The 288,358-nt window shown below is 41.2% G+C and overlaps 11 protein-coding genes across 19 annotated transcripts; 8 read left to right on the top strand and 3 right to left on the bottom strand.

Moving 5' to 3' along the window:
* Window positions 1–29,342: 29,342 nt before the first annotated feature.
* Window positions 29,343–44,513, top strand: aldh1l1 (aldehyde dehydrogenase 1 family, member L1). Its single transcript, XM_085776567.1, has 23 exons — window positions 29,343–29,383; window positions 31,252–31,390; window positions 32,654–32,888; window positions 33,545–33,710; window positions 35,448–35,549; window positions 35,634–35,723; window positions 36,281–36,418; window positions 39,133–39,258; window positions 39,347–39,438; window positions 39,529–39,676; window positions 40,041–40,160; window positions 40,289–40,416; window positions 40,552–40,702; window positions 40,821–40,891; window positions 41,324–41,429; window positions 41,687–41,774; window positions 41,866–41,959; window positions 42,050–42,149; window positions 42,412–42,510; window positions 42,716–42,881; window positions 43,017–43,122; window positions 43,655–43,854; window positions 44,013–44,513. Exons 2-23 carry the CDS (start codon window positions 31,264–31,266, stop codon window positions 44,066–44,068), a joined length of 2,709 nt encoding a protein of 902 aa, XP_085632693.1. The 5' UTR covers window positions 29,343–29,383; window positions 31,252–31,263; the 3' UTR covers window positions 44,069–44,513.
* Window positions 44,514–45,610: 1,097 nt separating this feature from the next.
* LOC146987393 (uncharacterized) lies at window positions 45,611–49,730 on the top strand. Of its 2 annotated transcripts, none has more exons than XM_085776564.1 (4): window positions 45,611–45,789; window positions 46,130–46,211; window positions 46,680–46,747; window positions 47,421–49,730. In XM_085776564.1, the coding sequence occupies exons 1-4, from the start codon at window positions 45,671–45,673 to the stop codon at window positions 48,763–48,765; spliced, it is 1,614 nt and encodes a 537-aa protein (XP_085632690.1). In that variant the 5' UTR covers window positions 45,611–45,670; the 3' UTR covers window positions 48,766–49,730. The 2 variants fall into 2 exon arrangements, with proteins under 2 accessions (XP_085632690.1, XP_085632689.1); XM_085776563.1 differs by having other exon boundaries at window positions 45,620–45,789; window positions 46,127–46,211.
* Window positions 49,731–50,284: 554 nt separating this feature from the next.
* pdrg1 (p53 and DNA-damage regulated 1) lies at window positions 50,285–56,158 on the top strand. The gene is made up of 5 exons (XM_085776571.1): window positions 50,285–50,436; window positions 52,049–52,124; window positions 52,363–52,437; window positions 55,035–55,115; window positions 55,929–56,158. Exons 1-5 carry the CDS (start codon window positions 50,353–50,355, stop codon window positions 56,009–56,011), a joined length of 399 nt encoding a protein of 132 aa, XP_085632697.1. The 5' UTR covers window positions 50,285–50,352; the 3' UTR covers window positions 56,012–56,158.
* A 28,503-nt stretch (window positions 56,159–84,661) lies between these two features.
* Window positions 84,662–94,773, bottom strand: LOC146987391 (endothelin-3). Of its 2 annotated transcripts, none has more exons than XM_085778025.1 (4): window positions 94,662–94,773; window positions 92,906–93,134; window positions 85,857–86,009; window positions 84,662–84,728 (listed from the first exon to the last, which is right to left on the bottom strand). In XM_085778025.1, exons 1-4 carry the CDS (start codon window positions 94,729–94,731, stop codon window positions 84,707–84,709), a joined length of 474 nt encoding a protein of 157 aa, XP_085634151.1. In that variant the 5' UTR covers window positions 94,732–94,773; the 3' UTR covers window positions 84,662–84,706. The 2 variants fall into 2 exon arrangements, with proteins under 2 accessions (XP_085634151.1, XP_085634152.1); XM_085778026.1 differs by having other exon boundaries at window positions 84,694–84,725.
* Window positions 94,774–101,338: 6,565 nt separating this feature from the next.
* znf831 (zinc finger protein 831) lies at window positions 101,339–112,535 on the bottom strand. Its single transcript, XM_085776561.1, has 4 exons — window positions 112,297–112,535; window positions 106,405–110,749; window positions 105,234–105,508; window positions 101,339–103,129 (listed from the first exon to the last, which is right to left on the bottom strand). The coding sequence occupies exons 2-4, from the start codon at window positions 110,699–110,701 to the stop codon at window positions 102,293–102,295; spliced, it is 5,409 nt and encodes a 1,802-aa protein (XP_085632687.1). The 5' UTR covers window positions 110,702–110,749; window positions 112,297–112,535; the 3' UTR covers window positions 101,339–102,292.
* A 3,078-nt stretch (window positions 112,536–115,613) lies between these two features.
* cstf1 (cleavage stimulation factor, 3' pre-RNA, subunit 1) lies at window positions 115,614–128,241 on the top strand. 2 transcript variants are annotated; one of them, XM_085776559.1, is made up of 6 exons: window positions 115,614–115,668; window positions 116,101–116,325; window positions 118,004–118,281; window positions 118,996–119,193; window positions 119,951–120,341; window positions 127,319–128,241. In XM_085776559.1, exons 2-6 carry the CDS (start codon window positions 116,157–116,159, stop codon window positions 127,576–127,578), a joined length of 1,296 nt encoding a protein of 431 aa, XP_085632685.1. In that variant the 5' UTR covers window positions 115,614–115,668; window positions 116,101–116,156; the 3' UTR covers window positions 127,579–128,241. The 2 variants fall into 2 exon arrangements, with proteins under 2 accessions (XP_085632685.1, XP_085632686.1); XM_085776560.1 differs by having other exon boundaries at window positions 115,639–115,677; window positions 116,116–116,325.
* Window positions 128,242–129,121: 880 nt separating this feature from the next.
* On the top strand, window positions 129,122–142,578 carry cass4 (Cas scaffold protein family member 4). Its single transcript, XM_085776557.1, has 7 exons — window positions 129,122–129,245; window positions 137,734–138,150; window positions 138,819–138,902; window positions 139,026–139,136; window positions 139,964–141,262; window positions 141,379–141,462; window positions 141,587–142,578. The coding sequence occupies exons 1-7, from the start codon at window positions 129,243–129,245 to the stop codon at window positions 142,001–142,003; spliced, it is 2,415 nt and encodes an 804-aa protein (XP_085632683.1). The 5' UTR covers window positions 129,122–129,242; the 3' UTR covers window positions 142,004–142,578.
* Window positions 142,579–148,699: 6,121 nt separating this feature from the next.
* LOC146987387 (constitutive coactivator of PPAR-gamma-like protein 1 homolog) lies at window positions 148,700–172,480 on the top strand. Of its 2 annotated transcripts, none has more exons than XM_085776556.1 (17): window positions 148,700–149,577; window positions 151,527–151,773; window positions 151,866–151,948; window positions 157,895–158,023; window positions 158,695–158,785; window positions 160,842–160,930; window positions 161,052–161,305; window positions 162,467–162,560; window positions 162,661–162,882; window positions 163,109–163,280; window positions 163,999–164,248; window positions 164,445–164,559; window positions 165,240–165,449; window positions 167,839–168,037; window positions 168,727–168,865; window positions 168,954–169,050; window positions 170,820–172,480. In XM_085776556.1, the coding sequence occupies exons 1-17, from the start codon at window positions 149,104–149,106 to the stop codon at window positions 171,135–171,137; spliced, it is 3,183 nt and encodes a 1,060-aa protein (XP_085632682.1). In that variant the 5' UTR covers window positions 148,700–149,103; the 3' UTR covers window positions 171,138–172,480. The 2 variants fall into 2 exon arrangements, with proteins under 2 accessions (XP_085632682.1, XP_085632681.1); XM_085776555.1 differs by having other exon boundaries at window positions 167,839–168,040.
* A 1,452-nt stretch (window positions 172,481–173,932) lies between these two features.
* On the top strand, window positions 173,933–205,368 carry phf2 (PHD finger protein 2). Of its 4 annotated transcripts, none has more exons than XM_085776554.1 (22): window positions 173,933–174,468; window positions 186,868–186,953; window positions 187,155–187,269; window positions 187,682–187,842; window positions 189,808–189,949; window positions 190,062–190,248; window positions 190,467–190,629; window positions 191,359–191,446; window positions 191,739–191,845; window positions 193,116–193,207; window positions 193,344–193,433; window positions 193,948–194,304; window positions 194,425–194,541; window positions 196,545–196,660; window positions 196,872–197,050; window positions 197,363–197,430; window positions 198,598–198,764; window positions 199,666–199,955; window positions 200,777–200,872; window positions 200,950–201,059; window positions 201,144–201,459; window positions 203,204–205,368. In XM_085776554.1, the coding sequence occupies exons 1-22, from the start codon at window positions 174,371–174,373 to the stop codon at window positions 203,290–203,292; spliced, it is 3,234 nt and encodes a 1,077-aa protein (XP_085632680.1). In that variant the 5' UTR covers window positions 173,933–174,370; the 3' UTR covers window positions 203,293–205,368. The 4 variants fall into 4 exon arrangements, with proteins under 4 accessions (XP_085632680.1, XP_085632678.1, XP_085632679.1 ...); XM_085776552.1 differs by having other exon boundaries at window positions 174,015–174,468; window positions 199,645–199,955; XM_085776553.1 differs by having other exon boundaries at window positions 174,072–174,468; window positions 193,948–194,313.
* Window positions 205,369–261,627: 56,259 nt separating this feature from the next.
* barx1 (BARX homeobox 1) lies at window positions 261,628–265,701 on the bottom strand. The gene is made up of 4 exons (XM_085776550.1): window positions 264,961–265,701; window positions 263,475–263,766; window positions 262,790–262,874; window positions 261,628–262,164 (listed from the first exon to the last, which is right to left on the bottom strand). The coding sequence occupies exons 1-4, from the start codon at window positions 265,160–265,162 to the stop codon at window positions 261,997–261,999; spliced, it is 747 nt and encodes a 248-aa protein (XP_085632676.1). The 5' UTR covers window positions 265,163–265,701; the 3' UTR covers window positions 261,628–261,996.
* Window positions 265,702–268,650: 2,949 nt separating this feature from the next.
* Window positions 268,651–282,497, top strand: ptpdc1a (protein tyrosine phosphatase domain containing 1a). Of its 2 annotated transcripts, XM_085776548.1 has the most exons (10): window positions 268,651–268,873; window positions 272,670–272,767; window positions 274,966–275,137; window positions 275,464–275,544; window positions 275,779–275,897; window positions 279,029–279,166; window positions 279,255–280,348; window positions 280,678–280,863; window positions 281,116–281,226; window positions 281,316–282,497. In XM_085776548.1, the coding sequence occupies exons 2-10, from the start codon at window positions 272,680–272,682 to the stop codon at window positions 281,427–281,429; spliced, it is 2,103 nt and encodes a 700-aa protein (XP_085632674.1). In that variant the 5' UTR covers window positions 268,651–268,873; window positions 272,670–272,679; the 3' UTR covers window positions 281,430–282,497. The 2 variants fall into 2 exon arrangements, with proteins under 2 accessions (XP_085632674.1, XP_085632675.1); XM_085776549.1 differs by lacking the exons at window positions 268,651–268,873; window positions 272,670–272,767 and adding an exon at window positions 274,572–274,812 and having other exon boundaries at window positions 281,316–282,231.
* The last annotated feature ends 5,861 nt before the right edge of the window (window positions 282,498–288,358 follow it).

Below are 288,358 nucleotides of genomic sequence, written 5' to 3'. Positions count from 1 at the left end.
TGCCAACTTGGGAGAAGTGGGCGGCCGGAAGAAAATCCCACAACAACGGATAGACAGTGCATTGCATTGATAATTTGAAAGTATTACATTCTTATCATCCTAAAAATGTTAAATATGGCATTACCTGGTGGTGGCGGTGGAAAAGCAGAAATCCCCTGTCAGTGTCTGACAGAGGTGTCTTGGTATTAGAATGATGAATGAGTAGCTGTACATTATAAAAACCAATGCTAGGAATGTAAATTACATCGCCCATGTGTGTCCTTGTGCATGTGCATGATATAGTGAATAGATTAAAAAAGTAATTCTTATTCTTATATATAAAAAAAACTAGCACCCACTCAAAAAAATGGCCCCAAGGCACTACAAAGCAACTTCACCAGCCGAACTCTGGAACTTTTTCAGAAATACCGTCTTTTATGTCGCCTCATAAAACACAGTGGCTGTGGGTGGGAAGGCAGTGAGGGATCATGTCACTTCCACAAATACCTCACAATCAAGCCAAAGGGTAAGGAAAGAGGAATAATGTGCTCCCTGTATGTATGTAGTATGTAATTTCAAGCTTTAAAGCAGAACATTGTGCCGGTGTTTGTCTGCATAAACCTGTACTTGTAGATTTGGACTGGGGGGTTGAATGCTGCAATTTCAGTATAAGTAAGAACGGCAACATATGTTTCTGATAGGATGCCCCCCCCCCCCCGCCTTAAATGAACCCCCTCTCCACACAAGAACGTAGTGAACAGTTTATGTCTTCAATTACATTTAAAAGAATGCAACAAGGGCCAAAATGATGATAAAGATTTCCATATGAGGAATGTGCATAATGGCGCTGAATGTTCTTTTTGGAGAATACAGGGATGGGAACGATTCATGGAAACTCATCCATTCATCCAAAACACAATTAAGAACTGGAGCATGATCGAGTTTTCTCACATTTAGATGATAAAGTAGCTATATATGAAGATAAGAGAAAGATAACATGACAATAATCAATGAAGACAGAAACATATTATGTAAAGATTTATCTGGATTTATCAAATTATATTTAAAAATGAAATATGCAATAATTTCCTTTTAGCAGCATTGTTTATCAAATGTCTCTCCATCTTGGGCTGACATCTGTTGTGTTTTTTGTTTCTGAACTTTTTGTCTATGTTTTAGCTCTTGGTCAAAGGTAAAACATTGTCCATAAAGACCAATAGAGACATACAAAAGAAAATTATCAACATATTTAGCAACTTCCAACTACTGCTTATCAGTGCGTAAACATACTACGTTGCACAGTCTATGCCTCATGTACTTAATTCACCCTATGCCACCGACCTGCTCGGAGCAAATGACGACAGTGCTGCTTGTGTGTTCTGGTCAATATTTGTACGAGCAGGTAGTAGTGTCCCAGAGGGTCACAATGGGAACCCAGCTCTGCCTGTTTATTGAAATGCAAAGACAAAACAAATGCAGGTCATCGGCCAATGACGACAGCTGAGATGATCCCTTGCCTGTCAATCATCCTTCGAAAAGCATGGTGGCTGCTGTGCTGTCCGGGAAAAAACTTTTCATCGATGAGTTAAATTTTAAACCAACCTAGTTGCACATAAATCCTGACTCAGAACTAGGGGAGAGTGGGGTCAAATGTAACACTTTTGACTATTTTCTAAATTTCTCTGGGACTGATTCAACTAGATAAGTCATTTTTTGCTATGTTGTAGTTACACAAGTCTACTACTGTCTCATAAATTTATTCAGCCCCATATATTACACAAAGAGTACAATGTTGATTTATTTCAGAGAAGTCAAATGTTACTGTTGAGCCGCAGGGTGGGGTCAAATGTAACACCATGGAGGGTCATGTGTAACACACTACAAAACAACCACAAATAAGAAAATAACTAAAGTTTTATTACATATAGTATTAATTTAAAACATTTTCTTATCTTAAGTAATCAATTAGCTCATGTAAATTTGATAATATAACGGTGTAATGAATTCTAGCTAGTGAGTTCGAAAGCTAGCAATGAATTCTAGCTAACGTTAGCAGTGAAGCCCACGGGGTAGCCTAAACCTCTGCTAGCTACTCCACAGAGTATATAAGTATGTACTAAAACACTGAGTAGGTTTGCTTCAAGTAAAAACTGCATTGTGACGCAAATTGTCATTGCTGAAAACAGGGTTGTCAAGGTGTTACACTTGTGCTAGCTAGTAGAAGGCAATGAATCAGATGGCACTCATTTAGGCTGTTAGCTAAGACATCAGGTATCAAAATGATATAAATTGAGGTTCATTGCCTGAAGAACTCAGGACACCAGTTAAAATTTACAGCGATTTTGAAAAATTACTTTTTTTTTATTTTTTTATTTTTATTTGCACATAAAAAAAATAAAACAAAACATTTACTTATCTCACTAGTAAGAAAGATATGAAAAATAAATGTGCAGGTGAGGTCTGAAACCTGAAAGGCTTATAACATGACCTCAACACATAATTGAGGCACAGTCAAGAAATAATAATCGCATACCTTGTGCAAGGTATAGATAGAAAATAAAATTAAAAAAGAAAGGAAGGAAAGAGATGAAAAAAACAGGGAAGATGTTAGTAGTAAAAATAAAAGTAGTAGTGGTGATAACAGCACTAAATAAATAAATAAACAAAAAAGAGGTGAGAAAAGAAAGCGAGACAAAAGAAGAGAACAGATGAATTAAGTTCAAGTAACACTAAAAAGGGAAAAGAAAACAAAAAAACAAAAACAAAAAAACAAACAAACAAACAAAAAAAACATGGGGCATTAGGAAGCAGAATTAACCTTTCATACCCCAAAAACAGTGTTTTCCTGATAAAACCTGATGGGGATCAGAAAATGGGCTGATTTCTTCCAGGTAGGCAGAGGACCATAGTGAGCATGTGCAGAGTGAATATCATGACTCTAGCTTGTTTCTGACTGGGTGAAAGTGAGGTGTTACATTTGACCCTCCGTTACACTTGACCCCACTCTCCCCTACAGTATCAATTAAAACTGTTTTTTTTTTTTTAAGACACATGATACATGGCTCTGGCAGTGGTATCCTAGACGATGTGCTTTGAAATTGAAACAGAGCCCTGAAAATTGTTTTGATCTTATGGATCGTTATGAAATGGAGAACACGAGACTTCAGTAAGCAGTGGGGGTCCTTTTTGAAAGAACCACTGTGTACTGTTATATGCATATGTGTATATAGCCCTCCTTAGTCCCTCAGGCATATTCCTAGAACCAGGTTTGTTTAAAACATGCAGCGCGGAGCCAAGTTTACAAGCTGGTCTGCTTTCTCTCTTTGACTTTCTTTCTCTCTCTCTCTCTCTGAAGCTTATAAGTCAGGAAATTACCCTCCTGTCTTTTCCTTACATAACTGATGATGTGTTTTAGAGCAGGGGTTCCCAAACTTTTCCATACCACAGCCCCCTGTATAGCATTAGCGTCTGACCGGGGACCCCCCCCTTTACAAACCCACTGGCAATAGCTACTACGAAATATGTAAAGAAACATTTGAAGAAACTTTTGAATGTATTTTCTTACTTTTATCAATGCATTGATTATTACATTTGTTTAGGGTCGATTGCTGTTTCAACATTCACAGTAACAACAGTAACATGCTCAAGTGATGCTGAAGTTATAAGGTTTTAACAGATATATCTTGCACTGTCTCCAGATGACTGCAGTCCAATAGAGTCATTGTGTCACTGTTTAGAGCAAGCCAAAAATTGGATGAGCCAAAATTTCCTTCAGTTAAATCAAACTTTAGAAACTAAAGACCAAGTCCGAAACCTTGGCGTGCTGATAGACTCAGATCTGACCTTCAACAGCCATATCAAATCAGTCACCAAATCAGCCTTTTATCAACTTAAGAACATATCCAGAATTAAGGGTTTTATGTCCCAAACTGATCAGGAGAAGCTGGTTCATGCTTTTATCTCCAGTAGACTAGACTACTGTAACGGTCTTCTGACTGGTCTCCCCCAAAAAAGCATCAAACAGCTGCAGCTCATTCAGAACGCTGCAGCTCGAGTTTTAACCAGAACAAAGAGATCAGATCACATCACCCCGGTTCTTAAGACCTTACATTGGCTCCCAGTCAGCTACAGAATAGATTTTAAAGTTCTGCTACTGGTTTACAAATCACTGAATGGTTTAGGTCCAGAATACATGAATGACATGTTGGTAGAGTATAAACCCAGTAGAGCTCTGAGATCTACTGACTCAGGTCAGATAGTGGAGCTCAGAGTTCAGACCAGACATGGTGAAGCAGCATTTAGCTGTGATGCTGCACACAAGTGGAACAAAATACCAGCAGAACTGAGATCAGCCCCAACTGTGGGCACTTTTAAATCCAGGTTAAAAACATTTCTCTTTTCACGTGCTTATAGCTGAGAACTTAAAACTTTATCTATTTTCTTTATTTTACTTTTATTTGCTCTTGCTTTTAACTCTGTTTTTAGGGTTTTGTTTGTTTTTATTCTGTTGTATGCTTCTTTTTTTAATGTTTTGTCTTTATGTAAAGCACATTGAGTTGCCTATATAAATAAAGATGCCTTGCCTTGCCTTGCCTTGCCTAAACACTCATTTGAGAGGGTCGCGAGGCAGAGGACACAGGCATTTTTCTGTGTGGTGGTAAAGCCATATACTAACGCCGTCATTTAGGTTTGAGTAGGCCTATGCTGACTCCAGCGGTTGTGTTACCTGTTGAGCCAGGTCAACACTTCCAGTTTATTTACGTCATGAATGATATTTTGACCAGCAGGAATTAGAAAGATGAGCATGGCAAATAAGATTTTAATATTCAATTCAATTTATTTTATTTGGGAGGGATAGTGCAAGTTAATGGACATGCCAGATTGTAGCCACTGGCTAATTTCCATATGTTGTCCCTATGTTGACTAGATAAAAATAAAAACACAATATAAACAGATAATCACATTCTTAAAACAAGAGAACAGTATATTCAGTAGATACATCTGGTAAAGTGTGGACATGCCTCGAGTACAAACAATAACAAAGTGCAAACAGACTTAATAAAGTGCACATAGCAGTGCATTGTACAGTAAAGTGTAGTAAAAACATGTTTCAATATCAGTCAAATATTCAGTAATGTAATGCATTGTATTTATATTATTTACATGTATTGCACATAACCAAAACTACATAATATTTTTCACATATTGCACATTATCATAATATGTTATATTATCATAAATTATATATTTTTATTAGTTCTCAAAAATTGTTCTTCTGCATTCATTCTAACACTGAATCTTTTCATTTCTGATCCTCCCACAGCGCTCGCTGACACGGAACCAGGTCTTTGATCTACCGTAACTTGTGAAAAACACAACTGTGTTTTATTTCCCAAAGTGCCCAGTTTTTCTCCTAACCCAGTTAGTATGCTTCTCATCAGGGCTGGAAACCGAGACAACCCAACCACTACCCAGGGAATTGTGTTACATGGTATCCAGTTAATCACAGATCTAAATTAAGATTTCCATTCCCATGTTTGCTGATGACAGTCCAACATGTCTAGAATCACTATACATGTTTCAGACTGGAACATAACAGAGGAACAGTATATAACCACAAATGTCACTGCATCAAACCAATGTGGGACTGTTCTTTTCAAAGTGATTTAATTGGAACAGTTTCAATTATATTGTTTGCTGCAAATGAATCAAAATTTCTTAAAATATACAATTGTTCAGTCTGGTATTTTAGTATTTAGTTTTGTTTTTGTCTGCTCCGATTAACCCCTATGTCTTCCATCAAAGCAGTGGAAGGGTAAGGTTAAGTACACCTTCCAAGATAATGTGGCAACAGAGATCTCACATAAAGAACAGATAAAATCATGTGTAACCCTCTTGTGGCAGCTGCACTTATCAACAGACCAGTATGTTGTGCCGATGCTATCATCCTGTGTTCCAGTTCTCTCCGGCAAGTCTCTCGAGATCAGTTTGGCAGTGTTTATAATTATTCACTCAGAAGAAATCAGAATGTACCTTTTAAACAAAACCATATTTATAAGTACTGAAACAATTGCTGACAGGTGACCTGAGGTATGAACAGTCCAGGACTTGACCTTGGGGGGTAGCTTGTAAATGCTTTCAGGTTCATGGTATCACGCCTTACCCCCTTTAACAAACCAGCAACAAGATCTTGCACTTGCTTCCAACAACCAACCACATGTCAGTCAGACTCAGATGTGAAGTCTGTTGAGACCTAATTTATCTATTTATTTATTTATGTTGTTTGCTTGCTAGTAAATGACAGTAGCTGACCCAATGTTAGTTTAAAATATGAGATAAAAATGGTTTTGTATTAGACTAACTGATAAAAACATAATAACACATCAACACATATTTGCTTCATGAATTAGAAATGTCTTTATTTTCAGATCACATGTTCCTCTGCTCTGATGAGGAGACATTCTGTGTCTCTGTGTATTGTACATCTCTGAGAAATGGACTTTCCTGTGTGTAATCTGGCTGCCAAATTCCCAGGCCCAGTGGACCAGGAACATTTGGCATTTGGCTTGTTGTGTCGGGGCTTGGCATTTGAAAGATGAACAGTGACACAGTGAGCGGGAGCAAAGCAGGAACGGGACAAGGGGCCTTTATTCTTGGGACAGTTTTTTTTCTCTCTCTGCCTGCTTGAGGTAGTGGTGTTGTCCAGCGTACAAAGCGAGAACCCCATTCTGTCCGATTCCAATGGCAGAGAGCGCCCTAATGAGCTCTCGTGGGAGGTGTTTTGATTAATGTGATGGCACGCCATGCAGGCTGCAGAGATATAGAGCTACATCAGCACTAGAAATGTGTTTGAGCTGTCAAGAGATGTTCCACAGTTTTCAAAGATCTCTTTACATGGATGAATACAATACATTAAAGCTGACAGTGATGTGTGCACTCACATGATTTAAGGTCCCTTTGCTGATCAAATACAGGAGGAGGAGTTTTGGGAACACTGAAAATAATCTATTAAAACGTTTTTCCGGGTCAGTAGCACACTGCAGTGACTGTAAGAAGTGGTGGTGGTGGTGGGGTGGGGGGCTCTTGCTCGATCAGGGTGGCTTTTGCTGATTGCTGACTGGTTGTACAGTTCACATCGGCCAATTTGGGGTGAACCAAAGCATAACTAATCTGGCCTGCTTAGTTTTGTCAGAGAGATTAATGTAGTGTTTGGTAACAATGGCGTTCCTTTGCCCCTGTAAATTTCTTTCATCAGAGCAGTCAAGGTGAAAGACAAAGCGTGCTGCACTAAGACCCTGGGTCAGTATTTTAGAGTCATAAAAACACACTGTGGAAAAACGGAGCAGGGCATGAGGGAATCAGATGGGAATTGTTTTGAATTACACAGGAATATACACAAAACTGGGGTGATAAAGTAACATTTGTGATCTGCAGGATGAATGGATTTGCCAATATCCTGTTTCAAGTGATGAAAAATTACTTGACCTGATGTGTGTGACGGGCACTATTCCCTTATTCTAACTTTCACAATTGTGTGAGTGAAACCAGAGGTGTACTTCCTTGTCCTATACCTTTCCTGCCCTTGTTACGCCCCGTTGCCGGGAAAAGATAAAGGAAAAAGGTGGAAAAACTACACGAGCACGACACGTTAGCAGCCAGTGTGTATTCTCATCAGTCAGCCATACTGCTTCCCTCTCAACACTGGAAACAGGCATCAACAATCGATCACTGTGCAGCACATTCGCCACAGACTTGATAAAGAAATTAAAAACAATTGAAGTTCCCAAAAATAACTTATACAAGTGCATTCTGATCAAAGGTAAGTAAAATGTGATAAACAGAAAGTGATAAATAAACTATTTTTATCTATAAGTGCTGTTACTGTCTCTGTTGTTGTCTTCCATACCTGCCAGGCAAAAGCAGTTGAACACCGCATAGATGATCAATCATCATTTTAACCTTTTTAACTCAAGACACATGAAAACAATGAATTCTTCTTCTTCTTTAACTCACTCTTTGTAATGAATTGCTATATTAACATATGAAAATCATGAACTATCTTATTAATCAGGTCTTCCCATGAATTATTACTATTTTCATTCATTATATCCTGTTTTAAACAACATTTTATCATTCAATATTATAACCATGACACAGTCTTTTTAAACACATTTTGCCAAGAACTATTATTCTTCTTCTCAGCCATTAGCTCTTGTTTTAAACTTAGCTTTTTATCCTGTTCACTATTATAACCATGACACCCTCAGGTCTTTGGATCACAGTTAGGCTGCACCAGAAAGATTAAGAATGAAAGCTGAAAGTACAATGATGATACTTGTGTATCATAACTAACTGAGGAGGTTAGCAAGACAATGATTACAGCAGTGAACAGCAGTTTTCCAGTTATGCATGGTGAAGTTGCCAAGCCTCTGGGCTATTTTGAGTGAGAGGGAGTATTAAAGGTCTGTGAAGTTACTGTTTAGTCTTAACTGTCAACAGTGTGTTTTCAGGCCGAAGGCATTTCACTGAAAGAATCCACTGAGTGACAACAATCGTTAGTGTTTGCACACACACATACGTACATAAATCAGTGCATCATCGGCGTATCATCTTCATTTGGTCTCTGGTTGACTGTGAGGTTTTTTTTTATGGGGTTGCAAAGGTCCTCTCACCCCTGCTACGTTGACAGTCCTACATCCATCCACCATCCACACTCTGTCATGCTTGAGATGATCAAAACAGAGCCTCTAATTTAACCCACACACCAGCACACATGCACTCATAGAAATCCGGGACGTGTTTACAGTGTTGGCCACATGTCTGGTGGAGTCACTTTGGGAGGCAGCTGGATTTCTCACAAGGCTCCAGGCTTTTCACTTGTAGCCAAACCACAGTGGCGTTGGACCAATCAGCTCCTTATGGAGGAAGAACTACTAACACTACAACTACTATGAAGACACAACTGTTTTGTATTAATGAGTGAGCCTCTCATGCAAAAATATCTCTCACTGCTCCTCAGGCTGAAGCTTGTTTTTGTTATTTGCTGGAATAATGATTCGTCCAGTAACACACAAACAATGAAAACAATCTCACAAATGCTGATGTGCGTGCTCATGCAGGTCATTAAATATTGCTCTGTGAAACTTTAAATAAAACCATTAATACATGTTAATGTCAGTTGGTAATGAAAACTAACAGTTTGGAGATTTCAACAGTGAAAAACCATCCAGCAACACATGGTGTTGTGGTCAAGAGCACCTAACCCAAGACCAAGACAGAGTCCAAGTAAAAGGTAGTTGATGCAGAGACAAGACCAAGACCTTGATATTGTGCAGTCTTGAGTACCACAACACTAAGTAACAGCAAACCAGAATGCAAAGATTATAGCTTTTTGAAAACACGAGAAAGTTTGTAACTGGATGTGAAATTGTGCAAGATTCAACTTGTGTAGAAAAAAACTAAACCAAACTCTATTCTCACATAACCTCTACACAGCACTCTCTCAATGAAAGCTGAATGAAACTTTCAACTCAAAATGATCCCTCAACATCCCAACAATTCACAAATTCACCTTTATGCTCTCCTTATGAAAACCTGTGCCCTTACTGCTTTGTTGATAGTGAAGGCTTCAGACAGACAGACTGTTTACTGTATAAAGTGTGAGCCATGCTATACATTCATTGAAGAAACTACAAATCTGCAGATGTGATGCCAAATGTATCCCAATAATATGTAATATGCGACTTTCATACACCATTTCTCCAGGCTGGGAAATGGCCTCATATGTCCCGAACACCAAAGCAGTGTTTGACAGTCACATCGTGTCAAATAATGCACATTTGCTACGGGACATGGTGGATGAGCGGGGCCCTGTTGACAACGATCTTGTGTTGGTGACAGATAATATGACGCGATAATGCAATATGATCGCAACATAGCTTGCTAAAGTTGGCACAGTTTGAATTTGCCCAGCGTGAACTCAGTGGGTCCTCTGACTGTTTCTGATCTGCTGGGGGGAAATCCTGCAGTTTTTTCAAGGAAAAACACAACTGCCACGTCCTGCAGTAGAAGCAGTAGATATCTAATCTCCCTGAGGACAAGCTCGTGACAGATGTGGCTACAAGATGGAGCAGCACCTGTGATATGTGACGGGGTCCTTCTTCCTCAATTTGTGAAGCATTAAGCTGGGAACACACTGCTTGCGTTACGTGTGCGTGGCAGCTGCATCAGAGGTCCGATTAGGCTCGCACAGGTGTTTGTGTTCACACCAGCAGCATGTTATTCAGCCAAGACATATACAACTATACTGGGAGTCAGTTTCTATTCTGACAACATAATATCAAGTACAACTTGTCTATTCGTGTTGAAATTACACAAATAATTATCCATATTAAAGGGATAGTTCACCCAAAATTCAAATTTCACTCATTTTCTACTCACCCTCATGTCGACTAAGGGTTGGGAGGAGTTTCAGAGTCATCTGTGCCTTTTTGCAGTTACAGGGGGGCTCTGCACTGCATTAACAAGAGGTGACTGTAATGTACCGAGGTGCAGAACAAAATTTTGTCAAATGGTCAGTTCTGTAAGAGGAACACAGTCTTGGAACAAGTTACCACCACACATCAGAAACTGCAACAACTATTTAGTCTCAAACATTGATTAAAAACAAATCAGACATGTACTCATATAGTTTAAATACTGTTTAAATCTGATGTCTGTTCCCGGGCATGTATGGTATATTGTTCTTTAACTGTGGGTTAAAATTGTCTGTTCTTATTTTGTTTGTCTGCGTCTGTTTTGCCTTGATATTGTCTGTCTGTGCTCTGTCTTGTAATTGCCCACTGTATGACTTGTCATCACAAGGTTTTAAAGTCTTCTGTGCTTATGTTTTTTAGAAACCTGCCTTGGGACTGCGGCTGAAATTTAGCAGTTGTGCTAAGTCTGGCACATTTACACTGATGCTTAATGCGTCAGTGTTGATGAATGTGCACTGTCCCAATTCAATAAATAAAGAAATGAAATGAAATTGCCGTATGGCGGTAGCAAACGGGGCTCACTTCGTCCAAAAAGACACACCAAAAAACATCCAAATACCTCCACACAGCTCGTCTGTACTAATGTCCCTCTTGTATTGAAGCCCCGACATGAGAAATTGTTCAGAAAAAAATTAAATAAGTCTATATTTTAAGCTTGTTTGTAGCAGAAGCTCCCAGTGTCTCAGTTCACTGCTGGGTTCTCACCCACAACCACTACCAAACAAACATCCACCATGGGAAGTCTTGCCAGTGTCATTTTGGTAAATTAGCCACTCAGCTGCACCACACTGAAATTACTCTGCACGTATCGAGATGAGTGATTTAACATGACTGTGCAGGACCCAAATGCAGACTCTCAGGGGTGAACAAAAGGATTTATTTTACTAGACTGGACACGAGGAACACAGGAAACACACCATGGAAACCACGAGGACAAACGACAAATGAACCAACAATTGACAATAAACACAGAGGTTAAATACACGAGGAAACCAGACACAGGTGGTGCAATCAGACACAGGTGAGACACATGAGCTAATCAAACAGGAAGACAAGACAGAACTTCACAATAAAACAGGAACTCAAGACACAGATCATGACAGACACAGGACTTCAAAATAATACAGGAACTAAAGAAAACAAGAGTTCATAGTCCAAAACAAGAATCCAAAAGTGAGATTGGAGTGAGATTGTCATTGGAGTTAAACAAGTTGGTGGATTAGAAAATGCTCATATGAGGTTAAAGGACAATTCCACACGAATTCAACTCGGGGGTGTATTTTCCTATCATTTTAGGTTTAAAAGAAGGAATCTGAAGATTTTCAGTTTAATCGCTCCTGTTTTGCGGTAGTTGCGTCTGTCCCTGCATCGCCACGGCAGCAATGAATGGGAGTGGATGTAAGTTCCGCTGTTTAGGCTGTTTACAGCCCTCAAAGCCGCAATTTTTTTCCACAGACAGCGTCAGATGGCGACTCAAACATGCACCGAGAAGTTTATTTACTTCAAGCAAGCCGACATGTTTGTAAATTCAAAGTCTCCCGGAGTCTCGCGCGAGACCCAGTTGCCGTGCGCGGTGTGTTCAGGAGCAGTGGGAAAACCTCCCGTTTGTGTCATAAACACAGGAATATCAACTCTTTACTTGCTTCAAGTAAAAAAACCTTCTCGGCGCATCTTTGAGTAGCCACCTGACGCTGTATGTGGAAAAAAAATGTACAGTTGAAGCAAGTAAAGAGTTGATATTCCTGTGTTTATGACACAAACGGGAGCTCCCACTGCACCTGAATACACCAGCACTGCAACTTCGGGCTCGCGCGAGACTCCGGGAGACTTTGAATTAGATCTAGTTTTACAAACATGTCGGCTTGCTTGAAGTAAATAAACTTCTCGGTGCATGTTTGAGTCGCCATCTGACGCTGTCTGTGGAAAAAAATTGCGGCTTTGAGGGCTGTAAACAGCCTAAACAGCAGAACTTACATCCACTCCCATTCATTGCTGCCGTGGCGATGCGGGGACAGACGCAACTACCGCAAAACAGGAGCAATTAAACTGAAAATCTTCAGATTCATTCTTTTAGACCTAAAATGATATGAAGATACACCCCCGAGTTGAATTTGCCTGGAATTGTCCTTTAATGTTTGAGTGACAAAAATATCCACATTCCTGTGAAGTTTTGTTTTCACTTGTTTGATGAGTTCCTCTTGTTCTTTTGTTGCTATTGAACTTGAGATCACAGCAACAAGTTCACTTCACTCTGCAGCGTGACCATCGCACTGACATTGGGAGCTTTGTTGTTGTTAAGCTTACACATGCCAGTGACCCAACACACACACAAACACACACACACACACACACACACACACACACACACACACACACACACACACACACACACACACACACACCCTACCCTACTATATGAAGCGTGACTTTCACATTCTTTTGGCCTGAAAATATGTTTGCAGCTAATTTAAAGACCAAAAATAGAGGTTGTCACTATGAAAGTGTGTGTGTGTGTGTGTGTGAGTGAGTGAGTGTGCGACTTGTCATTGTTGTCACTCCCTCTGCTTCACAGTTACAAGGGCATCTGGAGAGCAAAACAACCCAAACATGTGACATTAGGCAATCCAGGTCACTGAAATCCAACAAGGGGAGAGAGAGAGAGAGAGAGAGAGAGAGAGAGAGAGAGAGAGAGAGAGGGGAAGGGGAAGTGAACATTTATCTGCCACTGTACAACTGTGGTGAGTGTTTGTGCTCAGTGTGTGACCTCATGAGTGAAGTGTGTAACGACAGCAGCACAACACATAATACTGTGTCTCCCTTCCAGGAAGACAAGAAGGAAACTGCTGGAAATTCACAACCACACACACACACACACACACACACACACACACACACACACCCCTCTTCTCCACGGCACATATGTGTGTGTGTGTTGCGTTCTGGAGTACATGAGTGACAGTGCTGCTGGGAAAGAGGGTCCCCTGGCTTTAAAACCAAGTGTGTGATAATGAGGTTCTGGTTATGTAACGGAAAGCAACAGTGTGTGTGTGTGTGTGTGTGTGTGTGTGTGTGTGTGTGTGTGTGTGTGTGTGTGTGGTGGGGGTTGAGGGCTGGATGGTGGCTTAAGGGGAACAAACAGGGGTTTCTTCTCCGCAAAGTGTGAAGGAATGCCCTTACAGTGGAGAGTGGGAGGGGGAGGAGGGGGGGACATGCCTAAAGCCAGATGCTTGTTATTACAAATATCTTTGAAATGCACGAGAAGGTGTATTTCTATTCACATACTGTATCTTTACTTTGTTTCAGTTGGCCGCCGTTTGTCTCACAGGCCGCGGTGGTGGAATGTAAAACCTCAAATGTGTATTGAAGTCCAATTGTTTACATAAAACAGAGCAAGAGGCAGTCAGAAAAGGCCGCCAACCACCGAGGAGACAGAGAATCAGTATCTTGTGAGGGAATCGACTCGCTGATTTGAAGGCAAGGATGCAATGAAGGAGCGTAGTGAACTGAGCAGCAGGCAGATATGTAGAGACCAGTGGGGCGTGCCGACACCTGGTGACGTAGACTGGTCAAAAACTAAAGCGCTAATTAGAGAGAAGAACATTAGGTGAAAATTTCAGAATCTCACAATCAAAATACTGGAGGGAGTTTTCATGGAAAGTGAGTATGAGATTCTTTATCACACCTGCGAATCTCAAGAAATGTTTCCCCGGATTAGATAATGGATGTTGGCGAAGATGTGGAGAACAGGAGGCGAATTATATGCATATGTTTTTTCATGCCCAGTATTAACAACATACTGGGAAGGAGTTAAGGAAAGCCTAAAGTACATTTTTGAGCTTAAAGAGCCTTTGCAGGTACATCATTGGTTACGTATTTATTTAAAAGGAAAGATAAGAGCAAAGGACATTTATTTTTTCAATATATTAAGAGTAACTGCCATGAAGCAGGTGACCAAAGCATGGAAACAATCAAATACACCAAAATTAAGAGCATGGGTAGCAACAACGGAACAATGTCTAGAGATGGAAAGATTAACCTTTATAAATAGGGAACAAATACATATTTGGAATAAGTTATACTGTAAAGAAAGGCTGATAAAAATAGTGGAAATATTCAATCAAATTAAGGAGATGAACTAAATGGTCCCCACCCCAACACTGATGCTCACATGCACACACACAGATACAGTACATGAACACGCACACATGCACCACCGCTTATTTTCTTATTAGTTGATGTTAGTTTATTCTACTATATTATTATTAACTTACTTATTTATCCTTTTTGTTTGTTTGTTTGTTTGTTTGTTTCCTATCTTTGAGATCCTCATTTGGGAAGCATCAGTTTGCATATATGTTTGTTTATCTTATTGTTTGTTTATTTTATTGTTTGTTATTTACTTTGGAATATATACTTGGAAAAAAAAGGTGCAAGGTACAGTTAAGAAAATGAAATGATTATGACTATGTTTGTGAAGGTGAGAAACCTTGCAATAAAGTATTTAAAAAAAAAAAGATGTCAGATTTGCACATCTTATAATAACGTCTTTTCATGTCAGTTTCACGTTAAATTGTCAAACATTGCCGCGTGCACCCGTTTAATTTGAATGTCGTCAGGTGTTTGGACAGGAAAGTTTCCAGACTATCGATCGGTGTAACAATCATATCTACCCATGATGGAAAAGTCCATTTGCGTAGATAATTTATAGGGAAGTTGAGTTGGGATTTTGCTTTCTCCTGAGGCTTCGTGTCTGCCATGGACAGAGACTGATTTATTGGTAGCACCCAAATGTCAACGCCTGAAGACGCTCAAAACTCATGCATACACAGCAATTTTTAACGTCTTTAGACCAAATTGATTTGTATAAACATCATTTTCTGTCATCTAAATATGAATAAATTCAATATAGACATTTTGGACCTAACAGTGTGTCCAGAGGTTAAAAAATTTGACAGCAGAACCAGAGAAGCTGTTTTTTATTCCACATGCTCTCGCTTACATTACCCACCAAGCACCTTCACCTTTGATTTTGCTTCCCCCCTTTTTGACCAGCATTCGATTTTGTGTTTTCCAGTTGCAGACATTTGACACTTGCCCTGAAGTGTCTGCCTCGTGAACTTTATATGCCTTCATTTCCTCACATCTCAATGGTATGCTAATTATAGGTATAAAGCAACTATCTCAGCTTTGCTTTGCTTCAGCACTACTTCTTTTGGTTTTTGCAGTTATTTATATAGGACTGTCCTCCATTGCAGTTATTCTTTTGATTATAACTTCCTTGCACAAATCATCTTACATATTAATTGCTCTGGTTGTAAAGTGCTTTAGTTTTACCTCAGTGACACATTTACAAATGCTCCAAATATATCTGAGCTTTCCTTAACTTTGACCCGAACCTACTCCATCAAGTCCCTAGTTTGAAACCAGTCATGAAAAATGTATTACACCTGGTAATTCATCGTGACAGATTTAAGCATTGCTAAATGGTAAAAATAACATGGAAGTGGTAATCTAACCTCTTAAAATCCACTTAAATCATCATTGCTCACTGCTCTTACTACATCTCCGCTCCTGAGCACGAGGCCCTCACAGCGATCCGAGGTGCGGGGCCTTTGTTTCCCTTGTTTCCAGGTGCTACATCTTTAAATGTCCCTGCAGATCAATCCGTCACCAAGAAGAAAGGAGCTCTTTTTCCCCCTCAAAGTTCACTCCAGGTCTGGGACCACATTGGACCAATCACGATGTTTGTGTTTTCCTCTCTAGGCCCCAGACCGACTCCATGGAGGAAGCCACAGGTCAAAAGCGAGGAGAACTGCACCAGTGAGAGCGAGAGTGAGGAGTGAGTCGCTGGATCACACTCGGCTTTCATGGGAAACAAACTGTACAGACGGATGGAGGGTGACTTCATTTGTGTGTGTTCCCTCCGCGCTGGTGTCAAGCACTATGTGTACATGTATTTGAACGGAGGTCTGGAAAAACTGAAACAGAACCAGCTCCAAAATATCGGTATAAAAGTTAACAGCGCTACGGTACACTTCATTTTGTGGTGTTATACTCTGTGTCCCAGCCGCTGCGTGAACACTAGGAGAAGAATTTGTTTTCCTCAGAGTGAGGGTTTTGCACAGCTTGATATTCGTAGCCGGGAATTACACTGGGCTCTATCTCCTCTCAGACATTAGACTGACAAATGCTGCACTATAAATCAGAGGCAGGGAGAGAAAATAAGGCAAACAGCTCAAAGGTTTCCCCCTCTATCAATGTTATGATCACAATCTCTGCTGCTTTCCTGGAAATGAAGGTACACACACACACACACACACACACATACTAGTCTATGATGAAAACACCACAGAGGGATCGTAGTAAACAGACATACAGTGATTGAGGAAGCACTCAAGCCCCTTTACACAATTCACATTTTGTTATGTTGAAACCTCTGCTGAAATGCCCCCCCCCTCGGTGCCCCAAAGACGAAGTGAAAAGAGCATATGTACAAATTTATTACACGTGACGTGGAAATGGAATTATCACATTTACATAATTTTCATACCTTTTTATTTGACGCTCGAAACGTAGGAAATCAATAGGTCCTTAATTCCTCAATGATGCTGTTCGATATAAATCAATATAAAATAATATTTGCAAATAAATATTTTCTATATCTAATATGAATAGGTGCAACTTACAGAAGATATAGAAATTTAATATGGTGGCAGAGATGATAAAGATCTAATGTACTTGCTATAATAGTATTAAAAAATAGAAGAGAAGAAAGTAGCTTCTCTTCTACATATTCATGTTGGTGCCTATATGAATGTTGAAATCCAAAGATAGAAAGAAAACTGGATAGACAGACTGACACACAGTACAAATAAAATTCAAAGGATCTGAAGAATGCTAAAAGTTTGGACACAGTGGACAGATAGAAGATTTGCATGGTTTGGGTCAAATTCCAGATAAAGTGCTGAAGTTATTCAATGACTGGACTTTCTGTCCTAGATCTCTGTTAAAGTTGCTGATGTGGCTCATTTAACTGAGGTATCAACCGTTCATCTTTAAATCCAACTCCTAAACTCAAATCCCCTGTTGGAAATCTATTTCATGTGATCCAGGCGACTCAGTCAGCAAAGCAGAAACCTGAAAATCACCCACATTGGCTTTTTATTCTTATCAAGCTGAAATGTTGTTTCCTGCATTTAAAAACAAAACAAAACCCACATTAAAGGGAAAAAAATGTGGTGCAATAGCTTTTAATCGGCTGGCAAGGCAACACTGCAATTATCAATGAGGCATAAAATTACAAACTTGAACTATCATTACGTCCAGTCCTGGTTTCTCTTTGCTGTCTTGGCTGACTTTGGTTAATAATATGTAGTAGTCTTACAAACTGGGCTCGTGTTTAAACCTCGCATCTAAAGATTTAAAAATGTTTAACTGATCATGAATTTCAACCTAAGACAAAGTGTTTTTAGGGACACAAAAATGTGATGAACCATACAATATTGACTTTGTCCGTCTGGATCCAGCTCTCCTCCCTCATCAGTTAATTCCTCCTCTAGATCATCTGTGTATCTTCCTAGTGTCTGGTCACCATGTCTGTACAATCAGCTGGTTTCTGGTGTAAACCATGTGCAACAGCATCTTAACCATGATGGCATTACATAAAAGAGATAGCTGTATGATAGCAGTAATCCCACAATCAACTCTCTCTAGGAGCTTGTTTAGAGAGGGTGCAGACGGACCAGGCTTTTTCCAGCACATAGCCTCTATACTATACAGTCACTCATTGCTTTAAATGTACAGATGCCTTTTTCAGGAAACAGATGGAGGCTTGTTACGCCACTCCAGCAGTGGGATCCTCTCCACTACCACTGATATCAAAACCTGTGGTTCGTCTTCCAGCTGACTGGGCTCTCTGTCCCGGCAGAGAACCGCTCTCCTGTTCCCCCTTTATTCATCCAGTCGGCCCCGCGACTGGGGGACCGCTCACCGAGCTCGACCTGCGACCACGATGAATCGCCGCTTTAAAAACTTCGTCTAAATTGGGTTTATGTTGGTCTGAAAGTGACGTTCCGCAGGCAGACAGACGGGCTTGTCAGTCTGTTTGGTAGAAAACAGTGTGTGTATTGTCTGCTGTGTGTATGAAATGAAGTGTCACTCTACGGGTCACTGTGCAAACCGTAGGGATGAGGTCATGTCTTGTCACCAGGCGTTTGTCAGTGAAAGGCTGATTTTACTGTGTGATTGACAGGGCTGAGTTCAAACTTGGTTGGATATTTACTGTAAACATAGATACACTTTGATCACACACACACACACACATAAACATTCATTCCATAAATACATATTTTTTTCCAAGGATGGAACAAGAAGTAGTCAGTGGTGTCCAGTAGTCTTCACTTCTTTGCTTCGCTTTGTACTCATCCATTACTTTATTTCAGGTGCACTCTCTTAAACAGTGTTCACTCATTTTTAATGTCTTGTCTTTTTTCTGTAATGACACAATGTGTAATGTGCTTAGTTGCAGTGCTCATAAAGGCCGGGAATGACACAAATTTAGCTTTATTTGCATCATGATAGCCTCTACCCACTGAGCTGAATTATGCCCCGCTTTGTAAGTTTCTCAGAAATTATTTTGCTTATTCACCTTCAAACACCTTTTGGCACCAATTTGTGAAACCAATGACCTATTCTCATATTGTTTCCTATCATTGCTACCCCCAAAATACTGTTTTGAACATTTTTGTTAACAGTTACTGTAAGCACAAACTGCGGTGACAGGGACGATGCTGCATCCTCCGACTGCTTCACAATAAAAAACTCAGTGTTGGAAAGGGTAACGCAGCACCATAATGGTTTTCTGCTGAGAGGCGCCAAATATTATCTGCCATAGACTTATATTTAATTTAATTTGATAAAATTAGCATAAAATACTATCCTGCATAATGAATTGAAATGTTTGGAGCAGGAAAAATGAACTGCAACTGGCACAGGAGCCCGGTAGAAAGAAACACCTTAAATGCAAACATGTGTGAGTGTGTGAGTGTGTGTGTGTGTTGAACGAACCTAATTGCATAAGTTGAAGGACACAGTGTCAGTGTCAGCCTCTTAGATCCTGGTGAACTCCTTAGAGACAAGAACTGTTTTAAACAAACTTCCACTGGACCAAAATGAACGATACATTTTCATAAATACAGCCAATACATTAGTAAGTCGACAGAAAAGGCAGATCAGTGGTATTAACCTTCAACACACAGGACTGTGTAATCAGATTACACAATCCAATGAGATGGATTATTGGGAGAGGTCCAGTTGAGGCAAAACTTAAAATCATAATGTCTGGTTTTCTGATGGGCAAATAACAAACTCTTTAATCTAAAATTCTTTAGTTTTAAACCTCTTGTTCTTGCCACATCCAGTGTTTCATCTTTAAAGCAGAAGTAAGCGATCCGGTCGTTTTGGCTAACTTCTTGTCAGCCGATGGAGTTAGCAGTCCCCGCCTTCGTCCCTACGTCACCACATGCTTGCGCATCCCTTGGCTGCACACACAGAGAGGACTGCCCCTTTATGCCGTTCTCTCTCCTCATTGGATAAAGGTTGTAGGATACAAGGAAAGTTTTCTCCTCGGTTTACAGCAGAGCAGAGTGACTGACAGACCCGTGTTTCGGACCAAACGCTCTATATAAGTGATTGCCGTCGGAAGATATAACTATTTAAGACTTATATTAACACAAATATTCCGCTTACTTCTGCTTTAAGTTTATACTGAGATGAAATACTCAGTTTTGGCTGAAATATTACAGTACCTGTGTGTATATCTTAGTGTGGTCTGAAATGGAAAGTTAGAAACAGTGTGGAGAGCACATTCCCCGTTGAGCCATATATTGTTTCAATTCATGATCTTATATAAAGGGTCAGTTCTCTAGACTCATCCCGCCTCATGGACTCAGTAAACAGTAGGACACACATGAAAAAACATCACACTGTGAAAAATATTGTATAATGCATTATGTATGTGGTTTGGAATATAAATGTAAATTTTTCTTTGCCTTATTTCACTTTTTCACCGGCTCAGTGGTTCTTGGTAAAACTGGAGCTGGATCTGTGTTTACATGTGAATTATATTACAATGTACAGTGTCAAATATCTCCTATGAAGCTGCATGACTTTAACAGTAAATCATGAATGTGTGCACAGAGATATCATCTGTAGTTTGACTGCAACCCGCTGTGGTGTCACATACTAACTGTGAGCGAGACAGCCTGCGAACGGGTCTCTAAAACAACTCATCAGGCTGGACGCAACAGCTCGGCCATTCCGCGCAGAGGGCAGGTAACTCAAAGCTGAACTCGATGAATATCTCATCTATGTGAAATAGGAAGCCGAGGCAGCGAGAGCCTCCTGCTCAGTATTCACATCCACATGATGCAGCATACCTCCAGCACATGGCGGCCTGTCTGTGCCGCGGTGCCATAAATCCACCGGGCCGCTTTCATGTGAGAGCAGAGCTAAACTGACAACAAATGTTGTCCCAGCCTTCCTCCTCCAGGCCCTGACAAAGTGTTTCCATGCAGAGAAGGGGTGCAAACTGCTTTAATGTCCAGAAGGCTCATATGTGCAGAGATGTTTAATGAACCCATGTCTCCTTGGGCCGACCAGACCCTGTTTCACTCTCCACAGACTCTGCAGGTGGTTGAAGGTTTGAAAACCTGTGTGCAGTAACTAATGTTCTGCTGTTGATTTACAGAAACGGCCCAGTGTGATGTTCTCAAACAAGCACACACAGGTATGGCTTTCACAACGCTCTGTCGTTCTTCTCGTGCTTCAAACTATATTCTTCTCCGACTGAGGCCGTTTTTAGATCCGCAAACAGACAGGGTTCATTATGATAGATTCCATGTCAATAATAAAACATGTGCTAAGAGTGTGGTGGGAGCGCCGGGTCAGAAAACAAGCCCCAGGTGAGTTGGAGAAACATCTCTGGTCTGGTCTGGAGCGTGGAAAAGTGAGGCTGGTTTCATGGGCTCTGCCGAACAAATAAACAGAAAGAACACATCACAGCGAGGCTGGATTCAGTGCATTTTTTTTTCCAGACCAGATTCCAGTCCAAAAACTGCTCCAAGCAAAAGCCACTGTCCACAGACATGTAGACTGAAATCATCCAGCAGCTGACCACAGTCCAACTGTGTTATTTAAGGCTTTGTAAACTCACAACTTCCAACCAGGAATGTTGTGCATGATTTATTAAGCTGTTTTCCACCAAGTGTCAACACCGACACAGGATGAGTATTTGCGATAACATGATGGATGACACTGCATTTAAGTCCCATTAAACAACACACTATATGAATAGTTACTGCAGAAACACACAGGACGTACACATGAGCTTAAATTAGGATCAAAAAGACTTTGATGAGTTTCACAATTGAGTTTGTAGTTGTAAAAATCAAACTTCATAGTTTACTAATTAGCCTGTTGACACTTTATAAATCACTTATGATAAGGTATTTATAATCAGATAAAGTCAACAAGTCTTTTTTATGGTCATCTTTATAATACAACTCTCTTTATAGAGGATTTATGAATGGTTTACAACTTTATTAGTTTGTTGACATTTTATAAATCATTCACATCACAAGATATCACAACAATGACCTGTTGTGAGTCCACATGCATCTGTGCTGTTAAGCCTCATATCTTGTTGGTTATTGAGATTTGATTTGGTCTGTCCATCATCAGCCCGTCTAAAGAAACTGGAGTCATTCTGATTCTGTATTAAAAACAGTAAAACTTTACAAAATAAGCTCAGTAACTGCAGTATCAATCTATACACTTGATACGAAATAGCAAAGTAAAGCAAACTTAATTTAACACTTTACTGGTCAGAAGCTTATTGTTTTTAATTTTAGAGCATCGTCACCTCTAAAAGGCGGTGTTGTGATCTGGACTAAAACAGCTCTGTAGCTGTCAGTTTGACTAATCGTGTTTAGATGGCTCCTACGGTGAACATACACTATGTATTTGCCCACTCCCACAGCAGGGGCTTTATACAGGTTGTAAATAGAAACAAATACTTTGGATAGTAAATTTAGCTGCATAAACTGAGTTGTTTGAGCAGCCTCGCTCTCGACTCCTGACAGGGGCCACACGGAGGGGACACACACACAATGAGAGCTCAACTTCCAGTCAAGCATGGTTTGTTGCAACACAGAGGAGAGAGAGGAGGCAGCAGTGATGGGATGTGAAGTATTTTCATCACATTGTGCAGTGCAAAAAAGGCCAAGTGTTTCATCAACAGTAATCATGCGAGCCAGGAATGCTTGGCTGCAGTTTTCTTCAGCGGGCCTCTGGAGAGCCACGCAGGCTGAGGCTGACAGCTCAATGTCCTCTGCACAGTCTCAGCAAAAAAAGAAAAGACAAAGAGACAAAACACACAGGACGAGAGGATCAGACTGAAAACAACTCAGAGAGAAAATATGATAATAGTTTTTCAACGGACTAACAGGTTCCAGTTTATCCTCTTGTATCCACACACGCTGCTAATAAAGGATTGTATCAGGGGTGAACAGTTGGGAGACTCAAACGCTGTGAGGTGGAGTCAGCATGGATTCACGGCAGCTTCAACAGAGAGTCCAACAAGTGACTCACATAAGGGGTAAAACATGCGTAGAAAAAATCTTCAGTTTATGTTCAGTGGGCTCAAAACATTCAAAGAAAACTGAGAATTCATGCTTCAGTCTGCTGCGTCGAACTCCAACTCATTGTTTCACTGTCTGCCCCATAACATTACTGTTTTGGTTCATTCACATCTCTCTGGGAAAACATAGTCCAGCTAGGGACCGGCTTCATTAAGGTGATTGTATATGTCATTCATAACACAAACTGTACAAATATCTATCCAGCATGTATTATTTGTTTTCATGAAACTACCTCTATTTGCACTACATGTGTTATTATTGTTCAGTTGTTCTTACACGTCTTTTATGTGCAAGTCAGAGAGCTATGGAAACCAGACTCAAATTCCTTGTATGTCTGCAACTTACTTGGCCAATAAATCCAATTTTGATACTGATTTAGTCTGTATTATAAGGCCTTAATATTGCTCATAGATCAGTCTTATGCTAGTTTCACAAAACAAAACCGGGGTGGCGTGGTGGAGCAGCGGGTAGTAGGCTACTGCTGCTCTGAGCCTGGGGCCTTTCTGTGTGGGGTTTGCATGTTTTCCCTGTGCTTACCTGGGCAGCAGGCAGCCTGCAGCAGGGGTGACTGGGAGGCTTTTGCTTTGGATTTGAACTCAGATGCCTGTTGAAATCATGTGTATTTGTTGTATTGAAGCCACAGTTTCTGTAAATCCAGCCCCCAGGTGATGACATCATGTGGGTTATTTTGTCAGACTTGTCAAAGCTTTACTAGAATCACAGAAAACATTAAACAACTGTTTTCACAGGCAGCGTGTACAGTACGGCCATAAACTGACCTAGATGTGGGGGAAGATTTTCAGCTGCAGTTTTCCTTCAGGGAGTTTTCACTGTCTCATCTTGTTTCAGGCCTCACCACCTCACAACCCTGCCGTGTCTCTGCTCCCCTTGGCTTCTTGACTGGACGGGCTTATGTAAGCTGCTGGTAAGAACCCCTGGCAACGTCCCGGGATTTTTATTAACTGGGCTGTATATTATTTTTATACCTCGTGGTGCTTTCAGTGGCTGCCAGCAATGCCAGTCCAGCAGCGGCTGCCAAGGTGAACATGGTCGGCTCGGACCAGGCTTTAGACAGAGAGTCATGGGATAACAACACACACACACACACACACACACACACACACACACACACACACACACACACACACACACACACACACACACACACACACACACACACACACACACACACGGCACTAAAATAACACTGTCTTTTACTCATGCATGTTAACTGGCTGTACTATGTTTTCCTGCTTTGTGAGAGCAGCTTTCAAGCGTTGCAATCATCAGCTGGCATTGATCTGTTCTACTGCTGCTGCTGGAGAGGATGAAAATTAGTCCTCAGAGACCATTTCCAAATTAAATATTTAATTACTCTTAACACTGTTTGTGTGTGTGTGTGTGTGTGTGTGTGTAGGGGGGTGCAGGTGTTTCAGGTTATTCCAGGAAAGCTGGTGGAGGACACGTTCTGCAGAGTGTGTATTTATAGCCAGTCAATCTCAGTGTGAAACAGTGGTGTCTGCTGGGTTTGGTGTGAAAACTCATTCAGGCTGCAAGATACACAGCAGCCACTCCACCAGAAGACTCTCGGCCAATCAGGACAGACACGCGTACACACAAGTTATAATTATAATCCGTATGATGGATCTGTGGAGCCCCTGGCTGCACTGCAGGATACAAAGCATCCTCTTCACTGCCAGCATGTCACACACACACACAGCCAACTCATGGAGAAATGGAAACACACAGGTCTGGTTTTTGGCGGGTGTTTGGTTACACATTTTACATGACTTCAAAGTTGTGAAGACCTGAAAAACATTTGATGATATCATCAGGGTCATTTTCTCCAGGAGATGTCACTGTACTATTACCATACAGTATATATAAACAGAATTAGGCTACTTCAACTTAAAAACTGTTAATATCATCGAGTCATCAGCAGGTCCTGTCGTTATGGGAACTGATCCGTTCTTTTGATCTGGACGTGAAAATGGCTTTGAGCTGGTTGTGATTATACTTATTATTTCCTCCTATGAGGGAAACTGCAGACATATTGTGCAGCCTCTTTGCACTGAGGATCGAGAATGACACTGAGCCCATTTGGCTCCACACGCAGTGACTAATGTGTGATTAATGCAAAATGTTATTTCACTTTATTGTAACAAGGTTGACACTTCTTTCCTGTTGAAATGATTAGCTCAGCGTTAACAGCTGTTGAACAGTTTACATCTGTTCTTACATGTTAGATTAAGCGATAATAAAATTAGTGCTTGACCAAGACTGAACAGCAGCCACAAGAAGTCAGGAAAGAGCTGGGAAAAAAAATTTGTTTCTCTGAGAATTTATGAACCAGAATTGTAGCAGGTTTTTGCCAGGAGGTGTCGTCCTCTCCATAACAAACAGACCAGGGGGTTAAAACAAGTCATCCACACCCTCCTGTGTCATATTTAGAAATTTGAATGTGGAAAATTTGTATTTTATCACCTTACATCACATCATTAAATGAATGTAGATGTTTTTCTATGCAATTGTTGTATGCAATTGCATTAGTTTTGGCTCAGTGTGCTGAAAGACTGAATAGACTGTACTGTATGAACTAGTGCTCTCTGTGATACAGTCTCTAGTGGCTTCTGTTTTATTGTGGAGTGTGACCTCTTGTGGACGAAACAGAAATGACAAACGCATTACTGTAATTATGAGATAGAGAATCCATCCAGTTGACACCTGAGACCAAATGATAATCCACAAAAAAGAAAGAAAAGCATCAACTCCATTAAATGACTATATTTATGGATTTAAGGCTCTTTTTTTAATATTTGCAGTGTGCACATTTGAGCAATTTAGACATGAATGTTACTGACAAACACACACACACACACACACACACACACACACACACACACACACACACACACACACACACACACACACACACACACACACACACTCCATCAAAACCATCCAATCACTGTGTCTGCTGTGCTGGGCTGATCGTCAGGCTGTATGGATCATTAACTTGACTGATTACTGAGGACCAGAACCAACTAGTACTGATAAAGCTGTGGTGTACACACAAACACATAAACCACACACACACACACACACACACACACACACACACACACACACACACACACACGCACACCTGCAACTTTTTTTTTTCTTGTTACATGCTTCTCTTGTCTCGTTATTTTTCTCGATTACTAAGACACAAACCCCAATTTTCAAGCTAGATTCACAAAACCTCAGACTCTTCTTGCAAAACCAAACTTTCACCTCAAAACAGTTCAATCTGTGCCCAAAACTGAACTATGTTGTCAAATCGTGCCCCGAGTCAATCAAAATTAAAAACACTACTGAGCAGCCACTAAACACTACATAGAAAAATAGAAAACACAATGCTCAGCACATGAAGCTGTAGAAATACATGTAAATGTTTATTATTCACTGTGGGCTAAATGCATGTTGCAAAACAAAAAACCTGTGCATTTAGACTGTAGCACTTCTCTCCTTCCCTTTCTTTCACCAGCCTCCTTCCCTCCCCACATCCATTTCATCCCCTTTTCATTCCTTCTTCTTTTTTCTTCCCAGTTCATCCCTCCCTCCCTCCCTCATCCTTTCTTCCTTCACCCTGTTGTCTCTCATCTTCTCCTCTTGCAAAACAAAAAACCTGTGCATTTAGCACTTGTACATAGTACTGTAAAAGAAAAAAAAGGTACAAAAAACAGAAATCCTGTGCATTTTACACATAGCACTTGTACAGTACAAAAACAAAGACAAATCTTGTGCATTTAGCACTTGTCTGCAGTAGGCATATACGTAAAAATAAAGTACAAAAATATACAAATGAGAAGTGCATTACTCAGCCGCAGCATACTGTAATTTCTCTGATCTGTACTGGGTCAGGCCACAGGACTTCATCCTGAACTGGCTTACTGTATATGTTCCCTCACATCATTGGACACAAGTGTGATCAATTTTGAGTTGTTGTGTTCAACTGGTGACACTCGTGCTTTACTTGTGTTTGACTTTTGCCACCTGTGCTCAGCAGCATTATGCAACACAGGTGCATCACAATGAAAATGTGTTGGTAAGTTGTGTCTAAACAGGTGAAAAGTGCTGATGGTTTTGCCAAAAGAGCGACTGATTCAATCAGTGGGTTCAGGCAACTGAGAATTTGGTTCAGACAACAGGGTTTAGTGTTTTAGCAATTGAGAAAAACTGTAATCCCAATGCCCTTGCCTCTTTATGAAGGAAAACATTATAATGTTATAATGTTGATGTTTCATGTCACAATGGGCTGTAATCCATATTAAAATAGCTGAAATTGCATTTGGTCACGATGCTGTAAAACCTCTCTCAACAATGTGTTCAATTATATAATGAGGAGAGGGTTTGTAACCTGGGAGATCTCGCTGATGTAAATACAGTAAAGTGAGAGAGCGGTTGAAAGCTCTGCTGTCCTTTCATGTAGCTCTGCATGGAAATGTCCCTGCAGAAAGATGAATATGCAACAATGTTATAAGATTGTTCTGTGTTTCTGTCTTCTGTTGCCTTCATGCTAAACTCAAGTGTTGCCCTTTGTCAACAGACGAGCTTTGACTTTCTTGTCCTCTGACCTCTTTCACTGTTTTCTCCTGGAACAACATCAACAACCTTATCACGCTCCGGAGTTACTGATTGACTTTTTAATAACTTTGCTTCGTCTATGAATGGGCTCTAGGAATTATAAGTCAGTGTCTTCTCACTGGTCACACTCATTGTTTCTACTCAACCTTACAATCAGTGTTTGAGTGTGTGTACACAGCCATGGCAGTGGCTTCTCGACTTGGTGTGTGGTGCCAAGACTTTCTACACTTCTATCGACAAACAACTTGTGCAACAGTTGTTCATGAATCAGGAAGTTTTGACATCCTCTAATCTTTGGACAATATTGAACGAAATTAAAGTTTATGGATGTTGTAAATGACCTGAAGTAACTGTGAGAGACTCAGACTGCTGAGTCACGAGTCCAGAGGTGTAGTGCTCAATTCCAAGGCTATGTAACATCTGTTTTCATGGATCAATGAATCACTCGGCCAATCAGGCTACAGTGTAGAGCTTCTGTTGCTATGTACTGTTTGCCCTCAACCAAGATAACTGGCTACTTCCATCTTCACTAATTAACCGGTTGATTAACCCAACACATTTAAAGGGTTAGGGTTAGGCTAACTATGAAATCTATGACCAGTTTTGTTTGTTTATTAGTTCTTGTCATTGCATAGAGAAGATATGACCCCCTTGTCAGTATGAAATTATACATATATTAACAAACACATACATAAAATACATTTTTGTGCACCTACGTACACATATTCATGTATGCACATATTCCATAAAACTATTTAAAGTCCAAATGGGATGACATTTGTTAAACCATTTTATAGTATATATAATACTTAATATATATATATATATTTTTTTTTTATGTCAAAGAATCTATTTCTTAGTTTGTGCATGTGAAATCTAAATGTTGAATGAAAATATCTATTTTTTACTGATTGATTTTTCTTACCAACTTTATTTTGTATATATTTTTTGAATTTTTTCTGAATTGAAAACCCAGCTGATCAATAAATTCATAAAATTTATTATAGGGGTACAGATGAAAATACAAAAAGCAACTTAACGTAGTTCTGGGTCTTTGTCTGAGTGGGAATAAAGAAAATGTCAAGGCTATAGCAGTTATGCAACAGTTTACGTCCAGCATGAAAAGGTAAATTTAGATCTTTATTGTGACCAAATGATTTAATTATTATTACGCTATGTTGGTAGGCTACAGAGAGGCGGTTTCTAAACAAAAGTTCTGATCACATTGGTTTTTAGGATTGACTGCAAAGATTAACACAAAGTTAAACTACAAAAAGTAATCAGAAAGAAAAGCCTCACTGTATGCATATGTGATTTATCATTTCTGACGTTTCCGTGTGATTGGGCTCTTTCTAGGGACTTGAGCAGCTGATAGGTCGCCGCCTGCAGCCTCTGTCCAATCACCCCGCTTTGTTTGCATGTTACGTAATTGGGCCGCCTGCACTTGTCTTGTGGCCCGACGGGGAGTAAATTAAAAGCAACAGCCTTCGCCTCGCTCGCTCTTTTCGGGCACGTAGAAGAGCGCAGGGTCTGCAGGCAGTGGTAAGCAGGCAGACACGGAACTTACTTTACTCTCTCCTTCTGCTTTTTATATATATATTTTTTTGCCTCATGCATATGGTTAATCAATGTGATAATTGTTCTTCTGCCACACACACACAGGTATGCACAGAGCTTGAGTGTGTTTGCTGCAAGAGACTTTTGCAGTTCGCTGATTTATTTGTGGACAGTGTGAGGCGACTTAACACACTGTAGCTCCACGTGATTATTTTTAAGGTCTGGTGGCCATGATACACACGTAGTTATGTCAGAGACGTTACTTTGGTTATGTGCGACTCAGTTCATACTAACAACTTGTGTCAACGGGCTGTCAAACGTCTCTGCACGTGTGTGATTGGGCAACACGGGAGGCATGAGCTGGAGTGGAGGACGTGACTGGTCAGGGCAGGTTGACAAGAAAACTTGGCCCCGCCCACCTCTGTTCAGGGTCAGTAAACTGTCAGACAGTCATGGTCGGTTACAGGGAACTTTTACTGTTTGATCGAGAGTGTAAATGTAAATGCATTCTGTGAATCTAAATATTGATAGTTGTGATCATATTAGTGTTTAATGTTGAGCTGTTGAACTTTCTAAGACTTGCAAGTAACCTGCACCATGTCAAGGTTAAATACAGTTCAACAACCCCAAAAAACTACATCACCCTCACAATTAGGACGTCTGCAATGATTTTAAAAGATAGTGACCATTATAAAGTTATAAGGATTTACTGCAGGGCTGTTGGACAAGACTGCAATGGTCTACACAGTGTGTGCTACAAATTTGCTCTTTGGACCTGCTCACGCTCATGTATCGTCTTGTCTTTGTCAAAAAGAGGCTTTATCTTGAAAATGTGTGCACACATGCAAACCTAACAGAAGGTCAAATGCTCTCTGTCCTGTCTGAACTCTGCACAGTCTGAGGTCAGTTTGCTGACTCAGTAAAGTTCATGATCTCTTGGAGCTTTAAGTGGACTTGAGTGAAAGAAACTGATTGATAATTTTCAGTTCTTCTTATATAGTTTCAAAGTACTTTCAAGTATAAAACATTCATTAAAGCAGAAGTAAGCGATATTTTTGTGTTAATATAAGTCTTAAATAGTTATATCTTCCGACAGCAATCACTTACATAGAGTGTTTGGACCGAAACACGGGTCTGTCAGTCACTCTGCTCTGAGCCGAGGAGAAAACTTTTCTCGTATCCTACAATTTTTATCCAATGAGGAGAGAGAACGGCATAAAGGGCTGTGTGTGCAGCCAAGGGATGCGCGTGAATGTGGTGACGTAGGGACGAGGACCAATAGATCCATGACGTTATGGTGCGTTCAAGGCAACTCGTAACTCGTGTTTTTCCGACCTGTGAAGTCGTACCAGTTCGATCTGGTACGAGTTCACGGGTCGGAAGTTACGAGTGGCCGTTAGGGCCGAGATATACTTGCTGTTAAGTACGCGTACGCGAGCTGCCGCGCGTATCCTGCGTCCGTTTGATGCGTCGCCTGCGACCGAACGCACATATCGACGCGAGGTGACGCGACGCAGGATACGCGCGGCAGCTCGCGTACGCGTAGTTTACAGCAAGTATATCTCGGCCCTTATAGTGACTTTCACAGGTAAAACAGGTCGGAAAAACACAAGTGGGTTGCCTGAAACGCTACAAAGTCGTAAGTCGTGACGTGAAGCTGTAATTTACGGTTTCAAAAGCCTGCCTGGAACGCAGCATTAGCCAAAACGACCGGATCGCTTAATTCTGCTTTAACTAAAAATCACCACTGTGTGTTTTTTTTTTTTTATAAATTGTTGTGTTTGTGTGATGAAATCCATGCACTTTATATGCCCATACAAATTGCCCTGGTTGTGTGTTAATATGCTCCACAGTGAGGTGTGAGGATGAAGATCGCAGTGATTGGTCAGAGTCTGTTCGGCCAGGAGGTGTACAAGGAGCTGAGGAAGGATGGTCACGACATCGTAGGAGTCTTCACCATCCCCGACAAGGATGGCAAGGCCGACCCACTGGGTGAGAACTGACTCACTGACCCACACATTTCAACACGGCTTCACCACAGCTGCAGTTACAGTATTATTGACTCACTAATGGTGCCAAATGAAGTTTGAACGCATCACACCACTTTCTGCTCTGATACATTTATATTGTATCTTTTATAACTGTGAATCGTTTTATGAAAATGGCGCAAGGACAGTTCCCACTTTGCATAACTTTCTTTAGCGCAATAAAACAAATTCTGCCTTATGGGTTTACAGTTGAATGTCGTAGCGTTGGCGTGCCTCAAACATGCCACTACCTGTCAGGGCTGCAACAGCGATGGCTGATGGGGATCGGTCAACCAAGACTGAGCAACATTGTTAGCACCATAAGTGTTGTGGTGCTAAACTGACAGCACGGTCTACAAATATTATTCTCCAGACATTAAGTTTTGCAAAATGACAACCAGTTACCGATTAAAACGCATAACTCACGTTTTAATACAGCAATATTGTTTATCACCATCTTTAATATAATATGTAACATAACATTTGTCATGGGGACTGTGTCACTATTCTGACAATAAACTAATTGTAGAGTGATTAAAGCAGAAGTAAGCGATCCGGTCGTTTTGGCTAATGCTGCGTTCCAGGCAGGCTTTTGAAACCGTAAATTACAGCTTCAAGTCACGACTTACGACTTTGTAGCGTTCCAGGCAACCCACTCGTGTTTTTCCGACCAGTTTTACCTGTGAAAGTCACTATAACGGCCACTCGTAACTTCCGACCCGTGAACTCGTACCAGATCGAACTGGTACGACTTCACAGGTCGGAAAAACACGAGTTATGAGTTGCCTTGAACGCACCATAACGTCTTGTCAGCCGATGGAGTTAGCAGCCCCCGCCCTCGTCATGGATCTATTGGTCCTCGTCCCTACGTCACCACATTCACGCGCATCCCTTGGCTGCACACACAGCCCTTCATGCCGTTCTCTCTCCTCATTGGATAAAACTTGTAGGATACGAGAAAAGTTTTCTCCTCGATTCAGAGCAGAGCAGAGTGACTGACAGACCCGTGTTTCAGCCCAAACACTCTATGTAAGTGATTGCTGTCGGAAGATATAACTATTTAAGACTTATATTAACACAAAAATATCGCTTACCTCTGCTTTAACATTAAAAATGATTAATTATCAAGTAAAAAAATGAATAAAAATAATTGAATTTTTTTGTACTGTGTGAGTAGAATCATTTTTTTCATGGCTCAGTTTCAGACTTTGATCGATCTTTTTTTCAGCGGCTGAGGCTGAGAAGGATGGCGTGCCCGTCTTCAAGTTCCCCCGCTGGCGTGTGAAGGGTCAGGCCATCCCAGAGGTGGTGGCTCAGTACAAGGCCACGGGCGCCCAGCTCAACGTCCTGCCCTTCTGCTCCCAGTTCATCCCCATGGAGGTCATCGACCACCCCCAACACGGCTCCATCATCTACCACCCCTCCCTGCTGCCTCGCCACAGAGGGGCCTCCGCTATCAACTGGTCAGTCACGTCGTCACGTTGTGTGTGTGTATGTACTATTTAGTCGCCTGAACATTTTGAAATTCAGGGACTTAGTTGATTACATTACAATACAAACCATGTACAAAGCAAAAAATAAACTTCTTCCTCAAGATATCCAGAATCTGTTTAAAATGAAGGATTCCAGTTATAACCTGAGAAGGCCACTATTATTTGAGAAACCAAAGACTCGAACTACTGCAAAAAAATCACTGTCTTTCTGTTAGAGGGGTTAACATCTGGAATAATTGTCCTGAAAATATTAAATTATGCTGTACTCTAGTCAGCTTTAAAAAACTTTATAAGAACAACATAATTTCTCGTTACAGTATGGAAAATTAAGTTCAATGATTTTGTACTATTTTGGGTTATGCGCTGTGTACAATTCTTTATTTTGTTTGTGATCAGAAATTTAAGTATACTGATTAATTTCAAATGTCTGTGATCTGATCCTATTGTATTAATGCAATTTTTAAAATTTTTTAAGGTAAAAGGGGTAGGGGTATATAAGCTTTGGCTTCAACCTACACCCTTTCGGTTATATAAGCTTGATATACCGAAATAAATAAATTAATTCATTCATTCATTCATTCATGTATGTAACACAAGTCTTTCATCTGTGGTCTCTGACGACACAGGACCCTGATACATGGCGACAAAAAGGGCGGGTTCACCGTGTTCTGGGCAGATGACGGACTTGACACCGGACCGATCCTGCTGCAGAGGGAGTGTGACGTTGAACCCAACGACACCGTCAACACCCTGTACAAGAGATTCCTTTTTCCAGAGGGAGTCAAAGGCACAGTAAGTATGGTGCTGAGTTGAGATGACACGATGGTATGCAGAGAAAACATGCACATTCATACACATAAATGATGCACACTGTGTGTATTTGTGGTTTCAATAGAAATGACAAGTGCAACCACATCTCATTGGAAACGTGACAGACTTTCTTGACTCACAAACGTTGGTTGTTGCTTTCACCTGATGTAGTTAAACTTTAACTCAGAGGTTAAAGTTGGTCATCTAGCAGCTGTGGTGTAGAACATTACACAGTTTGTCAATTGTTATGACACAATAGACGTTATGAACTGAAGTATACTTTTCCAGTACTTACTTTACTTGAGACTTTTTTTTTTTCTTTTTGGAAACATAAGAATTTCACTCCACTAGAGTTAACTTAGTATTTTGACTCTGCTACATTTTTTGGATGTACTTGTAATTTCAAAGCAGACCTTTTAGTTGGTGAAATGTAAGTAAAATAGTAGAAGTTGTGCACTTTCTCCACCTCTGACATTGAGAACATTACCCTGTGCCAAAGCCACTAAAACAACGAAAGCCCTCACTTCTGCATTAATATAATCTTTTTGATATATGAAATCATGGTTAACATTTGCATTCCTCGCTCTGCTATGTTATTGCATGGCGTAGTAATGCATCATTTGGCACATAAATGAACAAATGATTAATAAACATGAAGAAAGGTTAGAGGTTCTCAACTTTGATGAGTCTACTAAGAGATTTGTTACATATGAAAACCTGTCAGTCATTCACAGTCCAAATGAGCAACTCTTTCACACGAACAGATGGATCAGGAAGTAGCCCCCCACCCTTTCTCTTATAATGGATCCTCTCCCTTATAAAGTATTTACTAGTCACACTGACAGCATATAGGTAAAGCTAAAGAGCGAATCAGTCAGTGTATAAAGTTATGGATCCTCCTGTTGCTCTATCTTCAGATGTCTGTAGTCCAAACATGACAAACACTGTGATGGCAGTCCATACAGACAGGGCCGTTGTATAGGGGAGAAAGGTGATGATAATTCTAGGGGCCCAGCGCCCAGTGGGGCCCATAAAAAACCCCAGTAGTCTAATCTTTGTATGACTGATTTATTCTGCGTAAGACCCTGACTAATACTCATAGTACACTGTAAAAACTCAACATCTTTCCAAGAATATTTGTCTTATTTCTTGTCCAAATGTCTCATTTCTAGTCAAAACTAATCTCTTTCCACTTAAAATAAGACTCATCACCTAGAAATTAACTTGTTTTAAGATCATTTTCACTTAAATTCACAATAAATAGAGAAATCTGCCAGTGAAAGTAAGTTTTTTTGTGCTTGTAATAAGAAAAACGTCCTCCACTATCAGATTTTTTCTACTTATTCCAAGTGAAAATCTGCTTGAAAGAAGTAAAAAGTGTCTAAAAACAAGCTACTTTTAATATGATGTGTCTTATTTTAAGTAGAATGAGATTTGTTTTGACTAGAAATGACATTTTGACTAGAAATAAGACAAATATTCTTGCTAAGATACTTGAGTTTTTGCAGTGTAATGCTGCATTAGCCTCCAAACAAAGTAGGCTGAATAAAAAACGATAATACATACATAGTCTAAGAAAAAAAAAGGAAAAGTTAGGGGGAGGGGCCCACTTTAGTATTGTTTAAGGGGGCCCAGAATTCCTAGCAACGGCCCTGCATACAGATAGCTAAGCATTCACGTGTTGCTGCAGTGAGTTGAGCTGCATTGTCCTGTTTCCAGGTGGACGCAGTGAAGCTGATTGCACAAGGGAAGGCGCCGAGGATCATCCAGCCAAAGGAGGGAGCCACATACGAGTGCATCCAGAAGAAAGACAACTCCAAGGTACAATCACCAGACAAACAGTTTGAATTCATTTATATTTTTTAGAGAGGTAACCATAATGGTGTTGTGCCTGTTTATGGGCAGATTGACTGGAACCAGACCGCTGAGGCTCTCCACAACTGGATCAGAGGAAACGACAAAGTCCCCGGTGCTTGGGCAGAGGTTGATGGGCAGGTAACAGGACTCTTTTAACATGGACCATTTAGTAAATCTATGAAAATGAAAAATAAGTGTCATCAAATGTGATTATTAAAGTCTATGTCATTTAGGGCATAATATTTGGTTTTTGACTGAGAGTTTTAAGATCATATGCTTTTACATCTAAAAGATTCTTGCAGAACAGATTAGAGCCAGACAATAATGTGATATTCATGGATAATCTTCAACACAGGGAACAAATGTGTCCAAAACTGCACTACAGTATGTTTGTGTTTCAAACTCTTTATGTATTTTCTGAAGCTGCATTGCATTCATCAGTGTCATCATTACCAATATAATAGTTATGTCCACAGATACAGTACTGGTTTCACATCTTGTCAAGTTTGGTTTTGCTAAAATAACAGTTGAAAGATGAGAAAAAAGAGCGAGAAACAGCCATTAGTGGTGGAACAAGCTTTTCTTTACTTTTTGTCAACAGCTTCTGTGCAGATATTAACAACGTGACACCGGGTTCTGCTGTTTTACTTTATTAGTGTCATAAAACAAATATACATCTGTCTCTGTTCCTGCAGAAAGTGACTTTCTACGGCTCCAGTCTGATGGGTAATGGCACCACAGCTAAAGGTCAGCCGCTGGAGATCCCAGGAGCTAGTCAACCCGGAATAGTTACCAAGGCCGGCCTGGTGCTGTTTGGCAATGACGGCAACACAGTAAGTGTCTCAGACTGAGCTACACTGCTCTCATCGTTTCATCAAGCAGTCGACTTTGGAAATATTTTGTTATACTAAACATTTATAAATGTAAGTGTAAAAACATTGGTGTATTTGGCCTCAGTGTATATCAAGAACATAAAAAAACTTTGAACACTTTTGGTAAAAAAAAAAAAAAACACCTCTATTTTAGTGTGTGAGTGAAGTTTAGTAAAATATGGCTGCGCAAGTCAAAAATGCACCGGCTCACTGCTGCACAAGTAAGGCTGCATTTCACCTTAACTTCACTTACTTAAAACAGATTAGAACAAAACTTACTACAGATTGTACTGTATATAAATTATAGCTGCACAATTAATACAAAATTGGGAAATCTAAATAACAGGGACTGCACATTTTTTAAGAAGGTAAGATGTGCATTGTGTTGTGGTGCCACAGAGATGCCCCGCCCCACATATCCCATTTCCACACATAAAATAAAGTAGTTTTGATCAAGACCCAACAAAAATCTGACAATATTTAATTTTTTTTCTCCAAAAAAACAACTGGAACTTCAATTGCATAGTCTGTCTTTGACTTGTGTTACAGCCTGGCTCAGGTGTACACTACTACACTTTGTGAACTTTCTGCATGTGCCTCTTGAACAGCAGCCTTTCAGTAAATAACTCGTTACAATCCCCACATTTGTACGGCCTCTCCTCCTGATGTGTGACCAGAACGTGTTTCCTCAGAGTGGAGCCTCTGTTGTACGACTTGCCACAGATGTGGCAGCTGAACGGCTTCTCTCCTGTGTGAGTCCTTATGTGCTCCGTCATGTGTCCCTTCAGTTTGAAACGCTTGCCGCAGAACTGACAGCTGTACGGTCTCTCTCCCAAGGACAGAAAGAAATAAATGCATTAGAAAGACATCGGCTCCAAAATGCGACCAAAATCAGTTCTTCTATGTGATTACTACCTGTTTTTTTTTTTTATAGTGAGCAAGTTTCCCATCACAAAGTAAGTTTATGAGGCTGGTTTCACTACCTGTGATAAAGGGATGTCAGTGCAGTGAAGTGAGTTTTTACTCCTGTCCTATCCCACTCAGTCCAACCACAGCTAACACAAGTGCATGGCCAAAAGTGTGTTAAAGAGTGAAATTAAGCATGCAGCAGTGATTAGCCTGTCTGGATACACTGAGAGGAGAAAAAGTAGCAACTAGCATCATGTTCAAATGATAGAAAACAGTGTTTGTTCATACAAAATTGCACAAAAATCAGGGTTCTTACGGATCCTTAAAAAGTCTTAAAAGGCATTGAATTCATTAATCTAAAAACAAGGCCTTAATTGGCATTAAAATGTCTTAAATCAATTTTCCAAAAGTCTTAAAAATGTTAACACATAGTAAGTGGTATTTTATGGTTGTAATTAGTCTCAAATCTCAAAATAATTGGTAACATTCCGACATAGAGAAGTTAGTGGCGGCCGTCAACGCTAAATTTCTCACCGCCACCAGCTCCCGAGTCAGTGTTCTTTTTCCCCGGACTTTTTATGCATTTATTTTGAAAGGACAGCTGGAAAGAGACACAATCCAATGTTCGTGTAGCCAGTCACTTTACCTTGGATCACATAGGAAAGTGGGTAAAATTGTCCCTAACCCTATGTAATTGATGTGGTGTTTTTTTTTCTTTTTTCTGCATTTGTGTTTATTATGAAGTCGGTCTTAAATTTAATTTCAAGTGGCTTTAAAAAAGTCTTAAATTGAACTTGGCTTGTACACTGTAGCCTACTACTGGGCTTCAGCTGCAACAGCGCCCCCCACTGTGCCAGGCCCTGAATGACACACACACACTTTTCAAATTCCTGATAACGTAAAATATTTTGAGTGTAATAGTAGAGCCAATCATATTTTTTCTTTACTCCCTGGAATGGAATAATACCTCCATACAAAATAGTGTCCTGTTTTGTGGTTTATTTGCATTGGGGAATGTGCCCATTTTCTACATAAAAGAAAGATTAGAAATACTATTTTTAGTAACTTTTCTCAATTATGTATTGTCTCTCTTTTCATAATGACAAATTGAACCTGTCTGCATCTGAAATAAATATTCTATATCCAGCCAAAAGCACATATTTTGTTATCTACTGGACAGTTTTTCTTTTTTTTTTGACTTGATTTCATTGTCTAGAGATGCCTTTGATTTTGTTAACAGTTCCCACTTTAAAGTAGCACTATCGGCCAGTGGTGCAGCGTATCTGATATAAACACCCTCGTCCTCTTTACATAGCGTGCCGTTCAGGAGGTGGGGCTAAGCGCCGGGCCGGCGTGTCTCATAAAGAATTCTGCATTTGCAATTTGTATTTGTATTTGCAATAGTGCTACTTTAACTTTCTCCACAAATTGTATTATACCCTGTAGAAAACGTATAAGCCTGCACAGGGAACCTGCCAACAATGCCCTATGAACACACACTGAAAGGTGTTACATGACTTGAGATGTTTTCGTGCAGCTCTCCTCCTGCAGACAATACACACTGAGTCACACCATGACACTGTTGTGCTGAGTTCATGTTTTTTAAGCTTATTGTTTGAATGAAACATACGTACAGTATCTATGGGAGCTGAGAAAGGCAATACTTGCAATTATATATTGTATTGTAATATTATATTTGTACTGTTATATCTGTTATCTTGGTTATCTCAGTTGTCAACTCTCCCTCTCCCTGTGTTTCTCTGCAGCTGTTGGTGAAGAATCTGCAGTTTGAGGATGGGAAGATGATCGCTGCAGCACAGTACTTCAGCTCAGGGAGCAGTGCTGCCGTGGAGCTCACCGAGGAGGAGAAAAGCTTTGCTGAAAACATGAGAGTAGGTTTTCTCACTGTTTTCCAGGAAGTGGGTAAAAGAATGAACGGACAAGTCGTTTAAATTGTGACTTTTAACCATGTTTCCTCAGGCTGTGTGGCAGAGCATCCTGACCAACGTGACTCAGGTCGAAGACTCCACTGACTTTTTCAAGTCTGGCGCTGCTTCCATGGATGTGGTCAGGTAAGAAATAATAAAACTCCTCCTGTACGTCTGCACTTCTCCTCACCTCCCCTCGCTGCGTCTTCACTCTCGTCCAACGTCCCTCTTCAGGCTCGTGGAGGAGGTGAAGCTTCGGGCCAGTAACTGCCAGCTGCAGAATGAGGACATCTACATGAACACCACTTTCCAGGATTTCATCCAGATGTGCGTCAGGAAGCTCAGAGGGGAGGATGATGAAGAGGAACTGGTTGTCGACTACGTTAGTGGATTTAAAATTCGTAGAGACCTGTTATTACTCAGCTGACACTGGTTTCTAATACCAAATGCAACATGATTGTGGAAAAGAATCTCCAAGACACTCTCGTTTACAGTTAAAAGGCCTTCATTTCTATGGCTTGGTCATGTTAAACCTTTCAAAACTCCCACACGTTTCGCTGTACAAACCTTCGTCAGGGAGTAAACTGGTTTAAAGTGTTCTACTCCTTGAGGAAGGCTTGTACGCCAAAACGCGTAGGAGTTTTTAAAGGTTAAACAGGACCAAGCCATAGAAATAAATGGTTTTTAACAGTAAAAGAGAGTGCCAACATGTTGATTATTGTCACATACACTGTTTAATTCCACAGGTGGAGAAGGACATCAACAACATGACCATCAAAATGCCCCATCAGATGTTCGTCAATGGAGAGTTTGTTGATGCAGAGGGAGGAAAAACCTACAAGACCATCAACCCCACTGACGGCACAGTAAGAGATAAAAAATAATGGCAATATTTTATATTTATTTTAGTTATCTTCCCAAACTGGCCTCAGTTTGGAGGGAGATTGTCATTGCTCTCTCCTGTATCTCCTACATGTGTCTTTCTGTCCTCCAGGCCATCTGTGAGGTGTCTCTGGCCCAGGTAAGCGATGTGGACAAGGCAGTGGCTGCTGCTAAAGAGGCATTTGAAGAGGGGGAGTGGGGCAAAATGAACCCCAGGGACAGAGGCAGACTCATTTACAAGTAAGTAACTGCAGCTATTACGACTCTTACTTGACTTCTGACTTTGACCTGTGGGATTTCTATATGAAGTCTTACACTCTGACATTGTCAAGCATGTTTCATAATGTCGGTGACTTTCTGCCTCCCTGTCCACAGGCTGGCTGACCTCATGGAGCAGCACCAGGAGGAACTGGCCACCATCGAATCCATTGACTCGGGAGCTGTTTACACACTGGCCCTCAAGACCCATGTGGGCATGTCCATCCAGACCTTCCGCTACTTCGCTGGCTGGTGTGACAAAATCCAAGTAAGGACGTAAGCTTTTAAAGACATTTAAATGACTGCTGTGACCAAATGTCAACACTATATGGCTACAAAGCAATAAAAAAAAATACATCAAGATAAATGACAAAATCTCTCCACAGGGCTGCACCATCCCCATCAACCAGGCCAGACCCAATCGTAACCTTACCTTCACTAAGAAGGAGCCAATAGGGTGAGAATGACACACTTTCATGTCTACACTGTATGTGAAACATTAGATTAGAAAACAGTTACATAGCAATTTTTATTTTAGATCAGAGCTTAAAATTTCCTGAATAGATACAACTGGACATACTCTTTAGTTTACTGTCATGGTAAATTACTAGATTGCAACCCTGTGCTGGAAATGGGTTCTGCTCTGTGGCTGCCAGGTGTTCCCAATCAGTTGCATAGGTTAAATGTGCAGAATGGATTTCTTAAAATGGAAAAAAAATACTGTATAACTCGGCTTATTGTCATATCCTTCTATAAATACTCCAGATGTATGAGCACCTAAAGATTCTGCCTTGAATCACACCCTTTTCCCATATAACATAAATACAAAAGTGAAGAGAGAAACACCATTTGGTCATCATCTTTCTTTCTTTCTTTCTTTCTCTCTCAGAGTGTGTGCCATCGTCATTCCCTGGAACTACCCTCTGATGATGTTGGCCTGGAAGACAGCAGCCTGCCTTGCAGCTGGAAACACAGTGGTCCTCAAACCTGCTCAGGTCAGCCTTCACTCTGGGAGTCAATGTTTTGGTCAAAGTTCAAGGTCACTGTGATCTGATGCTCTTGTGAATTCAGTGCATCAGGCACATAATGTCATGACTGACACTCACTGGCTTAAAAAAAAACATTTTTGGCCATAACTCACATATGAATTTGCAAATTACCGGTATATAAGTTAATCATATGTGTATAAGAATAAAATAAGGAGACAAAACTCTTCTAGTCATTGTTAACTATTTTACGTCTTTGTTTAAAGGTGACACCACTGACGGCTCTGAAGTTTGCTGAGTTGGCAGCAAGGGCCGGGCTGCCCAAAGGTGTCATTAATATTCTGCCTGGGTCCGGTAAGTACACACTAGTTTCTTGTTTTGCAGTAGTTCTGTTTCTAAGTCCACCGTGAGTCCGAGGTTGAGTCATGCCATCCTTTTCCTTCAGGTGCTCTGGTGGGTCAGCGTATGTCCGACCATCCCGATGTCCGTAAACTGGGCTTCACGGGTTCTACTGAGATCGGTAAACACATCATGAAGAGGTGAGCAAACAACATTTACAATGTTGTGATCCAAACTGAATCTAACATTGCTGCTCATCACAGTGCATGATTGTTATTATTCATCTAAAGCTGTGCAGTTAGTAACGTGAAGAAAGTCTCTCTGGAGCTCGGAGGAAAATCCCCACTCATCATCTTCAGTGACTGTGACATGGACAAGGCTGTTCGCATGGTAGGATTTTTTTGTCATATTGCAAACATTTGAAAACTAAAGTATTTTATTTGTGATGTAATATTTTTTAGACACATACTTATTGACCTAGGGCCGGGGCAAATCACAATGCAAGTGTTTTTGTTAGTTTCAGTCCAGTGCAAATATAATTTTCCCATGCAGTGCCCACATTGTCTCAATAACAAATTCAGTTGCATTATACTGCAGCTTTAAATAGTGCAGAGGTAAAACTACTGTTTTCATGTGTGTGTGTGTGTTTCAGGGTATGAGCTCCGTCTTCTTCAATAAGGGAGAGAACTGCATCGCAGCAGGCAGACTGTTTGTGGAGGAAAGCATTCATGACCAGTTTGTGAAGAGAGTGGTATGTGTTGGATACCTCATAAACCTGAAAAGGAAGAAGCCTCCCAAAGGCATTGTATTAATTTCTAATGTGAACCTCATTGCATATGAATTTGTCACTGATGCCAACACTATACAATGAATACAGAACGCGTCAATAATTTAATTTTGCCTGTGATCTTATTAATTTGTGTTTTACTGTAAAATTTTGGTGTCTTTTCTTTTAGATTGACGAGGTCAAGAAGATGAAGATTGGCGACCCACTGGACCGCTCCACTGACCACGGCCCACAGAACCACAAAGCCCACCTGGACAAGCTGGTGGAGTATTGTCAGACTGGTGTTAAGGAAGGGGCCACCCTGGTGTGTGGGGGCAAACAGATACAGCGACCAGGTAAAGGCAGCAGAGGACAGACTTGAATTCTTGATTCCAACCATGAAAATAGATTGTTGCACTTTTACTGATTCCTTATTCATTTGTATCATAAACTCTAGGTCTAATGTGCTGTTTTGTTATATTTCCCCCCAGGCTTCTTCTTTGAACCCACTATATTTACTGATGTGCAAGACCACATGTACATTGCTATAGAGGAGTCATTCGGCCCTGTCATGATCATTTCCAAGTTCAAGGGCGGGTAAGGCTTTAAGATTTTATCGCTGTTTGAAATGACTCATCCTCATTCCTGCTCTCCGCTGGCGCCTGTTGCAAAGGCTCTCTGTGTTCGGTTTGACAGCAACAACAAAACAGCATTATAAAATATCCTAAAATTCAGTCTGTTTTCTCGAGTATTATATATTAAAGACACCAAGACCATTGTACATGCTTTTATCTCCTCATGCCTTGACTATTGCAATACCCTCTCTGCCTGCCTCAACTGAAAATCCATTACCTCCTCCACTACATTTTTGGTTTTAGCCTCCGTGCACTGGCTCCCACTACATCACCTCCTACTTTTAAACCTCTTTACAACCTCTCTCTATTCTATCTATCTGACCTCGCATGAACCAGCTCATATAATAGCCCAAGATGGATATTTGTGTAAAACACTAGCACAATCAGTGCTCTATAAATAAAGATTATTATTTTATCTTTATTATTATGTGCAAAAACACGCATAAGACCAAGCTCAAGTCTTTTCTTCTCTGTTCTGCTTCCCCCTGTCTCAGTGAAGTGGACGATGTCCTGAGAAGAGCCAACGCCACAGAGTACGGCCTGGCGTCAGGCGTTTTCACACGGGACATCAGCAAAGCTCTGTACGTCAGCGAGAGGCTCAACGCTGGCACCGTTTTTGTCAACACCTACAACAAAACAGACGTGGCCTCGCCTTTCGGAGGCTTTAAACAGTCTGGTTTTGGCAAAGACCTGGGTAAGAAAAACTCCTTTAGTTTCATATAATTTCATTTATATATTTTATGTGTTCAAATTGCAGTTTTACTGTTCAAGGTACCCCAAAAGCTATCAGCACTAGAACTGCATACACTATAATATCCGTACTCACGGTCAGTCTTTCTGTTACTCCAACAGGACAAGAGGCTCTCAATGAATACCTGAAGACAAAGGCAGTGACTATTGAGTATTGAGCTGCTTTACAAAGGACAGAAGGTGAAGAGGACATGAGCTTCCTGCATAGAGCGATTTGTGCATGGTCACCGACAGAAGAGACATGAAGGACCATTTGGAGTGATGCCATCTCAGTGAAATCAGCTCAGACCCGTTAGTCATGTCTAAGAGTAGTGACAACTCACTTTAATACTTAAAACCTTAACATGCATTAATGCCTTAAAAAGTCCCCTCAAAAGCACAAACCTGAGCAATATGTTGTGATAAATATTGAAATAACTTACTGAAATGTGCAAATAATCGCTCAGGTATCTTCTGACACTGTTGTGTTATCATTGTGTCTGAGGCACAGGATAGAAAATGGATATAATTCATCACTAATATGGCTTACATTAGGTCAGAAAACTCACAAGAAATATAATATGTTTAATCATTTTTGGTTATCAATTAAATCTATTGAGCACCTCCCCTGTTGTGGACCTCTTTATTGCTGTTTTCTTTACATCTTTTTCATTTTGCACCTAAAGGAATAGAAAACACTTATGGAAATATGCTGTCTGGCAACTCTCACATCCTTATGCTAAATGCAAAGCTAGGGCCATATATTATTTGCATGTTCACCCAAGGCACCATACAAGGTGGACCTATTTATGCTTTGTCCTAAAGATAAACACTCGAAAAACAACCTCATCATTCATTACATTACACACTACACACGTAAACAAGATACACAGGTGGTCATGTTCAGGCCATAGACTGTATGAAGGTGCAGACAATAAGTTCTGACTAGTTTATATCCCCACAACCGGGAACACTGATGTGTGTGAAACTTTGGTGGGCCTGAGGGCTCGACAACACCTGCAAATACACAAAGACTCTGCAAAAATTCACAACACCTACATGAAATGAACACAATGCAACAGAAAATCTAAAGAGTTAACACAGGGACACAAAAATATGAAGGACATGCTGCATGTTCTGTAGCCTAACTCGTGAAGTGTGGTTTGAAAAGATGTGGTTTTGGTTTATCAAAACGTCAGATGGCTATTAATATGATTAACACTCGCCTTTAGATGTGTGTCCATCACTTTTTTGTGTTCCAGGAAACACTTCTTCTCTGTTTTTTGTGTGAGTTTGTGTATTTGCAGGTGTTGTACATTTTGAGGAAGTAGGGGTTTTTTTTGTCTGTACACCAGATATTTTTGAGTAGCTTTTCCTTATGTGACCTATTTTACTGCACCAAAACTAGAAAGTGCGCCCCCTTGTGTCACTCCCGTCTAAATCCCATCATTGGAAATAATCTATTTTTAATTCTAAACCTTTGTGTGTAGCTTATATAAATGGACGTAGTTTGTTTCAGTGTGGATGTGGTGGACTGCGCTCTGCCGGGACATCAGGTGAATCGACCATCACTACACCATCCTATCCTTTTCCAGTGCGGGTTGTTGATTTCAACCCCCTCCACCTCCACACACACACACACACACACACACACACACACACACACACACACACACACACACACACACACACACACACACACACACACACACAGTGCCATCGCTCCTCCACCAGCCCACCAGCTCGTGCCATTGGTGCCCGGGCTGCTGTCTTTGGCTGGGATGGGCGCAGTCCTGCAGGAGCGCGTGCCGCCACAGAGTCTGGAGAGGGTTTTCATCCGGGAGAGGGAATGGAGGAAGAAGGCGTCGTGGAGCAACAACAACAGGCCTAATGTGGCCAGGTACCGACCGACCGACCGACCGACTCACACTAGGCAACAGGGATGCTCCTCCGGTGCCTGCACCGGGAGCTCCTCCGGTGACTCGACGGCGGAGAGACGCTCGTTGTTCGTTGTTGTTTAATTATCACAGCACTTTGATCATCTCTATAATGTAATGTAACGCTGTACAATAATTTTGCGCGGCGTTATGTGTAATTGCAGAAGATGCATTAATCTCTGAAACCACTGAGCGGTTCTGTATTTGTTTGTCCGTGTTTCATTAGTGTTTCCTCATTATCGTTATGTGGGTCAGTACTGTAGTTGCGATTAATTCAGAATTTATTTCTTTTTCCTAAAGCAGCAAAATGGGAAGGAGGCAGTCACAAAGGAAACCCCAGCAGCCACAGCACACACCCCCCAGCCAAGAAAATAATAATGAAAGAGTAAGTGCAGTTTTTTTTAGTCTTTAGTCTTATTTGTGCATATCACTCAATTTTATTTGATTATTTTCATAAGCCAATATCCCATATTTAAAATGAACAGAAACCAAAAGTGAAAGTATTTTTTATTTTTAAAAGAGAAAGAATTACGTGAGAAGCAGAACTGTTCAGGAACTAGGAATCAATTGTCTCTCAAAAGGAGATAATTGATGACAGTTAAGATACATACAAACATGTGCATGCATAAATGTCCAAGTAAAGTATTCATTTTTGGCCCATAGTTCTGAATTATTGGCTGAACAAAACAAAACCTTTTTAAAATTTTGGGTAACTGTGGCATTTTCTACATTTTTAAAGAGTTCAGAGATTAAAATATTAATCATTAGCTCCAGCCGATTCTTTAATGTTTAAATCATGCACATGTATTAGTAATAAGTTGAACACACAGTATCTGTCTCTCTGTGATCACAGAGGCTTCAGCCAAGAAGAAAGCACAAGCCTCACACCCCTGTGACCAAACCTAACACATGTCAACACAGGTGAGACAGATGTTTTCGTAGATGTTTGTGGTATATTGATGTGTTGATGAAAAGAAGGGATCACCGCCGACACGTCTTCACTTGCATTCAAAAAGTAGTTTATTAATAAGAAGAAGAATCAGTGTACAAAAATGTCGAATCTTGGAGCATCTCATGGTGCCAATGTGAGATCTCTCTCTATGGCTCAAAACCACAATCTTTATATACTTTCTAACTCCAGAACTCCACCTTCTCTCAACATAAGGATGTAACTTTCCATATTAGGCATTAACTGTTCAACATTAATGGAAGCATTCTGTAAATCCAAACAATAGCTGTATCTGTCTAACATACACAGTTCATGTATTGTGTTCATAAACACAAGACAGGATCTAACCTATATATAATTTTACGACCTTGAGTTCATGCTTCGGACAAGGCTGAACATCAGCTTAAGGCTCTGTGAACAACAAAAACACATTCTCCTCGGGTACCTCTCACATGGGTCACTCATGCCTCATCTATTACTGTTACTTACACTTACACTTTCCTTCAGTTCCAAGAAAGACAGAAGAACATAATGCATGATATTAAAGCAAAAAGTTCAGGTTGATAATACACTACATGTTCTGTCTTCAATTTTCTTTGTTTTCGTCACAGTTTTGAAAAATACAATCTTTGTTTTTCTTTCCAGTGCTCAGGGAACCTTGGAGTCAAAGTCCCATCCACGTTCCCCTGCAGAGGACAGGATGGAGCCGAAGGTGCTGCCGGCTCCCCAGCGTTCAGGCCACAGAGAACCGAAGCACACGCGGTTCAGGGGGAGCAGACACGCGCCGGCCTTCCCCTGCCACCGCCTGTCTGAATCGAGCCCCGATCTGATGGAGAAACACTCGCCCAAACCGGAGGAAGGAGACAGTGACACCGACTTATCTGAGTCGGAGAGACTTCCTGTGTCATCTTCCGGTCGGGTTCCTCCGCAGCTCGAGCTGAGACCGGACGTCGTTGAAGCTGAAGACCGCTCCGCTCACAGCCACAGACCCAGAGGACGGAGCCGCGGAGGAGGCTTCGACTTCCCAGATTTCCTTCCTCCGCCTTTTAACTCTTGGAGCCTCAGTCAGCTGTCCGTCTTCTACAACACGGAGAGCTTCGGGGGGGCACCTCGGCCCAGGCCGGTGGGTGCTTTGGAAAGATACCTGGAGAGACTCTTGCAGCTGGAGTGGCGCCAGATCCAGACCGTCCAGGAGGAGACCGGGAAGTCGGCCGCCTCGGATACTACTACGATATCCAGCTGCCAAAGGTCGTCGGCAGCCGCAACGTCACGCCTCAGCTCCCCGAAGTGTATCCTCCAGTGTCAGCGTGCCTTCCCCCTCACCTTCCTCTCCTCGCTGGCCAGTCACTACACCCTGCTCTCCAGCTGCGCCTGCTGCCTGTACCGCATCCGCCACTCGACCTGCAGCGCGTCGTGCTGCCGCTCCGCCCGTCAGTCCAGACTGAGTCCCATGCTGGAACGCAGGGGGCCCGCGTCGCTCCCCAAAAGAAGCTACAGCGAGAGTCGGGTGCACTCCTCGGACAGGGGCACGGTGTCCCAGGCTCAGAGGTTCAGCAGCCCCGTGAGGGCCAACAGCCACCTGCGGAGGATGCAGGCCTCAGGCAACATCCGCAACCCATGTCAAGGTGCTAACGCCAAACCTCACACCACCGCCGCTGCCAGCAGGGACGTGAGCGTCGGGGCCGAGAGGGACTGTCTCAGAGCACGGGGGGATGTGATGGATTACAGGACAGCGGGGTTTCGGAGGAGAAGTGGTTCAGAGCAGAGGAGAAGAACGGGAGTAGAAAGACAACAAAATGGATCAGATAAAAGACGGAGTGGTTCTGAGTGCAGGAGAGGAGGAAGCGAGCGAAGGAAAATGGCAGAGTTGAAGGAAGGAGAAGTGAAACCAGATGCTGTCACTGCTATAATGGACAATCTACATGGATCCAATTGTTCTCTTGATATTAGACCAAACAAACCAAAACAGGTTGAATTTGTTTCAGCATGAGTAGTAATATAAATGTAATCTGTTTACCACGGCAACAATCTGCGTTTTTGAGATTTGATTATGATTTTTCTTGTTTGATTTGATTGACAAAAAGTGTAGCAAGTGTAATTTGTAATCCAGTGCTTTTAAGTCAAATATATAAATCCTGCAGTGGATTTTTACACGCAATTTTATGTGTATGTGGATATTTATACAGGCTAAATAATCTTTTTGGCTGGAGAGCAACAGAGCTGGCTCTATAAACATGAATGTCACTGACGGACTGAGTGATAAAGTTTGCACCATTAGCCGTTACTCTTTCCAAATGTTTTAGTGCGAACAAGCAGTGCTGCCAGGTTTAGGCCCTTTGTCGCTAGATTATCAACTTGTTTTTTTAAATAGCACCGCACATCTAGTGACGTTTTGGACAAACCTCACCCTTCGACTGGGAGGTCAGGTGTTCCTTCTGCAGACACACCTCTTTATACAAGGCAGCTGATATGAATAAGCTTTATATCACTCAGAGTGATCATTTTACAGGTAAATACAGTCAAAATACTGCCAAATGTTTGATAATATGAGGTCTGCAGTTTAACATGTATCTTAATGGGCCATGTTTCAGTCACTGTTTTAAACTTGTTCTGTTGTCTGACAACAGAAACAGAAAAAAGTAAATGAGAACAGCTTTATTGTAAATTCAGCTGTATTAAAATATTGTATTGTTAGCACAGAGAGGTGGAGAGAAGCAAACAGATAAAGAGCTAAAAGCAGCAGACGCATGAATGCAGAATGCAAATATCTAGGTTTTAGCCTAGTTAGTAACTCAACCCAGTAAGCCTTTGTAAGCACAATACATTATAGCCTATTGTATGAAAAAAAAAATCCTCACCACCAGTTTCACAAATATGTGAATCCTGGAGCAGTTATTCTTGGTTTAGTCTGTCAACAAGAAGAAAAAAAAAGTCATTAAAGTTACTGGAAAGTTATGTTTGAGTAATGTCTTTTTCTTTCTTTCTTTTTTTTTTAGGTCACCAAGTGTAGTAGAATTGTGGTTTTGACCTTGTTCTTTTCTCTTTTATGGCTTAATATTGATCAATTGATCATCATTAATTGTACCTGTAACAGGGTTAAAACAAAAAAGTAAACAGAGTATTTACTTTTGCTCTTCTTTTTTTTTTTTAGAAAAATAATAAACACATAGGGGGGAATGAAACATGATTATTACCTGTAAAAATTAGAAGGGGAAAAAAATCACAATATTTAGATATATTTATAAAACAATGAGCTTTATAAATAAATGAAAACATTAATTGAGTGGGAAAAAAATAAAAAATTTAACGTATTAGGCTATCTCTTGTAATACTGTAGCTTTTTCTTGTAATATTTCTCCAACTAGGCCTTTATGACCCTAACCCATGAAAACAAACAAACAAAAACATAGCTGGTCTTTTATTTTATTTTATTTTATTTTACAAACTATGCGATTCAGGGGGTCGCAGAGACATTACATGTGTTTTACAGACACTGGGTGGGGAACTATTGTTACGCGGCTTCCCCCGGTCGTTGTTTCAGACCGGACGTATTTTTGTAGCGACACACACAGCCACCATGGACGCGGAGTCGCAGCGTGTGTTGGAGTATTTGGTAGAAGTTGAGGAGGCAGCCGAAGATGTCCTCACCACTAAACAGCAGGTAACACTGTCGTTTGGTGACAAAAGGCTGTTTGTTACACGCAGAACACACACGGTCACTGGACAAGAAGAGAAGAAAGAGCACCGGTGCTAACGGAGCTAACTGAGCTAACTGAGCTAACGGAGCTAACGGAGCTAACTGAGCTAACTGACTGGCTAGCGGCTAAACTCTCTGAGATAAAAACAAACTGCGCCCGGACATTGGTTTGGTTGCTCTCTGTGTTGTTACTGAGATGCAAAATCCATTGCATTTAAGCTCACAAAGAAGTAACGTTAAGTTACTGTAAACATTGTTTTATTATTACTACTGAACAGAGTCAGGAGAAAAAGTCTGAACTGAAACTTTGGCGTCAAACGTGACTATAAGTCAGATTAGATGGTGAAAGAATTTAAATATATCCATAATTGAATTCATCAAACTGTACGCAAAGCAACTTAAAGGACAATTCCGGGCAAATTCAACCTGGATTCTGAAGATTTTCTTTTTAATTGCTCCTGTTTTGCAGTAGTTGTGTGTCTGTCCCCGCATCGCCACGGCAGCGATGAATGGGAGCGGACAGCATTTCCGTTTATAAGGCTGTTTACATCCCCCAAAACCGCATTTTCCCCCACAGCCAGCGTCGGGTGGCTATTCAAACATACACCGAGGTTTTTCTTTTACTTCAAGCAAGCCAAACGGAGAGCTAATACAAAGTATCGCGAAGTCTCGCGTGAGAGTAAAGTTGTCCTTTTTAAGAGAATAGTTAAAGCAGAAGTAAGCGGAATGTTTGTGTTAATATGAGTCTTAAATAGTTATATCTTCCGACAGCAATCACTTATATAGAGTGTTTGGTCTGAAACACGGGTCTGTCAGTCACTCTGCTCTGCTCTGAGCCGAGGAGAAAACTTTCCTTGTATCCTACAACCTTTATCCAATGAGGAGAGAGAATGGCATAAAGGGGCGGTCCTCTGTGTGTGTACAGCCAAGGGATGCGTGTGAATGTGGTGACATAGGGACGAGGGCGGGGACTGCTAACTCCATCGGCTGACAGAAAGTTAGCCAAAACTACCAGATCGCTTACTTCTGCTTTAAATGGTGCTCTACAGAGAAGAGATGAAGCAAATAGACTAGTAAAGTGAACTGTCAGAGATCATAAAGACAAGCTGCATTTAATCACAGCTGTTTGATGACAATATAAAATTGTGAGCATTAACAGGTAAAACCGCAATATATGCATTAAGCCATTTGTAATAGTTTTTTTAGTCAAAGGATATTTAAATGTTGCCTATCTAATCCCAGTGCCCATGGTAGTCCGAGTCTGATTACGCCTCTACAAGAAGAGGTTAACCTACAAGTCCAAAACACTTGTAGGTGCTGACATGCACGTCACAGTGTTTTTCACAGAGACCATATCTGTATATCAATCGTTACTCAGTATATTACATGATGTAGCCTACAACAGTAACGGGCACCAGGCTGTTACATAATGATACATTTACCCACAGAAACACTGTAGGCCTATGATATTCTACTCCAACAAAATAAAACTACTTGTGAAAAATGATCATGCCACATAACCTCACCTCCAGAGTTGTGTAAGTTGAGTACTAATTGTGTTCTCTGCTGTTTTGAGATCGTGGACCTGGACTCGAAGAGGAACAGGAACAGAGAGGCGCTGAACGCACTGAAAACAGAACTGTCAGATACAGGTGAGCGAGCGACGCTTCATCACAGGATGCTGCTGACACTGAGATGTAAAAGCTCGTCGGTGTGTTCTCTTTGAATCAAGTTGTGAACAGACAATCATCGAATCCATCAGGTTGTGTTTACAGCTATTACAGTACTTTTACAGTGGAAATGACTGGTTAATAAGTTGATATGTATTTGTAACACTGATTGTAGATACACTGTACATGGCATGAGACTGACCACCACTGTCATTTGCAGAGAAAGTGAAGGTTTGCTTTGGAAACATGTTCATCAAATTTCCCAAATCAAAAACAAAAGAGATGATTCAGAGAGGTAAGAATGACCACTTTATATCTAAATCTATTTGGTAGATTCCCGCTATTAAACTGTTGTGTTGTGTTGTGTTGTGTTGTGTTGATGCAAACATGTGGGCACTCCAGCTAAATTTCATGTGTTTTTGATCTTTGAAGTGAAAAGAAGTAAATAGAACCACAAACCTTAACAAAATACTCCAAACTAAAAAAAAAAAAGGGAAAAAATGAAAGCCTTATTGTGGCACTGGAATTAGTTTGGACAATGGACACCCTATTAAGTCAGTACTTTGCACCCCCAGTTCTTTGTAGCTTGCAAACACTTTTTATTGCTTACAGATGAGAGCCAGAGATGGAAGCATATTGTTTTCGGGTTGTCAATGCGTCCATCTGTCTTGTTCTGGTGGACACGATATCCTAGTAATGCCTTGGCTGGACTTTAAATTCACTTGGACTCAAGAAAGAACTAATTAGATTCTGCTGGTCAAATTTCATGCAAAGGCCTCTTTAATGTTGTATCTCAAGACTTCGTTGAGGAAATTTGTTTAGATTTGAGCCCAAACCCTCATTTAGGCTCAAAGATAAAGTGATAAGATTTGATAAGCTTTTTGGCGAGGTAAAAGTTCAATGTACAAAGTTTACATTTACAGTTACAAATGCAATATAGCAGGAATGTCTTTACTCTGACTTGCTGTCACCTCTGTGACCATTTATACCGGCAACCTGGCTGGTTGATGGTCGAGACAAACAACGACTAGAAGTGGTGATTCTAGTTTTGGTCTTGATTTAGAAATGTTCATCCAAACTCTGAGGTAATTCAATTCAATTCATATTTTATTAAAGGTACTTCTCAATGAGAGGTCCATTGCTCCTAAAGCGTTAAAAACAAAGAACATACACAACAACAACAATACATAAAAAAGAGAAAAACAACGGTGATGTACATGAAATATAACAATCACGCATAAGTGTACAGACATGAACGCCAGTGGTTCCACATCGTTGCTGTGAACTTGACTGAGCTGAGTGCAGGATTGATTACGCATGAAATAATACAATTTGATGAGTTGGTTACTCTACATATGAATCTAAACTATACATCAGATTCTGTATCACAGCAGCACAGGTACGGACCTCAACAAACCAAACACTTGCAAACATATGACTCTACAGCTTCTTGGAGCCTTAAAGAGATAGTTCAACATTTTGGCAAATTGGCCCATTGCCATAAGGAGTAGGTTCGTTACCTTTAATTGATGGTGCAAGGTATTTTTAGAACGGCGGAGAAGAGCCGCGAGCTGCTCAGAGCTACGCTACGGAGGCTAATGGGATTTCTTGGTTTCCCTCATCAAACTCATCAAATACACAATGCAACTGAGTTGTTTTCGAGGTAAATTCATGCAAAACCGCTGATGCGTGTTCCCATCAGGGGCAGTTTTTCGGCAAGCAGTCTCTGCATTTGCCTCGAAAACAACTCCATCTCGTAACGTTACGTTATTATCTCATAGCGTGGTGAATGTGCAGGTCACAACTTGTCCACAACAGCGTTTTGGAGTTGTTGGATTGTGTATTTGATGAGTTTGATGAGGGAAAACAAGAAATCCTGTGAGCCTCCGTACCTGCTCCGCCGTTCTAAAAATAGCTTGCACCGACAATTAAAGGTAACAAACCTACTGCTATGACTATAGGGATTATGGCAATGGGCCAATTTGCCAAAATGTTGAACTATCCCTTTAAGCAGCAACCTCATACAGTCATTGTATTCCACAGTGAGTCTCTGCATGCTGCTTTTCTTGTGCCGACACCACAGGTGGGCAGCATACAGAGATGTGCAGAATGCGTTAAACAGAGTGTGCACATGCTGAATGTGCTGGCCGTCGTACAAACACGGCATGTTAAACGTCCACCCTTAGATCATCGATGATGTGGAAGTCAGAGGACTGTGGAGGCAGCTTCAAAAGCTTGTGTTTCTTGAAGTGGTTCATGGTGGATTTGAAGGTCTGTTTTGGATCATCGTCCTGCTGCAGAAGTTGACTTCTTTTCAGTTTTAGTCTCTTGATATTCAGTGGAACACATTCTTCCCTCTATCTGTACAGTGTTTCCTCTGGCACCGGCTGCCACAGAGACACAAATCATAATATTTCCAACCCCATGTTCAACAGATGGCTGTGTGTTGCGGCCAAAGAGCTCATATTTTATCAAATTATATTTTTGGTCATTTCATGCTTTACTTCTAACAACAGTATAGATGAAGAGGAGGCCGGCGTGCAGCCAAACCCAGCAAGGTGTGTTAAGACACTCTGAATCTGAAGCTTGTTTGAAAGAAGACATCAATTTTCCAGAGCCTCAGTCAGTTGCTTAGAGAAGTCGCTAGTTGTTGTGTGTTACTGCAAAGTTTAAAGAGAGGGAGTGCGTCATACTCTGGAAGCTTTGCGGTATGGAGGGAGGGCACCACCTTTGGTCTCAACAGACTCCTGAGAGCTTTGAAAGATTTGAAAAAAAGACTCACTGCTGGCCACAGAGGTTGTATCTTCTTCTTTTCACTTCAAAATCTGCAACACCTTTCTGCGTACATTTTGTATATCGTTGCTAAATGTTTCGGGCTCTGTTCGTCCACAGACCAGGAACAGCTAGACAAGGAGATAAATGAACTTCGCAAAGGACTGAAAGCAAAAGTCAATCATCTAAACGAGATCCAAGGTATGAAGAGCATTTTGTCTGTTCAGGTTCCCATGTGCGACAAACTAATAGTTTGACATTTTGCTGCCTTATTGGTCAGACACAAGTCAGATATTAAAGGGATAGTAGCATTTTTTTAAAGTGGGGTTGTATGATCTACAAATAGCCCCTAAGTACTTTAATTGCAGTAGAAGACTCTCTGCACTCCTCTCGCAACGCCAGCCCATAATAGCCCTGCCCAGAGATTTACAACATACATTGTTGTGAATGGACCCAAAGAAACTGCCTATTTTCGTGGCCTAAAAGAGGTTTTACCTGAAAAAAAAAGACAGTTCCATTGTTCGCTATAATATAATTTTTTCCAGCCCCTCAAAGTGCAGGAAAAACACAGTTTTTATTTGGACCTAACCAACTGCTGATCGGTGGGCGCTAACCCTGGGCCGGAGGGATACGTGAGTTGGTTAGGTCCAAATAAAAACTGCGTTTTTCCTGCACTTTGAAGGGCTGGAAAAAATTATAATATAGTGAACAATGGAACTGTGTATTTTTTTTCAGGTAAAACCTCTTTTAGGCCGCAAAAATAGGCCGTTTCTTTGGGTCTGTTCACAACACTGTATGTTGTAAATCTCTGGGCAGGGCTATTATGGGCTGGCGTTGCTAACGGGAGGAGTGCAGAGAGTCTTCTACTGCAATTAAAGTACTTAGGGGCTATTTGTAGATCATACAACCCCACTTAAAAAAAATGCTACTATCCCTTTAATGCTGACTCTGCAAGAACCAAAATCACCCCACAAAAGTGAAATGAACCTCAAGGATCTTTCTGTTTATTTGCAGGTAAACCTGAGCTGAGAGGCTACAACATTTCCCCTCTGTCCAGTGATGAAGTCAAAGCTCTGAACAGCATTATAAAGAGATGACAACACCTTTGTTAACAAATTGCCTGAGAGCTTCACCTGGCTGCTACTGGACAGGACTATGATGTGCGATGATGTGCGTACTATGACACTCTGTATGATGTGATGGCAGGAACTTTACATACAGAGCGAACCGCGCTATTAGTCTACTTGCCAAAAATGAGTACCCGGAAATGTTGAGTACCCCAATGTTTTATGTTAGAAATATATAGTATGGGTCTCCAGTATTCAGAAACTGCCGGATGCTAACTTATATATATTGGGCAATTAGCACAATTGACATAATTAGCATAAATTACCATAGTTTCCTATATGGGCAATATTTCAGCAAAATTGACTTGGCTGATCTGGGCAATATTGGAGTGGTTTTAGGGGTTATTGATGATGCTGAATCCATTTCTGACATTTTCAAAATTCAAAATGGCTGTCTAAACCGGAAGGGACCAGATTGAAATCCATCAAAATTGGCCCACTGGCGGTTTAAATCTGGTCACTACCGGTTTAGACAGCCATTTTGAATTTTGAAAATGTCAGAAATGGATTCAGCATCATCAATAACCCCTAAAACCACTCCAATATTGCCCAGATCAGCCAAGTCAATTTTGCGGAAATATTGCCCATATAGGAAACTATGGTAATTTATGCTAATTATGTAAATTGTGCTAATTGCCCAATATATATAAGTTAGCATCCGGCAGTTTCTGAATACTGGGGACCCATACTATATATTTCTAACATAAAACTTTGGGGTACTCAACATTTCCGGGTTCACAATGGGGCCCTATGGGCTGGCAAGTAGACTATATCCATATAGTTGACATCCTCTAATAAAACAAACAACAGATCTTTAGCAGACAAATAAATACTGCACATCTTGATAAACCATGTACGACGTCTAACCAGCAGCCGTGGTCGCCTGGTGTTATTTCAGAGTCTATGTTTCATTACACAGTTTAGTTTCACTGGCCTTGACAGTAGAACTTCATTTTCTTACTACATAGCTTTTATTTTCATAGTTGCGGCCAACAATTCTGAATTCATTCTGTTAAAATGCCCATTGCTTTATGAACAGTCGGACTGAATAGCATCAGTTTGGGGTCGAATGAAAAATCTGGTTAGTGCCACTGTTTGGTTAATGGTCACAAGAGGGCAGTAGAGTAGAGCCTTGATCCACCATCTGCCCCCATGGCCTTACAACTGCTCTATAATAAACTTGAACTATGATACACACACAGGTGTAGTTTGAAATTCAGTCAAATCCTACATTTTTAGCAAATCATCAATGTAGTGAAGCTTATTTAATTGTAGTACACAAGTATTGCGTAAGAAGCCATGTTTTCTTTGTGTGATAATTATTTTTCATTTCTGTGTTTTATATAAACCAATCCAATCTTTGAGTAAATGTATTTATATCTCAATCATTTTTGGCTCAGTTGCGTTTTTCCTTTCAGCCATTAAGCTTCAGTCTTTGTTTTTGTTGTCTCTGTGTAATCTTTTTTTCTTCTAATGAGACATACCACGCTTCCCAAGTCGCAATCTGGGTGATAAACAACTGTCGCGCTCTCACGAAGGACAGTCACCTGCATGTAGGTGTCTTATTGTGTCAGCCCTCAGTCTGTCATGCCACTGAGCATGAGAAGACATGAACAGCCTGAGGCGATGAGAGAGTGGGAGAGGCAGGGACACTCAACAGTCACAGTGCAGGTATGTTTGTAGGTTGTTTGTGTGTGTGAGGAGGTGGTGGTGGTTGCAGTTTTGGTTCAGTCTCAGACTTTGGTTGCGTGCCACCACTCTCAGACCTGGAACCAGCCCTGAGTGATGAATTTATGAGTCAAAGGATGGGAACCTGCTGATCGTCTCAAATGCTAGATAATTATTCCAAACAGGACGTGGTATACGGTGCTATGTTAAGAAGATGACTTACTCACACTGGACTGGATTTGTCTTCCCCCTGGGAAACTATAAATCAAGGTGGTTATAAAGTGACTGATTATTCAGTGATGTTGTCCGCCTCCCTGAGACAACAAGAGGTAAAGATGTGGCTCTGACAGTGACAGGCCTGATATATGCTTCTAATTGTGTCTTAGCTACATTAACACATTAATTACAGTCTGATGCTCAGACACGTGTGTGTGCGCGCCAGAAATAGTCGGATTAAGAAGATGTATTATTAACACATCCAACAGCTGTCACTCTTTGTGAAGGAACTTTACTGACAGTAAACAAAACATGGGGATGTTTCCAATTTTTCTTGATGTGTTTAATTTAAATGATTAATGGCTTTTTGCAGAAATTGGGTCATTTAGCCATCACTCCCATGTCATCTTAATGTCACATGTCATTAAGTGTAATTTATTGGCTGCTTATGAAACCTCAGATTATAAACTGTTGCAGAGCTGCAGATGTAAATTAAAAACTCCAACCACGAGGAAACAATTAGAGACCGATTTAGCTGACGGTTCACTTGAGTTAGTGAGATGGTGTAAAGTGAGAGGCTTATTTACATACAGTATGATTTACTACAGAGCTATATGACTTGCTTTTTTGATGGTGTCCATCAAGTTTAGTAATGTCAGTATACGCTTATTACTCTTAATCCTTATGTTTTGCGTGTTTTGAGCTGGAAAGTAGCAGCAGTTGACATCTGCTTGATCGGATTCAATCGTTGGAGCTGAGAGTGATCCAATGAACTGACTGTGACAGTGTGGAATTTAACACCTAAAAAGCAAGCTAGGCTATATGTTTTTTCCCATGTTGGATCAGACCAAAAAAGAACGGAAGGGAGGTGAGAGTGAACACAGACTTAAATAATATATCTTGCTTAAATAACTGGGTATGGTTTACTGGATGTCTAAAGAGCTAATATTAGCAAGATCAACACCATAAGGACTACTGCTCTAATCAGTTACCATACTAAAACAACACAATAGTGGCCTGTCATACTCACACTGGTATTGAAAAAAGTAAACGTCAGTACAAAAAGTCTAAAATGAAGTCTCTCTCTGGAAACAGTTCCCCAGTTGCCTTCAATAATCAGTCACTGTAATACATTTTTCAACTTTCCATTATCAAACCTATTTAATTATTTTTTTGGCTGTTGATCCAGCCCCATAATCTCAAATGCCCCTCAGAGTCTCATTCTCATGTTTGGATTGAATCTGCTTTTATATTTTAAGATTTGTTCTTATGAACATAGCAGAAGAAAAAGTACATCCACAGGAAGCACAGAAATGTAAATCTTGTTAAACGGATACATACTGAGTGAGGCACACACAAACACACTCACACACTGACTGAGTGCCTGACTGATGATATTTCTACCACTGGTCAGCGTTGTGTTGAGCAACAGTCTGCTGCATAACTCTGGCCTGGCTGTGGCCCTCTGACACATTGATCAAGCTATATTTGAATGATGAAAGGTGTTTGTTTCAACACTTCCTGACGAGACAGTTGCACGGATGCTGATACTGTCTGTTGCTGACTCTAGTGAGTTGTCATGTTTCAACATGCTGGCGTGCACGTTCTCTATGGGGAATACAAGTTGTGTGTAGGTAATGTAAGAGTCAGTAATACAGCAGCAATACTGTATGTGTGACAATGTAAATGATTCAGCAGTAAGACTCACAATTACCCACAGTGGTCGACACCAACCAATTACATTTGCTACAGCCATATATATATATATACATATACAGTACAGGCCAAAAGTTTGGACACACCTTCTCATTCAGTGTGTTTCCTTTATTCTCACTGAAGGCACCAAAACTATGAATGAACATGTGGAATTAACAAAAAAGTGTGAAATAACTGAAAACATGTCTTTTCTTCTTTGTCTTCTCTTTCTTCTTTTCTTCTTCCTCTCCTTCTTCCTCCTCCTCCTCTATCTCTGCCCCCACCAATTCTAGTTTCTTCAAAGTAGCCCCCCTTTGCTCTGATTACTGCTTTGCACACTCTTGGCATTTAATTCTCTTGATGAGCTTCAAGAGGTGAACCTGACCTGAAAATGGTTTTCACTTCACAGGTGGTGAAGCCTTGTCAGGGTTCATTAGTGGAATTTCAGTGAGAATCTACAATGTAAATAGTCATGAAAATAAAGGAAATGCATTGAGTGTGTCCAAACTTTTGACCTGTACTGTATATATATATATATATATATATATATATATATATATATATATATTTTAATGAAGTCTATCTGTTATCTTATTTGTCCCAGTTTTGTGCAGCACACACTATATTTTCAGCCTTCTCCTCCATTTCCAGTTGTGCCACATATACATTGATGTGTGGGTGTTGTTTTGACGATGTAACTTTTTAACTGCCTCGTGGTGATCATAATTCCAACTTTGTAATCGTAAACCCCTTCTCCCAGCTGTGTTTGGTATGTGGCTCTACTGGTATGTCTGATGAAGGGGCAGTTAATGCTCGCTGATGTCTGCAATCCCTGTAAAGCAACCATATCCTTAGGGACAGCGACAGAGGTTTTTATGCTGAAAGAGCTCAGCTAAAGTTGCCTTTCCCTGGTTTTCATTTCCCCTCTTTAGACATGGGCTGTGAACTGTCCTGTGAGACAAACCCACATATGGACCTCAAGAGGAGGAGCAGCCTCTGTGATTAATAGCCCAGTAAGAAGAATAATATGTGGAGAGACATTTTGCAGTTGAGATGGGGTCTTTTTTTTTAAATGGATTTGTTGTTTCACTGCAGCACAAAATTCCAACCATCTCATTATGTTGAGCTGGATGTCATGCAACATAAAAGCAAAAGCTGAAAATACACAGAAGTAATATATCTAGACATACCATTGCAATTAGCAGCTAGATTCATTGCTAACGGGTGTGTAAAATCAATCATGCAGCCACCCAATTTCCAGTGACACCATCTCACATTTCTAATTTAACGAGTCACCTCTGTATATAAAGTATTTAAACAGATAGGCTGTAAAATGCAGTATACACATTGGTGCATCAGAATTTATAATGAAGTAAGGAGTTACAGTAAATACTTGATAGTGCTTCTGTGCTTTTACTTTGAAATGACATAATTTCTACAAAGTAAAAATTATCTGTGTACTATATTTGTAGGTGTTCTCAGCATTAGGGATCTAAAACACAGGATTAACATTTGGGAAATTTGTGGTTGCAGAAAAAAAAGCAACTGTTATTTGCATCGATAAGCAGTAAACGTTAAGCTTTAGAGCCAATAAAATTACATAGATACATAAACATACAATCATCACAATTACTGCAGGTGGATTCAGATGCCGTATGAACACACAACCCTGGAAAAATACTCCCCACATCTCTATAAAACGATCAAAGCCAGTTCCAGCAGCGGTGGTTAAGTTCACACTCACGTCAGATTTGTTCAGCAACTGACTTTACAAGCCTCTATTAAACACATAATTGTCTTCACCTAAGTCGTGTTACTCATATTGTCAAAATGTCAGAGTAATAAAGCTGTTGAACTGATTCTTCCAGTAAGGTTGGGAAGAGAAGCCAGCCCTGCCTCTGCCGCTCACCTCATTACTAGACATTAGGCAGTAAACAAGGTGTGACATTTGCAATCCTTTCCATTTGTCAAAACAAGATATTGAGTGGTTCACTGTGTCCCGATGAAATGTTCCCTGTGTTATGGATGAAGTGCAGTGGCGTGCACAGACTTTTTGAAGGGCAGGAGCGAAAAGGAAAAAAAAGGGCACATAATAGCGCGTCCTCGCCACTGAAGAGGGCACTTTAGCACGCGTTTTGGCTCCCAAGAGGCCACTTTAGCACATGTTTTGGCTCCTAGATGTGGCTCCTAGAGGGCACTTTCAGGGCTGCCAAGTTTCAGAAAATGACAAGAGTGAGACTGTAGTGACATGGTGCGTTTGGCCGGTGACCCCTGGTCGGCAGCGAAAAAAATTTGGCCTTTTTTTAACGTCGATTTGGCCTGTTTTAATATCGATACCTTTGGCTCCTAGAGGGCACATTAGCACACGTTTTGGCTCCTAGAGGGCACTTAAGCATGCGTTTTGGCTCCTAGAGGGCACTTTAGCACACGTTGGACCCCATGAGGGCACTTGAGCACAAGTTTTCGCTCCTAGAGGGCACTTTAGCACACGTTGGACCCCATGAGGGCACTTGAGCACAAGTTTTCGCTCCTAGAGGGCACTTTAGCACACGTTGGACCCAGGGCCGGCCCTGTACATCTGGGGGCCCTAAGCAGGATAAAATTGGGGGCCCTGCCTCACAGTGTATATGTACCATCAAATATTCATAAAACCAGCTACCGTATGCAACCCTTGCATATTTTATTGTACCTCTATCAACATGATGGCGAGCATATATTTTATTACTAATTAGAGTCACTGAAACACTTAAAGCTGTCTAATTGCACTTGTCATTTTTTCTTCTACTTTGTTTTTGTCTGAATGTTAATGTTAATATTGTGAATGGCAATAGGTGGCTCCAAACCTGCAGTATTAAATCACTACTTTTGATGTAGCAGAAAGATAAAAGATTCTACAAAAGATTACAGTTTGAACAGATTTATTTTCTTTAAATTATCTGTACAGCTAAATTCTAGAACCCTTAAAACAAAACTTAAGTTGAGAAGAAGATAGAGGATGTTGGTTGGTCAGCAGCATCATCAGCAGTAACCATTGGAGCTGTGGAGAAGATTAGTAGAATTTTTTTAGCCACTTGTGTACACACAATTTAATTTTCCAACAGAGATAAACATATTGTGGCAACAAACAAGAAACTTACCAACTGTATGACTGGAACCAGCCACAGGGGAATGAGGATGTGGCAACATGACAGCCATTAATAAATGGGTGATTGATCCTTTATCCCCTCACAGGAAAACAGCATTATCTTTTCACTGTAAACAGACCTTAAAATCAGCCAGGACATGTGAACTGCAGCAGGCTGGTACATGTAGCAGCTAGCCAGCTAAGTGAGCTAACACAAGCACCAACATGTTTTTTCGGCTAAACGTACATCTGGTAAACATAACATTAATTAGCCTTACCTTGTCCTTGTTTTTTTTTTCATCCTCGACCTTCTTTTTCCTATTTTCCGCACCTGACGGATATATCCTTTAGGACATCGTCGCTTTCCAAAAGCCAATCACCTCCTCGCAAATCGCGATCTCAGTGAGTGAGGGAGGGAGGGGGCCAGGGGGGAGAGAAGGGGAAGGGGTGGTGCGCGCTCGTTACCGGAGAACGGCCACAGTCTGCGTTACGTTTACGTATGCGTGTCACGGTCATTGTTGCCAGTTGGGTCAAGGGTTACATGTTGCCGTTGTCAGAGACGGTTAGACAAATGATTGAGCAAAGTTTGGGGGCCCCCTAGTGGCTGCGGGGCCCTAAGCAGCTGCTTAGTTCGCTTATAGGGAGGGCCGGCTCTGGTTGGACCCCATGAGGGCACTTGAGCACAAGTTTTCGCTCCTAGAGGGCACTTTAGCGCACGTTTTGGCTCCTAGAGGGCACTTTAGCACACGTTTTGGCTGCCATGAGGGCACTTCAGCACGTGTTTTGGCTCCAAGGGGGCACTTTAGCGCGCGTTTTTCAACAATTGGGCCATGGGGGGGGCAACCGCCCCCCTGCCCCCCCCCCTGTGCACGCCACTGAAAGTGTATAGGCAGTCGGCTTGTTGTAAGTGTTATATGGCACATTCCTGGATAAGCTCATCTAGACTTAGCATAATGGTGATTCTCACATCAAAGGAAACATTACAAAGTCAACATTTCAAATAAGGTAGATTGCCTTGCACAGCTCAGAACTTCTCATTAGTGCCGGTAGTGTCAGGAGAGATGTCCTTAGTAGAAAGAAGAGGTTCCACCGCACGTAATGGGGTGACTTTAATGTTATTTATTGGTTAAAAGCTTGCAATGCGTTTTGCCACACAGGCTTACAACAGTCAGTCCATATACCAGCTGGTTTTTATAGGCTGCTACTGCAATCAGTGGAATCTGCAGTAGCTGACAAGGAGCCAATTAGCATCAACTAAACATATGCATTAGCAGTTAAAGCTCGTGATTTCAAAATGTCAAAATATCACCTGGCTTAATCAATACAATTATCAAGCTGAACAATATATAAAATATAAAATATACAGAATCACGTCATAATCCTCCCTACTTCAGATAAGGGGAGGGAGGGCAGTGAAAGAGGAAAAAAAGGTGTGTGTGGGGGGGGGGGGGGTGTAGTCCTGCCTCTCCTCACTAGGAGGCACATCTGGAAGCAGATGTAAATTGTAAACAACTTGTCTGATACCTTGGTCAAGGTTTAATATTAGTAATATCACAACTTTAATGTACATTCTTAAAGATTTTCCCTCCCATGGAAGGGAAACTCCATGGAGTTTAGTTTCAGCAGCATTCAGGATACATCATGTCTTGACGTGTACTTTATGTAAAGATAACATCTAGATTGACCTTTACGTGCTGACCTATTGCTCACCCCTCCTTTGTTGAAAAGTCCCAGCACGCCACGAAAAAACCATACATTGACATGCACAGCACTGAAAACCTCTACAAAACACCCCTGCCTGGAGGCTATAGGGTTTTTTGAGAAAGGATTTCTTTCAGAGCAGGACTCAGAGCCAAACTTTGAATATAATTTTAAAAATAAAACACTATTTCATTACTCAGAAACAGTAGGTTGCATAAAACTGCAGCTGAGACTATTAAAGATCCCATGAGCCCTGCTGCATACCATTTATAGAAAAACATGACAAAGAACAATGTGCAACATGGATTAGTGAAGAAAATGTATTTTTGTCAGTAGTAAAGCGAAGCTGGCAGAGCCCCTCAAGAGAAATTCAAAGGATCACAGAAGATGACATGCACTTTAATAGGAACACCTGCACAGCTGCCTAAATGGACATGAACACACACCAATTAGAAACATCTGTACACCATCAATCTGCCAATCATGTTGGAGGAGTGTAGATGCAGGTCAGGAGCTTCAGATCAGCATCAGAATGAGGATTGGACATGATATTGGTGACTTTCACCATGTCGTAATTGTTGTTAAACAGCGGGCTTGTGTGTTTTTGACGGTCTGCAGAGGTTTTTACTCAGACTGGAGCAACAGCTAAGTGTATCCATGCAGCAGCTGTGTGGAGGAAACACCTTGCTAAGGAGAGAGGTCAGAGGAGAACAGCTGGGTTAAGCAAATGTGTTGGCCAGAGAAGCATCACAGGAAGCACAACATGTTGAACTCTGACACAACAGCAGAGGACCACACCTATGGAGGTTATTTTCTATCATAAATCAAGAGCATATTATGTTGATTTGAGAGCATTACTTTTTGATTTGACGTTCAGAAAACTCTGCTCTCATATTCAAATTTACTCTGCTCGCGCTCAAACTATGTGCTCGATGTTTAAACCTGTGCTCTCGGATTCAAAGTTGCCCTGCTCGTGCTCAAACTTTGCTTTCGCATTCAAGTTTGCCCTGCTCGTGCTCAAACTGTGTGCTCGCACTTGGTCACAGCTGCCTGCGCAGAGTGTTTCCTCTTGCGCGGAGGAAAGTCCTGCTCTCGGATCTCTGCTCTGCTCACGGAGTTTCTGTCAACTGTCAACCAATAGAAGACCGGCTACTGTTGACCAATCAGATCATCCCTACTTCTATGCTTCTTTGTGGGTGCGTTCACTGTAATTCAAGGAGCGTCACATACGGGCGGGCACTCTTTCTACCGGGTTTATCTATTTCCGCCCCACAGGCTGTTAAATGTGGCGGCTCCCTTTATGTTTTGACAACTTTTGGAATAAAATATCAGTTAATTAATACACGAGCGCCCGTGCTTTTCATTACAATAGGTAGCTATATAAACATAAACTAGCAGTAGTAGCGGATGGGTGCCTTATGTATGTTTTTTTTTTTAATCCACGTTCATCGGTATATATGTTTTATAGTCTAAATGCCAAAAATCACTTGTAAGTGCTGTGATGGAACAGTGGTTAAGGCAGATGACAGTAGCTCTTTTTGTTGATCATGGGACCGCTGGTTCGAATCCCGGCCCTGCCGGCACCCTCATGTTATGCTATTTGATTTTTATGATTTTTTTTTTTCATTGAAACGCTTAACAAGAGATGGTGGGTATGCCAAATATGCCATGATGATAATAGTAATAATCAGTGCTTTCCCAAGAAGAAAGAGACTGAGTGAGCGGGGAGACAGTCACCATGGCCGACCGAAGTACTCAAGTAAGTTTATTGTTTCATGTTGCCAGATACCTACTATATTGTACCTCTTTCATCTTTTTACAGTCTATGCTTCCATATCGTTTCAATATAGGCTACAATTTGTAGTGTCAGGGAAGCTAATGCTAAGCCTAATGTGGCCATGCATAAATCAGCCTCGCTTTCAAAACACACACTTGCGTTGCACTGATCCAAAGTAGTGCGCCCCCTGGCTTTGACCCCCGGGTGTCACGCACCAAAATTATTATCATCATGGCATATTTTTTTAATTTTCATTTCATCATGTTTTTAATCATGCATGGTAACCCACCATCTCTTGTTAAGCGTTTCAATGAAAAAAAAAAAATCATAAAAATCAAATAGCATAACATGAGGGTGCCGGCAGGGCCGGGATTCGAACCAGCGGTCCCATGATCAACAAAAAGAGCTACTGTCATCTGCCTTAACCACTGTACCATCACAGCACTTACAAGTAACTATTGGCATTTAGACTATAAAACATATATACCGATGAACGTGGATAAAAAAAAAAAAAACATGCATAAGGCACCCATCCGCTACTACTGCTAGTTTATGTTTATATAGCTACCTATTGTAATGAAAAGCACGGGCGCTTGTGTATTAATTAACTGATATTTTATTCCAAAAGTTGTCAAAACATAAAGGGAGCCGCCACATTTAACAGCCTGTGGGGCGGAAATAGATAAACCCGGTAGAAAGAGTGCCCGCCCGTATGTGACGCTCCTTGAATTACAGTGAACGCACCCACAAAGAAGCATAGAAGTAGGGATGATCTGATTGGTCAACAGTAGCCGGTCTTCTATTGGTTGACAGTTGACAGAAACTCCGTGAGCAGAGCAGAGATCCGAGAGCAGGACTTTCCTCCGCGCAAGAGGAAACACTCTGCGCAGGCAGCTGTGACCAAGTGCGAGCACACAGTTTGAGCACGAGCAGGGCAAACTTGAATGCGAAAGCAAAGTTTGAGCACGAGCAGGGCAACTTTGAATCCGAGAGCACAGGTTTAAACATCGAGCACATAGTTTGAGCGCGAGCAGAGTAAATTTGAATATGAGAGCAGAGTTTTCTGAACGTCAAATCAAAAAGTAATGCTCTCAAATCAACATAATATGCTCTTGATTTATGATAGAAAATAACCTCCATACACACCTGGTTCTAGTCCTGGTAGCAAGGACAGAAAACTGCCGTGGACACAGACTCACCAACACCGGACACATGTTGCGTGAGCTTCTGAATCCACTAGCAATACCTTTGGGATGTGGTAGAACAAGAAACTGGCAGCCTGAATGAGAAACTGACAATGACGCATGCTATGACACTCTGGTCAGTATATGGATCAGAAATTTTCCATCATCTTGTGGAATTCCTGCTCGGAGAAACTGAGGCTTACAGTATTGGGCGTGGTCTATACACTGTATACATGGTTGTTAGAAACATGGCCAATGTAAGTAATCCCTGCTCAGGTGCCAGACTGCTCTTAGTTTCTTTATTTATGCAAAGATTTTATGGTCATCCACTCCAAACCCAAATCATTTTACCAATTCATTCTAATGAAGTAGCATTACAGGCATATAATATACACTCAATTTTCCACATTTATTATACAAGTACAGTGGGTCGACAATAATAAAACAACATTTAACTCACAACACTGACTTTTGTATTTCCTGAAACCAGATCTCTCTCATCTCAGGCAGATTTATAGTGTTTTACTGTATATGTATTATATTAGGAGGCGGTGCACTCGGTGTGCAGCCCCTCGGCCAAGCAGAAAAAAAGTTGGATTTTTAATACTGTAGTGCTGAAAATGAGAAAACAGATTGTGGTTACTGTTTCTATACTTTCCCCCTCTGTGGTTCAGGCAGCTTTTGTTTGATTGTGTTAACAGCAACGTTCATGCACTGCATGTTCCCTATTGGCTGGCACAGTATTTACCACTCCCACAGCACTGTACTAAATGTGAGTCATTTTCAGGGGTGCAAACTTGTCACCTTTCGGCGAAATTCGCCGTTTTGGATCCCAAATTGGTCATTTGTGTGATTCGTGTAAATCCGCAATAAAAAGAAAATTGAGGGGGGGGGGGGTCCGGCGCGGCGAGGCGAGCCGAGCCAAGCCGAGCCAATGCACCTGTCTCTTTAAGGCGCATGCACCTTATCTGGATGACAACGAGTGGTGGCAGCGCTCCTCTTCTGTCCAGCAATACACACCTGAAGCTTCACTTTTATACAGACTAACGCGACTTTTTGAGCATGGCGAGTGAAAGAGTCGGAGCAAGAAGATGCGCCAGCAGTGTTGTATAGGTCTGCTCTGCTGTATGGGACCGCGTGTGTGTGATGATCGCGATCGCGGCCAATTAGCGATTAGCGCGTTTAGCATTAATTAGCTCCAGTGTCTCCCTCTTCTCTGGAGGAGGGTCTGGCGAGCGAGACTAGCTCCAGAGCGACCTGTGCAGCAGCAGGAGGAAGAAGAGGAGGAGCAGGAGCAGGAGGTTGACTGACTGTGGCAGGACACCTCTGCCTCTGTTTCACTTTATGTTGCTGGTAAATAATGTGGTTGTGAAAGTAGTAGGCTAAAGTTAAATTATTTTGTATGCACTAATTAAAGGGGCAGAGCTTTAAGAGACATTTTAGCTTTTATATTTTATAAGATATATTTTTTGTAAGAACCACAATTAATAAATATAGGTTATATATTTCAGTGAATATCTAATTGTTCTTAGCATTTGTTAGATAACTTTCTTTGCCCAATAAATTAAAACATGCTGGAACTATCAATGTCTCCTCCCTTGAGGCCAGAATCTCACCTACTTTTAACCTCAGACTGTCACTATGATGTATCAGATGTCAGACTGCCTCATTCTTTAAGTTTTAACCTGAATATAGAGACATGATTGATTTTCCCAACGATCAAAATATACGAAACCGAACCGAAAACCATGACCACAAAACCGTGAACCGAACCGTTTACTTGAACATCTTTTAAATACATATTGCCGCTTAATATGTTTTACGTAGCCTATGGCATTTTTAAGCTTCATGTGTGTTATTGGACAGAAAGAGCAGCGCTACCTCGGAGCATAGCCTACGTACAGAAAACACATTTACATCAATAAATAGCCTAAATGTTTCACAATGAACCAATCAGTCTGTATTAAATTTTATTTAGTTTGAAGGCAAGGTTTGCAAGGTTCATCTGATGGACATCAAGGGACAGATTCTCCAAGTTTTGCACAGCTTTTGCTCATGCTAAACCTGCACAGGCTGAAGACCCTCTTCACATGTTTCAAAACCAAACACAGAGAGACAGATTGTGCAGGTTTAACAGGAGCAAAAGCTGTGCAAACCTGAGTAAATCTGGACCCTAGTCTCATGCTAAAATTGACTGTAAATTCACCTTTAAAGTTTTTTAAATTTCCCCGGGGGAGCATGCCCCCGGACCCCCCTAGGGGGTCGGTATCTTGTCACCTTTTTTACCCCTGATGAGTTTGCACCCCTGCATTTTATTGTTGTTACATTTTACTGTTTTTTGTTGCGTAGTATTATTATTACTATTGTATAGCACCGGACATCCATCCATCTCTCAGTTCAAGCAAACAGCTCTTAGGTTGATAGTGATGAGCTGTGCCCATGCGCATCAGAGCAGATCAGGTCGTAACGAATCTGAAGTATTCAATTTTCTATTTGGGCGTCTGTAGATTTGAACTTCCTTTCTCATTTCTCCAATGTTTGCGCCTCTCTATACCAGTCTGAAGTGTGTGTGTGTGTGTGTGTGTGTGTGTGTGTGTGTGTGTGTGTGTGTGTATTTGTATGTGTGTAGGCCACAGCTGGGTCAGATTCCGAAGTTCAACTTAATTGGAAAGCTGTGCAAAGAGTGAGGGGAGCTACAGTCTCTTGTGAGGTCCTCACCTCACAGGCTGCTCACAAACTGTGCACGACTCAAAGCAAAAATATTTGAATTGAAGAAAAGAAGGAATGTGTCACAGACCTTGGTTTCAATCTTTCTTGTGTTACAAATCGCTTTAGCTCACTTTGAATCAGCTGCAGTAAATTTTGCCACTTTAACACAACACAGAAACGCTGACCGCCCGGATGGAATGAATAATAAATTGGCTGCGTATTTTCTGGCAGAGCAAGAATTGCACGGAGATTGCATTTAAGTGTAAAATAAGCAAAAGGGGCATGAAACCTGTCAGTCTGTCAACCGGCGCTTATCAACATAACACAAGGCTTCACTGACGCTGACCTCCTCTGTTAGATTTTGCTCCGAGAAATGCAATTAAAACAACCAGATAACCAGCAGAACAAATGAAAGAGAAATACACAGGGCAGCGTGAGGTCTACTGAATTCAGCTTCAAAGTGCCCTGTCGCTCCCTCCAGAGCAGGCCGGGTTGCACAGAGCAGCTGTGTATTTTTGCCTAAGGCAAACTGATTAAGCATTTTTTTGGCGGTTTCTCAGAGTTTATAGATCTAACAGTGACTTTCTTAGTACCCAGCATTAAATAACTGAGGGAATAAACCAAAAAGAATTTCCAGAAAAAAAAACTTTACGTAACCTAAGAACTTTCTGAGATGATAGCTACTCTAAACATGGAGTTGCAGTTGTAGTCACACCCTGCAAATTCAGTCCACCTACTATCAGTGCTTTCACATGAACTAGAGAAACCAGAGACTGATTCAGACTGGTTGTGTTGGTCCAGTCTTAATTTGGTCAGAAATTGTTCCCATGCAAATAAGACTGATTCACAAAAATAAAGACTGACTACTGTGCTGTCATCAAAGGTCAGCTGGGAATGGTTTCAGCTCTACCCCACAAGACCCCCACAAGAAAAGTCTAAGCACTATAGCTTAACGGTTGGATGGAAAAACTGACTAAGTTTTAGTCACAAACATCAGACACATTACCCCCCGGCTGACCGGGGCCTAAGGCCAACGTTACCCAGTTAACCACCACTGACACCTGCGCTGAACACTAGTGCTAACAACAGAAAAACAGGAAAACGTGGCTCATAATTTCATGGTTTGCTAAAACTGTTATGGAGACAGAAAAGAAAAAGAAACAAGCTTTTAGAAACCATAGTTTTTCTTTACTTGTTGTTGCACTTTTCCATCTAATACCCAGGATAAATGACCTGAATTCTTTCAGTAGACAAACATTTTCAGCGGGGGTAAACTGAGCTGTTTGATGTGGTTCCTTGGTTGGCCTTACACTGTCTGAATCTGACTTTTTGTTATATCCAAGTGTCACACTCAATCTTTGTGAAACCTGCACCAGGTTGTTAGTAGAAATCAGACTATACTGGAGTTGATATGTGATTAAATAACATCCGTTTCTGTTTTAGTTCCACTATCTTATTCTGGCTTTTATCAAGGAAGACTTTATCTGATTGATTATGTTTATTTTGTTTTCTCGTATATATTAGTTTTTTTCTTGTGTTCAGACAATAAAATCAAGAATGATGTTACCTGCTTGACAGTTTCGACTGTGACTCCACACGTCAGTAGCACGTCAGATGGCGCTTCTGAGGAAGACTGGAGTCACAGTCGAAACTATCAAACAGGTAACACATCATTCTTGATTTTATTGTCTGAACACAAGGAAAAAATAACTAGAATTTATCTGATTTCTATGATACTACAAAATTTAGTTTACATAAAAAGTTGATTCCTATAGAAAGCTGTCACGACCACAGAGACACTGACATATCTATCACCTTCTGAAGCTCATTCAAAGATGATGGTAAATAGTGGTTGGATCCAAAACATACAGAACATTATGAAGCATCTTGTTTGTGCTCAGTTTTTGAATGTAAGTAAAGGAATTGTGCAGTATGTGTTGCAGCTGGTCATCAAACTATCTGCTGTTTGTCCTTGTGCCTTTTTAATCTGAAACAGCAGACTGCTGCTGTTGGAAATAAGAATAAACAGTCAGAATAAACCAAACAAGGAAATTTACAGAACTAAAACAACAAGTTTATGAACTGCTTTGATACCCAGTCAAATGACCATGCTCTGTGGCTTTCAAGTCACCCCTATCACATTAAACCATGGTCAAATGATCCATTAAGAACTCAGTCTGGCAGCTCCCAGTGCTTGTAAATTCATAGGTTATTGACACAAAGAGTCCTTAAAGTCAAATAAAGTAGGTTTAACTCAGTGTCTTTAATAAAACTGTTCCTCTTTGTGTTTCATGGACAGAGTTTCCCTATAGTCACAGTGGAAGGACAGCATTTCGTGAGATTTATAGTACAAAGCCCATGTGGAGTTTAGTGGGTAACTGTAGTACTTCAGCTGTCACACACAGACTCATGACCCAGCTTTATGTTTTCTTCAAATACTTAAAATACACTTTGCTACGGTTCATTAAACAAATCTGTGTGGCATTTGGGGCGTTTGGGCGCCCATCAGGTTCCTCTTCATGTGTGGAATGAATTTTATTTTATGGAGCAGTAAGGGAGGGACGGGTCAATAACATGGACATACCAAGGTGGAACACAAGGGCACAGAGGTCAGTGTGATGAAATGCTGGATGAAGGATCTCATTGAACACACAACTTGGTGTGTTATCTTATCTTTATGAAACATCTCACACAAACTCAACAGCAATAATGCCTCATGATTAATGCCATGAAGGAGAGCTTTACAGTTATGTGTTCATGAGGAACTCCGAGCATGGGAGATGGTTTCTGTGTCTCTGGAGGTGCGGCATGAATATATTTTGGCAACATGCCTTGATAGAAGACACAGTGATCGAAGCAGGATTGAATTGTTAAAGTTGTGATCTCATTAGATGCAGAAAAGGCATTTCATCAAATAAATGTAATACAAAATAGGATGTTTTTCTTTATCCACAAGGTGAGGGTTTTATATAGCTACACACCATTATGATCTTCAACAATGCCTTGTTATCATATGTTTCACTTTTCCCATTCACTTGAATCAGAAAGTGGTCTCAGATGCTTGAAGTCCATTGTATGGCCATGTATTTATACACAGATGAGCAGCCATATTAAAACTCGTCACCAGTTTTCACGTTGGGACCAACTGGCTCAGACTTCAAAGACAGTAGTGTGTTGTCACAGTCTAACCTCAAACAGGTGAAGTTGCAGTTAAGACTAAGCATGCCACCTTCCCTTTGGTCGCATTTAACCCGAGTAAGAGAGACGTTACACACTGAATTGAGGTTGAGTGCAATGTACCAACCGACTGACGTCTTCATGGTTTGAAAGGGGGAGTGAAAAGATTTATTACAACCTCAGAGAACCTTTGGTCTTTCAGGCTTCAGGTTGACGATGGCGGATCGACATCAAAAGTGGAGCTGTCATACAAGATGGTGTGATGAAACCAGGCTGGGATCCTGTGGGGCTGGTGTGCTGCTCGGGGAAGGATAATGTAATGAACTCAATTTTAACACACCAGTCATAATATACCTAACATCCTCGTTTGTGACAGCAGATATGAGAGCTGTCAGCGCTGAAGAGACACTGAACATTTGCACGTTCAATCATAGTGGCAGCACTACAAGGGGCTCCTAACCTCTTTAGGCCGATACTGTAAATCTCTAGGGCCAGAAAATTCCTGCATGTCGATTTTTTTAAACAAGCAAAACTGTATTCACATTGCAGTGAGTGTAAAGCAATTTTTGTCAATCCCTCCATGTACATCGGGGAAAATAAGTATTGAACGTGTTAACATTTTTTCTCAGAAAATATATTTCTAATAGAGCTATTGACATGAAATTTTCACCAGATGTTGGCTACTATCAAGCGTAGTGTTAGTTCTGGCAGGTCATGACGTCAAGCTCTTAATCAGCACAGTTTTTGGGGGGCTACTGCGCTGGCAATAGAGCCATTCTAGATGCTCAAAAAGCCATGAGCCTCTCATTGTAAATAATTGACTTAATAAATATTCATTCATAGGCATGATTCTATAGTCTATTATTATTGTTATTATTAATAATAATAATTATTATTATTGTTAAGAGGTAGCGTGTGGCTTATTCCCTATTAAATTTTATAGGCAAAAATTATTTCCATCCTAGATAGCCTCCTGGCATCTCTTGTGGCAGAGGTTCCAGGATTTGCCGGTGTGGTTGTTTTGGGGGTTTTCTTTGCTGCTGCGCTCCCTGCTTATGCCGTTCATGATGGCTCGTGAAGGGCAGGGAGGTGCTCTTCCTGCCTCAGGCTTTCCACGCAAGCACGTGGAAGAGCAGGGGGTCCCAGAACAGTACCATACCGCCAAATAAAACTTGTGCAAGTAAATAAATATTATTTTGACATAGTGGTCCTGACAGAACCCAAGTAATGCACACATACAAAGAAATCTTCCTGACAAAGATCCACTGGGATCGAAACGTTGATCTATAATAAATAAACACTTGAGGAGCTTTACACAGTGTGCGGACTTCACTCTTTTCTTCTAAGTCAATTTTGTTTTTTCATCCTGTACCTGTTACAGGTTTGGATGTGCGTGCTTCACCCCACTATTGTGTTGATGCCTTTGAGGTTTCTCATCACCAAGGTGTCACACAAGAGGCATCTCATGATGGGTCAAAGTAAAGAGCTCTCTGAAGACCTTCAGAAACATATGTTGCAGAACATACTGATGGCATCGGTTACAGATGTGTCTGAATTCACCGTTTTATCCGTTAGTGCCGTTATCCGGAACTGAAACCATAAACTGGCCACGACCAGATGCTCCTCGCAAGATTTCTGACAGTCAAAAGAAAAGAGGAGTTGTCCAAGAGCCAAGGAGCTCTGACCGATCGAGAGCTTTAGAGAGACCTGGTATCAGCAGATACATTTGTTAAAAGAAAATAAAGAAAAAGAAACAATGAGTAATGCTCAACCACCATGGCATCTGCTCACCATGCAAGTCTATTGACGCGTTCAATACTTATTTTCCCTGCTGTATATCAACAAATTACAGACAGCGTATAATGTTGTTTTGTAGGTGTTGTCATCACAAATCCCCGGTAATTTAAACCCAGCTAATGACGTTAAATGTGGGCTTGGCAGCAGGGAAGTGGTTGTCACGTAGAAAATTTTGTTTATATCTGATTCACTGAATTGTATTAGATTCATATTCTTTCTTTTGAAAAGTAAAAGGATTTCTTTTGACCAGAAAAACTCTCTGATTCATTTTTAGATCAAACCAGCTGTAAACAATGTTTTACATTTACAGTGTATCAAAGTGATAATGATTTAACAGTGCAAGAGCTCCTGTTGGTTTCGCAGAACTTTGAAGAGGGTTTTCGTTTATTTGTTTTCTGTTCTCATTTGTTATCTCTTCAGGTAACTTTGTTTTGGGGAAAAGCCAGCAGGAAAAGCATTCATGTCATCCCGCTCAACAGCCAACAGCTGACAGACGTGGAGCAGCTGGTGAACACAGCAAAGCATTTAGTCAGACCCTCTTTGTAGTGGAGACCACAGGGAGCTAACAGAGAGTGAAAACTGGATGCATGTTTGTCAAGTAGCCAGAGACACGGCTCTCTTACTGTGAGATATTAACTATGTAAATAAGCAGCTGCTTGCAAACAAGTTCATGATTTGAATTCAAGAGGTGATGATTTGTCATTGTAGGATTCATGACTAATTTCTGCTGCATCCAAGTCCAAAAAGTTTTTGGAAAAAGACATTTGCATATAAGATTGATACATTGGCCCAGTATCATAATAACTATGATATTGTGACATGTCTTTAAACTATTTCACCCACCCCTTCACTCTAAAACTTCATTGTGTTGAACATTTAATTATATATGAATAGCTATTTTTGCATCAGTCTACACTCAGTAACCCAAAATGACAAAGTGAGAACATGTTTTAGACATTGACAAAACCTACAGCTCTCAGTTACAAAAGGATTCAAACTCTTTTTTGTGGCATTCTTGTGGTTAGGTCCTAACCTGAGTGGGCCAGAGACTACACGTTAAAAAAAACATGCCCATATCCATTAAAAAAAACATGCCTGGCTCCCAGAACCAGCAGTGACGAAGCTGGTACAGGATAACCAAAAACACAGTGTTAGACCAAATGCAGATGACAAAACATTGCTGGTTTGATGGTTTGATGACATAAACAGAGGTACAAAGGGCTCAGAAATGTAGGATGGAGTCTAGGCTCAAGGCTTGGTTGAACTGATTCAGATCACTGATCCCAATAACTTCGTCCACAGATTCACTCAAACCCAGGGTTTATGCTAGGCTAGGTTAACCATGCTCTCTGGACAACCAACCAGAAATGTCTCAGCTTTTGTTGGATTTTGCAAAGAGAGAATGTAGAGAGGTCCTTGAATTAAACCTGTTTCAGAGCGTAACCATTCACCAAGCAGCACAGCAATGACAGGAAGCAAACAGCCACCACACTTAGCCTACACTGTAGCTGATTGGATGAGCAATGCTGCAACTGCTGATGCTCATTAGTGTTAAAGTTTAAGACACAGGAGTAAGTTTCAATTTCTTCAAGCTATATCATATTATCCACTTGATTCAATACAAAAAAATAAAAAAAATGCAGGGACAAATTACTGACAAACAGATTTCAACCAACATAACTCAAACTCAAAGTCTAAATTTTAAAGGCAATCCTGGGGCATGGGGCAGATGAAGTTAGGGGGTCAAGTTAAGTTTATTTATATTATCACATTTCACACAACAGGCATAGACTCAATGGACCCTTACAGTCAAAAATATGCAAAAGGCCATCATGTTCCATATGTGTTATTTCACCATGTTATTTTCTACCTTTTTTGAATCCTCATCTACATGGAACACGTGCAAAATAAAGCAATGTAAATGTTTTATTCAACCGTTTGCCAGTATTTATCACTATAGTAAAAAGGCACATGCATTTCTTGAAAACCATGCCATAACTGTTATTGATGAGAACGCGGCTGATGTCCTTGGTTACTGATTTAATGCTTACACATTTTAGTGTAGTGTAGGGGATTTTCCTATTTGACCTATAGGTGTACGTGTTTCATGCCAATAAAATAGATAGATAGCCTACTATAGCAGAATATAGAAAGCGGAGTATACTATACTGTATGTAAAGTATATGATGAGGTGAATCATGACATACAGGTCTGTCTTCCATGTGTGTAAGATCCCAAAAATATGTGCATGTACACGTCCTCAGAGTGAAATGACTGGCAGTTGGAATATTTTGGAGGAACATGGGTCAGCAGGTTAAAAAGATGCAAAATTGCACAAATCTGTGTCAGTCAAAGTCCCAAAGCATGGCGGACAGCACGATGACAATAGCCTACACTTTGTACCTTGAGGCAAAAGGTCACAACAATACTGTGGCTTTTAAAGGAGTAAGTTTGACCACATTTACAGTAGTGTGGAGATTATATTGTGCATAACTGTGGTGTTACTCCAATAAATCTGTTACAGACATTTGATCTCATAACAGTGTGGACAGCCTTCTGCTAAAAAAAAAAGCATTTTAAACACCATTAAACCCAAATCCACATTCAGTCAGGCAGTCAAGGGAGAAATACACATTGTATTCTCTAGTCTGTTTTTAACTTTGGTTTATTTAAAATCCTCAAACACAAACAACCACATACACAAGTGGATTAAGGAAAGGCTCTTCTGCTTTATTTTGGGGATTTCTAAAACAAGCTTGTTTATGTCAGTATAAGGTTTATACATCACTAAGGTTTGGGTCAGTGAGGAGAAATTTGAATCCATCCATCCATCCATTGGCTACACTGCTTATCTATGCGTAGACGTTGGGTGTTGAACCAATCCCAGAGGGCCTATAGGCTGAAAGGGGGTTACATCCTGGCCAGTTAGAGTCTTTCGTCTTAACTAATCAGTAAGACAGTAAAAACAAATGTAACACTTATATAAGTGAACACTAGGTATTACAAAGGAAATGGGATTTGTGCTTATGTAAAAATCACAAGGCCTACATGAGCAAATCCCAGCTGTTACACGTAGTTTCTTAAATGGTCTTTTCTACAACCTTAACATTAACATGTTTTATGGACGGTGCATACAACAGTTTATTTCTGATGTGAGACACAGCAGGAGATGCAAAACTGGAAGCTTATGTTATAACTCAATTTGTGAAACCAGACACTGGTGCAAAATTTTAGCCATGACAACTTATCATTGCTTTGGAGATTAATGTAGCCAGTACGACATATAATAATTTGAAAAAAGGGGAAGGAATGGAAATGTTATTTGTGTTAGATCCAGGAGCTGTCACCTCAACCTTACTGCAACTGTAATGAACAGAAACAATAAGAGGGATTTCATAAAGTTAGAGAGAGACATTTTAAAGAGTAACAGGTGGATTTTATATTTCTGGAATCTCATATCATAGATTTGGGTTTATGACAAAATAAATTATTTGGAAATGTAGGCTAGTGATCATATCACTGTAACACAAGTAAGATTTTCAATCAGTGCTAATTAGATAAGATATTACAAATGTTCAATAATCAGTTGAAATCACCAGACTCTGTCAGTTTAAGCTGGTTCATCTTTGCTCCACATGTTTAGAAAATTAAAAGAGCAGTTTGTGAAACTTCAAAGAGATGGCAACAGTCACAACAGCATCAGTAACCTACCAAACATGAGACTAAACACCACCGCAGAATAAATAGAAATAGAAAGCTGCCAATTGTACAAAATATACACCAACATGAAGAGTCACAACAAAGTGCTTTGCAAACAACTGAGTCTTGATGGCCCTGGGGGGAAAAAAAACAGTTGTTGCACCTGCAGGAGGTTGAACAGGTTGTGGTCTGGATGAAGGGGGTCCTTCATTACTTGACTGGTACCCTGAAGGCATAGATCATCCAGGGGTGCTAGACAGTGGCTGAAAAACTTTAATTAGGATAAGCCGGTGCATATTCTCATTTGCCCAGGAAAGGAGGTTAAATCGAAAGCAACTGGACTTAGTTATTTGTCTAGGAAGACGTTTCACCTCTCATCCAAGAGGCTTCATCAGTTCATGTACAGTTGCGTACAACCTTGTGCAGAGGAACAGACCCACTGCCCAAGTGGCCTTTCTGCGTAGAGAGTGCATGGTTCTCCTGTAACTAGATGTTCTCTCTGTGTGCTCTTGACTTCCTCCCACAATACAAAGACATGCGGTTAATTAGTGACTCTAGAAATGGTTGAATGAATGGTTGCTTGTGTCTGTATGTCAGGCCAAATTAGCAGCCCCCACACCATCTTATAAGGAGGTATGATATTATGGACTATTATGTGAAATTATTTTGTTTCAGTAAGAAAAATTAAGATAAAACTTTGCAGAGCAGCCTGGAAGCTGACGCCCACTGAATATTGGCAGTGCTTTCACACAGTCAGATGAAAGATAAATTTGTTTATATCAGATGGAGTCCAGGATGTTTGGTATGGAGCTGGCCGGGCCCAGCATCGTGCTGATACGGGACCTTTTTGGACTGGACAGAGAGGTTCTCTATGCTAAGCTGAAGGTGGAGATCGTCCATGGGGAGTTCTCCATATTCTCCACTTGTTACCAGATCCTACACATTTCTGGCCACTGCTCAACTCAGGAGGAACTGCAGCAGGCTCCTGACCTAAAGCATCCGTCAGGACATGTGATATTGGATCTAACGCTGCTCCATGCTAAACATAGGTGAAATATTTACTTGACTGTAATTGGTCTTCATTTAGTATTGAATGTGTACTTAGATGGACAGGCCATCTATAGCATTTAGCATCAGTGTAAACGAGTAGTGACTTGATTCTTGAGTGAGCAACTGTTTGATGCTCTAATATTCAACCAGTCAACCATAATTTCAGTTTGTTTGTCGTCGCTCTGACAACTTATCTTGTTAAATAAGTGTATTTTTTGATGATTGATGTCAAGCAGATTAGCTAAAGAAGCCATATTGTAGATGCAGAGAGCCTGGGTTAAGCTATCGCTAGAAGACGGGGGTATGAGCCCTTCCTACCATTGATCCTCATGGGAAATATCAACTCCCTGACTAAGAAATGTGATATACCGGCGGCACTTGTGAAGAGCCAGCATGCGTATTGTGTTTCTGGTCTCAAGTGTTTCACAGAGATGTGGTTAAACAAACAGCTTCACTGTAGTACGAGTGGGAAGAGGCGCCAGAGAAATGGAAACAGGAAAGGTGGATCTGCTTGTGAACAGCAGGTGGTTTAACCCTGGGCATATGATGGTGATGGAGAAGATCTGCTGTCAAAATGTCAAACCCTTGGCAGTCGATCTTAGACCTTACTACGTATGTACGAGGGACTTCTCTCACATCGTTGGCATTGTTGTTTGCATTCAACCAATGAGCAGAGCTTGTAGCCACACCACGATGCAGCCATCTCTCTCACCTGACCGGCTTCACTCAGTATGTCGACTGGGCCACAAGGGAAAATAAGACACTCGATCGGTTGTGTACAAAATGTTAAGATGGCTCACACTGCTCTGGCTCTATCACCACTTGGCAGATCAGGTCCTAATCTGGGTTTTCATCAGCCTTCTTCCAAACAGCTGCAACCAACCAACATTCAAGAACGGGACCCAAGAGGCCAGTCAGTCTTTAAATGAGTGTTTGAGTGCACAAATTGGAATGTGTCGCTGGAGTCGCAGTGAAAATGAAAACAGCAACAACGCTGGCCTCGATAGGAGGGTTGTATTTACCACAGACTATATTGACGTCCATTTGGACACTGTTTCCTCTCTGTCTTAGTTTGTTAAATTGATTCCCCCTGCACCTGTTTCCCTTTGAATTTTTCCCTGGATCCCATTAGTTTACTTCTGGACTCGCTTGTCATTTGTAGCTGTTTTGTTTAAAATTAATTTTAAAAATCTATTACATTATATCTAAATCCTTTTTGTTCATTCTATCCTACTATGTCTACATCTAGGTCCCATATAATCCCTATACATAAAAAATGATTGGTATGGACCGTATATTACATGCACATTCACTCACACTTGAATGCAACTTTCCCATCTGGTCTGGGAGAACCTGGGGATTATACAATTTCAAGTCCATTTGTATTTGCTTGAACTATAATGCAGACATGTCTTATGAAGGACATCTGGTTCAAACATTAATGCATACATTTTTTTTATTATTCTATATTCCTTTGCTTGAGGAACTTGGATTTTTCTGTGCTACAATGTGTTTTTGTTATGTGAAGTTGCTTTAATCACAATTGATTCAGTTGTCAATGCCTTTGTCTGACAAGATTTGAAAGGAATTTCTAAAAACATAACAAAAGAAAACTATTCATCTTCCCATTTCCCACTCTACTCACTATCGCTCACATGTTGCAATATGCAATGTTTTTATGTTCCTGAAGGTACAAGCAGTGCACAGCGAAAACCACTCAGCAGCTACTTCTAGTCACCCATTTGTCTCATGACAGAAATATTCTCCAGCTGAAACAACAGCAATGACGTAGATGGCTTCTACTATGATATTGCAATTTACACACCTGCAAACACCCTGGTTCAGCGTCATCGGAGGCTGGGAATGGTTCAGAACTCTTTTCTCCTCATGTTATGACAGCATCGTAAGAACTGTATGACAAAGTAATTTGGGGCACTCTATTTGATCAAAGAAGTAAACTAGACTACATCTTAGTGTTGACAGCTCTCAGTATAGTGTTGTTTATTGGCAAACACAATTCTGTGTGTGTTGAATTTACAAGTTCTTATCCCAATACAATTGTTTTTGCACTTTCGCCTAAGCGCATCTGTGTTTTTTTACCCAACGGTTTCATCCAGCACATTCCTCACAACAAACAGTCCCACTTTCATTAAACCTTCAAAGGCACAACTCATACCAAGCATTAGAAGAAGATGAGGAAATAATGAAAAAGCTCAAGAATGCTCAACTTGATTAAATTTTATCCACAACTGACTTCAACATTTTCCCACGTGTCTTTACATATTATTTAGTTTACAACGTCCTAGGTGGTGCCACCACCAAGAATCATAAACAAAGTCTTTTATTCAGACTGATTGTATGCTAAACTAATATATTCTTGCACAAACTAAAAAAGGGCAGCAACAATGCCACATTAAAATAAAATAAAAATTAAAATATTGATTTTGCTATAATGCTGAACATAAAAGATCTACTTTTGACTCTATATTTTGTTATCAAATAAATTAATTTTCACTGAATGGATCTAAAACGTTGCATCCAAATGCAACCAAAGTTTATAGACGGAGAGCATAAATGAGGCCGCTGTGTTTTGTGCAGTATAACCACTAGAGGGTTCTGTATTACGAAATGAAAGTTGCTTGATACAACTAAAGGTCCCAGACAGAAATGGTTAAAAATGTGGTTTGACTTTTCAAATGTCAAGCATGACTAGCTTGTAAATGGATTGCATGAAATCACTTACCGGTATATGTCAAAAACGGGTAGTAAAACTTGTCGGACAGCTGGCCCATTGGAAAAACACACAACATTGCTTTGATAGCGCTGTCATGTAAAAAGTTATTGATCCTTATGCTAAGAGCATGAAAGAGCATGTCAGAGATCATATTACACTTTCTTCAGGAAACATACATAGTAGTTATGTTTTCTTCCATGTGTTTTCCAAAGCTAAAATCTTCTAGCAAACCTAGGAAATGGGTGCTTTAATATTTTTAAAGGCTGACGTTTGAAAAAAAAGATATCCTGTGGGAGCATGGATTCAATTGGGCTGTGTCTTACATGGATATGCTGACATTGTACAGCTGCTGCTATTAGCAGCAGCGCTCCCTCGCATTCCCAATCTTACAAATACCCAACATCTGACAGGTGATTATCGTAAATGCTCACCAAAGCAGCAGGCACACTCAAACGTTTCACCAGAAATTCTGAAGTTTATTCATCACTGTTACTCAAACATCTCTGGTCTTACATTACAACCACCTGTGGATACCTGAAAATGCACGTGGAACTGACTTGTTTTTTTTGGCAACATTACCAGAATGATCATGAACAGAAAATGTGATTGAACTGCCTGATATACAATACAGGTGATATATAATCCTCCATGCTGAACATAACAGCAGAGTTTAGTTAATATTGGACACTGCTTCATGTGTTGGCGCTGAACAATGGCATAGACCCAGATTCATGCGATACAGAATAATCCCATATTTGAGGTGGAAACACTATAGTGTCATCATTATCAAAATGTAGTGGTATGAGATTTGCTTTATGAGCTTTAGCAAACATAGAAGACCTCCTATGGTGTTTAGCCATCTACTCTCTAATCATGTTATCGGCAGCATATGCGAATATGCATCAAATGGAGTTTTACTATATAGTTTTATCTTTGTATCGTATCGCATATCAACATGTGTCAATTACTAAAATGCAGGATAACATCGTGTTTGCCCAACAGCACTGTACAATATAATAAGCATCACATGCTGCCATCAATCAGGACAAAGATTACAGCTGGCCCAATTCACTACCTCCTGTTATGAATTACAAATGAATGCAAAAGGAGTCTCTGATAATTTTTTACATATTTTAAACTAAAGCCATGTGCATCAAAATTGTTCAAATCTATAACAAGGGATCCACGTCTGCATTTTGTCAAACTGAACTGCGAGTCCAGTGGTGTACTTCTCTGAGGAAGTCTTCAATAGACAGAGATGCCTGTCATGAGGAATTAGGTCTTTACCACACAGGGCTGTTGATTAGCATAATCAAATATATAATTTTATACACAACAACTTATTATACACCTTTATAGTACATAAAGAAATAACATGAAATTATAGTTTTTAGCCTTAATATACTTTATATATATATATATATACATTTGATATACACAATTCTAAGCCATGGATTCAGCTTAATAGAGTAAATACTGAAAACGAGTTTTACTTATTGTTTCTAGTTCCTCACAAAAAAGAAGAGTAATTTACTGAAATGCTGAGATCTCTGTTCTCTCAACAGTTGCTGAGGAATTTATAACTCCTCTCCTCATGAGGGAAGAGCCTAATAACCAAAATGATGCCTTGAAATGTTTGAAAAGTGAAATTTTTGTTGAGTCTCTGGCCGTGACGACACACAAACACGGACAGGCAGGTTTAACGCTCCCCGGAGAGCGAGCACGGTAATATGATACATTTCTGTGCTGATGGTTTGACGATTGTTGAGGCGGTGGAGTCGAATGTTGGCAGCTCCTGAAGTGGCCTCCGTGTCACGCGGCGTGGACATGTGTGAGCAACATGGTCCTTCGAAGTCTGTCGAGGTTGACTCAAAAACCGCCGATCCTCACTTGTTATGGCATAATAAAAATAATCCCACGCAGGCAGAGAGAGTTGGAGGGGCAAGAAAATCTGTAAGCATACCTCTTGGTACCCCTTACTCTCCTGTTTTTGCACAAGCAGCTTCGTTCATCGGTCTGATGATGACACGGCACATAGCAGAGCGCACTACCAACCATATGTCCATCTACACAAATGTATGTCCACTGTTTGGTTTCACAACGAGCCCACAGGGAAGAGCTGCTGTCCTCTTCTCTACTTTGGGTTTCTCTGCCTGCTGGAAAAACAAACAAACAAACAAAAAAAAAAAACCACAAAGTGGGGGCATGTTAGGCCATAACTAATCAAGTGTTAAATTCACATAGCCATAATTCACAACAAGGTAAAGACCACCACGAATCAGCAGAGTGGATGTTCTCCAGAGCTGGGCAGTATTTCATTTAGACTGTGTCAACTAAAAGTTAAATGAATGTATGTGGATACCAGAGGCACTAATATGATTCTTCTGCGTTTACACTATCACACTGATGGGCAGGTGTATTTTATGTGCTAAGGTTGAAGTTTTGTTAATTAGCTACATATGCTGCTCTGATTGGCCACGGGTCAATATATCACGTGTACTCCAGTCAGAAAAGTGGTGTTTGATTTGATTTGAATAAGCACCCAACCAATCCGTTCGTGCTATAAGTGCCGGTGGTATGATGACCACAGTGGCATGCAAACGTTCGGGCACCCCTGGTCAAAATGTCTGTTAATGTGAATATAAAAGCAAGTGGAAGATGAAATGATCTCCAAAAGGCAGAAAGTTACAAATTACATATTCCCTTTACATTTTAAACAATATCATTTTTTCCTCTTTTCATCTTTTACATTAATGACAGATAGTTAGTACCTAGAAAAAAAAACCCTTTGGAAACTATCACAGTGTGTAAATTGTAAATAGCTTGTCTGATAGTCTTGTCTCAAGTCTCCTGGGTTTCCTATTCTTTTGCAGGGCGCTGATTTGTTTTCCCCTTTTCACTCTAAAATTGTAGAAAACTAAAATATTACAAAAGAGTGTTTCATGTTTAACCATGTAAAAAAACACACCGAAAAAAAACCCCACATATATTGTGGCTACATACTGCACACAAGACAGGGCTTTGAAAGAGGATCAAGGCTCAGCCTGATGAAGCTGTAAGCGAAACACATTGCTCTATTAAATCTTGATCCTCTTTCAAAATCCTGTCTTGTGTGCGGTATGTAGCCACAATATGTGTTGTTATACTTTTGCCACAATCCCAGCACCTTGATTTCTGTTGTGCATGGGCATTTTTTCCATTCTGCATAGTGTGACATGGTTGAAGAAATGCAGTTATCCGCCAGTGTCTCTTATGTTTTTTCTCCCCGTGGCCGGTCACTGTACCTGTCCGTGCAGAAGCTGCTGCAGTCAGGGTCGGTCTGCAGGGTGCACACACAGCGCTGGGCCTTCACCCCCGTCCTCTGCTGCTCGGTACCAGCAGAGCGCCGTACACGCAGCGAGCCCTGGTAACTGGACACACCATATGGTACAGTATGCCTATAAACAGAACACAAACACACACACACATTTCAGATCACACTAAAGTAATCTGCAGTCACATACACCTTGTTCTTTTTTCTTTTTTAGCATCATCAGAGATTTTAAAAGATGGTAGATATGGTCGTGTGGTGTTTTCAATATTTTGTCCTCCTCCATTTGGACACAACATGAGGAAAGTCTATAGGAAACACATTTCAGTATAATGCAGTCCAACTGCTATCAAAGGCCGGAGCTTCTACAATGACCGCAGTTAACCTCACCAATTTAACATTTGCATTGCAACAGTAAAGTAATCAAACCAACATTTTCTTTTACACATTGTTACTCTGATAGATTGAAGGAAAACGTAAAAAGGTAAATTGTTTTGAAGTTTTTTGGTTGTATATGAGGGGAGCCATGGTAATAAAGTGGTTAGCACTCCCACTGTGCAAAGGCATGCACACTACACAGACTGGCAACCTGTCCAGGGTTGTACCCCACCCTCACTCTATATCAGCTGGGATTGGCTCCAGCAAAGCCAGTAGATGGTTGTATATAAATATCCCAGTGGTACAAAATATTCAAGTATTGTAGTGTGTCTACTACAAAATGACAAACATGAGATTTGAAGTAACAGCGATGCAACCTGGATCTTAGAAATACTTGGTCATGGACTCAGCCCTACTCCCACTCCCACTCCCAGTCAACTCAGATGAAAGGACATACAGCACAAAAATACATTTCACTTCATACTGAGAGCCGACACTATTATCACTCAAGACAAGGCTTGGCAATAGGAAAAACATTTCTGTCAACAGCTCCCACTGAGCTGCCTCATCTGCATGCAACTCACATCACTTCTCACCTCTCTTCACATTGCTGCACCACATGCACTGTGCAGGATGTAGAAAACCAAAGGAAAAAACATAAAGGCGATAGTGTAAGATGTCTGTAAATGATGTGACCAAGCCTCTTCCGTGCATGTTTCCAAGCAAAGACAGTGGTGCTGTCAAATGGACCTCAGGTGGCCTCAACTTTGTCAGTTATGTGCTAACACATCTGGCAATGTTCAAATACACTAAACCACTTTCTTCAGAGGTCAAACTTAGTGTAAGTGCACCAACAATAGCACTGGTACTTCCTCAATGTATGTAAGGTTGTATTTATGCACAACTATGGCAACTGCCGGTACACTATGATGGATGCCTACAAAAAGACACAGTTTTCCATTTCTCTCTCAAACAAGTTTTACAACCAGATCAGATCACCTGTCTGACTGTCAGTGTTGTTGTGAAGCCGCCGTCCCGTCTGTCCAAAATCTCATCAACTTAACTTGATGACACACACACAGTGCCGTTATTGGACGATGGCCAAAACCATGAGAGAAAAAAAAAACAGCCATGCTGTCATAAACCAGAGTTTTCCTTTAAGGTCAGACGAGCAGCTCATGCTCCGATTAACCGCTCTCAACACATTGACCCTGCCCTCTACGCCCGTTATCTTCTCCCCACATGGCTGTGACTTATGAACTCCAACCCACCAACCAAAAATGAAAGTAATGACATAACATCACAGCAATTTAAGAAACCATTCAGTCATGTTGTACCAACTCCCTTTGCACTGCAGTAGTGGTAGTGGCATGACAAAAAGCCCTAAAGATGTTAAAAGACCATGGGGTCTTCAGGCTGACCCTGAATGCCAAAGCACATGACCTCACCTCCTCTCTGCCGACAAACAGACTCAGCAGGGTGGCGACCTTTCCTTTTTTACACATCTTTGATTCTGTGATCCCAGACATCCTGAGGAGGCGGAGTGTCTCTACCCATGGGACTGTTTTGCTTCCAGTAGTAACTGCGTGTCAGGTATTTATATTAATCTTCTCAAGGTCAAGTCCAATCATCTCCGACGCCATCAGTCAAAGGACACCACATGGCAGGCAAGCTGCTAAAATGAAGCTTCTCTGGTTCTCCACAGAGCTCCTCCTCAGAATCATATTTGTGTGTGGTTGTGAAGCCAGTGTTAAATCAACTGTTAAACTTTAAGACAATTGGTGCTTTCATGACAAGCATAATATTATTCCTACTTATCGGCCTACTTCTTTGTGCCGGCAACCCTGGAACAAAGAGATGTTCTTCTCTAACAGTGAGCGCTCTCCTTTGAGGAGATTACAGGATTTTGAGGAAGATTCATAGAGGCTGTCTGGCTGTGTCAGTGCATGAGCGAGCATTTGACAGTTGATCCCACTGAACTCTGCTGAACCTCTGACCTCGCACACGCTTTGCACGTATCATGTATTTTTCCCATAGATATTGCTGTAACTTAAAGGGACACTGTAAGGATTTTAGGCATTAAAGTGATAGTTCAGGTTATCTGCTTCAGATGTTGCCACTGATCCTGAGCACCAGCTTCAGAGGCTGAGCGATGTACAGATGGACTAAAAAAAAAAACGTTTTGACGACTAAAAAATTCCCAATTCCCAGTTTAATTTTATTTCAAACAGCCATTACTTTGGAAAAAACATTGTCTAATTTATTTAACTACTGTATTCCTACACAGAAGCACATACAAACCCACACAGTTGTGGTATAATAGTGTGTGTTGTACATGATCCTGATCTAATATACTGGCTACATAGATATTCACTTAAATACATTAAAGCAGAAGTAAGCGATCCGGTCGTTTTGGCTAATGCTGCGTTCCAGGCAGGCTTTTGAAACCGTAAATTACAGCTTCAAGTCACGACTTACGACTTTGTAGCGTTCCAGGCAACCCACTCGTGTTTTTCCGACCTGTTTTACCTGTGAAAGTCACTATAACGGCCACTCGTAACTTCCGACCCGTGAACTCGTACCAGATCGAAGTGGTACGACTTCACAGGTCGGAAAAACACAAGTTACGGGTTGCCCTGAACGCACCATAACTTCTTGTCAGCCGATGGAGTTAGCAGCCCCCGCCCTCGTCCCTACGTCACCACATTCAGGCGCATCCCTTGGCTGCACACACAGCCCTTTATGCCGTTCTCTCTCCTCATTGGATAAAACTTGTAGGATACGAGAAAAGTTTTCTCTTCGGCTCAGAGCAGAGCAGAGTGACTGACAGACCTGTGTTTCGGTCCAAACACTCTATGTAAGTGATTGCTGTCGGAAGATATAACTATTTAAGACTTATATTAACACAAATATATCACTTACTTCTGCTTTAATTCTTCTCAACCCGAGAACTGAGGTGGCTGTGTCCTCAGTTGGCTGGTTTGCATTTCAAAGGGATGTGGTAGAGGTCTTCTTTTTCTCTTCTTCTATCATCTACTTCCTGATGTGATACAGGTGTGGGTGGAGACCAGATTTGCTCCATATTGCTCCAAATCTCTTAGTTTAATATCCTTTTCACAATCCATTTCATAACCAGCCCAGTTAGTTAGACATATGTCAATTAAATTCCTCTCAAAATATAAGTTAAATTTTCAAACCGTCTGTTTTTACTTCTACTTAAGGATGATTAAAGCTATACTAATCAATATTGAATATGGTCGTATGACTAATCCCCAGAAGATGAATTATGATGCTGCGCTGCAGTTCATGTTTGTTTCGGCCCATTGTTCTGGTTTTACAGCTTGCGACATGTTGCTCTCATCAACATTGTTTCCATCTGCAGCAGGCAGCTGGTTTTAGTGAAACAGCTCAGTCAAATGTCCTGTCCACTACAAGACCAGCACCGCTTAGCAACTAGCTAGTGAACACTAACACAGGTCCAGATGACTGGTACTTGGTTGTTTTGCTATTTTTAGTTAAATTTAGGTCAATTGCTTTGGACTCGTCATAACAGCTTTTGAAGTGCTAAAATATTGTACTGTACTGGAATTCAACCTGTTCCAGCTCCACCTCAGGACTATCAACAGTCTGGTTTGATAGATGAGGAGTTATATATTCAAATCTTGCCAAGAGCAGCTGTAACACCTCACTGGTCCAGGAGGATTTTCTTCACATATACAGTACATATATTTTCTTAACATATAATCAAGCTGGGTCAACTTACAAATTGTTCTATAAATGTACAATTTTTAGTGATGTTCTAAAAGGTTTCTGAAGTTTACAGCTGTCAATCAATATAAATCTGCACGAGACATTTAAGTTTGTGCATGTTTAAAATAAGGAGTTGTATTTGGAAAAATACATTTGTGAACAAATTCTACCAATACTTAAAGCAGAAGTAAGCGGAATATTTGTGTTAATATAAGTCTTCTTCCCTGAAGTCTAATAATAATATTTGGAAAGCTCGCCTGAATATTTTGTAGTAAAATCTCAATAATTTTATTCTGCTTCAATTAATCATAATCAACCACTGCAGAGTTGTTGTTGTACAATGATTTTATAGAGAGTTTTAGCTATGTTAGCATTATTCTAAAGGACACTCATCAAAAATATGATTTTTTTTTTTAGGCGAGCATTGAATTTATTTAATTTTTGCTGTGTGCCAACTTCATTTACTCTTCATCAGTAACAGATATACTGACAATTACACATCTCAACAATCCTCAAAGTGTCCCCTATTCAATGACACCAAAATTATTCAAATAGACCTTGTGGTTGCAGAGATATACTCATTTTATTATTGATATGCAATTTTCGAGCAGAGGCCTGGAAAATAGGCTCAGGGAAGATTAAATAGTTATGTCTTCCGACGGGAATCACTTACATAGAGTGTTTGGTCCGAAACACATGTCTGTCAGTCACTCTGCTCTGCTGTAAGGAGGAGAAAACTTTCCTTGTATCCTACAACCTTTATCCAATGAGGAGAGAGAACGGCATAAAGGGGCAGTCCTCTCTGTGTGTGCAGCCAAGGGATGCGCGTGAATGTGGTGACGTAGGGACGAGGGCGGGGACTGCTAACTCCATCGGCTGACAGGAAGTTAGCCAAAACGACCGGATCGCTTACTTCTGCTTTAAATCACACAATTCTAATGTGAAAGAACAAGTGCTTTTGTCAACATCTGTGCACCGACACCTGGTGTGTGTTGGTGCAAGTTCCTACTCTGTGAGTGACTGTGAACATGCAAGTGTTAAATATTAATTGACAGTTTTTTTTTTGACAAGTGAATCTTATTGGACAATGGCAATCCAATAATTGTGTGGGTGGGGTAGAGGGCAGCTGTTTCTCTCCTATGGGTATGTGGAGAGGGGCGACTAAGTATGAAATATAAAGCAGAAGAGTGCAGAGAGATGCAACTGTAAATGGCTGTAAAACACAGGAGCTGCATACACAAGAAGTCATTTCTATATCAGTTTTTCTTCCATTACCCCCTTGTTCCTCAAACACGCTGAAAAGTGAATAGGAGCAGGTGCCGAGAGTTGTTAATGGACAGAGTCTCTGTGTGTTGACAAGTGGATTTTTTAACATTTTTAGTGAAATAAAGTGGAAAAATTTGCTAATTTGGTTTCATGCTGAGTCTACGCAGGAGCTGTCAACCTTCTGTGTCCTATTAACAGTTCATATCTGCAATACAGATGCACACCAAATGACTTCAGAAGAAACACTTTCCTGCTGTAGCTTGATTCACTCCACATGGTTTGAGCCCTACAGTAGGTACAAAGGACAGATAAATCTAGAAGGTTGTGCCTGGATGATTTTCAGCTTCATCTGTAAGGTGTTACTGCAGGACCCTCTCTGGACATAACGTCTTTGATCTCATCACTGCGGCCTCCTGTCGGTCAAATGTTATAGGTATATGGCTTTTTAAAGAGCAAATCTCTACTTAATCATTACTCCTGTGCCAGAAACACAATAGGGTGGCTTCAGTTTCATGAGCGGGAGTGACCCTGCACTCTAACTTTTTTGTTTTCTGCTCTGTAAGGAAGGATAACCCTGTTTCTGCACTGCTCGCCGCAGGCTGACAAATTCAACTGTGTGTGTGCCACGTTTCAGTTAAAGGCTTTGTAACCAAAGAAGCTTGATGGCCAAAGACTGACTAAGATGTCTCTGAGAATCAAATTAAACTAGAGCCATCCTGAAGCCTGTTGTTTAGAGACAACAAAAGGATGGATAAAACTGTCTGAACCTGCTCAATACGGCAGACAGAAACTGATTATCTTTCTTTGTTGTTGTTTGCTCTCATGTCAAGAGATCCAAAAGGAATTCAAAGGAGCTGAGCTTCCCACCTGTTACTGGTCAAGTGCAATATTTTCATCCTCCTTATTTTCAGATTGAGTGTGACATAAAAGCAAAGCACCAAACACCAATGCTGAATGAGTAAATGACAGATGAAGGGGAGTAGCGCTCTTTACTGGTTAGCCACATCTCAGGGTGTTAGTTTTGATCTTTAAAAAATGATAAAGAACCTTTGTAATTATGTAACATCTTGTCCAAATTTAAAATTGGCAGCAGGAAAACAGGAGTTATTCAAATTTGCTGAGTTTTTTCCCCATCTGAATTTCAAAGGGTGCCTCAGCAACAACCAAAAAGTTTTCAGATGGTCAAAAGGTAGAGACCCCTCCCTGCGGACTGAGCCACTGACAGAAATCCTCAGTGGAATTAAAATACCTGAGAGCTCAGGATCTAAACCGCCTCAGATTACAGCAAATTTTTACAGTTCATAGGCCTACTGACATATGAGAAAAAGCCCGGTTTGTTTTCCAGCTGCCTTTCATGATTCTTCTCGGGGCTTTCTTTTCTACATAACTCACATATTTGTGCAGGATACCTGTACCAATGTGATAAAAACCTACAAGCACATACAGAGACTCAGCATATAAAAGTCAGATTAAAGTTGAGTTGTTGCACTATATGAACTGATTTAAGCTTTACAACAACACATGGATAACACTGTATGACAATGACGTTCCTATACAGTCACTATGGAAGCATTGTGTTAATGTTATTGTCCTGCGGAGCTGTGGATGTTATAAGAGACTGAATCTTACTCTGGCGTGTTGATCCAGATGATGTCCAGGTGGCAGTAATACACACACTCCTTGTCTCTGTACGTGTAACACGTGCATCTCTTTGCTCGCCGCTTGGCCCCCGGCTGATCGCAGGTGGAGCAGAGCTTCGTCTCGCTGTTGGAAGCAACACGGGCGAGGTCGTCCACGCCACCTGGCAGCAGCGTGCTCGCCTCCATCTTCTGGTTCACATCTTTGCTACATGAGGAACCTGCAGGATCACAGCAATTCAATGAGACCACAATCTCTTACAATTAAGATATTTTGTTTAGTAAAAATTAAAGATGACTGGAGGTAACCCAACCTATGCGACACTAATATCAGCACTGGCTTCAAATTTGCATACAAGCAAAGCTCATTTTGTCACTACGTCCATTAGTTGTCAGCTGATGAATCATCTGCTGAGAGTTTTTAACAGGTTGCTTGATCACCACTCACTGGTTCCACGTGAAAGGTCGGCTGCATTGTGGTTTTGGGAGTCAAGTGAACTTTTTATGTATTAAATAACATCACAGTGGCTGCATTGACTTTGCCTGATTGTAAACTGTAGTCCAGCTATAGACGCAGCGGCCACACCCTTTGGTAATGCAATAGTTAAAGCCTTAATAAAAACAGGTGAGCTAGGCAATCCAAACATTTATCCACCACCATACAGTTGTCACGAGGGAGGAAATTATCCACAGACAGAGCCACAGAGACCAAAGCTGTTTTGTTGTACCAGGCGGTAAACATGTGTATTTCTGTGGTAAAGTTGGTCACTTTAACATGGGAGTCCATTGGGATTGAGTCACGCTGCCACACTCTGGTCAGTAGAGGAACTGCTGATTTTGGCTCCTCGGCATTGGCTCCAGCCTTTGAGGTTTTTGTTAAAGTGATGTTTTATGAAAACATCTCAGGCGTTGAGTTGAGGCGTATGGGTGAAAAAAATCACACATGGAATATCTGGCTGAGAGAGATTTAGTGTTTTACTGAGAACCATGAATTTAATAACACTGCCACTATGCAGAGCGATGAAAAGGGGGAAAAAATCCTACACATAAGGGCATTAGGCATTTCTTTTACAATAACATACTCCTGAACTTTGCTGTTGTTCTTGCCTTCCAGCTGAAAAATGGGGTGGATGCCCTTATGTTAAATATGAGCTGCCAGAAGGAAAAGAATAAATGGCGTTGCTTTTGGGGGAAGAGAAACATAAAAAAAATAAGAACCTGATGCTCTTTGCATAAAAACAAATTAGACAGACAAAGTTCTGTCATGACCTCTGATGAACACCAAATTACTAACTTATGTGTTTTTGATCTGATCTGAAATCAGTTTGGACATATCCTTTATCCACTGGCTGGACTCAAAGATGAACTATTCAATACAGCTGGAAGACTGCAGGATGAAAGTAACAGTATTTCGCAATTTCACAGTTTGGATGAGAGGATGGTGAGTTTTGTCATTAAAAAAAAAGCAAATAATGACAGTTTTATCACAGTTTTGATTCCTTCAGTCTTGACACTTTGCACATCCTGTAATTTAGTGTTGCAGAATTGAACACAACACAACACAACACAACTCACAGTGACTGACCCACTGATAACAGACCAGCCCTGTGTTTAGATTCACCTGTTTCTTCATCACATGTACCAGCCGGCCATTGTCTGGTCATTATAAACACGACAAATTATTATTTATGTCAATCATTATAATAAAAACAATCACTCCATTAGTGTTACATTAGTAGGCTACTCACCGTTTGCTAGGGACGCTGTCACTACGAAGAGAAACAAAAACCCCACATCAACCGAAGAAACACTCGCCATCACACGTGAGGCATTAGAGGTTTCAATTTAAAATGGAAAAAAAATTGATAATAATAATAAATTGAAATGCGGAATAAAACCTCCAAAAGTTCACGGTGTCCACTGGTCTGCTCCTGTCCTGTGTCTGTCTGTGTGAAGTCAGAGGTCCTGATGAGACATCACACATGTTATCTGACCTGTGGAGCTGCGCTGCTGCCGCTCTGCGTTTTGTTTCCCTCAGCCAAACTCTGGTTTATTATGACCTGACAGCTCCGCGCCACTCGTGTGCCGCAACACCGCAAGCTTCCTGCCACACCTTTCAAAATAAAAGCTTTCAGGGTGTGTCTGTCTGGGACGCCCATAGGCTGTAGTGTACGGTAGTGTTACGCCCTTAACCTCCCCTCTGATAGAAACAGTTGAGGCCAAAAATAATCATGGAAAAGAAATAGGATTAAATATGTCTTCAATTATCTTATACACAGCTTTGACAAAGGTGTAGATCTTGTGTATGTGCAGTGTTAGTGGGTTATTCTACTGTAATTGCAGGTGGACTCCCAGCTTTCAAAGTAAAGGTTTTGAACAAGCTCACATAAACAAATAAATTGTCTAAAAACTGTCACATACTGTTACATACATTTCTCTCTGGCCTCAATCAGAAACGTGGATCCATCTCTCCATCTCATCCACACGATCAAAAACTTCTACTGTGACACCTGTTTTTGTTTTGTGTTTTCTAAATCTCCTCACCAATAATTTCATGCTTGTGTTACTTTTATTGTTGCTTTTATTGATTCTTATTATCTCTAACATTTACTGTGGTATTATCACCCATTATTGTTACAAAAGGCAACTCATTTTCACATCAAATAAGACATGTATGCAAGTCAAATATTCCCTCTCCTTTTGGCTCTCGTTTGGTTTCCGAGAAAATAGTGAATAGTGTTTGAAATAATTGTAGTTTGTGTGAACTTTTCTGGGGAAAAAAAGTAAGAAAAATGTTGATTTGACATGTGTTTGCTGTTTTCTAAGACTTTATCATTGGAAATAACAAAAATAAAATTGGCAAAATCAGGTCTTAAGATGTTCAGTTTGGTCATCTGACTCACCCTACCGGTCATCAGTCATATGAAGATCATTTTCACCACTTGAGGAAGATTTATCTAGCATTTATTTTCTCAGCCGGAGTGTTACAGTGGAACCGGATGGTATTTTGACAGAAAACACACGGGCATAATAGCGCCTGGAGTGCAGTGCTGTTCGGGTGGCAGAGGAATGTGTTGTACAAGTTACCTTGAAAAGCGCGGGATGGGATTGCGTGACCTACAGTCCACATTCCACACAGATCCATAGGGAAAATGCTCTTAACCAATTCACTCAGTGTGGGTCTGCCAGACCTGCCCACCACTTGTCCATTGTTCTGTCACTCTTTGAAGTCAGTAGTTAGGAAGAGCATGGGCCTTGACCACTATCATCAGTTGTATCCTTGTTTGATCAGACAATACACTAGGCCACATTTACAGCTGCATCAGATAAAAGGACATATATGCACAAACACTGAGGCTCACTCAGACTCAACGATCACTAAACGATTTGTCATGCTGAGGCATTAAAAGTAATGTCCTGAAATATTTTTGATGTGACAGCTGTGTGAGATCTATCAACATTTCAAAGGGAGTCAGATGACTCACTGAATGAATCCTAACTCGAAGCTTGTGGTCAATGACAAAGCAGCACTATTGTTACTGATTAAAGTCTACAGTATTGCCATATATCGTATGTCAATGTTAATGAGTGATGGATTCACACAGATACATCCCCAAACATGTGTAACGTGACAGGGATCACTGGTACTGACTTTACAGAGAATTTACCCACAGTTTTTGTTGATATTTTCTGAAGTATTTCAATGAAAAGTTACATGTTTTGCAATATGTAATGTTTACATTTTATGCCGTGGTTTTGTCCCTCTGCGTTTTCACAAGCATATCCGGACTAACCATGACCACCTGTCTTGCTCAGTTCTTTGCAATGGTTCTGCATTGGAAAATTGTTTCTCGTTAAAAGCCACTTAAGACAGAAAAATCAACAACATTTTAATTTCAAGGTTCTTTTGCCTCCTCTGTCTGGACATATTGAATCAACTGGGCAATGTCATGCTGGTTGTAGGTACTGTATAGAAAGATTCATGTTTTAGGTTTGAATTTTATAGCAGTCTGTATCTTTACAGATGTCAGTAAGCTTTTCATACAGACTCATAATTTTCAATGTGGCTTTCTGCAAGGTGATAATATGTCTGTAATTAGATCACTTTTTAATGTAACTTTTTATTTTCTTCTTAAAATACAAGTGATTTACTGAAATTTCCGTGATGTCCGTGAGTGAGGCTCAATTTACAACTTGTATTTACGAACTGTGGGGGGACCACAAGAGCAGAAGAATATATAAATCCTCTGCAGTAGGGTTTCAAAGTAATGACTTCTCACACATAAAAGAATTTACAATATTGTTAAAGATTGCAATTTTCTTTCATGATTACAAGAGTTTAGGTCACGGTTGAAAACACATAAATAAGTGTTTTCTCTCAAATGCAGAATAATGGTTTTACCCAGACTCTTGTAACTCTGGCTGAGTCAGATCCTGACTCCATTCATCTCAGGATGTGATGAATAAAAGTTATTTTAGCTGAACAGCAGTAGGCAGTAATCAGTCAGTATAAGGAATGAGGTGCTTGCAGCAGAAAGACTAACCATTTAGATTTCAGGCCACTATCAATCTTTTTTTTTTTTTTTCAAATGAGACATACTGATGTTATGTCATGTTAATGAGCTTTAAGCATCATCACTGCAATAACAAAACTGCATTAAAGAGCTTCTATATCAAGTGGTATTAAAAGCAAGATGTGAAACAGAGTTGAGTAAAGCTGGGTTTGCACTATGGTGGACAATGCTATTTGCAGTGTGCAGCTCAGGTTCTTCTAAAACTTCTTAGTTACTGTGATATGCTCTGACTCTCCAATTTTTGCAGGACTCGATTTGCCACACTTGCTTGCTAGCTACAGGCAAGTGTGTTTCCATCTTTACAATTGTGGACATGTCATTTTACATATTCACAGATCTCTGTGAAGTCTTTCCTTCTTAAATGTTTAGAGGTAGGAGTAGAAGATAAACAAATTGCACTTAATTATTTCACTTGATATAAACTGTCTTGCAAATCACTGTTGGCAACATCTGTAATGAGTTACTGTAAATTATGGAGCAGCTTCCTAATGAAAAAAGCTTCAGCTCTTATTACAGTACCTACCTGGAAATGCGACTGCGTGCCACTGCTCTCTGAAAACCTCTCTGTTAATTTATCTCCTCATGTTTTCAACTGGGTCAACTTAAGTAGCTTTGGTATGTCTACCTAGAAGGTGTGTTTTTGATTATATCCGTCTGAAAAGCCACAAATAACATTAAGGTGATACTCACACTGGTGTTTAGTGAAGCCACTTAATATCCGATGCAGTCTCGTTCAGTTGACAAAAAGCTCCAAATTTATATTGAAACAAATTAAAACCTGATGCTGCATGTCTTTTCTTTCATCGACATATGTCTTTAGTTAAGCTGTTTGCTTTCCACAATTCACAGAAATCTCTGGACCTTGAACTGGTTTGTCGGACAGGGTTAAAGCCGGCACCATGTAACCAAATCCAAATCACAGAAAAGCAGAAAACTTCCTCATGAAGCTCCGAAAGTACCATTAATAACCTCCTCTCGCTCTGATTTTAGGTTATTAATGTTATTATAAAACTTTCAGCAGAATATGATGTATTGTTTTTGAAGGAAAATATGATTTTTGTGAAATGTAAGTCATTTTTGTGATTTTTCAGTGGTACAACAATTCATTTAGTTTGTGAGTGGCAGTGATTTGTTGAAAAAGAATAGCAGACTCTTTTCTTTTTTTAAACACAAGAAACAAATGGGAATTAGTTCATTTTCATCTGCATGAACTGACATCCGACTGTCTGTTTAAGTGTGAACTGGCACAACGCTGTAGCTGGAGCACCTCTTTGCCTTGGGCCAACAATCTACAGCTTAAACCAATTCACTTTTGGATTCTGGGACAATTTGGGGAAAAATTCAGCCACTGTTCAGAAAAAAGAGGCAAAGTGTTTTTGTCAGCTCTGATTCAGGTGCCTGACTGACTTTGTTTCCATAGAAACAACAACCAAAGCTCATCACCTCCCTGGACAAAAAAAAATAAACAAAAACTAGAATTTCCACATTGTGGTTGTTTCTTTTACTGACCAGCTAAGTTTCAGGGGAGGGGGGGGGGGGGTCCCAACCTGTCTCAGTGTCTCAGTAAGGCCAAAAACATGTTTTGTGAAGCCTCTGGCTGTTCCCCTACAGTATATTCACAAGAGCGTCGAAGTGACCTTGAACTTTGGCTTTTGACCCCCAAAATCTACTCATTTCATCCTTGGATCTGAGTGAACGTGTGTTCCAAATATTAGGCAAAGCAAGTTTATCTGTATAGCCCCTTTTCTTTTTACACACACTTTGTCTCAAAGGGCTTTACACAGCATCATAACAACATCCTCCAGCCCTTCGACTCTCGCATCGAAGAGGAAAAACTCCCCAGAAAAGCCAAACAGGGAAAAAATGGGAGAAACCTCAGGTTGAGTGACAGAAGAGGGATCCCTCACCCAGGACGGGCAGACGTGCAATAGATGTTGTTACAGACAAGAAAACGGTTTCCAACATGGAATATGGAAAAACATGGAAATGACACCCAGCCCAAAGGATAAAGTACAACAGATAAACAATTAAAAAAAAATGTGCAAGAGGAGAGGAGAGGGCTCCATGTAACCTGATGTGTCGCCCAGCAGTCTAAACCTATAGCAGCATAAAATAGTTCAGAGCAACCTGAGCCAGCCCTAACTTAAAGCTCTGTCATACAGGAAGGTTTTAAGCCTAGACTTAAATGTAGATAGAGTGCCTGCCTCTCTGACCCATGGAGAGAGCTGGCTCCACAGTAAAGAAGCCCGATAGCTGAAGGCTCTACCTCCCAGTCTGTTTTTAGAGATACTGAGAATCACTAACAGACCTGCGTTCTGGGAGTGAAGTGCTGAGTCCAGCAGGACAATGGGGAATGATGAGGATTCAGAGAGGATGGAGCTTTGCCATTAAGATCCTTATAAGTCAGCAGAAGGATTTTGAAATCTATTTTATTTCCTACTGGAGGCTTGAATAGGAGAGATGTGCTATCTGTACTCACTCCTGTCAATACTCTTGCTGCAGCGTTCTGGACCAACTGGAGACACTTTGGAGAGTTTTTCGGACATCCTGACAAGAGAGAGGTGATAAATACATGGGCAGTTATTCACAGCATAGAGAGGATATTCCTTAATCCTAGTGAAGTGACATGCTGTATGTGGGAGTTGAAGGAAAGATCCTGGTCAAAAATGACTCCAAGGTTCCTCACTGTTGTATTCGAGTCCAAGGTGACGCCATCCAAAGTAGCAATGTGTTCCTGCAGATGTTTGGGTCCAAACACAATAAATAATGTAGATAGATAATGTTTTATCTGGATATAGTAAGAAGTCAGAGGACATCAGGACTTGTTGTCTTTCAAACAGCCATGCAGATTGATGAGGTGGCTTCTATCATCTGGTTTTATTGATAAGTAGAGGTGTGTATCATCAGTATAACAGTGGAAATTGATGGAGTGCTTCTGGATTACATCCCCTAACAGGGCCGTTGTATAGGGGAGAAAGGTGATGATAACTCTAGGGGCCCAGCGCCCAGTAGGGCCCATAAAAAAAACCCAGTAGTCTAATCTTTGTATGACTGATTTATTCTGCGTAAGATCCTGACTAATACTCATAGTACACTGTAAAAACTCAACATCTTTCTAAGAATATTTGTCTTATTTCTTGTCCAAATGTCTAATTTCTAGTCAAAACTAATCTCTTTTCCACTTAAAATAAGACTCATTACCTAAAAATTAACTTGTTTTTAGATCATTTTCACTTAAATTCACAATAAATAGACAAATCTGCCAGTGAAAGTAAGTTTTTTGTGCTTGTAATAAGAAAAACTTGCTCCACTATCAGATTTTTCTACTTATTCCAAGTGAAAATCTGCTTGAAAGAAGTAAAAAGTGTCTAAAAACAAGCTACTTTTAATATGATGTGTCTTATTTTAAGTATAATGACATTTGTTTTGACTAGAAATTACATTTTGACTAGAAATAAGACAAATATTCTTGCTAAGATCCTTGAGTTTTTGCAGTGTAATGCTGCATTAGCATCAAAACAAAGAAGGCTAAATAAAAAACGATAATACATACGTAGTCTAAGAAAATAAAAAAGGAAAAGTTAGGGGGAGGGGCCCACTTTAGTATTCTTTAAGGGGCCCCAGAATTCATAGCAACGGCCCTGCCCTAATGGAAGAATGTAAAGAATGAAGAGTATCGGACTTAATACAGAACCCTGCGGTAATTATTCACATTAACAAATTGAAACCTGTCAGAAAGATATCACTCAAACTCAAAAGTCTATTAGATATAATTTCCATGAGCATGGGATGGACAGGCAGCCTGAAAGCCTGGAGAACAGACCCACACAGTCAGACAAGTAAAATGATTGTGAGAACAGTTTATTGTGCCTCTTCATTGTTAAAATAGTTGAAAAACACAACATGATGTGCCATAAATTTGAGATGAATTCATGTTTGGTCAACTTTGCTTACAAACACAATCTGTAACAAGAATATAAAATTAGAACATGAAAAGGAAAACCCTTAAAATATTTATGACCATGATGAATCAGCTTGTAACTGTTAAACAGCTGCATGTTTGTGCCTTTGGCTGTCCTCTGTGTCAAACAGCAATATAACCAAAACAAACACGCCTTCACAGATTTACTGCAGATAAAGCTCATTCAGCACTACTGCTCACATACACCTGTCAAGACCGAAACATTTATGACCGCTAACGGGCTGAGGACTGACAAGCAATTTAGTGTGAGCTGTAACAGTGGATTTATGTACAAAAATGTTCACATCCACCCACTTCCTGTTCCTGTAAGCTGTTTCAGTGCTGGAGTGCTTTATCATACCTGCTGACTCATTACAAAACCCAGACTTGGAGAGGGGTCATGCCCCTCAAGTCAGTGCCTGGCTGATCAAATTTGGCCACAGAGATTAATTTGATGGGTATTTGGCAGCATGTGTGTGTGATTCACACACACAGGTGTTGTCAGGAACGAGTAAGATAGTGTTCAAGGCTGCAATTTACGAGCGAGAGTGTGTGGGAAGGCAGACACAAATTATGGCAAATAATGTGTGTGTGTGTAAGCAGGAGTGAGCAGAGTGGAAGTCACACAACATTTCTTGGGGGGTAGAAGTAATCTCATTGGTTTTGGTATTACATTATTTGTTATTATAAATAATGGATTTGAAATGTTCATTTTCAGTGTATCTATTTTTAATTTACCCACTGAATCAACTCAGCCACTGATATTATTTCTGCCCCCAGAGTAAAAGTCTACAGCAAATCAAAAACGTAAAATGACAGCTGTGTGTGTATGTTCATGTTTCTCTTAAAGCTCAATGATGAGCTTTCCTTCGTCGTCACTACTGCTGGTCTCTTCTGTGTAGTCCTGGCAGCTTTGCACAGGCTTCACTTCGCTGGTCAGACACTCGACTGGCTGGCAGCCGTGAAGCTGAGGAGCCAGGAAGAGAGGCTGGTACTTGTTGTTGGTAATGTCGGGTCTCCCAGCGTCGCTGCTGTGCATTGTGGAGTCACATGGTGTCTGATCTGTGGTTTCCTGCTCAGGTTCATGGTGTGTAAAGGGCTTCAACTGCAGCCCGGTGTTGTTATCCAGCGGGTTGTGGGTGAAGCCCGTCCATCCGGGTGTAGCTCTACCGCCCTGAGGAGAATGAGAAACCTGGCAGTGGTGTGTGCTGGATGAAGTTTTGACATCAGGTGGTAAGAGATTTTGGCTTTTGTGACTTTCCAGTATCGACCTGACGGCTGTACTGCTGTTACCTGCAGGTGTATTTCCTAGCTGAGTGGGTGAAAATGTCGGATGCTGAAGGCCCGACTCTGTTAATTGGACATGAGTTTTTGTAGGTTGACCGGAACTTGACTCACACATGAACTGAGTTTGTTGGTCATGGGTAATGCTGCCACTTTCCCATTGTTGCTGTGAGAAATAAAAGCTGTTCATTTCCAGTGAGGGTTGTGGAGAGTTGAAAATGTTCATCTGGCTGCTCCGGGATGGTAAACTAACATTATCTGATGAGCTGGGCGCCATCTGAGAGACGTGTGGGGGGTACTCAGACATTCCTGGGTGTGCCTGGGAAAGATGCTGAAGATGCTGCTCAGATATCCAAGAATTTTTAAAGGAATCCCCCTTGACCCCTCTGACTTCTCCCTGTTAATAAAAGAAGAGTATTAACGTCAGAGTCACTCTCATTCCTCCACTTTCCATTAGCCTCCCACATTGCACAGATACAAAGTCTAATGTGTTCATATGATCCCCAAGAGGAAACATATCAAAATCAAATCAGTGGAGCATCCAGCCATTACAACTGCTCACAACACATCTTGAGGGTTGAAATCCCGTGGAAGACTTCATCAGTGCAACAAGTGATGGTGTTGTTTTAATGATTGTGACGTAGTTTCTTTCATTATGTTATGCCTTTTGGGTAAAATGTTAATATCCAGAGAGACTTCAAAACACATAGGGGAGAGCGGGGTAAGTAGTGGCAATTTTTACTTAAATTGCCTTTAAAGCAAGGGGCTTATAATAATGCCCCCAACTAATATATGTACATATAGTTTAGGATGTTGTGCATCCCTGGGAACAATCACTTTGAATCTTAAATCAACTGTTTCAGAAATATAGTTTCAGAAAAAAAAAAAAAAATCTGGCACAACTTGCCCCCGGTGCGGGGTAAATTGTGCCATTAGAGAAAATACACTGGGGTAAATTGTGCCATTGATAATTGAAGTAAAACAGATCATTTTAATCTCACAAATGATAATGCTATATAAAAGCAAGACATTCAATACAAAATTAAAGCCAGAAGCGGTGATGATCGGGCCCTCGCTTGTCCCCATGCAGTCGCGGAGGCCTGAGTCACGCTGGGGGCTGTGGCGCAAAGAAACGTCATGTTTTGTTCATCCACCAGGCTACGAGCACAACCAGACTGGGCAGGTGTGTTCAGGGGCGGTCCCTCATCACACATGTTAAGTTTCAAGCAAATCCGTGCCCACTGCCATGTTTCTCCTATACACAGACAGCACTGCCACTGGCACAACTTAACCCAGGGCCTTTGGCACAAAGTACCCCAAGCCCAGCATTTTGAGAAAAAAGGATTCCCCAGCTGTTTTGAGCTGGCATCATGCTAACTGTATAGACTCATGGTGTAGCTTAATAAAGCACTAAAACACGTGTGAACTGTTTTCAAAGTTATCTATAATTGTTCAAACATGGTAATCAAAAAACCTTGATCATAGAAATTTTACTTTGGAGGGCAAAAACTTGTTTTTTGAACATAAATGTGCTTTCCTCTCAAGCCATGTGTCTCCCTTCTTGATAGGATGAGTGAAATGGATGCCCCTTAAAAAATATGTGGTCACATGACCAACTTCTTCTATGGTTTTCTAGATAACAGGGGTGGAACTACTTGCCCCATGACACAAATTACCCCACTCTCCCCTATATATAGATATACATACACTGGTATCTACACATTTCAGCCTTTTCTTTGTATTATTACAAACGTTTATATCTCTCCGTGCTGCTGACAGTCAGAGCTGGAGGTAAATTGTTTTCAGTTGTCCATACTTCCACCCCATTTTTGCAAAATGCAATATGTCAGTAGCACCTTGAGGGAATATCATTCCATTGTAATGTTCACTTGGACTCAAGGGTGAACTATTTTGGTGGTCAAAGATGGTCAAAACACTTCGAGGCCAACTCAAAACTTAACCCAGCAATTGCAATTCCCTCATTAAAAAGATTTCACTTCAACAAGGCTTCACAACTCACTTTGTGAACTCACTGTAACCTTTGACCTTTTATCACCAACTCTAATGAGTACAATCAATCTAAATATTTCTGAATGGGATGGAGTTGTGGCTTTAGGGAAGTTTAATGAAAATTAAATCAATGAAAACTATTTATGAGTGTCTAGGGAGGCTGTTGGCATATGATGTTGATCCAGGCACCTTTTCCACTAAATTCTTTCTGCGTGTAATTATATGCTTTTCAACATTTGTAGCTCAGTCAGAGAGGCTGCAGCCAACTTCTCTTGGTTTGGATCTGAAAGCTCAGTTCAGTTGAACCTTCTGGTTCCTCACTAACAATGAGAAAATAAGCAGGAGGGAGGGGGAAACTCCCACATTAACATCTCCAGGCTGTGCTCGTTCTGACTCTGTCCAGGTTGAACGTAGAGGTCCAGTTGCAATTCAACACCAAAACATTAAGAAATAATTACATAATAAGCATGTGAACTGTGAGTTGGACTCACCTCTGGCTTTGTTACGTCTGGTAAAACTGTGTATCTAGAGTTAGAGTCGGTGTTGCCCCACTGTCTTGGCACATGGTCTGTCTTGATTCCTCCATTCTTATCGTTCATCATCACCTCTCCAACACTCTGTCCATCCAGTCTTTGGTGTTTCGTCCCTCCAGGCTCTTGGCTCTGCTGCAGCATCCAGCCTGGGCTGCTGGACTGCCCGGGGCTTCCTCTGTATCCCCGTCTCTGTGGCTCTGTCTTAGCTGCACATCCCACCGGGGAGGCTCCCTCTGTAAGCCCAAAGGGAAGAAAAGGAGATGAAAAGCTGATGTTTTGTGCTGTGATGGGATCACCTGTCTCTCTGAAGGCTCGGGGCGGTGGAAAAATAGTGAAATCCATATGGGCCTCAAGATTATTTTATGTGCCCAAAATGAGATTATTTTTGCCAACTGCCATTTGATTATTTTTTGTCTGAAACAATTCCTGATAAGGCTTTTACGTAATGTATTTCCGAAAGTCCTTTCACATCACTTGTGAGTAATGGCGATGCTGTGGTACTGACAAGGTTACTTCTGCAGTACATGTGATCATTTACTGCCATCTTGTGGTTAAAATGGGTTACTGCCTTTAAATTAGTTAGAAACTTTTCAATTAAGGGGAATTAAGTTCACAATTACATTAATTGTTGTGTTAACTACACTCGTCAGGAAACTAATCAATAAGTAACAATGAGGTTATAGACCCTTCGAGGCTCATTTTGATGCTGTTCTGTACTTACAAGGCCCACAGTAACACAAACTGTACACAGTGAACCTTGGGCTTTAGGCGGTGCTGTGGGTCTGTGGCCTTGGTAATGGTAATTAAGAGTGAGGCATTTCTAGGGGTTTTGCTTTCACTCTCATGATCATCCTCAACAGTGAAACATAAACCCAGCTGCAGAGAAGTCACGTGATTGACTTTGCCACTTAGGAAAAAACATCTCTGGTTGCCAGGTCTGCTCTGTGTCATTTCCTTAAAATGGGGAACTGTAACTTACAGTCCACAACAATATAGATATGATTACAATCACAACACCTTTAGAGTCAAATCAATACACATAACATCACACATACTACACTTTCTCCTTTGGGTCCTTTACAGTATGAATGTGAATGTAATAAGAATAATTTAGCTATGTCAGTTATACCTGCAGACGAGCTCTGGGTGTTTGTAAGCACAGCTGGGATGTCTTTGGGTCTTTCCATCTGGATGTGAGAGGACACCGTGGTAACCTGATCTTGTTGTTTTTCTGAGTGGGCTGAGCTGATTACATCCTGTGATTCACAGAGAGTCGTTTTCTGTAATGGACCAGAGTTGTCCCAAGGTCCCACCCTGTCACAGTCCCTGTCTTCATGTTTTGATGAATTCACTGAGTCTGGTGATGTAGGTTGGGGAGGATCATAGACAGATTCTTGTAGGTTTAACTGTCCAGGAGCTTGGCATTTGTCAATGGAGGCTGGAGAAACTGGCCCAGAGTGTTCATCATCAGCACATTCACCACCGGAGGCCTTACTGAACAGAGGGGGGCAGGTCTCCACACTTTCTACCACGCTGGTTTTATAAGCAGAGGCTTCACCTTTAACTTTCATTACCTGAAGTTTTTGTTGGCTTTCTTTGGTCACTAATTCACATCTCGTGCTATTCTGATTTACTGCATTGGGGAAAAGGGAGGTCTCACTGAGCTTGTGTTGGCCGGAAAGTGTTTGTAAGACCGGTCCACCTTGGCTCGCTCTACTGTCCGGCAGAAGCTGCTCCTCAGCACAGTGGTTCGGGGAGAGGGCACGTTCCTCTTCTGAAGTCTGGACGCTCTCTGACTGTACACCTACAAGTGAAGCAGCAGTTGACATAACATCGCCTGCAGAGCTCGGAGACTCTGCGGCCGTGTTTACATGACTGTATTTGTGTGGGCGTAGCGTCAAGCCTGGAGCTTCAGGAGGCTTAGATTCAGCTGATGCTGTAGCCTGACTGGAATTACTGTGTTCAGTCATGTGGATATTTGGCTGTTCCTTCCCAGAGTGGACAGGCAATAGAGGTTTGATGCACTTGATGTTAGGCGTGCATAAAGATTCTCTTTGGTCCGACTCCTTTTGATGTCCTGGCTGTTGATGGTCCCGTCCCTCGTTGCTACTTTCCGTGGCGACAGAGCTTAAATCTTTATTCTGGATCACCTCTGGAGCCGGTGCTTCCGTGTCGTGCCTCTGCGGGAGGCTGCTACCTGTTTGCCGTTCGATCTGCGGTTCAATGAGGGCCAGCTGCTCGTCAGATATGATCTGAAGGCAGATCTGGAGGTCCGCCGTGTGAACGTGAAACACATTCTGAGCGGCCGGTTGCACCTGTTGGAAGGGTACGATGTGACAAGGGACATTTGGGGTGTTTGTGCCGACATATACTCTATTTACAGGGTTCAACTGATCTGGTGCTGGCAAGAGTTGTGAATTTGACAGGGGAGGGATTGTGTTAAATTGCCCTTGTGAGTTAGATGTAATGGCAGAAGCAGAAGTCCGATTTCTTGCTGTGGTTAGGGTTGGTACAGCAGGGAAGTTTGTAACCGCAGGTGCAACAGGTTGGGGTAACTGCATGTGCGCTGGGCCTGCAGCAGATTTTAAGGGCTGTATCAAGGTGCTGCATAATCCTGCTCGATAATCGTGCAGGCAGGTCGTGGTTACTGTGGTTTCTGCAAATTTCCTGTGCACAATCGGCAGACTAGATCTCGCATTTTCACTCAATCTTGATGTTTCGGCTTGACAAAGGGTTGTGGCAGTGCAAGACAGGGGAGGACGGGCTTGTGTGAAATTCATATCAGCAGTTTGCATCGGTGACCGGGTGACAGGATCACCGCACGCCCTTTCAGAAGTTGTGACCGAGGGTGAGGTTTGCGCAGCTTGAGATGACAGGGCAGAGGTGAAAGTGCAGCCGTCGCTTCCTGTTGGTTTCTCCAAAACATCCGGAGAGGTATTCGAATCAGGTTCTGCAGCATTAGGTAACTTGAGCTGGTACTTGGGCAGAAAGCTTGTCTTGGCAGCACAGGGGGTGGAAGCTGCTGGCAGGGCAGTAACAGACGGTGCATTTGCATTGATTATACATGGCATGAAGAGAGCGCTTTTGAACTGAGTGTGTTTTTGATTTTGTTGCACGTTGATATAACTGAGATTTGTATCTTGCTGAGGCGCACTGCCAGTGACCGTGGGAGGGGGATGGGTCAGTGTGTTTGGGTTGGGCTCCATCTCCACCGGGCAAATTATTTTGTCATCAGTTCTCTGCTTTTTCCTATCCGAGGGAACATGGGCTCCACAGAGCTGAGAGGTGGAAAGGGTGCGATTTTCCTCATTAATCAATCTCCCTGCCTCTGTGCTGTCTGTTTTGTGGCTAACCACTGATCCAATTGAAGGTGAGAAATTTCTCCTGAGGGGAGCCTTGAGAGAGCTCAGTGATGAATGTGTCTGACTTGCTCCTGGATTAAAATCCACCGTAGAGACAAGAGGTAGCTTGGCAGGAGGGCAGCCAGCATGGCAAACCGTCACACTGCTGCCTGTGATGTTCACTGCTCCTGCTGTTGTGACTGTCTCCTTTTGAACTGTGGATAACCTTTTTTGTGGACCCTGAACAGCCACGTGCTCTTGGCTGACACATTTCTTGCCTTTGATAACACTGTTATCAACACCCTTCTCTGCTTTGTAGAGCTTCTTGAACGTCCCACCGCCGTACATGTACCACTTGTTGTAGGCAAATTTCTGTGTTTTCTTCCTCCGGAACTTTCTGTTGCTTGGCTCTCCGCAAATGTCACTGCCGTCCCCGTCCAAACTGAGACTGCTGGTGGTGCATGCCTCCTCCACAGATGAATTCATGAAGAGACCGTCTGTTGCGTGGTTGCAGTCTACAGCTGTCTGCCGGACTAGTGGCCGGTGGGTGGATGACTGCTGGCTCACAGGCTTGATAGCGAAACCTGTTGGATTGATCTGCCCAGAACTTCCCCTGCGAATGAGTGTTACATAATCGTTCTGATAGGAGGAGGTTGGGCTGCTCTTCTCAGGCTGCAGAAGGGTAACGCTGAAGGGGAGGGAGTGGCTGCGGGTTAGGGGGGCATGGTCCACGCTGGTGGAGCCCTGAGTGGGCACGGAGCTGTAAAGTCCAGGCTTCCTGTTTCTCTGTGACCCAAAGTCCGGAGTCTTACCGATCCTCATGTCGAAGTGAAAGGAGTCCTTGTACGTATATGGCATGGGGAGGTCGATGCTCCCCTGCTTTGACAGAACTGTCTTCCGTGGCCTCACGTTCTCCAGCTGTTTGTCCTCCACAACAGCTGTATTCTCAGAAATCAGCTTAGATATTCGCTCCTCTAACGACTTCTGCTCCTGTTCTCTTGTATCTTTGGGCTCCGGTGCACCTTGGCCTGTTTCTGAAGGTGCGACGTGCGATGTGTTGGTGGTTTCTTCAAGATGCTCTTTGTTGGATTCAGTGAGGGAGTCCATACTGTGGTCAGGTAAAACGCTGCCAGGGCTCGGGTAGTGGTCGCTGCTCTCACTGAAGCCCGAGTCGGTGCTCTCGTGGCTCTGTGACTTCCCTCTGGATACTGAGCTCTCCCACTGCTTGGAGAACAGAGTGGCCTCCTGCCTCTGGAGGGGAAGATGTCGCGCAATCAAAGGTTTTTTTTTCTCCATCCTCACTTTTTCTTCTTCTTGTGTTACCTTTGCACTTTCATTTGGATCTGTCTTATGACCTGCAGGGGTCGACTCATTCTGTTCACCGACAGACCCTTGTGTCTTCACGGAGTAAACATTTGTAGTAATCTCGGCAGCAGATAGGGTGGTGTCCTTCTCCATGCTGCCTGACTCCTCGCTGCGCTCATCCAGAGACAAACTGGAGTTGTGTGTCTCTCTAGAGCTGGACATACTGTCCATGCTGCCCAGACTGCTCTGCTCTGACTCTGATGAGAGGCGGGCATGAGCTTGAGTACGTTTATGTTTGTAGAGGTTGCTCTGAGTCTTAAAAGAAACTCCACAAGTGACGCAGGGGTAAGGCCGCTCCCCTGTATGGCAGCGAAGATGCTTCTCCAACACGCTGGGCTTCATGCAGTCCCGTCCACAGTGAGGACACACGTGCTTTCCTGCTGATTTGGGTCTGGTTGGAGGAGCAGCAGCAGCAGCAGCAGCAGCAGCAGCAGCAGTAGCCAGATTCAGTCCTGGTGTAGTTTGCAGCCCCCCAGCAATGTGGAGCGTTACAAAGGGGAGCATCTCCTTGGAGTAGAGTGGCGGCATGGCCAGCTGGAGAGTGGCCGGTTCCTGAGCAGCTGCAGGAAGCTGCGTGTAAGGCTGCGCCGGCAGAGCAGGCATTGTGTGGATGTAAACAGCCGTGAGCGGGGCCTGCACGTCCATCCTTTTCTCCGTCTGTGCTGCAACAGAACTGATGTGCACTGGAGCACTCGCCAATCCTGGCTTGCCAGTCTCCATGGTAACACTGCTGCTGTCGTGATGTACCAGTGCCAGGTCTCTAATTACCTGTAAGATAAGAACAGTTTGCATTAGCCCTCTGCTTTGCCTTAGATCAAAAGGGGGGCAGAGCAGGGATGTATGCCGGCCTTAGTTTAAAAGTGGATAATGAGCATATTTTATTGCACCAGTGGAACAAGGAAATGAGCACGGCAATTAATAAATGTACTGAGGAAGTTAATGATGACAAATGTGCAGTTCCCCCCTCGGACAGATGGCTAATAAAGCAATTAATTCGGTGTGGATTTTTGCATGGTGACAAAGCACAGGGAGGTGTGTTTTGCAATCACGTCCACAATTCCAACTCATCAAAACAAAACACATCTAGATCTGAGTGACAGTTCAGAGATGTGTCTGAACGTCCATGGTTACAAGGAGCAGAGAAGAGGAGTAGATGCTTTTGAATGATGGAGGTGCAAGAACAGGCTACAATGTACTGGAGGGCAGGCAGTGTGGAAGTGTATGAGAGGGAAAACATGTAGAGAAATGTACATGTACAGTAGAGAGAAGCCGAGGGTGATGTGGGAGTGTGAGTCACATCAGCAGAGTGAGATCAGATTCTCATACAGTACATCAGAGGTTTTATCTCCCCATATGAAATGTGTCTGCTGACATTAGCTGCTGCCTCTGCCACCAGTCTGCACCAGTTCAGCACACATACCCCTTGATTTCCACAGTAGTACGTGGCGGCTTTGTCTCATGACAGATTATCGTATTTGTGTAGTAATCTAATCAAAGCGTAAAGCCACCTACATGAAAACAGCTTCATATGAGTACAAGGCAAATTTCATTTCCTGTTGCTGCTTCTACATGTATGATTTTGCATAATTCACCCACAGACCTACAGCTGGCAGGGCACACTCTTTTGTTAGCTGTACAGCATGCAAACGCCCACGTTAGTTACTTTCTGTGCAGTGATAACATGGAAAGTTTGATTCTGTTCATATACAAATGAGTTCTCTATGAGAGGAAGTGCCATGTGAGGGTTTAATTTTTTTTTAAAACACCATGAACTCGGATCTACCCTGTGCTTTCACTTCCTTACTGCAATGTCAATCGTGCAATACTGTTGCACATGCTGGGACTCCATGCAGAAATTTAACCTTTAAATTATTAAGGCCGGTGTTTTCTTCAACAAGCACTTGTAGTCAGTTTGAAACTCTGTGTGTGTGTGTGTGTGTGTGTGTGTCCTTTAAAAAGAGGTCAAACTGCACTGAAAAAAACAGCCCCTGCCTGAAGTAAGAACAAACATTAGCAAATATGACTAGCGACAAAATGTAAACAAAAAGGAACACTTTCCAAATTTACAGACACCACGAGACATAACAAGTTTTTGCTCTGTCTCATCTCCTTTGTGTATATCGTTGTTCAATCTTATCAACAACTGTTTTTGGACACGTTTGAAAAGAGGAAATATCTGACAGTGTGTGTTGCCATGACACAGAGTAGGTAATAATAACATTACAAAAAACAAAACACATGACAAAACTAGGCCAAAAGTCAGCAATTAACAAAAACAGAAACTGTAAAAGAAAATGAAAAAACAAGTCTCTTACCGTCTTGTTTTACTCTTCCATCAGTAACGACGATCCAGCTCAGAGAGTCGTCCACCCTGAACAGACCCATCTCCTGTCTGTGTACCTGCTCCTTTCCGTCTGTCCTGTCATCCAGGCTCTGTGGTCCTTCTCCAATCTGATTTGCTCCCCGCAGCTCTTTGACATGAACAGTTTCTTGTCAGAAGGAAGCGGAACAAATGCAAATGAGAGAGAAGATGCACTATGAAAGTGGTGAGGCAGAGAGCGAGAGAGAGAGAAGAGAGAAGAGAGAGAGAGAGAGGGGCTGGCTGGGTGGCTTGAGGGGAGGTGTGGCTGTCAAACAAAGACTTCCGGAGGACAAGTTGAAAACATTAGATTTCACCAAGAGATCGGCTAAGGAGTTGAAAAAACACAGAGGCCCCGGCGCGCAGATGGAAGCATCTAAAACTATAGTACACGTTGTTGTGCAGAGTTTAAAGTGGCTGGTGCAGTGACAGAGGTGAGCTTATACCTTCTTCAACAGCCACAGCCTGGTTTAGTACCGACTTTACCGTCAACAGTGTGTGAGGCAGTGCCTGACTTCTGGCTCACTTTAATAATCGCACCCTCACCTACCCATTTCCTCCCACTCACTATGTTTCATACACCCACACAGATGAGGGAGCAACAAATGTTGATGTGGCGGCTTGGCTTCGAGTGCACTGTTCTCACTCTCTCAGAGAACAAATGGATGTGTTGTGAGTGGCTGGAATGAATTTCCCACGTCCAATCCACAGGCCCCATTACACAGTATGGATCATTTTGCAGGGATACACCAGTTCACACATGCTTTTAGTTTAACATTTAAAAAAAAAGTATTTTCAAAACCTTATATGAATTTGTGTTTTGTTGGCGCGTTTGCCGATGAGTAAAACTATTGATTTTTTAAACAGAATACAACCTCCTGATGTGCCGTTTGAGAGCAATGTAACACATGATGAAAATCTAATTTGGCCCCATACAGCTCATTGATTTTTATACTAACTAGCATCATAGATACATTATGTGAAGGAATACATACTTTTTACATACACATTTGTGAGGTCATTATGAACCTTTGTGGATAACTCAATATAACAATAACCTGTGAGAGTGGTGCCCTGTTAACTGTAGATGGCTTCTTACAAGTTGTGGGCATAACTAGCCGACAATATGCAGACTATGATACTGTTAATCAGTTTTTACATCAGCAGTCTTTTTGAATGATATTTTTGTCCAATTTTCACTTGTATTTTAGTTCTTTAATCTCCACATAAGAATATCTGCCACTTCAGCTATTTTTTCATTATAAGAGCGTGGATCAGCTGAAACAGTCATGTTACTGACTGTAAAACCCAAACAGAGTGAGCGGAAAGAACCTAAATTGCTTCACAGAAGTAAGTGAAACTGCAAGCGATTTCAATCTTACACTGGACCATTTGATCCACTGACGCAACTCTAAGTTGTTTTGTTTGTTTTTCCATGTAAATAAATGAACAACTTTAAAAAAAACATTTCCAGTCCACTCCTGCTTGTTCTAAGTGAGCCTTTCAGAAACTGGTTTTTTGAACAATATGTATGTAATGGTGTGGGATCAACCATGCAATTATCGGATGGCATCTGCTGAAAGAAAACAAATAGTTTTTTATATGATTTCTCTGCTACAGACTCTCACTGGTCTCCAAGGCAACTGCAGGCTGGTCTGCCGAGTGCATGGTTTGTGTTGACATGGTAACAAGACACCTCCTACCACGCATGTTTTCTACCATCTTTACATAGCTCACAGTCCTGCAGGGTGGAAGCAGAGTTCAGGGCATGTTTTTACAGACTGAGTGAAGTTAAACGTTCATATGTTGATATTTTTTACTGTGTTAGTCGATTCACTATGAGATACAACACTAGGTCTAATTTTAAAGCTGACAATCAACAAAGACTTAAAGACTTTAGACAATGTCTTCTCCATTGTGATCTCCCAGATGTGCAACTGCACATGTGACAGTTGGATTGTCAAAGACAGGTTGAGCTGCACCACAAATCACTGCATGAGCTCAGGTGCTCCAAATTCTCTACATATAATGTTACAAAGGCTAATGTCATCATGCAAGAACTACAACTAAAATACATCTTTAAACACTTGAGACATAAAATGGTTCCTCACCTCTCACAGACAGACTCCTTCTCTGAGGACTATGAAGTTATCTGCCTCTTCACACTGCAATTTTAACTTATGGCTCGAGACTGAAGATGCCTGGGGGAAATATCCAGCTTATTTCATAAGTGTCTGAATGAGACCCTCGCTGTATTCTTGTGCATGAAATGAAAAATGACAGATGTATCATTTTAATAGGCTCGTCTCTCTAACAGGCTATGCTACCGTTGTCCATCTGCATGTATTACACTACATTTCTGTCTTTTTGGCCACTTTGCAGGAAGTGACAACTGAGAGAATGTGTGTGGGTGGGTGCTGAATTGCTAGAGGCCTATATTCACTTACATGTTTGGTTATGCCTTTTCATTGGCTAAAGAATAGCAATCTCATGCCTCACTTTTGTCTTGAGCAGCACTACCAATCCTCTATAGGCTACTACCAGACGCCAAGCACAGTGCATTTACTATGAACCATAATTATGACCTATTTACTCTATAACACATTCTAAGCTGCTGTCAGTAAAAGGAATTTTTACGTTTTAACCTTTTAAGACATAGTCTACTCTTGTTTCTGAGCTTAGATTAAAACCTGGAAGACAGTTTTTTTCTCCTCATGTCTTTGTCCTTATGCTGTATTTGTGCACCCTCTACTGGGTTACAAGTGTATGCCCACATAACAGTTCTTCATATTGATTTGATTTTTTTCTTTTAAATAGAAAAGGAGCAGATTTGGAGAACTAATACAACTTGTAAAAAATTTTTTTCTGGTTTTTACCACCAGAAAGAAAGAAAGTCTAGCTATACACTTATAACAGACTGTCATTTTACAGCACAGACGGATTTTTTTTCTTCTTCTTCTCTAGGACACAAATAGGCCTACCACAACACTGATATAATTCCTTCGTAGCCTATTTGCTATCTTTAATGACATCAGGACGAATGGATTATAGACAAAACTAAAACTATAATAATATTTGACGTAGTTTTGTCTTGATTTTTGGTTACAATTTACTGTGTAGGACGCATCATCATTTCCTCGTTAATCTAACAACCGTATAACGACCATGGATCTATTATAAGAACATGAAAATTCAGTTTACCACCAGTCAACTTCCTCCTGCATAGGGCTTTTATGACGTATGACGCATGACGTAAATGACGTAAATGACGTAACGTAAGCGTAACGCACGTTTTTGTCTAGGAGCGCCATTGGAACTTTGGAGAGAGGTAGAAAATGTTTATGTTGATAAAGAAAACAAACTGAAACGTTTCCCCCTCAGCCGTCAAGTAACACTTGGTGTTTTTGCAGAGAGCACGCGTTCAACCAGTTCCGGGTTTTTTTTTTTTTACCTGCGTTTAACTTGTAGTTGTTTTTGCTCTGTCTCAACTGTAAGTTAGCAACGAAGCTAGCGCTGTTAGCAACGCTGCTAAGCCCAAGTTCCATTCATTTGCTGCAGCTGGTTCATAATGTCACTAACTTAACGTTACGGTCAAAGCTAACGGTGTGTTTCTGAGCTTATGTGAATGATGATGCGGAATTTACTCTTGCTACTGTCTACTTTACGCCGTGAGAGACTTTGAATAACGTAACGGAAATAAACACACGTAAGACGACTATATTGGCTGTTGACATTTACATTGTGGTGTCTTCTGTTGCAGCAGCCAAGTGGTCAGTTATCGACGGTCCTCCTCGGTTCTGGTCACATTGACCCAACATGTATCGTCCCAAGCCAACCCTGAAGGACCGACAGCACCTGTACAGGCTCATCATCAGCCAGCTGCTGTACGATGGATACACCAACATCGCTAACAACCTCATCAGCGAGGTCAAACCACAGAGCGTGGTGTCTCCGTCTGAGCAACTGATGCAGCTGGCAAAGATAGGTAAGTGCTGGTTTCTCTCCATGGCTGCATGTTTGTGCAAATCTCTGACTATATTATTTAATTCCTTATGTAGATTTGTTTTGAGATGTCCTTTTAGAACACATCATTGTCTCATGTTTGATTCTCTGAACTGGCTACAACCCAAATTAAGAAGGCAATCTCATTGGTTCCATTTTCTTTTCAAATGTATTTATTTTAATTGTCCTCCTTATTTAAAAGAACTTATGATTCCATACAACTCCCCATACCCACTTAGCCTTACCAACTTCCCTTATTTCTTTGTTCCTAGACTCTCTAAAGAGGTTGGTAAAAGGTCATTCCAATATAAAGCCCCATTTGACTGGAATAATCTCCCTCCTTCTTTGCGTTCTATTACCTCTTTACATTGTTTCAGGAGGTCACTATATTTACATCTTAAAACAAACTGCTCTTGTTTTTAGTTAATTACTTAATTGATTCTTCCATTGTTATTCTTTCTTTCTCCATTTTGTCATTTCGTTATTCCTACTATGTTATTTAATATTTCTATTCTGTTAAATTTATGGGGGTAGAGGTGGTATGTGGGAGTGTGTGAGCAAGATGTCTGTATTTGTTGTATTGTATTGTCATGTTATGTATGTCTACAATGTAATGTAGTGTATTGTTGATGTTGTGTGTTCTATGTATATGCTTGTTCAGGGACCCCCTTTAAAATGAGATGCTACATCTCAAGGGGCTATCCTTTAATAAATTCAAGTGGGTGTCTTTAAAGCTTGGGTAGGCAGGATTTGTTGTTGTTGTTGTTTTTTTGTTTTTTTTAACCCTCCTGTTGTCCTCCTGCGTCAAATTGACCCAATCTGTTTCCTTCCTCCATCCTTCCTTCTTTCCACAATCCTTTTTTCCTTCCTCCCTTCCCTCTTTCCCTTCTTCTTTCCTTCTTCTTCCTTCCTTGAACGAATCTGTTCCTTCCCTCCATCTTTCTTTCTTTCCTTCCCTTTTCCCTTCCTTCCTTCCTTTTTGACCCAGTTGACCCAAGCTGTTCCTTCCATCCCTCCTTCTATCTTTCCTTCCCTTTTCCCTTCCTTCTTTCCTCCCATCTTTCCCTTTGTCCTTCCTTCCTTCTTTAGCTTCTTCCTTCCTTTTTCTTTCTTCCTTGCCTTCCCTCCATCTTTCTTTCCTTCCTTCTTTCCCTTTTCCCTTCCTTCCTTCCTTCCTTCCTTCCTTCCTTTTTGACCCAGTTGAGCCAATCTGTTCCCTCCCTCCATCTATCTTTCCTTCCTTTTTCTCTTCCTTCTTTCCTCCCATCTTTCCCTTTGTCCTTCCTTCCTTCCTTCCTTCCTTCCTTCCTTCCTTCCTTGACCCAGGAGGACAACAGGAGGGTTAAAGGAAATTGTGTTTTCCCATTCAGCTATCAGTAAGGGAAGGTCTGCGTGTTTGGGGCGATCACAGTGTTTCTCTAGATCTCTGTATGCAGCAGCCTGAAAAGCCTACAGCTCCCTGTATCTTTGAACAATCAAATCTATCCAGACAGACCAGAATAGATTTGATTGGTGAAAAATATACAAAAAATAATAATAATAACAACCGTATTTGTATCTGTTTAGCCGAAGAAGTAGTAAGTATCTTTGAACAATCAAATCTATTCTGGTCTGGGGTTTCCTTATCAGGCCCTGAGTGTGCATTTTCCTAATCCTTCCAGGGATGGAGAATGACGACAGTGCAGTCCAGTATGCCATCGGGCGCTCGGATACTGTGGCACCTGGCATTGGTATCGATCTGGAATTTGATGCTGATGTCCAAACCATGTCTCCGGAGGCGTCAGAATACGAGACCTGCTACGTTACATCCCACAAGGGCCCGTGCCGTGTCGCCACATACAGCCGCGATGGCCAGCTGATCGCCACTGGCTCGGCCGATGCCTCCATCAAGATCCTAGATACAGAGCGCATGCTGGCCAAGAGCGCCATGCCCATTGAGGTGAGGAAAGCTGGAGAATACAAGAACAGTTAACAGACAACGCTTTGAAATGATATAATGATAATGATATTATTTATAGGAATGCTGCCCCTTCAATTCTTTCACCTCTAGATGTGGTCTATCACTCTGCTCTTAGATTCATTACCGGCGATAGTTACAGCACTCATCATTTGTAATCTGTACACAAAAGTAGGTTGGTCTTCCCTGTCAGAAAGACGCAACAATCACTGGCATCTCTTCATCTTTAAAGCCATTACTGAAAAACTCCCACCATACATTACAACACTGTTAGATTTAAATCAAGGTTCATATTCAACTCGCTCCAATGACTGGCTTACTTTTAAAGTCCCCCGGGTACAAACTGAACTTGGTAAATCTGCATTTTGCTATGATGCCCCTGCCTCCTGGAACCATCTTCAACTCACACTTAAAATTAATGCTCCTCCATCCTATCAACATTATAAAAATATAATCTCAAACCTCTTTACCACAGTCTGTAACTGTTTTTAAATTTTGATGTTAGATGTATTTAACTTTTGTAACTGTGTTTTATCCTATGCTGTGCATTGTGTTTTGCTTTGAATATTGCTGTGATCTTGACGACATTGCAAATGAGGCTAAAACCTCAATGTCCTTTCGAGAATAAATAAAGGTTTGAATGAATGAAATCACTGCTCATGTTTACGTTTACCTTTCTGTTTCTGTACATGTCAGGTGATGATGAACGAGACAGCGCAGCAAAACATGGAGAATCACCCTGTGATCCGGACGCTGTACGACCACGTTGATGAAGTCACCTGTCTCGCCTTTCATCCGACTGAACAGATTCTAGCTTCTGGCTCAAGAGATTACACCCTCAAACTGTTTGACTACTCAAAGCCCTCTGCAAAACGAGCGTTTAAATATATACAGGTTAGAATTTGTTGTCATATTCTGATTAAAGCAGAAGTAAGCGATATTTTTGTGTTAATATAAGTCTTAAATAGTTATATCTTCCGACAGCAATCACTTACATAGAGTGTTTGGACTGAAACACGGGTCTGTCAGTCACTCTGCTCTGCTCTGAGCCGAGGAGAAAACTTTTATCGTATCCTACAATATTTATCCAATGAGGAGAGAGAACGGCATGCAGGGCTGTGAGTGCAGCCAAGGGATGCGCCTGAATGTGGTGACGTAGGGACGAGGACCAATAGATCCATGACGAGGGCGGGGGCTGCTAACTCCGTCGGCTGACAAGACGTTATGGTGCGTTCAAGGCAACCCGTAACTCGTGTTTTTCCGACCTGTGAAGTCGTACCAGTTCGATCTGGTGCGACTTCACGGGTCGGAAGTTACGAGTGGCCGTTATAGTGACTTTCACAGGCAACAGGTCGGAGAAACGCGAGTTGTGGGTTGCCTGGAACGCTACAAAGTCGTAAGTCGTGACTTGAAGCTGTAACTTACGGTTTCAAAAGCCTGCCTGGAACGCAGCATTAGCCAAAACGACCGGATCGCTTACTTCTGCTTTAATAGGAGATACTGAGCAAATGTAAACATTAAAAAAAAAAACATCTACACTAGCAATCTGAAACTCCTCAAGCAAAAAAATTGAATTAGTAAATTTAAACACATTTCTTTGCTTTTGCTAGGTTTATGTCTCGGTCTAATCCCGTCTTCTCTTTCCCTGTAGGAGGCAGAAATGTTGCGTTCAATCTCCTTCCACCCATCTGGTGACTTCCTGCTGGTAGGAACGCAGCACCCGACCCTCCGCCTCTATGACGTCAACACCTTCCAGTGCTTTGTGTCCTGCAACCCGTTGGACCAGCACACGGATACCATTAGTGGTGTCAGCTACAATCCCTCGGCCAACAGCTACGTCACCTGCAGCAAAGACGGCAATATCAAACTGTGGGATGGCGTCTCTAACCGCTGCGTGACCACCTTCGAGAAGGCCCACGATGGAGCGGAGGTCTGCTCGGCCGTCTTCTCCAAGAACTCCAAATACATCCTGTCCAGTGGAAAAGACTCCGTGGTGAAACTGTGGGAGATCTCAACAGGCCGGACACTGGTCAAGTACACAGGTAAGCATGACTCGCAAAACAAACCAAAACATATATTTTAAACTTGCACCATAATGTGATGGGGGGGGGGTTTGCTGTACCAGGGGGGAGCAAAACGTGGTGGAACTGTGGTGGAAAATTCATATAATTATGAGTCAGTAAATGTAGGAACATTGTTCATGATCAAAACCATTACATATTTATTACTTTCATTCAAACCTAGTTTATTCCATACAGTTCTTATTCACTTTGCAAAACAATTGAAAAGTAACATTTTAAATACTTGAATATATTGATGTTTAGTCTTTTTTTTACTCTAAAACTGAAACCAGAGTGGCCAGAAACTTTTATTTTGATAGATTACTATAGATATCTAATTGCTACGACACAAACATAACCTAAGTAATGTGTTGATAACAAGTGATTTTGTTCATATGTAAAAGCCTTATTAATAATGTGAAGCATACATTTATCTTTAGACCTCAAATCTTTTGCTAAACTTTCCAATTTATTTCACCAATTTCTATTGTCTTGAGCAAACCTCACTAAACTGACAGTGGTGCCCTAATTGATTAGCTGATTTTCATTATACATGATCAATACATAGCATTCGATCACCGGTCTGTGGTTAATACTCTCGTGCCTGCGACTGAGAAGAGGCACTGTGTGCTGTGTATTGTCGTCCTGCTTCCCTCCTTGTGCACGACAAGCCACCAAAACAAACCAACATGGCTGGTGTGGAACTTACACAGAGAGTATGAAGCTGACATAATGTCGCCACCTGCAGCTCTTTGTCAGTTTTGTTTTTGTGCTACTCTGTTGAATGAAGTAAAGGCTTGTTGTTGACTGAGTAAGTCTGGTTACACTGGCGCCAGTTGGCAGTCTCAGTTACAAAGCTGTTACGAAGCTAAGCAGACCGACCAACCACTGAACCGGCTGCTATAACCAAAACCCAAAATGTATCAGCTGTGGATCAACAGATTTCTATGAGATCATTTTACTCTTAATCTTACTGAATTTGAAGGTTGAAGTTGATGTTGTTCATAGGCCTGTCAAGACTGTGTGAGAAAGAGTTGCTTTTTTAAACAACAGTTCAACACACATGATTTGGACAGTAAGGTGAGATTGAAAAAAGATAATTATTTTGCTAGAATATTCTGTATTGATGTTTGTTACAGTTCGTATCTTGTCACTGGCATACAGGCGCATCTCAATAAATTCAAATATCATGGAGGTCAGCAGTCTTCCCCAAGTGTAGCTCCTGCAGAGACCATTTAAAGGCTCAGGTTTTGAGTTAATTCGCTGATTAGAGTGTGACACCATTAGGTTACAATAGTGAACTTTTTCACAATATTATACTATTTTGATTCACAGAATTTTGGCTTTTCATTCAATTTAAGCCATAATCATTACAATTAAAGAAATAAAGACATGAAATATTTAAATCTGTGTGTAATTAATCAATATAGTATATATGATTCACTATTGTAATTGAACTTATGAAATAAATTAGCTTTTCGATGATATTATAATTTATTGAGATGCTCCTGTATAATATACAGTGTTAAAGACCAGCTTGAACAGAAATAAAATTAACAGCATGGAAATGCCTTAATTTTATTAATCAGTTTCATTTTTCTATTCTAATGAGACATACCAACACTGACGCAGGAATCTAGCATTTTCCCCAACAGAAAATTTCAAACATTACATAATAACAGTAGCACTGACCATAGGAGCAGGAATATGTTGCAGTTTATGCTGTTTTCAGGAAGAACTGTGTTTCCGCTCACTGTGTGAATACTGTTACAGCCTTTTTCTCAGTATGTGGTGAAAAACTCAGTGATGTCATGTTTGGTCCGTTTTCTCATAATAATAGTTGCAAGAAAAACGGAAGCAGCCACGTCGTCACGTCTCGTTACTATGGTCAGAGTGATGAAACTGTTGCCTTGTGTAATCTCCTGCAATGTTTCATTGTTTGTAGAATTTCTCAAGAAGTATTGATCAGGTTTCAAACTGTTAAAGCAGAAGTAAGTGATCCGGTCGTTTTCGCTAATGCTGCGTTCCAGGCAGGCTTTTGAAATCGTAAATTACAGCTTCAAGTCACGACTTACGACTTTGTAGCGTTTCAGGCAACCCACTCGTGTTTTTCCGACCTGTTTTACCGGTGAAAGTCACTATAACGGCCACTCGTAACTTCCGACCGGTGAACTCGTACCAGATGGAACTGGTACGACTTCACGGTCGGAAAAATACGAGTTGCCTTGAACGCACCATAACAGTCCTCGTCCCTACGTCGCCACATTCACGGCGTCCCTTGGCTGCACACACAGCCCTGCATGCCGTTCTCTCTCCTCATTGGATAAAAACTGTAGGATACGATAAATGTTTTCTCCTCGGCTCAGAGCAGAGTGACTGACAGACCCGTGTTTCGGTCCAAACACTCTATGTAAGTGATTGCTGTCGGAAGATATAACTATTTAAGACTTATATTAACACAAATATATCACTTACTTCTGCTTTAAGACAGAGACTGGTTAGTTTTGACTTGTGTTGTATTGGAGCTGATAGTTGCTCAGGTACACCATATAGTAATAGTTGACAATAACTAACCATTTATTAAATGAGTAACACATTTCTGTTGTGTTAACATTGGACTCCAGCATATTGACAAAAATGTACAAAAAAGTAAAAAAAAAAAAAACACTTTAAATAGCAATAACTGTATTTGTTTCTGTTTAACCCCAATAGTAAGTAGTAGTAATCTCCAGGCCTCTTAGATAAGCACCTCCTGTCTCCTCTGGTAGCACAGTCTTAAAGAGGAACTATGCAAGATATACCTTATGCTACATTTTTACATGAATTAACCATCCTTGGAGTAATTGTGATGGTTAAATAAATTACTTCTCTGCCTTCCACCTAGCGTCTCTGGGCCGAAAACCAACCTCACAAGATCAGAGCCTCCGACCCGTTGTCCGAGCTCTTGATGTGGCAGCGGCGCAACAAAAACCTGCCCCGGAACCCATAATCTCTTGTTTATGACTGATAAAACTACACAAATATACACATTTTAACGCGTATACGATATATATATATATATATATATATATAAGGTTATCCACCGCTCCATGGATTGCTTTCGCGTCGGCTTTGTTGAAACCAAATGTACATGGCCGGGAGGGGGGGTTAGCAAAACAGCGGAAAAGCGACCAGACTTACACATAGCTCTCCTTTACAACTGTGTGAAAGTGGGGAGTCTTGTCTTCACTTGAGATCACGACTGAGGTGTTGAAGTCTGTTGTCTCACTGTCATAGATAAGAGACAACATCGTGTGGCTTCTGCCGGGTTAACTGAGAGCTTGATGTTAACGACAACCAAGATAGCACATGATAACTCCTGAATATGCTGGATGGGACGCAGCCCAGTTTACAGTTCACTGTCCGGGCTGCAGAACCCTTTAACCCTGTCCACCTGAACCGCTGAAATGTGATCCAGAGGGTCAGAATAGAACTTGGAGCCCCTTTAATACCAGGCACCAAAAATAACAGGATGTGGTAACCTGATCATATTTTATTTATATTTTTGCAAGTATTTCCCTGTCTGCTTAGGTCTATTATTTATAGACATCAGTGGACACTTGATTCACTGATCAGCAGCTATTTTCTTGGACATGTGGGGGGCTTTTTACATTCAGTGTGGTCTTTGATCCAGTGAAATTTGTCAAGATGGATCTCAGGGTAAAGATAAAACGTTTTTTCTTTTTCTTTTTTGTCCACACCCCGGGTCTATGATGCAGCAAGTTGTTCACATACTTGTGAAAATTAGTGTGTGTGAATCAGAGTGAGACAAATTGCACAGGTTTGCTAAATGTCACTTCTGTTGCTGAAAATCTTTGTTATTTTAACCAACAGGTCATATCTGCACTCAGTAATTGACATTAATTCCATGAGTAACTCTATATAAATTGAACACACTATTGACTTTTTAAAGGGTAATGAACCGTATAGTTTTTAGCCAGGAACTTAAAGTATTTGGGTCAACTAGCTTGTTAAAAATAAGTTGTCAAATTTTGTGACTTACTGCTTTTGTTGTGTTGTGTTGTGTTGTGTTATGTGTATTTCATCAGTTATAGATAAATATAGGTATCATATCTGATGCAGCAGGTGCTTTTTTACATTCATCTGGAAAACCCCAGAGTGGAAATCATTAAATAAAAAGTTTACACTGTGGTGGAAAAGAGAGTGTTAATTTTAACAAAGGCAGAATACAACTAAGTGCAATGGAAACGGTCATGGCTAGTAAGTCATATACCTGAAACATGTGCCTTAAAGACCCCCTCCCATGAAAATCGTGTTTTTCGTGCTTTTCACATGTTCCTGTGGCATTTTTCTTGTGTTAGAGCACATATCAGCAGAAAAGGAAGTGCAAAATTGCATTTCTGAGTTTTTCTGCCTTCAAATTGCTGTGAACCAATGGCAGACGCAAACTGGCAGTTTTAGGGAGACTGGAGCTAGCCTCGCATCACCAGGCTCTTCAGACAAGCGAAGAGCCTGGTGTCAGTTACCTCCCAATTAGTCTGCATTCTGGTTCCTGCCTGTAGCGGATACCGAAATCACCAAATTCACCAAAATAAAAATGTTCACCAACAGAAAACTTATAAAATAAACATTAACTTGTAATACAATAAAAGCAAAATGTTAACTTAATGGCTCGGGGACTTTCTTGTAAATTATATTCCTTAAATTAAAGAGTTTTACTGCGTTTTATTAGCTTGGTGCTTTTATTTTGAAGGAAAGGTCTGTCTCTCTCGCCCTGGATATGTTTCCTACCAAAACAGCGAGTCAACGGCCCCAGACTAGACTGGAGCTGACGTGTCACAGCTCCAGGGGAGGGCACTAGTGCTACGAGCTCCCGCCCCGCTCTGCATCTGGCTCAGAGGTGAAAGGCTTGGCAGCTCGGTGTAGCTGTCAAGGTATAACAGGTATAGCTCACCTGGTAGAGCAGCTTGCACCGTGGGCAAGGACTATGCTCCGGTCTGGGATCGAATCCCAGTGTGGAGTTTTACGCTAAACGCGCTGAATCTGTAATTGTACAATGTCCAGCTGTCAGCGAGCGGGGGGTGGGGTGCGAGGAGGTGGCTGGGCGGGTGCAGAGCAGTGCAGTCTCCGCCCACCCTCCAGAGGTGCATTGCTAATGAGCTGGTTTTAAAATGACCAAAAAGGAAAAAGTCGCGGGAGGGGGACTTTAACGAGTGAAGCTAGAGATAAGCCAAGAAAAGCTACTCGGGACATTCACAGGCTGCAGAGTTGCTTTTCTTGCACTGTTTGTACTAATGCGTGGTGCCTATGTTTAAGAATTGACCGATCCCACACTGTTCTTAGACTATGGATCTGCAAACACTTAAACTCATTTAACTGTTGGTACGTGCGACCCTGTTCCTCTTGACTCAACCTTGAAGCCCACTGCACTTCCCTTTGGCACCATGTCCTGTTGCATGCACTGCTGTTTACACAGTCGTACACTTCACAGGCAGTGAAACACCGCGCAACGCTCTGCTGCAACACACTTCTCTGCTTCGTGTAGCTTGTCACACATGACGGCCACCAGACGTACACAATCTTTGTGTACTGACCTTGTGATGCTTGTCGGATACCAAACTGTCGGACACCAGCAGCGCCTTATGTAACTCCCAGTTCGCCCACCTTCACATACAGTATTTCTGTCCATAATGACATTTTAACATTGGTGTAGTGGATGAAATGGAAAAATCATTCTCAAAAATATCAATGAATTTCTCCATCATTCATCGATTTTTTTTCTTTTTGAAAATCATTTCATGACCCTAAAAATAATCCTGGGGGTGGCACTTCCTTTTTTGTTTCCGAGTAATGCCGTGTTTCTGTTAAGCGCTGATGCAAACAAGCAGCAATAACTAAGAATCAATGGCTTTGGAAATCATTATCAATCAGTTTATCAATAATAAACATTGTTTAAGTAGCATTTTTCTTCGCAGTTAGTAGTTAAATAAAACTAGGTAAGAAAAAAGAGGAGTTCAAGCGTAGGACAGCATAAAGAGTAACATGTTCTAATCAGGGTATCCGCGGGGTCTTAAAAAGTCTAAAAAAGTCTAAAATTTGAAAATCTAAATTTTAGGCCTTAAAATGTCTTAAATTTGTTGAATTATTGTGTTCAAGTCTTAAATAATTTTAGACAGGTCTTAAATTTTCTTATGCCCACCATGGGCGAGCATTTTTAAATAAAAAGATGTAGTTCACATTTATTCAAGCATTATTTAATACCATAATATATAGGGGTGACCAAAAGCCAATTTATTTATTTCATGTGTCAAATATTGTGCTGGTCATAATACAGAACAGGTTGTGGCTCGTGTCTGTTGATCAAAGAAGTTGAAATATTTCCATGTTTGTCTATTCTGGGTCACATTAGAAGTCATCACATTTCAGGCCAAAGGTGAAGTGTTGGTGTTTTTACTGTTCTCCAATGTAAAAATGGCTCACGTTTGACCCTTAACATTATTCAAGGCTTAAAGCCATCTGCCTGTTGGTTGCCAGTGAATTAAATAAATAATGTGTCACATAAACATTTTTAATTTCACTCCCCAATTTCTTTTTGTGCCCCCAAATAGTTCACTTTAGGCGTGCTCCTTGGGAAAAATGTTATGGTAGAGCCCTCGCTAACGCAAATGCTCAATAAAATGCTCCTGCGACACTTCATTGTGCTTTATTGAATGTATTTTCAACTACAAACAAGCCTAACACACAACTTATATATTGCAATCAATTTCTAGTTTTGTGACTCCGCATTTCTTTTGTACGTTTTTTATTTGTCATGATAGGTCTTAAATTTCATCCATAATGGTCTTAAAAAGGTCTTAAAAAGTCTTACATTTGAGCTGGTGAAACCTGACAATAATAGGACTGGAACAATAAAATAAAACACAGTAGTGAGTAGTGACACGCTCTGTCTGCTGTTACAGGTGCGGGGTTGAGCGGCCGTCAGATGCATCGCACTCAGGGTGTGTTCAACCACACGGAGGACTATGTGCTGCTGCCGGACGAGCGCACCATCAGCCTGTGCTGCTGGGACTCGCGCACGGCAGAGAGGAAAAACCTGCTGTCTCTGGGACACAACAACATCGTCCGCTGCATCGTCCACTCACCCACCAATCCCGGCTTCATGACCTGCAGCGACGACTTCAGGGCCCGATTCTGGTACCGCCGCACCACCACAGACTGAGGAAAATAAGAATGGTTCCATGTTTTCTCAACGGCTCTCCCTCCCTGCGGCAACTTTTGCGTATTTCATCTGAAACGGTGCAGTCGAATTTGTTGTGGAGTTTGTCAATAAACCATCTTAAAATAGTCACAATTTTCCAAGTCTGACTTAACATACGTCAGGTTTCTGTATGTACATGGACAGGTTTTACATGAAGTAACGCTATAATAAAAAACTGTAGACTTATGAACTTCACATCGGCTTCAGATGGACTTTAAAATAGATTTTTGCACAGAATCAGGAGCAGCTGTCGTCCCCAATGACTTCAGCTGAAATGCTCCTCTGATACCAGCAGGGAGAGAGGATGGATGGTTCCAGCAAGTGAAACCTGTTCAAATGTCTGTACGGAGACTTGGCTGTTGTTTTAAGTCGGACTTGAAAAATGAATGGAAAACTATTTTTGGACTACCACACTTTCCTTTTGAAACCACCTTTCGTCTGATTGAATTTTCAAACTCCTTTAACTGCCTTGAAACTTCACGTGCAACACTCAAATCCCAAATTTTTCAGTTTTATGTCATAGTTGACCGCAGAGTCGGGTTGTCGTCTTTTTTTCCACTTTTATACATCGTCACTGTCCTTTGTTGTAATTCAGATTTTTATTAAACTATTAAAACAAACAAAGTCTCTTCCAGAAATTTGATGTTGAGAAGTTACACACACAAATGACATAGCTAACCACAAAGTAATATCCTGTTGGTATTTTAAGGTCACAGTTGTTGCTGCAAAGAGTGATAGATCTGCAGGGAGCTTAAATACCACAACATACACTCCACTGCTTTAAGCATTGTATGCATTTAGCTACTGTGTTACTTGTTCCTGTGTTTTAACTAAATTCTGAAATCCCAATCTGCGGGATTCATTTATTGTCTTTAACACGTTTTTCGTCATGATCTGAAAGGGAGAAAAACGGATCAAAAACAAATCGCAGCCCCTGATTTTCCGACTTGACTTTCCTGCATCCTCCAGCTGGAAGTTCACCCTGTCCCATCAACCCCCCCCGCCCCCCTCTGCATTCCCCAACCCCCAAGCAAACTCTCCCAGACGCCGCTGTCTGTGTTGCCCAGACAACAACGAGGAAACCCGCAAGAATTCATTCTTCAAACTTCCCCCTCTTTCTCCGTCTCTCTCTACCTCCTGAACCTTCTTTATAAATGTGTCATGTGGAGGAATGTGTTAATTTTATCATAAAAGAGGAAACGGGTAAAAAAAAAATATGGTAGAAAAAAATTCCCTCAGTTTCTCTGAAAAACAACTGAAACGCTTAGGTATTTAGTTGTTTACTTCTTCTTTACCATAAAGATTGAGAGTGGAGAGTGGCATCAAATTCAAAGAAAAAAAAAGAGAAGGAAATATCAGTGGGGTAGGGCAGCTGCATACAGAGAGAGAGAGAGGGGGGGGGTGTCTGTGGCCAATGGGGCTGCGGGAAAGCAGTTCTGTCTGTGACACAGAGCTGGTTGTCCCCGCCTACTGTGTAAAACAGTCTACGAGTCAGTGACAGCTCAGACAATATGCTGGTGAAGCACACACAAGGAGTAAATCCCCGAGTTGCACTCACCGTGGAGATGATTCACTGAAGACGGACGGATCTCTGTGTGGAAACTAAACACAACTGCCCAGGAAACATGGTGAGTACTGCAGCTGCTTCTTCAGCCAGGGCTTTAAATCTATCACCAAAATGATTGTTTTCATTGTAGAATCCCACTGTAGAATGATTTATAAGTATCACACCATCATCACCATTTTAATTTAATTTGATTAGTTTATGCAGTGTTTGTTTGTATCTGCTACTGTTGCTCATCCAGAGGAATTTCCCTGCTAGACCACCTGCTTGGATTTCACTTTAACTTGCAGTGTCAGCTCCCACCTATTTCTACACACAGCCCCACTGACCTGCTCTACAGTAGGCTGTAACCCGAGAGGGCTGATCCTGACACAGAGCTGAGACTCAGAACTTTATGAGCCTCATTAACGCTCAAGCCTTTAGAAGTGCGATTATCAGCTCACGTCTGCTCACAAAAAACACATAATTAGGCTTCTGAGAGGTCCATTTCTTAAATGTTGCACTATAAATGTGATATTCAGATTTTTTTTTTCTCACTTATCACATTTACTATGTCTCATTCACACATCTTAAATAGATTTTAACAGCTGACAAACTTCCTGCAGTTTTTCTAAATCTTGTGCACATGTGCTGCTTTTGCGTGTGTGTAGCCTATGTTTTATTCACATTTTATGCTGAGGGAACCTTTTGTGATGGTTCTCGCAGCCGCCTGTTGAGACCCCACATTGTCTCTCCAGCTTGATGCCTCTGTAACCTGAGCTTACTATCTGTGCTGCGGCATGTTACAGTATTGTATCCTATCCAGCGTAATAGTTTGATCACTCGTCATCACTTGCTGCACTTAAATCTGTTTGCAGTTTGACCCAGAAATGCTCAGTGGGATGTGTTGTGTTGCATCATTTCATCTCCATAAGTCAGTGTTTGTTATCAGACCCCCAGAGTAACTGAATAAGAGGCACTGCAGCCAGCAGCAGATGGGAAAAACATTAAAGTTAGAGCGTGTCTTTTGTTACCTTTGTCTGGTTATCTCTCTCACACTGGATCTAGCCAATATTTAGTTTCTGGGTCATTGTGTGGAAAATGTTTCAAAAAGCATTGACATGAATAATGTGAGAGCAAAGCGTATTCTTCCCAGGAACTTTTTTGTAGAGCAAGAGGATATGTATCACCCTGACATTTTCTCATGCAACTGAGCTCATCTTCAGCTTCTTAAAAAAAAAAAAAGACTGGTTTGTTTGATGACTAACTGTCTGTTTAAGCAATCTCACTTCTGTTCTATACAAGGCACTTTGTATTGGAATCTATTTCTTGTTTAGTTCATGGCTATTTTGAGATGCCTCGTGTGCTGTTGTGTCAGTTTTTTATCATCCGGGACCAGGAGTCAGTAGACAGTCATGAGGACTCACAGCAGGAGGCCGGCGTGCGGCAAAGTGGCAGCACATCTTACACGAGGGAGCTGAGATCATTTAGTTTTCACCGTTTTGCTCAAGTGTTGAGGATTATTAATCTGCTTTAGGAGTGAGAGGTCCTGATTGTTCATTATATCAGCTAACATCTTTGATTACAATAAACTGGCTTTTACTGCCACTGTAAAATCAGTTAAAACAAGGAATGCTACTTTTCATTGGTGCAACAAGCTGAAAAGCAGATGTGAGATTATTATCAGGCTGCATTTTAAAGCTGCTGACAATGTAAATACAACTACATACAGAGACCTGAGCAAGCCAGAGTTGCCGCAGAAACATATATCATGATGTCAAGCGGATGGAAGATGTTTGGCACTTTTGTTAACTTCCCTTCACTTGCATCGCAAATGGTCAACAATAAAGTTTTATCAGCTTTGGTTTGAAGAACATCTTTGTCAATTGAGGTAATGACCAGACAAAGGAATTATGATTTTAAGGCAAATACATCAAAAAGTATGAGGAAAAATGATTTTGAGTCCATGTATGAAGTTTGGTTTTCATACATGAAAATGTTGCTGAGATACCTGTCTCAATTGTCTGTGATGAAAATGAAAAATCCATGTGTCACATTTTTGGGGGGGCTTAGACTCAAGATCATCCGTGCAACTTTTAATGAAGAGTGAACAAAGAAAAAAAAAACATTTCCGTCTCAAATGAAATCATCAAGATTCACCATCCGGTCCGAGGTGCTGCTACTCTAGACTCCCATGGTAGACGAAGAAGACCGTCATACATGTGAAACCTGCCACCCATGGGCCACATGGCCACAAAAGCCACATAGAATTATCACCTAACACCATCAGTTTCCCTTGGCTCTGAGAAACATTTTAATGTCTCTCAGCTCATTTGGTTTTTACAACCCACAACTCAGATGTTGTTCAGTCTCACCACTCTTCATCAGCATTGTTTCCAGCAGCAGCAATGGTAAACCCACCGGCTGCAACAGCAGAGAGACCGCATGGTGAAGCATTTAGTGGCTGTTTTAGTAAGAAAGTAAGGTGAAGCGTTAATAACATGCAAATGTTGCTTTTCACAGCTTGTTGTTTTCAGCCCATAAACTTCAGTAAATACCTATACTGCTATGAAGAGGGTGTCTGGTAGATTATGGCTGAGCAGCGGCATTTTTGCTAACCATCTGGTCAGGAATTCACTGGATGCACAGGTGTTAACAGGTTAGTATTATAGATGCACTTCTCCCTGAAGAAATATACAGAGACCAGTTGAAAGTCATATCACATAACCTGAGTGTGGCAAGGAAATGAAAATATAAACATTATTTTGCTTACTTTCACTACCTGACAGGCAAAGTGTTTTGTAAACATGTAGCCTACTTTATATTTCTGCTGTAGAGTTGGACATTTTTTTTCATGAGAGTCTATGAGGACTGGTTCACTGAATCACTATTGAACTGCAGTTTTTGGAACAGTGTGAAGCAACTCGCAAGATAACTGGAGCCATATGTTTTTGTACGTCTGTGTCCTTTTGCCTCATGTCATAGCATGAACAAGTAAAACAGAGAGCTACGAAAAAGTAAAAAAAAAAAAAATCGACATCACCGTTCATTCATTTGATTCCCTTTAATATGAAATATAGCGGAGAAGGAGTAAAAAAAGAAGAGAAGTCGATGCTACATCTGCTCACATAGTAATGTCTGATGTTAAATCCCTTTTAAGACACAAACCACCACTCAACCATCAATCATACTCTTCAACAGCTACAAGGAAAGCAATAATGTAAATACTAAGTGCATAAACACCCTGACAAAAGGCAGAAGATGAAACTGAGGAAGTGCGAGTATAAATAAAACTGTGAGCAGTGAGATAAGTTCCTGCCACGGAGCAGAGAGGCTGCAGCCTGTTATCTGCTGCCGCTCACACTGTCCGTCATTCCCAACACTGTCCCCTAGATAAGTGAGACAGGTCATTTTGAGCTCATTTTGCCGATTCTTTTTGTTATTGCATACAGTAAATCTGTAGTTTGTTAATGACGGGCAGACACAATCATACTGGACATTCAAATGATGAAGAATCTGTCATTTGTTTCACTCAAATAGTTGCAGCACAAATCTTTGTAATAAGACTCATATAGAAAAGTGTCTAATCAGTGCATCCTGTTGCTCATGAATTGAACTTAATAGTGAAATTTTATGATTCACATAAGCAAGTATACCTTAGACTTAGTCTGTTAAACAATCAAACTAAACTGTTCAACTTTCTCCTAAAACTCTTCCTATCCTTCTTCGCCTTCACCACATCTCATATCCCCCACATATGTTCACTTCCTTTTCTTTGTAGTCAGACTTATTTTTAAGAAATGCCTGCTCAACAATTTAAAAACAAGGCTGCCACTCGTCAAGAGTTAAGAAAACCCTGAACTGAACCCAAACAATTTATTGGAAAGTGTTCCACTTCACCACTTAATATAGAAATACAAATTTGTTTAAGTTAGTGTTTTATTTGGATCTCATAATGCCGTGAGATTAGCTGTCTGTGTGGAACGTTGACTAAAAGCTTCTTGGAAGTTTTTCGTCAGTTGTGTTTGTGCTTGAGAGTCTGACATAGTTCTCACCAGTTCCAATACAGGAAATACCAGGGCAGCTGTAACGAGTTAATGTCACTGCCACAGAGCCTGAATTAGTTTCTGCAGCCTCTTCTTGAATTTGTTTGGGTTGGAGAGTGGGTTGACAAAGGTGATTTTCCATGGAACACATCTGAGGGTCATTTGAGGAGATAAAAACTGATCAGCCGGGAACAAATTCCAAACATATTGAAAGATAATTTAGTGGAATACCAAAATGTGCCTTTTAGTGTTTTTCCCTCTGTTTGTCTGTCTGTCTGTCTGTCTGTCCCCGTCTCCCCTCTTTGCCCTCCCCTACCCCCCACCCCCCACCTCCCTGCCCCCGTCTTTGTATCTACGATACTGTGGGAAAGTCTAATGTGTCATATTTACAGGCTGACTTCCTGTGTCCCATTTCAAGAAAAGACATTATCTCAACAACATGATGCTCTTCCTCATCCTGAATATTCTCCTCCTGCCACTCTGTCTGGGGGGGAAATGAACATTATTTTCAAATTTTATAGCCAATGTGTGGCAGATTTGTTCACCGCCACCATGGGTGTTGTCCTGGCTCTGGCATTTGTCTGAATGTTTAATGGATGAGGTGCTGACCTGACCCTGGGGGCCGTGCCCTGACTGTCAAGGGGCAAAAGGTCAGAGTGAACCAAGAGGGTGTTACTCCCACAGTGGGAACTGTTTCCTGCACTGGTTCCTGTTCCAGTACCTCTATGGGAATGGATGCTCTTATTATGTTGACTCACTAATGTGTCTCTACGGATCATCTCTTACTGCATCGGGAGAAGATACAAATAGCCAACAACATCATTCTTTTATAAATGGGTATTTCTGTGCAGTTATTAAACACCTGATGAATGCATGCTAATGGTTGTGTAATTGCCTATAAGTAAATTAATTATACAGTATACAAACGAACACCAGCAGTGATCAGTTTCGATATAAATGCACTCACCTGGAAACTTTGAACTCCCTACTGATTAGCATTATCAGCTAACGGTCTAATAGAAGTGTTGCAAATTCAACCTCATTCCTTTATTCACCAAAAGCCGTGTTCATGTCGCTTTCTGTGAGTCACTGTAGCCTCCTCTGATGAAGTAACACTGCCCACAGGATGCAGTATAACCTCTTATCTTACAAGTGAACTGTTACTGGTGAACTGGCTGGTACAGCATGACTAGTAGTAGCCTAAGTCACAAACAGCTGTTTATGATAATACTGGCTATAGCAAAAACCTACCACAAGTAGAAATAAATAAAAGAATATGATGGCTAATGTTGGCAAACCTTAGGTATATATTGCTGAATAACAGTCATTATTGAGTTAGTGCACTGACTTCATTACTCTTCTTAACTTGTGCTACTTTTACAGTCAATCAGCATTGTATGCAAGGTGCAAGTGTTTCTTTTTTCAGTGGCTGTGAGAGCCCAAAGCATGGCAACTTCACACATGCAGATAAAAAGAGAATTTTGATGAATACAACACATGCACTGAGAAATATCTCAACACAGACATATAAATAAATGTGCTGCACATTCAGCTCGACCCCCACCCTCAGATAAGTGATGGAGCTGCTGCAACGCACTTGTTATTCAATGCTTTTATCTTCCACAGTCGCATTTGGATATTGAACAACAAAGTTCCAGCCAGACGTTCCACCAAATGTGTTGTCGCATCGATCATGTGTAGAGTGTCGGGCTCTCTGGGCCGCTGTTTCCTTTTCATTCTAGACAAAATCATCAACAACAATAATAACCCAATCTGAATCAAGCCTTCCAAGAGGTACGGATGGTTTTCATTAACATTTTTCCTGAAATGTGTGTAATGAAAACTATAAATTCCAAGGAGCTCGTTTTTTTTGACTTGGCGTGGCTTAATGCCTGAACAGAAGCTCCCAGTTTTAAAAGCATTTCTTGCGTCGCGTCTGGCAGACTGATGTTAATTTGTGAACAGGATGGAGCAGGGAGACGGGAGAGGTGAAGGAAAAGGCAGAGGCAGCTGTGCAGTTAAAGTGCTGAAGGCCAGCTGTCAGAGGAGCTGATCAACACAAGCAGGCGTGTGCAGGAATCCAAAAGAGTCACAGCTGAATCTGACTGTGTTACTTTACTTAGTGGAACAACAGAGACACGGAATCAGGGACACGAGTAAATAGGGCACAAGGTGAGGCAGAGAAATCTCCCCATTACTCGCAACCTGATGTCTGATAGTTTCATGGTTTCAACTGCGGTTTAAGCTGACGTTTTACGTAAAACATTGTCAAATATAAGTCCAACCACTAACCAGGTCAGACTAAAGGCTGTGGTTTAAATGGCATGTGTAGCAATTACAAGCATGGAAAGTTTCATCACTAGTCCATGAACAGGATGAGTCAGTTGCTCATGTCATGTTAGGACAGTGTAGTGATGGTTCTGAGGAGAAAGCACAACAACAACAACATAAATCTGGGTGGTGTGTGTCCACAGACGACTGTCATCTGACCCAACATATTTTTGCCTGCATGTCTGTAGCATGACCCAGAGGATTAGGCAGGGAGTTTGCTGAGGCTTGGTGTGTGTGTGCATGTGTATGTGTGTATGTGTCGGGGTGTGTTGGGGGGGGGATAAGGTCTGCTGCAGTGAGTGTGCTCCACAGCCCTGCATCCCAACAGGTGCTGACCATGTTGGGCTCTGATGGTGAATAGGCTCTTTGTTATTGAATATTCACCCTCAGGGAGAAAGCAGAGCCAGTGGACCCCCCCCCCCCCACCACCCCATACAGGCTTATCAGCTGTGGGTTGTGTGGGTGTGTGAGGGAGTTTGTGGTGTGTTTGTTTGTCATGACTCAACCCCTCTGCCTGTGTGAAGTGCCATCACTTATATAGTTCTTCTTTGCGTTAACTGTCTTTGCGTTAAAGTGCAATAGTTGTTTAAAACGTGTGACATAGCTACAGTATGTGCTCACCTTTGCATCAACGCGTGATTACGGCATTTACATTGATATGTTGCTACATCTCTTACAGATTTTCAAATAAGAGCGTTAGAAAGGTCAAACTGATGTTGGGTAATAAGGTCTAGCCTCCGTGATGTCACCCAAAGTTTTGTGAAAAGTGGTTTCGAAGCTCAGACATCTTGCCAGTATCTGACTGACCAAATATGGCCATCGAGGAGAATCCGAAACTTCAGTGGTTTGTAGCAGCAAGTATACGCTGATCCACCATAAGCAGCTATGCCCTCAATTATACATAACTTAAAGCCATAATAAACTGTAATTGGTGAGTTATATAATTGATATTTGATTATACAATTGATGCAGCTGCCACAGATGATCTCTTGACTAAGCCTCTCAAAATTATTTTTTTATATTCCAAAGTACTCTTCCATCACAATCAAAAACACACCAACGATCAAATTTTTTTATCAATTCAAATGTTTACATAATATTTCACTTATCAAGGTGTCCCCATATTTTTCAGTTGACTGTTGGGTTGCATTCATGATGGATTTGGTGCATTTGTCACTTTTCTTTATATATTGTTCTCAGGCACTTTGTGTTACAATGTATGAAAAGTGCCATATAAATAAAGTTGATTTTATTTTATTTTATTTTATTTTATTTGATTGTTCTCGCAGAAATTAAAAAATAAATAAAATAAAAGTTGACAAGTGTCCTGCCTGCAGCTACAAAGTAAGCCAAACCACAATTTGTAGACTGTCATTTAAGCTCTGGTACTGGTTTGATGCCGTGTTTCACAGCTTGTTTCTCATAATAGCAGCCTGCACGAGAGCCACCACAGCAAGGAGGCTGATGAGCAAAGGGAATTTTCACATTCAGTGTTTGTGGTCATTATGTTGCCCAGTGTGATTATAGATTTGTCACACATGCAAACAGCAGAGCAAGGCAGAGGGTTTACTGTATGTAGATATAATTATTATTCAAAATACATAGTGCAAAAAGGTTTCATCTGCGCAAAGCAAATTTGGAGTGATGAGATGCACATTAGCCTGCAAGAGGAAGTTTTGAAGAAACTTGTTTTTCCATTTATTTCTGAATAGGAAGCTCAAATAGGAAGTGAAAATGGAGAGAAAATAAATTTTTTCACCCGAAACAAAAAAAAAGTCCCACTTTTTTTTTTTTTTTGCTCCATAATCATTTGAATAATGGGGGGAACTGACTTTGCAACAGCTGGTTGTGCTAATCATGAATCATTTCGTTCAATTTTTCCTTCTGAATTTGCTGCTGACTTGGACATGCAACTTGCAACAACATTTTACAAGAGGAAATGTTGTCATGAAGCTGACGGCAGCAAAAAAAAAAAAAAAGCGTCCTGTACAGAAATGCAGTTCAGCATCTGCAGAAAAGACTGCATCACATATCAAAACAAGTTTCAAGTGAAAAACAACCATGTATGTAATGTTCAGCAAATTACTGTATAAAAACTGACCATGTGAATGTCTTATCGGGTGATTCTTACCTACTTGCAGGTTGTATATTTTCCTCCCTAATCTTTATCTCCATTTTCTCTACTCTTTGTTTCAGAGCATACTTGCCAAAGCTTTGTATGACAACACTGCAGAGTGTGCAGATGAACTGGCCTTCAGAAAGGGGGACATTGTCATAGTGCTGGATCAACACGTGGCCGGCACCAGCGGATGGTGGATGTGTTCTCTGTACGGACGGCATGGCCTGGCTCCTGCAAATCGACTCCAGCTCTTGCCACAAACTGGAACCACTGCGGGCTTCTCACACCATGTCATGGAAAAACCCAAATTAACTGATTCAAAAACTGATGACAGCATGCAAAATATCTACCAGATCCCCAGTGTGCCTCGACCGTCCAGCAGTCCAGCTTATGAATGCATGGACAAGATGTACAATGTCCCGTCCACTCCTTTATCAACATCAAAAAATCTGTCAGCACTTAAATACGGCACAGAAGGACCTGAGGGAGACAAGGTAAAACATTATTTTTTCTACAAACATGAATCTGTGTTTATGTGGAAAAGAGAAAGAAAATGTAAATTAATATGTAGCTATTGGTGTATTGCTCTAAGGTCAAAGGTGGTTCTCTTCTTTGGAAGTGTTAACTCTAATGATTAGAGAGGTAGACTGTTGCAGAAATGCAATGCTGTGAACCCCCTGCTGGCAAAAGAGCTTACAGATGGGGACCAGGGGCCTCTCCATGGGGACAGGCATGCAGCACCAGGGTCTTTATGGGCCTGTAAAAGACAAACAGACACAGACTTCAGACACTTTTAACTGCAAACAGCAGCCCATGCCACCAAAGACCCCAGAGAGACAGAAGTGTCTGTATGGGTGCGTATGCAGCTGAAAGTGGGGAGAAATACACCCATATGTTCACCATTTCCTCTCCTGCTCCAGGGGAGTCCTGTTCCCCTCTGCAGTAGCCACCTAATATTCTATGAACAGCATGGGCTCTATTATAGAGCAGCGTTAATTGGCAAAGTGCATGCATAATGGGGTTCTCGGGCACTCTCAACAGGCTTCAGAGCAAACACTGTCCCCATTAATGCACTGATGCAGAGGTCAGTGAGGTAGATGCTGCTTTGATCACAGTGTTGCCAGTCAATCCCAATATTACCGTCTGCCTGTTTTGTCTACAGCCTGCACTCTGCAACCTTGTGTCCAGTCCAAAAGGGGAGGTTTACGATGTCCCAGTCCAAGCAAGACGAACCTCTCTCTTCTCTGTGAGCATCTGAAAATATACACAACAACAAATGGATCAAAAGTGAAATCAATTGGTATTTTGTCTGATATGGTCATTTATAATGTATAATATAATTTTTGTTTTTTGTTTTTTTAACTTCCAGGCAACTTCAACAACTGCAAGACATATGTCTCGAAAGCATTCGCTGATTACAGTTTCTGAGTTTGAGAAGAAATATGACGGTTTTAGGTGCAGCAGCCCCGGGGACTCTTATGTAAGTTTCACACATTTAGAGGGTTTAATGAAACATGATGTGCTCACATTGAAGTGCATATTCTTCTGTATTTTTTATTTATTCTAATGGGTCTATATTCTTTAAACATGTCCATGACTATGTAGTGAAAGCAGCGCATTAGCAGAACAGCAGCAGCTTCCATCTGTCTGGATGTGTTCAGGCACAGTGTTGAATGTAGGTCACCTGTGCTTCGTAGCCCAAGTCATAATCGCCGAAGTTGCATGCTTTAAACTGGAGAAAATAGACCTGAAGTGTCAAAAGACTGCAGGTTGCATTTATGAAGGCATAACCTGAGTAAGTCCATAACCATAACTCAGTTTAATGAAAGTGTGTCTGTCCATCAGATATGTAGGCGACAGATGACTGAAAAACCTGTTCTGTTGACTTGTGTAATTCACAGTGTTGCTTGTACTGTAAATAAACATGGACATAGCCTCCCTGGCGTCACCCATAGCTTTCTGAAGAGCCGTTTTGTCAGAGTGAGCTCTCTCCAAACTCCCAGTTAATCCAGAAATGAGGGAAGAGGTGGGGCACACGTAGAGTCAAGGCTCTGATGTGCGGCAATCTGGTCCCTGCTTTTTATTCTTGATGCACTGACTTAGACAAATGCAAATAACAGTGAACACTTTCAGTCTCTTCTTGAAGGGACTAAGTTGTACACCCAAAAAGTGACAGAAGTAGATGTCTGATTGAAAATTTATCAAAATGCTCTGATCTGACAAGCACCTGGTATGAAGCACACAGTGGCACTTATTTTCCAACTAGCAGAAATACAGTGAAATTCACAGTCTCCTTCTTGTCCATAGGTGTACGCAGTTCCACCACCTTTGCCTCAGGACCCAAATTACGACATCCCCGTTCCCTCCTCCGCAGAAACCCAGCAGAAAATGATGGGTGCATTCAACACCCTTCCAAACCCCCGCAAGCCTGAATGGATCTATGACGTGCCAGTAGGTCCTGAGAGATTAAGTCCACCCCAAGGCTCCTACGACACCATGCCGCACAAAGGTGTTTGCAGGCAGCTCTATGATACTCTTCCAGCACGTGCTTGGCCCACGCAAAGAGGCAGTCCTACTCCGTCAGTTTATGATATACCAAAACCCACTTCACTCGACATGCCAAGTCCACCCAAAGTGTCCCCAATTTATGACAGGCCCCCAACTCATATGCTTACAGAGGAGTCAGTATATGATGTCCCACCTCAAGAAGAACCCACCCCCCGTGCCCTCAGTCATCCCACCAGTGATCATATACCCCTAGAGTGCAGAGGTGAGTCGGGCAAAGTCCATGAACTCAATAGGGTGTGCCTGCAGAAGATGAGGAACCTTCTGGCCTGTACATCTTTTCATGACCTTCCAGGAAGTGGGGAGTCACCAGTGCAAGAAGACAGCGAAAGAGGTAGAATCCAACGTCTCTCTGCAGCAGACAGTCAAAGAATCAGCACGGCCTCCAGCTCCTCCACCAGCTCCTGTGACTCTCTGGCTCTGAGCTCATCTTCTCCAGAGCCTTTGCGAGAGGTTATGCTCAGCCAGGAAGAGGCCTGCCGCAAACTTCTGGAACTGCAGGAGTCCGTTTGCAAGGCCGTGCCACAGCTCATGGAGTTTGTCAGCAGTCACTGGAGGAGCAGAGAACATCTGCAGAAACACCTGAAGGAGATCAGAGAGGCAGCAGAGGCCATTGCGTGTTCCCTGACATGCTTCCTGAATTTTGCCCTGGATGTTAAGGGTAACGCCCGCCGTCTGACCGATGCCAACCTTCAGACGAGGCTCTATAAGCAGCTCTCCATCATAGAGGACTCTGGTGTGATCCTACAACAAACAGTGAGTGCTCTGAACATGGCTGGCTGGCCCCTAAACACACTGTGCCAGGACCCAGGGCAGGTTCAGACACCTGACCAACTGGAACGCTTTGTCATGGTGGCAAGAACCATTCCAGAAGACGTCAAGCGCCTGGTGTCCATCATTGTCGCTAATGGCAAGCTTTTGTTCAGAGCTTCTCAGAAAGATCCACAGCCTGTCAACATCCCAGGTCCACCAGAGACAAAGAAAAGTCCTGAACAAGGAGGGGACGTAGTGGATGATGACAATGACTATGTAGAGCTACAGGTAAACACTTTCTCTACAAGGCATAATGTAATAGGTTACAATGGTAACTTGATGAGTTTTTAATTGGGATAACACAAAATCACATTTAGTAATGTTTTGTTTTTGCTTTTCGTCAGACTAAAAATGACTTTGAAAAGCAGCAGAAGGAACTGCAGAGGGAACCGAAAGTAAATGTAAAACTTGCCTCTAACAAAGCACAGGTGAGTACCTCCAAAAAACATCTTTGCCTCTCAGAAATTCAGACTTTTACATTTCCAGACTCTCCTATTCTATACTTGATGACAGTATCTTGATCCTGCTCTGCTCCATCTCCTCACTACTCAGGATGATAAGAAGCGCCACTCCTCTGAGTCCAACAGTGGCACAGATGAACAGCGAACACCCTCCTTGTCAGAACACTGTCGACTTTACTTTGGCGCCCTCCAGAAGGCTATTGGGGGATTTGTGGACAGTCTTCGGGATGGCCAGCCTCCAGAGAGGTTCATCTCTCAAAGCAAGTTGGTGATTATGGTCGGCCAGAGACTGGTGGACACACTGTGCAGGGAGGCCCAGCGTGGAGGGTCTGGCCAGAGCCTCCTGTGCAAGAGCAACCACCTGTGTGCTCTCCTCAAGCAGCTGGCTGTGGCCACCAAGAAGGCAGCGCTTCACTTCCCAGATAAGCAGGCTCTGAATGAGGCTGAAGAGTTTGCAAAGGAACTGGCCCAAAGAGCACAGCACTTTCGGATATCGCTTGACCTCTGAGAGCACGTATCAGACACATTGTTTTGTTTTTTTTGTACAGCAAATGGCCTTGATCATTCATCAGTCATTAACCCATCTATGTCTCGGGTGATTTATTTCATATTCAACTGCTATGACGCTTTATATATAAGGAGAAGAAAGGCCATTACTTTTAGCTGAATGTTGAATGAATGCAAGTACATTTTGCTATTATGGTCAAGCTAAACAATTTATTGTTAAATAAAAGACTTCTACACAGTGAAGTTCCAAAATGAATTGCACATTTAGGATACTGTATTCAAGACTGTTTTAAAATACAATTTAAATATTAAGTACGAAGTAACTAGTTTTATATAATTGTCAGCAAGTCTATATCGTTTGAATATTGTACGTTATGTTGATGTTTAATGTATTTTATGACTTTATTGTTTAAGAGGTATACTCTGCAGGGTAATAGTTTGGTGCAGTCTACTTTCTGTGGACCTCTGTGTAAATATTCTAAAAAAATGTGTTATGCATTCCCAAACCTTTCTGGACACAAGACCGAGAACGACACCTGTAGGATTTTTATTGTTATTAAAATTAAAAACCAAAAAGTCTGGATGTTTGTTTTTTCTATGTTTACTAATGAATGAAATGAATGAATGAATGAATGAATGTCTTTATTGTCATTGCACAAGTACAACGAAATTGGGTGCAGTCCTTAAAGTGCAAGGTAGGAAAAATATAAAAATAAATAAAACATCTATAATAACTAATAAATAAATAAAATCAATTAAAAACAAATACAGGAAACAACAACACATATTCACATTCTGCATGTTTACATGCTGGCCGTGTTAAGTGCAGCTATACTAACTCGAACCCTAGGCAGGCCCGTAGCCAGCCTTGTGGAGGGGGGGGTTCTTTTTTCCCAAAAAGTGGACTCCCCCCCCCCCCCCCCAAAAAAAAAAAAAAGTAAATAAATAATAATAATATGGCACACACTTCTTTTTTTCCCCATTATAACTTCACTTTGACATCCCATGTTACTCTTCCTCCACTATCCTTTACTGTTGCTCTCATTTACAACAAAATTTTCACCATGTAAATTCCATGTAACACCATGTAAATTCATTTTTGTAACACCATGTAAATTCATTTTTTTATATATAAAAAAAAGGCTTAGCTTTTTCATAACAATAATCATAATAATGTTTAATGTAGTTATGTATCTGTCTCTCTCTCTCTCTCTCTCTCTCTCTCTCTCTCTCTCTCTCTCTCTCATACTCACACACACACACACACACACACACACACACACACACACACATAGGTACCTGCAAACTGGAAATGATGATAAAGTAAACCCCTGTAGGGGGGGTCTGGGGGGATCCTCCCCCCAGAAAGTTTTTATGATTTTAAGAGGTAAATGAAGCATTCTGGTGTACTCTGAGAAGAATATAATGGGAAGACAACATTCGCTTCAGATAAAAAAAAAAAAAAAAAAACACATTTGGTAGGCTACTGACTGAGGTTTCTATCTTTGTAATGGCAAGAATGGCTGGACTGTATGACACTGGTCTAGTGGGGAGCTGTCACTGTGGCTGGTGAGAAAAAACAAAACTTTTTTTTTTTTTTCAATCTTTTGACCTGGACCAGCCTTTCAAGGCCAGTTTCCTCTGCTTCACTATTAGCCTCTTTAAGACCACACCACCACCACCACCACCACCACTTCTGCCCTGTTCTCATCTGTATGATGGCTGTAGCTACTGTCAGATATTAATAAATGAAAGGAGGCTCACATTCCCATTTGGAGGTTGCAGACCGGACGCGTCAGTTCAGTCCGAAAATATGTAGAAATTAATTACGGTAGGTCAGGTCGCGCTCCTACTCGGCTTCTCTCTCTCTCTCTTTTCTTTTGGCCGGGTTCGGACCAACTTAATTCAGGGTCCGGGTTTCAACACCCGCGGGTCAGACCGGGTTCGGCTTTTAACTTTCAGGCCCGTTCAGCTTGATGCCAGGAGCAGGACTTTAGAGCAGCATGTCAGTGCTGCTGACGCACCACCGCACCGCAGGTTGCAGAGCGTCAACTCGCGCGGCGCCTTACTGCGCTGTGATTGGCTAGAACTCACAGGCTTTGGGCTGTTTGCTTCAGCAGCAGTCCAGTAAACACGGGGACACGCATCCCACACCAATCAGAGAGTTATTAGAGAGCCTAAATACACGACAAGCGGCAGCGGTGGGGTGGTGGGGGTGTGTGTGTGTGTGTGTGTGTGTGTGTGGGGGGGGGGGGGGGGGGTTAGAACGAACCCTCCGATCCCCCTTGGCTACGGGCCAGCTAGGTAGGCTAATATAAATTTCATTCTCATTTTAAGCATATCCAGTTTATTAGCATTTGAGAGTCCTACTTCACATACCAACTGTAATCTTTTATCAATCTTTCCACCTCCAATCCTTTTCTTTCTTCCTATTTTTGTCTCTTTTTATGTAGACCTTCTAAATCAATATAAAGATGTTTATCAACACTGCTCTCACTGTTCGTCAATAGCTGCTCTAACACTGTTGTCTAGCTTTTAACCCAAGGCATGCTGCTGCGAGACATATAGGAAGTTTCACATTAAAAGTTCTGACATAAGACATATTGCGTGCAGAGTGATGTATAGGCTAATAGCTGGACGGTCCAAGAGCAGGTAAAAATAAAAGCCTCTGGTTTCCACAAGAGTGCCAGCAAAAATGTTGCTGCCTGTTCTCCATCTTGGATCATCTACAGGTGTTATATGTGCTCTGCTTACGATCTCACGATTTTATAATGTATAATCCAGAATCTCACATATTTAGAAGAGCACAGCTGACTAGAGGCACTCAAATAGAGGTCATCATATGAAGAGCATGCATTAGGCAGCTCTAAAACTGTAAATGTTTGAAAACACACTTATTGCCTGGGTTGCCTACTCAAGAAGCTGATTTCAAGGCTGATTCCACTTGAAATGTGAGGCAGACACTTCCCTCTTCATATTTCTCTTTTCTATGGTATTTGAACAAAATTAGACTTCAAAAGGCCCACGTCGTTGAAAGGGGAAGGTTTTATTGACTGTATTCGAAAATTGTCCCGGCTGTTGAGAGGCCAAACCTCTGCCAAGTTTTATTATCCAGTATGGATCCTCCTGCTGAGAAGAGGCACCACATGGGACAGGATGGGAGCAAAATGCCCTCAATAATCAATCTCCTGTGCTGCTGTTTCACAACTGAGCAGAAACTAATATTATTCAGTAGAGGTGGGATTTTGGACAGCACCGCAGTGACACCAAGGATATGCTCATATTTCCAGATGGTCTTCTGTAGCCACTCTCAGCTGCCTATAGGAACAGGTTTGTAAGTCCAATGGGTGTTTTTCTTTTCATACTGGAATACATCTCCCATGCCCACCTCATAGGATTACATTAGTGTAAGCAGTTGTTTTTTTGTTTGATGTCTTACAACCAGTTTTGACAGAACCCCTAACCCACAAACTGAGAGTGAACAGTTGTGAAAAAATACATTTTGAGCCTCTGCTCTTTTGATTTACACCAGTCTTTTTAACTATTGACTTTCTCAACTCCATAACATTAAATTACTGGAGTTTTATTGCTTACTGCAGTTGAAATGATTTTTTTCCGCTGTGCTGCCTCTAAAGGGAGGTCAGAGGTCATTACAGAACAGGATGTATGAAGTTGGCATCTTGCTTAACCCTCGACGGCCCCACAGTTTCACTTACAGTTAACCTTTTTACCGCTCTACCATGGTATGTTAAAAATAAGGTTTCCACTTTCAGACTGCCAGTATACCATGAAAAGTCATCACATACGAATACATTAGAATCAGAGCGGAAGCCGCATAAAATGACAGCAGAGAGTACAATGAACATTTTTTTAATATGGTTATTCCGGGGCAGCTTTAATTCCACATTTACACTGACTGAGGCAGACTGAAGATGAATCCAAGAGGTGTCTTCAGCCTCTCAGGCAGGGCTGGCCGCTGGCATAAACACTCTATGCGGTTGTTTAGGGCCACAGCCGTTAGGTGGGGGGCCACATGATCAGAAAGAAAGGTACCGGGGTTCATTCAAGTCATTTAAACATCCTGAGGTCTGCACGTGCAGCTATGAGCTTTATATGTAATGTGTGAAATATTCAGCTTCTTTTATCTCACATTTGAGACATTTGGTGAAAATAGAACGGCAGAATGACAACATTTGTGCTCAAAAAGCAATCTTACAAAATTTCATTTTAGACTTGTTTTCTACATTTATCTATAATTACTGTATTCATATCCTATTTCAAGCACCAAAACAGTTCATTCTCATGACTGAAGGTGTGTTTTCACAAGGGATTTGAATTTTTTCAAAAAGCAGACCTCAAATTTCTAGCATTTGGCCTAAATTATTTCTTTATACCGTGTTCTAGGACAAATTGTCCTCAGTGTGCTTACAGCGGAGGTTCTAATATTTAGACATAAAACACTTGAGTATTGTTACATCTGCAAGTATCTTAAAAAGATAAATTTAAGAAAATATGTAAAAGTCGAGAAAATGGCCTCAAACCTCAGAGGGCATAAACACGTCTGTATTCAGTTTTAACCAGTGATTTGGTGTTTGCGCTTAGAGTGCAGGGCCACAAACAAAAATCTTGTTTAGGGGGCCACCAAAGAGAGGTGTAGCGTCTTTGAGAATCTACTACCAAATCCAGTTGACCTAGAATCAGGTTTCTCAGAGAACTATGACGTTTCATCAACTTCAGCTGATATTGTGCACATTGATTATTTTGTATTTGTGTATTTTTGCACACTACCGTAAAAACAAACCATGCTAGTACCCCAGCATATGAATATTGAACAAGGGGTCGTAGTAGCTAAATTTTCAGGTCAGTCAGGTTAATCTGGTAATGTATGAGCTCTAATTTGTCAGGACAAGAAGATGAAGGGATTACTACTGGATCTGTGTCTATAATTCAGTATTAAAGCCAGATGTTCTATACATGTATCTGAAGCAGAGCCATGTAAGTGCATGCCCACAGCAGAGAACAATAACGGAGGACCCACCTGAAGGCTTTTATCATGTCACTTGATACTCAGCAGCACAATCTAAGTGCAGGGCAGTTGCAACAATCAATGGCTCTGCTTGGCACACAGTGGACCCGGGGCTTTCAGGTGCTCACTTTGCTCTGTTAGCAATCAAGCCTTGACTGTGCATTTCTGTGGAGGACACAAAAATCATGTAATTAATAAATCTGGGAGTTGTTCAGTTTTTACTATATGATGTTATACACTAAGAGGATGAACACTCATGTCTGGGCTTGAGATAAATTCCCCAGTTGTAGGTTTCTGTGAGTTTGCTGCATGCATATACACAGTTCCTAATTGTATGCTGTCCTCTAGAGGTATTAAAGTGGCATTACTTCTTTCACATATTTTTTTGTTGCTTATTCAGACTAGAGAAAACTCTCATATCCTATAATGGAATTGTGTAACTTAATAAAATAAAATAAAATACTAGTCACATTGTTTAACAGTGTTTGGTTTTCTCAACTTAAAAGTTTATAAAATTGTGGGTATGAATTCAAAACCTGAGCATATTTTTTTTGAAATAAGGAAAAATATGGCTAATACTGATGTATTACATAGGCTACACACAATGAAACATCATCCAATAGTAGATATCATACTTCATTCACTCAGGAGAGGAATCAGAGTCTGCTGATGGACCTGATAACGTCACTTCTATGATAATCTCAATGGAGTGCTATTGCTCCAAGGCATGGTTATTTTTAGTTATTTTATTCTAAATTGAATAAAATAACTAAAAATATTCAAATTATTTCTAGGTCTTTCATTAAATTCATTTTAAACTCTTCTGCTAGTTTAGATGGGATAATGACAAAATTGCTCAGTGGTTGACACTAGAAATCTGAGGGCAGAAGTGTGAATCCACTTTGACCTCACTACAAACCAGGCAGCTGAGTCCCAGAGCCAAAGATTCACACTTGTCAAGAGAGTTCCCCCCCAACCTTCTCTAACCACAGGTTCAGCTAAACTTAACTGCGTTTCAAATCTACATGCTGAAAAACTGCGGCCACTAATTTGCACAAATAAGAAAATCAAATCAACATAGACATTTTTTTTTTATCTGCTTGTGTTTATTTCATGCCTGTTGATCGTCGATCATATGATTGCTGTACTTGCTAAAAAGTGTCCTAGTACCAAGTCTTGGTTAGCTGATGGTGTGTGTGTGTGCGTGAGATTCGGTTGTACGGGTCACAGAAAGACACCACACAGCCGCTCTTTTGACAAATCCATTCATTGGCACTAACAACAACACTTATTTTCTCTTTATAAGTCCGTTATAGTCTCTCTATCCACCTTTTTCCGAACGTCAAAAACGTAGCCTGTTTTGGAATGTTATGTTTACGTTTCCATGGTTTCAGTAGCCGCGGTAAATGCATGGATTTTTTTTTTTTTTTCCCCCCAATGAAAATCTGTAAAACGCATGGATCATCACAGCAGCTTTTAACAGTGGATATCACACAAATTGACATCTGTGTTAAAAGTGTCAAAAATGTGGCTGTAACTGCGTAAAGTGAAGCAAACGCAGTCGGGAGTTACAGCGAACTATCTCGCCTCGTTCGTTCTGCGTGCCTTCTCTGCGAGCGTTGTACGTCATTACGTCACGTCGGCTCTCCCCTCTCCCCCCTCCCTCCTTCCCTCGCTCCCTCTCTCTCCACTCCGGACAGATTCACACAACCTCAGACATGGCTCCGTGAAAACGACACATGGCAGCTAGCAGCCATGAACCAAAAAACAACTCACCCAAAACAGACGATGCTCAAGTAGCAGCCTTACTTCCTGGTTTCTTTCGAAATTTTACTCCAACTCCTCCAGCAATATCCAACAACAGCTAACAACCGGTTGTTAGTCGCTGCTGCTGGCTGTCAGGGGGGGGGGCACGACGAGCGACACTGACTGCAACCACCACCACCGGTTTAATTTCCATTGATATTTCGCGTTTTTATTTTTCATTTTTCGTTTTTTTTTGTTTTTTTTTACAGTCGACTTTTAAGTTTCCCGTCTTTGTCAGAAGAAGCTCCATAACAACAAACATCATCATCATGGGCGTTCAGGGTTTCCAAGAGTACATTGAAAAGCATTGCCCCAGCGCCGTGGTGCCGGTGGAGCTCCAGAAGCTGGCTCGGGGCAGTATGGTCGGCGGTGGCCGGCAGAGACCCCCCGAGGGTCCGCTTCGGCTGCTGGTGGACGCCGAGAACTGCCTGCACCGGCTCTACGGGGGCTTCTACACCGACTGGGTCAGCGGGGGCCAGTGGAACCACATGCTGGGCTACCTGGCCGCCCTCTCCAAGGCCTGCTTCAGCGGCAACATCGAGCTCCTGGTGTGCTTCAATGGCGCCCTGGAGAAAGGCCGTCTGCACGAGTGGGTCAAGCGGCAGGTGAACGAGCGGCAGACCGCCCAGCAGATCGTCAGCCACGTCCAGAACAAGGGCACCCCTCCGCCCAAAGTCTGGTTCCTCCCTCCCGTCTGCATGGCCCATTGCATCCGCCTGGCACTCCTCAGGTTCCGCGTCGAAGTGAGTGGGGAAAAAAAAAAAAAAACTCGGCCTGGTGGTTTGTTTGGTGCCTGTTGAGCCGAGCCACAGTGGACTCACTTAGCAGGCTGTGTGTATATGTGTGTTAGCCCCTGCTGCTACTAGCCTGCCCACCATGTCACCACCACTGCTAACTAACTTCACCCATTAAAGCAAAGCAAAGCAAAGCTATGTCCACTCAAGTTAATCAGTGTTAGCAAGCAGTGGTGTCAGTCAGTGGCCTGCTCTTTCATAATGAACTCAAAAAAAAAATACTCCTGTGGGTATTGATTATGAATGTGATCACCTGCACTGTTATTATGGGGGGGATTGATCACTTCAGTAAAAAGGACAGATATGTGAAATGTCCTGGAAGTGCAAAAAAAAACAACAACAACTGTCTGACTGACTGAAGTGAGCTGAAACCTGTCACTCTGACACATACAGTAGGCTACACACAATGAGTGGATTTGATTTGTCTATTAGCAATAAGGAAGTTCATTAATAGCAACTGTCTGGACAACTGATTGATCATGTATTTTTCAACAGAATAATCCAGTGAATGCCTCCAGGACAGGGGTGTCAAACATGTGGCCCGTGGGCCAAAACCGGCCCGCCAGAGGGTCCAATCCGGCCCGCGGGATGAATTTACCAGATTTAAAAATGACATACTAGAAGACAGAAGAGGCATTGTTGTTGAAATTGCATGTATTTTTCTCAAGAAATTTCAGGTTGGTCATAATATGTTTTGTAATAGGATAGTTCTTTAATGTAAACATCTTACATAATAATGCGCTTCTTAACACTAAAACAAAGAGAAAAGTTTAGAGTTCTTATTATTTATAGGATATCATGCTATTATTTTACCAGTCCGGCCCACTTGAGATCACATTGCACTTAATTTGGCCCTTGAACTAAAATGAGTTTGACACCTCTGCTCCAGGATGAGCCTGTAATCATGGAAGAATCAGCAATTTAAATACAGTGACATTAAATATTACTTGCAGTTATAATGCATGTACATATAGTACATATAGTATAAGGGATGGAAAAATAGTGCACATAGTGCCCAACGAAGCAAACCAGTGAAGATGCAGGTTGTGTGTTTTTGCTTCTCTGACAGGTAGCAAATGCAGAGCTGCTATTACACACTTGAACTTGTTGACAGGAGAATTATGTTTACATTATTTTCACAACGAGCATGTCAAAATCAAGGATCAAACTATGTTGGTACTAGAACAAATATTGACCGTAAGAGTACTATAAATATCTCTGGTATACATTTAATACAGTTTATGTGCAAGTTCCATTTCCATGTTGTGTAACTTTCTGCTCTCATGTAAACCTATTAGATTATGGCGGTATTAGATCACATGATGATGCAGTGAACTGTGTAATATGCTGAGTTCTACTTAGTGGTGTCGGTGTCCATGTGATGCTGCTGCTTAGACTCTGGATAACATTTTAAATATGTAGCCAATTATTTGTGTCTTTTTGTTTTGAGTAGCCCATCATCGGCTGTGCAGGGCTTTTACACACTAATAAGAGCAGCTCCTTTAAAATCTGCACCACCAGGGTCACAATCCTGTTTCTACAGACTTATACATTAAAGCAGAAGTAAGCGATCCGGTCGTTTTGGCTAATGCTGCGTTCAAGGCAGGCTTTTGAAACCGTAAATTACAGCTTCAAGTCACGACTTACGACTTAGTAGCGTTCCAGGCAACCCACTCGTGTTTTTCCGACCTGTTTTACCGGTGAAAGTCACTATAACGGCCACTCATAACTTCCGACCGGTGAAGTGATTGCTGTCGGAAGATAGAACTATTTAAGACTTATATTAACACAAAAATATCGCTTAATTCTGCTTTAATTCACCATGTCTGTGTAAGAGGTCTATTTTTTAAAGAGTGTCCCCATCTAAAAGGCTAATTCTTGTCTCGGCCACTCCTCAGGTTGTCCAGAGCATCGAGGACCACCACCTTGAAGTGATAGCCTTATGCAGGGAGAACGGCTTCCACGGCCTGGTGGCCTACGACTCCGACTACGCTCTGTGCAACATCCCGTACTACTTCAGTGCCCATGCCCTGAAACTGAGCCGCAACGGCAAAAGCCTCACCACCAGCCAGTACCTGATGCACGAAGTGGCACGGCAGCTCGATCTCAACCCAAATCGTTTTGTCATTTTCGCATCGCTTTTAGGTTGGCACCACTCTTACAGGACACACATGGGAACCGATGGTCGGACGACGACGATGTTGACTAACACAACCGCGCTTTAATGTGTTTTACAGGAAATCACATACTGCCTGATGAAGACTTGGCTGCCTTTCACTGGAGCTTACTCGGTCCCGAACATCCATTAGCATCCTTGAAGGTAAGCTGATTTTTTTTTATTTTCTTACAATCGCTGCACTGTTATTCTAATGTCATAACAGGGAGTGGGGGATGTTATTATTGAACGATTGAAGGAGTGGAGAGCAGTGATTTATCAGACCACTGTGCCACACTACGGTTCTACAACATCCCTCCAAGTTGGAATTGAGTTGCATCATGGGAAATGTATTTTCTAATCTGTCTGTTGTGAATTCCCCAACTATTTGGATGATAAATGGAAGGATGTTATTGTGGCACAAAGTCAGACAGTAAGGATAACCCTGTCCCTCCTCTGTCTGCTCTCAGCCCCAGGCCCATTTGTTTGTGCTGAAGACGTAATTTTTTAAAAATAGCTGACAACCTAAAACAGTGGGTCAGTGCCGTCCCGAAGAAACAGCATAGAGGCATAAGGTATTTATAGATATAGACGTGCTGTGGATACTCACATGGAACTTTTTATGGGATCAATTCATTGTTGGTCTTTTCTTGGGATTTATTGAAAAGGGGAAACACTGCACCGACTACTGTCACTCTGATTACCAAATCCTGATTGCTGCATGAATTAACATGGACAATTCTCACATTTAGCCCCCCCCCCCCAAAAAAAAAAAAATCTTTACACAAATCACCTCTGTACAGTTTTAGAGCAGTGAGGAAGAGCTGATGACTGGTGTGGTAAAATTAACTGTTAGCACCATGTTACATTGGAAATTCCCATCAGTAAAAGGCTGCATGTCCATGGTATCAGATTGGTTCTCAGTATTTGCCAAAACACGAGTCCTGCTGAGCTTTGAACAGAATGACCAGAGGTTGATGAACTTGTTGTAGTATTCAGTGATGTATGTACATCACTGGATTGATATGTGTGCACAGTGACGCTGCACTCGTTGCATTCATGGCTTAATAAGGCATATGGCATATCGGTATGCTTCTTTGGTGGCATTTTCTACCACTGCACTTTCTAAGTTATCTCTTACATGTAGCTAGATTTCAGTGCAGCGCTTCATTAGCATGACCAATTTGGGGGAAAAAAATACCTAGGGGGTTCTTGGATGACCGCCGCTTACATTATTTACCACAACGCACTCACGAAACAGAGGAGAACGTAGACATAGAACGTAGTCTCTCCGTATTGCTTGCCGACGGAAATGACATGAGGTCAACGGTCTACCCTGACGGAGGTTCAGATATGCTACAGTCCACCTTAGGTGTGTCTGGAAATCATATTACATTAGAGTTTAAACAGGAAGAGGAATACTATTACCATACACATTTACAAATCCATAATGATAATATGAATATTTCAACCCCCCAAAATGTCCATGTCCTACCTCCCGTAATTTGAACCATGGATGGTTCTTAAAGGTGTACAGAAAAGAAAATTGAATTTAAGCCCACTCTGGGTCATAAAATTAGTGTAATAACTCATCTATCAGACGATGGAGGCCAAACTTTGTGCAAAATTCTATTTTTGAGTAAATCCGGGATGAAAGTGTGTATTTTTTTTTTCCGCATTGGATAATGCAGGCGCACGGATTATACGTCAGCCTGTACACGATTCACCAGCCACTGATATTGGATCCGTCATCTGTCATTCAAACGTCTGAGACAAGGGCCTTTCACACCGAACGCGGCAGGCGGCGGAAGGCGGCAGCAAACCCATTCATTGTGTACGTGCTACCGCGGCGCACCGGCGAACGGCTCTGCGCCGAGCTGAGCGGCACGCGAGGTGGGCGCATGCCGCGGCGGCGCGCTGCGCCCGAATTAAAAAATGTTTAATCCGGGCGCAGCGCGCTGTGACGACATCTCGGCGCGTCCAATAGGAGAGGATGTAGTGGAGTCTGAAAAAAAATCAGCCGCTTGCAGAGAGAAAACAAACGACCAGACGTTCAGTTAAAGTGACGGGATGCATGAAGTGAGTTGTCATCCTCCTGAGGATCAGACCAACTCTCTCTAACAGGCTGTTAAACTGCTCCCTGCTCAGCCTGACGCTAAAGTTCACCTGGAGGTGGTCGTTTTGTAGCTCCTGGCGAACATATCTTTGCATATACCCCCCCAAATCCTGTCTTGTTTGTTCGGTTGCTCAGCAACTCGCGCCCTATGTGTACGCGGTGCCGCCCAGCTCTGCGCCTGTCTGCGCTGTACCTCGCGGTGGGCGCAGCGCATACCGCGTTCGGTGTGAAAGGCCCTACACGCACACACACGCGGAGCTCGGTCTCGCCCCAAGCTTTGAATATCCCGCCCGCTCGATAACGACCAATCAAATTCGTTTTCCTTACTCAGGTAAACTCGTATTGCAGCTCGTGACAACTCGGCGCGACAAACAGGACAAACGGCCATTTCTGTACACCTTTAAAGAAACAATTGGAAAACCAAGGAAACACTCCAACAAAATATTAAGCTCCATTTCTGATTTATTTAAATAATAAAAATCCAGACAACATTTTAAAGACATTTTTACTGCCAATTGCTAGCCAAAACAAAACAAAACAAAGAAAACTTTTATAAAACTTTTGTTGAGACCCCCCATCATTTTGCAGGGGTCTGACCTAACAATTAAGGGGGTCTAGACCTCCTGTATTTCGCACACAGTTTAAACCTCTAATTTCATCATGCCATCATAATTGGAGTCTGTCAAATGTCTGCTTGGGATTAGGTCGTTTATTTATTTTAATCATATCCTAAAGAAAAAAATCACACTTGCAAGGTTGTGGCATTTCCTCCACTGCGGAGTCAAAGCAGCGATGCACTCGTCTGAGACTGTGGTTTGTAAACCTCCATCAATGCAGACTCTGCCCCTTGAGCGTTATTAGTTAGCAACAACACTCAATGTGGTGGACCTGTGCCTTTACTGACGAGGGGTTAATAGGGGGTATGTGTTGGGGCCTGAATTTGCCACTGAATTACCAAAGATGCAGATAAGAACTGAGTGAGCTTATCCGCCAGTTGCCACCAAGCTAGATGAGATAGATGATGTGGTTTGGCTACATCGTGAAGGCCAGTACAGCTGACAGAAATAGGATATTGGATCGGTGGATGGCCGAGCCAAACAGTTGCAGGACAGCAGTGCCAGACAGTTTTAGGGCACAGTCTTAAATGTTTCAGCTGTTAGTTTTGAAATGAGTAGCTGTGATTAAACAGAGGGCCTTCTGGTTCACATGTGCAGACCAACACCTTATATTGCACTGCTGCTGAATGACATTCACAGGAACATAGACACCGACTCTGAATGTAATTGGGTAATTAATTGGGTTCTGTCTGTTTGGTTTTCTCATGGTGCCACCTAATCATTTATTTAAACAAGAGATAGGCTGAGGTAATTGTGTTTTTATTTTATAGATTTAAGTGGTGAGTAACCAACGAAGTGGAAATGCAATAACTACTGACAATTGATAATAACTTTTCACTTTATTATTTGCCACCAACCAACATGGAAGGAAGAAGGGAACTTAACAACATGGATACTACAAACATTTTTTTTTTTTAATCTCAAACTGTGTCTAGTGTGCTATACTTCATGTTAATACTTTTAAAAAGCTGACACGAAATTATGTTTCAACTGCTGAAGCTATAAAAGCTCATATTTCAAGTTTCTCGGCTCTGTATCTGAATCTGTCTGGTTCTGCAGCTGCTGCCACTTGGACAGTTGTTTACCTATTAATCCCTCTTTCAGGGAAGGGGCTGAGGCAATTCACTTATTATTTGTTCTGTCATTTAGCCAACAACACAGCAGGTGTAGCCTCGACTGGAACTTAAAATATCTGGAAGGAGGTTCTGCAGAGGAAAAACTGTTCATTTGAAATTTAGGCTTTCTGGCAGAAAATCGGAGGCAACTCTTAAAGACACATTGAAATTAAAGATGTACATGTGTTTTACTAGTACTACGGTGATTCATTAGTCTGAAAGATTAAAAGCTTCTCTTGCTAATTTACTCTCTCTCTCTCTCTTTGATTAAAAAGTAGAAACCTGAGTGAAGTAATGCAGGCTAAAGGCAGGGCAAGGCAAATTTATTTGTAAATTCATACATGAGGCAATTCAAAGTGCTTCACACAGGCATAGGAAAACATTAAAATCACAAACAGTAAAGTACGTTTAAAAGAAAAAGAAAGAAGCCAGCAAAAGAAAATAATAGTTAACAATTAGAATGAATAAAATCATTAAAATTATATAATGAACTTAAGTAAACGCTGCAGCAAATAACATAGTAATAATGTAACTGAAAGGCTATATATCACACATAACAGGAAGGGAGTGCGCACATTACAATGTTACCATGTCTAATTGCCTGTAGTTAACAGACAACCTTGAAGACAGCATAGTGGGAGCACTATTGTAGTAATTAGTTTCTGGATCTATTTAGAGATTAATACAGTATGCATTGTAATGATAATTCACTACCACTGGCTGCTTCTTCTTAGCAACGGCGCCCGAGGCTCATGGGTACTCCATGTTTAGACCACCTACCGAAAGCTATTTTTTTTACCTGCCTAATGTGAGATGTATATGTGGACTAGTAGTTTTGCAGGTGGATGAAATGGTCCAATAAATATCAGATGTATGCTTAAAACAAAGTGTACTTGATAAACATTAAGTGGATATCAGTATTGGTGCTGCAGCCTGTAGTTAAATTTGTATAGAAGCTGTTTAAGCAGTGGTATGAAAGAGAAGCAAACTGGTGAAAAGAGCTTGTGGAGAAGATTAGCTGCAAGCACAAGAACAAAGGAAAATTCTCAGCAAGATCAAGATCCAACCTGTAATAGTCAGATGTGTGAGCATAAAAAAAGAAAGAAAACGTAGCTGATGAATCAAGTGATGCAGAGAAATTCTAATAGCTCATTGATTACTGTTTATCGTAGTAATTTGTGTGGGGTAAACAGGACTCCAGGGTTTTGTTTGCTTGTGTCAGAAAATGTGATTTATTGCGAGAGTTTATTGGAAAACATAAAGGGCACGATAGAAAGCAGAAATCACAATCTCAGCTTTAAAGGACAATTCCAGGCGAATTCAACTCGGGGGTGTATTTTCCTATCATTTTAGGTCTAAAAGAATGAATCTGAAGATTTTCAGTTTAATCGCTCCTGTTTTGCGGTAGTTGTGTCTGTCCCCGCATCGCCACGGCAGCAATGAATGGGAGTGGATGTAAGTTCCGCTGTTTAGGCTGTTTACAGCCCTCAAAGCCGCAATTTTTTTCCACAGACAGCGTCAGATGGCGACTCAAACATGCACCGAGAAGTTTATTTACTTCAAGCAAGCCGACATGTTTGTAAAACTAGATCTAATTCAAAGTCTCCCAGAGTCTCGCACGAGCCCGAAGTTGCAGTGTTGGTGTGTTCAGGCGCAGTAGGAGCTACCGCTTGTGTCATAAACACAGGAATATCAACTCTTTACTTGCTTGAAGTGTACATTTTTTTCCACAGACAGCGTCAGGTGGCTACTCAAACATGCGCCGAGAAGTTTTTTTTACTTGAAGCAAGTCAAGAGTTGATATTCCTGTGTTAGGACACAAACGGTAGCTTTTCCCACTGCTCCTGAACACACCGAGCACGGCAACTGGGTCTCGCGCGAGACTCCGGGAGACTTTGAATTAGATCTAGTTTTACAAACATGTCGGCTTGCTTGAAGTAAATAAACTTCTCGGTGCATGTTTGAGTCGCCATCTGACGCTGTCTGTGGAAAAAAATTGCGGCTTTGAGGGCTGGAAACAGCCTAAACAGCGGAACTTACATCCACTCCCATTCATTGCTGCCGTGGCGATGCAGGGACAGACACAACTACCGCAAAACAGGAGCGATTAAACTAAAAATCTTCAGATTCCTTCTTTTAGACCTAAAATGATAGGAAAATACACCCCTGAGTTGAATTCGCCTGGAATTAACCTTTAACGAAAATATTCCCTAAAATATGCTTGGCTGACCTGCTGTGACCTTAGTGAATTGTCGTTCCTCAGGTGCGTGCCCACCAACTTGTGCTCCCACCCTGTGATGTTGTAATCAAAGCTGCGGCCGACTACGTCCGCAACATCCCAGACATCACCGACCTGGAGGCCATCGCCAAGGACATCTTCAAGCATTCACAGGTAGGAACAGACTCGACATGCAACTGGCTCGTTGGAGGAGCTGGTCAGTGACTGATGGTGTTCATGATGCAGACTGATGCAGATGCAGGTTGTTTCATTTCATATGCATAAGCCGACTGCAGGTCCAGACTGAGCTGGAGGCACCGTGATGGTGTTGATGCGTATAAAATGTAAATGCAGCATCACAGCAGCAGCAAGTCAACATGTCACGTTCTTTAAAATGCTGTTCTTTTGTGACTCAGTAACAATGAATGGGATGAAAAAAATGTATAGCTGCTAACTGAAACTGTATAAGTCACAAATTAGTTACGATTCTTATTATGTGGCCTAATAAGAAAAACATTGTCTGGGTAAAATCTGTACTAGAGTCACAATCTCCTCTTCTCATATAACCGACTAAAACATCTGTAGACAAAAGAAGGATTCTAAAAATAACACTTGAAGTGTGCAAACACTGCTCACTGCCATAGAAAGAATCAAAGTAAAACACCACCAGACATCAGCTGAATAAAAGAGGAATCAGTGTTTGACAGATAATTATCATGATGCTGTACAAGATTAACCCAAAAAAAAATTAAAGTGGTGAAATTGTTAAATGTGACATTTTTTTATAATGATTTGCCTGCTCCCTGCTTCAGTACAGTGATAATATTTCAATGTTTTTCTTTCAGTCGTGCACTGATGACAAAGTCATTCGCTTCAAGAAGGCAGTGGAGTACTACTCGTTGGCCAGCAAACCTCCATACTACCCTCCACAGTTAGGTGGGTGCCTGTCTGTCTGATTGTGGTTCAACCTAGACTGTCACTGATTGTCCTGGTCCATGTGGTAGATGAAGAGATGGAGGCTGGACATAAGCAGCACAGACAGATTCAGAGCCGGTCTATAAGATGCTCTGGGCCCTGTCTTTGACTTTGTCTTGCTTGATGTATGCACTCACTCACTGGACACACAACACATCGAAACGGAAAGAAAACTGGAAATGTTGCAAACTCAGACAGGAGGCTGCTGCAGAATGAGCAGCACGCTTGAAAAGAATAACTTAACTTAAGAGGCCTCAGACTTCATGTTAATTCATGCTGCCTGTATTGGATGCATGAAGCAATGCAGTTCAATCAAATTGATTGCTATCTATCAAGTAGTTTGACTATTTGACTGTGAGGACCATCATTATTTCTTAATCTTGGTGACTCTGTTCAGGATTTGGATTTGTGCACGCTGCCACCACTTATTATTTTTAATTTATTTATTTTTTGGCAGAACTATGCTTAAAATGAACGTTGAAATATTTACTTTATATGGTGACTGTAGTGAATCAGTGTAGTGATTTGTAATTTCCTTTTCATGTGTTTTTGTATTACAGCAGGTATTATGTTACCAATGTTTGAAGTCCAACCCACTTACCAAAAAAAGTTATTTTTCTTAAAAATTGTCCTACTCCTTTTATTTACTTTAATGAAGTCTGAAAAATAATGAATCTAAAATATGGTTTAAGTGTCAGATTAGGTTCGAGGTCATGCAAAACCAGTACAACAACAGTGGAGCATAGTTTCTTGTAGCTAATAGGGAACACAATCTGTCTGTTGTTCAGGGTCGAGCTGGTTGTTGTGTACAGTGAATTTTAGAGCTTTTGACTGCTGCGATTATTTTAGACAAACAACTTTCCAAAAATCCAGAGTTCCCCAAATCAGATGCCCGACACAGCGGCCACAGGTTTCACAAAGACATTAAAGACAGGTCTGTGGTTGTTGGCTCCAGTCGTGTATTGGCTCACAGATGAGTCGGATGCAAATAACACCGTTTCACAAAAATTAAGACGGACTAATTTTCATGTCAAATACATCAGGCACCTTGCCCCCAGGCCATCTCAAACCCAAGAACAATGTTACCATGGCAACACTCAATGAGACCTGTGCGTTAGCAGAGAGCAGTAGCAGCACCCAACAGGAACGAGCAGGAAAACATGGCTCTTTATGGTTTGATAACAGTCTTATAGACAGAGAGAGAGAGAGAGAGAGAGAGATGAGAGGGGAAATTGCAACATTTAGACTGCTGTCTTTATTTACAAATCAGATTTTCTTTTAATTGTCTCCTTCCTGAATTTCCCATGCCAGGGAAGTGGTTTGATGCACATCCTCGATCAGATATTTTGAAATTGAATTGACCCAGAATCGGTCGTACCAACTTCCAGTTTAAAGGAGAATTCTGGTCATTTTTTAAGTAACGCTCTACAGCTTTAGGTCCCCGAGTGCGAACATACTGTAGGAAAAAGTCTGAGAAAAATATGTGCAGACTGGACCTAGCTGTCCTCCTGCTAGCTGCGCTACACTGCAGGTGAACAGCGAAGTAATGGGGGCAACACTGAGTGTGCATAACTCAGTTAATATGAGAAAGCAGTGTTTTACGTGTGTTTTATCACGTAGCTCTGTTCACTCTAGCTTCCTGGGTAGACCTTACTAGTCGACTGTCGAACTCGGGACTGTTTCCATATCAACAAAGACAAAAACACGAGGAAAACATGGATTTAGGAGGAAAAAATGATTTTGGATGGGGAAAAAAAGCATCAATATGAATATAACAGTTTTTTTTCCCATCCAAACTCATTTTTTTCCTCCTAAATCCAGGAGGAGAGCTAGGTCTGGTCTGCACATATTTTTCTCAGATTCTTTCCGATGGTCGCACCCGGGGACCTAGAGCTGTAGAGCGTTACTAAAATGACCGGAATTCTCCTTTAAGATGGTCCAGGGCGCTGCTGAAGTCTGTCCCAATATCCAGGCTGTGAAGGTGTGCACTGAAGCTTTTTGTTTTTATGTTTCACAGTCAGACCAAAACACATGGGAGTGCCTGCTGCAGTGCCATCTCCGAAAATGCTCAACATTCCACAGGTGCCGCTGCCTGTAAAACCTGGGGTAAGACTTCAGAGTCGGCGTCTGAATAAACAGCGGGGGCGGCGCACGCAGCTCAGCGCCGTGTGAGGATGCCTAGTTGATGTTTTTTCCCCTCCCTCCCTGTCTGTCTGTCTGTCTTCAGGTCCAGCACTCGTCGTACCCAGACCCTCTGGTGGAGCGCAACCTGGCTCTGGACACGGCGGACAAAGGCGTCCCAGAGCAGAACAGCTTCAGCAACATTCCTCATGAAGGGAAGCACACACCGCTGTACGAGAGGTCCTCTCCCATCAACCTGGGCCAGGCCGGCAGCCCCAACCACACAGAGGCTGCTTTCTTCAATGCCTCCTCCACTTCCTCCTCCTCGGAGAATGAAGAGAGCTCCGGCTCAACTGCCAAGTGAGTTCAATACAACCGTCTCTCTCTCTCTCTGTCGCAGTCTTTATTCACAGAGAAGAGGATTTGTGGAAAAATGCTGCGGTCACACTGCAGGGTTGTATCGAGGCACGGATGACAACGAGACCAGGTCTAAATGTATTATACGGCTTCGCATGTCCTATTCTCTCCTTCTGTTCTCTCTCATATACAGTGTTTCAATTCAAACCAGTCTCCGTTATAGCTGTTCTCATTTACATCCGTTTCTGTTGCCAGACAACGTTAGATATGTGAAAATGTAATTGAAACATGACCTGTTAAGACTTCCTGTTAACTTCCGAGCCGCTAAAATCCTGATTGACTCAAATCACCAAACACACAAGTTGATGACAAAGACTGAGAGAACGTTAGATGAGACATCATATCGAGTACTTTCTTTATATTACCTGAAAACTGATGACATGATTATCATCAGCCTGTATTTTAATGTTTTTTTTACTTGATTTTGGCAAGTGAATGCATGCCACCATGATAAACCATGAATATTGTAAACATCAACCAGATTTCCACTTGAACTTATCATGGAAAACAACTAATATCACAATAAAAATCTAAATACCCATCAAAACGATGAGCCACAATAAAAAATAAAACTGTCAGACAATCTAGAATCAATACAAATAGCAGCTATAATATAGTAGTCATGTTTCAGGATACTGTCTTCTCTGACACAACAACTTGGACACATTGCACACACATTTTTTTCATTCCCACTTTACATTAAGTCTTTTGATCTTTTTTGTTCTTGTTTCAACAATTTTAATTGAAATACTTATTAGACCTAATTACTTTCAGTTGTTGTGGTCACGACGATGTCGCTGCTCTGCTCTGCTATCAGCTAGGACCAGTGGGTCTCTGCCCCTCTGAATGAAACCATCTCCTGTGGGTTTGGGCTCAGATGAAAACAAGATCCCTGTAAAACTTTAAACCAGAGACTGGGGTCAAAAAACAGCCTCTTGCAGCAGCTTAAGACAAACAGTAAATAACTGGATCAAATGAAACAGAAAATGGCTTCCTCCCAAACACTGTGTGTGTAAACAAATTACTATGATCATTATTTTCCTCTGTGTACAACCCAGTTCATTCTCAGTTCCACTGCCAACCACAGTCTTTTCACTTTTTCAGTCATGTGAATGACCATAAAGGAGGATGGGAGAAGAACGGACACACGTCTCACTCTGAAAACACACCAGAGGGAAAACAGGGAGACCAAACAAAAGTGAGTCCAACGTCGGGGGGGAACACCACACACCGGACCAGGCGATACATTTCACCAGGTGACTGAAGTGAAACTCACATTTCATTCCATCTGTCCTCAGGCCGACCTCTGTGTGACCTCTGCCGTGAGCCCGGCGCTGCAGGCTGCAGGTCTGCACAGCCTGAACGCCGAGATTCCCTCCCTGCTCTCCATGCCCACCAGGAACCACATGGACATAACCATCCCACCTCTCCCTCCCGTGGCACCCGAGGTCCTGCGGGTGGCCGAGCACAGACACAAGAAGGGCCTCATGTACCCTTATATCTATCATGTTCTCACAAAGGTCAGGGGCCTGGGTTATCTAGTCTCATTCTCATGTTTGGATTGAATCTGCTTTCATATTTTAAGATTTGTTCTCGTGAAATTAGCAGAAGAAAATGTACATCCATAGGAAGCACAGAAATGCACATCTAGTCAAAATTGATACATACTGAGGCACACACACATGATATTGTTGTCTGTAGTGAGTTGTTTGTGTTATTGTGTGGCATAACAATGTGTCTTTGCAGGGGGAGATTAAACTGTCTGTCACCATTGAAGATGAAGGTAACAAAGACCTTCCAACAGCAGTGCAGCTGTTTCGGCCCATCCGTCAGTATGTTTACGGAGTGCTCTTCAGCCTGGCGGAGGCCAGGAAGAAGGCTGAGAGACTCGCCATGAGGAAGAACTGCCTCCCCGAATGTGAGTCCCCACAGTGACTTTAGAAAACGTCCACACACCTTCCCTTGTAACACACTTCCATCAGTGCACAGTACTCAAGGCACATTTTTTTGAAAATTAAAAACCTAAATCTCTCATCTGCAAAAGCATTTAGACTTTTAATGCAGCACTTTTTTTTCAGCTTTGAGTCCTCTTAGGTAAATCTCCACAAGCTTTGCACAAAGTGAATCCCATCATTCCTGGAAGCTCCTCTCAAGTTTAGGTCTGAGACACACTGTCTTCTTCAGGTTTCTCAGAATAGAGTTCATGGAGTTTAAGTCTGACCTGTGGCTGAGACATTCAAGGACAGTCTGAGACCTGTCCTGAAAGGAGCCCAGTGTTGTTTTGGCTGACCACAGTTTGACCTTTCTAAATTAGAGATTTTTTTTTTTGATATAATAAATTTGGGAAATAGTGCAGGATCATGTTTTTACTTTATGACATTATGGGTTACTGAGTGTAGAGCGCTGGGCATTTTTTTTCCCTTTTAAACTCAATAGAGGTCGTAAAAAGTGAAGGAGTAGTCTAGCTCTGCTTCTGCTGCAGCAGGAGAGTCGCTGATGAACTCCCATCCTCCTCTGAGATACGACTGATAGTTTTTGGACCTTAATACATTTTAAGTGTGATACCCAGGAGTGACTTTTGAGGCCCTTGATAAATACCATCTCTAATATCATTAAATGCATTTTTTCTCCTCCAGTCACACATGTAATGGTCAAGGAGTGGGCGGCCTACAAAGGCAAGTCTCCCCACACCCCTGAGCTGGTGGAGGCTCTGCCCTTCAGGGAGTGGACCTGTCCCAACCTGAAGAAGCTGTGGCTGGGGAAGGCCGTGGAGGACAAGAACCGCAGGATGAGGGCGTTCCTGGCCTGCATGCGCTCCGACACCCCGGCCATGCTGAACCCTGCCAACATCCCCACGCCCCTCTTGGTGCTCTGTTGTGTGCTACGGTGAGTGGACTGACTGAAACCCGCTGAAACCAACTGTGGCTTTACACAACACGTACAGTATGTCGATTTCACTGTCTAGCTTTGAAAGAGAGAGCACAGTGTGACGTAAATTGAAAGGGAGTGAGGATTCATTAAGATAGTGGTGATCAGTTCCTGGTTTTTGTAACTCTGTTAACCCCTCTGTGTTTTGCTTCAGGTTTATGTTACATTGGCCAGGAGTAAGAATTTTGCGTCGTAACGAACTTGACGCTTTCCTAGCCCAAGCACTTTCTCCTAAACTTTATGAGCCTGACCAGCTGCAGGAACTGAAGGTGATTTTGTAGTGTTTGTTTTATGAGGAGCGTCGGAGAAACACACAATGTCATGTTTGACTTAACCTGTCCATCGCCCCGATGTGCTTTTTATCTACCCGACTGCTGTGAAACCCACAGACTGACGAGAGAATTGGCTCCCGTTAGATTTCATGTCGTTCTGTTTCTCCAGGCGCTCCTCATATTCTGCAGACACAGAAACATGCTCGTGTAAAAACCCGGTTTTGTACAAGCATGTTCCTGAAGCCACAGCTTTGCACTGAAAGATGTATCTGTAGAGCTTTGAGGCGTTTTCATGTCATGTGTGGATGGTTTATCAACTCCACGTCTCACACAAGTTGTAAAGCAGCTGCAGCTCTGTCCTCATTTGGCCTCTTTGTGATTGAAAACCATCCACACGAGCTGTGCACTCTGGTCCTTGTGGTCTGTCTGTATGTAGCTTTGTCGGCTCTCTGCTGTGTCAGAACATGTAGGTTGTGTCTGCTGGCTTTCTGTTTTGGCTGGATTAGGTCGTCCACTGCTGGCCTCTGGCAGCTGGGAATGAATGGGCCGCTTACGCTTGCTCCGTGCTTTGCTTTGCACTTCATTAATCTGAATGCTCTGGGGGCGGTTAGAGGAACATGCTGTCATTTGTTGTCCATTCGGACATGTATAAACGTGCGGATGTTTCTCTTTTGCAGATCGACAACCTGGACCCGCGAGGAGTCCAGCTGGCCGCTCTGTTCATGAGCGGAGTGGACATGGCTCTGTTTGCCAACGACGCGTGCGGACAGCCCATTCCCTGGGAGCACTGCTGTCCGTGGATGTACTTTGACGGCAAACTGCTTCAGAGCAAACTCATCAGGGCCAACAGGGAGAAAGCCCAGCTCATTGACCTCTGTGATGGTCAGGTAGCTTGATCCACACCACCCACAAGTCAGCAAAACACGCTCCGACTAAAGGCCGCAGTGCGATTCGAACTCGTTTGTATAACATGGCGTCCTTGTTGTGAATGGACCATTCAGAGCAGGTGTCCATCCATCACAGCCTGTTCCTGTTCCTACAGCCTGTGGCCGTCCTTGTAGTCCAGATGTATCTCACTAATGGAGATATTGGTGTGTACTCTGTCAGACAGCTGCTCCTCAGAGGCATTCATAGTGTTTGTACAGCAGTGATGGAGGAAAAAAAAGAGGGAGAGAAAGAGGGAGAAAAATTCAACCCCCCTCTCTGCACATCTGGCCAGTTGCTGCCTAAAGTAGTTGTCAATTTGTCTGTTTTGAAAAGTTACTAAAATGTCCAAAGGCTTTGTGTCAGTCACCGTGGAAACCATCTTACCAGCTCTTAACTTGAAGCACACCAAGGTCAGAGCATAACAGTTTTATCAGTGATCACATCAGCTCAGATCAGACATGAACAAAAAGCTGTTTAACGCTTCAGTATTTAGAACCTGATATATATTAATAATATATTATTAACATGCAACTGGGAATGATGGCTTTTACATATGACACGATTTTGTATTGACATGAACATAAAGCAACACATATTTTAAAAATGAAGAATCTAAATCAGTTTCAGTTCTTTTGGCTCACGTTTTTGTGGCATTGTGAACAAATAACCATTTTGTTCTGGACTGTAGCTTGTCCCAAAATGCTCTTTGTAAGACTTTGTGTTTCCCCTATGAAATTGGCTATAAACAATGAATTAATCAATAATTCTAATGTTGCTTAATTAACATGAGCAGCCACAGTTGTCTAGTGTTCAGCAGGATGATGCCATCACTTTTCAAAACCTCTGGTTGATATAACTTGAGAATGTGACATCCCCCAGATGTTTTTTTAAATTCAGATGATACACGTTAACATAAGGTAGAACTTAGGTATTTATGAATGGAACGTCCAACCACGAACAAGACAGGTAGATTATTAGGTAAATATCAATTTAAGTTGATCAAACACTTTTTCTTTTTCCATCAGGACTTAACCTGCAGAATAGGCACAGCAGCTTCAGCTCATGAGTCAGCCTGCTAACACGCTCGTCTGATATTGATCAGAAACATTCTAGCTACAGATAAAAGAGGCAGAAAACAGCTCGGACTCGACTGGAAAGATTGTTTGAATCAATATCGGAGAAGTTAATTTCAATACTTTTTCCACTTGCGTCAAAACTAGTTAGCACAAGTGGTCATTATAAGTGAAGTAAGACTGTTTGTTGTGCAGTGATTCTTTCCCAGAATAAGTGAAAACCGTTTTTAAAGCTGCACTCAGCAGCATGAGTGGAGAAGACTCACTGCACTGCACTGCTCCCTGAATGTTTCCTGAGGGAGTGATAGAGCTGAGTGTGTCATGAACTTACACCGGGAATTTCCTCATTGGCCTCCGCTCTTTAAAAATTAATTCTCACAAACAGTTTTTATTATGCAATTTACTAGCAGTGTTACCAACTTTGCACCTTTGTCATTAAATTAACCAACTTTTTCAGACCCATTTAGCCAGGTTTAGCACCTCACGCCAAATCTAATGACCTGCTGCACAAACCTTAGCTAATCTCCGTTGTGAAAGGTCACAGAATAGCGTCTCTCTGAGTAATCATTTTATATGGAAGTACAACTAAAATCATAGTTCAGACTTTGTTTCTCAGTTTTTGTCAGATGACATTGCAGTTACAGGATGAGGTTTTAACAGCAGCAGCTTAGAAATGGCTTTGAAGTAACTTGTGGTTGTGACATTTGTTCCTGACTGGTTCACACTTAGTCCTTAATGGTCTGGGTTTGACTCATTGTTTCAAACTTGACCACCACTTCATTGTAACTGAGCTGAATTACAACGCAGTATATGTGAGCGCAGAAAGGAGGAGAAAGGCAAACAGATAAAGAGCTGAAACCTGATGATACCATGCAGAATGCTGACAGACGATGACGCAGCTCAGCCATACAGTACAGCAGTATTTACCTGGTCTTGTTTAAACTCCCTCAGAGAACACAGACCTGTGCAGGTTTTCTGAACCATTTTGGAGGTAGAGGTAATGGAAGCAGAGAACAGAAAGAGGCAGTGCAGTGCAGCTCTTTTACTTTAGCCTCCTTGACAGGCTCTGCTGCTGCGAGCTGCCCTGCGGTAGAGACATCAGCATGTCCGTGCTGAGACTCCAGTCGTCTAGTCTGCTCTTCCCAGCCTGACAAGGAGACGCTGTCCTCTTCAAGTGAAACACTGCAGCCTGAATTATTTGTCCTAACTTTTACATTTTTTTTTGTGTTCAAGGCTTTGGTGACAATGTAATTCTTTCTCCTCTTTCTGTCTCCAGTCTGAACTGGTCGCCAAGGTGGAGAAGATGCGTCAGAGCATCTTGGAAGGCCTCAACTTCAGTCGTCCACCTCATCCTCCTCCGTTCCCCCCACCTCCGCCTCCACCTCCTCACGGGATGCCTTTCTACACCCCAAGCAGCTCCTTCTACCCCCCACCCCCCATGATGCCTCCTCAGGGGAGAGGTAGGGGAATGCCTGGTGGTGAGTACAACAGGACACTCATGATGCGTTCACATGGAGTCCGGCAGACAGCAGACGGGCTGCAGCCGCGGGACGGGACGCAAAAAACAAACAAACAGTCCGACGGCACAAAGGCAAAACGATACACACGTGCAGTACTTTGCTCTGGCGATGCTGTATTGTTTACAACAAATTACTGTGTATTATTTAATGTTATCATCAAAGCTTATTTCTCTTGAAACTTATTGTTAAATTCCCCCCAAAACGTCACATCTGATTGTGAATTCAGTGGCGGTGGTAAAAGTAAAAACATTTCAACTTGGGACGCCATTGCTGTTGACGGTATTCTTTGTCGGCCTCCGCCAAGTTTTACCGTCTTTCTCTCGTCCACTAAAATAACATCCAGTGTGCCGTCTGCTGTCTACTGGACTCCATGTTAGGCATGGGCATTTTCTAACCGAGTAACCTAACCTGGTCTTACTCGAGTAACCGATTACTTTAATAAAAATAGAATGACTCATAAATGTGCTCTGTCCGTCAGACAGAGCGCGTACTCGAGTACCCAGGTTACCGTGCACATGCCTAGTCCATGTGAACGCAGCATTAGTCTTGTATTTGGTCTTAGAATAGTTATTGTTCAAGTTATTAGTTATTAGTTATTAGTAGATGCACATATTAACATATTTAGCTTTTCCTCTTCTAACAAGGACTCCCAGGAATCTCATCACAGGGTGGGAAGCTGGAGATCGCCGGCACTGTGGTGGGTCAGTGGGCTGGAACTCGACGCAGGAGAGGAAGAGGAGGTTTCCCCATTCAGGTGGTGTCTGTTGGTGCACCAAACAGAGGGTAAGAACACAAAGTAAAGGGGTTTATTTATTTGGTCAGTTGTACATGTTATTTATTTGTAAACCATGGGCATTTATTTCTGTTGCAGCCGTATGAGGGGAGTGATTTCCACACCTGTCATAAGGACGTTTGGTCGAGGAGGCAAGTACCACACCCGAACCTTCCAGAGCCACGGAGCATACTTGGTAAGTCAGTGATGAATCATTGTTTACATTTTTAAATATGAGGGTTTTTTTTTTACTTAATGACATGCAGACTGGGGGTGGAGATTTTTGCCTGTGCGTTCATGTTGATGAGTCCACCTCTGTCTGAGCCACAGTGAAACAGTGTAGAGACAGAAAAAGATACGTTAGCTTCACACTTACTATTTTTCTCAGTCAGATTCACATTCATATTGTTTTAAAACAATGTTCAGTTGCATATTTGAGCCCGGCAACATGTTTTTCTGACTATAATAACTCCTCCTGGCCATTAAGACAACCCTCCCTATTACACTTGCAGTGGAATTGATTGGGACCGAGACTACAGTCCTCATTCTGCGCCAGAATATGCTCCAAACTGAAGCTAATTTAAGGTCTCAGCTGTCCCCGTCAGACATATCAAGTGGCCGTCTTCCAAAGTCACAGTCTTTTTAGTTAGAAATTTCCTCTTTTTGTCACTGTGCCTCCTCTGCAGTTCAGCAAGGAAACACAAAGAGAACATTTAACACTAAAGTGACAGAAGAGGTACTGGGACATCTCACCTTACTTACACTGAAGGTGTAAGTCCTTGTTTAAGATATGAGAGTGATTGTCATTAGTCAGTAAAAACTATGTTAGGTGTGATCGAATCGAGGCCTTTGTTTCTGTCTCACTGTTGCAAACAGCAGTTTGTTTGGCAGCTTATCAGCCCAGAATTATTCTAGGTTAGAAATGCTGCCTCTTTTCTTAGCGGTGACATTATACTAACAAGAATAAGTCACTTTTACGTTAGTCACGATCTCGATCTTAAAAACTGTGAGTTTTCTCATGTCATGGCCAGACTGTAGAGTCAGACCAACTCTACATCCTTACATCCGGCAAAATACCTCATATTAATCCTGAAAGTCCTAACTCAACACCATGTCTTCGTGCTTGTGTCAGTTTGACAACAAAAAACAAGCAGGAAAAATACCCAGTAATTGATAAAACTGATCTAAATGAGTCCTCGTTGACAAACTGAATACAGAAATCCCTCACTGATGCAACCTTGGAATAATATTTTTTTATCTCTGTTTTGTGCTGTTAGTCGGTGGTACCACTGCTCCCTCTTGTGCACCAGGTACCAAATACCACTCGGGCCTTGTGGCCTCTCCTGTAAAAGTCTTACTGTGTCTGAGCTTCACATAACAGACATGAATATACAAACACCAGACTGACGGTCCAGATCTGAAAGGAGGTTATGAAACAACAAGACATATTTTAGTTTAGATATATTTTAGTCTTTGTGCTGCTGTGACAGTTCGCTGATGCTGTGATATTTGTCGTTTTGAAAAGCTCATGAATGTGTCCACACTCGAATGGATCCATCCTCTGCAAATCATGGATGTGGTCAGCATTTGTAATGTAATGTTCTTGTGTAAAGTAAGGTTAGAAGGGTCAAAAACAACTACAACAAAAGAGTTAGACTTTATGCAGTAGCATCCAGGAATATGCACTGCAGATTTCAGGGGAATTTGAGAATAAAGTTTGTGGAGGAAATATCAGTAATATCAAATATCCTCTGCAAATTGTGATTGATGGTGTATTGTTTTCATCAATGGCAGTTTACCAATATTTGATCAAATGTTTGAATAGTGAACATTTTGAGGCCCTGCCAACGGGTGTATGGACCAGGATCATTCTAATCCTTTTTCACGATCCTCACAGTCACTGTTGGTGTAAGACTTTGGCATTAATTTAACATCAGTGAAATCTTGTTCTGTCGTTTGTACCAGAGTAAGCCTGCACTTAAGCCCGCTCATACACCTGCACTCGATGCAGTCAAGGAGAAGAAGAAGCCCAAGCCAGAGGAGAAGAGTTCCTCCCCTGTGCCTTGCGACGACTCGACCACAGCGAACGGCGTGGAGGACAAGGAACAAGACCAGCTGAACGGCGACAAAGAGGAATGCAGGGCTGTCATCCAACCTGAAAGTGCCTTTAGCAGTGACTCCAAGACGTGCAATACTAATCCTCACTTAAATGCACTAAACGAAGACGGCGGCTGCCATAAAGATGAAGGTGTGGAGGCCGCTGTCTTACAAAAAGAAGTGTAAAACTATTTTTCTAGAGAGGGTGAAGGATGAAAGATGGAGCAGGTTAGGGATATCTGGAAATTTTGGAAAGCCTACAGTTAATGTACATTGTTCCTCTCAAAGAACAGAGATGAAATTCGGATCCCTCTCACAAAATATATCACTCAATGGTAGTTAAGTGAGCCCCTGGTGACGCCCCCTCATCACCAAGGTTTCTACACGCTTATGAGAATGACACTTTTCCTCTCCATTAGAATATTAAAAGCTCTAACAAGCTTTGTTTTGGGAATACTTTAGTTCTCATAGGTTGATACTCTTCATGTACTTGGCACCATGTACTTGCCATAGTATGGTTATCAGTTTTTGTGTTGTCATGGTAATTGCTTGATGAAAAAAACAAAACAAATGTATAAACAGAAAAGCAAAACGCAACATGTCCGCCTTTGGCCATCACTTTCGGTTTGGTTTGTATTTAAGCATCTCGGCCCATCAGTTCAGAGGAGCTTCATGCAGTCTGTCACGTCGCTGTAACATTTCAAGAAACGGCTCTAAAAATCAGACGCCAAAGATCTCGTCAAATTCTGATACTCGATTTTTTCAAACATAAGAGCTGTAGTATTACCGCTTCAACAAAAAACCTTCTGCATGGTTTACAGTTTAAGAGGTGTGTAGTTATTATGCATGTTGTCCTTTTTCTTCCATCTTTTCAAGTACTGTGCCCATTTGCAAATTAAAGAGATGGCTAATATCAGTAATAGCCATAAATGATGTTAACTGTAAGTAAGAGATTTGTTCTGACCTTGAATTTTTTTGTGATATTGACCTCTGTTGCAGTTAATTAAAAAAAACAAAACAAGTTATCTAGCTACTTTGAAATAGTGTATTCATACTATATTGTTCTCTGTTGCTGTTTTCCGCATTAGTCAAGTATCTGAAGAAAAAAAAATCCCATTTAAAGCTTTGATCAAATCACCCCTTCTGTAGCTAAAAAGCAACATGCTTGACCTTCTAATTAAGACTTTAGCCATCAGCCAGTAATCAATTTTGAGATTTCTTTTAGTGTTGTTTTTACATCCACATAACTTCTACACCAGAATAATCATTTAACGTTTCCACTTGATTCTCCTGAAGCTTTTCATCTTTCATTAGTGATCAGAGAAATGGTGTACTGTATTCCCCCAGCCCCTCTGCAAGAGCTAAATAGGTTACCTTCTTTGTAAGTTGATCAGAGTTTCTTCCTAACTCATGGATTGTGAAAGAATGAACTGCTGTTGGGTTTGATTGTGTGTTGATGGATTGTGGAATGGTATATTTGAAGGCAACTTAGCTACAATGCTTAATAAAACTATATTCTTTTAGTACAAGTCCATGTTTGTTTATTACTTGTCCCTCAAATAATACCTGGATCATTTACCTTGTTTCCTCAATATTTAATTCCTTGCCTTGAGTTTTGACGACAGTAGAGTGAACAGATCTGCTTAGATTAATATAATAAGGCACTCGGCATGCATTACTCATGATGTACAACCTGTAATTTGGGAAAGTACATTTATTCAGACCAATGTAATTATTTACCAACAGTTACTGCCAAAAGCATGAAATGTTTCCAGGTTGATCATTTGTCACAAATCTATTGGAAAATGTGCAACTGCCACTGAGATTACTTCTCAACAACTTCCTTTCCATGACGACTAAGAATGATCTACCTGGTGATGAAGACCGTAATAAGACTGATAAATGCTGGGAATTGGACCTCATTTTCAGTCAGTCATTTTTTTTATTTGATCACACTACTATTACTATTCTAAAGGTCAAAATGAACTTTAATGCTTTACATGAATATATTGTGTAATTCATATTATGTAGTAATGAGAAAACTGCAGTGTATTTAACATCAAACAAATGATACTCAAAGTGAAAATAACCCACTATCTAAAGAGTTAATGTTATTGTAGTTGTATCTACTGGAGACTCTGATTTCTTGAGAGTCTCCAAAACATTGTTCTTTTAAATTATTGATCCTCTGCAAATGAACACAGAGTTTCTGAAAGACTTTTATATAGATGTTATAAGCATATAAAAGAGCAAAGCCGAAGGCCTGTACATATTAACGCCATTTTAAGTTTTATGTTATTAATTCATTGAATTATATATTATGACAAATATTACAAATTATATTTTCTGTATGGTTTGTCATACTACATCATGGTTTCAAAGCCTCATTACACTGCCCCCTTTTGCCCTTAAGCAGCTACATCTTTAATCTAAAACCAGCTTTACAACCAGCCTGTAAAAACTAACATGTATCATATTCTTGTAATAGCAGAATGTGAAAAACTGTATAATCTTCAAATATCCAGATATTGTTGATCCATGATCTGGCTCCATGGAGAAACTAAGACCATATAAGAGGGTTAAAAACTAAACAAAACATTAAAATAACGCAACCATTTAGAAACATTTATTTTCAAATATGATTTCAACTGTTTATATGCTGGAATATGCTGGAGATGTATATATATATATATTTATTTATATGTGCATGTATTTTCTATTTATTTATTTGTATATGTATGTGTATACTGTTTATTGTGTATGTAATTTTAAAAAAAATGCATTGCAACATTGTTTATTGTTTTAATTAAATAATGCAATATATTTGTTAATTTATATCTATTGGTATTTTCCCCATCATATATCGAAAAGCTTTTATTTTGTCTGTGTTGGATGGAGACTGCTGCTTTTTTAAATTCAAATTCATATCTATTTTTATATCGTCTATGATTCAAATGCGCTGCGAGAGAAAAAATGATCCTGATAGTTGCAATGTTGATTATCCGGACGTTCATTCATCTGATTTGAGCTCTGCTGATTAACCTGCTCCCTGACGTAACTTTTCACATTTATTTATTTATTTATTTATTTGCTTCGCAGTGACATCGAGGCTACATTTTCTTCTGGCTCCTTACATGACCGCCTCGGTGCCGTACAGTCACCAGGGGGCATGCACATAGTAATAATAATAATAATGCATTTCAGGAAAGCTTGCTACGACGAGGCTCCATCGTTTCCACCTCCCCGTATGAACGCAAACACGGCCGTGGTGTGATGGAGATGTGCGCTTAGGTTCATGTGTCCGGCGGGACTGCCCCTGGCTTTTTTTCTGGGGAAGATCATATTGGATCATATTGTTTGCAGGACGTTGTTCCTCCTGCAGCCCCCCTAGTCTATCCCGACGTAGTTGTGAATTGAACATGGCGACTGTACCAGTATATTGCATCTGCAGATTACCTTACGACGTGACCCAGTTTATGATCGAGTGCGATGCTTGCAAGGACTGGTTCCACGGCAGGTAAGGCCACACATTGTTCACCGTGGTTGTTGTTTTTTTCGAGGTGGTTTTGCATTTGTGGAAAACAAACAAAAATGGCGAGGTCTGTGTTGCGTTTGACAGCTTTGTGGCTCTTAGTCGCCCGTCTACATCTGAAGAGAGGCCGCTCGGAGAAGAAGAAGAAGGCGGAGTTAAATATAGCCCGAGCAGGGTTGTGACATTTTTTCGCGAATAACACAAAGCAAGAATCCCCCTTTTTATTAGAAATATACGTCGGAGTATACAACGCGATATGGTTACGGTGTGGTTCGTGTATTGATTACATTTAATGGCTATTTAACCAGCGCGCTTGGCCCCACGCTGAACCGATCCCGGGCTGCTGCTGCGCGGACGGCAGCGGGGGCAAAGCTCCGGCGGTACTCGCTTCAGCATTTGTCTCCCATTTCCCCTTCTACTTCTACCCCAAAAGCGGCCGCTCTCAGGCCGATAGTCGGAAATATTGACACCACAGAACCGCTGTCTTGTCTTGTCTTTTTTATTTTATTTGTCGGGGTGTTATATTTTTTCCACACAGCACGGTTGAAAATCACGACCTGACTGAGTCTGAGGCAGCTCAGCCCCGTGCAGCAGCAGCAGCAGCAGCTATGGCTGACAATAGCACCCGAGCTGGATGTGCCGGGGCTTTAACGCAGAGGGAAACAAGAAATACGCCGACTGCGCTTGTCTGTACAGTGACTTTAATGGGTCATCATAGCTGTTTTCGATACACGTCTTTACATTTTTAAACGTTTAGACGTGTTGTTAACGCGGCGACTCATCACTTTCCCTCCCGCCGCCGTACATAAGCTCGTACCGACCGCGGCCAGCCAAATCCCCGCTGCTGCTATCATCATCATCATCATCACGTTATATTTTTCCCTCCCGCTGTTTGTACTTGTTGTTGTACCAGTGAGTGAGTCTGCCCCATGGTACTCGTCTTTTTTTCTTTTGGCATGTCTCAAGCTGTTCGGCTGCACTCTGGGTGTCCTATTGGGAATAGATTTTGTTAATCGTGTTTCGTTGTGGGTGAACGAGGCTTTCAGAGCAATGAACAGTATTTACGCGCCTGAACGTTAACCCTTTAATGCTTCCCCCCACTGCCTGCCTGGCTGCTGCTGCTGCCCTGGCTGGGTTGCATGTAGCTTCACCACATTATGTAGCAGCCTAGTAGTGAATTAAATGCCGAGGATAAGCATTTATAAGCCAAACAACCAGCAGTGTAAAAAAAAGGGGGGAAATATTACATCTTGTTCTCATATTTGCACACAATAATAGGCTACAATGGGAATCCTATTGGAGTTTCAAAGCAAAGTCCCTTATTGTGATAAAGTGGATTTGTCCAAACTGTATCCCAACTTGATTAAGGGACATTTAAATCAAATTATAACTCTAAAAAACACTTTTTATTTTTTACAAACAATCAGGCTTTTTTAAGTGTGGAGTGTCAAAATAAGAAGCTGATTAATGCTATAAAAGCTGTGTGCGTTTAGAGTGGAGAAGCAGTAATAGCTTAATAGGAGTACCTCGATCGAGTATATGTTCATTTCTGACGCGATGGTGCCACTGTGTGTTATCATATTATGGGTTATCACCGTAGGTAGCCTATGATCTGTGGCAGCGTGAACATAAATGAAAAGCAGTGTGACAATAATTGAACCTTGAGGGATCCCACGTATAGTGTGCCGCCCCTTGCTTCGCTTGCATGTCCTTGTAGTCCGTGTATCTAAATTGTCTGTTTATCATGAGCTCACAAAGCAGTATATTTACCTTGGCCGAACGGTTTATTGTGTACTGTTATCTCAGAGTGCAGTACACATTCATGTAGCAAGGGGAAGTAATTACTGGTAGTAGCCTAATTATTACACTGTCAAGCTGTAAAACCAGAGGTAGGTGAGGTGGAAATCTTAAGACATAATAACAACAGCGACAGTATGAGTATGTAATAGCGAGGATGTAGTAATAATACATCATATATTCTGGAAATATGCTTAGTTTGTCCAAAGACCTTAGCTGTGTTCATCATAAAGCGTCATATAGACCTACAGCAGGGAGAGCGTGCAAACCCAGCTCCATCACCACTTAGAAACTACACAGTACTACAACTCATAAGCCTCACATCCAAGAGTCACCTTGGTTTTGTCCACGTCTGAGTCACAGGAGAGGGCTTTTAAGATGCTGCCTGCAGTTATCATGACCAGCTGTTGTTGATCAGGATATAGTCAACTCTAACTTCTAAACCCACAGTGTCTTGTTTTTTACTCTGCATTTCTGTTTGATCACATGTTGAGAGAGGCCCGAGACACAAAAATGAGGCCGTTTTAGAATTTTTGTACCTCTAAAACAGCAATATTTTTTATATTAAATGAATGTGTTAGGGGTCATTTGTAAGGACAAACACTGATGGTTATTGCCAAACTCTGCCCTTCACTGTTTTTTTTAAAATTTATCCTCTTTTGTAAATTCCATGGCCCCCAGTTTACTGCAGGGTTCAGCTTCGCCACTCTCATCGATCCTTTTTTTTGCAAAAGCAGCAAGCAGCTGTTTTAAGCAAATGCTCTGAACTGTTATCATTGTATGAATTCTGAGGTGTTTTGAGTGAGTCATAATGTGTCAGGTACCACAGCCTGGTCAGTGACTGCATAGTCTGTCTATGAATGTCAACATTTACAATTATTTTTGCCATAAATAACACAAATAATGAATAGTATTACAGTACACCCACAATTATGTCAGCGGCACGTTACAGCTTTATTTCATAATGTAAATATGTAAACTAGCTTTGTAAATAGGACAAATCAACTGCTTTCCACTATGTGATAATTACCTCGAGTTATTCCCTACTGCGTAGTAAATAATTGCTGAGTATTTGATCTTTTCACTTACACACACATGACATTTCACAGACCACCAATTACCCTTCAGATCCTTCTCTTTTTAAATAGCTGTGATTTTCTCAGAGAGACACCCACTCTGAGAGTGAAACAGGTTGCACTCTTACCAGTTTTGTCTTACTTACTTAAATGTCTCAACTGCCCTGCAGCAACCAGCCGTCTGTGAGACTGCATTCACTGGGGGTTATTGTGAGGAAAGAGAGATGTGTTTGTCCTGCCCACTAGGTAGTATCACATACACAAGTGTATGAAAATTACACTTAGTAAACATACTTGTGTGTATTCAGATAGTATAGTATACTGTTACATTTTAGAGTGTACCTCTTTTAAACATGGGCTTTTTACCAATGTGACAGCAGAGATAACCATAGCCAAAATGAATGAAAAATGTTACTGTGACCCTGTACTTTCAGTTTCAGTTTCTTTATGCTTCATTTCACCACATTTTAGGGGCAAATATTGTACTCTTTAAAGGATAATTTCCGTTTTTTACAACCTGGACCTTATTTCTAGCATAAAATACGATCATTTTACTCACCCAGATAACTTTGGTGTCATTTGGAGTTGTTTTGACGAAATTAGCTCCAGTGGAGCGGCGCATATATCCGTATAATGCGAGAACACGGGGCAGCGCAATGCAGCCTCTAAATAACACATTATCCGCTGCAAAACTTGTTCATTTCACCAATATTTTGTTATGATACACTAGTGCTATTCCCCTCCGAGCCCGTGGTGGCATGTTATCAACATCCGGGGTCTGTAGGTTGACCTACTGACCTCTGACCTGGATGATGTCATCTCTGACCGCTGCCCGGCTCATTCTGATAATAATCATTCCGCTTCGGCATTCAGGTCCATTTTTAGCTCAACTAGCCGGAGCTTTAGTGAGTCCAGGCTGCGGAAAGGAAGTCTGTGGAAGCTGAACTTCATCCAGCTGCTCATTTTGTTCTGACAAGTCAGAAACACGCAGAAACGAACTGTAGCATTAGCGGTAGCAAGTTAGCCGCGCCGGGCAGCGGTCGGAGATGACATCATCCAGGTCAGAGGTTAGTAGTCAACCTACAGGCGCAGCATGTTGATAACATGCCACCACGGGCTCGGAGGGGAATAGCACTAGTGGATCATAACAAAATATTGGCGAAATGAACGAGTTTTGCAGCGGATAATGTGTTATTTAGAGGCTGCATTGCGTGCCCCGTGTTCTCGCATTATACGGATATACGTGCCGCTCCACTGGGGCTAATTTCGTCAAAACAACTCCAAATGACACCAAAGTTGTCTGGGTGAGTAAAATGATCTTATTTTATGCTAGAAATAAGGTCCAGGTTGTAAAAAACGGAAATTATCCTTTAAGTCACTACATTCATTCCACTATTATAGTTACAAGTTAAAAACAAACATTTCTAATATATAAAGTATGTTATAATAGAAAGTAGAAAGTACCTAAACCTACATCAAACAGTCAAAATAAGCTACAACATTGAATCAACATTATAGTGCTGCTTACATACAGTCCATTGATGTTCTAGTAAAACAAACAATCACTAAAACACAAGCACTACGGATACTTTTCCCTTTGATATTTTGCTGTACTTTACCTAAATGTTGATGCAGATTTCGATGCAGGACTTGGTGTATAACTGCTACTTTAATGTGAATGATTCCACCACTGGAAACAACTGTCAAAAAGTGTTTGGCTACCAAGCATGATATAGCCTAAAGCCTAACACATCCTGCAGCTGCTTCACAATAAAAGCCTCCTGGTGGTTCCCTGAGAGCTCAGGAGGGGCTGATTCTGCGGCGGCTGGTCCAGACAGTGCAACTTCACAAATATAGTAGAGAACACACAAGTGATGCATGAAGTCAAACTCTATGGATGCCGCCGCCCAAGAAGAAATCCATTACCACACAAAACTGTTAGATTAAACTTCACTAAAGAGTATAACAAGAGGCTTGATAAATATTGGCAGCACATCCGTTGGTCAGATGAAATTGGGGTCCAGCATGTTGGTGTGGACCCTGCCAGGAAAAACATCTCTCCACAGATCTGTGCGAGACTGGTTTCATCCATGCCCAGAAGGACTGAATCTGTCACCACAAATTAAGACAGACACACAAATACTAAAAATAAACTAAAAAATGAGCTTGAAATCCCATTCGTCAAGGGTGTAGCGACTTTTGTCTGTAACTTCAATGCAAATCTGCGATTGTAGTGTACTAATCAGTGACAACATTTTCTCTTCTGAAATGAAATGGCTTAATTCTTCTTGGGCATTGTATTTGAGTTTTATTGTAAACTGTAGATCACCACAATCTGCTCATGAAAACAGTTTTGGACTTGACTTGTTCCACTAGCAGTCTCTTGTGAATTCTTGCTAGTGTCTTCCAAGACTTTATAAGGCTTTGCAATTTCCATTTAACATTTTAAGTGTCGTTGTGTTAAGTGTTGTTGCCAGTGACAGCTCAATTAGATCAGTCAGATTCAGACAGAACAGATTTAAATTCAATATAATCTTTGTGTCCCTAAGATATCCTTAAAATAAAAAGCCTTAATGACTACTGCTAAAAGATTAGCTTTGATAGAAAGTAAAAGCCATAAGGCCCAGATATAAACAATTGCGATATCTGTGCAACACTACACTGTCAGCACAAACATTGATTAACTTTTCACAGTCAGTGGAGCCACCATCTAACACTTTCATTGGCCTTAAATTATCACTGGTGTCCATCAAATTCTAAAGATCCAAAATATGCCATAAATATGAGAGCGGGTTAGTTTTATATCCAATGTAATTTGGTTAATCATATGAAAGAATAATAATATCATTGTCCACCCTATGTCCATGGGCTTCAATTTTGGGACTTTTCTGAAGAAGGATCCCCTCCTTCAGAAAAAAGCTCTAGAAGTACTTCATTTCACATTAAACCCAGGATGCAGTAGCACATGCCTACCCCGCAATACAAACACCACAGGACCAGCAAAGACACAATATGTGGACTGTGTGACTGCAGCATCCAAATCGTTATCAAACCTGTCATTTTCAGTGTGTAGGTTGTTAGCTCGGAGGTTGTTGATGATTTTAAAAAACGGTAACAGCCCATCAATGCAGAAGGGAAGGAAAATGCTGAATGAAATAGGCATGGCAGGCTCATACCCACAGCCGACATCTGACTTGACTTGAAGTCCATAAAGTCCGACTGCCAGAGGATTAGCTCTGCTCTTTCACCACAGTGCCATCCCAGTTTTAAGGTTTCTGGCTGTGTTTCAGTGATGTAATTTCAAATAGTGTTAATGGTCACAGCGTAATAGTATTTTCCCATGTAGCTTTAGTTCTATTTTCAGGGGTTCGGAAAATGTATCTGAGATTTCTCTTTCTGCCCCAATACAGAGCAAGGCCGTGGAATTACCATTCATACCATAGTCATCCTTTCTTTTCTTTTTCTGGAGAGTTTCAGTAGAAATGTTCCCACTGCTATATTGGACATCCCAGGACCCAGCAGCATTGACTTTGAACAACTGATTATTGAATATATCGACTGTCTAAATATTATTGCTCCTGAACTTGTTTCGACTATAGACGGGCAGTGTTATGCCAGTTAAAAAGAAATAGTTGAAAATGAAATTTCATTTTAGAAAATTGTAACTAACTTCATATGAATTAGTTCACCTTCATTGCTTCTAAGCCGTGTTTTTCAATAACCTAAATCATTCCCACTCCCACACTAAATGAATTATTGTGCCACTGAAAAATCACAGGCATGACATAGGCCTACATTTAAAACAAAATAAAAAAGCAATATTGATATTGAGAGAACAATGTGTCACATTCTGCTTAAACTGAAAAAACAGGGCACAGTTTAGGTATACTGTATACTAGCTATGTAATGTATCTGCATTAAACAAAAGCAACAAAACAAAACAAAAAACCCTGCATCTATTATTACTATTACCTTACCAGACAAACAAACGCTGTGTCTGTACTGCTAACACTAACCGTGCTGGGCTGTTTCTATGAAGGCCTCATGTGGCGTCCCGAAAGTGTCTTGAAGTCTGTGCGCCGTTGGCTCTTGTGTAATGTAAAGCCTAAACAGAAGCAAAAGTACTTGATAAAGCTGCGTTTCAAACATTACCCCAGTTTGAATGAGTGTTTATTTCGATCACAGCATCAAAATTTCAACAAAACAAATTCAAGGTAGTAACAAATACTATACAGCTGGTCGAAAAGGATTGCGGCTGAAGCAAAGCTTATAGCATCTTATAGTTTCAATGTATGCCAAGTACAGACATGTTGTAGCTTCTCTACTGATTTTTACATTGTTATAATACAAGAGGCTAAGCTAGCACACTACCAACAACTAGCCAACTGATGCCTTCAGTATCCAACATAATACCATACAGCTGTGCCTTTCTGTTGCTACCTCTTGAGTGTTTATTATTGGTACCATGCTTTCAGCTGTATCCTAGCATCAAGAAGTAGCAGGAATCAAGTGGACTGGATTTGGCGTCTTTGATTCATTAAATTGTTGAGAGGCGCAGCAGTGATGGGATGGGCAGAGAAAGATAATAATTAGTTGGTCTCATAGTGTCACCAGCTGACAGTAATAGTCACAGCAGAGCAGATCCCACAAGTCCTGTTGTCTTTGTATTGTTGTCTGGTCTAATTACTTTTCCAACTGTTTTTTCACCCTGTCACTATGAAGTTAATGAGGGAAGCCCAATGAATGCTCGTCATTTAGTTTTTATTACTTATTTTGACATTTATTGAGAGCTCAGATGTTCTGCTAATCAGTGCAGGAATTATAACTCTTTCTTATAATCTAGATTGAAAGTCTGGACTCTTTCACATACAATGGGTCTGGCTACCATTAGCGACCCTTTAATGTTAAGTTGCAAGCTTTAATTAACAGAAAAACAAACAAAAATTTCACGCCATGCATTACTACTTAAGACTGCACCATTTTGACCAAAAGCTGCTTTGCTACTTTTTGGTATTCACTAGCAAGTGAATGTGTCTGAAAAGAAGAAATACACGGGTTCATATCTGTTGTTATCGGACTGCTTTGGCAATTTGTTATTGCACATCAATTAAATTAAAGGGATTGTGAGGCCCAGATTTTTCTAAACTCTCAAAATCACAGCAGCAAAGGCATATTAGTTGGACTTATAGTCAAGCTCTTTGAATATGGCACAAGTGAAGTGCCAAATTTAGACTATTATACTAGGAGGACACAATCAAAGACACAAATGTGCTACTAAGTAAGAAAAGAACGTACTCAGTTGTCAATGCGAGTGCTGCAAAAACGTACAATACCGGCAAATATACAACCATGCTGGGAAAACTCACAACACATCAGGGGTGTTTCTGGGGACATAAAAAAGTGAAAGCCCTGGCTAAAGACTGAGGCTTAGCTAAAAGGACATATTTGCAAAAATATCTGAATTGTGCAATATTGGCATTCCAACAAACCAAACAAACTCACCTAAATTTAAATCACCATGTAGGTACTGTAATGTCAAAGCGCATCCTATGGTCTGTCACTTTTTTGTGTCCCTGAAACACTTACATTGTGTTACATTGAGCTGTTAGGGCCACCGTACCAAAATGAGGCACGCTCTCTCCAACCTCAGAAGCCCAGTGGATACCAGACTGTGACTGTGTCTTGCGCTAGTCAGGCTACCAACAAAGCAGGCGAGCTCATCTGGCATGTGATTTTCACAATACAAGCTCTCAGTAAACACTAATAAATCACATTTCATTTGATTTGATGTACGACTTTACTGATTCACTCACATTTTGAAAACATCTGCTTTTACGCTTGTCAAAAAGAAATGCTAACATCTTGCTTTTCCCTGCAACGTACAGAGGTGCGGCCTGCAATTATCACTCGTTTATTTATTTATGATAATTGCGTGAACTCGCTAATCTTTGCATGCTGTGACATCTTGCAGAGCGCACAAACCCTGTAAACAGACCTGCCCTCTTGTCCAGCGCGCTGCCGTTAAACTACAAACACGACGGCTACATCGTCCGCTGAGAGTGAACTGCACTCAGAGCTGCGTTGACTGTTTAGAAAACACATTCACAGATCAAAGTGTCTCACAAGGAGGCTCAGACACTTTACAGAAGAGCCAACAGATCCACTTTACCTTTCTCCTGTGTCAGTGTGTGTGTGTGTGTGTGTGTGTGTGTGCAGCTGCTTGTGATGTTGTTGCACCCTGCAGTTGTATGTGTCCTCCCAAACAGAAAAACGATCTCATTTGGCAGCTTAAAAGGAGTCAATCGGCTTTTTTTGGCAGGTATAAGATCTGGCTTGTGTGTTAATTGTAGTGTAAAGGCACAGTTTGAACTGACCACTGTACAGTTCTACAGTACAGATTGTCATTATTGGCAGTGATTGTTGATGACGAGACAGAAATCCATGATGGGAGCGTTCACAAACCTCAACCTGGCACTAAGATTAACCAGATCAAGAATACAAAGATATCTAATCCATCTTGCTTGTAAAACTTTCAGAGCATAAGATGAAAAATAACAAAAACTGCACCAGGTGCACAGTTCAAAAAGGTTGTACTAAGTGTTCTTAGTTAATCGTAGGAATGAGTTGGGGCGTAACATACAATAAACCAATCAATGTTGATGTTATTGTCAGTGACCAGTGAGCTCAGTCTATGCAGAGAGAGAGGGAAATGGCAGAATGAATCAGTCAAGTTTGGCTTAGTGATGATGACAAATGGAAACGCAGAGGAGGATTTTTACCAGGTAGCGAGAGAAAAGCAAAGAGAGTCATCCATGATACATGACACATGAAAAAAAATGTTTTCACTAACCTCCTCATACTCATTCATCCCCATCCTCCAGTCATCGTTGCAGTAGAGTAGAATATTATTGAGTCCAACACAGAGATTAGTGTCAAAAGCCAAGGAAAACCAATGTGAGTCCATGTTTGAGGCTGGTGGTGAAACCTTGCTTCACAATTTCATGGGCTCACCACCAGGCAAGTTTGCTGTCAAGGATGTTTTCAACTCAGTGTGACATCTCAGATAAGTTGCAGGTGTTGCCGACTTGTTTCTTCAGAAGTTGTGTAATTTTATTTGCGTCAGAATTTGGCACTGATTTATTCAGCAGCAGCAACATTGTGTGAATTGCCAGTACTGACGCCTCACCATACGCCGCATGCTGGGCGCTGTAGATGTGAAAAAATGTTTTTCTTTGGCTGTTTTTTTGCTGCATTAGTGCCCCCTTCTAGTATTTCATGTGTAAACCTATAGACAATAATAGGTCTTCCAATTAGCAGCAGTCTGACAACTTCTGTGGATTTTATAAATCTGGACCCTACACTTCCCATAATACATCTCTGTAGAGTTTTCATTAGGCTCCCACAGCCTGATGACCTACCAGCAGCAACACTAACTATGATCGGGGATTTTTTTTTTTTTTTTTGGGCGCGCTCTAAATGATGCCAGATGAGCAATGCTTTGTAATAGCTGCTGTAATAGCATTTAACAAGGATTATTAGGAAATTAACACAACTGCTCCAATTGATTCTGAACAGGCCATGACTTTGAGGGGTGTCCTCTAAGGGAGAAAACCAAAGAGTTGTCTTGACAATGACAAGAAATCGTTGGTGAAATAATATGGGATTGGCTATTGATTCATCATTGTGGATTGGTAAATCATAGGTCAATCTGAGTATCAGCTCTAAACTGTTTTTCGAAGACATTGGCTTCATCACTCACTCCACTGAGTGATAAGCAGAACATAGTTTTAAACACACAGACCGCATGGGCACATTGAATTTAATTTAAAGTAATTGTGGGTTTGCTCTAATTTGTTAGACCGATGGCAGCTCTCCAGTCCAGACAAACCATTGAAAAGCAGCAAACACAAAGGGTGATGGGGTGATGTCATCTGATCTGTTGTCAGATTTGCTCTGGCTCCTCCCACAGGAAGGAGGTTGGAGGTTGAATGAAGTTTCAGAGCTTCAGGGACGCTGTCGCTGCAGCTCATTCAGTGATGATGTGGTTTTAGACCTAGTCCAGGTTCACAAACACATCCTGTACTCTTAAAAGATAAATTCTACACCCAACACAGTAACAATGTGACTAAACTATCAGCAGAATTAGTCTCGATCCGTGGCGCAGCAACATATTAATGTGATTCTCCTAAGGATGCCATGAACAGGCATTTCCACTACGTCCTCACACCCACCTACTCCCTGTATTTTCCTCCAGTGAAAAGCAAGCACTCTGCGTAGTGAAGCCGTGGAGTTCCCTGGGGAAAAAAGAAAACATTGTGGGAAACTCCCAGTTCATTGAGTTTGGGAGCAGCGGCTCCAAATGGGAGGAATTTGCTTGTGCAGGAGAGCGTGACAGCTGTGGCTGGACGTAGTGGGAGGACATGAGTGTTCACTGTCATCATGTCAAATGAGACAAACGCTTTGTTTTCATTGTTTTGTTTTGTTTTTTCACATTTGAATATAACTTTACCCAAGTAACTACATTAATTATCACAGTCATAGAGGAAATCAACACTTTCTCATAGCCTCTGTTCTTAGTTTCTATCTCCCATGCTGTTGTTATGTGAACATGTCAGACCCTTGCATCCATAATTACACGAGTCTCAAAAAGATTCACAAGACATAAACATTTGAAATGTTTTCATTTCACATATAAACTGTGATTATTGCATGAAACATCACACTGAGGCAAAGTGACTCGCGTTAATTCAACCATCACTTCCTTTTTTTCTGCTGTAAACCACAATCCTACAGCACAGGACGCTTATGCATATATCATGTGTGATGGGTATTTATAGTTCACTATCTGGTGTACGTATTGCATTGTCTTCTACTGTACCGTGTATGAGTCTGCTGCCCTTCTGCTGCCTTTCACTGTGGACCAGCCAGGTATCAGTGTCAAGGACTGTTGCAGTGTTTTTTCATGGTCCATTGCAAATTTTAAACACCTCTGCTCAAGGCTGTTTTCCGTTTTACATTTCAAACGTGTGTTTCCTTTCATACTGACGTTTCTGTTCATGTTCCTGCAACAGAAATCAAGGGATTTTGAAAGAGCCACAATCATTTTTCAGGGTACTGCAGCTGAGGAAATGATTCAATTGATGGATATGTTGACAAAAAATTGATCAGCCACTATTTGGATAATCGGTTCATTTTTTTTAAAAGTTGTTTTTCCACTTTTGTTCCAGTTTCTCAAATGTGAGCATGAGCACACTGTACTGTGACATCATTGTGCAATTTGTAACATTTCATTGACCAAACATTCACATGATTGAACACACAAAAATAGATCCTGTTAACTGATGGTTAAACGTCACCACAGTATTGTCAGAGAAAATGAAAAATGTCACTGATGTTGAGACTTGACCAGTTTACTGAAACGAAACCTAAAACTACAACTGTACTACTATCAAGCATACTCAGCCATACCAACTATCATATTAAATGTGTTGTTTTTTCTTTCTTGTTTCAGCTGTGTTGAGGTGGATGAAGATGATGCTCCAGACATCGACATATATCACTGTCCAAACTGCGAGAAGACTCATGGCAAATCCACATGTAAGTACAGTAGCGCCCTCCACAGGAAATGTGTTCACTGTTGCTCAGTGATCAGCAAAGTAAAGAAAATGCTTTCTTGCTGATAGTTTATTTCTTATCAATAATAGTTAAATAGTTTATTATTTGCACTTAATTCTACATGTATTTTCTTTCAGAAATGTTGAATTTCTCCTGTTGTTGTTTTTTCTCCTCTTCCTTCAGTGAAAAAGAAAAAGAACTGGAGCAAACATGACACGGGGCAAAGCACAGATATCAAAGCTGTTCAGAACGGCAGTCAGGTTTTCATAAAGGAGCTCCGCAGTCGGACATTTCCAAGGTAAAGTCGTTTTACATTTTTTGTTCAACTCATCACCAAACTGTAGAAAAACTGTCAACACAGTTAAATAGTTAAATCTTCTATGTAAATGAAATTGTCAGATTTAATGTTCACAGATTGGGATGGCATGTTTAATAAATTCAATCATGATTAAAAATAAATGATTCCTTGTATTGATTAGGCCTTTTGAATAAAATACCCTCCTATCACTGTGTGAATGATCCCAATAGGGGGCAGTGTCTCATAACGTTTCAAGATCTGCTCTCAGGTCGTTTCACATGTTACTGGCAGAGGAGTGCGATCTCGTTTTATGTCTTCATTTCATGACAAGATGGTGCTGTACTTACGCTCACATTCCTCTCATTGCTGTTTGCATTGTTTTTGTGTGTGTGTGTGTGTGTGCCGCCAACAGTGCTGATGATGTAGTGATAAAGGTGAGCGGTGGGCAGCTGTCCATGGATTACCTGGAGGAGAACGGCTTCAATGAACCAATCCTGGTTCAGAAGAAAGATGGCCTCGGCTTGTCCATGCCCGCTCCCACCTTCTACATCAGCGATGTGGAGAACTATGTTGGTGAGAGACTGTAGCCGACCGTGCTGCTGCTTAGTGCACATCTCACACTGTTACTTCTATTACCAGCACTGCTCTTACTGCTGCTGCTGCTGCTTCACTGGATCACCACTGATGTTGAACACCTATGTCTGATCAGTGAACATTTTTAATTTTTTCATTTATTTATTTCATAGGGACAGTGCACCACTAATCAACAGAGTTAAAAGAAAAACTGTAAGTGGGCCAGAGTTAGCCAACAAGGCTAGTTTTCGTCCGTTGTCCCTGGCCAGATGTTAAAGGAAACCTAAAAGCCAAAAAAAGGGCAACAATTAAGTACTTTCAAGACACAACTTACATAACAATCTAGTAATCTATCTAGTAGTAAAAGCTCATAATAATAACAAGTAAAACAGGTAAGAAGTCTGACATACAACATGACAAAAGCTCATGGCATGCAGACATAACATGCAGACAGAGAGAAGAAGAGCGAGCGAAAGCAAGAGAAGAAAGCACAGCTAGAAACACATGCAAGTAGCACACAGAGCTAAAACATTAGCACAAACAATATCAGACATTACAAGGCAGGACATGAAACGGCATTAGGCAAGAAAACCAAAGCTAACAAACAAGCAAACAAACAGAAAAAAAACACGACCCGTTGTACTGAGCCACGGCCTCCAAGCTGCTAATATCACGATATTAGCTAATTATTACCACTAGTTTACATACACACAATCGCTACAGCTACTGTACCACTGTAACTGCTTTCAGTGCTGTTACTGTCATTGTTATAAAAGTTGCTCTGTACTAGTGTGCTACTATTATTATTGTTATTATTATTATTACTATTAATGTTGTCAGTTAGTTACTACAATTAGACTAATGCACTGAATGAATGTGACTGCTCCAACTTCCACTACAAACGATACCAGTGTTACTGCTACTACTAAGAGCCACTAATGTTCCTACAGTAATACTGCTACGGTTAGATTTACCACTACTACTCAACAGAATGCAAAGACCTGAAACAACAGTAAAATGCTCATTATAGATAAATGGATGACCAATGATAATCTGATGAAAGTTAATTTGACATATGCACTCTTTCACTTTTTTTATACATTTTCACTGCAGGACATTTTCTGTTTCTGCTGAATTATTGTTGCCTTTATTATTAACAATTATTAAAGACATCTAATTTTCAAGATGTACAATGTACATAAAAAACATATACGGTATATAAAAATGATTTAAAATACAATTGGGATAAAATGAACAATGAATTGCAATCAAAATATCACATGAGAAAAGTTTAACACAAGATGCCAAGAGGATAAAACATCATAAATAAAACTACTGCATATTTCTTTTTTGAGAAGATTTCAAATTTAGTTGCTGAAATGCAGATAACTTAGTATCAATTTCTTATCGAATATCAATTTCTGAAGTGCTCTGTGGCTTATTCCACATGTCTGGGGCTTTGAATCCAAAGGCAGTCTTCCCAGCCAATCATGTGGGATGGTACATAACATATGGTATACATTTCCTACTGAGGGCTTTGTAAATAAAGAGTTAATAATATACTGTATGTATGATCTATAAATACACAGCTGTCAAACTTTAATTCTGCTCCTACCCCAAGAATCAATAACGGTGCAGATCAAAGCTATAACAGACAGTGCTTTAAGTTTGAGCAGTACAAGAAGAAAGAATGAAAAAATACGCCAATTATGCATCAACTATTAAACACAAAAAGTCACTCATGCTGGAGGACTTTTCAGTTATGTCATGTTGTACTTGTTGCTCTTCAACAGGGGGCGCTTCTCTTCTTTAGTCCCAACGTCTTCTGATGAGATGAGATCACTTGTTAAATATTTGTGTTCTGCCACTCACATATTTTGCTAAACATTTTCTTGTCTAAAGAAGATGTTTGTGACTGTTGTTTGGACTTTTTTTTTTACCGAATGTCCTCTGTGATCGTCTCAGGTCCTGATGTTGGTGTGGATGTCATTGATGTCACCAAACAGACCGACAGCAAGATGAAGCTCAAGGAGTTTGTCGATTATTACTACAGCACAAACAGAAAGAAGGTGTTGAACGTCATCAACCTGGAGTTCTCGGACACAAGGTGCGGATACTGTGACGTTTGAAATTAAGTTTATGAAGACGCCTGTGAGTTTTCTGTGAAACTCATGCTGCTTGTGTCTCTGTCTGTCTGTCTGTCTGTCTGCCTGGTCCAGGATGAACAGTATAGTGGAGAGTCCTCAGATTGTGCGGCGGTTGTCTTGGGTAGAAAACTACTGGCCTGATGATGCTCTGCTCGGGAAGCCAAAAGTCACAAAATACTGTCTCATCTGCGTCAAAGACAGCTACACAGACTTCCACATCGAATGCGGCGGTGCCTCCGTCTGGTACCACATCCTAAAGGTCTGTCACTCACTCCCCCTGGTTAGAGCAGGACGTCGGGCCAGAAACGGCCTTGTATTATAAAAAAACGCGTATCAGATGGTCAGTGTCATCTGCCTCTAATATGATGAGAAAACTGTTTATACCACACTGATTTTTCTTCAAGACGAAATGTGGGATACATTATCTCTCCCCCGTGATGATGATGCCAGAAAATCTGATTGCGCTTGTATTTGCAGGGAGAGAAGATCTTCTTCCTCATCAAGCCCACGTCTGCCAACCTGTCTCTGTACGAGCGCTGGAGGTCGTCATCCAATCACAGCGAAATGTTCTTCGCTGACCAAGTGGACAAGTGTTACAAATGCACTCTGAAGCAAGGCCAGACTCTGTTCATCCCGTCAGGTCAGAGCTACAGTCAGGTCAAAAGTACACAAGTGTGTGTGTGTGTGTGTGTGTGTGTGTGTGTGTGTGTGTGTGTCTTTCCTGCTGCTCAGATGTGAAGATTTGCTGCTTCTCTCTTTTTCATACTAAATGAAGTGAAAATGATATCTTTGGGCTTTCTGCTGTTTTTCTGCCAGATGATAAATTGGGAAGTGTCACAATGGGCTGGATAAATTGATGGATGAAAAGTTTGTTTTCAAAATCTATCAAGAGGAATCAGTGTTAATTTTTTAAAACTTGATTGTGGTTTTTTTCTTTTTTTTTTATCCCTTTTTTTCTCTTTAATGAAAATGAGGTGGGTGATATGGATATAATCCATACAACACATTTTCCTCAAGATCTGTCGAAACATGGAGGAAACTGCCAACAACAGGGATGTCTGCTTTTGACAAATCCAGCAAATAAATCAAACTAATTAATTACATTTATGCATAATCATAAAGACATACTTGATTAGTCCAAGTGCTGCTCTTTATTTATACAGTAGTAATTACCACACAGTCTAATACATACAAAGATTTAGGAATAGTTTTTATTGCTGGTTGCTAAATTTAAAAAAGTAAATAGAAAATAAAAATTCAAAGTAATTGTAATTTGAAAAAAAAATCCCATATTACTTTTATTTACACATTTGGAATTAATTAACTTTCACTTATTTGTAATCACGGGTTTTTGTTCCTTCTTTCTCAGGTTGGATCAATGCAATACTGACCCCGGTCGACTGCCTGGCGTTCTCCGGACACTTCGTCCACAACCTGAGCGTGGAGATGCAGATGAGGTTGGGACGACTGTCTCGCTACACACTCTTCCTTTCTGCTGCTGCTCCGTTGTCACTGTGTTTTGTAATTGTCCTAATTTGGGGGGGATTTAGTGTTTCTCAAAGGTCTTGGCTACTCAGTAGTTTCCACTGGGTTCACATTTAGGACTTGGTTTTAGCTCCAAATTCCACCAATCTGTTTGTGAATTCTCCACATTTGGAAATAGCTTGTGAACTGCATAGTTTGCTGCAATAAACCTGTTGGTAATAAGTGACAGTGTTTAGCTGAAAGGTCTCGGTTTATTCTCCTCAGAGCGTATGAAATCGAGAAGCGGCTCAAGGTCAAAACTCTCACCCCCTTCCCCAACTTTGAGACGGCGTGCTGGTATGTGGGACGGCATTTCCTCGAGCGATTCAAAGGTGAACATTTAAATCATTTTTTAAGTATTTATAGATGTAACTTTTTGCTCCTAATATGTGGTATTTCAGCGTAAATGTACATCCTTGTGTAACTCACCATTTCTACTGAAGAATGCATGAAAGCAGAGAAAACACAAACACTGTCAGAAATGTCTTTTTCCAAGCCGCACCAGCGTATGGCTGCGTGTCTGCTGCACAGATGAGGAGCTGGATGCTCTAATATTATTTCAGTCATTAAATCGCTGAGTTCACAGATGATTAGCTTCAAAAGATTTGGCCCGGCTAGAATCATTTGCTCCATTACAAGCCTGTGTTTAAACTCCCCTCAGCTGGCTTGGGCCAATTGTTTATGTTTCCACCATTTTCTATGAATGTGTGTGTGTGTGTGTGTGTGTGTGTGTGTGTGTGTGTTAAAACCAGGTTGCTGTTGTGTGTGGTGCACACTACTTCTAACCCACAAGGCCTCACCATTAATATACCATTATTCTTTTTAACGTCAAGGTCAGGAAAGAGACTCCCCTCACTGTTGCTGCTATTTTGTCTTGATCTTATTAATAATTTCCTGTTTTGGTTGTAAATCCACTTCATTTCAAAGGGGCTACTTAGATATCTGGACTGTTGTTTTCTGCCATTAAACTCAAATTAAAGAGGAAATCCACATTAAAACAGAGTTTACATCATTTCTCATAAATCGCAGAAATTCAATCTGGACATAGTCCGTCATAAAGAGATGCAGCGTGGAGCTGTAACATCCAGACTGCAGCTCTGTGTGTGTGTCAGGCCAATATCAGTGTGCCGTAGATGTAACGCAGAGAGATATGATTGATGGATCCATTTCATTTTCCAACAGAGAACTGAGAGTTTGTTCCGTTAGAATACATTTTCTCTGGTGTTGTTATTTTTCTAAAACATCAAATATTGATGTCAGACTCCTGGATCCTTCAGGTTAAAACAGTGACTACCAAAGGGCCCTACGCTGATGCAAATTAGACACATGATAGGACTTTTACTGCTTTTTGATATTTATTTATCGAGGAGCCCTACATTCTGTCATTTGAGGAACCCTGTGGATCCCAAGGCCCCACGTTAAGAAACTCTGAGTCACAGTATGAAAGCTTTGTGTTTGTGATCAGCACAGACATGACACAGAGCTAAAAATTAGTTATTACAGCTACAACAGATAAAGTGGTTTATGTTAATGGATTTGACTTGTCACAGTTTAAAAGTCACAACTGATTTCATGAAACCGTTTTCATTTCTTCCTCTCTAGGTTTACATAAAGCAAATAAGCAACCAGCTTCATATCTGATCCATGGTGCCAAAATCATCAATGGAGCCTTCAGAGCTTGGACTAAAAAGCAGGTACGGTTACGATGATTGACTGTGCGTGTGTGTGTGTACTGTGTATGTATACTGTTTCCTAGCTGTGATATAGGCGTCCACCTGTCTGTCTAATGTTATAAAAGTGATGATGGTCTGTCTGTTTACCTCCTGACAGGCCCTCTTGGAACATGAAGATGAACTTCCAGAGAACATGAAACCATCGCAGCTCATTAAAGATCTTGCCAAAGAGATCAGACTGTCGGAGGTATTTTGAATGTATTTAAATTTAACGGGATCGATTGGTCTCTAGTTTATACTGTATAAGAACATCACCTCCTCCACCTTAGCTCAGCTCAGCCAGATTAGCCTTGTACAGCATAAAAGTACTTCTGTTCCACCAAAAACAAACAGTAGTTAACCGGTGTTTGAGAACAGTTCTGACAAAAACATTATTCCAGAGCACAAAAACAGTCGTCCCTTCCAGTTTTAACAGTTATACAAAAATAAATGTTTCTAATGGATTTGATACATCTCATTTAAGCGTGACCTCTACAGTAGATCACTCATACAAGTATTTAAAATAAATATATTTAACAGAAGACAGATAAATCAAGTCGATTCTGATGCTTTTTTGAAACATTAGACCTAAAATAAATCTCTTATTATGTCAAAATGTCAACAGATAACAAGGTATAAGAGCTTAAATTAATTCAAATTGTCTTTGTCAGTGTTTTTGTTATTTATCGTGGTGACAAAATCAAATCTCGCTCTACTTGCAGAACGCAACAAAAGCCATCAAGAGCGAGCCCAGCATCAAGGTGCCCGTGGAGGAGCCGCCATCCACCCACTCCGAGCCCGAGGAGCCCGTCTCCCCGGCCCACGTCCCCTCACCCAGCAGAGAGAAAGGCCGGAAGAAAGCTTCCAAACCTCCCAAGCCTCCGAAGCCTCCCAAACCCCCAAAGATGCCCAAGGCCCCCAAGCCTCCAAAGGTGCCCAAGGTCAAGGAAGGAGGGAAGAAGAAAGCAAAGAAGGCGAAAGAGTCGTCGCCGCCGCCTAAACCCTCCAGCTTCGCCGCCCTCGAGTCCCATGCAAAGGACATCTTGAGTAAAATGGACCAGCCGACGAAGAAGACGAAGGTGAACAGGGTGAAGTGAAAGACGATGATAGCCGAAATACAAACTTCAACTCTTCTACTGTTGCAGATGATTGTTTTCTGTTATTAATTGTGTCCTTCTTCAAATCTCTCCATCCTCCAGGCTGTGAAGAACGTGCTGAGCATGTCAGAGAAGGAAATTTCAAAGCAGAACAACGTGGAGAAGTTTGAAATGAGAGAGCAGAATAAAAACAAGACTGAAGCAAAATGGAAGTATAAGGTAAGATCATTTCAGCCGACAAGTTATTATTTAAAACCAATCGCTGCTTGTTGGCGGCCAAAGTAAATAGTATCACGATCTGTTAAAGGTTAAAACAAAAAGTGAAAGTTGCCTCTTAAAAGAAGTCTCCACACGTTTGAAGGTTACGACCCCCAACAAATAAACAGACAAATGTGCAGAAATGTCCAGAAGCGATTTGCACACTTCACTTCAAAGCAATCAGCTAAAATAATGATGTGGCCGAGGTTGCACGTCGAAGGCCTGCAGCTCATCAGAGCTAATGAAATGATGCTATTTCCATGCCCACCGTGCAGAGTATTTACACATGCTTCCAAAAAAAGAAACGTTTTCTCTGCCATTACTGCTGAACGACACGGGGAGAGGCCTGTCACAGCACAGTGTCATTCAGCTGAACGGAGACATTAAAGGGTTTTAGTTTCACGGAAAATTCAGTGTCAAACGTTTGCAGTCCCTCCATCCAGCTGCTCCGTCACGTCAGGCCAAACATTTGCAGATGGAGCAGAGATGCTGTTAGCTGTTAGCCAAGGTCATTGTGGACCTGATCTTCATTTAGCGATCATGGTTGAGGCGCTTCGCAGCTCCGCCACTCAGAGTGCGCAGGGCAATTAGGTCCTTTACTGCGCGTTAGTGTTAAACGAAAAACCAAAAAAGCGGGCGAGACAGGGTGAAGTTTGGGTTTGAGGTTACACCGTGTTGTCACATGCCTTTAATTTAAGAGGCAAAATTGTTGAGAAGTGAATATTTGAAAATGTGTATTCTTGGATTTCACTTAATTACATAGTCTGCTCCGTAGTGATTTCCATGGCAGCCGTTTGACTCAGTAGATTTAGTTTAGTTTACAGTGAGCCACAAAATGTCTCAAGTGAATATCATCTATGGAGATTAACATCATGATGATTTCAGTCTTTTTAGCAGTAATGTTTTTATTGTCATCAAATTACTCCCGTCTAGATTTTTTTTTCTTTACAAGTGAGTGAAGAACAGAACCATCACTTCATTTCCACACACTTACCTTCATGTGCTTGGATTCATTTTAATTATGAGTCATTTGATCACGTTTTTTCGTCTTATTCCTGGTAAGATTTTTTTTTTGTGTGTGTGTGTGATTAGGGCTGTAAGAATCATTCACGTAGGAGGGATTGAGTTTGTTTCCAGAGCATTAACATCATCAGACAAGCGAGAATGTGCTGAATTGAATCTTTCTGATGATTAATAAGTATCAGCTACCATAAAGCTACCATTAGTTAAATTGAATTAATAATACCTTAGGACCAGTGACAACAGGAAATAGATTGTTATATATATTTAGAGCAACACGACCAGAGCCATTTTCCACTTTGGACTTTTCTTTTAACTGGTTTTACTTTTTCCTCATAAAGCACTTTGTAACTCCGTTAAGAAATAAGGTTTATATATTTCTTATATTATTATTATTGAATACAACAAAGTGTATTGATGCCAGATACATAAAAAATCAATCTATAAATCTTGGAGAAAAAAAAGACAAACTATAAAGTATAAGCTGGGTAAAGCCAACTAAACTAAACTCAGCAAGCAAATTATAATGAATAAAAAAAAAACCTTTGTTATTATTTATCGATTGTGTTTTATTGTTGTATTCACAGCAATAAAACAATTTCAGCTTCCTCAGAGAGTTGTGTGTCTGTAGCTGCTCTTAATGTGTCTGCTGTTCGCTCCCAGTGGGTTTCTGCAGGAAGATGTATGACAAAACAATGAGCTAACAGATGCTGGAGTGCAGATAAGAGAAGGGAACCGGAGAATTTGATGCCAAATTTTCTGCGGTTCATCATCACCACATTTATGTTTTTACTCAACCTCAAGTCAATCGAGCCATTTCTTATCACTAAGAAAACTTGGTGATGATAAGCTACTGCGTGAGATCATCCTTAAATCCGACATGGTGGTGATTTCATTGACCTTTTGTTCTGGTTTGACACGGTCTTCCCTCTTCTCTTTTACAGAACAGTAAACCAGATTCCCTGCTAAAAATGGAGGAGGAGTGCAAATTTGACAGAACACCGCTGTCAAGCAATAAAGACAAATTCAGCTTTACTATGTCTCACAAGAAAATGCTCAGGTATGTATGGAACGGCCGTGATTACCATGTAAACGTTTCACCAAAGGTCTTCGGAGAGAGAAGCATGCAAACCCTCTCATGTGGTGTATTACGGTGATTATAGAGCTATGTGGCTATCGGTGTCCATTAGAGCTAATTCAAGGACTTCGCACTGTGAGAGCCTGGCTGAACCTCGGATCGCTCCCTCATTGTCTTATGGTTTCCTCCTCAGCTCCAAGATGCTGAAACCTCAGACCAACTCAAGTGTTTTTGGTTCATTACAAAACCTTAAAGAGGACAAAACCAAGCCAGTGAGAGACGAGTACGAGTACGTCTCAGATGAAGGGGAGCTGAAAATTGACGAATTCCCCATTAGACGGAAAAAGAACACGGTGAAGAGAGACCTCTCCTGTGAGTATTTTGGACTTTATTACGTTTTGTGTTTCAGTTTGTTTGATCTATCAGCTGAGGGTCGGGTATCAAACATCACTGCATCCACACTATCAGTTATTCAGCCTGAGGGCAGATTTTATTTAGGTAAAGCTGTTTTTGCTTCATTTACTACATAAAAAAAAGATTCAAAGAGGAACCTTGTTCTAGGCCTTTGGATTCACATCTTCACTTAGTTCAGTGATCGATACCCAACCACCGACTGTCAACAGTGTTCAGATTAAATAGCCTGTGTTTGGGCGCTTGCTCAGTGATCAATTTGTTTTCCTACAGTTTTGTCAGACATCAGAGAACCCATCCAGCCAGCCAAAAAACCAAAGTTTCAACCCCTGGTGACCAAGGTGCGTACAACATTTTGTTTTCATATGCAGCTAATATTTGACTGCTTTGTAATCTCATTATTCCAAATTGTGAACATCAAAACTTCTGTTGACAATCAAGTGTTTACAAGTGTTTGTTAAACACTCGTGTGATGTTTTTATATGATACAAGACACGATGAATGAAATAATCATCAGTGCAGTGACTGAGTGTTTCCACCTTGAACTGCAGCGAAAACAGTGACAGTCTCATAAACACAGATTTTATACGTCACAAACCTAATGAACCAATCCTGCCAATTTGTGAGGAAGGGGGCGAGGCTAAATAAACCTGATACTGTGTCTTGTCAGTGCAGAGAGTTACCACGTCAAACAGCATTAAGAAAAAGATGGTAACTGTCCTAGCTGTCCTGACACGTCTACAGGTCCAGATTTTTTTTTCTTTTACTTTTTATGTGTGGAGGGGGAAAAAAATCAGAGTTGAGGGGAGTTCATGGGAGTCCAGGGGCAAGTTCACATGAGCTAGAAAATTCTGCATTGCTCCTTTAAAAGCTCAGACTTCAGCAGAAATCTGAAAATGCATTCTGGATGAATCAGAGCTCGAGGCTCCTTAAGCCTCGGACCACCACACACTGATGAGGGAAATAGCTGCGGCGTGAACAGAGGAAGAGGAAGAAACAGACTAATACCAGATGCTCTTATGTTTACTAATGAGAGGTCACTGGGAACAATATCATAACCTTGATGTGCTGTTTCACTGGCTATTCTCACTCAGCTTTAACTCCACGTCCAACTTAGCCGGAGTCACATACTTGACTCGAGCCACATCCAAGGCTTTATGGGTAAAGCAGGCAACTGCCCCAGGGATCCACATTCTCACAGAGGCCCCAGATTTATTGTGTTTCCTGGTTTGCTGTAATTTTTTATTAAAGGTAAATTACTCGTGGAAAAAGCTCCAAAGTTCCAAGGATATATGTAATCTAAATACATTTATATTAAGCTAAATAACCACAAAAAGGGGATTGGGAGCGTAGTGCAGCGCCCCCTGGTGGGAGAGTCTGGCCAAAGATTCACAATAAACAAAAGAAAAGAAAATACACAAAAAACAAAATAGCTCTAGTCTGTATGTATCCCTTTGAGCTGTCACTCATGTCTGTTTCTGCTGTTTCCACTCTTCTTCCACAACCAGAGCGCGGACTCCTCAGACGAAGAGACTCTGCACATAGACACAGAGGCCAAGCCTGAGGTCAAGAGTCGAAACTCGAAGGTCAAGAAAAAGGGCGGCAGCGCTGCGGGGATCCTCGACCTGCTGCAGGCCAGCAAGCAAGTGGGTGGGATTGACTACAGCGCCAACAGGTAGACTGCCCCCTCCCCTGACATCACATCCTTTCCCCATCACTTCTTTTCCATCAACACCAACGGGACACACACACACACACACACACACACACAAACACACTCGAGTTGCAGTACAACATGCTCAGCGTTCGCTCCCTTAATGGATCCCCCTGGACCACTTTAGGTCCTACGCTCCTTAATGGGCCGACGCACTGACAAACAAATGGTCCGCTCAGTGGCCAAATAACTGGATGAAAAAGCTGAATTTTATAACTTTGCTCGGAGCTGAAAAATCAACCGGCGACTGAGGCAACAATTTATGCAGATTCTGTCAGCAGTTTGTGTTAAGTCAATGTTTGTTTCACTGCGTGTTAATCTATCAAACGCTGCGTGGCCCCCAGGCTTTTCCCTTTTCCCCTTTTTCCCTTTTTGCCGTTTGCTGTTTTGTTCAGCTCTTGATGGTCTGTTTCCACCACACTGAAAGCTACAAATGAGCAAAACATTGGCTGAAATATGTTAATTTCTCAAATTGTTTTGGTGCTTTGAAGCGGGAACTCTCTGAGCGCGGAATGAAGTGACCACAGTCCATTACAGCAGCTTGATAGTCACTCTGCTCACTGTTGCAGATAATACCTTTTAATATTTGTGTGGAAATTTTTCCTTAACTGCCCCACAAGGTGATAACAGGTCTGTGGAGAATATTTCATCTCGACAGTTTTACTTTGCTCTCCCAGCTGTCAGATGCTAATGATGCTTAATAGCACAACCGCTGACACTGACGATGGACGTCAAAGCCTTTTTTCAGTTCATTTTTCTCAGTGGCTCTTCTCCTCTGCCGGCATGTTGACCGCTGTGTAATGGCTGCGTTGTTGTGTATTTCTTATTGACGTACTTACAGTCAGCCACCTGCATCTCCCAGCACACAGGAGGCCATTCAGGGCATGCTGTCCATGGCCAACCTGTCGTCTTCAGACAGCTTGCAGCAGCCTTGGAGCAACAGCCAGTCCAAAAACAATAGCCAGCTGAAGAGCAACTCGCACGGCACGCAGGTCAGCAAGAAGGGCGGCGGCGGCGGCGGCGGTGGCAACAACAGCAAGCGGCCCACCAAGCGGCTCCCCAAGAAACCCAGGAAAAGCAGCAGCATCGAGAGTCTGGACTATGACGACGACCAGGATCACATGGACGCGTGCTTCAAGGACTCGGATTACGGTGAGCACCGACCGAAACGCCGACTCGCTCTCCCCGCTCCTGAGCGAGATCAGGACGGTGTCACTGGGTTATTTTTTGAGCAAATCAATGAGAAAATAATTATCTGCCTTGATTCTCACTGCTGCTAACAGTTGCTGTTAAAAACAGATTGACCCTGATGGATCAACATGTGGGTTTTAATTCTAAATTTGCACTGCAACTTTTCATTAGGACGGGATGATAGGGTTGCTGTTTATTTTTCATGCGTTCTTTCCAAATCCGCCCTTTCGTGTTGCTCCAATTTGTGATCTTTTTCCTCTGAAACGTTTTCTTTTGTGAATCCCATCCAAACACAGCTGTTTGGACCCTCCCAGCTTGTTAATAAGCCATTAACACAAGTTCCGAATTGTTGTTTTACATCCTTTTTGAACTTCTAATTAGGGTCTAATTAGTTGTTCGTAGCACGAACATTCTCGCTCTGAAATCCTCAGGCCAGCGTGAAGCTCTTCTCACACACTGGCACTGGGCTCTGCTTTTGTAAACAGCCCATTTTTTATCTTGATCATCCAATTATCAGATATTAAAACCTCTAGATTGTAATGGTTGTGCTGTGAGCAGGAGGAGAGAAGGGGGCATGCAACAGCTGTCTCACAGCTGTCCTGCATGCTGTCACTGGAAACCTCCGCCATTTTGGATCATCGGAAAGCAGAAATTAGTTCACTCAAGTCACATTCATTGCCTTATAAATGCAACAATTGGCATCTTATGTTTTATCTTGTCCAATTTTCTCTTTGAAAACCACACATGCATGACGTCTTAGTAATTGGTTCCATTTTTTTCAGTTTACCCTTCGTTGGAGTCCGAGGAGGATAATCCTGTCTTCAAATCAAGATCCAAAAAACGGAAAAGCAGTGACGACACTCCATACAGCCCAACAGGTAAATACAGCCATCACCAGAGAACATCGGTCACTTTATTTATTAAATTCTAAGCATCTATATGGATCTCATTACAGCCCGTGTAGGACCCTCAGTTCCTCGGCAAGAGCGGCCGGCGAGAGACGGAGCCCGAGTCGCCTCCATAGAAACGGGTCTGGCAGCAGCTGCAGCAAAACTTTCTCATCAGGTTTGTCATTCGGCGATATTTTCACACGACACTGCTCAGAATCCCTGTTAAGTGTTCACTCAACAAAACTTTATGTGTCGATAGGAGGAGCAACAGAAAACCAAGAAGAAGAAGAAAAGCACCAAAAAGAAGGCAATAGTAATCGAGGAGCCCCCAAAAATCTCTCAGGACAGTAGCTCGCCAGAGCACAATCTTGACTCCCAAGACGGCAGCCTGACAGACCACGAGTTCAACACTGGAACAGTCAAGTCGCCCGGGGGGCCGCAGCCTATGGCACCCGGCGTCTTCCTCAGCCAGAGGCGACCATCCATGTCCTCTCCCAACAACAGCACCAACTCCACGAGCACCAACAGCAGCAGCGTCGCAAAAGGGGATCGCGCGGGGTCGGCGGACGCCAAAGGTGAGCGCTGATAAAAGCATTAGACAGAAACAGTATCACAGCAGCAAAGCATCACATTTAAAAAGGGATTTTGTGTGTAGTTTCCCTTTATCCTCAGCCTACAAAGAAGACAGTGAACATGTTACATAAACCTGCTGCTGAGCATCAGTAGTGAGGATTGTCAGTCCGAGTATGTCAGCCTGCTAATGTTATTATCACTTAGTTCAGATATCTACAGTCTGACAGCTTCTTGCACGACTGTAGACGGCTTAGTCGGAGTTCAAACCCTGAAGGGTCAGAAGAACTTAACCGTGTTTGTGGTGGTTTATTATTAAGATGATGGAGCTGTAATTGCAGACATTGTGTCATGACCACACCCACACGAGTCCAGCTCAGTGCGCTCTGTAATGAATCCATCAGGTCTGATTGCTCCCATATTGACTTTAGGTCATCACTGGACCAAGATTATCAATTGTCTCATAAAGCGCATTGATATCTTTTGTTTTCTAGATACCAGTGTTAACCTACAATGTGCACAAGGGGTGGGGTGTTGCTGCTAAATGATATTAACCTGTTAGCACTTTGTCCAGTGGTGCACGTCCTGAAGGGAGTAGGTTTACTGAAGCATATGGAACTTGACCCATAGGGGGCGCCACAAAAACATGTTCCTCCAAACCCAGTGGACAGAAATACATCAGTTCAGGTGAACATGCTTTGCGGCCAAGTATTAAATGTGCTATATTGATAAGTGCAAATAAGGCGTGGCCTATATTAAATCATAACTCAACAGGAAGTCTCATTCAAATCCAATTAGGAAGGGACAAATGTCGATCTTTCTGTTGGGCCTGGAATAACCTCTGCCTGAACAGGCTTCTTTAAAAATATTCTGATATCACAACTGTTTTTCATCCCTAGGCTGCATGTGTAGGCTTTAAAGCTTTTGTGACATATGGAATTTGGGCAACAAAATTTTAAAGGTCCATAAATTCCCTAATCATCATAATTTAGTACTAATTACAGCGAAAATGTCAATATGGAAACTTTCAATTACTCAGATTTAAAGGTCCAATCTTTGATTATAAATACATAGTTCTGTCTTGTAACTGTGGAGGTGTTAAAGCCTCAGTCCGCAGAGAAATACAAAAACAGTCTGTATTCAGCAACTGATCCTCAAAACAGGCTGGCTGGTGTAACTTTGTGATGTCATGACAAATCAGTCACCACCCTCAGCTGTGCCACAAGCCCCGCCCACCAGGACCCACCAGCCACCTTTGCAAGTCATTCAGAAAAATAGTCAGAGAGGCTCAAACAGGCTGAATAAAGTTCAGCAATGAAGTAAATAATGAATATTTCCTCACTTTGAAATAGAGACATTATTTTCCCCGTAGTTCACTTTTCTTTCTCTCCTATTTATTTTGTGGCTTATTATGATTTTACATCCACATCACATTCATTTACACAATGTGTGGTCTTTTATTATTCCAGTCAAAATTGATGCGATTATTGACAAAAATTAAATACATTTCTGTTGCTGTTATTATCATGATTATTATTATTATTATTATTATTATTATAAGAAGAAACAGAGCATGAAGGTGGAGAAGAAGAAGGAGACTCCTTGCTAGTGAGCATGGATGTAAACAAAGCATGTTTCAGTCATACAAACAGGTTATATTTTGTCACAGCACCAGCAGCGTTAACACTCCCACTGGGCAACCCATCTTATTATCTGTCTCTTCTTGTTTTTGTTTTTGTTTTTCCACAGCTAAGCGGCTAAAGAAAGGCATGGCAACAGCCAAACAAAGACTTGGAAAGATTTTAAAGATCCATCGAAATGGAAAGCTCCTCCTGTAGTATGCAGCAGACTGTTGTAGGACTGGGAATCCATGCGCTGGGTCCTGTCCCAGCCTCACCCCCTGTTCACTGATTAAAGCCAACAACTGAAAAAAAAACTGAGACAAGACGGGGGAAGAAGAAAATCATGCATTTTTTCAATTTCTAAGAAGAACATCACTCAAATAGGTTTTTGCCTCTACTTATACTTTATAACTTTCAGATATTAAAGTGTACAGAACCTACTATAAATATTTTTTAAGAGAACATGTCTCATTTTACTACAGCTGTCAGTTTATCAGGGGTTGCTAAAACATGAAGTAGAAGTACATTGCAGTCATTCCAAGATTTTTGAAAGTATCCCTTGCATGTATTCAGTTGCATGTGCGCTTTTGGTCAGGGTTTGGGGATTTTACACGTTAATTCCTACTATATGGATGCAGCTTATCATTGCAGCACTGATGAACGGCGAGCGAGATGGAAAAATTCACGTCCTTCCTGCCTTCCCAAGCCAAGATTCTGCAGAGCGTGGTTTTGTTTGGAGTCAACTTGAGCATTTATCCCTTTATGTTAACACTTAGATTTTGCAGAGCACTATCCGCGCTGATATTTATTTATTCGTCTTGAGTCATAGAAAGGAAATGAACAACTGTAAAGCACAAAGTGAATCATGAATAACCGCCGTGTGTCAAACTGCAGCAGTGTCCGAATGTTTCTTGCAGTTAAAACATGAGGTAACTTAAGACTAAGTGGCCGCGAAGGCCCCGATGAACAGGATTCGGTGTGTTTGGGACATGAAAAGCATAGGATTTGTTACACTACTACGTGGGACCTGTAGCTAATGATAAGCCTCATCCATGTCAGGTCTGCAGTTGCATGGGGATACTTTCTCTCTTCTTTTGCTTTCACAGGCAGCACCGACAACTTAGACTCATCTCTGCATTTTTACGGCTTCACACAGTACAGTATATAGAATGTAGCTTGTACATAGCCTTTTAAATTACTACTTTTTGTATCTTTTCTCCTTAAGGCTTAATTCTACATTTTTACCGGTTTTGCTAATTATGAATAAATGAATAAATATATATATATATGGATATACATATATAGTCCTAATATTTGAACTTTTATTTTGTTTTTGGGTTTTTTTGGTTTTTATAGCAGAGATTCATTTTTAACTTTTTTTTTTCTCCCCTCCACCCCCCCTTAGATTTAAAGGTGTTGCCTGGAAAACAACTGAAGAAATGATACATTTATTGTCATATGGCCTTACATACACAAAGCTAATTGTATTGTGATTCTGTTTGAACAAGAGACGAAGCTTTGAGGAAAAATTATATAAAAGGACAAAAAAACAAACAAAAAAAAAACAAACACTTAAAGTTTCTATGACCAGCCTCTTGTTTGAGTTCTAGTATCCTGAAGGGTTTCGGAATTATTTTACTAGCACCTTGTGAAGTGTTTATGTGTCAGTGATGTAATTTATTAATGTTTGTAGCTTTTTTATACTTGTACAATTCTTAAGAGTTTTTGTTTTGAATATTTCATCAACTTGTGAAATCTCCCTTAGCAGAAAATCTTTGTGTTTTTTTTCTTTCGTTTTTTCTTTTTCTTTCTTCTTTTTTTTTGGGATGTGTGCGTGTATGTATGTGATTGGGAGGCATCAAAAACATTTTACACATTAGATTCTATGTTAGCAAACTTTTCTTCTTTTTTTTTTTATTTTTTATTTCCATCCTGTCTTCACTCAGTGTCAATGTTATCATGACGTCATGGTAAACATTTTCAATGTGACATGTTATTATTGTTAATATTATAGTTCTAAGCAGATGCGTCCATGCCTCCTCACGCCGTTTCATTTCGTTTGGGACATTTTGAACATGGATTAATGTGCTATACTCTATAGCAGCAGTGTTTTAGTCACAGATGTAAACCATGCGTCCACTTCTCAGTAAGGAGATGCGCTCTGATCAAATTCTGCCAGTGGGACATATTTTCAGGTTTTTATTTGTACAATATGTGTGTTGCTTTGTCGTGGTTTATTTTTGTATGTCCAACCTATTAAATGCATCCACTGTGCCAGGACAGTGAATGATACCTGTTGTAGCTGTCTTCCCTTACTGTTATTTACAGTACTAGTAAGTATTTACAATCCTTTTTGACCTGAATCTATATTTTTCTGTATTTAGACAATTCTGTTTGAGATCATGGCTCACTTTTTTAAGACACAGAGAAATGGCAAATTCAGAGGAGCAAACATATTGTTGTTGAATGATATGATTGTCCGCCTTGTTTACTTTTGCAATACAGTTATTGTGGAAAACCTACGTTGTAATGTGTTCCTCTCCCACCTGTGACGGCTGATGTGACGGCTTCTGTGGTGACGACTAAAACAGTTTTTTTTCCCCCCCATGCTTCATATTGTCATACTTTAACGTTGCCGCGCCAGATCCAGCACCACACCGATCACAAACTGACCTGACTGTGGCGTTTTCAGTATGATAGTCAGCTTCCAGCTTAATCTTCTGGACTCTGTCTGGGATCTCGACTCCTAGAGCTTCAGCAGCTTTTACTTTTTAGCCAAGTCATTAATTAAAACCAAGCCAAAGTCAACACCATTAAAACTGTATTAACATAAAAGTGCTCTCAAGTAGTCAGACCCTTTTTTTTTAAATTCAAATATGCCCTTTCACTGTCCTGAGCAGCTGTTTCAAAGTTCAAACGTAATGGACACAGAAATGCATACAGGATCTGCTTTCTTTGGTCCGGAAAAAACACATTTTTCCCATGTTTACATCTAAATCTCCTTCACAAAATTTGACCGTGTTGTTAAATCTGTGATCAGGCGGCCGCTACCACTGTCAAAAGGCTGAAGCAACAGCGAGTCTGTGCCACTAGATGGAGTCAACAAATATATGAATAGCACATGATGCATGTTTTTAAATCAGCTTAATGCAATAATGTTCAAGTAGACCACAGATGTAAATGTCTTGTGTGATCTGCATTTACATTCACTCACTGCAGCTTTTAATATACATGTTGGCACTGTCGGTCTGCTCTGTGTGAATTTTTTATTTCTACTACATCCAGATTGTTGCGAGCATAATTACAGAAAACTAGTTTTAAAGAGGGAATGTGAACATCAATGAGGAGATGTTAATAAAATTAGTTACAGTTCATTTAAAATCAGTGTCGCCAATAAAAATAATTCTTTCTTTGTGCAATTAAAGGCTGATTGCATAAACGTAGAGATGATGTGATGCCTTTATACATTATGCTGCTTGATTCCCATTGTTTTAATTCCAGCCTAACACATCTGGACACAATTGATTTTTTACCAAAATAAAAGCAGTGTGGTGATTTTTATGGGAATCTGCATTTCCCCTGAACAGATGTTTTATTCAGCTTCTCAATCAGATCTGTATGTGTGTGTGTGTGTGTGTGTGTGTGTGTGAATGGGATCCTTAGGGGGGAGGGGATGGGGGGCACTGAACCTGCATGGCTGTTAAAGGTTGTGATCCTGTTTCCACCCTGGCGAGCATCAAAGTGAGTTGTTATTGTTAGCTAATTGTTAACACAAGAACGTGAAGTGCGCCGACATCCAGTGAATGAAACAATCACACAATTTGTCCTCTCAGGATCATTTTCACACACTGACATGAAAGCGAGTTCACGCCGCGATCAAAGTGGAAGAAAAGTTACATTCCAGTTTAGAAAGTTAAAAGTTGTGCGGAAACTAAAGTTCAGGTGAAAAACGCTTTAACAAAACCTTCAAACTGAAATGTTTAAGTAATAGTTTAAGTTATATTTTTACCCTCTGGTGCTTTTCGTCTATTTTTCTTCCTGTTGCAGGCAGGTGCTGAGATTATTTGAACAAAATGTGAGTGTGACATATGAAAGTAAACTCAAAGTCAATTTAGTGCAAACAATCTCCAACTCATCTATTAATGTTTGTCCATATTTGAGGCCTTAAGATATTATTTTCTTAAAAGCAAATGAACCTCCACGGCTGATGTAGGAACCATATTTCAATCTATTTTCAAATGCAAATGAAATTATTTAATTTGTTTTAAGTTATTTTGATAGAATTGGGGGGAACTGGAAGAGGTTAAAATGTTTTTTCTTGTTGTTAGAAAAATACATTTTTAATTCCTTTAATTTTATATATTTACTTAGATTTTTGTTGCTTTTGAATAGAAATTGAATATAAACGGAAAATGTAGAAAAACACACACCATAATGGGATTTCCTGAATCAAACACGTTCCCTCCTCACCCCCTCGTGTCTTTGTCAGTTTCACCGGTGCAGTCGGTCCTCACTAAAGGGCAAGTGGGATCACAATTTAAATGTCAGTGTATAAAAAACAATGCCTGCAGAGTGTTACAGTCTAACTGCATTCATGGCCACACTGCACATGCTTAGTGATCACAGATGTGAATGGGCTGCCCTCGGTTGCTTTGAAAAACCTCCAGTTCTGTATGGGAGTCCCAAGTGGTCAAGAGAAACGTGCCATGTGAGAGATGTCTTAATTACACAGGAATGTCAGGTTAAGCTTTTGCCTTTGTGTGGCTGCGCAATGATGCAAGTTGCTAAAAGATTTTTTCTCTCTCCTCCCATTACTCTGCCTTTTCTTCTCTCCATTCCTCCGAGTTCAGGGCTGTCATTAGTAATCATACGCGGTGATTCCTCTGCCAACAGATTGGTAAAGCCGTAGAGAGCTGCCTGCAACTGTGTACCAGCCCCCGGAGCGATCTCTCTCTCTCTCTCTCTCTCTCTCAATCTGTCTCACAAAGGGTCTTAGGTTGCCTGTTTTTGTGGTGGTGATGAAAAGTGGCAGACCTGGAGCTTGTGTGTCTCTCTCTGCAGTTTGGAGTTGCTCCCCGTTGTGTGGATTAACTGCTCTGTCAGCCAACAGGAACTCTTCTGCTGGTGTTTCACGGAAACTCAGAAGTGCAGAGAGACATTTGGCCTCAGCCGACACACACACACACACACACACACACACACACACACACACACACACACACACACACATTTTGGTATGCTTCCCAAAAAATATCAGCTTAATTACTCTTTCTCTTATGGTATTACAGTAGTACCCCTGTATATTTGCATTTGAGTCAGCATGCAGGTATCATCCATTGACTCGCACTGGAATCAAAGGGTGTAAAGGGTTAACGATCTGAAAGTTAAAGATCCTTCAGCTACAAAGTGAGAAACGACTCCAAGTTTAAAAATGGTTGTCAGACAAAACACAGTGTTACCTCAGCATAAAAATGAGAGTTCCAAGTGCGAGTAGTGTGAACGCTGCCTGGGTTCAAGACAAACACTGAGGCTCTGTTTTATGGTGGCGTGTTTCCTTAACCTTTGGCAGGCTTAAAATTTTGGAACTGGAAAACAACACTTCATCGTTAATTTTTGACACCCGTCAAGGAAACAGCTGTCGCGAGTGAAGTGAGAGCCCACCCAAATGAGAGTATTATTAATGTGAGTGTGATCGAGGCCTCGGTGGAAAGGTTGTTTCATTCACTACCTGCTCACGAGGACAGCTGCAGTATCAGCGGCAGTCACAGGAGGGTCGGCATGCCATTGCCGCCGGTGTATTTTTATTCTTTATCTAGTTGGCTGCACCAAAGCTTTGTTGTGTATCTAAACTCTCAACATGATAAGGAAAGAAACACACTACGCTACGCACACTGGAGCTGAGTAGAAACTGGGGAGACGGGAACAGCTGTAACATGCTTTCCTGTTCCAATCAAGAACCATTTACACTAGAAAAAGCTAATTTACTGTTGTATAAATGTGAATGTGTCAACTTCATTATGTGGTTTTATGCAATTTTGCGTTTGGGGCTGACCCATCTAATCTGGCTCAGGCTTTATGGCCGGCCCACCACCGCCGCCTGTGGTAGGTTGACAGGTGAAATACAGAGTATCATGTGATTGAGGAGGAGAGACTCAACCACATGTTTGAATCACAGTCTGATGACGAGTCAGAGACTAGCAGGTCTCTCAAAAGAATTAGCGCCGTTTTAGCATCTTATATTTGTTTCCTACTCTTTGTTAGCTTGTGAGTGTTTGTGGTTGTGCCAAAGCACAACACTCCCTCTCTGAATACTGACAAAGTTTTGGGCCTATTAAGCTCCGCCCCCTGTCCCCACGAGTTGACAGGATTTGTTCCTCAGATTTGTGACATATGAAACTCTGGTTGTATGAATCTGTGTTTATGAGACTGGCATTGATTTACTGTAGTTAAAGGTGGAAACACTTACGTTTTTGTGAAAAAATGTTAGTGTTTTTAATGTTAAAAATAACTATAGCTAACATCCCAGTTACTCAGTCTGGTGGTACCCCAAACCACTTCCCCTTACGAGTTTAACCTCATAACTACATCTTGGAGCTCTGGTGAAGATGAAATATTAAAATACTTACTTACATAATTATTTATTATGGGTATTTCAGCATTATTACAAGAATTTTAGGTAAGAGATGGACACAGACTAAAACACTCAATAACTTTCTGAAATAAACTAGTTCAGATGCAGAGCGGCAGAGCAGCATGTGTGTTTTGTGCCTATTTCTGTGTCTGCAACGTATTAACAACTTTCCACAGAACCTTGACTGAAATGACTCTTTCATTTCATTTCCTTTGCAAATTAACAGACCTCCTGCATCTTTTAGCATCCGCCTCTAAACCAGGGGCGTTGCTTGCCATTAAGCTCTACTGGGGCACAACTCAGTCTGAACTTACAGTACTTTGCTTATAAGCATTAAAGTGTACCGCCTATGTAACATGCCCCTGCTCTATACGCTGACTCATCTCTGGACACATGGAGCTGCACATGATAAAGAAATGCAATCATTTCAGAGTGGAACAGTTTCTGACAGGATGAGGAAATAAGTGTATTTAGCACTGTTACTGCACCAAGGACTACTGACATAAACATCTACAATCTGCACTTTGTGATATATCTTTGTAAACAGAGAAACCACAACAGATGCAATGTATTTGGACTGGCCACACACAAATGCAAACATCTGTTAGCATAGCAGCGCAGCTATTTTTAGAGGATTTTTGTTTATAAGAACCCACTCCAGCAGCGTGCGGCAGGCTGGTAACAGAAAATTTGTTGGCATTGACATCATTATTGTTATTCATTATTTTTTATATATAAAATGAAAAATAGGAAATTAGATACTAGATTAGTGTAATAAGAACAAGAATAAAATAGAAACAACTGTCAATCCGTGCTACTGAAATTAGCTTATCACTGTTAAATTGATTATCTTCCATTAAAGCCTGTTTTACAAGCAAACTCTATGTCATGTCAACACCTAATGCACAAGCAGTACATGCTATAAATCACCGATACAATGTTTTCAATACACATTCTCCTGCAGCTGCTGAGTGATCTTTGTAGGTTAAATCCAAATCTCTTTCTCCTGACACATCCCACGTGTTGCTCCTTGTAAATCCAGATGTTTGGGTCATGCTGCTCCCTGGCTGTGCAGCTGCCCCCTGCAGATCCTCTTATCTGGACTTTGGGCATTCCCTCACCACTCATCACTCAGAGATATGACAGTAAATCAGTGTGGTGGAATTTCACACAGTTGCAACGATGAGCTCGTCTTGGGCCCATCATCAGACAAAAATAGGCTGTAATAGAAAACTATTGCTGCAGCAGCTGTCGAGGCAACTTTGATCACTGCAAAATTTAGATGTGCCCTGACCGAATCAGTTTCAACTACAGTATTAGGCAAAGATGTTGTGTTTTTTTTGTTTTTCCCCCAGTCTCTCTTCTGTCTTTTCATTCATCCCTCAGAACGGTCTCAGCTGAGTTTCATTCATATTAAAAAATTCTTTCACCACGGACGGCTCATCGTGACCATGGAGCCTGCACAAAGTCACCATGATCCCTGGACTGCAAGCCAAGACAGTCCTTCACAGCTTGTATTACTTTGGAACTACATTGGTTACTCTGACATGCTACATTAACATTTTAGTGTCTGTTTTGTTCTGCACATACAATGTACTAACACTATAAATAATAATGACACAACCTCCTTGTAATGCACAGGACTCTAAACAGGTTCCTTTTTGGCCTCTGACGTTGGATCTGTTTCACAAGCGTGTGTGTGTGTGTGTGTGTGTGTGTGTGTGTGTGTGTGTGTGTGTGTGTGTGTGTGTGTGTGTGTGTGTGTGTGTTAGCACTGGCATCCACCACGGCTCTGTAGGAGGCAGTAAGCCTCCACCTCCCCAAAACCCCTCACTGCCGCCTCCCCATGAGTCTGGCATTGCCAACCTTCAGCACGGTTGTAGCACCAATATTTTAATATTTGTTTTTTTTTCTTCTTTTTTACACTTTTCGCAGACCAACTGGGCCACATGTTTCTCCATGTTGATATTTGACATGTAACCAATACATCCTTGGCTGTTTTGTGGAAATAAAATCATAATCCATTAAATTTCTCTAAAATTGACATTAATATATTGGCGATTTCATATTAAAACTTTACAGAGGTCATAAAGTAATATCAATAAAATGACATTAGATTACCAAATGTGAAACTAATAATAATGCAAGAATGCACCACTGTATATCATTTTATTAACTATTATTATTGGTGTATTGAAGTTGTTTTTAACTGCTGTTGGTAGCTCTAACTGCACCACTGCATCATATTCTCCATCACGTTTTGCTGCTATGAGCTGATCATTAACAAACATAAACAGCCTGTTTTCAGTTTTGTTGCAAAAGATTTTCCACTGCATCTGACAGGTTTTGTAATTACTTTTATTTATCTTATTAGAGTTTTCTTGACCGTCAGGAGACCAGATGTAAGCACTGTCCTCACTCACTTACCCACCGTCCTTTCGAGGTTGGCTGAGCTGGTTACACCCTGTCCTCTCATGCAAGATTTGAATTGTTTGTCCATTTTGTTGTTGTCCAACATTTCTCAGATATAAAATTGTGTATCAAGTGATCTGAATAATTTAGATTTTAGTGAGTTTTAGTGGATTAAGATCAAACTACTTATTTGTTCATTGTTACGTACTTGTCTTCTTTCTGTCATCTCACATTGAATATATTTTGCTGCATTTATGTTGTTGCTTACTTTTATTGGAGATCAAATGAAGTGAATATGAATTGAGTTTCATTTTCAAATGTGTGAAAAGTTACGTTCACAGCATATGGACCACAACTGTATCAGAAATGTTGATGTCATGTGTTGTTATGACAGCAATCAAATATGTTTTATAATTTCTTAAGACTTATCAGCCTATACATAGCATTATATAGCATTCACAGTCATATTAAAGGTACAACAGTACTGTATTATTATTTAGAAAAGTTTCATTCCTTTCAGATTACACTTAACACAGTGGCTCTGATTTCATTGTGGATGACGTGGAAATAAATTACACTCAGCTGGCACTGGGAGTCTCCCAAGTACAATTACTCTGTTTACATGCAGGACTAGGGGAGGAAAATTGCTTTTGAAAGCGCTCTTTAAGGTCATGGTTTTGCTGCTGTGCATAAGCCCAATGTTTACCAGAGTATTTTAAGGAAACTCAGAGCCACGCCACGCATCAACAAGCGTCTTAAACGCCTGCACAAAGGGCCTGTTTTTAGCCCAACTAGAGGAAATGCTCACCTAATCCTCTGAAGAGGCCTCTGTGACGGGCCCCCGCTGCCAAAGACGCTGTGAGGCCTGTTTAACAAGGTGCTGAAGTCACTTAAGCACAGAGTAAACAAACAAACAGTTCAAATCATTCGCTGCATTTCCTGGACTGGCTTTCCCAAACAGCTACGCGCACCGTGCTGCATCTGACTATCGGCGGCGCATCCCGAGCCGCCGTGTGGTCATCTGTAATTACTCATCATCGTAGATGGGAATTCCAATGACGTGCTGCGCTCGGTGCGGCTGCATTACCCCTCTCTGAAACAAGTGGGGTTTATTTTCGAACTTCTGCTTTTTCTCCACGGCCAGATTGCCCAGGGAGATTGGCTTTCTCCGGGCTGTGTAACAGATACCATCTAAATCATTAGGGCTCATTCATTGCCATGTGCCACTCCACGGCTCAGGTTCCTGTGACCTTGAGGTCAAGCGGCTGAGAGCTCCCTGACCTCCAGCACTTCCTCCAAATATTAACAGGGTAGTTATGTAGTCAAAAGCCCTGATATAGAACATTGGTTCATTTAGATAATAGCCAATCAGGCGGAGCGGCGAGGAGTGCACTGATCTCCACAGGATGGCTGGGCCTTTATGTGGCTTACTGAGGGTATAATGACAGCTAACAGAGGAAGCGTAGGCCTCTCTGGCTGAAATTATGCGGTCACATGCCTGCTGGCTGTAATGCTTTCCTTTAACCCAGCTAAGTTGCGATCCTTATGGTGGACAAATCCAACCAGGCTCTATTATGAAGATGAATGTTGTGCAGTTATCTCGCAGACAACTGGGGTTTAATACAAGACAGCAGGGAGTTTAGAGGCCATGGTGAAAGAGGCATTTACCATGCAACCTCTGCACATGATGATAATCCAAATCATCAGCGATAAAATATTCAAATGATTTTAAAAGGAAGTTTGCATGAACCCACTGACGTAAAACTGGAAATGATTAGACTGTGGTGTGAGACTTCTCTCAGCTCAAAGTTTGTGACTTTGTGTATTTTACCACCTTCTCTTTTTTTTCTCTTCCTTTTTTTTGGCAGTTGTGTATTGGCCCACTGTGATCCCTGAGCAGACCTAGTCCAAACGAAAGAGAAATCTCTCTCGTGACAATTTACAACCAGCTGCTGCTGGATCTCTTTGCTTTTTAAAAGACAATTTTAGAGCAAGTCACACCGAAGCAATCTCAGCCCTCATCTTTACCAGTATCAGTGACCCTGATCATCCACAGACACAATATCAGATTGATGCTGCAACCTATAGGTGAATAGACAGCAACCACATTATAGTCACCTGTTTGGGCTTAATGTCCATGTGATAGAGGAGCAGAGGTGTCAGGGATGGCGATGCAGAGGGAATAAAAAGCGAGGAATTCACTGCAAAGATTTCTCTGGTCTAGAAACTTAGAAATCAGTGTCTTGCAACAAGAAAAAAATTGACAAGAAAAATCTGCTTTTCTTTTTGTTTTTCCTAGATAAAATAATCACACCCCTCGCTTCGGATATTTCTTTTTTTATTTTATTTTTCGTTTCTCTCATTTCGATATCTCTGATTTGACTGTATATTATATATATATATATATATATATATGTGTGTGTGTGTGTGCGTGTATTTGGACACATATTATTAATTTCTGAATTTTCAAAATCCCATGTCAGCATGGGGTGTGATTTTTATTTGGAATCAGTACTGTGGAGAACTGAGGCTGGTGTTCCCAATAAAGTGCTCAATGGTCATTTGTTAAAAAAAAAAAAAGTTAACAGCAGCTTTAATTAAATCGTCCCTGTCACTCATAGACATGCAGTCTGTGGTAAATGGTCAGTACAGCAGACAGAGCTCTGTGCTCTGGATTTACATGAGAAAAGGAAAGGAAACTAAATGAGGTTTTGAGGTGAGGTTTAGGTTCTTCTATGGTTGTGTGAGATTTTAAAAGTGTCACAATGCCCACACCCACTATGTCTGTCTGAACTGTTCCACTGGTGCAAGTTCATACAGTACACCAGCCCTCAGCAATTTGTGCATGTTAGACCTCAAACTACAACAGAAAACAATAGGAGGGAATTATTGTGCACATGAACACAGGTTTCTTAGATAATGAGTCTTCTTTGCTGCCGTCTGACACTCCCATGCAGAGCCAGAGGAATGTCATCCTGAAGATTGAATGCATGTCAATTACAGCCACCATTCTCCTTGACCTCAGTGAGTAAATAAACACCCCGAAACCAGTCGATAATCATCACAGGCACTTTTGTCTTATTGCAGAATCTAGATGACACATGGAATCTGCATGCAGGCCGCCCTCCACTATAAATAGTCGGCAGCAATCAAACAAAATAAATGAACTGTCAGAGCACAAGTATTTACAAGCACAACAAAATTCTAAGTAATTATAAGTAAATTTGTTGCATTTCTGAGTAAGTGGTAGCAGATAGGCCTCTGACAGGGAGGCAGTGGTGTGTGACGGGCTGATTTAGAACGGTAAAGGCTGCCTGGCTTTGTGCAAAGCCTCAGCCCGAGCAGCTAAACAGCCCCACTCCACATCCCACACTGACCACATCTCAATGAGGAAGAACGCTAAAGACATCTGCAGGGCCATTACACACACTTAGCTGCACATCAAGGAGGGCCTGGCCGCTGTGCCACCTCCCGTTAAACCTCTTCCAAATGGCTATTTGTTTGTCTGCTAATTATCGTGCGTCCTCATCTCTGCTCACCGTCTGAATCCATCTTAAAGTTGAAAGTCATTTTGTGAGTTGTTTACAGACACGAGCAAATTCTGCCTGTTAAAAAAAAAAATACAAAATGCGTAATGGAAAATTGACAAGTATAACCTCATACCGCGTTTGTTTGAGAGGACCAGAAGAAAATTCATTATTTGGTTGAGTCAGGATGTTCGCCACATTACCGTATTTGTGCACCATATGACATGATTTATAGACAATCATGTGATAATTTACATCTTGATGGCCTCATTCATGTGGCTTATGGAGGAGGACTTGCTGATCCCGCCTCGCTGATTACAGGCTGAGCTGTGCCGCTGAAACAATGTGTGCTGCAGTGTGAGCGCCCAGAAACTCTTTATAATCACTGGCTATTTTTAGATCTTTTCGCATCTTTCATTTAGAATAACTGCGGCATTTATTCAAAGTCTCTTTTCATTGGAAATCTCAAACAAGACAGATAAACAAAGGCCAAAAATGAGCGGTAGCGGAGGCTGCATCACGCAGGCGCTCAGATAGATGGATGGATGTGTTACCTGCACAAAGCTGGACTGTTTAACTAAAGAGTGTAAAAGTGGGACTTTCCAGGGCCTTGTGGCGGTGACCTCCTCCCCGCAGCCTCTGTTTGAAGCTACTCAATGGGACAATAAGCAAATGACAGATAAGGAATGATTTGCTAAAAGCAAAACCTCAAAAATAAACAAACCATTACGCCTCGCCACGGGAGAGCTGGGTTAGCGCTTCTAATTCAGGTGAATTGCAGACAAATTTCCCCTGGCTGGCACACTTACAGCTGTAATAATATAGAGAGGCTGGGCTGCAGACTGGCCTGCACAGTGTCCACACATGGCCAGAGTCTCACAACAACCCCTCACACATGGCAGACCTGACTATGGAGAGAAAATAGTGCACAGATTATGTGTTCCACAAGATTTTTACACAAAAAATAAGATCGTTTTAGAGGTTGGTAAAGGTTTTTTTTTTCTTAGCATTTCATGGGGTAAATGTTGTAAAACACATGTAAACAATCTGCACTGGAGGCTATTTTCTCCCCATATCTGACCCGTGTGTGTGTGTGTGTGGGTGTGTGGGTGAGTGGTGTGTTTCTGCAGGGGGAAAACATGGGACAAACCCAGACAGAAAGACAAAACGGGGTAAATTCGTCCGTGTTTTCTTTACCAGGAGTGCTGTGTTTATTTTCTGTTTCTTCGGTTTCAAAGCGTGGGCACCAAACTGCAAAGGAAACAAGAATGATTAAAATTAAAGTGCTTTGATTGAATGCTGTTTTTCCAGCCCGTAACATATGCGTTTACAGTTTTATCCTTTTATAGAGATTTTAATGACCTGTTGGGAACACTTGGTCCTAAATGATGTGCTACAGGAAATAAACTTCAGAGAGATATGCTACCCTGTTGCCCCGAGTCAGATTATATGAAGCAGATTTAATGGGTTTGATGTTTACCACTGTTAGCATTTGAGGCTTTGAACACTCAAAGGAAGCAATATCCAGCAGCTCTCAGTTAGGAGTGAGCTGAATGTGACCAGTATGCAAAGTGGGAGTTCTGCAAAGAAGCCAAAAGGCGCCCACGAGTAGATTAAGGACATTTTCACTTTGAATCCCGATCAGCGAGGCCACACACTTTTGAATTTTCATCGTGCCACATATTGACTCTGAGGAAACCTCGCTCATCCTCTGCCTCAAACCCCAGTGTGTGTGTGTGTGTGTGTGTGTGTGTGCAAGCGCGAGGGGCAGAGCAATGACACGGTCCTGAGCGCCTGATTGCAGGCATCTTGAAAAGATCTGGCTCGCTCAGGCTCACCACAGGTCTCCTTTCAGTGGGCTGTCATTACCGCCGAGGTGAGCTCTCACACGCTGACCCACACACACACTGACACACACACACACACACACATGCTCGGGGGGCCTGCGGGATGAATGAGTGCACTGAGGCCTGGGCCTGATCAAGCGAGCGGCGGCCGGGAGTTGGTGTAAGGAAATCCTCTGGTGGGACTATCAGAGCACATTAGACTGAGCAGGCCCCGGCTCTGGCACACACAGCTGCAGGGGAGAGACACTGAGGCAGTATTTCAGCAGCCGCTAAACGCTGCCGCTTAAATCCTAATATAAATATGTTAGCCAAATTGGAAAAAGAGGCCTCATTTACCTCTTTCACAAATATTCTATGTAACGAGGATTAATTAATCCTGGACATGCAATACACTCATGCAGACGCTAATCATCAAATAGCAATATGTGGCAGAGGAAAATAAGACCCAGGGCCTTCATGTGGGAGCTGACAGAGTAGATAAAGTCGCCTTTTTTTTTTCTTTTTTTTTTACCAGCTCCTGGACTTTCTTGGAAATTCTCTGCAGTGGCAGTGACTCCCTGTCACACAGCTGGAGTTCCTGTCATTCACCTGAGGAGAATTTATTAAAATCGGCATCATTTCAGATCAGTGTGCATCTGTGTGTGTGTGTGAGCTGCTTGACAGGTGTGCTGATGCCCCCCACCCCCCACCCGCCCCAACCTTCTGCCTTCCCCACAGACTAACACATGCAATCAGAGACTGTTTGTAAACACTCTGTCCTTTCTCAAAAAGTGCCTCGGAGATTTCCTCAAGGAAGTGAAATTGCTGCAAAACGACCTCATTTGGCGCTGGACTTCAACTTGTATGCTTCAGTGAGCACAATTGGTGGAGAAGTTTGGGGTGTGTGTGTATGTGTGTGTGTTTGAGGGGTGGGGGTGGGGGTGGAGGGCATGCTATCTCTGGGCATACCTTCCCCTAATAACAAGTGCGAGTGAAATCAAACCCGGCCTGTGTTTTCTCTGAGAGGTGATTAGCCGGAGAAGTTAAGATTTCAAATAGCTCTAATTGGGCTGCACTATTTACGTTAGCTTGAGATTTATCATTGAATTTGTGATTCATTTTAAATGGATTAGCCCCACGCATTTGGTTTCAGAGTAATTGTGCTTAAGTGGAGCATGCACGGCAACAGATTGGCTTGGAAAATTGGTTTCATTATTGGAATTATTTGCCATTTGCACAACAAGCAAGAGAGTAATCTCCCTCTTCTTGTTGTCAGTGGAGAAAATGAGGATGTTACCATTGGCCTGATGTCAAGTATGATGTATGTGCTGCAGCTAATACCAACCACAGTGTACACACACACACACACACAGTGGGGGCCATGCAGGCCTTTGTGTTGGTGCTGAGCATGTAAAGAGCTGTGCCTATAGTATCTCTTATGTCAGTGGTGTGGTTTGATCAGTGAGGTGTGTCTGTGTGTGTCTGTGTGTGAGCGTGTGTGTTAGCAGATGTGACCCGGCCAGGCGCAGAGCTTCACTTCTTCAGCTGTCAACAGCGATGCTTTATGGGGGCATTTCCTCGGCTGCTCTGACATGTGCTGTCACCTCGGTGTGGTAGACACTTCCATCTGCCCTCTAACAGCCACCGCTGTTAACACACACACTCACACACTCACACGGACGTACACATGTTTGTTTTACTCTCCTGCAAGGGCACAGACACACATTCACAGAGGAGAACACCCACTATCAAATATCCCCAACACACACAAACGCTCGCTCCTGTTTCCTACCAAGAAAACGATCAGGATGGATTGGATTAGAAATATTTGAGTCGCTGACAGGTTTCCATCAGAACTGCTTAATGACTTGGCTCCAAAGTCTGAGACATTTTTTCATCACATATCACTATCAAGTGCTAAGTGTGTGTTGTCTTTACTGCAGAGCACAAAATGCCGTACATATGGCCCTCCCTGAAACGAGGCCAGTGTTCTTAACCAGGTGGGAGAGACTGAAAATGACCTGAAATGAGCACATCAGCATAACGACAGGTTTCAAGCATGTGAGCACTTTGGCTTTAGGTGTAATAGAGTTGAGTTTGGCATCTTTGACCCACTTTTTTTTTGCAACATATCCAGACCACAATCTCCACAACTGATTAGACCGTTATAGAGATATGTGGTCTGTAAAAAATTGTAGAACTTGAATAAGGAGTTTATTTGATTATTTGCTATTTCATATATAATTAATGCAACACATTAAAACATTTAAAGCAGAAGTAAGCAGAATATTTGTGTTAATATAAGTCTTAAATAGTTATATCTTCCGACGGCAATCACTTATAAAGAGTGTTTGGTCCGAAACACGGGTCTGTCAGTCACTCTGCTCTGCTGTAAGCCGAGGAGAAAACGTCTTGTATACTTCCTTGTATCCTACAACCTTTATCCAATGAGGAGAGAGAACGGCATGAAGGGCTGTGTGTGCAGCCAAGGGATGCGCGTGAATGTGGTGACGTAGGGACGAGGACCAATAGATCCATGACGAGGGCGGGGGCTGCTAACTCCATCGGCTGACAAAAAGTTAGCCAAAACCACCGGATTGCTTACTTCTGCTTTAAGTGAATAAGTGCATGCAAGAGGATGTATATTAGAGTACATGTGAGAATTACCAGCTAAATATTCCACATACAAAAAAAAATCACATAAAGTAGCTTGTTTTTAGACAGTTTTTACTTCTTTCAAGCATATTTTTACTTGATCGAAGTAGAAAAATCTGATAGTGGGGCAAGTTTTTCTTTCTTATTACAAGCACAAAAAATTTGCTTTCACTAGCAGATTTTTCTACTTATTTCAAGTGAAATTATCTGAAAACAAGTACATTTTTTAGGGGATGAGTCTTATTTTAAGTGGAAAGAGATTAGTTTTGACATTTTGACAAGAAATATGACAAATATTCTTGGAAAGATTTTGAGTTTTTGCAGTGAACATCATATTTTTTCACATGGTAACATGTAATATGAGAATATTTACATTAAATGCTAACTGTTAGCATATTATCAGGGTTAGCGTTCAGATCCCATAGGCCATAGTTGTTGTTTTTTTATTTATGGACAATAATTCTTTTACCATCCTTGAACCCACATAATATTATTTTGTTATGATCACAGTTTTAAAAATCTGTCTGAATTCCAGGATTTTGCATGTGAAATACAGTATGATGCACACAACATCTCATATTTTAATTAAATGTCAATGAATAAAATAGATTTTTTTATTTTTCAAGTTTCATGACTTGATGGTGCAGCCACAAAAAAAAAGAACCTGTGGCATGAATAATCCATCCTGTACAGACTGCACAAGCTTCTTGTTATATATCAGCAAAGTGATACATCAGTCTAACTGGATGTATATATTTAATGTTACATGCTCCATTGCTGTCAAGAAAAATGTCAGTGCTCCGAATGTGTTGAGTAGTCCCAGTCAACAAACATGTGAATAACAGACTTACGAGGGTAACCTCCATCTTTGGAAAGATCATGGGGGAACAAAGGGAGCAGATGATTCATGCAGGCAGAGCGGGGTGGGGGGGCTCAGCCAGGGCGTCAGACGGAGGCCACGAGCAGGCAGCGGGACCACCCCTCTGGGAGTGACAGCACACACTGTTGGGCATGATGAATTGGCTGCATGCTTGAACCCAAAGGTTGGCAAATTAACAGTTAATTAGTGGCTGATAAATGTCAGATCGACACAAGCCCTCCACCGCCGCTGCACAGCCCTCTATCTCACCGAGGCAAGTGTTTATGTGCTGGTAACAAGTGTCAGAGCAGACTGTTATGTCTGCATTTTGTCACACGGAGCGATTGCTCTCAGATGCGCCCACCACCACCACCACCACCGCCCCACAAAGCCTCCCGCCGGCCTAACCCCCAACGTTTCTACACTCCCACCACCACGGTCCAAACCTTCACACACCTTTGCAGTCAGATATTTTTGCTTTACCCATGTCTGCAGACAAATGTGCAGCTCAGAGAAGTTAGAAAACCCCGTCAGTGCTACATGTGAAGCCATCAACAGCTTAACACTCTCCCCACTAGGAATCACTGTGGCCATGATAATTGCATTTTTGCTGCTAGATTGTGTTCTCGCCATGACTGAAGGAAGCAATAATTTCAGGCCCGTGATGTAAACTGGAGGCAGATCCTGTGCTCTTGACATGTATGTAATGAGCACACAGGAAGACATATTTAACCCAACAATACCGCCTGTCGTTGGCAATGGGCTGGAAATGGGCTCGTATTTAGAGGAGTCCTGGCAGAAGTGAATAAGTAGAAAGACCTATTACTGGTGAAATGGTTGTAGTCCAGGAACTCATTTCACTTTAAGCCTCTCTTTGTGTATTTTTCCTCTCACAAAGAATTTATATGAACAAGAACGCTTTTCTTACTTGACCCTCTAAAAAAAAAAAAAACAGAAAGACATAATAGATATTTTGTTATTAGGTGCAAATTAGTGTCAATCCTGCCGTAAAAGATCCGATTCCTCCCCTGACATGCTCTTTACTGGAGGGCGGGAAAGTAATTTCCAAATAAAAGTGGACGAAATTACACAATAACGCTACATTTACCTCACCATATGTTGCCCTTCTACGTGAAAGGCATTTGATTGAGTGGTTCTGAGGGGGGAGGACAGTTTTGTAAAATATGTCCTGAACTGCTTTTGAGTCATTCATGTTTCAACAGCAGCGGGGGAGGCAGAGGAAACAGCAGCATGTATGTACATTCATTACTGCAGACTTGGCCTGGGAGGAGAAATAATGTGTTTCAGCTCAGTGAGTGACTGCCAGAACAAAGTACATACAGTGCTGCAGCTACGAGGCTGCGCCGCTGGTTGTGGAGGCCCGCGGATATTTGTGTGTTGTTGTGTGACAAAATCCTCATAGGATAAAATGTGTGTCACTTTGATTTTTTTTTTTTAAAGAAAGAGTAAACAGTCAATGGGAAACTGAAGCAGCTAAACCCGTATCCAGTAAAACTGAGTTCATTTCACCCTCTGTTCGTTTTCTCCTTGGATCATTTCTTTTGAAAAGGCTTATCAGGGACGTAGCATTCATCACTTCAGAATTAGCACCAGTGAGAAAGCGGAAAACTAGCTTTCCAGTGAACGGAGACCCTGCAGACCTGGAGGGTGATCATTATCATTATCCAGAGTCCCTGACTGATATCACTCAACCTCTCTGGCACGGGATGTGCTCGCGTCCTGGGTGGAAAATGCAGCCCTGCGAGGGCCATTGCTGTATTTATTCCAGCTGCTCTGGCTACAGCAGGCTGATTGTGCTGCGGCTCGGTGCGGACGTCTCATCGCTCTTGGGGAGCGTATGAGAACACAAAGCCTGTCATTAACACACTGAGAACCGAGCGGTCACTGCCAGGCTCCCGAGCCAAGCATCCAAATGTTTGTATCCTCTTTCCCATCTGAAACGGAAACAATTTGGTTTAGTCCTAACAGTACAGTACATCTCGGCTCCAGAAGCCTCGCTGCGTGTTCAAGTTTCTGGGTGCCATTTTGGTTGCTCAGTGCTCAGAGCCAGCATGAGTCACACGGCTAATGTCAGGAGCATTACGCTCATTATTTCATGGTTAGTTTGACACACAGCTAATATTCAGATGGCAGGAGTTGAAATGAGCAGGCCGAAGAATATGAAGTGAAAATATGCGAGTGGGAGGTCTGCTAGTAGCATGTGTGTCCTTGTGTGTGTGTGTGTGTGTGTGTGTGTGTGTGTGAGAGAGAGAGAGAGAGAGAGAGAGAGAGAGAGAGAGAGTAGGGGAGGGGCATCTGCAGTCTGCCAAACAGTTCCTGACAGAACAGTGCCTCTTTCGGCCATTTCCTTCAAACAGCAATCAGGCCGAATCAAAGCAGCTGCTCTGTTCTTGAATACTCCAATTGCACTAATCAACTCCGTTTAGCGGCTCCCAGGCCAGGACGAGGCTGAACCACACAGCCTATACTCAACAGATGCACGTGCACACACATACACACACACACACACAGACGGTCGTGGGCCGTGGGCTCAGGACGGTCCATATGCATGATTGATACTTATTTTATTAGGGCCTACTGGAGGGACGCCCGCCAGCATTGCAACATTTAACAACCTTAAACATATCGGGTGGAAATTGCAATTGCATGCATGGAAATTGTTAAAGATTCATGCAAATATCTCTGCAAAAGAGAGGAAAGATGAGGAAACTGAGCAAAATGCGATAATGCAGTGGGAGAGGGAGAGGCCACATTATTCTCCTCGATCTGTTATTCTGCAACAGCTGTTGTGTCTATTGTATATGACAATTCCAGTCTAAACAACACGGCACTAATCCGCCAATTTCCATTCACTCAGATGACAACAATTCAGGTTAATCTTGTATGTTGAAAGCTACGCAGCAGTGATCCAAACAAACGTCTGGGGAGAGCTTTGCCTTGCCTACCCCTGGATGCTCTGATAAAGAAAACAATGCTAATTGTTCTGACTTGCCTGGTGATTTCAGCTCTCAGTCAGCCTGCAAATTCATTTTGTGACTTCAGCCCTCTCGCTGCTCGCTGTGATCACTGTTACATAAATCCTAACATTTAACTACACAAAGCGGAGGAAGTAAAAGCACACAGAAAGTGTTTCAATGTGGTCTGGCTGCATAGCCTTGGCCCTGGGAGAGACTTCCTCTGTGAAGTATTTAATGTTGGAAGCTTTCTCTCTCCAAACACAGAGCACCTGGGACAACAGCGGCCGTTCCAGAGCCGGTGTTAATCAGCGGCAATGCAGACTGGCAATCAGCAGTACCCACAAGAATACAATTAATACGGTATGCTGGCTCTCTCCATACGGCCATGCCGGCTCACTTATGAAAACAAAAAATTACAGCGTTAAAGTGCTCTAAACATTTGGGAGAAGTTGTGTGGTACATCCAGAGAAAAACGTCTTGATTGCTAAAAGGATTTCAAAGACTTTGCATAGAAACTGGATGAAAGAAGGGAAAAAACCCCAAGCAGCTTTAAAAGCATTCTTTGCTCCACTGCAGTCAATTATTTTCTTCTCTTTCAGTCAGACAAAACATGTCCTGTGGAATTTGTTCGGTGTCAGCCGACAGCCGACATAGGCAGAGAGGATTTCAAGCAGAGGTATCCCTGACTGGTAATGACCAAAATGACGACTTCTCTGAGTTCCTCTTTCCCAGAGATGCTCAAACATGAGTCTAACAGACTGGCAAAGAATAGATCTGGTTCATCAAGGTATATAACTTATTTTCATAGTTTTGGATCATTTGTATCAGTCATAAGAACATACTCACCAAACTCTTCAGGAAAAGATTAACCTTGCTGTATAAAAGGTGCTTTGAGGCAAATTTGTGATTTTTGGCTGTAAATGAATAGACTTTAATGTACTGATGGACTTTGTTCAGATTTTAATGATTTTACTGCTGACTGATCTGATACGTTGATGATCTCATTGGTTCCTTTTGTTATCTAATTTAAAAGTAGTTGAGCCAATCACCTGTGGCTGCTTTAATCATTAGTCCATGTTCATTTAATTAAGTGAATTTAGTTTTGCTGCGCAGGATCCAAGGTTTTAGCATGTACTTGTGCAACAACAGACGGTTGAATGTTGTGCACCCTGTGTGTGAAGGACTTGAAGACAGTGTGCTTGTGCTCCCGCCCTTACATGCAAAAGATCTGTTAATGATTCTGATGAAGTGTAACTACACTTTTGAATGTTTTTGCCATTGTCGCTAAGAGCAGTGTCTGTGTGTGTGTATGTGTTGCTGCAGTGCAGCCCCACCCCTCACAGACAATGCTCCGAGAGCTTTCATTTCTGGCCAAGAACAGACAGCATCATATGTCTGAATCAGAAACATTGGTGAGATAAAATGTTTCATTTAGCATGAGATATAGGAAATCTATTATATTAATTGGAGCTTATCAATACTTCAATCAACAACTCCAAAATAGTTTGATGTTGCAAATAAGATTTTGTTTATTTGAATATTTTATTTGAAGTTGAAAACCAAAGTGAACTAAGTGAATTAAGATTGCACAACCAAATCTATTTCATGGTGAAGATGAAAGCACTCTAATTTAAATCTACTTATAAGGGTTTGATTAAATGTATACTGTGTCCTTTGGAGGTGCAGTGAAACAGCATGTTAGCAACAGAGTCCAACACACAATCAGCAGTTCTTGTTAATGGACTTGATGCGTAAAACTATGTGTTAAGCTCATACATTGCATAGACAGCTGGACTGAAGCACATCTGCACTGTTCCACACGTGTAGGACAGACGACATAAAATCCAGCTGAATGTGTGTAGACCTACCATCAGATATGAAAACAACTCAGTCAGATTTAACCAAAGTTTGGGGAGGTTCATATAGCCATGGTTACAGTAATAAACAAATGGTTATGGTGTTGGTGGTGCAATGTTTTTGCTCTGTGAGACTCATTCCTCTTGGATGAATCTCAAAATGCCAGAAATAATCTTTTAATGCACAGCAAGTGAACTCGCTGGTCCGTGGTTAAACTGCAATTGGGCGGGTATGACAGGACTTGTTTACAAAGGGGGAAAAAAAGAGAGAAGAATTATCCTTTAAAGTGGCACTGATCATTATCTGACCACCTGAGGGCAGAAAACCACAAAAAGCTGAACCTTGCACATGTTTGACATGATATGGCTGTATAAAGTTGCTCAGGCTGATGATGACAGTTACCAATTTACATATCTGGTAGATAGGCTACATATCAACAGTTTAGATCAAGTATGGTTAACACAAGTCCCCATATCCACCCTTCTTGTTGCTCTGCTTTGGTCTCCACCACCAAAAAAAATATTGTGTTATAAAGCTCCACTACTTAGTCACTAACTTTGTCTATCTAGCTTTTTTAGTGATGGTGTGGTTAAAGGAAGGAGGGAGGAAGGAAGGAAGAGGGAAGTTGTGTATTGTAAAATGCAAACTATAAGCTGAAAGACACTAATATACTGAAGAGATGAGGGGATCTGCAGAGCCAGGTGATCATTCTCTCTCTTCATCTTTACAAGTAAACACATCTCACATTACATATATGAACATTTTCTAATGCTGATTGGAGCAGAGTTGTGATGTAGCACAGCCACAGGAACAGTTCTCATGTGTGTATCACTTAAAAGTAAGACCCCGTCCTGACATTAACTATTCCCACCATTTACATAAACATCATTTGAGAGTAATTTCATTGACGGTTTCATTTTGAAGAGAAATGAAGCGTATCATGACCTCATAACCAGCTGAACTGCAGGTGATACTGCTGAGAGAGCACTTCTCAACACCGTTATGCCCAAAAGGTTTCAGTCTGCAATGGCCTTCTTAAAAAAAAAAAAGAAAAAGAAAAAGAAAGTGCACACTGGCAACGTGTGAGAGTGGTCAGTGTTGTCATTAAGTTAATGCTCGTCCACAGTTTGGTCTAAACACAGAGCCTTTTATGGAATTATCCTAATTAGTGTGACCATTAACCTTAATGGGGAGTAATGGGCAGTTAGATGTTATTTGGTAAAACAACACGCCAGAGGCAGGAGGTGTTTTATTACGGCTCTATATTAAGGTCATTTCTGGAAGGTAAAGAATGTTTCCAGATCGCAGGCAAAATTGGTCAGGCGCTAATTCAGTTTCCACATCTAGCAGAGTGGGGACCACCCACCACGAAAATAACATGCGGCAAGATGCTCGCTGCGTGTATGCTAAAGAGTGGCCTGCCATGACAGATTCACTCAGCTGTTGGACAGAGCTGATTTGTCGTCTTCGGAGAGCTCTGCAGAATGTTTGTTATAAAGATCACTGCAGGTTTTATGCAGTTATTCACAGTTATACATGATTAGAAAAAAAAAAGAGGCTCAGCTCAAAGCTTCCGTTTCCAACCGTGGTTATATGATTTGATGACTTAGGGAAATTACACAAGAGGGTCTGTTTGTAACCATAGAGCACCCTCAGGGAAAAGCCAGGGCTACGCTATTTTTATATTACACCACTTAGGCTTCGCAGGAGCTTTTGTAATAATAAGAAAAAACACACACACCAGAGACAACAATCAAATTTATATTTCTCAAAGTCATAGTATGTTCTTTTTAAGGTTAAATCTTAGTGACAAAATGTTGTAAAACCTGGGTCAGCAGCGATTTGGATAATTAAGCCTGGGAACATAATAACCTCTGGCACTGCTCACATGGTGGGGACTGCAGTCTGCCCCCTTTTCTGCAATGTTGATTCTTCAGAACAGTTGTAATTGCTATGTCTGTGCTGCTTTCCAAGTGGGATGCTGTGCAGCCTAAAGCTACTTTTTTTTTTTTCTTCATATGCCACAATCACAAACAGGCGAGTTATAGGCAAGAAAAATCACAGTATAAAACAACCTTTGAGGAATGTGAGTGAAATGTTGGTTCCCCTTCAAATGATTTCCAGATCATGCAGTAATCACCGTTTCCAGGGGAATTCCTTCGCACCAGAGCTTCTGTAAACACAGCCAATAACGAGTTAAATGCTTTAACAGCATGAATGGTAACCAGCTATTTAGCAGCGGTGAACTCCTAAGTGTGAAATGTGGATACAGTGTCACCAAGTGTGGTGTCTCTGAGATTTATGACGCATTTACAAACTTAGTTTAATTCCAGTGTCAGTGTTTGAACTTTGCCACGGGCCATTTGCTTTACATAAGCACCATCATTCCTGAGCTGACAGCACATTATCTGTCATTGTATCAAAAGTCAGTGAATAGGTTTTCTTCTTTTGAAAAGGTGTGTCCCCTCAGTTGAACCTTTCATATTGATGAATGACGAAATAATCACATTTCAACACTGAATCTGTTAGTGAAACGCTTTATTGTCTTTTGTCATTGAGGTCAGTTGGTGAAAAAAAAAATCCTCCTCATTGAACTGACAAGAGTATCAAGTATTATACTGTAACATTAAGGCCTTATGAGGGTATCATCTCAATATGTGAAAAATATCTCTTTTTATTTTGTCCAAAAAGTGTTTTTGATGATAAGCTGCAGAGTTTTCCAATGTTTCCAATCAAATGTGATTAGAAGTAACTGCACTGATTTCTTGACTTTCCTAGCTCATGGGTTAACCCAGCCTCTTACAGAGCGATGTCATAAATCATGTTTCACATGTGTGTTTGGATATCACATGGCAAAAATGCTACATTTACATTTTCAAAAAGAGCATGGCTGGGGGCTGATTTATTTATTTCTCATTTTCTCAGCCTGTGATGATTTCCTTTCTGATCGAGTACCAAGTAAAACACAGGCTGGTACCAATATGATTCTCAGGCAAATTACACATTGAGAGAAAAGACTCAACAGCTTATAATGACTGTATTATCATTTCATATTGTGCAGTGTTGTTTTAAGATAGATAGTGAAATAAAGAATTTGCATATTAAATAACTCTGTCAGCTGCCAGTCAAAACAAATTAGGCTCAAGCAATGAACATACAGGCTCCCAATAGGCCTACATTTACTAAACCTAGCGAAAAGGAATACTGTCACTAAAATATAAGTGTTGGCAATAAAACTATGAATTTAGGATTATTACTGAATTGTTTATTGTTTATTATTAAGATCCCCAGCTGCAGCAGTGCCACAGCTATTCTTCCTGGGGTCCAACAGTATCAAATATACAGTTGAAAACACAAAACATAAACATTATAAAAATTAAAAACAAAAAAACAAGTGAAGTTTTATGAACATTCAGTTTAGTTTCAGTACTGACCTCAAATACCTCTTTAATATTTAATCAATTGGTTTATTTATTTCATATTTTACTTAATAACCATATTTATTTAACTTGTTGCAGACGGGTGATTGGTAAGAACGGAGGGGTTTCTGTTGTTGGAACATCAAAACAAAGTGAAGCTAAGCCTACTGTAACATCTAAACAGATGCATGGTGCAGGCTTATTAAGTGGAGATGTTTTGGGAGTTTCATGTGCTTCTGGTCAAAGAAAAGCCGGATCGGCTGCTGGACGAAAGTTTGCTTTCTGGGTTTGACATGGCTCCCTAGAAAAGTTAAGAGCAGATTTGTTGGTATGAGAATCGAGGCAGGACTGAGTGATACTTGAATGACTGTGGGATTGATTTTGCAGAGTTGACTGATTGAAGGAGACTGTTTCATGTGCGAACCTCAAGGCAGCAATCCACCAGTTCAGCCATGGCAGAGGTCATGTTTACATCTTTACTTTCACATTGACTCAGGCTACACAGGAGCCTCGATAAGGTGCAAAGATCTGTTGGCTCAGGCTCAGATTTGCCACCATGGGTGCCTGTATTGGGCCTGACCCACTGTAAAGAGCGTCAGAGTATCTCCATGACACAGTAGATGGTGTTCAGGTGGCGGTGCCAGGAGTTTGAGCTGTTCCTCTCCAAAGATTCAGTATTTTGACCTTTCTGCAGGAACTGCTGGAAAAGGGTTGTTACTTTTCCATCATTAAAGTCTGTTGGTCAGTCAAGACAATTGGGAAGGGAAATCTCCCAGCTCTCATCATCTGGTCATATACGTGATCATAGGAGAACTCTGGAAACTCTGTGTAAAAACTCCTGTGGTTCACTGGTGGAATTTGGGATTGGTTTTTGGATGCTCTTTATGATCTGCCCTTTGAATCAGTAAACTTAACTGGTATCAGCCTACGCACAATACAGCTCTTCTACTACTCTACATTCAACTCATTAGTCATGCATCCAGTTTGCAATGGATGACTCAAGGCTGACTCTACACCCTCCCGAAGGTGCCAGACTTGTTCTGTAAGCCTCTGCCTTTTGTTTTGACAGCGTTCTCACTGCCTGCGTTTGGTCTGTGGTGCAAAGGCACATACATTGTCTGCTAATTGGATGACAATGCAACAAAACATCTTGTGCACTGGACTGTGGGGGGCTGTCTGTTCTGTGTTCAGGATCGAGGGCACAGACATGCCCACTGTGTACACTGCTAGAGGTATGGTCACTTCCTGGCTGCAGTTTGTTAGGTTTCTACACACCAGGGGTGTCAAACATGCGGCCCGCGGGCCAAAACCGGCTAAAATGAGTTTGACACCTCTGCACTATAGAAGTGAAAAAAAGTGAAGGTGAAAAAAGTCTGCAACACCAAAAAGAGCTCCCAGGCAAAAAATAGATTTATTTATATGACGTTTCGGGCGCACAGGCTCTTCCTCAGATGTTACACCTCTCTATGCACTATAGGTCATAAATCGAGCAGTATTCCCATATTGATCTGTTGTGCGTAGGTACGCAAATGTTCACAGGGAGGGGAATGATGGACACCACAGGTTAGGACCTCTGTCCCTGCCTGAGATGAGGGTTTGATCTTATAGGGTAGATGAGGCTACATCAGAGGATACAATCCTTATACTGATGTGTTGTAGCTTGTTTCCCTCCCTCAGGGAACACAGATTATGTACATAACCTCCAGCTTTGTGGTGTTGCTACAGTACCTCGCTGTCCTCCCACACACATCACGTACAGTGCCGTTGCTGCTCTGAAAACTGAAAAGATTCCTCACAAGACCAACTACATTTACAACACAGTCAGACGTCACTGTCGACACCATGACTGTGACAAGCAAAAGGAGAAGCAGTTCCTCGACTTCCTTCTGGTTAGAACATAATTACTTTCTACTGTCTCCATGTTTTGTTTTGTTTTTTTGGTAAAACTACACATTTACCCCTAATTACTGAGTTTAGATATCAGTCTTTTGATATGAGAATTGACCTTGAACAAGCATGTTCAGAATGAGAGGCATCGAGTCAACACCATGTGAAGACATATAGAGCCAAACAAGTGTCTCATCGGGCCATGGCCTTGGCAATGTGGAATGTTCAGGCTCAAACTCCACCCAGACTTACTCACCAAACCCATACAATGAATTCAGGTGTTGGACATACGATTTCAGACAAGCTGCTACCCACCTGACATGTCAGCTTATCATTATAAATCTTTCTGCCCTTTTAAATGCATGACTCAATGTCTATTGGAAATCATGTGGATGCTTCAAGTCAGACATGAAGCGGTGTGATTGTCAGGCTAGTTAATTTACCGTGACTGGAGTTTCTGTAGCCACTACACTGTTTGCTCTCCACGCTCTGATTCAAGACATGCAGTTTAGGGTTTTTATGGACTCTTTGGCTTGTTCCTGTAGGAAAATCCTCATCATCATTAAGAGAAAGATTAAAGCTGCTTGTCCAAACAAGCACGCACACTTTGACCAGTTGACATCAGCATGGTCACATCTGAACACATGCGGTTATATATGTAATATGTTGCAAGTGCGACAACAAGAACAGACAGAGTCACATCATTAACAGAACAAGACCTATGTGTGTATGAGCAGTGTGAAGAAGAGCACTTCAACCGTGGCAGCTGAATACACTTGACTTTATAACTGTTATCTTTAGACATTAATGACATTTTTCATAAAAGTGAGTTAAATACCTGTTTGTGAGAGCGATGTTTTCCCATGTCAGCCTGATCATTATCTCTTCTGACTTCTGATCAGTTCCACTTGAGTCAGTTCAGCCTCCAGCTACATTTTTAGGCTTGTTAAACTTGCCTGTCAAGCAGATAACAATGATTGGATTAAATCTGTGGTCTAGTCAAATACATTACATTTTCATATATCAAGATAACAAGGTAATTAATTTGTGATTGTGAGATGACAGCAAAAAAAAAAAAAAAAAAAGTAATGTAAGCAAGATTTGCCAGGTCAAGTTCGGACATGAAGAGCTTTGGTACTTTCTGTAGCTTTCTAGTCTGTACTTGACTCAAGTTTCAAGGCTCATTCTTTACTTTAAAATTTTTTTCATGGTGTTACTGCTATTTTTAAGTCTGTCAAAGTAACAAAAAATAAATAGAGTTATGTGAGTACTTCTTCCATCATTGCTTGACAGAGGCGTAAAAGAGCTCCACTATCAGTTATCCCTAACACTGTTATCTCGAGATAACACAGCTTCGGTGGATAATTGTCCTGTTATTTTGAGAAAACAAAGCTGTCTTATCTTGAGATAACACCATTATACTTATTTTGCTATCTTGACATAATGGGATAATTATTGTGTGATCTCGACACAACAAAGCTCTGTTATCTTGAGATAATGAAATAATCATCCTGTTAATTCAAGAAAACAAACCTCCATTATCTGTTATTGAGACTACGGAGCTTTGTTATGATGAGATTACAGAATCATTTTGGGATAATCAATCAATGGCTTTACGGTACGTTTCTCAAAAATGATCAGCTAGAACATTTTGGATCATTATTCTCATTTTGAGGCCTAAACTTGTGAGTGAGAAATATCCATCAGTGCACGTTCAAGTCTGCATCCTGACACTGACTCCTTTAATGTCAGCTCATGTTATGACACAGTGTAGATGTGGTTTGTGAGTTTACATCCACATCACAGGGGCCCTGTGCGGAGCCCTCATCCATCAGAGTGCAGTTGGCATGAGGACATTTGTTTTCACTTTTGAGGGCAAGTGGGGGAGAATTAATGGCTTCACAGTGATAAGTCATTCTAGTAAGTAAATGCTCAGTGTTTTACACACACTGAAACCATTTGAGACATAATGTTATAAAACATGTCATAAATCTATATGCTATGGTGACTGCAAGCAGCAGTGTATTGATTCTGATCTAATATATGGCTAGATAACAGACATGGGTAACGATGTAATGAGTTACTGAGGAGATGTGTGTACTTAGTATTTATTTGCTATATAAGTATTGCCAAATTGGGCTTAAAATCACATCATCACCAGGTTGAACAACAATATACAGAAGCAATAGTTGAAAACTTCTTTGAAACAAACGTCCTTCATTTTATCGTTCAGTCTGGAGGAGATTACAGTTACATACGGGCCCAGCTACTGTACAACTTATTTATCTTTTTGTATTATCATTGATCAGCTAATCACTCCAATCAGTGGATTCATTATTAATTATTCATGTGGGAGCAGTGTAATGCAAAAAAAAATAAAACATAAAAATGAATCAAAACATAATCTCAGTGACTGACTGTGTCTTGTGATGTTGGGGACATCCGGATTGAGCGTTTCTGAAATGACTCATCTTCTGTGATTTTCATACAGTACTAGCTTTAAAGGGACAGTATGTAGCTTATTTGGCTTTTTATTAGCAAAAATCAAATATTGCTTTCATAAATACGTATTTACCGAAGTCTAATCACAACCGCATACAAATGAAAGCTGTCTCATAGCTCAGAATAAGTTGTTTACAAATACATAGGTGGTAGGTGCACCCACCGGAGGCTGACATGTTGCATCGCCATCTTTGAATACGGTACGCGAAAGTGGACAAACCTGGCTCAAACGCACTATTGAGTGTCTGTGACTAAGCTTGTGCCCCTGGAGGATGATCTACATAGTTGTTTTTGTTTTTTTCTGCCGTTATAAAAACACTCACGGTGCTAGTTAGCATTAGCAGCTAGGTCTTACAATGTTGAGCTGTTTTTATACAAAGTGCAGCCAAACACCAGGCTGAAGAGAGAGGGACAGCAGAGGCTCTGACAGCTGTGGAGCTGCAGCTCAACCGGCTGGAGAGAGTGACCCACGTCTTTTTTTTTTTTTTTTTTAGCAGTGCAGATCATACTGTATCTGTGTCCGAGTACGTTGTCCTCTGATCTTCCTTCATGGGACCGCACTGCGTACAGTAACTGGCACATCCTGTAAGTCCTCCTGTGTAACTTTTGGCTGTGAAATATGACTGAAGGCACGAGTGGAAGTCTGCACCAGTGTTGCCAACTCCTCAGTAAGCAAAGTCGCTATTGGCTGTCGTAAAAGTTGCTAGAAGTCGCTAAATGACGTCATTACCTCAGCGGGGCTGGTGGGGAGTGGGGGGTGGCTGCAGCGGCGTGGAGCGGTGCGGGTCTCTGAACACAGCTGAGACAGCTCCGTGACACTACTGCGTGAGGCTGACCGCCGGTGAGTGCTTTGGCACCGCTGCTCATTGAAAACGGCAGCGATAACATGCTTTCAGGTCCGAGTCTCCAAACCAGAAACGTTTGCAACAACACCGGAAAAAGTCGCTAGATTTGTAGTTTTTGACAAAAAAAGTCGCCAAGAGGGTTTGGAAAGTCGTCAGATTTAGCGTGAAAGTCGACAAGTTGGCAACACTGGTCTGCACGTGTGTTAAAAAAAAAAAAGATTAAAAACCAAAAGTAATTGGTCAGACATATTGTTATCAGTTAGCGGTTAGTTTGCGAACATGTTTGTCCTTGGCAGCCACCGTCACTTTGCCGACAGAAGGGGTGAGAGAGTGAGTGAGCGCTGCGATCTAGAATCTGGACGCTGGATGTCACGGTTTAGCCCCAATAGCTACTACATACTGAGGCGTTAAAGAGTTTTTGCTCAGGCTGGTGTGAAAACAGTAAACAAAAACAGTGTGGAAGCTACAGTACCACCTGTTGATTAAAGAAATTAGGGAGACCAGAACTGAGAGGGCAGTACTCTATGGAAACTCGGATAACCACTCCAGAGGCTGCAGTCAGAGACACAGGGTTAGTTTGACTCCATGGATCCAACCTGCCTCATGTCAACAGCTGAGGCTCCTGGTGGTGTAATGATGTGCTTAATGTTATCTTGGAACAATTTGAGTCCCATAATTCCAATCAGACATCCTTTGAATGTCATAGTCTGAGAATCGTTGCTGACCATGTTCATCTCTTCATGGCCACAGTTCACCTTCTTTAATGGTGACGTCCAACAGGATAATGCTCCATGTCAAACCTGTTTCCTCAGCATGACAGTGAGTTCAGTGAACTTCAGTGACCCCTTCTTACCTGATGCACCAGAGCGTTTGTTGCAGAACCATCTGGTAAGGCTTCACAGGAGGCTGTTTGGAAAAGGGTAGATGCTTTGATAAAATACTTGCCAGGGGATTGGATTAACCATCAGTCTATCACAGGCTGAAGTCAACCAATTAGATTTTGAAACCACCCGATTTGTTAAATCAAGTGAAAATATCTTCAAAAGCTTTCAGTGCTGTTCTCTGTCTTTCGTTCAATGAAGAAACACCCTTCAGCTCTGATATAACCAACACTATAGCAACAGCTTTGCTAATCTCTTCAGCAGCCCCCAGTCTTGTTAACAAACAGTAGTTGGAGCCAGACATGATGGATTAGCACTTGTGAGAAATCCAGCTGCCTTGTAAGGTTAGTCCTCGCAGCCTCCAGATCTGAGTCCAATAAAACACCTTTGGGATGCGGTAGAACAGGATATTTGAAGCATGAATGTTACAAATCTACAGAAATAATGTGATTAAATCATGTCAACATTGAGCAGTGTCTCGGAGGAAAGTTTCAACATCTCGTGGAAGCAAAACCACACAGAAACAGGGCTGCTCAAGAGCAAAGGGAGGAAATACCCAGTGTCAGTATGGTTCAACCTCTTAATGTTAAGCCGTGTACATTTTCATATAATCTTTTATATCTTTGCTGCAGTGTATTTCTGGGGATATATTGTACTTTTTTCTCCACTTAATATATTTGAACACCATTGTTTTCTGTTGCATTTTAAATAAAGATTTTACATTTAATGTGTACAATAATATGAATCAATAGAATAAATTCGGGGGGGCAACAACCTCTTGATTTTTTAAACATATATTTATTCTTCATAATCTCAAAAAATAAAGAGAAGACTTCACAGTTTTCGATAATCCACGGTGATTACAATAATTTCAATCAAAATGCATCCTAAAGCTCCATTTAGGCATCAATAACACTGGTACCATTCTGCATTATTAGAGATTAAAAATATATTTCAAATAATAAATTTTTTCCTCTTCTTTTTTTCACACTTAACGTGAAAATATGAATCGCTTAATAGCCTATAGGATTTTTTTTTTTTAAACATTTTCTGGAATTTCTTTTTCTTTACCATTATTTATTTGAAACTACGCATATGCATAAAAGCCTGTCAATCAAAACTTCTTTATGTGGTTTAATTGCTGTTGAATTAATTAATAACTATTTTGAACCTGAATTTAGATTTTCAATTAGGTCCATGAGGGACAAGAGAAGTAAAGTACATATATAGCATGAAATAAATGTAAACATTAGCAAAGCAGGATGGTGAACACTGAAACATATAGCCTCCATATTATTAGCACGTTTAACTATAACAACTGCAAAAGGTGATGTGTACAAAAGTATAAACAGATTTTTTTTTCATATACATAATTGAAAATTAAATAAACACATATATAAAATCTCCTTTGTTTGCTGAGGTCAGGCAGGAAGTGTCTGAATATTCAGAGCATTGTGGCCTCAGTTTGCTGCTGGTGAGTGTTTGTTAATTCTACTGTTTTTTGCGCTTCAGATGTGACTAGCTGAGGTAATGCCTGATGACCACGTGCCACAGTGACGGTGAGTACGATCCCATCTGGGTTTGGTAAGAGTCTCTGCACTTCCCCTGGAGACTTTCTGATCTTCCCTGATTACATGTGGCAGCCTCTGACCTGCACTGAGGACCCTCTCCTGACACGGGAGATTGACGATTATTGATGCAGAAACCTTTTTTTTTTTTTTTTTCTTGTAATTTGGCGTACAAGATTGTGTGTGCATGCTCCCTGCAAAGGTCCGGCAGCTGGATAACTGTTTTAACCTCACCTGTGAGTTCAGGCTTATCAAATCAGATTTATTTTAGGGATAAAAGTCAATAAATTAAAAAATGATGATGCAGGAAGTATGTGGTATCATTTTCAAGCTCCAAAAAAAGTAGTGTGCTAGGCTCCTATCTTTCTGACGCTGCATGCAAGTCCAGATTTACTCAAGGTTCTGTGGAAACTGGAACTCCAGCTTTGATTGAGTGAATCACCTGCTGTGGAAATTATAAACACTGGGCAGGAATTTACATTAGGAACCCAGTGGAAAAGTGCACTGTGCTGATGGCTTTGTCTGAACGATGAAGTAATAAAATCTCTTTTGTATACAAGACATATTTCATCAAGGTATCTGCACTTCTTCACTCCGACTCTTTAAAAGCCATTTCATCCATCTTCAAATAGAACTGGAACAGCCAAGTGTGATGATTTCAAAACACTGCAACCGCAAGGACACCGTGCTTTTTATGTTTAGCTTCAAGTGAAAATGGTTGTAACAGTCTTCTTTCTGTCACACTGTGCAAAAAAATGAATGAAATGTATGTCAATTATTGTTGTCCAAATTTGACTTGAGACATCGAGGAGCATCAATGCCATGGGGCCTGTGCAGTACAAGCCAACATGACTCTTCATGGTAAAGCAGCAGGATAGGATTGTCAGCATGTGAGACAAATGAGCTAACAAAAGCATGACAAATAACATAAGTTAAACATTAGATGAACATTTAAAGGACACAAAAATGACTCAAACTACAGTAAACTACAGTCAGATTTTGTAGATTATTAATGTTACCACAGTCTTGAGTCAATAAAGATGAAAGATGAGATTGGAGTGAGTAACTCTGACCACTGCATGTTTTTGCCTTGACCATGTGTACCAGCCAGAGGCCTCTGCCCTCCTACCTCAGTGTCTCAGCTCATAGCAGTTCAGTTTACCACGGGGAATTCCTCCAAGTTTATTTTGCTGGGCGAGTTCGCCAAAAGCAACTGTGCTGCTAAAGAAACCCTGGGAGCACTTGGAGCATAAGTGTTGCAAGGTCCATGGTAATTTTTTTTTTTTTTATCAGGAGGTTTATATGCTGATGATGTGGGATGTCTGCAAAAACAAAAACAAGAACTGTTTGAGACAGTTTTTGTACAGCTCTGATTAATTACGTCCAGAGCGACCACTCATGCAGATCAGAGCTGTAGCCAGGAGAGGAGCCGCAAACCCTCCCTGTGCAAGGATCGTTTGTTCATTTGACTGTTTTGCGCATGCGCTGAGCTGTAGGCTAAATGCTGATGCAAAAAAGCAAATCACTGTGTAGCACAATTAGATATGCTAGTAGTGCTAATATTTGTAATTTATTGCATTTTTCATAGGCTATTGCTGTGGTCTTGGTATCTGACAAGCTAAGAAGACAGAATAAAAGAGGTTACCCCTTTGCAGCAGCAATCTGACCGAAGCTAGCATTATTATTAGCAGACTACATACGTGTGCGCCTTTTTTTTTTTTTTTTTTTACAATGGTATTCAATATCCTACACCACATTGATTGTGTTTTAATAATGCATTGCCATTTGGAAAACTACAATGGAAAAGACATACAAATTTTAATTATTTTTCAGAGAACAGTTAAGTTATGTAATTCTTCGTTGTTTACATTCCTCTATGGGGCAAAGTGGACAAGTTAACAAGGCTACACAAAACTATCCTGTTTTGGTCAATCACGTCAAACTACAGTAGTAGTACACTTGCAGGTCATAGCGGCCTGTAAAGAGACTCCTATGTAACTAACACCAGCTGTACTCTGCAGTAAAGCACATATTAAACACTATAGATAGACATGTTATTGTTTCCTCTTTTTCTGTAAAGTTGTGTTTAGCGACCTGGGATCCCATCACACTGCCGTCCGACCTATAGGCTACATAGAAAACAATGGTAATTGCTAAAAACATGATACTGACCTATACTGCAGTCTACGTTTACCCTTGATCACCATATCCAGCTTTACCTTAGCAACATATTTGCCATAGCAGGTCTGCTGCAAAGTTTGAATTTAAAAAAGCACTTGTTGACACTGGTCCACATCAAGGATTTAGCTCCACCATTAATGCTCAGTCTGAACTTAAGCTACAGGTGCTGGGCGTAGTTCCTCAGCAGCTACCCTGGCTCAAAGTAGCACAGACATTTAAATCCACTCTTGCTGTCACTTTAAGTGCACTTGAGGCCTCATTTATTGCTAAGCACTTGTAAACTTTCCCATTTCCAAAAGAAGAAGAAGAAGGAAGAAAAAAAAAAGGTGTGCATCCATTGAGGATGTTAAGTGTAGTTTTTCATTTATCAATGGCTGGGGAACAGCCAGGCAGATGTGCGCACAAGGAGCTCTGCCAGACCGGTCTTTCTCTGAAGACATTAGAGTGCCACAGCAGGAGAGCACACTCATTCTTAAGAATTGCAGTGATGCGATTAATTGCTAATCTGCTCACTATTTTAAACAACTCTTTCTTTGGGATGACTGGTCTGACGAATCTGGAGTTTGCGAGCATCTGGTGCAGACCACCAAAAGCAAGTGGACCGTGCAAGAACTAGTGACAATATAAATGAGCATATTAATGTTTCTAATTATTATATGGATACATCCTTCTAAATAACCTGTGAGGGGAAGTTTCCACTTTGGCCAGTGCTGTACTATAGACACATGTCCACAGAATACTGCAGGTTTAGTTTAATCTAAATGCCTGTGGCTGACCTTAATGAATTGGCAACAGATAGCTGAGACGGACAGACAGACAAAAAAAAAAGGGGAGGGGGGAGGGGGTGTAGAGGTTGGGAGTATTTAGTACCTCCCTTAAGTGAGAGAACACATGGATTTGGGTCTGTTAAATGTCAACATGAGTAAGTCATGTATCACTTTATTTCCATGATTTCTGCACAATTAAATCATTAAGTGTCATTAAGGGACTTGTGTAATAGCCCCTCTGGTGCTGGTGGAGGACTGGAGGGGAATCCAGCTCAGTGTCTGCACCGTGCTGGAAATATCAAACTATGCCATACTTTACTTGTTAATCTGCAGGTTATTACAACATAATATCTCTCTATGAAGCTGCATTAAAGTCACACACTCACTTCCATTGTGGTCTTTGCCCAAAACTGAATGAAAACCTGAACTCTTTACAATCACTGGGGAAGTATGAAGTTTTACTGTAAATGTTGTGACGGCGGAGGGGGGGAAAAAAAGGAGGAAGAAGGGGTTTAATGTTCTGCATCCACTTTGGCAAAAGACTTGAGTGCTGCTGAGCCAGGTCAACGTTCTGGAAAATGAAAGAGTCATTATGAGTGGAAACACTTGCATTATGATCATTACTTCACACAGTAATTATTACATACAGAGCGTAATGAGTCATTGCAAGAAGATTAGCTTGTTAATCTCCAGGAAACAAAAGGGCCTGGAGGACCCAGAGCGTGCAGAAAAACATCCAGAATTATCAAATAATGTTTCATGCTCGCTATTGTAAACACAGAGTAACTGATACCTGTTTTTTATAGAAAACAAAGCACTGACGAGGCGGAGGCCTCCCTCCGACCGCGGCCAAGGCTCTGGAGTACATTCACTTAAGAGCTATGTTCCGTCCTAGCTCATTTTGACATTAAAGACACTAACTGGAACCATTACAAGCTGAGCAACACACTGGAGTGTTATGCCTCATACCTCTCTAATGAATAGATGTGTAATAACTCCAACAGGCAGTTTTCAATTACACTCTATTGAAAACAAATGGCTTTTATTCCCGGGAATACCAACGCAGTACATGTCTATGCAAATACCTTGTGTACTCGCTGCTTGGGTAACAAATTGCCATATCATGTGTTACAATTACCTCCTCAGTTTGACCAGCCAATACGTCTTCCCAATGAAATGGGTTGAAAGCTATGAATTATGGCCATATTTCAGTCTAAAAGAAACAAACCACTAATTGCGACGTGGCCTCTCAGTAATTTCAACAGAGAGCCCAGAAAGGCACTCCAACATTGGGGAAATCATTTACTGCTGCTCCTGCTTTATTTTGGTTTCAAATAACAGACACTACTAATTTGGTGTGGGCCTGACCCCTGCCCCTACCCCCCACCCACCCCCCTCCATTCACCCCACCACCACCCCCCTCATGCCCCGTGGGGAAAACTCCAATCAGCCCACATCTCCACACACTTTTTTTTTTTGCTCGCCCCCCTCCTTCTTCTTTTTCAAGCCCCGTCCGTCCGCTACCAGCGAACTAGAGGCCGCCTTTCTGAAATGTTTCTGCTAATTCCCATTTCCTTTATAATCACAAGGTTTCAAGTGAGTGGCTGGCTGGGTCTGGCCAGGGAGGGGAGTGGTAATTACTCTGGGGTCCCAGGCATTAACCCGACCAGGTGTCACTGGATGGCCTGTTTACCTCAGTGATTAATGAATGGACTGCTAGTCTCTCACTACCCCCACCCACCGCTCTTTTATTTGGAGCGGAGCGTGCCACTGAATCAATTTGCTGAGCAGTGACAGGTCTGAGCCACATCAGGCCTCAGAGGCCGGCCAGTCCAAACGGGCCCTTCTTACTGGGACAACTCATCTGTTAGTGGTGTTAAGCTAATTAGGACAGAGTTTCATGAATGGCAAAGCAGGTAGCGTGTTCACTGAGATAACATTTGTGTTCAGCAGTTTGTTGTAAAAAAAAACAAAAAAACAATTTAACCTGTTGATTTGTTGATTCTGAACAGTTTTGTGTACATTTAGGATGTCTTGAGTCTGGTAGAAGACAAAGAAAAGAGAAACCTAAAGACAGGTGACGGAAAAACTAACATGGGGGTTGGGTCAGTACATGTTCCTCACTCTTTGGCATTGATTCTGCAAATCTCTGAACTCTGGCGGAGAGATGAGCACATTCTTCCTAAACATACGTCATGTTTTGGTGATAGTGGTGGAGAACATGGATGTCCAATAGGTGTTGAACTGGTTTTAGATCTTGTGAAGCATTTCCATACTCCTTAAAACCCTATGAATGAGACCATTGTCATCAGGTTTTTACTTTTATTTCTCACCCATCTGTATGTTTAAGAAACTATGATTTTTTTTGTTTTTGTTTTTACAATCCTGTCTTGTAATGGCAAAGTAAAAGCTTGTAATCTACCTCGAGCTCAGGACCCAAAGCTAAACCGGTAATAAGCCTCTACCTGACTGGCATTAAAAGATTAACTTTTCATCATTTCCTTTTCTTTCCCTGATCATACAATAGGCCGGGCCAGACCTCACCTGGTGACTCTGTTGAAACAGTAAATATATTTTACCATCTCACAGGTTGCAGCAGGGCTGTTATCCACACTGTGATGAAAAGGGGTGTGAAAGCAGAACCGTGTCGTCCCCTCATGTCTGTTAAAGAGGATGTGGAGGGAGAGGAGTGTGCAGGCTTTGTGTACACAGGTGATTACCTAATCAGCATGTCCTCTCAAAGAGGGGCCAGCGAAGGTTCAAGTCACTCAGCCGCCACAACCGCACCTCCCAAAGCCAAATACAACCTCATTGCTATGATACTGACACAATAACACAGGAGAGGGAGGGGGGCAGACACAACGAGAGGTCTACCTCCAGTCAACGAGCATCTTTAGCTCTAAGTAGTGGAAATGAGTGGAAGGAGCAACTTCTGTGCAACACAGTCTCATTAATTACAATCTCAGCCATGTTACTGTGTGGACTAATTAATTATATTCATATGATAGAGTCCCTTAAGTCTATAGATTTACTCAATATAACTAAAAAGTTATTTACACATTTAATCAGCCACATAGGCTGTTTACTACGTTTACATTACATTTCATCTATCTATCTATCTATCTATCTATCTATCTATCTATCTATCTATCTATCTATCTATCTATCTATCTATCTATCTATCTATCTATCTATCTATCTATCTGTTTATTCATTTTGGGACGGTAACACTTTATAATAAATACACACTATTAAGCCTTAGTTAAGCATGAATAAATACTGAATTCTTCATTTATAACGCATCAATACTCACCAGAATGTAGTTTATAAATACAGTTAGTGCTTATCAATGATGAGTAAAACATTTTTAACTGTGTTTATAAACTACATATTAATGAGTATTCATGTGTTACAAATGATGAATTCAGCATTTAACTAACGCTTAGTGTGTACTTATTATAAAGTTTTATCTTTTGGGACAATATTTTTGTGCAAACACACTTTTATCTCACTGCTTTTAGGTGTAACTGAAACTATGATTTAGTAAATGATGAAAAAATAGCTCAAATTATTGAACTAAAATAGCAGGGGTTGCTGTAGCTTAGACTTCAGTTACCCTTGGCATAGCAGCCTGGATTGCAGCTACGCTTGTTAGCTGTTATTAGATAGCTACTGCCATGAGAAATGAAGACATGCCAATGTGGAAACTTTATTTGACACTTTTCAAAAAGAACAATAAAGGCATATCTCTCATATTCCACACAGCATTAATTAGAGGTTTAGATTCTTCTGTTATTTGTTAGTGGGCTTCCAATAAATTCCCTTAGAAGTGTCAAACTAATCACCCAAGCTGTCACATCTCACTGCAAACCTTATGAGGCACATTCAAGTAAGTCATTGAGACGTGATAATAAAATGATCCTGTTTGCTGTAATCGCTGCGTGTCGTGACAGAACACATTCCTGCTTATGTGTTCAGGCTCAACCGGCGTGCCATGACATCAGCTAACAGTGAACATTAAGACAGGCCATTAACAAAGCTGATGAGTTACAAACCGCTGCTGCTATCATCCCAGAGCTCTTAATGGATTATATTTTGATTGTGTCAGCCAACACTCCAACAACCTTTTACACGACGGTTTGAAGCTTTGCCGTAAACTTCCAGCAGCTGTTTTTTCCACAGTGTCTGTCAAAACAACAAGGCTGAGTCAGTTGGAGGTGAATGTTAGGATGGAGAAGTGGTGGTGGTGGTGGTGAGAAGGAGAGGGGGTGAATTGTTGTGACTACCGCAGGTGGGGACCTGGAGAAGGAGGGAGGCGTGACAAGTCGAGCTGTCACTGAGGAATGCTGCAGCATAGAGGAACATATTGGTGTTTCACAGTACAGGTGTATTGGACGCTTCGATGGATTAATACAGTGTTAATGAAACAAAAACATGTCAAAATTAACCCACGTTCAACGGAGTGTTTAAACACCTGCGGTTTTCTCTGCTCTTTGCGCTTGTGTGTCAGTTTATGCTGAATCTCACAGGCCGAGGGCAGACAGAGGAGTTAGGGCTATCACAACATCACAGTGAAATATTACATTTGGTTCCTGATGACTGCAAAGCACAGAATTACTGCTACAAAGGGATCACAGTGGTGATTAGTAGGGAAGACAAAACATATTGTTTCAGTCACTCTGTATGCATTGGATCTGTGTGTGGTCCCGTGTTGTGTTTTATAAACCACAGTCTGATATTTATGCCATAACTAAATAGTAATTAGCAAAGTGACATTCTGCAAAGTCGCTGAAGCATGATTGGTGTAGTGATGAATTCATTTTAAAATGTTATTCTTTACTCAAATGACAACATATCACAATATTTAATCATTAAGTCAAAGCAAACTTCCAATGTTAAAATAGGTAATTAAAAGTAGTATTGGCAAAATGTAATGAAAAAAAAAAAGGAAATCCCATGGATTTCCATTATTGTATTTATTGCATTGCTTTAATATTTTATAGAAAGCTGCGTCACATTCAATAAATTGATTATATTGATTGTATCAAACTATATATAATAACTATATATTTTGTGTATGAACTCCAAATCCAGTAGTAGGTCAAAATACAGATTTCATATAAATGTAGGGGATCATAATAATCTCTGCTGGATATAATAAAAAGCAACATAAAATGTTATGTTCAAAATCAAAGTCAAGGAAACCACTGTAATTAACGACATGTTCTTAAATACCGTGTTTTGTTTGAGTGCACTCACTATGGATGTTAATCACTGTAGCGTTTGAGCTGAGGACGTGGAAAATGTCTGAGCTTATGACTTTGACAGATGGTGACAAATGTCTTATTGAAAGGTATGAATTTCTGATGAATTACGCCACGGTCCATTCAGTGAAACTCGATGATGTGGAGCCAAACCTTACTGGATTCATTATGTGGAAATGCTGCTTCGGCATCTTGAATGAACATTAACAAATTTGTACAAGAAAGCCCCTCTCATCTCAGTGGTGGGAATCTTAGAGGCTTAATAAAAAGTCTTTAATGGGAAAACATGTATTTGCTCATTCAGTTTTTTCAATCCAAAGGCTGTCAATGCTTTTCCACAGTAAGATGCACTTTGTCACACTTCCAGCAAAAAAGCATGTGAACCTCGGCTGTGTCAACTTGTTGTCATGCGTGAAGGCAAACCTGAACGACTCTGTCTGCCGTGACTGAATCATCACTGTCACTGACTGTATCAGTAACTTTTAGCAGTGAAGCCTCTTACTGGAAGAATATGATGATGTAATGGTAAGTCTGTTGCAAATAGGTGACAGCCGAACAATTTACCTTGTTTATTATAGGGGCAGGTTTTTATCATGGCACTACAAAACTCTACTGAATGGGCCAGTGTAAATGGTTGATAGACTCTTACACCAAAAGCACCAACATTTGCTATTTCCATCTTTATTGCTATCCAAATAAATGAAGGTAAAGCCAACAGTGTAAAATGCTAAAACATTATCTTGTCCCAAAATTAACTCTACACGCCATGCTTTTACCAGGAACATCTCTAAACCTGCGTATTCACGCAAATATCTGAGCAGCCAGTCATAAGTCAGCATAGTGCAGATGCAGGTCATGACCTTCAGTTGGCGTTCACATCAAACTTCAGAATGAGTAAAGAAAATGTGGGCGCACCTTGTTGATGAGAGAGATTCATTTGAACAAATGATGTGTTTGAATTTGATGCAACTCGTTTTTTTCTGACAGCCTAAAAACCCCTGAGAGGAAAGTCTCTGTATACTGAGAAGACAAGAAGTGCTGGGAAGTGACAATTCTTATATACAAACATGCAACAAGAGCAATCTTCGGCCGCCATCCATCAGGGGCTGCCTTTGTAGGTGCAGGTAGTTTGGCAGGTGGGTCATTGGTCAGCGTCTGGTTTACACCTCTCTCTCCCTGTTCCAGGCCAAAGTGGGCTGACTGGAGGAGGGAGGGCATGGTATCGATTGGGGGGCCTTGGATGGGAGCCCTTGACCTGTGTCTCCATTTAAAAGCTATAAAGGAAGCCCTGCTCCAATCTAATGTTTTCCACTGAGGTGCCAGAGGAGGTGGTGGACACCTGCACTATGTCAATCTGTTTAGATTGGGAGCCGGGGCTGATAGGGCCAGCTGGGCCTTTCTATCATTAGATCCAGCAACGCTTACAATAACAGAGAAGAAGGCAACACAGAAACACATTAGATTTCGCCTTATTTATGGCATTTGATGACAAGAGTACAGCTCGCAATCCAACTTGGACATTAGCTGGCTAAATTGATGCAAAGCACTTACGGAGCTCATCCACTGGTCTAGTGTCTAGTGCGATGATGCTTGTCTGCTGTAAATATTAGGTTTGAGGAATATTTCAGCTTGTCAAAACAAAGCCCCGCAATTGCTTTTAACGTCCTTAATCTTTGGATGATTGTTAAAGACAGATTCTTGACTCACTCGTCTGACATCTGTTCAAACAGCTCCCTTCACAGTTTTCTAAAACCGAGCGGCTCTAGACAACAACATAAAGGACCTTCTGTTAAGCTTATGGAAATAACAAATATGTTCCACACTATGAAAATGATTGGATTACCCAAACACAGGCTGTGAATGAAAGTCTTATAAATTATCTTTTATTCTGTGCAGTTGTGAAAGTAAAAAAATATTGTTTACTAAAAGCTTCTGAACATAATTTCCTGAAACATTGTATGAGTAATGTGTAATAAGCATAAGTCCAATATTTAATACAAATAACTGATCAGTTATGAAAATTGTGTGCTGCTGCACTGGGCTGTAGATCTTTTATAAATTTTCATTCATACAAAATATAATAACAATAGAAAACAAAGATTTCAGTAAATTCCCAAAATAGCTTGGCACTGTAATTTTTCATCAGCACCATTTGAACAGGAGGACATTTTTCCAATTCCAATGTTTTTGTTGCAGGTCAGCATTAGTCTTTGTAAAAGCTACATCACACCAAAAAATAAATAAATAACTTTTACAAAAAAAAAAAAAAAAAAAAATCAACTTTTAATGTGTCTGATTTTCAGCTGTATGGATAATAATGGAAGCAATGGCTGCCTATAATGGGCGGAAAATATAGTTCGTGAATTTAAATAGGTATTTATACATAATGGTTTGCTAAATGATTGAGATGTGCACGTGATTTGTAGTAAATTTGTTAAGAAATTAAAATCAAAAGTAATTTAAGCTCTAGTTTGTCATTGCAAAAAAACACTTTGATTTCCAGTGAAACACATTTAGAAAAGTTCCTGCCCTTCCAGCGAGGTGAGGAGTGCACACAGGGACTAAACCTTTCTGTTTCACTCGTGTGTGTGTGTGTGTGTGTGTGTGTGTGTGGTGGGTCCTATTGCTAAATCTAAATTGCAGCTAATTACTGGGTTGTTTTCTGTCAAAGCTTTCCCTCGTTGTTTCCATAAACATTAGCACCTACCTAACTAGGTTTATAATGGGATGTCTGTGCTTGACAATCCTGCTGCCCATAACCACAGAACTTTTTATGGTGTTATGTTGTCAGCTTGTCTGCAGTTATCATGAGTAACATGAACTTTTATTCACAGCCAGCATACGCTTTCATTTAAAAAGAAATTAGAGTCAGCGTAGTCAGATTTGTCAGAGCTTTCAGAGCATTGGGGACGCAGGAGAGAAACAGACAGAGAGGTAACAAGACAGGAGAAGAAAGGGGTAAAAAGACACGGGGGAGAGAAATGCTGCTGTGTGGCCCAGCAGCCTTGGGCAAGGTTAGCAGAAAAGGCACCCATCTGGCAGCGTGAATTCTGACTGGCACATAGTTAAACAGTGATGCAGTTTGACAAATTTCAAACAGAGCTTATGAAAAGATAACATAAACACAATAGTCACTCCAGGCTCAGCGTCCACCTGTGTGTGTCACCCCGGAGTGTGAGTTAAAGGCCACGGCTAATGAGCAGAGCCGCTCCACGCTCTTGGATTAAAGTTTTTGTAAAGTAAATCACTGTCAGATAAAGGCACAGTGTTTATAACGTACCATTAATATTTTGATCGGTATGTTTAAGAGAGCCAGCTCCTTAATGCACACTGTCCTGGGCTTTAATGGGATGCACTGGCATATCTTCCCCTGCCCCCCAGTGTGTTAACAGGTCATGAATCTTTTGCCAATTTAGGCACCACACTCTGAGACTGGATTTTTTTTTTTTTTTTTCCTTCTTTGTAGGGATGTGTCCGTGTAAGGCTTGGTGAGATATTCTTGGCAGCTGCAGAGTCATTTGGTTAATATTGTGGGTGGAGGTGGGAGAGCAGTGTGTAGAAGGGGAGGGACCGGGGACATTATTGACTGGATACCGGTCTTTGTTTTGACTGAAACAAAGTAACACTACAAAGTGAAAATTTGTCATTTTGGGTGGCCTTGGAACAAAAATCTTTTTTTTTCTTTTCTTTTAATTTCACTGGAGGTGTCAGTTTTAAGATCCTGAAATGTGGCTTGGCTGAATACACTTAAACTTCATTTATTCATTCATCCATTTATTTCTGCTACAAAAACATTATTGCAGGAGTCACTCAAGAAGTAAATTCAAGAGCAGTACCTTTACGCTACACTTCTCCATTAGATCTTTTTCCAGATAGCCTACTAAATCATAATAAGGGCTTGCTCCTCCAACAGAGCCAGAAATGTTTAAGACAAATGTACTAAATGATAATTGCACTTTATTACAACTACTAGGATTATAAATCTGCAATGTTATCCATCATTTCTTATGATAACATTGTTCTCATCAAGCGTTAACCGCCCATTTCTACATTAAAGTCCAATGGGAAGAAGAGCACTCGCAGGCCAGTGCCAGGTCATCAGGTCCTAAATGTTTATCGAGATTAAACAAACCTCTTCATTTAGAGGGAAAACCAAATGTCAGAGGAACTGGAATGTGACTCATAATCCAGCATTGCACAGGAAAACGGTTTGAACATGTAGCCCTGTCATCTGTGACAATTTTAACAATGACTAAAACAACAAACAATGTGGTATGTTATAAAATAACTTTTTCACACACCCTTTAAATTGCATTGGGCCTATCTGTAATTTGGGATTTCTTTTGTTTGTTTGTTTGTTTGTTTGTTGTTAAATTAAATGTGCAATGTAAGTACAAACAAACACATTCTTCTTTTCATGATTTACTCAAAAGAGAGTTTTTCCTTTAGCACAATGATGGCCTCCAATAACTTGCCATAAACTGAAAGCTGTGCTAACATTGTGAAAACGATCCTCTCTCTCCGTTTTGTGCTATAAACCAATTACAGTTTCTGCAGTAAAGCGAAAAGAGATCCCTGCACAGACAGAGGGCTTTGTCACTTGAACATAAACACATGTCGTTTTGGGTTATTTGCTGAAACAACTGATGCTGTTGTTTTTCTTGGGGAGGAGGATGGTTTCACTAAATTAGGTGCATGATGAATAGATCCTAAAAGCCTGAGCAGTTCCTGGACAGAAGGTCGGGTCCTCCAGTTTATGTCCAACATGTTTTCTGTGAACATCTTTTACATCCATGTTGAGGAATCTCTTCCACATATCTTGCCACTAGTCATGGCTATACAACGGTGATTATAACTGTCACCTCTTGTTACAGTCTCCAAGGCCATCATAGAATTACATACAGTTCCTGTGCCAGGCGTTTCTGATTGTTTTTACTGAAATCCACATAAGGCCTGCGAGGAAACTTCTCCACTGATTCCAGAGCCATGTGAGGCACATCTGGGAGATTACTACCGCTGTGCCTTCCCATCGACAAGCACCGAAGACCCTCTGCTATTTTAATCCACGCTGAATATTCCAGCAGCCTGCAATCAAACCAAATGAGAGAGGACTGGACATACAACAGAAGGTTGTAAGATTAAAAACATTTGCCGGAAATTGGAGAGTATGATTGTGTTGTGCATGTCTTGTTCAAATAAATATCCAGACGTGTATCCTGAAACTGCAGATACATTCTTGAAAGACTTGTAGGAGCTCATAATCCAGACATCTGACATATTCTAATACTACAGCTAAAAAGAAACCCCGAAAAACCTTTGTGGTTTTTCAAATAGCTCCACTAATTTTATGCTTTTGTCTTTATGCTATGTCTTTGATATTAGGCTAATCGATTTGGAATTACTCATAATTGCAATAATACGAAGCAGATGCAGTCAAGCTGTCATAATATCATAAACGGTGAAAACACTCTACTCATTTTTAATAGGTGCAGGGGGAATAATTTGTCCATTCGCACACAATCAACAATGTGTTAATCATCATGTCTGCCATTGTCAGAAAGGGAAAAAAGGAACAAAGCTGAATGTTCACATTTTAATCATGTGGACATTCATAAAATAGAAAAGTTAAATATAATAAAATAAAATAAAAACTTGTGAATTCAATTCATGAAATACTTTCTACATGTTCTGTGTATATCAGATTTACAATTTTGGAGCTCTTATTTCAGACTTCAAAACATTCATCATTTTTCATGAATGTTGGTCTGCAAAATGTTTTTATTTTTGAATTCATTGTGTATTTATATTTGGTATTGTGGTAGGAAAAGTAATGACTTCATCGCATAGTGTTGCATTCAGTCTCTTTCTGCTCAGTGATCATCACTGTGGAATTTTTGTAGTGATCTTCCCAAAGATCATCCGTCAGTCAAACCTTGTGGGCGATGTGTAGCTGGTGTGTATTTTTCTTGGATTTTCTGTGACTAAGGTGGAGCGCTCTGTTGAGTCATGAGGTTATCACTGCTAATGTGAATTATCCAGCACTTCAGCAAACTTGAATCATTACTGACAGACCTACAACACTATAAAGGTCCTTTATTTTACTCTTCTCTTGTGTGTTATTTGACGTGTTGATCCATAAGAAGTTATATTTGTGGTTTTCAGAACCATCTCACACCATCTAAGTCTAGGTTTAACATCTTCTCTCTCAGGCTTGTCTCTGCAGCTAGAAACAACAGAACAACGGGCCAATCAGAGGAGAGGGGGCTCTGTTTTATGAGTGATCCCATGAAGGATGGAAGATTTCAGGTAAACACTTGGAAACATACTCTACATATGCAAGGGGGGACGGTAGGGCTGAGTGGGAGGATCTTGGGACATGGCTGAGGGAGGTGAGTGCTTTGTTGTGACATCACAAAGTTACAGAAGTCCTGACTGCTTGTAATATGGTTTAGGGTTTAGTTTTTGAATACAGGATGTGTGCATTGCTCTGTGGACTGAGGTTTGATACCTTCACAATATTGACATACAACTTGAAATCGACTTACAGTATGGGACCTTTAAAACAACTAGCATGCTCAATATCATACAATGTCATACTCTTCAAGTAAATAGTTACTTTTTAAAAAAATGTTTTTTGTTGACACTGCATGAGGACAAAAGAAATGTCATTATTCTGTAAGTGCTCACTAAGAAATCTGAATATTTCCAGATGCTACTACTACTGAAGAAAACTGAGCCCACTAGCATTCTGAGATAAATCTACAGTCAGTTCATGACATTTTAACCATTTCATATCAGGGATCAGGTAAAATGAGTATGGACTGACTTGAGCAGGTCAAACATATACATTGTGCATAGCAAAATAAATCTCTAAATGCTGTTTGTTCTCTTCACTCTTAAGTTTAGTTAAAGGGAAACTGGCTTGTTAGCGCTGGCCTTCACTTTAGTCTCTCTGGCCAACACTGTACTCACCAATAACCTGACACACCAGATGGTTTGTTACACAGACCCATCTGGGAAGACTTCACCGGTAACTGTTTGGAAAAGATTACACACAAAAAAAGGCACAAATTCAAAGGCCAAAACATTCTCCTCTCTGTAGCTGCCAATAGTTCGTGGCTCATAAGATGTCCATTGGTCAAACAAATTAGTTTGAAAGCTGGTTCATCTGGCAACATGGCGAGAAACACCACCAAGTGCAGCATTGCATTCTGGGAGCCCACATTAGTGCAGAAATTAGTCTGTTAATCAGTTCATTCAAACAGTCAAATAAAATGACATGTAACATTACAGTGATATAACAATTACATCACAGTAAATTACATATCTCTGTGTTGGTCAGCCAATATAAGCAATTTGAAGATGAAGCTTTGGGATCTGTGAACTTTTTAGAGACTATTTTCTATTTATTCATGCTCTAATTATATGATTGAATATTCAAATAGATATCTACTCCTAACCAAACTGTAACAGCATTAATATTCATAATGCCATAACACACTAGAACCATGACTGATTCCTTAACTAGAAAACAACCTCAAGAGGATCAAGTGGTGCTTTAAAGGTCGTCTGCAGATCCACCTGTTTGTACTGAGCACAGCAATCTCATCTACAGTACTAATACTTAAGATCATAACATAACTTCAGATAATAACTTCTGAACTAAACATGCTCCATTTGAGTCACCAGCAGAGTCTGGCTGAATGATAAGAATCAGGAGTTAAAAGTGCAGAAGCTCCAAAGACTCTAATGTTTTCTTTTAGTGTTTCTTTGCTGTTCAAACTAAGTTTCCGCTTCTTGGATTTCATCTGTTTTCGTAATCTGCATCACTAAAGACACAAAGTAGTTTTGCACAGCCACTAATGGGCTGCAACTGCAATCTAAGTATGAGGTAAAATATGAACACTGCACATATTCATAATGAATTATAGAGGCCATAAGGAGATATGAAGAAGTTTCCCAATAACCATGTTGTGATAAGACACCTGGACTGAAGGATCTGTCCAAACAGCTCTTGGACAAGAAGAGGCCATGACAAATTGCAGGGACATTTTTGCATTTTGTTTTAAGTGTTAGGAGGAAGGGTTCAGAAAAAAGTGGATAAACTATTCAACAATTGAAGCTATTAAGTGTTCAACTGGCTTTTCGTGCAGGGAAGTGTTATAGGAAATATCTTAATAGGTAAAAGATTTAGCTGAGTTCTGAAGAATGAACTACAGAGGAATCTTTCAGAAAAACAAATGGATAAATCCTGTGCAGTGCATCATGGGTAGAGTAAGTCTTGAACTTGTTACCATCGATAGATTGCTGCCTTGTCATATCTTACTTCTGAAAAGCCCTAGAAAGTGGGATTGACTTTCAAGCTGGATTTTGAAAGGGAAGGGGTTTGTGCTGTAATTGCTATAAAATGAGGGGTTCACTGACCTTCTGCCACATCTTGGCCATGTTCTTTTATTTACTCATCTAGCAAAAGGCAATGACTCCGTTAAACAGATGGAAAAAATATGTCTCTCCAGCTCCTGCAGGAATTTGATTTCTCCCAACAGCTGTCTTGCTTTATACAAGCATGAAGTAAGGGAATCGCCCATCTCAAATCAATCACGCCGGTTGACGTTTCCTGCAAACTGTGCTTGCAGAGCCGGACTGGAGGGGCAGTGGACGGAGAGGGGAGCATCATCATGGAAGAGGAACTGATGGGCTGATGTACTCTTGTTTATGTCCTCTAATGCTTTCTCCCATTAGCTGCATGACTGAGAGCTGTGATCTGAGCCACAGGAAATCACATGACGCATGCAGGAGAAAACTCCGCTCTGAGCCTGAAAATGACTCTGAGTGCATGTGTAACACTAATGGATCAGTGTGCTACTATTACACTTACATGTTTTTAATATTAACTGCAAAGGCAGCCATACCAAAGAAATATATATATATTCATAGCAGGGGAAAACACAATACACATACAAACAAAACAGACAAAAAAAACAACATTTGTAAGTATTTTAAACATGTTTTTCAAAATCCACTGACATATAAAACTTTGAAAGTGACTGAGATTGCTCAGGTAATGAGTGAAAATTAATTGCTTACTCATAATTAATAATTCACCCAGTCTTAAAGTGTCTGGGGTTGTTTCTTTTTGTTTTGTTCTCTTTCTTTTCTTTGTTGTTTTTAGCCTCTGTGAGGCACTTTGTGTTGCCATATACAGTAAATAAATAAAATTTGAAATTTGAATTTAAACTGTTATACCCTAAAACCCGAAGATTTTGCAAAGTTTTGCAAAACATCCAATGCCTATAGTACACATCTATAGCCCACAGGGTGCACAAGAAAGAATGTGTACCATTGTGATATCTTTTAAATTTTGAGATGCTCGTCTCATCGGGAAAGTTCATTGGAATTGATTTTCACTCATGATAATTTGTTTAGAAAGTGAGAAAATGTATTTCCTGTATAATTAGCAGGAACAGAGTTAGTCTATCCGTATAGTGCACCACAGTTGTGAGTGGACGGGGCTTTGCTGGGGTGCTAACTGCTTTATTGTGACAATAGTGATAATAGAAACAAGAGTCTGAAATCTTCCTTTGTGCTATACGGGACCATTAAAGTGTCAGTTCACCCTTATTATAAACACAAGTGCAAAATGCTAATGTATCACAACTCTCAGTTCACACAAATGTGAGTGACAATCTAGATTTGATGAACAGACCCACTGAAAGTAATCCAATAATAAAACTAGGACAATGTTGTAAACTGTGAAATTAAACAAAAACAATTTTTTACAATACTGAAAATATTAACTGTACTATCACAGGAATATATCCTCACAACTGACTGATAATATCTGACAGAGACAATCAAATAGGAAACTTCCAATGCTACCCTGAGGAAATTAATTTCTCTAGCCTGAAAGTTCACTTTGGTTCTGCTGAATTATAAATGGTGACTCTGATGTCTGAGTCCACATAGAAAACAGTATTTATTTAAACTCAGTGAGTGCCCACTCAGTCACACAAGTTGTTGTAGAGTGCGAAACAGGTAGGACTTTATTCCCCGTCACTTCAAACTGCTAATGGTGCAGTTCACCTCATGTCCCGCTCAGACTGCTGGGACTTCGGCCTCATAATGAATGGGAGTCACACTGACCTATTTTTTAAAGTTGGGAGTCTGTGAACGCACCATGTGTTACTGCAGCTGCAGGTGATTGCCAGGATAATTGATTATCATGCAAAATTGAAAATTATTTAGGAAATGAATCATCAAATTATTTTCTTTATAGGGGTATTTACACCGTGACTGTTGCATTGCTTGTGTTACTAACAAAAGTGCAGGTCAATGATAGTGAGCCATGAAATCAGGGAAAATCTGTTTGGTTGGCAGCTGCACAAAACTTGATGCATACTTCAAGTTCAACACGGAAAACTTCTAAATCCTCACTTACCTCGCTTGGTTATTTTGAGATTTCTGCCTCTGACCTAATACAGAACTGACCTTTTACTGTATAAAAAACCTTCTTGTGTTTTGTGTCTTTCTACTTGTTGTTTGTAAAATACTAACTGGAGATGTCCGGCTTTGTGGGGGACTGCATAGATGGCCTAAACTGGTGGGTGGTTGTCCCCTGTCTCAGAAAAAAGGCAGGAGACTTACAGTATCTTCTGCTGTTGACCCATGCAGGCATCATACCAGCCAAATAGCCATAAAGCCCTGACTGGGATTCAATCCCAGCCTCCAAATCCAAAGTCAATGACATTAGACAGGAGATGGCAGCATAGTAAATGATAAATGATAAATGGATTTGCACTTATAGCGCTTGTCTATAATCTCTAGGACCACTCAAAGCGCTTTACACTGGTTGTCACATTCACCCTTTCACACATACATGCTTCGTACTTACGGTCCTTGAAAGCTAATCACATTCGCACAGTGTGGGTTCAGTGTCTTGCCTGAGGACTGGAGGAGCCGGGAATCAAACCACCAACCTTCTGGTTAGTGAAAGACCCGTTCTACTTCCTGAGCCACAGCCTTAAAATACAGAGTCATGTTGCATGGGACCAAACCCAGGCCAAACCTATAAGGAAACCAGCCATCGGTCTGAGCAATAATAAACCCTTCTTCTGTTGACCCAGGCCACATACAAGCTAAATAGCCACATAGCCCTGACTGGGATTCAAACCCGCAACATTTTTGACTACCTCTCATTGGTAATGGCTGTCCCATATAGAAATTATTTTTGTTCCACAATCTTTTATTTTCTTCTTTTTTGGGGGCGTGGGGGAGTTCTGGTTACCCTATCTATAAATAACTTTTTATATATCAGGGGTCACAAGAAGGTGGGTGACAGTCTGGACATAGATTTGTGGATGTGTTACCAATCATTTTAATTTAGTTTACATATCTGTTTGTGTTTATAGGGACAATGCAATTTACAACAAAACTATGTGAAGTATGAAACTAATGTGTTGCACAAAGAGTTTGCAGCTATTACTAATTCTTGAATTTGGTGGGCTATACATGTTTAATGTAATTACAACAACCAAGAGCAAAAACAGCACAAAGCATACAACACAATGAATGATTTAGAAGCTACATTTTGTTTCGACAGGACATTTCTATTCTAGCGGTCACAGCTTCTCTGGCTTTTACTGGTCACGATGCCACTCATGATGATGACTCCAGTGAGTGAGGAGAGACAACGTGAGAGACGTTAAGTGGAGAAAGTGGATATACGAGGGAAAGAAAGAGGAGTTAAAGCTGTTCAGTTGTAGGGATGTGCTCGGGTTGTTTATTTGTAAAATGAGACTACTGCAATGTCAAAGGGGGGAAAAAAAGAAGAAGAAAGTCAGTGTCTGTGGTACTGACACGCTTACCGAGACGTTGTCTGAGTGTTTCCCTGTAAGTGGACTCGGCCATGTTGGAAAGTCTGGCAAAAAAACTGTTTCTTCTCAGTTGTTAAGCATCTAAACCTTTTTTTTTTTTTTTTTACCTTTCATATCAGAAGCACATTGGACAATGATAACATACCTACCCTCAACATCAACATCATCCAGTTAGAATTATCTGTGCAAACAGAACCTACAACAAGTCTGATAGAAAAGGCATGTTGTCAGGGAGCGTCCAGTGAAAACAAAGCGAAGAATGGCAGAGCTAATGTGGAGCTGGGCCTGCACAGAGTTGGGTTTCAGTCTAATTGGGATCATACGCCGCATGTGCAGTTTTGGCACATACGTTAGATTAATCAGGGGCTCTTTAATCGTGGAGAAATTCTCCTGTGCGTGGCTGGGCGGACACTGCCCCCCCCCTCCCACCCCCCCATCCTCTACCTCCTCTCCCCTCCCCACCCCTCCCTCCAACACCAGAACCCCAGACCCCCAGCCTGTGCTCTGTCTAAGCACAGACCTTTTGACTCCATAAACACCCGCTCTCAAAAATTGGGGTCAGCCTCTCATTGCTCGCACCAGAGCACTATCATGCCACCACAAAGGGTCCCCTTAATGATTAAATTGCATCAAGTATGGATGTTCCGACTCTGCGGATTCCTGGCTGCTGACTCTTCCTCCTGATTGTAATTTATGTCGGAAGTCATTGCTGTCCAACACTCAGCCAGGTTCAAAGCCCCGGAGAGAGAGCGTGCACGTGGACGAGACCCTGCATCATCCGGCCGACTATACAGCTGTGAAACAAAGGCAACCTCACACGTTCACCTCAAACCCTGTACAAACTGACAATAGTAATAAATGCATTTCTAAGATGTGCTGGTGTTTTTCTTCCATATTGTTGCGACTCTGTTGCCAACCTCAGCTCTGATGTTTAGGTTAACCTGTCATTAATCTGCATATGATTAAGCTTTGACATCAATTTGACGTCCTGAGCAGGGGACTGATTAGCCATTTATTTGGATGATGATGATGATGATGGTGGTGGTGGAGTGTGTGTGTGTGTGTGTGTGGGTGTATGTGGGTGGCTGGGTGGGTAAGTGGGATGGGGTGGGGGACTTCTTGCAGATGTCCATGTGGATCTGTGGGTGAAACTGAAAACTGTTATACAAGACCACCAAGTAAAAGAAAGGTGCAGTTTGGAGAGAGAAAAAGAAAATTACCAGGAATTTTAAGAATCTGGATTCTATAATTTGTAAAAGGGCCACAAGTAAAATGAATATTGAGAGTTAATAAATCCTCAGAGGCATCGTTGAACTTCAGCTGGATGGAACCAGTTTACAATATGAGCTATAGTTCCATGGATATATCGCCCAGGCAATGACTGCATTTTTATCTATTTTAATTTAATGTAATTATTACGGTGTTTTAAGTCATAATTAAGATTTCTTATTTTGCATCTATTGCAATAATTAAACCTTCACCTCGCTGATGAAAGCATGTTTATCCTTTTACATTAATCTCAGGAAAAGTATAGAGAATTCTTATCTGTATAAACAATTTGAGAAAGAAAACTAATTATAATGTGTGTCGGTGCAGATTAAAACTTGAGCAGAGCAAATTAAGCGTTTTGAGCCTAAATTGAAGAGAGACAGACCTTTAATTTTAAAATGTGAGCATAGGATGTGCAGAAGAACAGTTTGCTTTGAAGTAAATGATCTCTTCACTCTTGCTTTGTTCTTTTGTTTACAGCTCTTTAGGCAGACGTCAGCGGCTGATGTTCGCCACATTACAGCTTGGCTGCTTATTGATCCCACACACTTCAGGAACCAAGGACAACACCTTCACCTCAAGGTCATCGGGCCTAAAGTGAAGCTGTGTGGAAAGGAACTGGACTGCATAGAAAAAGAAACATGCTGAACAGAAAGACAGATAATTAAAGACTGAAAGGTTTTTTGCTTCTCGCGTTTGAGCTGCAGCAGACACAGACACACAAAATATACATTAACATGATTGAATTGAATTTTTTTTATCAGATGCAGATCATAATTTCCAGACTAAGGTCTTGGCTTTAAATGTCAGATGTCTTTTGTAGAGTTTAAATAAATTGTAATACCATTTAAAACACTTTCACAAACCAGTGTTTTAAAACATTTCATATTTTGTCATAATAATCATTTCTGTGTTTTTTGTTTTGCTCTGGTGAAATGTTTACAGCTTGAAACATTTCAAATGTGCAGAGGGGCAGTGCCATTTTCTTTGGTTTAATCATCCATGTTGTATTTTGACAATTTTAATTTTGTTTGTTTTTTGTTTTTGTTTGTCCATTTCTTTTTTTTATCCTGCAGCTTCAACACTGAAACGATGGAGTCTCTTTCCTATCTTTGTCTTTTTATGTAATTTATCTATAAGCCTAACGCACGTGTGCGTGTCTGCGTCCAATAGTCTATACTTAGGCTATAATTATCATTTTGCTATTGTGTTATGTGATTTGCCTTTAAGGTAAAAAAATAAAATAAAATAAAATAAATCCCACGGCTGCGTCTCTTTTGTTCATTTGCATTGTGTGTTTCATGGTTTAATGAAAACCTGAGAATGAAACTGAAATTGCCCTATGCGACTGATACACTTATTTTTTTTTAATAATTTGGTTCGGTTTCAGAAAAGCTAAGAGGACAGGTAATAGATAAAATACAACATCATGAATAAAAGAAAATGCCTTTGATATGTTGAGTAATTGAATAATTACAGTTTTTTAACAGCACTCTGTTAAACTGCAAACAGACTGAGAAAAAGCCGCTTTGCATCATATTTACATGAAGTACAGGGTTAGTTTATAATAGAACTCTTTTTGGGTCCCACGTTATTTTTCCTTAATAATAACAACGCTGTGAGACTTATAACAATCCCACTGCTGCACCACTGCTGACCTTATTTTAATAGTTCACTATCATACGCCTACACTGCACCGTCCAATCCAAAACCAAGGGCTGTGTGGGACATGCGTAGGAAATGCTATAAAATATCATCTGAAAAAATAACAATACAAGCAGAAATGTTCCCATAAAAAATATACAATGGATCGTGGAAAAAAAATCATCTTTGCTTATGACTGACGCATGAGGCCACGTGTCGTCACGTCTCCAGTGAACCGGCCCAATAATAAGAAATAAACAGTGAGAGCTCACAGAGTCTAATAGTGTTTCAGCCTCTATTGAAGCTCATTTGTCTGTTGGGCCGAAGTCCACAGGCTCCTACAGAAACATCGGGAGATGAGACGGTATGTCAGGTTATTATGGGATGACACGACGCGTTCAATTCAATGTTGGAGCTTGTGAGTTTGTGTTTAATTGACACGCTTTTGTATATTTGCTCGAAACGATTAAAAATAAATTCCCGATGATGGCTGTATTTAAAGATCCACTTCATTTACTTTCAATTATCATTTTCATTTTTCACTTCAATGATCAGCTGCTAAAAAAATAAATAAAAACAACAAGACGGTTACTGATACAATAACAATGTTTCGCACAGATGACGCAGGCTGGTCTATATGACGAGGGTATATCAATGGATAATTATAACTAAGATGATAAATAATAGACATTACCAATAATTGGAAGCTCTCTGTTCCAATTTTCGTATTCTCCCTCACGCCTCAGTTATAAAAACATATTTCTCCTCTCTAAACTCTAAAATTAAGCTCACAAACTGCGTCGAAACACAATGTGATGATTCTGTTAAGTGGGGCCGCAGCTTCCGGCAAATGAGGTGGTGAAAAAAAAGAAAAAAATAATTCCCTTAACAAATTATGAATAAAATAAAATGAAATCAAAAAGATACAAACTTCGGCTCGCTGCTGCAGCACAAAATGAAAACCACGGGAAAAAACTGTCCCAGCCCTGATCAGACAACATAACGTGTGATGGATTATAATGACACAACATGCACAAATCTTTTTGGGTTTGATTAAAGTAAAGTTGTGGATACTTCAGGCTGTGCTACACAATACTACATTCATCAGTCATATCATCTTCGAACTTGGTTTCTGGTCTCTTTCTAAAAACTAAAGTAAATCATCCCCTTTTAACCGCATGTCCTGTAAATATTCAGCATTTGTTTTCTGGAGCAGAAAATTTAAATGAAAAGGGAGAAAAACTGAAATAGAAGAAAGAAAAACCGAGGGAATGGAAAATAAAAGATGTAGAGTTTCTTTGCTCTGTTTTTCATTAGCTCCTTTCTTCTTTTGTTTTACACTCAGTGCACTGGGCAGGAGAAGCAGTGCATGTGTGAATCTTAACAGGAAACGCGTGGCTCCTGTTAAATCATATAGGAAACCACTGTCGTCTGATTTTACTCATACACTAGAAAGGACATATGAACTCAGATGTGTGTCTTGTGCGCTGTACGACTTCATAACCCAGCAAAATATGTCAGGAGTCAGCATGACATTTGCTTACGGTGAAGGTATGTAACCATATTAGGCCCTGGGCCATGTCAACACGTCTGTGTGCGCGGCTGGTAAGCCTGCAAGATGTCAGCATCATATCAACCTGCAGTGAGCACGCTGGATTAAAAGCTTAGTGTAAATCTATGTTCTTTACAATAAACAGAGAACAGTGTTAGTGAAAATATATTTAATAATTAAACATAGCACAGTTACACAAAAGGAATGCAAAACAGATGAGTGAGAGTGGATCCTTAGAATATAAAGGGTGGACCTACTGCAAAGGTTTGAGTTCCCTCCTCAACAGCAGCAAGTTCATCATGAGGGGAATGCATGGTAAGGCTAGGACAAAAACACAATGGCTGTTGTTGGAAGATGTTGCCGTGTACAGTTTTGGCAGCGTCTTGTGAAAAGTCTTTGGTTTGCATGAGGGGCATCGGCAAACATCTTCCACAGTACACCATCATGGAGTCTGGTCTCATCCAGAAGATGCACAGTGAGTGTGGTGAGAGGTTCTGCACGGAGGAGTCAGAGTCTCTGCGGGTCATTCCTCCTGAGTGTTTTCTGAGTGAGAGCTAGAGCCTTCGGACTGACGGTCGGCATCAGTCCCAGACCTCTCCTGTTCGGACAGCTGCTCGCTGCTGGGGATGGAGTTCTTCTTTGGACGGCCTTTTGGTTTAGTCGGAGACTCCAGGCCTCCTCCCTGCAACACCTACAACGTGAGCAGGAAAATCAGGCTCAGTCACAAACTGTAGTGAATGACATCATACCACCTCGAATCAGTTGCCATCATAATGCAACACACCAGCAGAGAAGAAATTTATATAATCACATGTAATTCATTATATTTTATTATTATCATTATCATTATAGATAGATATACTTTATTGATCCCAAGATGGGAAATTACAGTGCAGCAGCAGCACCATTACACACAGTGACGATAACAACATATAGGGTAAGAATATAAAGAACAAACTATAGCCTACATAATAAAAATAGCAAATATATAGTAGTAGCAGAAGTAGCAATTTCTGATGTGATTTAGTATCATATAGACTATTATTCACTGTATTTTTTGTAAATTATCAAAAAATCTGAATTTATAGATTTAATTTGCATTAACTGTACACAAAATTTCATAACATAACACAACATAACCTGACACAGGAAACAAAAGTGTTGATCTAATTTGGTGACTATTAAGTTGGTGATGATACATCCCACTATAACCTCTGTTTAAATAATACACCATAGTAACACATTTGGTTTATATCCATAATAGATCATTGATAGTGTGTCATCATTATCATTTGGTTGGTGAAAGATTTACTTACAATTTTCTTCCACTTCATCCGTCTGTTCTGGTACCATGTTTTCACCTGCAGCTGACTCAGACCCAGAGACTCAGCCAGGTCTATTCTGTAGAAGGACAAAGAAATACTATTAAAGCTCATAATGCAAATTCAACATCTGGTCAATTCAATGTTTAACCAACAAAATCTCAGTGGTTCAGTTTGGGCAGATAATAGATCAAGTTGTCTCTAATAATGAAGTCTATATTTACAGAGTCCAGCTGCGACTTGCAACAGTTATGTGTTACGTTATCAACAACTCTAATGTTCATTAAGTCATTTTCCTTCTTTCTCTCTGTGTGTGTCTTTGTATGTAAAATAGTGGGTTAATCTCTTATTAAAAACGTATAAATGGTTGTTTTTCATAGCGTTTCCCAATATTTTTAGACTCCAGATGTTTAGATAAAATAAAACGATGCATTTCCTTGCCATTATTTCAGGCTATTATACTGCAACGAGTCATTTGGAAGTAACACAATTATATAAAGTATTGTTTATAAAGGTTATCATTGAAATCAATCTAAATAATTCCAAGAAAATGTCTCTTTGAGTTTCCTGTCTGTCCATAATATTATGAGCGTGCTGCTGCCAGAGCGGTCTGGGGCCCCTGCTGCTCTGCTGACCCTCCATCTCCATCTCCCTCTGAGCGAAAAGCAAAAGCACGCACCTGTCAGGCGTAGAAAGATACTTCTGCTTCTCGAAGCGTTTCTCCAGGCCCATGAGCTGCAGCTCGGTGAACACGGTGCGGCTCCGGCGACCCTTCTTGGTTTTGCTGCTCCCGTCGCCTACGTGCTCCAGCTTCCCGCGGAGGTGCAGATCCAGCGGCAGGTGGTGAGACGCCGCGCCGACCTGCAGGCCCGGGCCCGCGGACAGCAGCGCGGGGCCGAGCGGGGAGCCCAGCGAGCAGGCCAGCGGGGACATGGGGAACTTCAGGAGGCTCGTCTGGTCGTTTTTTAACACTGAGGGAAGCGGGAATACACAAGGAGAGGGATATTTGTTTTAGAAAACAGGCCCTGTGAACGTTTTTTTTTTAAAATCTGGTTTGCAGTGGCAGAATGCAGGCAGAAGATTAATTCAATAAAGCAGTGGCTAAATGATCTCATAGAAAAGGAAAAGTAATTCAATCCTTTATAGGGTTCAACTCCAAATGTTTGACCCGAGATGTGTCTGAGCCTAGAGATGATATCAAACCAAACTGACTCTTCAGGTCAGAGTTCACACAGGGACCCAGAACCTCTCGACTCCTACAGCTGGAAGATTATGATGCATTTATAATAAGCATGACCATGTAGCTAATTATATCAACAATGATGGACATCGATTTTATGGGCACGAAGGAGTCTTTTACCATGTTGTTCTTGTCTACATTCATCTTAATGCGATATTGAAAAACCAAATCACATTCAGATTCAAGGTCTTTAATTCAAATATAGCTAATCCAAAGGATAGGCTCGTGCCACATGGTTCGGATCATCATTAAACAAATGAAAGCCTGATGCACAAGATCAGGTATTTTTCACAAAACCTGGACCACATGTAAACACCTGGAGTTATAGCCTATAATATCAGATAATCAGACACACAGTTCATTCATAAAACAAAACAAAACAAAACATACAAACAACAAAACGTAATAGGTAACATTTTGTGGAAAAGAACCAACGTTGGCCACATAAACTATTCCTTTATCAAACATCTGCGATTGATGTAAGCGTTTTTCAGAGGAACAGAGAAGGAGCCTGAAGCCCGATACAAAATCTCCACTTTTACGCATGGATTAAATTAAACTTCGAAATACGAAAATCGCATGAGTCTTTTTTTTTCCCCAAGCTGTTGGGTGTTTTCTTTTATACAAATAAAATGAGATACTTCCGCTTCTTCACAGTTGGATTTATTATTTTCTAAATGATATGAGTGCTCTCTATTTAATTTGCGTAATTCTTCCAAATCTTTAACTGCACGTGGCAATAGTGAAATTATTACTCTCACATCCTCTCCCTAATTTTAAATCAAGGTAATAAGGTAATAACAACCTTACAACCCAGAAATAAATCGCAACGCTACTTTCATCCATCTGTAATTTCTTATTATTTGTTTTTTTTTTCGGCATGAATCGGGCCGTATACTGCCTGTCATTCATCTGTTCATCTTACCCAGCTGGCTGTGGAAGGGCCGGGCGGACAGCAGAGCTTGAACACCGAACTTAAGCAGCTCCCCGGTCGGAGCCGACGCTTTGTGCTCCGGGTGATCGGTGAGGATTTCCTCTATCATGAAACTCCTGTAACGATGCGTTCTGTGGTCGGGGTGAATCTCCGGAGGATAGTAATGCGCCCCCATGTCCAAGGGATGCTGCATAGTCTGGCCGTGCGGTCACTTCAACAGGCACCGAGCGCTCACACCTGACGATCACTCCCTCAGTGGCCCAGGCCAGCTGTCATATTCCCTCTGCGCTGCCTTGTACAGTCCCGAGATCAATACTGTGATCAGAGTTATCCTCCGCTTCTTCTGGCGCAAACCAAAAAAAAAGAAAAAAAGAAAAGGTGACCCTGTGCGTCCTCTGTGGAGTTTTTACGCGTTAATTCACACCAGGTTTGGCTCTTTGTGGAGAGGAAATCTGGAGCCGAGAACAAAACTTTGACCAAAAACTCCAACTGAGTCCAACTGTGTTCATGCCCGCTTTGTGTGTAGGCTATGTGTATGTATGTGCGTGTGTGTGTGTACGTGTGTATGTATGAGAGAAAGACCGCGGAGGTCGGAGCTATTTGTCAGCTGCGCGGCGCGTCACCTTGGTTGTGAATTGAGGAATAAGCTTTGGGTTTTATGAGTCTCGTCATGGCTCCACCTCTTCTCAGGGTTTGTCTGCTCCCTTCTTCCACTGAGCTGAAGTTACATGCAAAGCCGCTCGTGTCCTGCATGGATTTATATGCAAAAGGGGAAGAAAAGAAGGACCTGAAAGGACGCGCTTTTACAAACTTTGAGAGTGATTTTTGCCACGTTTAGGGCTTTTTAAACCAGTGCTTATGACGATCAGGATGGTGATGGTGGTGGTGGTGACCCAGTGGAGCAATTGGTGCAACTTAGAAAGCTCAGGTTAGAGGGTAAAGAAAAACATGATGGTTTTCTATGCAAAGTCAATGATACGTTTTAATTCTTGTGAGAGGATGTTTGTGATTTGGGTAATGTGTGTCTGTCTAGTTTCACACAGGACTTTGCAATTTGCACAATACATTTTTATGCTTCTGCCAAGAAAGTGAGCAAGATTTTTTTTTTTTTTTTAACCGTTGTGTCTGCTACTCACCAACATGATGTATTATGGTGTAATTGTGGCAGACTTATCAAACCCCAGCTTATGGCAGCCTATCACTGTTCCCCCTCCAGCCGGGCCCAGAGAAACCACTGAGGCAGCTCAGAGAGAAATATATCATTCTGGAGGTCAAAAAACCCGTTCCAGAGCACCTCTGGGATTTTTTCCTTTGTGGTTATTTAGCCCAGAATTTGTGAAACATCTCCCACAGTGTATTTTTAGCATGTGCCTCAGGGCTTCTTTGAGAAAAGCTCTGACTTCTAAAATCAGACGAAACCTCACAGCATCTCTGAATGTCAGAGCTGGGGCTCTATTTAGGTATTTGACATTTAGAGAGATATTTTGTTTGACCATAGCATACAGTGCAGGCTATAGGGGCAGGAGCTGATATATGTGCAATATAAAAATGTAAATTTAAACAAGATGCAGCAATAAATCAGGTTCACTCACTATCACCATTGCATAGCCTATATTGTGATACACTGTTGGACATGACTGCAACTAAATAACCTATAACCTATAATGATTTATGCATCTGAGAAATAATGAAAGGAACATATAATTGTATTTAGTTAGTATAGGGACTGGTGCAACATGTGCATCTGAACCGGACATCGTAGTTGCAAGTGATCAGAAAATCTCAGGCTAAAGAGTTAATTTTACATTTTAGACCGATCTTTAAGTACCAACAGAACAGGAGAATAAATGTCAACTGATTGTGTTGATAAACCAGACAACTGAGCATCCATTCATTGAAAATACAGTTGGGGCCTGTTTGTGAGTCTTTGCAAGACAAATGTCTCTCAACCAGTTGAACAAAGTGTGGTTCTAGAGAAAAGAAATAAAAGAAGGGTAACCCTAACCCTAAAAAAAACAAAAATAACAGCAGAAATTTAAAGTCTCAGGCAAAGAGACAACTGAAAGTCTTGGATGAGCTGTGCAGATATGTGCAGATGAGCAAGTGGGATAATCCATGAGTTACAGTGATGAAGTTGCTAAGGAGCTCATGTTGTTTGAAACCTGTTGAGGCAGCTGGATCAGCTAATATTGTTGGAAAATGTCTTCCTCTAGTGGTCACCTCTGAAACTGTGATGACAATAATTCCCTGTATCTCTAAATGTCTACTATCAATGTGTATTTTAACTTTTTCTTTTTCTCTGAATGTTCCTGACATGTTTGTGTAACACATTTCACACTAATGTATGCTACGTCTGCTGCACATGCAGTTGCATATATACGCCATGTGAGGATTATTAGGGACACCTATCTAAAACTATTGCAGTCAAATGCAATTTTAAAGGGTATACTAGTAGTTTTCATTGAAATTAGCTACTTTAGATGGATGATCATTCAACTGTATGATTATTTCTAGGGAAGTTGTTTGTATAAAGTTGTGGAGCTGTTGGTTTGCATTGTTAGAGTATAGCCTACAGAGGTTTATAATTTAGCCCATACCACCGGTAATCTCACTGATGTAGCTAATTATCTGTCAATTCAACAGTGTTGCAATCCACAGGCTTCAAAATCACCATACAGTTGAACCTCTGAAATGGCCGCTACACACATTTCTAATCTGGACTCATGCATAGGCAAAGATTTCAGTGCAGATTAATTAATTAATTATCCTACCAACTCATTTTACCGAATAAGAATCTAAGGTCTGATGTTATGATGGGGTGGATAAGATATTTATCTCATTGTCACAGTCAGGTGGATGTGGATAGACCACTGAGTTTAATGGTCTCATCACAGCTCTCGGCAGAGATAATTAAAGTTTAACACCTACCCACTATTTGCAGTGCCACAACAGCATAATTTTTAATGTACTGCCAATAGGCTACACCAGAGGACCTCAGAAACAATGCTCTCTCATCTTTTCATGTTCTCAGGAATCTTCATCATGCAGAAAAAGCAGCAGAAACTCAGAAGAGACTGAGCACCATCTCAGCCTTTTATTTTTATGTCTTTCTTTCTTTTCTTTTTTTAAATAATAAAATCTTTAGCCTAGCCTACTTTAAAAGTTGGCTCATGGTCTAATTCTAATTCACCCAGACACAAATCTTACCTAATATAAAACCAAACAAGAGACTGACTATGACTTTGTCAGCATTTCAGTTAACTGTGATAGGCTATTGAGCAGATTCGATGATGTCATGTAATTTCTATTAACTTTTTCAGGGTAAACTCATTCATTAAGACAATAGCCTATTAGTGCCAGAGATAAGCACCAATGAGGTCATTATCAACTCACAATGTGTGACGGATTCAAACGAGGGAAAGCATTTTAATTATCAAGATATGTCTTTAAAATTATAGGCTATAAGAGTGACAACATTTCGGAATAGGATTTTATAAAATTAGTTGAAATAGTTTACCTGCAAAGTTGTCTTGAAGAAAAAAAATCACAAATGTTTCATACCGTCACCATTATTGATAAACACATTAATTATCAAAAGCAAATATCAGATTCAGTTTCAGTGTCCATAGCATGGATGTATTATATTGGTCCATAGGCAAACTAACCTGCAATCCGATCCGTGTCCGTGGGTTTGTGGTCACGTGACGTGACATGACAACATGTCAGGCTGCTAAGTTAGCCAGGAGGCTAGCTGAGCTTAGCCCAACAAACGATGCGGCCAGTGCACAACCCGCTTTCTGCAACGTGCAACGTGCCAGCGATGAAATGAGCATGGCTGTGAAGACCTGAGTCGACTATGTCCGAAATTACAAAGACAGTCTGGGACTCAGACGACAGGAAAACGGTGAGTTAGGCCCCTTACTCTGTAGCCACCGCGGTAGCCTCAGCTAATACACACAGCACAGTGAGCTAATTAAGTTAGCTCGCTGCTAAGTCTGCATCTCGCTGCATGATGAACAACCAGGGTTGCAGAAGAAGTAAACATGATGTTAAGTTAGTCTGTCAGCTGGTGTTCACTCACAAAATGACAGTGCAACTACTGCCTACGCAATTTCAGCGAGCTGTAACGTTAGAGTAATTAACACTCGGTCTAAATTGGCTTTAATAAACGTGCTAACCAGCATAACGAGACTGACAGCTGATTGTGGAGCTGAAGTCTGGTCTGAAGTGGCCAAACTTTGATTTGAATTCGCTGCCACACGGAGACGGTCAGAGCTGAGCAACTATGACAGCACGCCCATCAGCATCCTCTCCTCTCCTCTCCTCTGCGGTGTTTTACCTTTATACCATCACCTATTACTGAATGAGAACATGCTATTCCGTATCTGAGATTTGCACATTCTTTAGCTTCCCAGGATTATATATAATATGCAGACAAAGATGCAGTTAACAACAGAAACCATGGGTCCTATTCATTAGATGTCTGAATGAGCCATGTCAGCAAACCAGCAGCATACACTACACATGAATGCAACCATGATGATTGTTTACCTGCACCTTCACAGTCACAGGCCATACACAGTAGCCTATGTGATGATTGGCTATTGAAGTGTGTGACAACCTTTTTTACTGTCATGTACAGAGTGGGTGCACTATTTTGTTGAAAATCACAGTGAGTGACACCCCTGCTGCTGTTAAACGTTGCTGCTCTGTGTACTTGATTAGCTATTGAGGACATGTGTTACTGACCTGTGAAGGTGTAGTAACGGTAGCCTACATTTCTGTTCTAGGCCTGTAAGAACATAATGCAAATTTATAAGAGAAAGACGAATCATACATTCTATATGAAAGTGACAGTGTTATCTCATGCTCTTACTAAAATATCCAGTAGCAGATTTGAAGCAGAAATAGGGAGAAACAAGGTCAACAATTCTCTAAATTTCCAATTTGTCCAATATGTAATGCATCATTGTATATAATATGTTATGGTTTGGGGTCAGGACCTTTTTAGGTTTTTAGAGTTTTAGGCTCTGTGAGTTATATTTTATTCATTTCACCATTATTTTTTATTGTAGCCTACATTTTTTTAGTTCCTTAGCCCACTTTGCTCATCTTGACCTGTAATGAAACAAAGAGTTTTATTTCCCTATCAATTTTCCAGTCGTGCCAGATCCTCTTATGTGGTTGCTAACTTGTTTGGCATTATGATGCTACCAGGTGGTGAAGTTAAGTGACACCGCCACATTTCTAATACATGGCAGATAAACATCTGTGTGAGTCCAGGTGAGAACAATGAACTGACTCATTGGCCACGTAGGAAACGTTTTGATAGAGTGAGACTTGGGTGACAAACAGCCATGACAACTGTCTATCACATTGGGTTTTCCCGTTGTGAGATAAGGAATCCCTCAGACACATTATGGTGGATTAAACATGGTGTTAGCGGCACCAGCTTGTCAGCGATATTGCTTCATTAGCACCCTCAGTGGAAATGAATCCCACTTCCCACACTCATTAGCAGCAGCTCTAATGGATAACTCAGCTTTCACACCATCTTTCCCATGTCCAACAACAGACTGTCCCCCCAGTGGGCACGAGCCTGTGGATCCGCTGCAAAAGTGTGAAGTGTGGCGTTGTGTTGAATTTGTTCTTGTTGAGTGGTTGAGTGAAGAATTGTGTATGTGAGGTTGTAATATTCAGCCCAGTTTCATCCGATGGTTAATATTTCATGTACACACATTACATTGGTCCTGAGGAACACCTCCTTATTCACCAGCTTGATATCAAGAGCTTCCTACAAACAATGCCAAGTGGTGTCAGGCTGCACCCGGACAGACTGCTGAACTGATTGGAAAGGCTTCTTTTCCGCCGGCTGTAATGTTGGAAACACTTAAAGCAGTGTCACACTAGGTTCTGGTGCCATATCAGTTTGTAGTTAGAAGTGTGGATTACGGTGTAAAAGAAGTCCAAAAACAGATGTGAATGGAAAAAGACAGGCTCTAACTTTACACCATCAATTATTCACTGACTGCAGGAGCCTTACTCCTCACAGGAGTGGCATCGTGACCTAAACATGACCTTTCTCTGAAGTTGTCAAAGATGCTTTCCAGTGCCAATACGTCATGCTTTTACAAGAAAATGAATGTAAAGCACTCTCCCAGCCTGAGTACACAAGACTTTCCTCCAATCATGGCTATTCAATAATAGAGATCGCTGTTATTGTATTATATTGCTCAATGCAGAAGTATTTCTAAATAATAATTGAAGTGCTAACAATTTTATTTCAAAGTAAAGATCAAGCGGTGCAGTAAGTACATTCAACAGGTTCAAACATTGCTCTTCAAACCAGAAACTTTGCTGTGAGAAATTAGCAACAAAAATGTAAATGTTGGGCTGATTTGAATAATATATACGTTTCACCATACTTAGTTAGACTCAGCCTTTGTTAGTATTATTAGTAATACCTGTGTTGTCAAAATGATGTTAAAGGCCAGTTAAGTTAGTTAGTTTCCGCAGTATTAAGCCATTTATATAACTAAAATCTAAAAAATAAATTGTGTTCAACACACATAATTATGTAAACATTTTTTTCAGATGCATCAGTTCAAAGCACTTTTTCATGTGTTCCTGCCATGTTGGTCTCCAACAGAGGATCACAGATCTTAACTCAGATTCTTCTTATTAAAAAAAAAACCGTGTGATTGAATCATGGGGGTTTGTACAAGTTTTATTCCCCTATATAGACCATTTCTGCTCTTTGACTAAGCCATCCTAATTTATATTATCAAAGAGGAGGTAAAAAGCAAAGCTTAAGGAATCACAAAGTTAGGATGTGAAGTATGTCATCCACTGTTCAGTTGATAATGGATGGAGGCAGGGAGGGAGCTGTAAAGGTGCACACACACAGTTTCACACCAGTTAGCACACGCGTGGTGACGTGTGGCCATTAGAGCTCTGGGTGTAACATGAGAAACAGTTGGTCTCCAGAGTTTAGTCGACACTCTGGGAGATCTGTGTGACACAACTCTGATATCAGGCCACTTAAATCAGATGTGCAGTTTGCTCCGTACCTGCATAATGACTGGTGGATGTGTCAGCAGCTTGAATAATAGACAAGTGCAGGGTTTCCCGCAGCGCTTTCCTGTTAAGGCGACCACCTTAACTAACAAATTCTCTGGGGGAAACACTGAAATGTGACATCACCAGAGAGAATTTCTAGTTTAAAGTAGTTTTATTGTTTCTATCTCAGTACTACTGAGATGGCGTTGTACCTGTTGGAGATGAGTCATCTAAGTTGTGTGTGTTTAACTTGAGACTCCTCCACGTGCCCTGTTCTGCTGCTGCTGCTGAGGTCAGTGTGGTGTGTAACATGGCTCCTCGCTCCCACTGTTGTTCCCAGGCCACGCCCCCCTCCTCCTCCTCCTCCTCCTCCTCCTCCTCCTCCCAGAGGTGCAGCGGTCAGAGTGACACATGACACATGACTTGGTGGTGGCTCAGTTTGCACATTTCCCATCTTTCCCCTGGGTTATCCTGCCTGGCAACGCCGCTCCCACTCCCCATATCTCATCTGTGTGCACACCTTCACTGTTTGCCTTATCAGCACAACCAAAGCTTGTGCTGGTAAGCTGATTTTTTTTCTTTTCTTTTCTTTTCTTCTTTTTCCATTTGCCTTTGACACGATGTTTATTCACACCTTTCAGCTCCCTCGCAATGGCAGCTGGTGTCAGCATACTGAGTGACCTGCCTTACTCCATGACCGGAGCCCACGGGGGAGAGATCGGCACAGAGATGGAGACAGGTAGGAGAGCTCTGAAACACACAGACAACACAACAAGGGAAGCTGGTGGTGTTTGTGGTAATGACTCTAGACTTTAAATGTTTTGAGACGGTGCAGTTGAAGCCATTTTATATTATCTTGAATATAGAAAATAAAATGAAGGCAGAAGAGAGAAAGTACAGTGTTTTTTAAATTAAAGTAAATTACTATTGTTTCTGTGGCTGGGGGTTAGCTTTACTCTAAATTGAAGTGTAAGTCTCTCCAGATGTACTATATAATAGGCTATATTTGAATTAATGGATGGTGTCCTGCAGTATACAGGTTTGGTGTGGATCTCTGATAGTGGGTCTCCTCTGGAACCAGGTTTCTGACTTGACCCTTTTTAAAGTAAATAGGTGGAGGAAAACCATAAACAAAACAAAAAAATATCTTCATTTTTCTCTTTCTTTTTCTTTTTTAAATGACTTGATGTTAGTTGTGGAGATAAAATGACTGACTCTTTGAATCATCCTTATACTGATTTTCTTAAATATTTCATTAATAATTTCATGGGACTAGAGTTGGTTAATTGAAAACAGAGGAGAGGTGATGAATGTGGCCACGACCTGTTCAGCCAGGCCTCTATTGTTTTCCAGAGCTGCGGCCGCTCTCTCATCTCTGCCGTTTGTCGGTGTGCCTGCTGCTCCGCACGCTGACAGCCTCCGTGAGCCAGCAGTATCGTTTCACCTTTTGGCTTCAGTTGGAGTGACTGCTGAATTGTTGAGTGAGGCTCAAGCTCTTTTAAGTAGCAGGCAGCAGACAGTAGTTGTGATATTTGAAATTAAATATAGTCCACAAGACAATTGTTGTTATGTTTTGTGTTTCATCTCGGCTATATTGTAAATGAGGTTACTCCTCAATATATCTCGGAGTTTAAATAAAGGTTATGAAATGAAATGAAATGAGATGAGTCTGTCTGACCAATCCAACTGGTTCCAGCTCTTTAATGTGGATCTTGTTATTTTTATTAGTTTCATTTTATTGTTTTCTGAATATCACCGTTTAAAGTATTTTAGATAAAATGATAAAGAAAAGTTTAATTTGTGAAAAGATACTAGCACTTTGAAACAGGCTGTACTACCAGAAAGTGTTATTCAGTAAAATGTCACAATGTCATTTTGTCACAAAATTTTTGTGTTATGTAAGCCACTGCATGTTGCTGATGATGGCAAAAATAATAATAATAATAATAATAATAATAACAATAATAACAATAATAATAATACTTTTTGGATATAATATAATACTTTTAATACTTTTATTTGGATAGGGACAGCACATATTGATGAACAGTAGTATAGAAGAATACAGTACTGTTGCTAATTTGCATCCGCAGTCCCTAATAAATAAGTAAAATACAGCTTACAGTACACTACAGAACAAAAACAATACAATACAAATGATCAGATCAAAAGCAGCAGAATGAGTTACATTGTTAACACCGGTTGATGCTGTGTGTTTACGTATGGCCTTCTAAGCAACAGACACAGCATTTATCCTCTTTCAGTTACAAGCCGCCTGCTTTAGATCTGTGTGAATGTGAATGTGTGTGTCTGTGTGTGTGTGTGTGTGTGTGCGCAGCATTCGCCCCCATCTACCTCCCACTGACGACTTTGGAGATGGTTGTCATGGTGACACTTCAAATGCCGCTGATGAACTGATAGGTTGTATTTGCCTTGCTTTTGCCAATGGGCGATTGTTGTTGTGCGATGATTCACCGTGGGCACAGAGCTGTTGAGTCAGGAGCTCTTTGTCGGCGCAGAGCTGCTCGCAGTGCAGGTCGCAGGCGCCGCACCGTGAAATGCAGCAGCGGCAGCAGCACAGAGGACGGCGATCCTTAACCGCAGAGATGATGGCCAGCGTCAGGAGGCATGACCGCAGGCACTCCGCCTCGGACGTCCTGCTGAAGGTCCTGCAGCGCAGACGCAGTTCTGCCCTGGAGATCCTCTCCTCCTCCTCCCACAGAGTCATGGTGGCCGTCAGCGTGAACCTGTCTCAGCCTCCCGCCGAGCGCAGGACGAGGAGATGTAACCACACTGAACTATTATTCGTCCATTCAGGGGTTTTGCTACTGACTCGGGCTGAAAGGAAGAATCAACAAATAGCTCACTGGCAAATTAGATGAGTATTGTCAAGTAGTTCTTAAGTTAAGTTGTTTTGTTTTTGTTTTTTCTCTCCAGCCAATGCAAGGGTCCCCACCGCAAAGTACACCAAGATGGGGGAGACCCTGAGGCACGTCATCCCCGGTCACATGCAGTGCTCCATGGCCTGTGGAGGGAAAGCCTGTAAATATGAAAATCCCTCTCGTTGGAGTGATGAGGAACAAGCTATCAAAGGATTGTACTCGTCGTGGTACGTTGTCTTATCACCACCTTTCACACAGCCATCGGTCTCAGCCTCAGTGCCGTTCTCGCTCAGTACGGGTCACTGAAGTCCACGTCAATAGTTGCATGAGACGTCAATACATTTGTCCTATTTTTTTTCTCTGCTCTGTTATCACGTCAAAATAGAATCATTGAATAACTTAGATACATATAGTTTCACAGCAGCAGCTGTATTCCCCAGTGTTGGTGAACTAATCTTTTGGTCTGAAAAGTTGTCTTTCTGCTTCATTATAAATTGAAAACATTGTGCTTTTACTGTATACACCCTTAACTTGTCATATTTTCCATTTACAGGATTACTGACAGCTTGCTAGCTATGGCAAGGCCTTCAACTGAAATTATAGAGAGATATAATATAATTGAACAGTTTCAAAGGTGAAGTATTCTCTCTATTTCTATACTTGACTAGAATTTAAAATGCTACTTGGGTTTTCATGCATTTATCAACATTTAGATTAATTGTGAAATGCAGGTTGTGTAATGGTTTGATCCAGCTGTCTTCAGCATGTTAAACGTCACTGTGAATGCATACTGTATGTTGTGTTGACTTGCAGTGATCTGATGTGTGAAATGCACTGTTCAATAACTCAAGCATGCTGCTGTGCTCAGGTGTGGTTTGAAGACAGTTATTAACCTGCAGCGGCCTGGAGAACACGCCAGCTGTGGTAACGCACTGGAGCAGGAGAGTGGTTTCACTTATCGACCTGAAACGTTCATGGAGGCAGGCAGTGAGTGTCTAACTCTACCCTCACTAACACACCAACCAAACCACTTCACAGACTGTCACACAATAAGACATCAATTAGTCTAGTAATGTTCGGCTCCTTCATCAATGACATACTTTAGTTGCATTCCCTCTCTCTCTAACCTGTATGGCAACATCCCACAATGATGATATTAAAGGGATAGTAGCATTTTTTTTAAAAGTGGGGTTGTATGATCTACAAATAGCCCCTAAGTACTTTAATTGCAGTAGAAGACTCTTTGCACTCCTCCCGTTAGCAACGCCAGCCCATAGCCCTGCCCAGAGATTTACAACATACATTGTTGTGAATGGACCCAAAGAAATTGCCTATTTTCACGGCCTAAAAGAGGTTTTACCTGAAAAAAAAATATACAGTTCCATTGTTCGCTATAATTTAATTGTTTCCAGCCCTTCAAAGTGCAGGAAAAACACAGTTTTTATTTGGACCTAACCAACTGCTGATCGGCGGGCGCTAACCCTGGGCGGAGGGATACGTGAGTTGGTTAGGTCCAAATAAAAACTGCATTTTTCCTGCACTTTGAAGGGCTGGAAAAAATTATATTATAGCGAACAATGGAACTGTGTATTTTTTTTTTCACGTAAAACCTCTTTTAGGCCCCGAAAATAGGCCGTTTCTTTGGGTCCATTCACAACAATGTATTTTTTAATCTCTGGGCAGGGCTATTATGGGCTGGCGTTGCTAACGGGAGGAGTGCAAAGAGTCTTCTACTGCAATTAAAGTACTTAGGGGCTATTTGTAGATCATACAACCCCACTTTAAAAAAAATGCTACTATCCCTTTAATGTGCCTTTTTTTATTTTAAACGACACACATCATCAAACCAATAACACATCAGTAGTGGCTTTCTCCTTGAGGCCCTCCTCAGAGGTAGCTTTTAAGAAATATAGATGAGACTTGACATTAAAACTAAAGGATGGATTAAGTGACAAAGTGACAGTGGCACTCCTTCTACCTTTGTCGAGGCTTATAGACCTGCCTCAACTAAGGTAGAATAATGAATCTCTATGGAGCATAGTCAATCTGTGTTTTAGCAATCTAGAAGAGAATGAGAACTGCCGTATGTACAAGTTAAGATATATTTTCCTCAGTGCCATCAATGTTGTGTTGAGCTTACATCCGGCTCCTTAGTAACTGAGCACTGTGGGATTTCATGTTATGTCCGAGGGGGGCTCTTCCTAACTAACAAGCTCTCTTGAGATTTGTAGCTAAATGATCACAGCATCTAAGCATTTTCAATAGTGCTTGAGTTATAAGTCTGTGGTTTTCTTACTTTGTTTTAGGTCTTTATTATCATACACATTTTATGCTCCAACTTTATGAACAAGCAACTCTACATTTGTATGAGTCCCATTCATAACCTTGCCACCTGTAGAGGCATTTCAACAGGAAACATAATTGATGCGCTTACTTTACCATGACGGATGAAAGTCCACTTGAATTTTAGTTACGATGCACACAGTTAATTTATTTCACATCTAATACTTTTAAAATCATACATTCTCAAACAACACATCCCCACGGAGGGAGCATAATGCTGCACACCGCTCAAAAACTGTTTCAATCAATCAATCAATCAGACTTTATTTATAGAGCACTTTTCATACAAAAGATATGTAGCACAAAGTGCTTTACACGATAAAAGCAGACAAAACAAAGCAAAAATAAAAACCCAAAGTAACGCAGATACACGCGTGCGCACACACACACACACACACACACACACACTTTATAAAGCTTTAAAAGAAGGCAACTGAAGCGCTATCTTACTCTACAATTTGCCGTGAGGAAACACTAGGGACTGGATAAAACAAAATAATTAAATGAAATGATAAAAAATAACTAAAATTATACCGTAAATATGCTAAGACTAAAAAGATTAAAAGTAAAAAATGAATACAGAACAAAATAAAATAAAATAATAATAAATAAATAAAAATTTAATAAACAGTAAAAATCGATAAATGCAATAAAATGATAGGAAAACTAATAAAATAGTAAAACCTATAAGTAAAATCTAATCAAAAGCCAAGCTAAAAAGGTGTGTTTTAACTCTGCTCTTAAAAATGTCCACATTTGCAGCTGCTCTCAGGTCTTCAGGAAGGCTGTTCCACAGTCGTGGGCCGTAATGACAAAAGGCTGCTTCACCATGAGTTTTGGTTCTGACTTTAGGTATTAATAAAAGGCCTCTATCTGAAGACCTGAGAGTTCTGGATGGCTCATAAGTTAAAAGCAAATCTGACAGATAGGAAGGACCAAGACCATTAAGAGCTTTAAAAACCAGTAAAAGAATCTTAAAATCGATCCTGAAGCACACAGGTAGCCAATGCAGGGACTTTAAAATCGGTGTAATGTGAGCTCTCTTTCTGGTCTTCGTTAGCAGTCGTGCAGCTGAGTTTTGGAGTAGTTGTAACGGTTCAATATTCTTTTTAGGAAGACCGGAAAGAAGAGCATTGCAATAATCAATCCTACAGGTAATAAAAGCATGGATTAGTGTCTCTGTGTTGGCTCGGGAGAGAAATGGACGCACTTTAGCAATATTTTTAAGATGTCCTCTTCCGGTTGGAAACACCATAGGCTGACCCACCAATCACCTTCAGACCAAAACACAAAACAATTAACATCATAATCTGCTTTTACACCACCATATCTTCTCTGTAGATAACACAAAATGGTAAGATGTTAACTTTACAGGTGTTGTACATACTGTAGCTGCTGTTGTTGCTGCCTCCTTCCTCCCCCCTCTTTTTAACCTGTAGCAGAGGACACAGCCACTTATGTCTTTACTGTTCACATTTAACGTCACGGACAACCTGCCGGTAGTTGTTCTTATATAAGCTCTACCACTGATTTAATACTTATACCATACACAGAAAAAGGTTAAAAGCATTTACCGGTAGCTTCTTCAAGGAGTCTGATACATTGCTTCAAGTGAAAAGAAAGGATCCTTCCAGATTAATCAGTGAGAGGCTTTGTGTGGGCAATGCAGGTGTCAGGCTTGACAAAGAAGAAACAAAAAAGATTATCTGTGTTCTGTCATGAGTAAGAGTGTACAGTAATGTTAAACTGAGTACTATGACTTTGTGTGTTTTCAGTCTACTACTACAACTTTGGCTGGAAGGACTATGGTGTGGCATCTCTGACTACAATCCTCGACATGGTGAAGGTCATGTCATTTGCTGTCCAAGAGGGGAGAATGGCCGTCCACTGTCATGCTGGTCTTGGAAGAACAGGTTCGTAGCACAAACGATTCAGAAGCACTTCACTCATCACATTAGCTCGTAAAATATCAGCTTTGTGTTTTTACTTCTCTTTGTATAGGCGTGTTGTTGGCCTGCTACTTGGTCTTTACATCTCGCATGAGTGCAGACCAGGCCATCCTGTTCGTGCGAGCCAAGAGACCCAACTCCATCCAGACCAGAGGCCAGCTGCTGTGCGTCAGGGAGTTTGCCCAGTTCCTGGTTCCTCTGCGAAGCGTCTTTTCCTGTGCAGAACCCAAAGCGAGTGCCGTCACCTTGTCCCAGTACCTCACTAGGCAGCGCCACCTGCTGCACGGCTACGAGGCCCGACAGATGAAGAATGTGCCAAAAATTGTCCAGCTGGTGTGCAGGCTCCTCATCGACATCGCAGCCAACAGACAAGTGGTGATCGAGGAGGAGTGGCTGGAGATCCCCGACCTCACAGCAGAGGTGGAAAAGACTGTGTCCCAGCAGGCCCTTCAGCAGCTGGGCAAGGAGATGAGAGGGAAGGGGATTCCTGTCCTGCTTTGTTTGTCTCACTCTCAGTCCAAACCCTCAAACGATCAGCCTCTCATCAGTGATAATGACCTCGACCCTCTGTGGCGGCAGCAGAATGTAGAGAGCCCCTTTAGATCCTCTCTGTATAACAACAGGAGCCTCAGCGATTCTGTCCTCGACAAACTGGAACCACAGCAGCACTATGTAGAAATAATGAAGAGCAACAAACAAATCAGCTGCCTGATCAAACGCTCCCTGTCTCACAGCAGCCTTCCAGGCTGTAACCCCACCAGATCCTCTGAACTCTCTCCTCAGGACACCAGCAGCATTCAGGACCCAAATGCAGAAGCAGAGCAAGACACGGAGTCTTCTTTTTTCAAAAAGCAGCTATATAAGGGCCATCAGAGTATCTCTTTAGACCTGTCGGAGCTGGAAAGAAAATCTCACTGTAACGCCGCACTGCCAGCCTTATCAACCAAGAGCAGATGGGTAACCAGTGAGGAGCAGTCAGATGTGGATGTGTCAGCGGGTGAGGAAGAGAGGGGCGACGTCACAGAGGTTCCCCTCATCAGCCTCCAGGCGGAGCTCTCTCCAGAGAGCAGACGTCTGCTGGTGGCCAAAGTCCTGGCCATGGACCTGACGGACAAAGAGCTCGCCTCCAAGGTCTCAGTGTGGCAGGTAGGCTCCTCCTTAACATTCACAGAGACAATACAACACTTCTGAATCTACTCCTCTGCTTAACTGGAAACCACTGTCGAGGGATGCCTTGTATTTTGGGCTTGAGAAGACTGGCAGTCCCTCTCACTTTGTTTGTCACAAGAAGCTTTAAATTGTTTCACTGATGCGTGTTGTGGTACTGGGCGTGTTAAAAGTGAACTGTGTAACAGCCAGAGCCATTTCTTGCCTTCTGATGTCAGTCGGTTTATTATTTATTTGTTTATTTTTTTTATATTTATTCATTTATTTATCTTTTATTTATCATTAATGGTCTTTGCTGTGATCTACAGATGGAGCTGAACTCCAGAGAGGGAGCATGGGAGAGGCTGTGTATGGAGAGAGATCCTCTGGTGCTCTCAGGTCTGATGTGGTCGTGGCTAGAGCAGCTCAAGGACCCCGTCATCAGCAGTGAGGACATCAAAGCTCTGAGCGGAAGGACCGTGAATCCAGAAAATGCCCTTGACTCTCTGGAAAAGGTACCTCTTACAAAAAAAATGCAGACTTACAACACTGTAATCCAGCGTTTTAGGTGTTCTGTGTTTTCTCTCAGACGGACATTATGTAGGTCCAGATCCGCTGGTGGTCTTTGTTCGCATTTTCTAAGAAGAGAGAAATAAAATGCAAAGCAGATGCCATTCTTTATCTCGTAATTGCTGCACTGAAATACTTGATGTGAATCTGTCAATGCTCGTTAAAGAAAATGTGATGTGTGACCTTCCCACTGACAGGGTCACCGGCTCACCCTGCTCTGTATCCTCGACTGTGCTGCTCATCTCCTGCCAATGCCTGAAGAAGTGGAGAACAGTTTTCTCAACCAAACAATAAAAGTGTTCACTAAGGTGAGTATTTACATAAGCTGTGCACCAAATGTATATTAAGTTGTGTATTTGCATGATTTATTCATTTCCTTTTTAAATTTAATGTCCAGATCGACCCTGCTCCAGAGAAGAGTGAGTCTTTATATGTGACACTGAAAGCAATCCTGACTCCCATTCTTCATGAGCTGCGTGACAAAGCCGCGGAAGTGAACGAAGAGTCCTGATCCGACCTCGACACGATCAGTGTCATGAGAGGAAGAATTACAGAACTCTAACTTTTGGGCATTACTGTGTTTAAAGCCAGTTTCTTGCATCGGAATCTATTGAGATCTGCCAATCTTTTGTCTTTCAGGGCATGAAGAATTAGGATTTTGTCGTTGTTGTTCGAAGCGCTTAATAGACTCTAAGCACTGCCATCCTCTATCTTTATGTGCCACTGTGCTCAATTTCGAAAGCATTTGTTTGTCATCTGTTCTACTGTAATATTTGTGATGTTGATGTTGCTTTTACTCTGTACCTGTTAGTAGGTAGGAAATGACTGAGAAACATTCTCACGATGTTAATGTAATGTTATTTAAATGTGTATCCCAGCTGTCAAAGCTGTTGACGGAAGGGGGGCGGGGGGGTCTTATTTAAACCAAAAGATGTTTTACACTGTGCAGATGCTACAATGTGTCTTATTTATTCAGATCTTCTTATTTGAAATGCAGAAAAGAGTTTAACGACAGTAACCTGAAGTTATAATGCAAGGTTGCTTTGTTCCTGTAGAAAGTTGAGCTGTTTTCTTAAGAGTCAAATGCAAACGGTGGTTCTTGTTATGGCAATGCAAACTCCACAGACCACACCGCGTTTGTTTTCCCAATCAATTTTATGTCCTTAATACTGTGTGCACCAAAAAAACTCACTGTACTATTCTGTACATGCATTTTTAAAACAGCAATCTGCCTCTACTGTTACATTTAGCCCAATGCTGCCTAAACTAATGATCTCTGTCCCAGCTAGGCTGCTTTGTGTGTGTATGTGTGTGTGTGTGCGTGCATGTGTTTGTTTGTGTGTGTGAATGTGTGTGTGTGGCCATTCAGATAAGTCAGGGGCTGCCTCTCACCTCACGTCTCATATGTGGACACAGTGTAATGTAGATCGGCTGACACAGGCTGAATGTGGAACACTAATGATGGTAATATTAATAATATGAAGGACATGACGTTGGACATGAGGAATTTTCAGCAAGCACTATTTTTTCATTGTTACAGCAGGATACTTCTTACAGAATTAAACACAAGTGACTGCAAGCTGTTTGTGCCGAGTCTTTTCTTTTATGGGCTGTAGTGGAAAACTGGGGCTAGGCTGTGTGGAGGTCATATCCAGAAAGTGAAACTATTTCTCTGAGGTTTTTTACCCTGTGTTGAAAAAAGAGTTGGTTTCAGTGTTTTTCAACCTTGGGGTCGGCATCCCACGTGGGGACGCCTATGCAAATGGGGTTGCCTGAAATGTCTAGTAATTGATTGAAATACTTTTTTTAAACTAATTATTATTCTATTTAATATTATGATTAAAACACCACACACAATCTTAAACAAGTGTATTCTATACTTTCACTTTCTTGACTATAAATCGAGTTCAAATAAAATGAAGCATATAAAAACATCTGAGCTGGCGCATCTTTTCTGGCAGAAATTTGTGATTTACTCATTCTTCACCACTGTAGTGGGATATTTGGCCTAATTTGCGCCTGTTGTAATTGTGAATGGACTTTACTTGATTTACAGCAGAAGCCACGTTCACGCATACATTATAACCGTCTATGATTATAACTCTTTATCACACCAATGACACATTTAGGGGTTCGACATGAAATTAAAAATCCTATGTGACCCATGACCTCTGTTAGAGATGTTTACTGCTTTGTGAGGTTTCCCAGAACATTGTTGCTGTGTCCCCTTGCAAAAAGGGCACCGTCATCATAGGTTCTCATTGATCTTGCGGTTGAAATTGGGGCTGTGGTAGAATTGAAAGAAGCGTATAAGTGACATTACTGGATCACTGTCAAACTGGCTCTGGTGATTAACTCACTGTAAGTTGTAACACTAGACTGTCGAGCCATGAAGACTGCAGTGTCTCAGTGCCTGCAAGAGGATTACTGAGAGCCATCCTCACCACAATGTGTTCTTCAGAGAAGACAGAGGATGACCTTGTCCTCTTTTCACGTGGTATAATGAGCTGCTGGTGGGAGGGGGGGTGCAATTGTTAAACAGATTTCTATTCTGTTTCTCATCTGTGGAGTCTGTTTTCCTGTGCTCAGAAAAAAAAGTACATTCATTTATAAGAGACGGGCTGGGTTGACAGTTATTAGCCCCATTCAGAGTCACTTGGACCACATTTCTTCCTCATTCTGCTGTTTGGTCTAAAAACCAGGGGTTTACAAAGTAGGAGGCAGGCCAAACCACGAGGCTCCAAACAGTTTCAGTGGTGGCTCCAATGACCTTACCCGGTATGATCACATGGGCATCCAGGAACTAAGTGAAACAAAGACAGTAAACTAAGGTGTGGTGAGAAGGCAACAGGTTTTCCATGATTTGTCAGAGGTGAGGCCCACAGTGTGAGTGTCACAGCTGAAGCTCTTCAACATGTTTGCACTCTTACACGTTCAACAACACATTGTGGTGAGGATGGCTGCTCTCAGTAATCCTCTTGCAGGCACTGAGACACTGCAGTCTTCATGGCTCGACAGTCTAGTGTTACAACTTACAGTGAGTTAATCAGCAGAGCCAGTTTGACAGTGATCCAGTAATGTCACAATACGCTTCTTTAAATTCTACCACAGCCCCAATTTCAACCGCAAGATCAATGAGAACCTTGTTCACAGATGACCTATGATGACGGACGGTGCTCTTTTTGCAAGGGGACACGGTAACCATGTTCTGAGAAACCTCGTAAGCAGTAAAAAATCTCTAACAGAGGTCATGGGTCAGGCAGGATTTTTCATTTCATGTTGAACCCCTAAATGTAGGCTACTTGGTGTGATAAACGTGTTACATGAATTTAGTAGAACTGACAGAAATAGTCAGTAGATAGATAGATAGATAGATAGATAGATAGATAGATAGATAGATAGATAGATAGATAGATAGATAGATAGATAGATAGATAGATAGATAGATAGATAGATAGATAGACTTTTCAAGGTCCATTTAAAAAAGACAAACTCATTGAAGTAGTAGAAAAATGGCATGGCGTTTTGACATGGCAGACAGGTGGGTAGACTTTTTTTTCGTTCCTTTTGCTCTTCACATTGTTTAGGTCGTACTATAAGGCCATAACCAGTGGCGTGCACAGACTTTTTGAAGGGCAGGGGCGAAAAGAAAAAAAAAGGGCACATAGTAGCGCGTCCTCGCCACTGAAGAGGGCACTTTAGCACGCGTTTTGGCTCCCAAGAGGCCACTTTAGAAAAAAATTTGGCCTTTTTTAACGTCAATTCGGCCTGTTTTATGATATCAATACCTTAAGACTATAAAACGTTGATTTGGCCTGTTTTAATATGGGTTTTGGCTCCCAAGAGGGCACTTAAGCACGCGTTTCGGCTGCTAGAGGGCCCTTTAGCACACGTTTTGGCTCCTAGAGGGCACTTTAGCACACGTTTTGGCTGTCATGAGGGCACTTAAGCACGCGTTTTGGCTCCTAGAGGGCACTTTAGCACACGTTTTGGCTGTCATGAGGGCACTTAGCAGGTGTTTTGGCTCCTAGAGGGCACTTTAGCACACATTTTGGCCCCCATGAGGGCACTTTAGCAGGTGTTTTGGCTTCCAAGAGGGCACTTTGACGAGCATCTTGGCTCCCAGGGGGCACTTTAGCACGCGTTTTTCAACAATTGGGCCACTGCCCCCCCCCCCCCTTAGCACATGTTTTGGCTGTCATGAGGGCACTTTAGCACACGTTTTGGCTCCTAGAGAGCACTTTTGCAGGTGTTTTGGCTTCCAAGAGGGCACTTTGACGAGCATCTTGGCTCCCAGGGGGCACTTTAGCACGCGTTTTTCAACAATTGGGCCACTGCCCCCCCCCCCCCCCCGTGCACGCCACTGGCCATAACAACCGTATAAATGACGTTAATAATAATGATGCATCTTTAAAATCGTAGGCCATTGCTTTAATAAGGGGATGTTTTATCACTGTTCCTGTGCATAGCCATAGACTGTCCCTGTGTGGCACCGCTGGTCCTCCACACCGCTGCAGTCTCTCCCCCGGAGCAGCGAGGGGCTGCAGCGCCTCTCGGAGCAGCGAGGGGCTGCAGCGCCTCCCGGAGCAGCCAGCGAGGGGCTGCAGCGCCTCCCGGAGCAGCGATACGAGGGGCTGCAGCGCCTCCCGGAGCAGCGAGGGGCTGCAGCGCCTCCGACGTCCTTGTCCGCTGCGCCAGCGCAACGCCACGAAGAAGAAGACGAAGAAGAAGAAGCAGCAGTCGGAGGGTGGAGGAGCGTTTTGACATGGCAGACAGGTGGGTAGACTGAATTAACCACACGTTTATACTGACATTTCTCTCAATACTTGGGACACTTGTTCTCTAAAAAAAAGGCCGAATAACAGCACCCACTGCCATTTTGTATGTGTGTGTGGATTCAGCTGCTTTACTTTTTTTTATCCGACGTTAGCTTTTCTGGTCAACCATGCTGTAAACGTGCTGCTAGCTAAGTTAGCTGCTAGCTCGCTGGGGTTTAGCCTGCAAGTTGTAAGGAGTGGTTGACTGACGAGACTCAACACAGGGCGCTGCAGCGGGCTCAGATGTGCGTTTAATTACCAACGTTACATTTATTTGCAGAGTTTTGCAAGGGTAAAAAAATAAAATAAGAAATAGAAATATCCAGATGAAACGCTTGTGGGTCTAAACTGCCCAGTCACGTTGGCGGATTATTAAAACTAGCTAGCTTGTTAGCTTGAATTGGCTGCACAAGGAGTCGGTCCAGATAGACCCAGTAGCTAATAAGACAGAAAAGCTGCAATTTCTGTCTGTTTTATTTAGAGTTACGTTGATGCAGTTGATGCTTTCTACGTTTAAAAACGTGGCAAATATAATAACATATAACACAACTGGGAGACTTGACGTGATTTTTTTTTTTTTTTTTTTTGTACTGATCACATTTGTATGGGACAGCAGTGGACAGGCTGCAGTTTAGCCTGCTGCTTCCTCTCAAATAGGGTTTGACACCGATCAATTAACAGTGTCGTGTTTGGTCGGGAGGTTGAAGGAGATGTAGGTGGTGACAAGAAGGAGGAGGAAAAAGGGAAAAAAAAAAAAAAAGATGGCAGCTGGCCTAACGTTACCTGCTCTCAGCTGGAAATGACCCTTCCTGTCTGACAGAGGTCCAGACAGGAGGAGACTTGGTTTTATGGTGTTGGCTGATGTTTGGTTTTTGAGTCCATCAAATTTATTATGAAGCATTTTACATCTCAGGCCGCAGTAATAAAAAAAAATTATATATTTTCAGTCAATTTTTAAGCAGTAACACCTCAAATATGAACTGTATCTGCTCTGTTTGATGCCATTGTAAACTGATCCTCATTTGGTTTTATGGACTGTTGATCAGAGAAATAAAATTCATTTTTTTAGATATCAAACTGGGATATTAGAAACCATGATGATAGATGCTCGTTACTATTACTATAATATTTCAAATGTTAACTTAATAGTATGGAATTAAATTGGCAGATTAATAAATAATGAAAGTAATCCTTAGTTGCAGCCTATAGGCTAACAGTTATTCATACATTTTCATTATTCATTCTTAAATTCATTTAGCAAAAGTGCTCCAATTTGTCTGCTTTGGCCGTCTCCGTTGAGGACTTATTGACCCCCCTTCTCTGCACCATCTTTGTAAATTGAATATCTTATTAAGATTTTGGACTGGTTTCCCCTCATCTCTGTGTTGGAGGAACTGCAGTGCACAGTTAACTAGTCTCTGATATTTGATTGATTACACAGTTTAGTGCCTTTGTAATTTCCCCCACACTATCACACTTGTTACTCTTAGATCAGTGTAACGAGGAGACACTGTGCGTCACAACTGTAACATTGTCTTTGCCGTGTGATGTGCTGCCAGTGTGTTTTTCCTGTAGCTGTATTCGACTTTAATAGATTTTCATAAATTTATAGTATTTTCTAAAGCATTAGCAGAGGCCCCCTGTTATGTTGAGGTTGGTGGGCAGTCACAGCCTAATACTGAAGGAAACAATGGTCTGCTGTGGTCCAAATGAACTGAGCAGCCAAACCTTCAAAATTTAGTTCATGTCAACACAAGGGATTCATCAAATGCTCTCCAGCCATAAGCCATTAACGCTGGATTCACATTTTATTTTATACAGTAGTATTTGTCATAATCAGTGTAGACATCTGAGGCACAGACCTCAGTGTTTGATCAGGATGGTGTTGAGTTCTTGTAGCACAATGGCTCTCTGTTTCCAGCTGCTGTCCATGGTACTGAAGTTAAAATGAGCAGCACATTTTCTTTGCTTTTGTAGCTCGTATTTGCATAAACTGTGGTGGTGCGACCCGCAGTTCACCCTCAGTATTTTGTCTAGATGAGGGTTAAAAGCTGTGCTGGTGGATGACTACGTCCGTCATGGGGAACAACACAGTTACTGCTGCCTTGAGTTAGTTTAGCTTTAGATGGCGACGTTCAGTAACATTTTATCAGATTCAAAATCCTGCATCAGATCAATGTAGTGAATCTGAATCTTTTGGAGTCCCTCATTGATACAATCTTTGGTCAAATTCAGACTCCAGTTGCAGGGACATCTTAACCAGAGAAGAGCCAAGCCGATGTCAACTACTGTTACTATAGCTAAAAATGAGATGTCTGCCACCTACATGTTTTCTGTTGCTCTTGGATAATATAGAAGATAAAGCAAAGAAGGATGGGATACCAAACTAAAAGTCAACATCTCCATCGTCCATCTCCTACTCCATCATCCTCATATCCATGACACTATATTTTATGGGACATTTCTTGGTTGAGCCTGGTTTTTCTCTCAGGTTTTTAACACTGGTGTGAATTCAGTACCCAGCTTATACTCCAGTGTTATCTGATAATATAGTCACACAAGGACAATGGTAATATTCAAAGTGTGAGAGACCCACTGTTCATTGTATAGTTATAACTTTATG

Source organism: Trachurus japonicus, chromosome 5 (assembly GCF_045865225.1).
Source record: "Trachurus japonicus isolate A0001 chromosome 5, Traja_1.0".
Taxonomy (NCBI): domain Eukaryota; kingdom Metazoa; phylum Chordata; class Actinopteri; order Carangiformes; family Carangidae; genus Trachurus; species Trachurus japonicus.
The sequence above is the reverse complement of the archived record's forward strand: the minus strand, read 5'-3'. Positions and strand labels throughout refer to the sequence as shown.

Coding starts and splice junctions, on each gene's coding strand:
- LOC146987391 (XM_085778025.1), bottom strand. CDS start 94,731: ATGGCGAGTGTTTCTTCGGTTGATGTGGGGTTTTTGTTTCTCTTCGTA. Junction 93,135..94,661: donor GACAGCGTCCCTAGCAAACG/GTGAGTAGCCTA, acceptor GTGATCCTGCAG/GTTCCTCATGTAGCAAAGAT. Junction 84,729..85,856: donor AGCAGCTTCTGCACGGACAG/GTACAGTGACCG, acceptor TTGTTTTTCCAG/CAGGCAGAGAAACCCAAAGT.
- barx1 (XM_085776550.1), bottom strand. CDS start 265,162: ATGCAGCATCCCTTGGACATGGGGGCGCATTACTATCCTCCGGAGATT. Junction 262,875..263,474: donor TATCTTTCTACGCCTGACAG/GTGCGTGCTTTT, acceptor GTCCTTCTACAG/AATAGACCTGGCTGAGTCTC. Junction 262,165..262,789: donor GGATGAAGTGGAAGAAAATT/GTAAGTAAATCT, acceptor CTCACGTTGTAG/GTGTTGCAGGGAGGAGGCCT.
- LOC146987393 (XM_085776563.1), top strand. CDS start 45,671: ATGGGCGCAGTCCTGCAGGAGCGCGTGCCGCCACAGAGTCTGGAGAGG. Junction 46,212..46,679: donor AAGAAAATAATAATGAAAGA/GTAAGTGCAGTT, acceptor CTGTGATCACAG/AGGCTTCAGCCAAGAAGAAA. Junction 46,748..47,420: donor CCTAACACATGTCAACACAG/GTGAGACAGATG, acceptor TTTTCTTTCCAG/TGCTCAGGGAACCTTGGAGT.
- znf831 (XM_085776561.1), bottom strand. CDS start 110,701: ATGGAGACTGGCAAGCCAGGATTGGCGAGTGCTCCAGTGCACATCAGT. Junction 105,509..106,404: donor CACCCAGAGCTCGTCTGCAG/GTATAACTGACA, acceptor TTGGGCTTACAG/AGGGAGCCTCCCCGGTGGGA. Junction 103,130..105,233: donor CAGACGTAACAAAGCCAGAG/GTGAGTCCAACT, acceptor TTTTATTAACAG/GGAGAAGTCAGAGGGGTCAA.
- pdrg1 (XM_085776571.1), top strand. CDS start 50,353: ATGGACGCGGAGTCGCAGCGTGTGTTGGAGTATTTGGTAGAAGTTGAG. Junction 50,437..52,048: donor TCCTCACCACTAAACAGCAG/GTAACACTGTCG, acceptor TGCTGTTTTGAG/ATCGTGGACCTGGACTCGAA. Junction 52,125..52,362: donor AACAGAACTGTCAGATACAG/GTGAGCGAGCGA, acceptor TGTCATTTGCAG/AGAAAGTGAAGGTTTGCTTT.
- LOC146987387 (XM_085776555.1), top strand. CDS start 149,104: ATGGGCGTTCAGGGTTTCCAAGAGTACATTGAAAAGCATTGCCCCAGC. Junction 158,786..160,841: donor ATACTACCCTCCACAGTTAG/GTGGGTGCCTGT, acceptor TATGTTTCACAG/TCAGACCAAAACACATGGGA. Junction 162,883..163,108: donor TCTATCATGTTCTCACAAAG/GTCAGGGGCCTG, acceptor GTGTCTTTGCAG/GGGGAGATTAAACTGTCTGT.
- ptpdc1a (XM_085776549.1), top strand. CDS start 274,587: ATGCAGCAGCGGCAGCAGCACAGAGGACGGCGATCCTTAACCGCAGAG. Junction 275,545..275,778: donor ATAATTGAACAGTTTCAAAG/GTGAAGTATTCT, acceptor TGCTGTGCTCAG/GTGTGGTTTGAAGACAGTTA. Junction 280,349..280,677: donor CCAAGGTCTCAGTGTGGCAG/GTAGGCTCCTCC, acceptor TGTGATCTACAG/ATGGAGCTGAACTCCAGAGA.
- cass4 (XM_085776557.1), top strand. Junction 138,903..139,025: donor GACGAACCTCTCTCTTCTCT/GTGAGCATCTGA, acceptor TTTAACTTCCAG/GCAACTTCAACAACTGCAAG. Junction 141,263..141,378: donor ATGACTATGTAGAGCTACAG/GTAAACACTTTC, acceptor GCTTTTCGTCAG/ACTAAAAATGACTTTGAAAA.
- cstf1 (XM_085776559.1), top strand. CDS start 116,157: ATGTATCGTCCCAAGCCAACCCTGAAGGACCGACAGCACCTGTACAGG. Junction 118,282..118,995: donor AGAGCGCCATGCCCATTGAG/GTGAGGAAAGCT, acceptor TGTACATGTCAG/GTGATGATGAACGAGACAGC. Junction 119,194..119,950: donor GAGCGTTTAAATATATACAG/GTTAGAATTTGT, acceptor CTTTCCCTGTAG/GAGGCAGAAATGTTGCGTTC.
- phf2 (XM_085776551.1), top strand. CDS start 174,371: ATGGCGACTGTACCAGTATATTGCATCTGCAGATTACCTTACGACGTG. Junction 186,954..187,154: donor GACTCATGGCAAATCCACAT/GTAAGTACAGTA, acceptor CTCTTCCTTCAG/TGAAAAAGAAAAAGAACTGG. Junction 187,843..189,807: donor CGATGTGGAGAACTATGTTG/GTGAGAGACTGT, acceptor TGATCGTCTCAG/GTCCTGATGTTGGTGTGGAT.
- aldh1l1 (XM_085776567.1), top strand. CDS start 31,264: ATGAAGATCGCAGTGATTGGTCAGAGTCTGTTCGGCCAGGAGGTGTAC. Junction 40,161..40,288: donor TCAACCCCACTGACGGCACA/GTAAGAGATAAA, acceptor TCTGTCCTCCAG/GCCATCTGTGAGGTGTCTCT. Junction 42,150..42,411: donor TGGACAAGGCTGTTCGCATG/GTAGGATTTTTT, acceptor TGTGTGTTTCAG/GGTATGAGCTCCGTCTTCTT.